The sequence below is a fragment of the Streptopelia decaocto genome (genome assembly GCF_964273445.1).
Source record: "Streptopelia decaocto genome assembly, chromosome: 3".
Classification (NCBI taxonomy): domain Eukaryota; kingdom Metazoa; phylum Chordata; class Aves; order Columbiformes; family Columbidae; genus Streptopelia; species Streptopelia decaocto.
The window spans coordinates 82,764,288-83,052,645 of NC_138656.1; the positions used below are offsets into that span (position 1 = coordinate 82,764,288).

The 288,358-nt window shown below is 39.8% G+C and overlaps 4 protein-coding genes and 1 long non-coding RNA gene across 7 annotated transcripts in view; 2 read left to right on the forward strand and 3 right to left on the reverse strand.

Moving 5' to 3' along the window:
- The window catches only part of PM20D2 (peptidase M20 domain containing 2), a 17,739-nt gene extending 8,742 nt beyond the window's left edge, over nucleotides 1-8,997 (reverse strand). For 2 of the 3 annotated variants that reach the window (XR_014183522.1, XM_082047509.1), the window contains exons 1-4: nucleotides 7,818-8,997; nucleotides 7,596-7,744; nucleotides 4,322-4,464; nucleotides 1,244-1,398 (exon numbers count right to left, since the gene is read on the reverse strand). Coding sequence is in view for 2 of the 3 variants with exons in the window: in XM_082047509.1 (XP_081903635.1) it covers nucleotides 1,244-1,398; nucleotides 4,322-4,464; nucleotides 7,596-7,744; nucleotides 7,818-8,270 (900 nt within the window). In the remaining variant the exon portion in view is untranslated. The remainder of the gene's footprint in view (nucleotides 1-1,243; nucleotides 1,399-4,321; nucleotides 4,465-7,595; nucleotides 7,745-7,817) is intronic. The other variant, XM_082047508.1, reaches the window with a different exon arrangement.
- Nucleotides 8,998-13,697: 4,700 nt separating this feature from the next.
- Nucleotides 13,698-29,005, reverse strand: LOC309437292. The gene is made up of 4 exons (XR_014183523.1): nucleotides 28,992-29,005; nucleotides 27,392-27,478; nucleotides 16,586-16,671; nucleotides 13,698-14,884 (listed from the first exon to the last, which is right to left on the reverse strand). It is a non-coding gene; the product is annotated as an uncharacterized lncRNA (long non-coding RNA).
- A 3,875-nt stretch (nucleotides 29,006-32,880) lies between these two features.
- PNRC1 (proline rich nuclear receptor coactivator 1) lies at nucleotides 32,881-35,104 on the reverse strand. Its single transcript, XM_082047511.1, has 2 exons — nucleotides 34,646-35,104; nucleotides 32,881-34,005 (listed from the first exon to the last, which is right to left on the reverse strand). Exons 1-2 carry the CDS (start codon nucleotides 35,072-35,074, stop codon nucleotides 33,565-33,567), a joined length of 870 nt encoding a protein of 289 aa, XP_081903637.1. The 5' UTR covers nucleotides 35,075-35,104; the 3' UTR covers nucleotides 32,881-33,564.
- Nucleotides 35,105-35,130: 26 nt separating this feature from the next.
- BORCS6 (BLOC-1 related complex subunit 6) lies at nucleotides 35,131-36,745 on the forward strand (the record flags this gene model as incomplete). The annotated part of the gene is given in 3 exon segments (XM_082047510.1): nucleotides 35,131-35,250; nucleotides 35,252-35,605; nucleotides 35,609-36,745. Coding segments are annotated over 3 exon segments (1,203 nt in total). The 3' UTR covers nucleotides 36,338-36,745.
- A 17,506-nt stretch (nucleotides 36,746-54,251) lies between these two features.
- On the forward strand, nucleotides 54,252-236,895 carry RNGTT (RNA guanylyltransferase and 5'-phosphatase). The gene is made up of 16 exons (XM_082048859.1): nucleotides 54,252-54,513; nucleotides 61,620-61,729; nucleotides 68,549-68,652; nucleotides 68,787-68,875; nucleotides 72,176-72,251; nucleotides 75,923-76,175; nucleotides 82,699-82,808; nucleotides 83,674-83,775; nucleotides 103,923-104,058; nucleotides 110,846-110,917; nucleotides 127,390-127,554; nucleotides 146,862-146,930; nucleotides 173,905-174,005; nucleotides 202,902-202,968; nucleotides 230,662-230,785; nucleotides 234,279-236,895. Exons 1-16 carry the CDS (start codon nucleotides 54,450-54,452, stop codon nucleotides 234,440-234,442), a joined length of 1,806 nt encoding a protein of 601 aa, XP_081904985.1. The 5' UTR covers nucleotides 54,252-54,449; the 3' UTR covers nucleotides 234,443-236,895.
- Nucleotides 236,896-288,358: the final 51,463 nt, after the last annotated feature.

Below are 288,358 nucleotides of genomic sequence, written 5' to 3' on the forward strand. Positions count from 1 at the left end.
CGCTCAAAGGAAACAGAGGGATGCTCCAGCTCACCAAAACAGCTGAAGGTCACTTCTATACTGAAGGGCCAGGAGGAGGATCTTGGAAATCACAGACTGGTCAGACCATCCTACCCTCAAGCTCCTGGAGAGATTATGGAACAAATAAATCCTCCTAAAACCCATTGTCCAGGCACACGAATCACAAGGCAATTGTGAATACCCATCAGATTCATGGAAGAGGATATGGTGCATAACCAAGCTTAGTTTTTCATGGTAACATGTCTGGCTCACTGGGCACAGAAGAGCTCCAGGCTCAAAGTGATGATCAGTGGCACAAAAATCCAAATTGCCTATTATTTGTGGCATCCATCTGCAATCAATACTGGGTGCCATTACTTATTAAATATCTTTATTCCTGATGCAGACAACTCCTGTGAGACCACACCTGGTGTGTTACGTTCAGTTTTGTGATTCTCAGCTCAAGGCTGGAGCAAATCTAGGGGAAGGCTGACAAGACGATTAGGGTGCTGGAGAACATGACATACAGGGAAAAGGTGAAAGGACTTAGCTTGTTGAGCCTTCAGAGAAGAACATTAAGCTATCCAGAGCTACCAGATGGAGAGGGTAGAGAGAAGACAGAACCAGACTTCTAGAGATGCCCAGTGATATGAGAGGCAACAAAGGAAATTCCTATTAGAGACCGCAGCATCACAGAAGTTGGTTGAAGCTGGAAAGTACCTCTGGAGGTAACCCTGTCCAACTCCACTGCTCAAGAGGATCACCTATAGCTGATTGCCCAGGACCATATCAATGCAGCTTTTCACTATCTCCAAGGATGGAAACATCACAATCTCTCCAGGCAACCTGTTCCAGTGCTAAGCCATGACAATATAAACATCAGGAAAAATCTTGTTCACCGTAAGTCTGGTAGAGCACTGTTGAGAGGCTATAGAATTTCACCCTTGGAGATACTCAGAAGACCATGTGGCACTGAGCAGTCTGTTCTTAACTGCTCCTGCTCTGAACAGAGCTAGACTAGATGACCTCTGGATGCCTCTCCCAACCCAGATTATCCTGATTATGTGGCATTCTATTTATAAAACAAAGGTTTCTTTCAGGACACAAAGCGAGCAGTATCTTTGACATTTTGATTTCCTTCAGCTGAACATCAGGCAGATAAATGCCATAAGCCTTGATTTCCTATTCTGGCCTACCTTATGTCGAGCATAATAGAAACACAGAACCACAAATAGATTCTTACTTTGCATCCTGTGGCTAGTGCTGCAGATCTGAAGCAGTTCTCAACCTTCTCTGTCAGAACAGCAAGATCTTTCACTGAAGGGGCACGCAAGTAAAATTCCAGTTCAGTATAAGAAGGAATGATGTTAGGTTTCACACCACCATGTTTTATTACACCTGCAGAAAGGGATAAGTCATGTTATCAGTGTTAAATGCAAATGCTTGATCTTCAGCCCTGTCATGAAACTCCTTGCTCAACAACTAAATATGTAAAAAAAAAAAAAAAAAAAAAGAACAGTATGCGGATGAAGTTTCTTCATGTCAGGTTAGGTGGAATGACATTGCATTCTTTGGTTAGACATCTGCTATAAACCCAAAGACAAGCCAAACTAGCATTTGTAATTCATTCCCTGAAATTCAATGTATCAGTCATAAAGTAATCCGGCTGCCTTTGAAAAAAGTAAAAAATTGTTAAAAAGGCTACCTTGGATTCTAACTTTTAAAGGTTTCCTCAACTAGAATGCTTCCAACTTATGCTGTCAGCTTTGAGAGAAATTGAGTACGTTGTGTTTCCCAGGAATACTGGAATATGTGTATGTTGCAGTGTCCAGAACATTCATTAGATTCCTCCTAGTAATTATTTAGAAATATTGGGATGTATAATATATAAAATACCATAATATTTAGCTATTTCAACAACAAAAAACAACTGCATACCCTACTTCTACATTATATTTCCACGCACTAACAGCACATTGCTTTCAACAGACAGCTTGTTTCCCTGGCCTCCTATCCTCAATTAGATAATGTGGAGTAATATTTGTTTTCTACAGAACCTGAGAAACTACCGGCCTTAAATGAAAATATTGCACAAAGTTATGGACGTGTGTCACTGAAGCCTGAGAAGACAGCACTACCAGGATGCAAACAGGCAACAAGCCTTTACTTTTAGCACATAAATCCTTTATGACTTTGAACTGCCCCTCCTCAAGTAAAACCTTTCCAGTTTCAAACACAGTCAAAGTAAAGTGCGAACTAAGCCACCATCAGTACTAGCCCATAACAAAAGGAACAGCTCAGATAAGGAACAGACATCACAGAAAAGGAACCAGCCAGTCAGCCAGTAAGTAATGATGCAAACTTGCATGACACATAGCATGTTTGCCCCAAACAAATAGCTCAATACTAAATTGTCTTCCAAGGCATTTGTGAATGGAACTGGATGGAGTCTAAGAGTATGTCTACACTTAGATTTCAAAGAAACTGCAATATGGACTGGACATCAGATCTGGCTTAAAAAGTAGGCTGCCCACACACTGCTAATAGGACCTAGCTCACCCTGCTTCTAGATGGAACCTTTTAAAATTTTTAACAGCCTGTTTAATACAATTTCTTGAACAAGGGGGCAACATTTATTCCACTCATAAGCAGGGAAGAAAGAAACTTATTAAATATTAAACAAACACAAACTGACTTTGTTCAACTATATAAAACATTGCTTAGAAATTCTAAACTTCCACTAAAGGAAACCCACTAACAAGAACTGGAATAGTTAACACTAAGATTTTTAGGATCACTTAAGTCAGCCATGGCTGTTACTGCAAATCTGCAACACGAGACCTCTGTCACACTGTTTTAAAGAAAGTATTCCTAAAATTAAATCTCATTCATGCTGCTTATACCTTCCCAGAAGTATTTTAAATATTTCCATTTTGAAAATCAAGTTTATGACAGTTGTATCAACAAGGTAACATAAGTTTTACTATTGTTCAGGAAACATTAAGTCCAGGAAGCCTGTTTACATAAGTTTTTGTCTACATTACCCATGCAGCCTTCATAAACTAAGATAGGAGTAGTTACGTTATACACTCCTAAAATTACATTCGGCCCTTTGAAGGCAACTGCGAGGCTGATGTGGCTCCCAGTGAAAATGTGTTTGACACCCCTGGCTTAGATCCAATAGCAGACTTAAGCACCTCCAATCTTAAACCTGCAACACATGAGTTTCACACACCAAAACTCCTAAGTGCACGCCCTGTTTCCTACAGAGTAATAGGATAGAGCTAAGGCTGTGCCCTCTGTCTAAAATTCACTTGGGTATGCTGCACAGCAGAACTGCAAACATCTTAATCTACAGTCAAAAGGGTTTTAGGGCTTCCAGGCTCTAGCCAGGTATCCTGGAGAGAAGTACAGGCATATATTATACAGCACAAGCAGCCAAGACATTTAATGTTCATTGGCTTAGAACTTCTGGAGGTGTTATACACTTGTAACAAGATTTCTAAATAAAGTTCTACATTCCTAAGACCTGTAGAAATGGCAAAGTTTCTTAACTTCAACTTGGAAAAAGTTGTGTTGGGTGCAATAAGGGAAACGAGGGTTTATGGCTAAAGGGCAGCTTCCATCTCAACTTCTGAAATCTTCTCACTGTACAAAAAGAAATGCATGATGTTGAAGGAGTACAAGTCAAGCTTAATGTTTAACATGTCTTATTGCACAATGATCTTTCTACTTCAAGGTCTGCTAGATATTAAATATTACAATCCAGTGCACATCTAGTTCATCCAGGTACTAACCAGAATTACAGGCTTCAACCATCACTTGTTTTTTGTACTTCACTCTAGACTACTACACTTTCCCATAAATAAAAATGCCATCTAATTAATGGAATGTGTACTACAAAAATGATGTAGTAAGTAATACTTCATTTTTCAGAAGCATCTAATCTTACACTTTTGCAAAAACAAAGTTAAAGGAATTCAAGGCCATGTACTGAAATAAACTCAGCTTTTTTTTCTTTCTTCATTTCTGAATTGCAACTTTAAGTGCAAAGACTTAATTTGGCTAGACTCTACCTAGGCACTCATCTCCTCTTTTGAATCTGACCCATATGCTTATTTTCAGAAGTTAGTTCTGCACAATGACATGATTTTAAATATTACAAATTATTTAAATAAAATGGTGCTATTTAATAATATTTGAAGTGACTATGCAAGTTTAGTGCAATAATGCAATATTTTAAATTGTAGAATTTTCTAAGTTAGTATTTCAACAGCCTAAATTCACACTTGCAGGACATTAGATTTAACAAAGATCTCACCATGAACTCTCCAGGTCGGTTTCATTTGCTGTCTTAAAACAGACAGATTGTTGTATGCAAGAACAGCAGCATCTAATGCATTAACTCCTTCCCAAGGATAAGCAGCAGCATGAGAAGCTTTTCCATAGTATTTCACAGTCACGCTAGGAAATAAAAGGCATTGCTTATTTGTTTTTTCATTCACTGAAAAAAACCCTCTAAAATAAAAAGTTCCTTTTGTTCACACAAGTGTTTGTTATTTAAGTTTTGTGCAGCAGAACACCAAACAGTTTACCTGGCACTACATTGTTAGAAGCTGAACTGCCTTGAAGTACAGAAAGATGCTGAAAGACTTCTAGAAAAATCAACAAAATTGAACAATATCAAGAGCCAATCAGGCGAAGAAGGTACCAGTAACATACCACTATACAGCCCTTTCCCAAGAAGTACAAGTTTCACATACTACTTAAATGTCTCCAACACTTTAATACCTCCTAACTGTTCTGAGACTTAACATTCCTAACGTTCTTCTCAAACAGAGGATAAAAAACCCCTTTTGTCCGATTTAAAATTAGTTTATTATCCTAATTCTTATCAAATGCCAATAAAAATGTGTAGAGTGTGTAAGACAGCAAAAGCACATTACTAAGATCGCATACAAGCCATGTCTAAATAACAGATGCCAAGCTTTAAAAGCGCAGTAAATGCATAGCCTAGTACAAAACACACATTACCATGCTACAGCAAGGATGCTCTTTCCTTGCACATCTCAAAAATGCTGGCAGAAAGGCTTGCATCAAGAAAAATCTAGTGCAACCCCCAACTTTGCCGAAGCCCTGAAATACCACACCTAAACATTTCAGTAAGAATTCATGCTTGGCTTCATCTTCTGAGGGCCATTCATATTAGCCTCAATAAATAATATTTCAAATTACATGGAAAGCCTTTACATAATGGGCAAATATTAAAAACTGACAACTATATAAGGCATTACTAGTTATCAAACACACAAATACTAGAGGTTTTTATCAATACCAGAGATTTTACCTAAATCTGTACTCAACACACAGTTCTTTACATAAAATACTCCATCCTGAAACTCAGAGTTTCCCCCTGAGATGCACAACCTGTCTCTTACCCAGCTAGGACCAGCCTAACATCCTTCTGTCTCACACAGATGCCAACTTTGCCACTTATCCTGAACTGACCCCTCATGCTCTGAGCCACAGCACAGCTGTAAGTTAATACGAGAACTTTAGTACTGGAGAGCAAAGAGGGACACAATGGAGTGGAAAATCTCTCCTGCTACTGCCTGCAATCAAAATTAACTATGCCCTTTTCCATCCTCCAAGAAAACCATACATCCCATTCTGTAAAGTATGATTTTTACTTAAAATTTATTATCATTATGAAATCAAGATAATAAAACCTATCTATTAACATCCCAAGAATTAGACTGCAACCCTTCAAATCAGCTCACAAAGAAGGCAAGGCAGATCCCTGGATATTCTCCAAAAAAAATGGAGGGAAGGCAAAGTAAAGCAGAAAGTCATGATGCAACAGTATTTTTTTTTTCTCCCCACAGGGAACACATGCTGCTTAAAAGTTGCTTCAGCATTCCTTTTCTTGTACTTCTGTTGGTACACAAATGTCACTTACTCTTAGGAAAAATCCACCAGATTTTCATGAATAACAAAACCCTAAGCCAGTTTAAGAATATTAACAGAAGAATGTGGATCCTGTTTGACTAACAATGAATAGAACGATTAGGCAAAGGATAAGTGAGTAAGAATCAGCAAATTTTGGCTTGTATTCACCAAAGTTATCCCAGTACGTCAAATTTACTTCCGGCACAAGCCAGTTTCAGAGCTTGCAGATACAGTAATACTAGCAATTTAATGATCACCAGTCCTTTAATTCCTTGGAAATAACCAAAGGATCAGTTACAAGTCATCAAAACAGTCTTTTTGTACCTTTGGAATCTCATAATCACATAAATCATGACATAAGCTGAGTATATCAAGTTTTTTGAGGTTGTAAGCTGTTTCACTCAGTACTTCAATTCCACGCCTGCTCTATTATTCACAGTTTAAAGGCTCCCTAGGACTTGCATCCTACAGCAGACCATCACCTCTGAAGGGGTATTTCCAAATCTTACTGTATCAAGCTCAAAAGGCTATTGCAATAGTTGAAATCAACAGAAAGACAAAACTGTCAATGAAAACACCTTGAAGATTATAAATATTGCCTTAAGGTACAGCAACCAAAAGCCAAGCTGAGGTAAGTTTTGAAGGTGATTAAAATAACCAGTTAAGAGTCTTTAGAAACACAAGGATGGAATATAGCAGAGAGCTAGCTAGGTAAGGAAGACTAGGTGCTGCTAAGCTCATCTGCCTTACCATAGAACTCTGCAGTAACAGAAGCAAATTGCCCACCAGGAACAGCACTGACAAAGGCAAAATGGCCAATAAAATCAAGCATGTAGGAGCTGAAGGCAGCACAACCAAGATAAAAACAGGTCCCAGTACATCAAGTGAGAAATGGCTGGAAAACCAGCTATTTAAATATCATAGAATTTAATCAGAGACAGCCAAACTTAATACTTGGAAAACACTGTTGCACTGGAGGGAGGTTACCAGAGGAGTCTCTGCTAGTCTCAGGCTAGCTGACAAAAAACACTGAGTGATGGTATGACTGCTGCCTATACTTACACTGGGGGTAAACACGACAGAAAGCCAAGAACTACTTTGAACAAAAAAAGAAAGCTGATGTGAGAGTTAATAGATATAAAATGGCCATGATTAAATTTAGGCTGGAAGTTAATAAGGATCCAAACAGCCAGGTCTTCCAAAAGTGGCAGAGAAAACCTGAAGCAATTTTAAAAGTTATTAAAATAAAATGCGTACAGAGGACTATGTGATCTGATATCCAGGAAAGCAAGGAACTACGATCCATGAGACTCCCTGCAGTTCCTTAAAGAAAGATATATATAGAGAGGGGATAATCACACACATTTAAAAAGAAATGCCTAGAAATTTCAGAATAAAGACTGGATTTTTGGGACACATGCAAGATTGTCTCAGAGCAGGCAGGGATCTTTAACACTAGGCTGAACATTTTGGAAGAACAGCTCGGAGTGTCCATAACAGTGACCTGGCTCCTTAGCTGACTGCGGATACTGCTTTATCTGAAGGGCACCTGCAAGGTCTCTGGCCCCAAGTCCAGCTCCTCTTCTCTGGGAGAAGGAAAAGGCTGATAACAAGCCAACCCTTTCCACCTGAACCTACTCACTCACTCGTGCTCTGCCACATCGGGCAGGTAGGCTGCGTTTTCCTGCGAGGGGTGTGCCATAAAAACCACGTCCAGCCCGTCAAATGCTCCGGCATTTATGAGGTCGATTTTGCCGCCCCCTTGTTCCTCCGCGGGCGTCCCCAGCACCGTGACCTGCAACACAAACGCAGAGAGTCAGGCCCGAGGGGGCCGAGGTCACCACCTCCGCCCCGGGGAGGCCTCTCACCTGGACACCGACGGGCGCCGGCTGCGGCAGGCTCTCCAGGGCGGCCTTCAGCCCCAGGGCGGCTGCGGCTCCCACCTCAGCGATGAGGTTGTGCCCGCAGGCGTGACCGATGCCGGGCAGAGCATCGTACTCGCAGAGGAAGGCGACGCGGAGCGGGCGGGCGCCCTGGGGGGCGGCCGTGCCCCAGTCGGCGCGGAAGGCCGTGTCCAGCTTGTAGCGCGGCTGCACGGCCCAGGCGGCGCCCGGCAGCTCCCCACTGGAGAAGAAGCGGGTCATGGTGTCGTGCGCCTGGCGCTCCTCGTACGCCAGCTCGGGCCGGCTCCAGATGTCGCGGCTCAGCGCGCCCAGCCGCGCCGCGTTCAGCTCCACGCTCTCGCACGCCCGCTGCTTCAGCGTTTCCAGCGCCGGCAGCGCGGCGGCGGGGCCGCCCTGCGGCAGGTCCTGCGGCCTCATGAGGGAGCAGCGGGGCGGCACCAGGGACACCTGCCTGATCGCCCGTACCTGTCCGCCGGCGTGTGAGCTGAAGCTGCCGCTTCGCCCCTTTTATAGCCTCCTTAGCGCCGCGGGGCATGCTGGGAAACGTAGTCCTTCGCCCCGGCGCGGCCTGCCGGCGGCTCCCGCCCAGAACTACCCGTCCCAGCGCACACAGGGGCCTCCCCTCGTCCCGCCCGAGCCGCCAGAGGGGCTGCGCGGGCCCCGCCGCGGGCCCTCCCTCAGGCCGTGCTGCAGCTGCGGACGGCGCGCCCGGTGGCACTTCATGCTCCTGCGGCTGCCCTTTGCCGCTGACTTAACACGCTTCTTGCTCACTCATGTATTTACCATCAAAACAAGCTAAACTCAGGCTTCGCCTGCGCTCCGTGCGCCGTTTCCCAGAAACTGCATTCAAGATGTGCCATAACTGCAGCGCTTGGAAATTAACAACCTATTTTCCCCAACATCTCTTTTTTTTTTTTTTTTTTTTTTTTTTTTAACTAGAAGTACTGTCCGCATGGATTTTGTTTTCTCCTTTACGTTTATTTGGTATTTCTGAATCGCAGGCCAGCGAGAGCAGCTGCACAGTGCAGCTGGCTGGGTGGTGGCAGCTCCAGGTGCTCCCCACTCCTGTTAAGCCACTTCCACCGCCTTTGCCCGTCCTCTTCCTGCACCCGTGGGGCACATGCCCCGTCCAGTCACACACCTGGACCCACAGCGACTGGCAGCAGGGGTGCTTTGTTCGTGCACAGCAAAGCTGATGCCATCCACAGCACTGCACGCAAAGCACGTAGGCTGCACCTTGGCATAGTCCATGCGCAGAAAGTTCAGATCTCTTGAGAAGCCTTGGACTTGCTGCCTGCCTGCCTCCTGGCACGTGGGCACACAAGTGCTGTCCAAAAGAGTCCAAGCAGTAACTGTCTGTGGCTTTGCTGACTTTCAAAAAGAAATTGTGATGATCAAATGCACTTTTTTTTTCCTGAAGTTGTTGTGCAACTTGGTATTTGTTTAAAATCCCATGTGCACATATCACTAATGATGGTTTATCAGTAATTGGAATGGGCACGAAGTACTCATCCAGAGTTATTATTAGATACAAGCCAGATAGCAGGGACTGTGGCCAGATGCAGGGACCTTGCCTATCTAACCAAGTCAACAAAATGACAATTTTGTATTCATTGAATGACCAGAAATTCACTTTTGGTTCATTTTAATAATGGATTGTCAACTGTGTCCTTCCTCCACAGCTTTTCTGTCACCTGGTGCTTTGATATATTGAACTGCAGATCTCCTTTTCATGCAGAAGATGAGGTGATCCATTTCCAAGTGACAGCCAAACCCTACATGACTCTCGATCACTCCAAACAGAGTTCAGGCTCCTGTGCCTTGTATTTGTCACGAGCTATTTTTACTCTTGTGACCCACTCTGGCAAGTAACGTGGTTGTGATTGTGGCTGGTTCTTTCCCTCCACCCTCAAATCCTTCCAAGTAGAATAAAACCCTCCACCCAAAAATGTGCACTGAAATTCCAGCTACTTTATACATGCAGCTGGGATTTGTCAGCAGTTGAGGGGGCACATGCTCAGCAAAGGGGTCATGTAATTCAGGTCCGCTTGCCAAGGGATTTCTAGGAGTGGAAGCCTTTAGCAGCAGTCAGGGTGTTCCTGAGGACAGTGCCAGCGTGCTTTAGGAACAACCACTCTAGGCATCTGTCAAACTCAACCATGTTTGCACTTGTAAAAATAGCTGGGTCCCACTTTAAGTTTTAGTGAAGGAGGGAACAAAGTCCACACATTTTTTCTTCTGAAGTACCTGGTTCTCTGTGGCACCACTGTTCACTATATAGTTTCATATTTCTTCAACAAAAATGTGAGGTCCTGCTCAGGCTGCTGTACTTTTAGCACAGATTCATCCTGTACACTGAATAGCTTTATATGCCTGATCAGTAGTTTTGCACCCAATGGTGGGTGCTTGCAATAGTTTTAAAGTCTGCAAACTGGAAAAATGAACACTGGATGATGTGACATTTAAGTGGCTTGCACATGTTTCTTCAGGAGGATTAAATCTACTGTGGAGACCTTGTCCATTTGCTCTAACAAAGCAAGAGCAATGTCGTGGGTCATGGTTTTGTGAGGAGGAGTACCACAGGGGGGATCCCTGTATTAGGAGTCATAGATGTTTGCTGATAGTGGGGAAAAGGTGAGAATCAGATGCGAACTCTTGGGCTCCATTTCTGTGCAGAAGAGGAGTATCTTTCCACAGACCACAAATTCTTTTGCCTCTCCTCCAGCCATCACCTCCTTCCACTAATACCCTCCCAGTTTGCATTTGCCCCAACCTGGGGTGCTTGTTACAGCACCTCTTACCACATACAGATATTTCTAGTCTCCACTTCTCAGCATCACCCAAAAAGTACTGCTTTGCCCTTCCAGACTCCAAGTTGATGTTTGCAGTCCCATCCTCCTCACCTAATGGATCCTAGTTCTCCAGTCCAGCTCCCTCCCCCTGGCTGTATTCTCTGCCTCTACTGGGCACCAGTCTCTCCTTCCCAGCTCAGTTTTTGCTGAAGACAATCCCAGTTCTTTGCCCAGCCTGCCCAGGTCAGCACTCCACCTGTCTCCTGTCCCAGCCTCCCTAAACCTTATTTTCTTTACAGCTTTCAAAGTCTGCTCTTCTACTTTTCCTCTTTGCTCCTACCTCTTCTGTACTTTTTGTGCAGTCTCTACTCATCTGCATCTGATGCAGAAAATGCCCCGTGTGGTGCAACCTGTGATTTGAAAATGGAATTTTTTGGCTGAGTTAGTTTTCTGCCAGACCGCTGAAATGGCTCTGCAAGGGGTCAGGTGAGAGCAGTCAACATAGCACACTGCAGAGGACATGCCACCGCATGGCCAGGGTGATTGTGACACAAAAGGCAAAGCCGAAGTGGCCAGCACATGGACTGGTTCTAGTCTAGGACTGGCTTAGGCCGCTTTGGCATTGCAGCTGAGGGTGCCGTGGGTTCAAATTGGAACACAAGAGGTTCCACTTAAATTTGAGAAGAAACTTCTTCTCAGTGAGGGTGCCAGAGCAGTGGAACAGGCTGCCCAGGGGTGTTGTGGAGTCTCCTTCTCTGAAGACATTCAAAGCCCACCTGGACTCATTCCTATCTAGCCTCATCTAGGCGTTCCTGCTCCAGCAGGGGCATTGGACTAGATGATCTTTTGAGGTCCCTTCCAATCCCTGACATTCTGTGATTCTGTGATGAGTCCCAGAACCGCCGCTGAGCCTGAGCTAATGGGCACAGGAATGGCGAGCAAATTGTGCTGTGGCAGCTGCCTCCGAACAAACCGGCTGCTCATTCAAAGGGCTGAAGAAGGAGCAGAGAGTGCACAGGAATGCAGGTGTCTGAAAGGGAGACAAACTTAGTTCTGGTTCATCCAGGGAAAATTTACAACTCATGGAGAGAGGCTAAATTACTTTTAGGGATTATGTTATCTGCTCACAACTTGCTGTTTTCTTTTCCAACTGAGACATCTCCGAAGACTAAGCAAGGCCACCAGATTTTTTTTCTCTGTCACAACTGAAACAGTTCTATGGCTTCTGAAATCACACCAAATTAGGAAAGACAGAGGAAAAAGTGTATTTTTATTCATAAGCAACAGATACATGCTAAATGAGCCTTCTATTCGTTTTATACAAAGTCCTTGCCTTCCTAGCGTTGTTCCTATTCTGTCTCCTCCTTTCTTGTGTTGAAGAACTATCAGGTGTTTACCACAGAGATGTGATAGTACCTATCAAATCAAGCAATAATTTTCTTCCTCCTTATATTAGAAAACTTCATTTCACAGTTATTACACTACCACTATTTTTATCCTACTTTAAGAGAAGGCACCAGTCTTTTAACATTTTATACCCATTTGAAAAAAACATTGAATGTCACCAGTAGGAATAAAATATTTGTATATAGTTTCTTCATTTTCTGTAGACTGTGCCCTGAGTTATGATTATGACAATATTGTGTTGTAGTTAATCTAAATTATAAGTCTACAAAATGAAAAACATATATCCAAAACATGTTGTTCTGGTCTACTAGTTTTAGGAAAGGAAAAAAAAAGCATTTTTTTAAAAGCAAGGTCAAAAATACTACGCTCATGTTTTGATTGTGCTAAGCGAATTATAATGCAGTATTAAACTGTTAAAAAACCCATTACTATGTAGAGGAAACACAGTCCAAAAACCATCGTGGTTCTTTGGGAAAAACAAGAATGGCATATATATTTATTTGTAAGTAAACAAGAACAAACTTTGCAGCTACTAATTCAATTCATATTCCTGGAATCAAGTTGTAAACAAATGCTTGTATTTTTGTTTTAGAGGGTGGATGAGGTTCAGTAGCTTTCCATTGGTCTAAACGAAGGAACATCTGTTGTGGCCATAAAAAACTCGATGATCAAGTTTACCACATCCCACATTAGCAACATTAGGCATTTAGGTTGAAATCCAGATCAGATTAAACTGAGTGAAAGTTTTGCAGTTAAATTCAGGGTGGCCTGGATTTCAAGCCAAAATCCAAAGCTTTAAAAACAATAGCACAGTGAGTATTAAAAACAAAAGTAGGCTGTTGCTGTGTGTAAGTGCTTTACACTGACTTACCTAAAATAACATTCCAGACTGGTTTACAAATAGCTTTATATTAGGAAGTATCTCTCAAGATGTACAATGCTCTGAAAGTGGCTTGTATGTTTAAAAAGAAAGCATGATAAGGGCTTCTTTGGTCAAATGGCAATATCAATATCAGCTTAGAGCAGAAGAATTTTAAAGATCTTGGGAAGAGAAATGGTTTAAGTCATTGAAGCATATTGTCTGATTTAACCATCAATGGATCAAGGATGCCACGACATCTTACAGATTTCTTATAAAGGGAAAATAAATGCAGTACAGTTGGTTTCAGAAAAACAAAGCCTTCTCCTTGAGACACATCATTGCCACTACTTAAGAGTTAATCACAGTGTGGCCAAAATTTCATTGTCCAGAGTAGACTGAGTCACAAAATATGGGGTTAATGTTCCACTCAGATTTGGTTACATTGTGTACAAAATTTGGGGTTAAATCTGAAATTTCTCACACAGCACCTTTGCTCCTCAGGACCTGTGTATTAGCTGTTTGACTTAGTGACTAAGACCTCACCATTTGTCCAAATGCTGTGAACCTGTACCCAAAGGGACAAGGTAAAAGCTGTGCTCAGAGCTCAGATACACATACTGAGAAGACAGCTGTGGCTATTTGAGACGCCACCACCCCCTGCTCTTTGTACCTGCCAAAGACGCTTGACCCAGCTCTGGTGGCAGAAAGGGACACAAGTGTCCCTGAGCTGTTCCAGTGCAAAATCAAAGAGCTTAACTCAAGCTGCCCCCACCCCGCCTGGCATTTTATGCTTTTAACACTGGACCTTATCCTGAAGCAGTTTAGAATTATGTGTGTTTGCAGTCTGCTGACTTGGCTGCGTGGGTGGTATCCTCTGGGAGAGAGGCAGTAATATTTTAAACCAATACAGTTATTTTCAAAACAATTGCTTTTATGCACCATTAGCCACAGAGGCTGGTATAACCTTTGCTAGCTTTAGACTGGTTTAACAAAATAGTGCTCTTGTATCTGCTGCAGATTTTCATTTGCACTCTGAAAGCAGCAAGAATGCAGCAAGGGCTTAGTTATATTCTGTATTTTTGCTGGTTTTGTTTTTCTATCTGGAGTGCGATTTTTTAACAAGAAATATTAGTTAACTTCAGGAAAACTTTAAAAATTGCCTAAGTATTGCCAATTAGAGCAGGTACCTGTTTAAAAGACAGAGCTAGATAGACTTGCATTTCTTTCTTTGGTTTGGCTCTCTGAAGAGTCAAATAAAACTTATCAGCTATTAGGGGGCTCCTTCAAGTTTGCACAGCAGAATGTAAACAGAGAATTAATCCTCTGCTGTTACTGATATCCACTACTCTTAACAAGCAAAACTTACTGACTGCTTGTGCTCTCTTGTGTATTCAATCTTCTTTGGTTTTGTAACAGCAAGAAAAGCGTCAAATATCAAAGATCTTACCTTGGAGAAAAAGGCCTTGAAGCCCACCCCCCCACACACTCCTCCAATAAAAAATTCCTGCCTGAACTACACCCTTTTATATCTTCCACTGTAAAATTTAAATATCTATTTTAACCTATAATGTGGTTGTCTATTTCACATTATAGGATAAGTAAAATGTTACATTTGTATCATTTCTGTAGTAGCAGCATCATCGTGGTCATAATGCTATCCCAGCTTGAAAAGGTCTGTGGCAAAAATATATATATGGGGCTTTGTTATTTGATTGTGTCTTAGATACCTGCTTCCTTTCTCCCTCTAAAAGGCAGATTTTGCTTATTTAAAGGCAGGTAAAAATCAGTGATGCATTTCATAGCATGACTTACTAACTCAGCTATAAACACAAACAGAAGGGAAGGAAAAAGTGATCCTAAGATGCAAATCATAAGTCTCTATTGCTGCCAAATCCTATCACCTGAGGAACAAGCTTCCTCACCCCCTGGGAAGGACAGGAGCGTGCACATCACTGCTGGCTTCTTTCAGCCTGGAGAAGAGAAGGGAGACCTTATTGAAGCCTTTCAGTACTTGAAAGGGGCCTATAAGAAAGATGGGGACAGACTTTTTAGTGGGGCCTGTTGTGATGGGACAAGAGGTAATGGTTTTAAACTAAAGGAGGGGAGATTCAGGCTAGACATGAGGAAGAAATTTTTTTACAATGAGGATGGTGAGACTGGCCCAGGTTGCCCAGAGAGGTGGTAGATGCCCCATCCCTGGGGACATTCCAGGCCAGGCTGGACAGGGCTCTGAACAACCTGATCTAGTTGCAGATGTCCCTGCTCATTGCAGGGGAGTTGGACTAGATGAGCTTTGAAGGTCCCTTCGAACCCAAACTGTTCTATGATTCTATGATTCACTGTCTGACTCACAGACCACTTGTGTGGTGGACCGCATAGTAAACAACCACACAGAAAACAGGCAGGCGGATAATGGTCAAAAATTGCAGGCACTTTGCACAGCATCATTAACATCCCCCTCACTACCTGTAAAATAGATAATTAATCCATCTCTATATTCATGAGACCAAATGTTTTCCCTGTTAAATCTTTATACAGTTAACGAGAAAGTAAAAAACTGTTACACAAACCTCCACACAATTAATTGCTGCTCTCCTCTGTCAATTTTAAAAGTGGTTGATAATATTTTTCATATTTATGATAATGCAAATATAAGCAAAGAGTGTAAACCAGCCTGTGGTAAACTTTTCAAAGTAATGAAAAAATCTGATCTTTCCTGATGTTAAAATGCTCCTTTACTAACATACATATGCCACTAGTTATTTACAATGACATTCTATGCTGTTAGAAATAAAGTTTAATTCTGCTATTGATTCAAACGAACCACAGTCAGGCTACAGCTTTTTTAGTCCCTTGGAGGAAAAATGTATTTTGCAGCTCTTACAGATCTTTATTTTTAATGCACTGACTCTTTGAAGCTTTACAGCTCTTCATAGACAGTATGAATTTGTGGGTTAAACAGACAGAAGATGACCACTCAAAGAACTCAATATTCAATTTTCTATTTTTTCAATTTCAATGTAAATATAGATGCGGGTTTTTATCTCATTAAGAATACATGGAAGCCTCTAGGTTGTTTCCTATGAGTATACTGTTTTACAGATAGACAGCAAAATTGTGCTATATTTACAATCCACGGAAATCTTAAATGGATTACTTCTTAAGGCATCACGAATTTCTGTTAAGTACTTTATTTGGATTTAGTGGTACTGAGGATCTATTGAGACAGCAAACAAGCAGCTTACTGTGTCTAATTGCAAATCTCTTTACCCCAAAGCTTTTTTGTTATTAATTTTTAAAATGCGAAGTATGATACATTGCATAACCATAAATACACTTGTATTAAGTGTTGACATGTTCTATAATACCTTAGCAAATTACATTAAAAAGAGTCATTATTTTTGCGCCTATTACTGAACAGATTTGTACTGATCATGCAAATATGAATACGAGTCTTATGGGTGTTCATTAATAATGATTATTTGCTTAGGGTATTCATTTCAAAACAAGTATTTGCAAAACCATAATTTATCTATTCACAATGGGAATACACAAAGCAATAGCATGCTGCTAATAGCTATTATAACACACAATGATTTTTTTTGGTCTGTATTTAATTTATGTGATATCACAAACTTCACTAAACACTTACAGAAAATGTGTGCACTCACCATGAAGTCTCCTGGGCTTGCTGCTGACAAGAAGAGGTTTACAAGTATAGTGAATTTGTAGGTTTGTTTGAGTTTATATCAGCTTTCTGGAAAAAAAATAAGCAGATAAGTGAAAAAGGAAAAAAATATATTTGTCTGCAGGGCTATTAAAAAGAATCATGTTTCTAGTTTACATGATCTGAACTCTGCTGACCTAGTGCATGTGATGAGCTCACAAGAGTGCAGTTGGTTTTCAGGTCAAAGTAACACATGCAGAACTTCTGGAGATTTGTGTCATTTGATCCTGTGCAGTCATACATATCACTGTGAAATGAAACAAGTATGTTTTTATATTTTTTAAATTTGAGGAAACTAGGATATCCAGTATATCCAGAGAGCTGTAAAAGTACTGGAAATTGCAAACAGTTGTGGTGAAACTCTATTACTGAACAAACTAATCCAATCCACTTTGGTTTCAACTAGCGGTTGGAATTATTTTGAGGTGAAGTCATGCATTGCCCAATGACATCTGGCAAACTTAGGTACTGTGTTCTAGTTGTTTCTAGTCCAAGAGAGGCTGATCTTTAGTTACCCCAGCCTGCTTGTCATTGCCTAAGTTAAACTGTTGTGTTCTTAAGCACATCTTAAGAGAACTGGAGTTGCAGTTTGTTCAGGTACTTCATAAGCTAATTAACTTTTTTGTAGTTTATTATAAATCTCAGATCTGGTCTGTGCATTTACACTTTATATAGCTCTGACTCTCCTTCTACTGTCCTGAATCTTCTCATGAAACAGGAGACAGAGGTAGCTCAGTGTTAGCAGGTGCATCCCTTTAGTAGCAAAGTGGTCAGGGCCAGTTCCTGTAATTAACATTTTATCTCCTATGTTCTCATGCACAATGTTCACGCACCAACAGGTATTTGTGGGCTCTCTAGCATGTTTTATGTATTTTTTGTGTCACTTGCATATGACTTCCCCTCTCCTTATCAATGCTGGTTATTGTATCACATACCAAAGGCAAATGTTAGGATTTGTGTGTGATGGCAGCGATGCATTTCCTATCCACTCAAATGGAGAGGTGTCTTTCCAGAAATCTGCTGTGGATAACTTGAACATCATAATTTCAAATCAAAAGCACTTGCCATGTGTGGGTAATCCACACTGAACAAGTACACGGGAGAGAGCTGAGCGTACTGTGAAAGGAAGGTAGGGACAAGCATGGACATGAAATGCTCATTATTTCACATGCTCACCACTGGAAAATAAGAAAAGCAAATTTAACTGGAGTCTGACAAGACCCACTATATACCTATTGAGGATTGATTGCTTCCCTAAGCTTTCACCAAGGCTGCTGGAGAAGCAGAAAGCAGATGGACGTGAGCACATCTGTGCTGAAAGAAGTGTTGCCCAGGATTCACCATCATCAGCAAAAAAATCAGGCCTTTCTTGTTACATTTCCTCACCACTTAGTTGTACTCACCTCTAGTATGCAACTCCAAGACCTGCACTCAGTTGCTAGAAACATTATCTGATTGAATGAGCTCTTGCTATTAGTAGTCTCATGACATACAACAGCTAGGTAGAGCAAAAGGGTATTAAAAATATACGTTAAACTGCAGGATGCCATAGGGAATCTGGAAACTTCTGTGGCTTTTAAGTGCCAACAGATGGCATAGGGTGACCTACTTTGGACTAAATAAATACAAAAAGAGAGGCTAAAGTTGCTCTGGCAAGGAGTGCCTGTGCTGGTGGTACTGGGAAGCTGCAGTGACTGACAATGGGGTGTCTGGAAGCTGCCAGCTGACTTCATTAGTATGTATTGGCTGTTCTGTAGCCTACTCAATATGTGCTGGTAATATTAATCTGGGTTCCCTAGCAGCAGGTGCCTCTATCATAAGACTCTCTAACGTGATTACTTTGCAGATTGGCAGAAAGTCCAAGTGAATTGAAAGAGCAAAATTAAATTTCCAACCCAAGCAATGTCTTTTCTGGAGTCAGGCTGGGTATTGATTCTACAGCATCACTTTTTACTTTTAATAGATACTTAACAAAAAATGACTTCATTCTCCAAAGAGAAAATACAGCCCAGTACTTTCACTGAGCATCACAGACATAAAAGTAATTGTCAGATTTTTCCACTCTCCTCTTATAGTTGCTTTAAGGTGTACACCATCTATTACTACCACTGCTAATTCAATGGGAAAAATCTCTAACTGTGCTCTTCCTATAACATCAAGTGTGCTCACTTTCCTCACCAGCTATTTTGTGAATTCCACCTATTTTCACTATTGTAGCTGGCCTCTTCCAGAACTTCCCTTAAACACAGAACACATAAATCCTTCCAAAAATATAAAGAAAAATTAAACTTGGATTAAATTGTATACTGTGAGACATGATATATGAACAGGTTGAGTACTTGACTGAGCTCTGCTTGTTGGGTAACATGGTTGTGAAACTTTCAGTACCAGCATGTATTCACTTGATTTTATGGACAGCTAATGCAAAACTGCTATTAGCCACCTGGCAAGCAGAAGGAGTTATCCTGAGCCTGCTGAACATCCTGTTTGTAGAACAATATAACAAATTAATTATCTAATATGGATCATTTAGTTTTTCTCATCTGTTCAAATTTTTGCAATTTAAATCCATATAAACATTCGGTTTGGTTATGAGCAGAGTGTATGTGCTTGGCTGCCTGTGTGTAACATAAGGATACGTTTTTCCCACCAATCTGGAACAAATCCTCTCAAGGGACACTAGGCTAAATATCCATTTGTTTTTAGATGACAATTGCAGCATTAAAACACTTTACACAAGACACATTGTGATTTTTCTAATCCCTCCTGCTCATTCTTAGAACATTTTATACCTTTCAAACCTTTTATCTCAACATGAAGAAAACAGGGACAGATTGATGTCAAAGGTTTCCCAAACCGATAGCATTATGGAGCTATATTTAAACTCTGACAGGGAGAATCCTGTATGACAGGAAAAGGTTGAAGATACCCAGTCTTCCAACCATCTGCCAGGCTCCATTTCAGACGATCAGAGTTGGCCCTGAGTAACTTGGTCTGACCCTGCAGCTGACCCTGCTGTGAGCAGAAGGACAGAAGCAAAGGACCTCTGAGGTCCCTTCCAGCCTGAATTACCCTATGGTCAGGTATTGGAAGCTACTTTTTGTATCACACTTTAATACAGCAAGCCTTAGCGAGGTGATTTTTCTGGAGTACCAAAGGCACTTTCCAAGTCTCCAAACATTGCATAAGCAGTGCAAATGGAAATCAGTGGATAAACCTGAAGCGCTCTGCATGCTGTTGATATTCAGCTTGCATGAGAAACTTCTCAGATATCCCACCTTGGAGCCACACACCTGCCTTGAAGGAGAAGAAGAAATTATTTCCTCAAATAACTCATAGATATCCTCAAAATATACATATCACTACCTACAAGAGCTGTGACCTTTCTGCTATACACAGACCTTCCCATCCTCACTGCCCACCCGTGGTAGCAGCACCGACATCGTCTCCTTGGCTGGGGAGGGTTAGAGACCATGAAGATGTCACAAATAGATGGCCTGCAGCACACAACACATTTCTTCCTACCTCGAAAGACTGCATGAACAGTCCTTTGCATGAGCGTGTGCCACGTTGAGGTGATGGTGAAGGAACAACGCACCCTTCTTACTGGACAGGTCTTGCCCTAGTCCATGGGGTGACCACCATCTGTCATGTTTGCCTCGTTTGTGCCTTTTGTGGGATAAGGGGAATGAAAATGATGAAGGAGTATATAGAGTTCATGGAGAAATTATTAGTAACTTCATGGTAAACATGCAAACATAGATCTTTGGTAAGGCCCTGAGCACAAGGACAGGTTTGGTATGTGCTTAATTTTGTTATGAATTGTCACATCAGTAAGTCCGTTCACCAACAGAAAAAATAAGCATGGGTGAAAATGTCCACAGAATCAGGCCTTAGACCTCATGGTGACATTTTCTGACACTGATTGCCTATGGCGTGCATTTTTCGCATGTGCTTTCTCTTGGAAGTGCCTCTCCCAGCACTGTGAATGCCCTCTGCTGGGTAATGCAGGAGATCCACATTCCATTGAGTGGCCAGGGCAGGAGACCTGTCTGGACATGTGGTAGAGGCCCCACGGTGAGGGGCACTTTATCTCATCCAGTATTGTAAGGGATTAAATCATTAATGCAGCTTTATTGAGCTTCATGGCTAAGATGGTCCTAAATTCTCATTTGTTACCTATTTTCTTTGCTTTTGTCTGCTGCAGATTCTGTGCTCATACAAGAACATTACATAATATTGCAATATTCAGTTTGCATACAGGATGTAAAAAAGGTCTTATGAAATTATTTTGAACAAAGTAGCACAAAAATATGCCAGTGCCTAATTTATTCTGAGGAGGTGGTAGGGGTAATACAGTCTCTTCAAGGTTTTCTTATATTTATTCTGCTGATGATATCACTCGACTCACAGCAATCTTTTTTATTCTTCCCATGACTAGCTTTGTAGCACAAACCCATAGTAGTCAGACAGCAGAAATTTAATTCAAAGAAACAATTGTTAAATAGGAAAAATTGTGTTGTGTGGTACGTAGATATGACACCAAGCTACTTAAAAAAATTCAATAGATTTAAAAATGGAAAGTGATAAATATGAGCACTGTTCACAGGATTGACAAGATAGCTCAAGGATGCATGTCGAAGATGTAACTTCTGCAATAAAAAATACTGAAGAAGTACTGTAATAACACTGTGTCTGTTTTTCCAGTCAGAGTATAGACGATACTCTCACAGCCAGTCTCAGTTCCACTCCAGATCACTTCCAAGATGCTGTAGATCAACAGGGTGATTGAGGACAAAGTCACAGCCTGAGTCATTCAGGGAAAGGTCAAAGTATGTGGAAAAATCGGGGTCAAGCTCCCACAAAGGTCCTCCAGTTCAGGAACAAAATTAAGATTCTCTTCAATGCTGAGACCTCTGTCCCCATCTCCCCAGAGAAACACACTGATATTCAAACTAAAGCCTAATATAAGGAAGCATTACAACATCCTAATTCTCTCTTATTCTCCAGCTCTCAGAGTTTCTGTCATGAAACTGATTATTGCCTGGCATTTGATTGACAACTATTTCAAATGTTACATTTCTCCACAGCATAGGATATAATAGATTATAAAGTTGTTTGAGACTTGATAACCTTATGATACCCCATTTGCTGTCTTGAAATAAATACAATTAATTATTTGGTATTTCATTTCAACAGGACGTCCCCTTCTCAGAACTCCACTGGCTAGAGAAAATCTGGCCTGACACATTGATGCTGCAAGAACTCCATTAAATCAGAGGAAGCAGAGCACAAGGAGGACTTGATTTGCTGATGTTCTGTACCTAGGTGATGATTAAGCGCCTGTGACATTGAAGAGATGTCACGATTGCCTCCAGAACAGAGCTGAGGCTAAACTGTCTAGTCCTGCAAAACCTGTCAAAACTTTGCCAATTCCAAAAAACAGGTAACTTGGCAAAAGGCCAGGCTAAGTCTAAAATGTGATCCATGCTCTGAACTTTAATTAGCTCATCCAGGATAGATGAATAGTCAGGCTAGTTTCACAAGCTACTGGTAAAAAGCTTGTGTTAAGCACAGTGAAAGGTGATGCACAGGTAAACCAGACACAGTATCCATCTGCTATCTTGTATAGAAACCCTAATTAAAAAGTCAAAATTAACTAAAAAGTGTATTTATGCATATAAGGTGATATTTTTGTGTTATGAAACCTTGCATGCGTCTGAACACATTGCTTTTACATAGTGCTGAATTATCTCTTAATTATATTATGGCTGTATTTTGAAAGTAGGTTGTGTTAGAAGGCAAACAGCTAAAGACTGGGAAAGAATTTGTCCCAGTAGCAGATTTGATACTTAACGTCACCTTGGTTTTGACCAAATGAATAATTATTTGGCAGGGAAATAAGGAATATTGGATGCGTCTTCAGTTAAAAGTATTAAGGACATTTTGATACGCTATAATATTTTTTGTCTTATTCTACGTAAAGGAGGATTTTCAGGAGTGATAATGTATGGCTTTTAACTGAAAAGTGTTGATCAAGATGGTGTTGGTTACACAGTCCGGGCACATTCCAGGAATACAATTTGATTTGTTCTAACTTCATATAGAGCAAGATGATACATTAAAAATAACTCGATTTCAACAATTAGGATGCTTTTAATTAAAAAAGAGACGTAGAAAGTACTCATTCTTTTTTCTTAAATATTTTTGCCAATTGAGTCATGGCTTTCCCTATGCCATATATGTTGCCTGTACATTCATGTAGCAGCTAATCTTTTTAAAAACAAATTTGTCACTTAATGAGCATCTAGTCTATGGAACATACTGCTGCAAAATATCACCGAAGCTAAAATCCAGCAGGTCTGAAAAGTATTGCAATTTATGTATATTTATGAATACCATAGTTAACCAAATTTATCACAAATATTTAAAACCAGAAAAGTTTGAAGGAGAGATGAAAACACATCAGATTTATACCACTCTCTAGGAGCTTCGAGGAGATTTCTTTGGAGGTAAATGACCTGGTACCTATCTCCTCTATGTTGTGACAACAGTTTGCTGACTGTTAAATTGAGGCTGAAGTTAGACATAGGTGTCTAACTTTTAGGCCCTCCATTTATGGCATATTCTACACTGTGTATCCTATGATAAAAACATGGGATAGAGAGCAACAACATACAGTTTTACTCCTAGTTATTGCAATTTCCTCATAAGTTCATAAGTTCACAGTAGGAAATATGTCCTCCTATATTTTCAAAACCCCAGGGACACAGTAATTACTATGTCATAAATTTGCGTTTTACAAAATACACTATCTGCCAAAAGTGCACCGGATGTTTTCTTTTAGAAATGGAGGTTTCCTGCATAATCCATTTTGTCTTAATCTTCCAGCTGCCTTTTTTGGTAAAACATGAACTGAAAAAATACAAAAACATTAACTTTCTTTTTTTTGTTTTCCTCTATTCTTTCCTGTTTGCTATCTTTTCACTGTTACAATGCAACAGTACAATGATACATCAACAATATTTTAACCTAATAAATCACTGTCCGATGTTCACTTAAACTGAATATATTAAACTGAGTGACAAACACAGATTCAGCCGCTGCTGCCTGTATTTTCCATCTGCAGAGCCTTTCCCCAAAACTGCCTGATGACATCCCATAGCTTATTCTGACCCACTGGGATCTCCCAGAGCCTCTACCTAACGCAGGAATTAGCAACAGCAGGTATTAGCAGCGGACATCAACTCCACAAAGCAGGAGGGTAAAGCAGATGATAGGGAATTTTTAAGGATGGTTGTGTCTCCATGTGAACTAATGAAAAATAAATACAGGGAAGGATTAATGTGATCTGTTTACATAACTCGCTTAAAATTAACTTGCAATTAGGCCCTCACCAGGAATTACTCTGTGATTGTACCCTCTGGTGACCAGGCAGGGCTGTAATGAGGAGTGGAGGGCTGCTGCTCCCAAAATGGGCCCTTTCGGGGCCACCCCTGCAAAATGCCACAGCGAGCCGCAAGAGGGAACTCAGCCCATGCCCTGCCAGGCCTTGGCACTGGACCTTCCCTACTGCTCCCTTACTTGGACCTTTACTTTGAGCTAAATGTATATGTGTACTTAAAGCTATACACATAAGCTTTAAAGACAGCTGCCACAGTAGCTCCATCTGTTAAAGCAACTGTACCAGTGTTCTTCTGTATCACACACAACACGTTTCATCTTTTCTGTTAGTAGCAATGTAATTTTTTAGCTTTTTCTCTCTTAATTATTTTCTTTCCACATAATTTCTTTGTCTACGTGATGTCAACGCCCTCTGGAAGTGAACCAAAATGTTACTGAATGTGCTCCTGGGTACTGGCGGGTGCGTAAAACACATTCCTTGCGTTTCTGGCAAGAAAGGGATTTGGGAGTAGGAAATGAAGGAAGGGTGGAGACTTGCTAGAGGTCCTTAAAAGGTGAGGTCGGTGGGGCTGGCTGTAACTGAGGAAGACAAGACGGAGAGAGGTTTCTAAGTGAGCAAATGGCTCCTTTCTTTGGTCATCACCTCTCAGCTTTCTGCTCCTTCACCTTCTTCAGTGACTTACACCTGCCCAGTGGCAAAGCAGAGTCCTTCGGCCCGCTCAGGGCTCAGCCCACGCAACCATCTCAGAAATGTTAAAAGTAAACAAAGCCCTTCCTAAGAAAACTGTGACTAAGGTGGCATTTGGATCAGGACTGCTGGATGGAATCAAGATTACTTTTACCTTTCCCCCCACATCTTCCCATTGTGTCCTCACTGTATTTGAAGAGTAGGGCAAATTTTTATTAAAAAATATATAAAAATGCAGCAGTGTGGGGGAGTGCAAGTAAACAGTTCTAATAGCAATACAGGTGAACTCCTCAGTGCTGCCACAGAGGGAAGGAATAAAAACAGGCCATCTTGTCTGTGCAAAAGTTTCTATTTCATCTTGGGGATATTCGGCTGCGGAGGCTGCTCTTTCACAGGGTGCTGTGGCTGGGGCCTTTTTGTTGGAAGGCTGCCTTCTCTGAATGCTCTAAAATATGCTTATATTACCAACAAATCTGGCATGTTTCACAGGATTTCAGAGGAAGGTGACTACATGATCCAGATGGGGGTCACCAGAGCTGGGGGTTCTTGCCTGATGCCTCCCTTCACCCCAACACTTCCTAAAGGCAGAAATGTCAATGAGTATGTCAGTTGTTCCTTTTTGTGGACCCAGCTACGACTCCCCAAAGCTTTGACATATATCCCAAAGTGCAAGGTAGTTAGAAAAATTAAACAAACCCAAAACAACAAAACAAAAACAAAACAATTTATTTATTGAAAAATAAAGAGTGAAAAATGAGAAGTCATGAAAATAGGAGTTTAATTCTGCACAGGCATAGCTAGTTGATCGCACTTACCTGTGTGGACAATGTGTTGCCACTTTGTAAGTGTCTATATAAGTTAACTTATATACAGCAAGAAGTTAAATGACAGCTATTGAATTTTAGCAGTATTATTATAAATTTTAAATTCTACTCTTGGCCAAAATGGGAGAAAACTCTGCAAATTCTGTGTGAAAGCCTTTGGAATATTTGCTTTAATTTATCCAGAGAAAATGTAGTTTCAGTACAAGAGATCAAAAAGACATTGGAAGTGATTTTGAAATTAATCAAATGCATGTAGATAGATGTGTGGTAGAAAAGCAGAATAATAAGGCATTATGAGAGAACGGTTGCCTTCAGTGAGGGAAGAAGGTCTGTAATCACTGGAAGCTGCAATTTTAGAGCCTGGGGTACAGAGAGCAGATGGGCTAACACTCTTCTGTCACCTGTGTCTGGCTTTTAGACGCATTCATCTCCCCAGCCCTGTGTGTATATTAGGGTGACTCTTGAAAGGATCTGAACCTTTCTTGTTGGAAGTCAGTTACAATAGCTGTCTTGGGGAGTAAAAGACTATTTCACCCACATGTTACAGAAGATACAAACACATATTAAAGCAAACAGGACCTTATATGTTATCTATTTTGTGGCAAGGTGGATAGGTACTTAAGTAAACTGCCATATGGGCAAGTAAATTTAGGGAACCTTGCCCTGAAAATGGAAGTTGCTATTCATTACATTGGTGAAGGAGACTGAAAAATGAAGAAAGGAAAATGGTACACATAGTACTGAGCATCACCCTGCAGATATGAACAGACCTTGAAGGCTTTGGGATCTGTAGATGCTGAAGAGCATAAAACGTACACTTGGTATATACGTAGCCTGTATGATACCTTTTTTCTTTTTGTCCTAAAATACATGACTCAGCTTTGGGGAAGGTGCTTACTAACTCTGCCATAGTACCTGAGGGAAAGCAGACCTTGTAGGTGCTGAACCAATCCAGTACCTGGTGATGAATTAACCAAGGAATATAAACCATAAGTCCCTCTCAAAGAAAGGCTGTAAACTTTTACCTTAAATTGCCCAGGACACAAATGAGTCAGAAACATACAAATAACCACTGAACTATCACTGCACCTGCAGAAAGGCACCGTCCTACAAGCAGGAGGCTGGGAAGAGGAGCTTTGAACACATGCAGCATAGGCTCTCCAACAACAGCCTATCTCTTGATAGGCTCTCCAACAGTAGACCCAGCCTGGAAAATTAGATAAAAAGCCTTGGTTCATGTGTCTCAGAGCTGCAGACTATGTTTTTATCTTCCTAGCATGTCCTCCTACCAGTATACAGCCCAGGTCAGACTTCCTGATCTCTGGGGAAACAAGCCTTAAACTCTAGTTGTTTGGGGTTTTGAGCTGTGTTTGGCAGATTAATTCTGTGGTATCTGTGTACAACAGCTCATCAGAATAGTTTCTAGCCCTTCAGGATACCAAGTAGGGCATGTTATGGTTATTGAGGCTGCACTACATGCTTGCCAGGTCAATTCATGCTATGTTGACAGGAGAAATCTCAAGACAATTATTGCATCTTGTAAAAATCTAGTTGTCCTTTAGAAAAACCACATTTTTCCTTGCAAGAAATGTGCGCTGAACACAGCAGAAATACGTGGCATACTCTCAAATGGATTTTTCAGGCAAAATAAATTACACGTATGAGCATCTGCAGGCAAGTGAGGGAAATCAAGAATGATGAAATGTGTTTAGGGGAAAACACAAGAAAAGAGAAACTGGCAGCTGCAGTGAAGAGTGAAGAATGCAGATAGACAGGGAAGGTGATGGGAAGGCTTGCAGTCTGGCTGATTGTTGAGAGAAACTGAGTCACTCACAAACTTCATCTTCTGTCCTCCTGTAGGAAGATCCTCCCTCTTGGGAAAGACTGGGCCTCTTTCTGTCTTCCAGGATCTAATGAGAGCCTAAAGATAAAGCAAATGTAAACTCAAGAGACTATAAGAACACTGTGCATGCCCAGGGGCCTGTCAGCCAGCTGCTGGCTGCAGCATGTTTGCACAGAGAGCAGCAGCCAACAAACAGAAACTTTTGGTTTATTATCAGCCCTCCCACTGCTGAATGCAGAAAAAGGATGAGCTGAAAATGACAGTAGTGTGTACACTTTATGTATTGTATCAAAGGGTCAAAAGCAGGGGCAGATAAAAGTATCATAGTCATCTTTTATGTGCAGATTACTGAAGCTGTCATGTAATAAAACTTTACACAACACAAAACCTAAACACAGCCTGATTTATCTCAACAGCCCAATCAATGACTACAAATGCTAAATGTTTCAAAGCTGAACATGACATTAATTGCATTTTAATATACTAGACAGTGGGATGAGGAAGACTTGCAGATCACACAGCAACCGTGTGTACCAGCAAAGGAAAAACCTGGCTGGAGCTCCAGAAACTCTGGTTGCTTTCCTGGGTTAGTGAACAACCGGCTGAGTGAGCCTAAGCAAACTAGTCCACTTCTGTGTGCCTGTTTTTCCAGCTGTAAAACCTGAAGGCTGCTATCATACACGTACACACTTTATCTGGCCACTTCTCCAATTAGTCCAAAAAGCTGTGGGAACCTGAGAGCAGTAAGCGCTTACATGTACAGCATTTTGTGATCCCTAAAGCAGTGCTAGCCATTAAGAATGCTGTGCCAAAGTGCCAATTTCTGGTCATGAATAATAGGTTCTGATTAGACAAAGTCAGTCACAAGACTTGCCAGTTCATATTGTATTTCCCCAGATAGTCCCAGTCAAGAATTGGTAGGAAACCGTATTTCATCTACGCATTTAAAACCCCTACATTTGCAGTAACATTGGATACTTTGGGAGATAATTTTTTTCTTGCAGTATCTTTCCACATAATTCAATGGTGACATTTATGCTGCTTCTCTCTTATCTCTTAGTTGACCTTGTTTTTCAGGTTTGTTTTTCTACCTGTCTCATCAATTATTTTTTCCTTATCACTCCTAGTACAGGGCACAAAAATGTATCAGCACTTTATGTGGTGCTTGCATACAAAGAATATCTAAATTTTGGACAAGGTCTATCAATTTACTATTCCATTATTTTCTACAGTGACCTACAGATACTCTAAATATGACAACATGCAATTTCTGAATGTTTTGATGCTATGAATGCAACTTACAAAAGCCTCATGCTATATACATAAAAGCAAATTACAGATCTCAAGCTATATATTAAGTAAGGGTGCACCTTATTCTTTCTTGTGCTGCCATGTCACCAGGCAATAAAGAACAGAAGATTCAGGTGATGAGAGAAAACAAGAGAAAACCCTGACTCTGTATACTAAGCCCTTTATTGAATTTAGCTCTAACTCCTGTTTCAGGGAATAAAAACTAAAGTAAATTGTATTTTGATGGCCATTGCTGTCACTGCTTACAGGGACACTTGCAAATTAAGGTTCATAGACCTACCTTATGAAAGCACATTGTATCATCAAAGGAGTAAACAGCATTTTTCATAGCATCTCCTCAAAACTTTATGCTTCATGACCTGAAGAATGGCAAAATGGCAATGACGATTACACCACTTCTTTAATTACACACAGCCATACATTGAACTACAACTAAATACTTAGGAAAGTCCTACAAATAGTAGAAGAGTCGTTGATCCTCAAATGCTTCCTCTTGCTGGTGTAAATTACAGAAATCACACCAGTTCAGTCACCAGAGGCAACCTGCAGCGTAAGTAACATAACCAGCGTAATTCTCAAACTGAAGACAAGGGTTTATGAACCACTTGGACTAAATGACCACATCTGCCATACACAAGCCTGAATATGTCTTATTTGTAGCAATGAATGTCACTGCACTAACATTAAACAAAAGGACCAACACACCACTTCCAGCAGAGTCAGGGCTTTCTAAAATCCAAAGGCCTATTTTCTGGGAGTTGAGTAAGTGAGATTTTATCATCTCATGGGAAAGAAGTCAGAGAGAAATGCTGACTTCAACACAGGGGAAGAAGTAGTACCTCTGCTAGGGTGTGTTCGCTGTGCAAATTAATTTCTGAGGATTTATTTTTTTCAAACTCAGCTGAATTATTGACCTTCCTGTCTCAGCTCTGATAACATTCTTCTACACTCTCAATGCAAAGCAAAAAATCCACAGCCTCTACATTTCTGGTAACATTCTCTTGCTTTACTATAGTAGGGTCCTTTTGTTAAATGATGTATTTCTCCTTAGTTGATGGATGTTCCCCTCATTAGTCTCTTCTATTGAATTGGCAACTAAAATTTCTTGTTATCAAAAATATTTAAGGTTGTGATTACTGTTCAATAAGGTAGCATCAATTTTTCACAATAAATATTAACATTTTACAACCTTCTCTTTCTTACCTCCTAGCCTCCTCAGGGTAAGGACCAGCCTATCCATAACATAAAACATACTTAGAAACTGCAACAGAAAATAATTCCCCTTATATACTGCAGTTAGCCAGGCATATATTATGAAAAAAAAAAAAAAGAATGCATCGTGAAATCAAAATTCAAAGAGTACAAGGGGTTGTAGAAGAAAATAAGGAATGTGTTTAACTGCATGATGGAAGTGTCATGACTTTCTGTGCAGAAATAAAGGCAAACTTATTTCCAAAATTACAATGAAAACTAATCTATAATCTTTGGGCTTCATATCATCTGTAGACTTCGTATTTGATCTCAGAACCGGGTAAAACAGAAAAAAGTGTGCCACGTATCAAATGCTTCATAATGCAAAACCTTAAAAAATACTCAGTAAACAACTAGTAGAACTGCTTAAAATGACACTAGTTGGATAAAACACTAATAAGCTGAAATAAAATTCAATTAATGGATAAAGTTACAGTCTCATATACAGGCTACTTAAGAATTCGTCAGCATGTCTGAAGAGATACTGGTATACTGGAGCTCATGGGGTTTCTAGCTCCCGTTGCATTAGGAGACAGAAGCATTTTAGCTTTAGTGGAACACCAAGCCAACCGTTATTAACGAAGCCGTCTAATGGTTTGAAACTTGGTCACGCACGAAAACCCAGCACCAGATACTTCTGCACTCCATGAAAGCTAATTTTTCAGGGCCATCACCATGTGACATTTAACTGTTTGAAAATGAGCTGGTAGTTAACTTGCACAGTTGATTCCCCTGCAGTTCCGCACAGCACCGCACTGAAGATTTTAAAGGTTTTCACTATCTAACCAAAATGCAGTACGTTCTGTTTCCCTGCTCTGACTGAACTCAGAAGAGTTAATAAGCCATTTATTTAATTCCTGTACAGTAGACATGAGCATCTCATGATAACTCAGTATCCACTAAATTTGTTCATTTTCCTCCCTAAAGGCTTTTCACTTCAAAAGACTTTATATTATCACGAAGAACTCCTCCAAATATGGCACATTTTTTTTTGTTTACCGTCTCTAAACTCAAACAGCAGTATGTTCATGTAATACAATGCCTCACCTTCAGGGAACTGGGGTGAGAAATCTGTCAAAGTGAAGTGAACTTTGAAAGTCAAAACTCCTGTAAGAAAACAGTGCAGAAAGATAAAGGAAAAAACATAGGGAAGTGACATATTAAGTGCAGAATATGGTCCAAAGAGATGACAGTGTCCTGATTTTTCAGGTGATCTTACTGAAGCATGTAGGTCTAGTTTTCTAATCCAGTCCATTGACCAGGAAGGGATTCAACCCAAAGATCTTAAGAAGATATTAACAGTAAGTGCACACACACTCCTGCCAGATCACAAGAGGACCCGCAATACTGACGCAGAAGCTAAATAAGGTTTTTTTTTGTCTGTTTGGAACGAGCAGCTGAAACATTGTTATCATACCCTGAAAATTTCTATAGTCCAACAAGGTATGGAAAGTTTTGAATTTCAAGATGTCTGAAGTCTCATTTAACTGCTTTAAAAGAATTAGCTGAGGAGCCAAAAGCCATCAGCACTTCACATTTAATTAATTTTGGAATGCTCGGGGATGTGTCAGCAGATCAGAGTAGCACCGAAGAGGTATGTTACATTGGTAAATTTTACGTAGGCTCAGAGTTAGCATTCAAACTACGTAATTCAGTGTCAGCTCCAAGGGGCAGGGAAGAAGAGGGGCTGACAGTAACAGAGGTAATAATAAGGGAAATAAAATAATAAATAAAATAAAATAAAATAAAATAAATCTGTCTTTAAATAATGTCAACTTAAATGGCTGATGGAAACTAGCTCTTGTCAAACTAGTTATCAAAATTCCAGACAAGTTCAGCTGACAAAATGAACCATTGCCTAAAGGTATGGGGAATTGCTAAAGGCATTTTCGTCTGCGCTTGATGACATTCAGGCAAAAGGAAAATAAAAAAAAACAACAACACAACAGCAGATCAATAGAGCATATACCAAATATAGTAAACTTGGATTTAAGGTCTAATCGAGTCATCATTAGTGAGATTCATATACAGTTAAACAGCCTACAGCACTATAGTAAAAATTTTTCAGCTATAATTTCGATAAACAAAAAAATCCTTAGTTTTTGACAAATCTCATTTCAGGACCCTGTTAACAAATATTACCAACTCACAAGCAAAATGACAATGTATTTCAGAAGCAGAATGCACATGGCATGGAGGAATTTATTAGCTTCACCCACTCAGAACCCCTAAAACCACCACCCATGCTAAGGAACCACATTGGCTGGGACAATGCTGCTGGCATTCCCTTCCTACACCTGTCTCCTTGTACGCTGGTGTCCATATAACACTTTTTTCAGTGGATCCAAAAACTTAAAAGTGCTTTTCTATCTTTTGCAAATTTCTCATGTTCTGCTTTACTCATCTTATTTATATCCTGTATTAATAAAAGAACTATAAATCTGTTACCTCTTCAACATACCTGTCAGACTGATCTACAGTTCGATTCCTGAAGAACTTTAGACTAGAGAAATATCCAGCATAGCTATCAGAAAAACAAATCTGGTGAAAAATGTGAAGCTTAACTTGCCACATCCATACCTTTCTCTCCTTGTTACTTTCAGTTTAATAACCACTTACTATTAAAATAGTGAAGGAGCATTGCAGTATTAATGTGAATGTGTAATTGCCCAACTTTATCAACACCTGAATTTTCAAGAAACAAAAGGATAAGGAACCTAAAATGACTTATAATAAAATAAACATTTTTTAGAAACAGAAGAAATTCTTAATGAGCTATCCAATTTCCTAATTATTTGGATAGTTGAAGGCTAAGAAGGACAAAAATATTCCTTGTGATGCACTAGAAGATGATCAAGTAATTTAAGTTCAATACTTGAATTATCAGACACACACACACAAGAAAAACAGAGACATACTTAAGGGGAGGGCCAAATTGTTTTATTTAATTTTTTAGTGACCAATTAGGTATCTTGGCAGTAAGCTCTGCTCTTTTTTTTTTTTTTTTTTTTTCCTTTAAAGAAATCAGCAGTGCTCAAATTGATGGGTTGGAATTTGACTCAAATTCCAGGTAATTTTAAAAACAAACAGATGAACAGGAATTCCATATACTGTTTCCAGAGCAGAGAGCAAAACTTCACATTTGTATGAAAATTTATACTCAGATTGGGACACAGAATGTAAAAGTATTGTCAGTAGTGCATGTGTAAAACATTCACATTTGATCTGGAACCTTAAAATCAGAAAGCTGTACTCTCCTTTCAAAATTTTCATTACCTTGTGCAAATCAAGTCAAGTCTTCATGTGTCAAGCACACTTAAAATTGTCCGTATTTTATATACAAGACATCTACCATTCAGGCAGTGCAAAATACATCCTTTCATAACAAAACTAAAATGTACCTCTCAAAGTATGAACAAGAATATACACATAATACATGATGTACACTATTTACACAACCATAAAAAATATAATACAAGGATTTTTTTTTTTTAAATGTGATTATTAAGACTTGACAGTCTTTTGCAATTTTTGTTGCAACAAGGCATGTTTAAGTTTCCTGGATGGATTTTTCTTTGAAATTACTCAAGAGATCTTGGAAACTACACTTGAACTTTTAGGAGAGTTTTCAAATGGACTGCCATCAACTCCCTGTTTTGGTCAGACGCTTCAGCTGTGCCACCCACCCAGTGGCTGGGAGGCTTTGGAAGGACACTAGGAGATGGTGGGTCACTAAATTTTGCCCCAGCGTAATTTTCTTTTTGGTTCACTTCAGTTAGGGTGATAGGTTTCTTGGGCTTGGCATTTCTGAAGTTCTCTGTGTTTTTAAGTGGCTTTTTCTCCTGCTTCTGAATTGTTTCTGGCGATACAGAATCTTGCCAAAAGTTCTCTATCTTTTTTGCCGAGGTGATCTTTGTGAGTGGCATGTTACATTTACTCTTCTGTCTGTTCATCTTTGGTTGTTCACACAGTTGTAAACTGTGAACAGGCTGGCTGTAAGGGACGGCAGCCTTCTCAGTCTTTCCCATCTTGTTCTTTAAGAACTGCAGAGACAAAGAGCTCACGTCAATGCACGGCCTGTCTCCTCAAGAGGTGTTTTCAGCGCGGTGTGAGGTACCGGGGGCCGCTTCCACCCCAACGGCTCACCCGGCCGCCTCACTCATGGGGTGTAACGGGCCGGGCGGACGACGAGCTGCCCGCCACCCCCCTCCTAGCTACCCCACGTCTTTCTACCACTGCTCCGTTCGCACGCACGGCCGGCGGGCAGCGCCCAGCAACAGCGGTCGGGCAGCTGAGCCCCCTCGGCCAGCGGGGTCTCACCGCGACCCTCCTGCCGCCGCCATGGGGCGCTGCGCCCCGCGCACGTCCCGCCCGCGCGCACAAGGGGCAGCTGGCGCGCGGCCAGCAGGCTAAATCCGGCTGTTGCTGGGCGCAACGGCCGGCGCCGATTGGTGGCGCCGAGCGGCCAATCGCCGCCCGCCGTTTCTCTCCCTTTCTCTCTCCCCCCGCCCCGTCCGAGCGGGCGTAACGGAAACTCTTCCCCCTCCCGCTCCCCCGCCCGTCCACACGCACACAGGGGTTAGGGGAAGGGATGGGGGGCAAGCGGCTCGCCGGCTCCCGGGGTGCGGGAGAAGGGGGGTGGGGGAAGAGGAATGTGCAGAAGTAGCGGAGCCCCGTCTTTACCTCCTTCCTGAGGGGTTTGCTGGGTGCGGGTCTCTGAGAGGCGGGCACGGGGGGCTCCTCCGGGGGGACCGTTGCCAGGCCGGGGGCAGATGAAGCAGCTGGCACTGGGTGAGCGCGAAGTTCGCCCGGGCCGTGCGTTGCCAGCGGGGTCCTTCTCCCCAGGCCGGCGCGGTGCTGTTGGTACTGCTGGTAGCGGCTGGGCAGGAGCCCCGCGTGGCCGGACCGGATCTTTCCCTTCCTCCGCCGGACTCTCTTCAGCGCCGGCCGCTGGCCGCTTGCCGGGCCCGCCAGACAGCAGCTGGGCTGGTTCTCACAGTTGCTGTCCCCTCGCCTGAGGCGCTGAAGGAGAGCGGAGGGCAGCCGCCTGGGGTCTTCGGTGCCCGCCGAGATCCGAGCCAGGAAGGGCGGCGGTGCCGTGGTGGTGACCATGGTGGGACGTGGGTACCCAGAGCGGTAGCGGGGAGAGGGGTCGAGCCCAGGTGGGGATGAGCGGGTCGGGTCGCTGGGGAGTGTCTGCCCGGGCTTTGTGGGCTGAGATGGTGGCGCAATCGGATCCGCTGCTAGGAGAACATGGCGGGGGAGTGAAGGGAGCAACCAGCAGCGCCCCTATGTTGTTACCCGAGCGGGACACACCCCCTTCCGCCCCCGCGCCAATCGCCGTGCGAGGATGGCGCGAACGGCACGCCTCTCCACCAGGCACCACCAATCCCGGCGAAACAGCGATCTCTCCGGCCCTGTGTCGGCCAATCAGAAGAGACACAAACACTTGGGGCCACGCCCGCTTCCGCAGGCCGTCCAATCCGGGCAGACACAAACAGTGGGCACGCCCCAGTCTCCGAGTCACGGGCCCTCAGTGCGAAACGAACGGACCGGACAGGCGGTTCTCCTTGCGAGAGCCCCTGGCCAATCGGACGGCACACAAACAGCCGCGGCCACGCCCCCAAGTGCCCCGTAGCCAATTGAGGGAGACGTAAACAGGCGGCGGCGCGCCCTCTGGTGGGCGGTGGCGTGACGGCGGATAGGCACGCGTCGCCCGCCATGGAGGGACCGGCGCTGCGGCCCGCGGCAGCCGCCGGGCTCCCGGCCGCAGTGGAGGAGGGATCCGGCCATGAGGCGGCGGGACGGAGGCGGGACGAGCGGAGCCTGGAGGCGCTAAGCCTGGCCGCCGGCGGCGGGGCGACGGCGGGGCGGCAGCTGCCGGAGGGGCGGCGGGCGACGCTGGCGAGCGCCCTGGAGCTGGAGGGGACGGTGCTGCGCGAGGGGCGCCTCACCCAGTTCGTGGCTAACAACCTGGAGCGGCGGATCCGGCAGAGCGGTGCCCCGCGGGGCGAGGCGGCCGTGCCGGCGGGGAGCGGCGGCGGCGGCGGCTCCTCTATCCCCGCCATCGACCCCGGAGCGCTGCAGGACGTGGTGGCCCTGGCCGGGCAGGTGGCGGCGCAGGTGGACGAGCTGCTGCGCAACGTGCACTGCGGCCTGCAGGCCCTGACGGCGCTCAGCGTCGGCTGCATCCAGACCTACCGCGACGGCGTGGAGAGCCTGGGCGAGGCGGCCGACCTCAGCATTCGCGCCATGTACGCGCTGGTGGCGCGCTGCGAGGAGCTGGACCGCGCCATGCAGCCCGTGCCCGCCCTGGCCAAGCGCATCCGCGACATGAAGGGCACCCTGGAGCGGCTGGAGGGGCTCTGCAAGTAGCGCCGCCCCGGCGGGGTATCGCCCACCCGCTGCCGCCGGGGCTGGAAGGCCAAGGCCCCGCTGCCACCCTGGCGGGGCTTCCCCGGGCGCTGGAGGAGGCTCGGCCGCCCCGACACGCCCCGGAGGCCGCCCGCGCTGCCAGGCTTCCCGCCGGGGCCGCCGCTGCTCTCCCCTCTCCGGCAGCCCCAGCGCCGCGCCCGCACACCGCACCTTCAGCTCGTCACCTGCACACCCTTCCTCCTGCGCCCCCGTACCTGACCAGCCGGCAGCTACGGCCAGTTCGCTGGTTTTACTCTGGAGGAAGTGAAATTTTTGCAGCCGATGAAGGGAAAGGTCCCAGTTGAAATCGCGGGGTAAACGGCAGACGGTTCTTTTTAGCTTCAGCTCCATTAAAGAATTTGGATCCCACATGCCTTATGCTTTCTATTTATTGAGGGCTAGGAAAAACTAACCGATCTTAATTAAAAGCAGCTGTTAATTTATTTTTTTTAAACCAAACTTGAAATTTAATGAATACTTGGTTGCTGCTTACAGGCATACACACTTATTTGTAGTTGATTTAATGCCTGACAAGTAATTCTCACTTCTGCCGTTGCAGCAAACAAACATGCAGAACACTGCTGTCTCATACAGGACACAGCTGTAAGAGAAAGTAGGAGGAAATTTAATATATATAGCAAAGACACTTGCTTTCTGAGAAAAATATAAAATCTCTAGAATATAATTGAGATTCAGATAAAAACAAATCTATAGAAAAAGCCTTCAGATAAAATATGCTTTGCCTCTATTACTGTCCACAGTTTTCACAGTGTAGAAGCTTAAATGGCATTACTGTGAAATGATCCTGTGATTTTTTTTTTTTTTTTTTCAGTTTGGAAAATGTAATTAGATGAGGAACATGAATATGTGATGACATTACATGGGTGTAAGACTGACATAAAATGGGTACTTTGGGAGAATTTATTTGTATAACTTGAAGCTTTTATATGCATCACTGTATGCAGAAGTGATTTTGCTGTATCAGTAAGTATTTCCTCTGAGGCCTGAGAGTACCTGAATTCTCTGCTTGCTATGGTTCCTATGCAACTCGCCTCTTCAGTGATGCTCCTAGGAATCCATTTAGGTCACAAATGCCCTTGTAACAAGATTTCAGCAGAGAAATGATCACTGTGATCTTATGTATGTGTAATGGTGCTTAGCAGCTCCTAAAAACCTTGGAGCAATGGTAGCCAGAGGTGCTATATGAGTCCTGTAACTTTTGGTAGAAGAGCAGATGATGGGTGCAGCTACCATAACCTCATTAAAACAGTGAGGGGTGGATGCTCTGATACACCGTGCTTCTACGTGCACACAATACTGAATTGTAACAAAATAATAATGTTTTTATGCCACCCTGGTTAGTATAATGCCAGTCTCTGGCCCATTTTGGTCTTCTCAACTTGGCTGTATCTTTCCCTCGGCACAGGGATGTATTTCATGTATGGCCTTCCAGCCCCAGCAATGGCAGAAGGCTGGAAACAGGCTGTGCTGAAGTTGTGCGCCTTGTGGCCACAGCTCCTGTGGTAACTGCTGGGGAGCAGCTGTGGCTCTGGGAAGAGACCAGAGGTCTCACAGGGGTTAGTGGAGAGAAAAAGGATTTAACTGCCCCCGCCCATGGCCGTAGAAGACACTAAAGATTTTGCAAGATGACAGCAACAGTTGTACTCTATTTGAGGTGTTATTCTTGGGAAAGTTCAAACTTGTGTATCATGGAGATGCGGTAATTTTGCTAAGTGTATTTTGTATATGTCAAGAGTGAAAGCCAAAGTTTGATCTTGCTTGACTTGTGAGTATTGTTGAAATGTCAGGAAAGACCTGCAAGTTTGTTTGTATAGCCACATATGTACAGCTACACTTTATTCATACAGGCTCATTTGAAGTCTTTAGAGCATATACATTTCATTACGCTATGGGTTTTTCATAGCATTTCCTTTGCAGTCACCTGTGTTCAATGCTAATTCCCTGCTAAAATTGTCAAGTCTGTAGAATAAAATCATTACTTTTATATTTTTAATTGTTAGTTATTAGTTGTTGAAGTGTTTCACTTCTTAATTAATGCTTTTCTTATTTGGTAAAATAATTGGAAAGCTAATTTAAACTCTGCTTCTGCATCTGCACAGAGACCTACCTGTTAATGTGATTGCAGAGCTGGTTTCAGTCTAGGTCTTCAGGCAGTAATTTCTGACAGTGATGTCATTCATGTAATGAAGAAAGGATGAGCAGTGAATTATAAGCGTGAACGAAGTGGTAATTACAGTGTTTGGGTTTGTTTCTTAATGTCTGTCTGAAAGTTTCAGCTTGTTTGAAGGGCAGGCTTAGCTGAAGCAGGTGAAGTGGCTCCTGTTCCCAGGTGTCTGCCTGGTTCAGTTGTCCCCTCTGGGACAGGTGTGGCTGAAACGATGCAAGTCTGATGTGTGCCAACACAGTCAATATTGATATGTTATCAACATTTCAGGCTAGACATGAGGAAGGATTTTTTTATTATGAGGATGATGAAACACTGGCCCAGGTTGCCCAGAAAGGTGGTAGATGTCCCATCCTGGAGACATACAAGGCCAGGCTGGATGGGGCTCTGAGCAACCTGATCCAGTTGCAGATGTCCCTGCTCATTGCAGGGGGGTTGGACCAGCTGACCTTCAAAGGTCCCCTCCAACCCAAAGTATTCTATGATTCTGTGGTTCTGTGATCACATAGCTGCTATAGCTTACAGCCCCAGTCCATACCAGCCTCTGTCACTGCAGGAATGGTGACACTTGCCAGTGTCTATGCCAGTGCAGCTCCAGGGCCAGCGCTGGCCTTGAAGTCCCATTTGAGCTATGTGCAGCTCAGCAGCTTCTGGTGAACCTGGTCTTTCTGCAGCCAGACGCTTCTGTATTGCCTTTCTGATCCCAGTCCAGGCTTTCTTGTGCATATTCTATGTTAATTCTGTCACTTTCCAACTTTTGGATGTTGAGTGTGAAAGCTTTCAGGTTCTTCTAGCCTGTATTGCTTCACTTCTCAGTGAGTAGAGTGAAACTATATCTGGGTTTTCCAAGGCCTTCGCATGTGTTTGCATGTATTTTCTTGCTTAGTTGCTTAGCTTTACAATTGGTTTGTTTTTCTTTCCTCATCAGCTGCCAGGTGAGCTTTAATTGTTACAAAACAGGCAAGATCAAAGAAGAAAACTAACAAAATAATCAGCTGTGTGCCAGGAATGACTTCCCTGCTCTGATAACCCTCAGTTACTCTGTTAGGAATTAGGTTAGTTTGCCTTTTTTTTTCTTTTTTTTTTTTTTTTTCAGGAGAAGTGTCAGATCTGACTATGGAAATATGTTTTTCTGATGAAGGTGTGGTTGGTTCTGCTTCATTGAAGGCTTTTACTTCCTTCCTTCTTTTGAGAGGTTTTATATTCCCTGGCTCTGAACTGATTCCATATCCATGCTATTTAAAGGAGCTTTACCAGATAAAACCCTGTTACAGCTGAAAAAAACCCCAAGTAGTCACCCAAAGCAGAAATGAATATCACTGACATTTCACCTTTTTTTTTCTCAGTGTTACTTAATTGCATCAGGTATTTCATAAGTAAATACATCAACTTTTTGTGTGTTTTGCTACTAGCCAGCCACTGAAATACATAAGTATTTTGTCTGGAATGTCCAGATTTATGGGGGTACGTACCCCCATGAGTAAAGTCTTGACTGAGTTACTGAGGAACGGGAGTTGAATTCGAGACCATACCTCCTAGCATTAAAGATGCAACTATTTTGAAATGGTTTCAGATAGCGTGGCTGTACTACCAGAAGACCAAAAAACCTTAATACTTCAAAATTAGCAGCAGCTTTCCACAGGAGTTTGTAGATGAGCCTCTGTAGCAAATTGTGTTAGCTGAAACTGAAAAGTATTTAAGATAGAGGGTGCTTGCAATAGATGTCATCTAACATAAGACAGGTTCTTGCTGTCAGATGCCACACTACCTCATCCTCATCAGCCCTGGTGTGTACACCTCAAAACAAACAAAACCCAAACAGCAAAAAAAACCAACAACCCAAACAAAACAACCACCCGAACACAAAACAAAAGCCTTTAAAAGATCAGCAGATCATGTTTATGTTGCTGTCACAACCTGCTTTGAGAAAAGGACATTCCTATCAAAATCATAAAGTGTTCAATTAGTACATTTTTGTGGATATTGTCTCCACTTCTGGCCCCACCCTGACCCCATCCAGGATCCTCCTGCCACGCATGCAAGAGCACCCATGGAAGAGAGAGAGTATTCATGACATTTCTCCTTCAGAAACTTAACGCAGTTATTGCATCAGATGCAGGAACTGAAACTCGGCTGGGTTTCACATTTGCTGCTCCAGCTTGGTGCCTGGGGAAGCTTTTGTCATCATTATTCTCTGCTCTTCAAAGCTTCAGAAAAAGAGACGTGATCAATAGACTTGGGCCCTGAGCTTCTCCTTAAAAGTCAAGATCATTCTGCCCCGTGTTCTGAAATAGCATTATGCCCTTATCTTGTAACAGCAAAAAGGATGAAGAATCAAAATTTCAAACCTTCCTGGAGTTCTGGTTCCCTCCTGCTATTTATAGACACTAGAAGCTATGCAAGAAACAAACCAAAATAAAAACCCCACAGCCTTCTCTCCCCAAGACTGCTAATTGATCCTCTTCCCAAAGCTGAGAGGATGTGAACAACTTGACAGTTTCATAAATAATAATATTTATTGTCTGTCAAGGATAACATGCTTGAGATGGCTCTTGCAGTATTATTGAATCCTGATGAGACTGAAGAGAACCTCAGTTTAAAGAAAATAAAATACTACATTTTAATTACAATATTGATAGGGTTGGAGATGGGGCAGTCTACATAACACTAGCAAACCTGGCATCTGCTGCTTGCTAGCAGGGTTGGGCTGTCGTGTACATCAGCCAGGATGCAGCAACATTAGCTGTGAGAGCAGGAAAGCAGAGTTAAAACTAGGTTATTTTCCTAGATTACAGCTAGAAAGTGCTGTCACTGTAATTGCTTCCAGAATTTGAGTTAACATTGCTGTGGTAAATAACTGTGAAATACTTTTGTTGAAAATTGATTTGTCTCAGGCAAGGGTAATAATTTATGTCAATATTTTTATTTTCATGAATGCTAGTTAGAAAGGGAAGAATACTAGAATTTTGTCCAACACTGTATTTCTTGTCTCACTGTGACCAACCATGTTTTTTTCTTGTCTTTATGGAAAGTGCTGGAAAAATTCCCAGCATTGAACTTCCTCGTGCGACAAAGAGCTGTGCCCAGTGAGTTATTAGGAAGTGCTTTGTTAAGAACAGCTTCCTTGTCTGGAAGTACATGTGAATGAGGGGGAAAAAAACCCACAGACTTGCCAGACAATAATTTCTAATTTTACAGTGATCTAACAATCCTGAGGATCTAGTTTGTCACTGAGATTGATTGACTACACTCAGCAGCAAAAAATCCAAAAAATCCTAAATTGAAATCTTAGCTTTTTAATAATGAGCTTGATTTCTGTGGCCTAATATCAGCAGTGACGTTTACCAGCCATTTTCACTCTAATGAGATCTTTCTTGTCTGAACTTGAACTGTTGCCAGTAAAAGAAATGCTAACTTGAAAATAAAGTCCTTTAAAGTCAAAGTACCATTTGACTTTGTTCCTCTTTCTGTTTTCACTGCCTGTGCAATCTGTTTACTCGGTGGATTTTTTTTTCCAGGCTGGGACTTTCCAGTGACGTGCCCTCAGCTGCAAGGAGGGGGGAGTTTCTCACTGCTGAGCAACATTGGGATTTTCCGTTTTCCAAAACTCTTCCTGCGTGCCACTTACAGTTGCTGATATGGACATGATTTGGTTTTGTTTCCCTCTTTAAAAAAGAGATGTACAACTACAAGCCTTTCATCTCTCCTGCCTCATGTCACCAGCTTGCTTTTGTCTGCTGAGAGCAACTGGAAAGTTACAACAGTGTCCCCCCACGGTTCACCATTTTCCACAGCTTTACCACATTTCACCTGGCAAAACCTTGTCCTGGACTACATCTGAGCAGTACTGTTTCATGCCACTTATCTTTTGCCTTCGGCTGCATGACCTGCTACATCAGTGTTGTTATTGTTCTGCTAAGGCACTGACCTTCTTACTTAGGTCAGTTATGTCCTCCTTCAGCTGCCCTTATTGTTTTTCATTCCTGTTCTGCCTCAAATTCAAAATGGTCATCTGCAAGTCCTCGCCAAGACCAGCTTCTGCTGCCTACCTGACCTATTCTCTTTTGATGTCACCCATTCCTTTAGCCTTTAAAATGTCTCAGTAAATTACCTTATGCTTGCTTTTGCTCTGACTTCCTTGCTGCTGTCTTCTCCAGTGCTCTGTGTATCCAGAATACCCACCACCAAGTGTCTTGTTTTTAAATCAACCCATGGGAGTGGGCAAGTCACAAAGTACAAAGATAATAGATTTCTATTGTACTAAAGAGAAGGCATTATGGAAAAATTAAACATCTGTAACAGAAGAGAGCTAGATCTTATTATTGTTCTGATCTAGTTTAATAAAATGGCAACAAACAAATAAAACTGAACAAACTACTTGCAAAATAATACTAGTATAACTGTGTGCTGTGATTTATCTGGTAAGAGACAGGAAAATCAGTCAGCTGCTGCTTACACAGGCTCTTCAGGATGGGGTTATAGAACACCAAATACCATGTGACATGGTGAGCTGATGCAATATTTTTAAAATACGTGCAAGTCCCCAAAGCAAACTATGTTGTTTTTCCTTTTAATAATCATAGAAAAATTAAGTAAATACTGGAGTAAGGCTCCTGCTAAATGGGATTCTGGTCTCCCTGTCTTCCTTTTGGCATGTACACGCACAGGGCTCTCAGTGACTTTATGAAGAGCTGTATATATTTATATGGAAGTTATGAAATTAATAGGATGTGTTATATTTATTGCTTGCAACAAACCTTGAAAAGGAACAGTAGTAAAGAAGGATGTGCTTCAATATTAGGAGTACAGGATATGCCAAACCGAATCTTCCTATTTATTTACCAAGATTGACGTGTATACACTTTAGTATGGCAAATAAATTCATTTTTAACAATATTATTTTTCTCTTACTTTCAGTGATGCACAGTCAATAGAGAGATACTAGTCATAACCAAAGGACTAATTCTACGTACATGTTAAAATGTCATTTTTAAACAAAAAATATTGAGCTGTACTGAGTTGAACTGCTGTATAAAGTCAAACTTAAAAGCCGTTTTCATAATGGTCAACTAGGCAGTTCTTAATATGTGCATACAATCTTCTTATTAAAACATCCATCAGCAACAATTACAAAGACTTAAGTCCAACTAAATGTTTGGGTCTGTTTCTCACACATTAACTGAACCGTAAGTAAGTGAGATAACTGGTTCGGACATTCAGTAAAATAGGAGTAATGGAACATGTTTCCTCTATGTGTTAATATAAAACAGAAAAATTGTGTAACTTGTTGATGACTACGGGAATTTACGTAGCATTGTAGAAATTTTTAGTTGCAGCATTCACTCACCAGCTTTTGCGGTTGTGAAATCCAATGTACATCGTCTTTGTCCTTGATTATTTATGAGCTTTGCTTTGAGACAGGGCTGGGTACTTTGTCTCAGAAATAGTTCAGTCTTACTAACAGACAAAACAAAGACCGGGACAAAACTTCATTTGTTTCTCTATGAATCTGTAAGTGAGACTTTGATTTAAATATGTTGCTGATAGTCATTTGCATAATGCTTTGGAAACAGAAGTTCCCTGGGTTGAACACAGGGCGATAAACTTGTAATCAGAGTGTACCTTCAGCAGCGTGACTTGTCACTGCTGCCTGCAAGATAGCATAGCTTGAACCTTATGTGTTTCTTCTGTAAAAAGCAACTGGATGATGCAAACACGGGAGAGTCAGATCAAAGGGTTTCTCTGTTACACCATTTTATTTATTAGGATTTTTTTCTTCTGATTCCCTTTCATTTCTTATTTGTTCCCTTGGGGAATGCCACAACAAAGCACTTTTTTCCATTGCTAGCAGTCTGGTTAGTAGGTCATTTTTTTAATGTAACACTGCTGTTTTAAGCTACCTCTAACAATGTAAATCAACAGATATGCTTTGTGCATATATCACGTTGGCGCAGCCAGTGTGCTAGTAAGCTGAAATACTTGTTGTATTTTGGAAACCTACTCAATACCAGGCAGTGTTGAAAGTGAATTCTCACTGCAGAAGAAGAGTGTTTTTGTGAGTCACCGCAGAATTGGCATGATCTTAAAGGTCTTTTCCAACCGAAATGATTCTGTGATTCTATGGCCCTAGGGCAGAAAGGGATTGGAGATCTCACAGGAAGGTCTGCAAGCCTGGCTTTAGGTTGCTTCTCTAGATATAAGGAGAAAGGATAAATAGGTCATGGGGTAGGTTGACTGTATCTCCAGGGATCTGCCAGAGTAGGTCTGTGGGGCCGGCAAGTTCTCACCGCAGGCGCTGTTTCCCTCAGTACCAGAAATTACTTTATCCCTGAGGTAATTAATACTGTCAAAACTGGAGACATTTATTTATCATGCTTTTGGATGCCATGGTTCATGTAGAAGAAAATACTATTTAATGTTAAACAGATGAATATAATTGAACCATCTGTAGCCCACACTCCATAAAAAAGAGAAAGCAACTGCCCATTTTTGTATGTGTGGTTTTGCCACCCAAAGGTAAAAAAAACTTCTTTATGTGACAGTGGGTGTCAGTAACAGATGGAAAAAGAACACAGCTAGATCAGGAACAATGGTGGATGTACCCATAGCTTACTGGCTATGGTTATTTGAAAGCTGTTCCAAGTGTAACTTTTCCTTGGTCTTTTCCACACTGAAAGTCTTAACAGATACAGCAATAAAACTCTCATAGATTTTCTACTGAAGTATGACTGAAATGTGTGTTTCAAGATCTGGATTAATAATGTCAGTTGTCTACTTTTAATAGCTGAGCTTCACACATTAATCTGACCCAAATTTCCTTCAGATCCTTCGTTAGATCACAAATCTGAGAGAAACTGAGACCATGTTTTGATATTTGCCATCAATGCCAGGTGTCTGTTAGGGCAGCCTGAGCTGCCCCTCTCCTTACCACATGTTCCTGAGCATCTACAGCGTTTCCCTCAGAGTTCACCCATCCTGCTTGTGCAGCCACAACGTGACCCAGAGCAGGAATTCAACCCAGCTGAGCTCAGCCAAGAGAGAAGGGGGAGGCTGGTTTGCTTTTCAGCTGCATGGCTCGATTGTTTCACTGCAGGAGAGCGCAGACGGTTGCTCAGCACCAGGGAGGAATCGACGTGGAGCAGAAAGGGTGTGTGAGCCTCGGGCTTGCAGTGGAGATAAGGAAAGTGCTCAGGGAGGGCTTCCAGCTGCTCCCACTCACATGTTGACCTACAGCCCGCAAAAATGCATTGCCTGTGCTGGCGGTTGGGTTGCTGCTGCTGGGAGAGAGGCCCGTAGCTAGAAGCAGGGTTTCACTGGAGCCAGTCATTAAACAATGCCTTAGAATTTAATTTTATGCAGTTAGATACACAACAACTCTCTTCTGCGTGGCTGAAACTTTAGCTGTTGAGTGGGTAAAAAGGATTACTTAGCAACAGCTCTACCCGTTTCAAAGCTGGTACAAACTGCAGTGTAGAGCAGAAGATAAAATAATAAGGTGGGTTGTGTTTCAGGATGAAATGCCTTGTCATCATTCTACCTGTTCACTCTGTGGAAATCAAACTTTGCATCTAAGATGCAAACAATTAAAACATGCTTCCTATTCTAAACCAGCATACCCTTGTGTATAACCAGGATTTTGTCCATACTGTTCATACTCATTTAAGACTCTGTATCTCTGTGTCATTCAATAATTTGCTTTTAATATATCACTTCAGTTCTGTTCATGACTCTCTGCTGTTGTGTACCAACATTTGCTGGCACATTTTTCTAATTCTCCATGTTAGAGAACCTGTATAGATAAGGCCTGAGTCACATTCCACTGAAAAGGTCTTTCACTGAAATTTAGAAAGCTGAGAGTGTGTCACATAGCCTGTCTCTGACAAAACATCCAATTATAGTAAAAAATACAATACTAAACTCATTTTAGCAGATCCAATTCCCAGTATGTGGAAGGATACGTAGAGATGTTTCTCCCCAAAGGGATTTTTTGAAAAGCAGTTTCTGTAGAGCAGAGGTAGATACGGGAATTCACAAAGTGACTTTTCTGAAGAAGTGTTAACATTTTCCAGTAACAGCCTGCACACTTCCAGTGCATAAAGATTGTTAGCCAAACCCCAAAACTTCAAACTACTGGAACATAGTGTGAACCTCGGAGATCCAGGAAATTCATTTCAGGTAATACAGAGTCATCTTCGTACCTCCTTCCCTTTCTCACTGACCTTAATCTCTCTGAATAAGTCCCTAAAAGTCCACTGGACAAGGACAACTTCATACTCATATTGAGAAAAGGTTTGAGTACAAGGAAAATAGCTTTATTTGCGTTAATCTTAACCTAGTTACAGCCAGTAAAACCAGCAGCAGAAAGAAGTGGAATGCATTTTAACTGAAGCTGTATGTAAAGGAATGGACCACAGGCACTACATTCTCTGATGCAAAGTCTATTCCATAATGTCCATCATAAGTTGACACTGCTAGAAAGCCTGAAGTGGTGCGAATGTGAAAAAAAGTATTTCTAGTGAATGACAAATATATTTCAAATGAAAAAAAAAAATTCCTTTTGCTGAGCAATCCTTGGAAGAGAGGAATTTACAACCTATACAACGTCATTGTCTAAAATGACATTTTCCGGCCTGAGGTTCCCTAGATCAGTGATGCTGCAGATGTTTATGGCAGGATATTTCTCTTGCTCTACTTCCTTTTGAGTGAAGCTTTTTCAGAGAAGAGTAGCATGTGTTCTTGTAAAGCTTGTTCCCCCACGCATATTGACAGAAAGCAAAACTAACCTCACAAGGGCAGCATTTGAGCATCTGATTTTATATATATATATATATGCAAGCATGCATATCATAATTGAATATTATACCATAATTTAATTTGTATACAATATAAATATATATTCAGATTTGATTTTAAAAATGCCTGTATGGCTGCCAGGCTGATCACTTTGCTTTTACTCCATATTCCTTTGCCTTTGGCCAGTTTCTTGGGGTATTTTCAGCACTGCAAACATTTCAAGAGAGAGACTGTGTTCTTCATTTATATTTCTACAGTATATGATGCATATTTTGTATAATACAGCCATATAAATAAAAACTGGTCTGTATGTATTTTCTCAGGTACTATATTATAGCTCATACATATATTATTCTTCACAGGCTTTATGGTCACACATATCCATAGTATACATATCTATAGGCACAAACTTATGATGCAGAAGGTCTGAGAGAGTGCCTATGGGTAATCATCTTTTGTTTGTGCGACTGATCATGAGAAAAAAAGATTTTTGCTGGTACAGCAACCCAGAAGTTGATCATCATGTACATGGGTTTGCAGGCTGAAACACTCTTGGCTATTTCAGGCTGTAGAGGAGCAGTAACCCTCCAACAGCTCCTGACTGCCTCAATCTGCCTCCCACACTGCCTGGGGCCTCAGTTCCTCCATTAGTTTTAACCACAGCCTCCATCTGGGGCAAGATTTTTACTAAGGTGTCCATATTCAGGCAACAGTGAAACTAGAAAGTGTAGCAACAGCATGCTGTTTGCCTTTGTGGAGTCCAGTCACTCCCCAGCCCAGCTCCAAGACTGTGAGTCATGCTTTCCACTTACGTAGATTAGATGAGTTTCTCATACATTATGTCATACTTTTCCCTAGTGCTAGTCACCTTCCATCGTGAAATTTTAATTGCTTGATTACTTTATCCAGACTCAAAACACACTACTACCGTATGATTTCATTTTATGCAATAGACCATATATTCTTACATGTTACAGCTGGGTATTTTTTACAGTGTAGATTTTCACTGAAAATCATCCTTCACAGCTGATGCGAGTAACGCCTCAGGTATCTAAGTCAAACCATAAGAACTCTAGGCAGACCAGTGTTAGTCCTCCAGGAACGACAGACCCCTCCCTTGCTTACAAGCCTGTTGTCCAGCTGTGCATTTTTGTTACATCAAGTACACCAGCATTTCTGCTGCAGAGGAATGACAGGAAGGCATCATGTTCTTCAGGTTTGCAAGTCAGTACTTGAAGTCACAGCTGTCGTCCCTCTTCAAGAACAGCAACCTTCTGCACACACACATCTCTCCAATTCCTTTCCAGGTAGATCTCCTGAGTAAATCACCTGCTAAGTAAATTATCTGCCATATCTGCACGTCAGAGCTAATACTGTTAATGTCCCCTGTAGTGGCGTGGGATTTACACGTCACTGCTAAAGCACACGCATGTTTGGTGGTGTAGTCTGATAGTTCATCATAGAATCATAGGATAGCTTGGGTTGGAAGGGACCTTCAAAGGTCATCTAGTCCAACCCCCTGCCATGAGCAGGGACATCTTCAACTAGATCAGGTTGCTCAGAGCCCTGTCCAGCCTGGCCTTGAATGTCTCCAGGGATGGTGCATCTACCACCTCCCTGGGCAACCTGTGCCAGTGTCTCACCACCCTGGTGACTACCCCAAACACTATACCCAACTCAAGGACCTGGATTTAAAGCAGCTTCATCCTAAGCTTGCTGTGTGATCCCTGCCTATAGAGAGATTTATTCTACAGGTTGAGCTAACACTGTAATATCTTAAAGGCTTGAGATAAAAATTACATTTCCAGGATGAAACCCTGAGGGAAAATGTGAGATTAAAATTATGACTTGAAAGCGAGCTGCTTATATTGCATCCATTAGTCTGTTAGTTTTATTACTCTTACAGAAAGGAGGGTGTAGCCTACATTCTACTAAACGTCTGTGTTGTCTTGTGTTGGAAATCTAATCAACTATATCATAATCTTGCACTAGGAATGACACCAGAAGCCGATTTTGCTATTTTAAGCTGTTTCCTGTTTACTTTGGACAGGAAAAGTAACTGGACTGCAACTTACATCATTTTAAGTCTGTGAGGTCATGGTGCCCCCTAATGTTTTGTAGACTAAAGAGTGGTAATTTTGTTGAGTTCCTCTCAATGCTCTCTATAAAAAGAACACTGTAAATGACATTTTATTTTTCAAATATATTGGAGCTCTCAAAACTTTGTTTCAATATCCATTTTGTTATTGTATACATGCAAGAAATAACTTTCTTTTTAAGTCTTATTTTCATTTTCAAACCTGGAAAAATAATTTGTCTCAGAAGTACGGTTCTTAATTATTTGTTGACACCAAACGAGCAGCCATGAATTAAAATACTCTTGAGTTCCTAGCATTTTCTTTTGATTTTTAAAAGTCAATGCATACTCAGCATTTTATAGAAGCCTATATTTCAAGAAACCTAGAGAACCTAGCCATAAGCAACCATAATATTAACTTTCCCTTAAATCTATGTTTTCATTGTACATTTTTTTCTTTGAATGCCTCTAGATAAAAAAAAAATGGTATACAGAAAAGATGGGATGTTATATCACAGACAAAACAGTTGCTTTCCCAAAGCAATCCTTGAAATGACCACTGTGTCTACCTACATGTTCCTTGTTCAGACACAGCCAGTGTTGGCTTTTGGAAGCCACACGAAGAATTGAGGAATGTGGTGCCTTCTGCTGGAACATCAGAAAGAAGTTATGTTCACTATTAATGTCGCAACTTGAAGCAGTAAAGTATGTTTGTTCATAAAGAATGTTTGATGCAACACACAAATCACCATCCTGTGTAAATTGTTTCAAAGTGTCTAACATGGTAAAGTTCAGTGTAAACTACACATGCAGAACACATAACAGCAGCTGTAAATAACCAAGCACTCCAGGCCAGAAGGACACATCACCAAGGAAGCACTAGGGCAAGTTAAGAGTAAACAGAGTCACTTGAAATCTATGTTGTGTCTATGGAAGGCAACGCAGCAACACTTTCTGAAACATGTGAATACTCTATTACTCTGCTGGAGAACACTGGTCTTTTGAGTGATTACATTTTCCCCATGTAAAATTCCCTATAAAAATACATTGAGCAGTGAAAACAGACAGGGGCGATTCCCTGTTTCTATATTCCCTGCCCTGTATTCCATCTCTTAATGTCATATTTCTAATTGAAAACCACCATTCTCACGTCACCATCAAATGATCAATGAACACCACCCATCTTGCTCAACAGCAGCTGTGACACTGTTTTGTGGGGAAAAAAACCAAACCAAACCAAACCAGAACAATGGGGGCTCCCTCCTTTCTTATTCAACAATCATCCAATTATCACCATTTTTGGCACCTGATGTGGAGCAAGACGGTATGTGGCCAACAGACCCAAGTGTCACAACTCAGGAGAAGCCCTGCAGCGTGGGGAAGGTTCTCTGCTGAATGGCTACTGACATGATGCCCGTTTGCGAGAGGGGCTTCCTAAACTCCACTCAGGCAGCCCAGAACCACCAAAAGGTGAAAATATGGATGATGCCTGGCTAAGCTCATTTTGGCTGTATGCTTCCTTTTAGCTCCCCACCCTACATTTAAAATTTCAAATATTTTGACTTATGTATTGCTAAATAAACACAGATGTATGTATCCTCCCAGTTTAACTACACATCTTTACGCAAAACTATTTTTGCCCTGTAGCTGTTGTTTTAAAAACATATCAGAATCTTAAAGCTAGAAATCAAGAGAACAGATTATTGCTCATTCATTTTTGCACTATTTTTCAGCTCTGCAAATGGTTTCATTCCTAATTTTGTCATACTGCTGGCGCTACTGTACGTTGTTCCTAATTTACTGAAATCGGAAAGTGTGTATCTTGCAGTTTTTTGCTCGTCCTGAACACTCCTCACACTCGGTTTCACTTTCTTTTCCGGCTGGTCTCTGGCACCACCTGGTGTCTGACTGTTGCTTGTTCTGTAAAAGTAAAATCGGCGCTTTTTTTCAAACATCATACAGTAACGTTTTAATGGAAGTGTATTTAACAGTTAGAGAAAATAATAAATAGTCTTTCACTGTAGCAAGACTTTTAATTTTAGCTAGAACGAGAAGATTAATGTCTGATGATGACAAAAGCCTTAGAGGACAAAATTCAGAAACTTTAAATGCAGTATGAAAACCTAATGACTCACACATGCAAACCACTTAACCAACTACCTCAATTACTCTGAGACGATACTCGATGGAAGAAACAAAGTCTAATAAAATCTAGAATGATAAAATGCAACAGGAAACATGGTCACTGTATAATGAAGTTTGTAATAAATGCTGGACAGATCAGATTATTTCCATTGTTTTGATGTGTTCATACAACCTAAGGGCTTCCTGTCATATCTGTACACACAACAGCAGTTAGTTCTGCAAGCCGTTGCACCTACTGACTTGCAAAGGCAGCACATATGGCTTACAGAAAAACAGAAAGCACAGACAGAACAGTACTGAAATGTAAGTAACTGGAAAATAAGCTGTGAAAATAAAATAATCTGTTGCTGTTGTTTTGTAATGCTTCACTGAAGCTGCCCCTACTCATTTTGGCTCTGTTAAAGAAATGCTCTCAACCATAAGCTTCCCGTAGCACAGTCTCAAATATCTGTGCTTAAAAAAAATCAATTTCATTAAAAGACCAAATAAAAAACCACCGAAAATAAATTTAAAAAAAATAAAAAATAAAATGAAAGGTACAGCAAAGAAACAGTCCGGACTGGGTGCCTCTCAAGGAGAGGGATCCCAAGACAAAAGAGGCTTGGGCTTTTAAGCCCTCACAATCTGCGCAACCCGCTCTTCAAGTGTCCTTCATGCCTTGTCCACGTGCCCTTTGGTCCAATGGCAATTCCGGCTCTGGGGGCTTGTTTCTTACTGGATTCTCTTTCTCCCTCTTCCAGGCAGCTTTTTTTGCTGTTCCTATCTAGACAGTTTGCAGCCTCTGCTGAGTTTCCTCTTTATCTCCTTGTACCAGTCTTCAAGGCCTCCCGTAGCCAAGCAACCAGGTTAAGATAAGTTCATTTGACTCAGCCTGGAATTCCAGCGAGCCTGGCCACTCATGCTGAGTTTGGCTATATTTAAAAGAATATAAAAATATATTTAAAATAATATGATGTTATTCAAAACTTAGTTTGATTAAACTTATTCTGCAACAGCTGGGATAGTTAATTTTTTTCACAGTAGTTCGTAGGGTGCTGCATTTTGGATTTGTGACCAGAATAGTGTTGATAATACAGGGATGTTTTAATTACTGCTGAGTAGTGCTTGCACAGAGTCAAGGAATTTTCAGTTTCTCACTCCACCCCACCAGTGGGTGGGCTGGGTGTGCACAAGAAGTTGAAGGAACATAGCTGCGACAGCTGACCCCAAATGACCAAAGGGATATTCCATGCCATACGATGTCACGCTCAGCAATAAAAACTGGGGGAAGTAGGAGGAGGGGTGGGGCATTCAGAGTTACAGTGTGTTTTCCCAAGTGACCATTGTGAGTGACAAACCCTGCTTTCCTGCAAACAGCTAAGCATCAGCCTGCTGATGGGAAGTAGTAGATTAATTCCTTATTCTTCCTTATCTGAACCCACAAGTTTTCTCACTTTTCCAATTCTCTCCCTCATGCCACTGTAAGGGGGAACAAGCAAGTGGCTGTGTGGGACTTAGCTGCCTGCTGAATTAAACCACACCACCACCTTAAATATTCATGTAGGCCAACACTGCCAGGCTACAATTCTTTAACTGACTCCATATAAGTAGACCTCTTTAAGCCCATGGAGAATCTTCACTGGGATTCTGTACGTAGTTTTTGTTATGTGACTTTACTTGCAGACGTAATCTTTCTGCCCATGCCTTTCTACAAATGAAAGGGAAGGCTGTGTACATACCCATTTCTGCTACAACACTAAAACTATTTCATGCAGCCTAGAAGAACAGCTGCACTATCAGCTGGATCAGGGATCCATTTATTTCCACCTCCAGCCCAGGCTATGAGGAAACAACCAGGGAAAACTAAAAGCAGGACAAGCATGTTTGTCCAGGCCTCCAGCTATTTCTGGGTCAGGAAGTTTCCTGAGCCTAATGTAGCCTGCTGCTTTAGTAGCTTTCACAGAATCACACAGAATGTCAGGGATTGGAAGGGACCTCGAAAGATCATCACTCCAATTGCCCTGCTGGAGCAGGAACACCTAGACGAGGTTACACAGGAATGTGTCCAGGCGGGTTTTGAATGTCTCCAGAGAAGGAGACTCCACAACCCCCCTGGGCAGCCTGTTCCAGTGCTCTGGCACCCTCACTGAGAACAAGTTTCTTCTCAAATTTAAGTGGAACCTCTTGTGTTCCTGTTTGAACCCATTACCCCTTGTCCTATCATTGGTTGTCACTGAGAAGATCCTGGCTCCATCTTTGTGACACCCACCCTTTACATATTTATAAATATTAATGAGCTCACCCTTCAGTCTCCTCCAAGCTAAAGAGCTCCCTCAGCTTTTCCTCATACAGGAGGTTCTCCACTCCCCTAATCATCTTTGTTGATCTGCGCTGGACCCTCTCCAGCAGTTCCCTGTCCTTCTTGAATTCCCAGACACAATATGCCTTTTTTTTGGGGGGTGGGGACGAAGGACACCAAGCCCAGGCAACATCTCGGCCTTGTGTCGCTGTACAGCCCGGCACAGCGCCGCGCTCCCTTTCGCTCTCCCCGCCTTTCCCGCCACCTCCCCAAGGCCTGACGTGCCCCGCGGCCCCGGGCTCGCCGCAGGGCCCCTCCCGCAGGCCCCGGTGCGGCGTCGCCCGCTGCTCCCCAGGAGTCCCCTGCCCGCCGCGGCAACCATCAGGCACCGACCCGGAGGCGGAAGCGGCGCGGCCGGCGCGGTGCAGTGTGGGCTGGCGGCGGCTGAGGCGGAGCTGGGTCTGAATGAAGGCGCCGCGGGCCAGGGGCCGCCGGCGCCGCTGAGCGCCCTGGGGCCGCGCCCGCCCCGCACTCCGTCCCGTCCCTCGCCCCGTCCCTCCCCACGCGGGCGGGCAGCGGCCGCCCGGGCCCCGCCATGTCCTACAACAAGATCCCGCCGCGCTGGCTCCACTGTCCCAGGAGGGGGCAGCCCGTGGCAGGTGAGCGCCCGGCCCGGTCCTGCCCAGCCTCTCCGCTCTCCTGCCCGCCCGGCCCGTCCCGGCCCACCAGCCCCTGCTCCTCAGCGCCGCCGTGGCCCCTCGCCCTCCGGCCCGGCCGGGGCTCTTTGTCCCGGGGCTGGAGCGGGGACGCCGGGCGGTCGTTCCCCACTGAGGGCCCTTGGCTGGTGTTTGCCCCGGATCTGCCTCCCCTTGTTGTCCCTGAAGCCTGGCCGGCAGCGGGGCTTTGCCTGCACCGGGGGCTCGCCTTCCCTTCGGTCAGCGCAGCCCCTGAACCCCATTCGCCCCGCTCCCTCACAGGGACCGGCCTCCCCTGCTCCCCGCAGCCGCGCCGCTGGGCTCCGGCTTCGCACTGGTTACGTTTGGGACTAAAACTTTTCCTGTCTGTCACGTCTGATGGGGGACGGCAGCCCGGCGTGCAGGAGCAAAGCTGAGCCCTGACGAGTCCCTGGGCAGCCTCTTCCTCGTTGGTTTCGTTTTTTTTCTCCTGAAGACTCTGGTGTTTACCAGTGTCGATCCGTTGCTGGGCTAACAGTGACCTGTCAGTCACTGGTGTGTTCCTAAGCTGTTTAGCTGGAGGATAAGTCTAAGTGCTCCAAAGTTTTCTGTGTGTTTTAGGTTTTGTCAGTGATTCCTGTCATCTTAGATGTTCGTACCCGTAATGTGCTGTCTGTGTCGATCGTTGCTAGGTATCTAGTCTTGATGGCATCTGGTGGCAGTGAATGAGGTATCATGTAAACACACATTTTTTGATTGTGAATTAACTACCATACTAATTTCAGGTGAATGTTGTCACTGCTGCCTGCTATGAGATAAACAAACTTTGCTTTTTTCAATATTCTCAATAAGTTCTTTCCTTTATAAGGTAAGCGGTTCCAACCCCCAATTTTTTTTCCACAATACTCTCTAGTTTTCACTCCTTTCATATTCCTATCTGTGATAATATAAAGGTGTTTTTTAACAACACAGCACTTGCTACTCAGTGTGCTGTTCTAGATGGCAGTGTGCCGTGCTTTGCTTAATAGTTACAACTCCTGCATTTTTCTATCCCTTATTTCCACATTATCATCTTACGTTTTTTTGCTGGCAGTTGTGGAACTGAAGACACTGATGAGTGTTTACAGGCTTATTTAGAATGTGGTGAGACATCTCAGGCTTAATCTTCCCATTTATATGCATTATTTGGCATTTATCAGCATTTAATTTCAATTGTTCATTTTTTTGATTATTGGTTTCCCTCAAGTTCCTTATATTTCTCTGAACTTGACTCAATTAAATAACAGCATTGTCGTATTTCTCATCTCCATTATCTGTTTTTCGTGATGTTTGGAAAATGCACTGCTTTGTATCTAATAAGAAATATGATAGCCTAAGTTGTTAGCCTTTGACCACGACAAAAATAGACTTATGACTCTTTATTCTTTGTTCTTCTTCTCAGCAAGTCCTTGGTCTCTAGAAGTTGTCACTTTTGTTTGTTGGTCTGTCTTTTAAGGCATGGCTTCTCATAAATAGCAACATAGACTAAGCAAGAATGCAGTTCATCAGCATGTCATGTGCTGTGCCATCACTGCTTATGTGTTTGTTTATTCAGTAACTGCAAGGTGGTTCTTTTCCATTCAGTGTGATCATGCACAAGTAGCTACTGCACACTAAAGAGGAAAATGCTTGGTTCTTTGGTGGCTTTATTGTAGTAAATTCTTACATTAGTTCCCTGTATTTTTTAGGTTTTTTTTAGTGTGTACAACTTACTAAAAGTCATAGTACACCTTCAGTCTTCTCTCCCTTTTTTGCTATTTTACATTCAAAGACATAAAGAGATAATTTTTAGAGTTTATTTATGTTAGTACTGTCTCCCAGCTGTGTTTTATTCTAGTTTTAATTAGAATTTCAGTCATCTGTGCATGAGTTTATTCCCATCTGATAGTGTCATAGTAGTAAAGTTGCTGAGCAAGGTATCTTTGGCTTCTGTGGACTAATATTCATCAGGTGTTTGGTCATGACCCTCTTGTCTTATGGTCGTGGCATCTAGAATTTCTAGGTGACTGCAAATACAAGTATGAATGAAGTCTGGAGCTCTTCTGTTGGTGAGACTGGGTTAATTCAGATGAACAGGACTCTTCATTCTAAATGAGGTGAATTGATCTGTCCCCCCCATTCTTTCCCAGTTTACTTTAAATGTTGATGTTTTTCTGCCAGTTTCTGGTTTTATGGTACAGCAGCTCTCCAGAATGGAACATTTTCGCGTTTATTGCGTTGTGGTAGTATCTCAGTCATGTACTTGATGAAAAGAGCTTTCTTTGAACTCGTAGATCTGAAGTGATCAGGTTGCTTCAGCTGTACTGCCTTGGCACGGCCATCTCTGCAGGTACCTACTTCTCATAACCCCTGAAAACCCAGCCCGTTTTGGTTTTGCAGTAGAGGCTGCTAGCAAGGTATTGAAGAAAAGACATGAGAAGTGTCTCAGCAGTGTCTTTCAGTCTCCTTCTACTGATTCATGTTAATTGACCCTGTTGTAGACATATCTGTCATGCAGAAGGGTGAGATACTATTTAAAACATCCATGTTGCATGTGGTTATAGAGATAGCACCTTAAATCAAAGAGTAATGCCTCTGACTCAGGAAAGTGTTGGGTGCTTTGACCCAGCATAGCTGTTCTTGACACAGAAGGCTGTTACTTTTTTTGTTTGTTTGTTTTTTTGTTTGTTTTTTATGTGTAGATTAGACTATTTTGCCTTATTTGAATTTCCCTTTCTTAATCTTGGTCACTTTATATAGTCTAGCCTTCCTAACAATGCTGAATCTAAACATACCATTGTCATAAATAATTAATGGCTACATTCATGTATTGAGTTGATAGCTTCATGTCAAATTAAGCTAAATTAAAGGTAGCTTTTTCACTGGTGTACTCTAGAATTAAAGTCTTAAGAAAAGATAAATGTGCCAAAATTTGAGCATGTATATATGGGAAATTTGAAGTCTTATGTTCACTTTGATTTCTGTCAGATTTATCCACTTGATGTCTATGTTCTGACATACTGGAATTTTTTTTTTTTAGAGTTTTTACCCATTTTTCAACCTAAAGAAATATCGTCTGTTATACAGGTAACTACTTTGGAAAATGGTTTTTAATATCCACTTTCCAAACCTATTTGACAAATTTGAACTTAATTGTGGAAGATGGTAATCTTCAAATGTCAAGTCTCGAGTAACATTTTGAAGTTAATTTGAAAATTTGATAGAGGAGTTACAATTATTATCATAGTTTAGATACACTAATGACTTTGGATGCTTTGATGTCTGTGTAAAATATCACCTGGTTGCTGTTAGATCTTATAGTTCAACATAGAGAAAAGGTTATTTAATTTACAAATGCTTCTGCACAGAGGCTTAAGTTGAATTGCAGTCAGTTTGTACTACAACACTTCTTTACCATAAGTTGTAGGGCAAAACTGTAGCAGAGATTGCAGCTACTGCCTCATTTATGCTTGCCCATATTACTCAGAAGGGTTAGAAACTTTTCTTAGAATTAAAGTTTAGATTTTCTGTAGCTTAATGGCACTTGCCTGGAAGGGGCTTATGTGCACACTGGGGAGGAGGATTTTCAAGCTTCTGTACAAAGATCAAATAGGAAATTTGCCAGATTGGGAAATGGTGTTTTCTGTTAGAAGAGGAGCATGATCTGAGATTGTATTCAAGAGCTTTAATATATGTGTAGTAGTCACAGTTTAGAAAAACACAATAATGTAAATTAGGAAGATAGTACTTATTGCAGAAGCATAATGTGAGATTATATTGCAGATAAGTGAAATTTATTAAAAAGCAAACACTGAAGAGGGGAAAAAAATCAACAACCAAACCAAAAAAACCCCAGAGCCATTGTTTTCATAACCTGATTACAAAATGTCACTAAATTGGAAGCAAATAACATGCCTTCACTGCTCTTTTCTAACCTTGACAGGCAGCTTCTTTGCTGCTGTGCAAGATCTGTTTCTCAATGATACCACCAATCTGTGATTTTTAGAAGTTTGGCACCTAAATATTTCCAAAGATCTGGGTCTTAGTACTTCACCAAGTGACAGTAAATGGTCTCTATTAAAATACTCATCTCTTCCAGATCTGTGTAAAGGCGTTCAAGTGCTGCAGGGAGTGCTGACAGGACTACTTTGCCTGTCCTTCCCTGGTGATGAACAGGAAGGTATTATGGTTGCTCAGAAGGAAATTGGAGTGAAAATCAAGCACCAAACCCAGGTCCACTACTGAGGAGAGAAAGAACCTGTTCATTCTGTTCTGGAGGCTGGAGAGCAGGAGAGTCTTCAGTGCGATTGTACAGTCTCTAATCAGATGCTACAGGAAACCATCTTAACCTCCAGGCACTGTTTTCCAACTCTCTTCTCTTTGCCCAGCATATTGTAAAGGACAGTAGTTTTCCAGTGTATCCATTTCCTTTTGTCAATGCAGCTCCTTTTCTTAATTGAATGCCTTGGCTAAGAAAAGTTTAGGTACATTCTTCATGTTCTGTAATGGGTGAGTGGATGTATTAGGATGGGCAGGACAAGTGGCAAGGTTAATTAAAACACTTTCAAGCATGCTTGGTGTTTTGCAAAACTTATGGCAGTGATAGATGTTTGCATTAAGATCATCCAAAATTAGTATTTGCATGATCAGCCTGTACAGAGGAAGATTACAAGTTAGCGTGGAAGGGATAGTGAGTGAGAGAGGCTGAATGACAGTGCTGAGGGTGACAGAGAACACAAAGAAGCAAGAAAATTAGGGTAGGAATGAAGAAATGTAGGTAGCCCTGACCAGGGAGGGGCACGTGTAACTGGTAAAATGAAAAGGCACAGGGTGGGAGAGTGGAGTTAGAAGTTTTTCAAACAGTCACATAAGCTGAATTTAAAGTAGGCTGTAAATTTATTACCATTCAATGTGTACGTTGACTCTACGACTGAATATCTTTCCTTTTAGTTATAAGGGTTGGAATGTTCTCAGGCAAGCATAACAGTGAGGATGTTTCTCATGTTGCAGATTAACATCGAACCAGAGGTCTGTTTCCATAACTAGCTGTCTTCTGTGGTTTATAATGTCTCTTTCCTAAAAGTTAAATTCTTATTTGAGACTATGTAAGATGTTTTGATAGAATTTAAGGCTACAGAGAACTCAATGAGTGTCAATGTATTGTATAGAGAAACCTCTTAGCAGCATTAATTTACTGAAAATGGCATGCATTTTTCTGTTTTTACAAAGATTAGTGAGCTTCTCTCTCAAAACTTGATTTCTAGCTGAATACAATGGGCGTTTTAGTGTCTTTTCATTCCATGTGGTTTTGTTTTGCTGAAAACAAGAGGATTTTGTTTCTTTTATTATGAAGAAATGCTCTGTCTTGATGAGAAAGCAGTGTTTTAGTGAGTAATTTAGAAGATTTTTTTAGGATTAGTGCTGGGTGTGCTGATTCACTTGGAGATCTGAACCTGAACATTTAAATATGTGTAAAGACTAGTGGATGGTGGCTGTTACTTTACATTACACCACTGAACAGATGCAGCAGGTGATTTAAGGAATAGTGTAGAAAAGTGGTGTTTTTACTTAGTTCAAAATATTGTGTGAGGTTTTGTGTTTCTAAATAGGAAAAGCTTTTTAAAAGTTACTGAAGTGAAAAAAAAAAGTCTATAGAATAGACTTCCCCCTCTCCCCCAGGAAATAAGTAGGTTAACTGCTATTAGAAGTATTTTAGAAATATAATTCTACATCCTGATCTAGCAGCACTTGCATTCTTGGAAGGTTTATGTCTGGTGCTCCAATTTGGAGTTCTTCCTGCATTAAAAACCCATTTCTGCTGCTCTTCTGTGCCATGTAATTACATGGTTGTATTTCCTTTGGTTTTACAAGGGCTGTCTTTTCAACAGAATGGAAGTAGTTTGAAAAAACAAAACCAAAAAAAACTAGACACAAGAGAAGAAGGAAAGTTCTGGGGCAATGATTTTTTGCTACCCTCTAGAGGGGAGGGTTTATTTGATCCCTCTTGGGATATAATTAATTTAAATATTTTCATAGATACTTAGAAATGGTCCCAGTTTCACTCCCCGCCTGTATCATTAACCTCTGTGTGGCTGGGCAGATATGCCAGGTCATTTTCTTACTATCAATTTGAATTTTCCGCAGCTCCCAGCCACGCAGGGTTCCAGGTGAGGCGAGAGGAGATGTGCTGCTTCCTGGGTGGCCGTGGTGGCCGTGACCTGGGCTCTGAGTTTTTGTGGGTTTGGAGATGCGGGTAGCGCGGTGGGGTCAGTGAGTACCGGCTGCTCAGGCGCCTCTTCCCACTGCACTTGGAGGGAAGGGCACGCCTGCAGATTGCTGGGCTCAGAAAGAGCGAGCTAGAGATCTCTAATGAGATTTTTTCAAATGTCTGTGGTGGATGTGATGGATGAAACATATAATCAATACTTTAAAAATCTGGGGTTTCTAGGGAGTGATGGAAATAGTCCAGTAAGTACTAATTCCAGTCAAGTTTTTGTTGTGGTTTTGTAACTTCCCCAGTGCCTGAACCTCACATAGGTGTTGTGGTTCGGAGGGAAGGTTGAACGCTCCTTCAGAACTCTTCCAACGAGCACTTCAGAAAGATCTGCAGTGCATAGCCATTCTGGACCAAATACATTTTTTTTCAGGGATTTTTTTTTACTGTTTGCTGTTTGCAGGTAATCAAAGCTAATATTTACATGCTTGGGTAGCCAACTGACATTTAAAATGCTATTTTCGTAGTTTTACCTGTATTGAATTTAAATTTTCTCTATTCTGTTGTGCACTTTAACTCTGCAGCTTAAATCACACTAAAAGCTAGCTAAAAATGTTAAGTTACTTTTAGATCAACTGACCTGTATTTCCTTTAAACTTACAAACTTATTGGTGAATTCTGATAACTCATAATTAAAAAATATTCCAATTCAACTGTTATTGATACTTTCCTGTGATTATTTTTCATTGAAGATGAACCTCTAAATGTGCTCAGCATGTTGCTTTGAAGTCATTAAGTTGTAAGTGAACATATACACGAGTATACATAAAATACTTCAAAATTTGATTATCTTTCATAGGAAAGTTTTTACCTTTGAAGACAATGTTAGGACCAAGATATGATGAACAGGTTGCTGAAGAAAATCGTTTTCACCCGAGTATGTTATCCAACTACTTAAAGAGTCTGAAGGTAAAGTTACGTTTTCTATTAATTGAAACATTACTTTTATTATAAATACTTACTCACATGTTACTTTTCAGATTTAAGAAACAAGTGATTGGTGGCTTCCTTTGGGATGTCTGTTTGAGATTTTCTTTTTTTTTTTTTTACATTTCCAGGTTTTCTTTGCAACTCCTAAATTTCCAAAAGTACTTTTGTATATGCAAGAATTGTGCAAAATCATCCAGCTCATTTACTTTATTAGCAGCAAGAATCTCACTCTGTTATTACTTGTATCTTAGGGAGGGATCATTGTCAAAATTCAGATAATCTGAGTTTGTAGTTTTACAAATGGATGTGTTAAGTTGCAATTCTGCTTATAGGAGTGTAAGCATTTAAAAGTGAAAGGAGAATTTCATAGAACTCCTGTAGTTTCAATGCATAATTTTCTTCTTTTGATGCCTAGAGTGCTTTATGGTAGCTAACCAGTCATAGCTAAATATGGAAGAAAACAATTTATGGATTTTATCTGGTAACTTCTTAGTGAAAAAAAAAATGCATAAGTAGAGAAAAATGTTAGGACCATGGATTGGGACCCAGGCAGAGTTGTGCTTCTGGTTTATTTCCTTACTCTCTATTTAGCCCGTTTCTGTCTGTCTACTTCAACTTTCATGTTGTTCTGCACCACGGCACAACTTTGATGATACAAGTGGGGACTGGGACCTTTTCAGCCTTTCCTGTCATGTAGAGGTCCATGAAGTGTTGTGCCCAGTCCAGTGCATTAGGAGATGTGGGAAATGGGATTTTGAACCTCCCAGGCAAAGAAAGACCTACAACCTAATTCTTTTAGTCTGTTTATTAAACTGTTATAGAGGAGATTAGCACATTTTTTTTGACCATGTATTTTATAAAACTAATCATGCTAGTAACATTACTTGTGTGTGTTTGGGTTTTTTTTTTGCTGTTTATCTAAGTTGAAATAATTCTGAGATTGTTTAACAATAACAGAGCTTAAACATCTAAAGAATCGGGTGTCTAAAATATGGAAATCTTCATTTATGAATCTTATTTAGGCTTAGGTGTGAAGTAGATGGTGATGTACTCAGTGTAGCAGTGATAGAGGTACCTGTGGGCTGATGTGATAAGAAACTATCAGTGAAGCATATGTGCCTGTTCTCAGATGCTTGCACTGGTAGAATTTTTCTTGTTTGAATTCTTGGATCTATGCATACAAATTCTACTTGAGTTCCTCTTTTATGTGTTATGGTTTTTTTTTTTTTTTCTTTGACTGGCTTTAATGGACATACCTAGAAATTTTCCAAAACCAATGTTATTTACACTTTGAAGTAGTTTGAAGTTCTGCATATATTTCAAAGTTACAGAGAACTTCAGAGACTTACTCAGAATTTTTGACTATTTGCTTCTAGCGATTTGTCACCAATAAAGAAATCTTTTTGAGCCTTCATAGCCTTTTCACTGGGCACATCAGTCAGTTGTATTGCAATGCTACAAATTCAAAATATCTTGAGTGACATCAGATTATAAGAATCTGATAGTACAATTACTAGCATGAGGATCTCTACTTCCATTTCTGTAATTTTGGTTAACAAATGATTTCTCCCAACTCCCTGTTCTAGTCTAGTACATTGTCTTGAACCCTGGTATGATTGCCAAATGTTTGCTATTTGAAAACGTGTTATTTTTTCTTTTCTGAGACATGCAGTTGGTTACTGGAGTGCTGTATTTGTATAACAGCAGTTTACCAATAATCTGGCATAAGATGAATGTGCCATTGAGGAGACCTTGAAAAGTGGATTTTTCCAAGGCAAAAGCCACTCATTGTGCATGCTTCCCATCATTTTACTGCTGTGTGCTCTACTGCTAATAGTTTGCAGAATGAATCACTTCTGAAACCTGGTTATTACTTAACTCCGTAGAATTTGCCTCCCAAATAAGAGGCTTCAGCAGGAACTTTAACATCTGGATTTTCGTAATATTGAGATATTGCTGCTACCACAGTTTTTTTAAGATTACCGGTTTAGCATTTAAGGCAACTTCTATCTAACTTTCTCTAACAAACTTCCGTGTAATTCTCTTTTTTCATGGTGCTGGTTGCTGAAAATCTGAATGGTAGAAACTGATTTGCTAAGGGATAGTAACCCTGTTTTTCTTCTGATTGCCAATATTGACATAGTGTCTTAATGGTCTCATTAAAAAATTGCAGGACCAACTAGCGACAGTATGAATAATTTTTTTTGTTTTAATTTATTTCTTGAGTAGCTAGGTTACTACTGTTTATGCTTTATAAAAGCTAGTTTTATTTCTGTTATGAGGAGCTAGAACATTAGTTAACTTAAAATAATGTTTGGGCAATTAGTACACTCAAATTACGATATTTCTGTTAGGAAAACTAGTTATCATTTCTCAGCCACATTATTGTTTTTGCAGGTAAATTCAATCACTGATTTAAACTATTTTCCTCAAATAAGAAATGCAAGAAAACAGTCTGTGGAGAGTATTCAGTGTATTGTAGTATGCTCTCTCACTCCTGGGGAGGATGTTTTCAAGTTCCAATGTCTAATGAGAAACTTCTGCGGTCATACAAGGAGAATCCAGTGAAGCCCGGTTGATTGCACAGCAACAGAACAGCACATGCGTGTGGCTTTAATAGCTGGAAAGTGAGAGGCCGAGGGGGAAGGCTCATAACCACAGAAAGACCTGGAAAGCTGGGCCAAAATAAGTGTGAGCACAATGGATATACCATGAAGATCATGGTATTATTGTATGTGAATTTCAAGATATAACTTTTTTTTTTTTTTCCTTCTATCCAGTCATCTTTTACAGTTAGAAGAAAGAAAAATAACTAGTTTCAATTGTGTTTCAATGTGGTGTCTAAGACTGTAGTGTTGCAACAGTCCTTGTAAGAAATAAATGTATGTTTTAGTGAGAAGTTGCTCAATGTTTTGAAATTATTCTTTCTTCCAAAGTTGTGTCATTCAGTAATGGCTGGGTGTGGTGGACTGGAAGATGTGATTCATGCAAAACACTGGCTGGAAAAACAGTTTTTTCTAGTGGGTGACTATCTATTTTAGCTTAGATAGTCTTTCAAAAATAAGGTCCTGTTAAGAACTTTCTAGGAGCAAACTTTTGAGAGTGTGACTGAGGGGATGACTATGATGACTGGTGTGATGTGAGGGTTTTGGAGCAGAGCAAAGCACCTGCGTGGTGAATGTACATGTACTAGGATCTGTTCTATAGGTGAGAATTGTGGTTGGTCAGGGCAAGCACAGTATAACCGCAGTTCAGTGACTGAAATGTTTCGATTCTTGTGGTACCAGTATTTTTTTGCAAGGATTTTTGGAATATCATAATTGTATACTTTAATATGTTACATTATCCCCATCTACTTCTTTTAAATTTCTTTATCCTTTTCTTTTGCCTTGCACTCTCTAAATCATAGTGTGTTATGTGCAGCTAATCCCATGAACTGAGAGAGGAAATATTGATGCTTTCTGTAAAGCAAAGAAACTGGTTTCAGACCATACACTCTGTATGCCATACATGCTGTTATAGCTTTGGCTGAATTATACCAGATGTCTACTTGGTTTACTGCCCTATGAAATGTGTGAGGAACAATGTCACTTCACAAGATACTCGCTTGTGTTTGATTGAAGTGATTTGTAGTATTTTCAAAGGAGTAGTTGGCCAGAAATCCTGGAGTCCTGTAGTTCAGAGTTTCCTCTCTAGCAGACACTTCACTGTATTTCATTCTTCTGTTCAAGTTAAATGCAACATCCCAAACACTTGGTGACACTTTGGGTCTGAAGTACGTTGTAGTGTTCTCCTGGCTTCTACGTGTGAGTCGGGAAACTGAAATTGCTAAATGAGTACGTTCTAATGAGTAATTTCTAAAAGTTGAGGGAAAAACATGTGAATATTCTTCAAGCTTAAAAGCTTTGGCATAAAATTATTTTTTATGCTTTCACACATCTTGTCAGTGATGATTCTTCATTGCAGCAGGAGCTTGGGGACGTTTGGAGGCTTCTGGTGGCAGCATTTGAAGATGCTGGTATTTGAGAACTGTGGGGCTGGGAATTGGCTTTGAGTTTTCGACACAAAAAAGGAATTTTCTATCTCTTATTTCTGGATGGGAGGATGTGAAACTATGTTCTGCAAATCACTGGCATTTCTTCTTGTAGCCTTTAACGTTTTGATACATTAAACAGTGTTACCTTTTAATCTGTCTTCATGCTTTTATTGAAGCTTGTTTTCCTCACCATTCTTTTTCCCTTTCTCTTGACTACCAGGAGACACAGCATTTTTTTCAAGAGCAATTCACACTTTGGAATGTCTTCTTTCTTAATAGACTGGAACTGAATGCAAGAACCTTTACTTTAAAATGATGTTTTCATTAAATCTTAATCTTACTTTGAAAATATATATATATATTTTTTTTCCACCTTAGCTGAGGACATCATGGAAGTGTTACACCTGACCCCACCTTGCACATCAAAGAACAGGTTGTCAAGCTGAGCTATGTAGAAGCCGGGGAGGAGTGTAGTTAGGGGGCCATTTGTGTGGCTTCGTAGTCCAGAGGTCTCTGGTGAAAACATCTGATTCTCATATGCATCTTTTTGCCAGCTCTAGCCACAAGATGCAGAGCACACAGGGAGGTTCTTGTGCTTTTTTTGGGTCATGATATGTTTCTGGAAGATACTGTGTGGATTCCCTCCATGAAGCCATTGCTTGTGTAGAACACTAGAAAAATATCTAAATAGTTTCAGCTCATTTTAGATGTACTTCTCTATCCTAGCATGTTCTGTACAGTCACCTGGAAGCACTGGTGTGGGAATATGTCGTTCTCCTTGCAAATTAAGTAGTCTTTGAGATACTTGCTCAATGCTGTTGAGAATGGAAGGAGAGTAAAGTAATAATTGAATTAATAGATTTTTGTATGCTTCCTACAGAATTAATTACTGGCTAGTACGCTGTCAGTCTGTATGTTTAGCAGCTCGGTTGACACTAAATATTTGAAGTTTCAGATGATGTAACATTGTTTTCAGATGGACCCCTGCTGAAGTAGCTTGTATTTCTGCAAAACACAGTAATAAAAGTAAATAAAGCATTCTGAATAAAATATACAAAGTTGAAGTAAACAAGGAGAAATTCAGGCTTGATTTAGGCATTACACTATGAACGCTTAATGCCGATGACATAATATTATGGTGCTTTTTAATATCTGATAAATAAAAGTATTATCAAAGTATAGAAGTATTATGAAAATATATAATCAGAACTTTCTATACCGTGGATAACTAGCTCTGCAGATAACTGGAAATTTGCCTTTGTGGTCTACTGAACAATATAACCATGTGAAGCAGCTGTTTTAGAACTGTATTCCAGTTATAATTGGAGTTTATGTTTTCTGAATTGTCTGGAAGCATTGTTTTAATTTGTAATTCTTCCAACTGCACTGCTAAGTTATTTCTAGTCTGTTGACCGCAAGGTAAATAAAACCTAATCAAAATCCTGTTTATGAGTATTGCTGGAGTTTTAAATATATTGCAGCTGCAGTGTTCTTCTATGGTTTTGCATGCCTAACATGCTTCAGTGTTAAATGTATTTTTAAGTGCACTATTGATGTATCTTTTAAAAAGACAAAGTTATGGAATAGCGGGAGACACAACATTTTTTTCAAGAGCAATTCACGCTTTGGAATGTCTCCTTTCTTAATAGACTGGAACCGAATGCAAGAACCTTTACTTTAAAATGATGTTTTCATTAAATCTTAATTTTGCTAAACTACTGCTCTTAAAATGCCTTTTAAAAAGACGTCTGGTTTCATGGTGAGGAGCCCCCTTGAAAGCGTGACACTCAGCATTTTGACCAAAAGCAATTACTTGCACTTGTGAGGCAGGAAACCAGGGATACTCTTGGTACCACGGCTGTGTTAGTGAGCTGGTTTTCCACAGTTCTACTGGGAGGTTTATAGTTGGTGGAAGTTTGCTTGGGCCAAGGATCAGTAGGATGCACTTTAATGATGTTCTCTGTGCGCTGGATGCCACCCAGTGGAACTTCAGCTTTCCATCTTGCTTTTTGAAAACATAGTAACTTCCACAAGGCTGCTTTAAAAGACTTGTTTTACAGCTATAAAAACCAAACACTGAAGAAGTAAGTTCATGCAAAAGGGGACACATTAGGGTAGAGTGGGCAAGGCAGCCTGAATTTGGGTATGTCCTAACATCTGGGTGATGGAAACCATCACCTTATTTAATGGCAGCATCTCTGAAGATTTCAAGCTGTTTCACATTTTAGCTTTGAATAAAATGTTTCTAAGAATTTAAACTTGAAAATATGTTTGTTTGTTTTGCACTCTAATGGATGAGTAAATTAAGATGAACTATTTTTCCTGAGGGTTTACTTGTGTATGTCACAGTAGTTAGTTCTTCTTATGGTACTTCCACTGTGCCAGTGTTCAATAACTTAAAACATAAGAGCACCCAATTGCACCTTGTTTATCTTTTAACATGTTAAAATAATTCTTTACCAGATAATTTCCTGCTGTTAGCAGACTTTATTTATTTATAAATGTTGGTGGGAACAAACCGAAGTTTTTGAATTGATGTCTAGTGCTAATTTAGACACCAGCTGTCACAAAGAAACACAGATGACTATGATGGTGGTAAAACCAAATTCGTAGAGATTTTATGAACCAATGAAATATTTAAGAGTTTTTAAACTTGTAGCCTGTTATTACTTTTAATTTGTATATTATTAGGTATTTATTATTTATGCAATACATTTATGCAATTGTGCAACCACATATATGTTTACTTTTCTTTTTTTTAGGTTAAAATGGGTTTACTGGTAGACTTGACCAACACCACTAGATTCTATGACAGGAATGATATAGAGAAAGAGGGGATTAAATATATAAAGCTCCAGTGTAAAGGGTAAGTTTTCTGCACTTTTTTTAATATGTAGCTTTTCATTTGAAAGATCACACTGAAGTAATTAATTGTGATGTGTGGTGGGTTTTTTTTTCCCACTAGCTGTCTCCTAACCTGTGTGTTTTTGTGTTTTTCAGGCATGGTGAGTGCCCTACACCTGAGAATACAGAAACGTTTATCCGTGTGTGTGAACACTTCAGTGATAAGAATCCCTCAGAGCTTATAGGTTTGTCTTCTTATATCTATCATTGATTTTTGCTGTTAATTTATTTCATGTTTACTCATAACTGCAGTCTCTTGTTCTTAAAAGTCTAAGCAAAGGAATTTCCTCAGTACAGTGTTTATGCCTGTATAGATTTGATTGCTTTTACTCCAGAAGCTAGTATGCTTCTGTTTTTTACAGAAACTGTTATGTTTCTGCATCCATCAATTTCCACTTAGTGTGGAAAAATATACAGGCTTAAGAACTGTCTACAAATAGGTGATACTTGCATTGTGGTTTTGGAACTTTTGCTGATACACATTCAGGTTACGTATTGCCTAGGTATTGTTTTGGCATTTGATGGTATGGTTTACTTGAGGTCATTTGATAACTGAATGATTAGAGATTCTTTAGCAAATCTCACAAAGCAGCTAATTAATTGCTGGAAACTGGTAGTAGATACAAGGCTTAGTTTTTCCTCTGTGATGTACTGTCTCGCAGTAGGTACTTGAATCTTCTACCTTTTTTTTTTTTAACCCATAGCAAAATGAGTTCTCAGTTTAACTTGGATGGCTTCTAGTGGCTTTGGTTAAAACCATTTTATTGTGATTTCTGTTAAGCATATTAATGTTCAACTCTATCTCCAGACTGTCAGAGGTCTGAGGATATTTAATGTACCACTCACTTTTTCACATAATTTTCTTTCAGGTGCTTTCTTATCTATTTCACATAGAACGCAATTTTAATTTGAGACCTATGTTACCTTCCCTAAACTGTAATGCAAGTATGGGATATGAAAAATGAGGAACTGCTAAATGAGAGTGAGTGGGATCAGTCGTCAACAAGATTTCAAGTACTGGTACAAGTTCTGAAATCTTGTTGACGACTGATCCCACTCACTCTCATTTAGCAGTTCCTCATTTTTCACTCCCATTTAGCAGTTCCTCCACTTGGTCCTTCAACAATATTTCAGAATTTGAAATATTGTTATGGTCAGCAATTTATATGGAACATGGATAGCACGGTGAAATTCTATAAATAGCAAACCCATTTGACTGGTATTTCTACTTTTAAAATGCCATTTTTAGTTTTGAGTCACTAACTTTTTGACTTCTGTGAATTTTGGAGTGTTCTTCTGTTATTTAGATTGTTTCACCTTTGTGGAAAAAAAATCAATTAGAAGAGACAAGAAGAAAATAACACGTTGAATAAGCTTTTAAATAACCTGTGGTTTAGGCTTTCATAGTGAAAGCGAAGTGTTGGGATTTTCCATTTCTGTTCCATGAATTACCAAAAAGTTGTTTCTGGTTCTGGACGCTTTTTTCCTCTGACAAAGGATCACAGGGTCTGCTGGGGAGGATATTTATATCAAAATGAAAGCAGCAGTGATAGTGCTGCACTGTGATCTCATTGCTGAGATGCTTCTTATCTTTGTCACATGTATAAGCTTATTGACTTAACCTTCTGAGTAGCAGTAACAGCTGCAGGATTTATTGATAGCGATTGTGTATCATTTCATTTCCAGTGTCAAGATTAGGTATGAAAAGAGACTGAAATGTGAATGATAAACAAACAAAATTTTATATTCAACTAGAACAACTTAGGATGGAAACTTTATTTTTGCAGCTTGAAGGACTGGAGTATGCCTGCCTACCTTAGGGAAACAAAATGCAAAAATTCTGCTTAAGTAGAAAACAATGGAGAAATGATTGCTGGGAATAAATTCTATAAGTAAGCTAAGAATGATTTCATTTGATACGAGTTATGCAGTTTTTAGTATTATTAAATTGTTGGAGCGATAAAGGACTCAGCAAAACAATTCGATTCAATGTGAATCACGCTAAAGCCATTTATTACAGAAACAAGCCTCCTTATATATGCAACTATATTCTAATCACGCGTCCACGCTCCAAGCATGGATTCGCTAAATGAGTATCATGGGCTGTCCATGTGCTGGAGTCTCACTGGTGATATGTCCGATGATTCACGCCACGCCAGGACCCCGCTGATTGAGGAACACCCCTCTTTCTCACAGCAGATTCTGTTCTCAGCTTCTCGAAGCGGCCTTGAGATTCCTTTGAGCCTGACTAATTCAGCAACAGATCTTTATTTATCAAAACCCCTCCACAATTAAATAGTTAGAATGGATGAATCCAATAAATTTGTAGTAGATTTTCCCTTGCTTTATTAAGAAGGGAAGCTTGGGGGGTGGTCACAAAGCCCAACCCTCATACAGTTGGTAAACGTTTCTGTTTACCCGTAAGAAGTTTCTGGTTTTTATCAGTCTATCAGTCTAAAAAAAAATAATCTTGCAGTGTAGGGGAGTATATAGGATAAAAGATAGATATGGACATTTTGTCTGAATAAGCATCAAGTGAATTGGTTTTAAACTTACTTTACTATGGTAATCAGTATGGAAATCAGTAAAAGCTTAAGTGACTTGCTTCATGGTCACATCTGAAAAAATATGTTAATATTAAGAATAACTGTGTTTAGTGTTAGTGGAAACTTTAATACTCTGATATTTATAATTTAAAATACAGTATGAGGAAGAGGCAACATCTTACCTGAATCCTTTGCTATATATTTAATAGCACAAATTTTCAGGCTGGTTTGTGTATCACTAGGTGGTGCTGTTGTCTTGAAAGAAAAAAAATAATTCCACTGAATTTAGCTCTTCTGCTGTTTTCACTGGGGGATGAAGTCAATAAAATAGAGATAGAAGGTTTAATTATTTTTTTCTTAGATTAAAAAGATAAGTAATTCAAGATGATTATACTGTTGTATAGTTTTCTTTTTGTATTTTTTTTTCAGAATTAGTAAGTCTGGTCTTACGTTGGTAATAGCAAATTTGAAATAGTATTTTTGTCTATTGACACAGCTTTCAAGTTTGAGGTAGGCTAAGCAGGATATGATTTTTATGCCTGATGGTGTGAAATGAAAGTAATGCTCATTGAATCTGCTGAAAGCACAATTATTGAATTTGATTGTATTGTTTTCTGAAAAGCATTTGAGCAGACATAAAATGATACTTTGATTCTTATCTGTGTTAACCATATTTCAGTTGCTTTAAAGGTAGTACTCTTGAGTTGCGATAAACTGAAGTGTCCTATGCTCTTGTTGCTAATAATTTGCAGAAAGAATGTAATAAATTGTTTTTTAGGCTTATGTGCCTTACGTGATCTGGACTGCCTTGACAGGAAGGGAGATAACTCTTTAATGTTACTAATGAAGGTACAAGGATCCAAACCCACACTTAGGAAATTAAAGCATGTTTGTTAAAATTGCTTGCAAATGACCATGCTCTTTTCTTGTTTTGTGTAGGTGTCCATTGCACCCATGGTTTCAATAGAACTGGATTTCTGATCTGTGCCTTTTTGGTCGAGAAGTTGGACTGGAGGTAACTTTGGATGTTAATTCCTGGGGATTTGTGGGGAGTAACTGAAGGATCTTCTGTATGTTTCACTCAGTGTCTTGACAGCTGTCCTAATGTATTCACTGTTCGTTATTTTAAAACTGACTACTAATCCTGAGCAAACAGTCTATATTGACATTATTCATATAATCCCTTGGTAGTTTAACCTGTCTCAGTCAAGCATTCCAAGTCTGATATGTCAAAAGTCAGCGGTACCTGCTGTGTGTGGGCTTTTATAGTATTGTGTCTTTTCCCTGTGACATGTCCCACATTTTGAGTAAGAATATAGTGTTCAGAGATGCCTGAAATATTATTTCTCTTACTCTTTCATGTAGTTTTGCACGTAGGCTGTTCTGGTTTCTTGAGTTTTGAGGAGATTTGCTAGAGCAACAGCAGAGTGATGTACTTACTTCTGAAGGGCTGGGGGAGACAAAGTCCTTGTTTCCAGCTTGTTGTTTGATTAAAGTCTACAGCATGCTTCTATACAGGCTCACCTGGGTTTTTTGTGATTTAAAAATGTTCTTCATAAAGAGTAACAAGCTTTTTCAAATATCAGTAGTGTAAAAAAAAAAAATTACTTGGTCCATGCTGGTGGGCACAACTTCTGCATATTTGGAAGTACTCATGGAACACTATTTCCTTGCTAATGGGGTCCCATGCAAAGCATGTTTCTTAACAAGCCCCTTAAGTGTTCTGATTATATTTCTTGTATGGTCCTTTAAGCAAAGGAGATTCTACTCCTGTTGCTGCATTTTCTTATGACTGGACAGTTTATTTGGTGCTTAGTATCTATGTGCAAGGTGTTTGCAAAGAACTAGGTCATTGTTGTCTGTTAGTAAGCTTGGAATAAAGACATTGGAGTAATGGAGACAGAACACCGTTAGCAGTGGGTGGCTGAATCTTGTCAGAATCTTAGCTGAGTATAGGAAGTAGACAGAGATAAAAATATCTTCATAGTATGATTCTAGTTGTTCCTATGAACTGGCAAATTTGTATGCTTCTAATCTACCCATTTTAAAGCAGCATGCGATAATTAGACTCAGAATTGGTCCTTTGTTCTGAAGAGGAAATGCACTTTGAATCTGTTTGAAACTCCTGCTTCTATGCAGCCTCTCCTTATTTTCAAACCTCTGTGGGAAAAGCCTTAAAACGTAACAGCCATGGTTTTTTTTTCTTTTCCATCATTCAGCTAGTTAATTGTATCAAGTTTGTTCATCTCTATTAGATTGTTTTAACAGAACACCCAGATATCGTCTGGTAGGGAAAAATGTCTTCAGCAAAATAATGAATTTTGGAAAGCTGGTAGTTAATGCTAAGCATTGTATCAAGATAAATCCAGTTTGCTGTATCATTCTTTAAAATAAGGCACTGTTATTTGCTGATAAGGAAATAAGATTTTCCTGATGGAAAAAATCCATCTGTATTCATTCCTTAAGCATAAGATATAGGAGTACTGCTGATATATTGTGAATACTCAGATGTATTTTATAGGTAGCTTAAAGAAAGGCCATCCAAACTGAAAATCTGCAGCTAGTAATCAGAAACCTTACTTGATTCTCTTTTTCGCAACTCATATTTTTTCCCAAAGATCTTTCTAGAACTTGCAAAATGTTTTCTTTTAGCTAAGGTATCTGTGCTTGAAATCTGCACTCCCTCTTTTGGCTTTCATTGCCATCTGTATGATAATGCATCCAGCTCTGGAACCTTCAGTGCAGGAAAGACATGGACCTTTTGGAGAGTAGCCAGAGAAGGCCACAGAAGTGATCAGAGTGCTAGAACACCTCTCCTATGAGGACAGGCTGAGAGAGTTGGGGTTGTTCAGCGTGGAGAAAGCTCTGGGGACACCTTATTGTGCCCCTTCAGTACTTAAAAGAGGCCTATAAGAAAGATGGGGATAGACCTTTTAGCAGGGCCCCTTATGACAGGACAAGGTAATGATTTTAAACTAAAGGAGGGGAGATTCAGGCTAGACAGGAGGAAGAAATTTTTTACAGTGAGGGTGGTGAAAACACTGGCCCAGGTTGCCCAGAGAGGTGGTGGATGCCCCATCCCTGGAGACATTCAAGGCCAGGCTGGACAGGGCTCTGAGCACCTGATCTAGTTGCAGATGTCCCTGCTTATTGCAGGGGGTTGGACTAGATGAGCTTTGAAGGTCCCTTCCAACCCAAACTATGCCATGATTCTATATCAGAATAGTATAGAGTTCTTCTGATGTTATCAGAGACAAATTTGAGCATCTTTCAGACCTCATCCCTTTTGCGTTTTTTTGGCCTTTCAGTGGCATTGATTACAGAAGATGTGAAACAATTTAAGAAAGATACCAAAATAAAAAATGTCTTGTGATGAAGAAATTAAGAATCTTAGAAAACAGAATGAGGAAGAAAGATCCTTCTAAATAACTCAGATTCTTAAACTGTAATTTCCCACATCTGATGACTGACCATCCGATAATCTCACTCCTGAAAATGTTTTGTTTTCTATAATACTCTTACCAAAGTTGAAAACAGAAAAACAGACTGACTTGTTCTTAGGAAGTGTTTCTGCCTATTCTGGGCAATTAGCCTCATGAAATTCTGAGGCTCCTTCCCATACTGTACAGATCAGACAAAAAATGCCTTTTGTATTTAAATTATTTTTTCCATTTTAAGCTGTATATTTTCCTTGTTCTAGTGGCAGGCTATTTTCTTACCTGAAAAAAAAAATCATTTTCACAGTATGTTATATGTGCTTTTGTTCCAACTTCAAGATATGTGCCTGTCAAGAAGCCTAACGGGGGGGGCATGTACCTTTTGTGGTTTCTCCTCTCTTTTATTTAGCAAGATTTCTGAGTTGATCTGTGGAGCATTACTGCTCCACACTGCCATGAGAAATGGAAGACAGAATTATGTCCAGTGTTTTCTGTTGGATATTTTCGTGGGATCTGTGAAAACAGCAACAATAAAACCTTTGTGCTGTGCTTGCTGTTGTATATTTTGCAGCGCTTTCTGGTTGGCTAATGAAGGTACATGACTGTTAGTTTTAGTTTCTAATTTTTTTGTGATCCAGTCTCCAGTTTATTAAAACACTGAAGATTAAGTGTTAGTTGCATAGTAAAAAGCTTCTGAATCACAGGTTTTTATGAGAAACTTCTAGAAAGATAAGTATTTTCAAAGATTAGGATACTTTCCCCCTGTGATGGCAAAACCTCTAATGAAAGGAAAGGTAATTCTTAGAGCGAAAAATGTAGCCATGTTTGGATTTCGACGCTTGCATTTTTCTTCATTAAGTTTGTTATTCTTTTTCTTTGGTCTTTTTTTTCTTCATTCAGCCCTGAAATACTTAGCTACATGTCACACATTCCTTTTCTGTAGCCATAATAAAAGTTTTACCTCAGTGACCAGCAGGCCACTATTAGCTACAGTAAGGAGGCGAAGCAATGCAAACTGCACTTACTTCTGAGAACATATGCAGTGCCTGCATAATTATGCACAACCTTGTGCAAGAGCAACTGTTGCCAGGCATGATGTTTCAAATATAATGAATGTTTTTGCTATTACCAGTTTAGATTTTTTTTTTTTTAATTCTCAGTTCCAATAAATCTTATGTTTGTTAAGGCACAAGGTGACTAAAACATGTAAATTAAACATCCAGAGTAATTTTCAATTTTTATTTTACAGTATTGAGGCTGCTGTGGCTACTTTTGCTCAGGCTAGACCACCAGGTATTTATAAAGGTGACTATTTGAAGGAATTGTTTCGTCGTTATGGAGATGAAGATGATGCACCGTCACCACCTGAGCTACCAGAATGGTGCTTTGAAGAGGATGAAGAGGAGGATGATGATGATAATGGTAAAACAGGAGGCCAAGAATCAGAACCTGGATCATCAGGCTCTTCCTTTGGCAAGAGGAGGAAAGAACGTCTAAAACTGGTATTTTTTTATTAGAACTTAATATTGGAATTTTAAACTTAATTTCATAAACTCATTGTCATCAGTTACTACATAATACATGCTGCAGGAGTGTCAGTGCTCTGGCAAATGAGGGCCAATAGGATTGTCCCTAACTGGTAAAACCAGGTAGATTAATTGCAAACTTTTATGTTTCCTATATGAACCTTGAAATATAATATACAGCGCCTCAACTATTCCAGTTGTAACAATGACTTAACATTTTTCTAATATAACATTTAAGTATTTTAAGCTTGATTGGAGATAGTAAAACACTTTTAAATTTTTCACTCTGTCTTTGGAGTTGAAGTGTTATGGGGGAGGTGTGTAAACAGTTTTTATTTATTTTTGTAGCTAGGTGGATGAAATTCAGCATTTTTTACATTCAGTGCTCATTTCGGTAAATATTCTTACTTTCAAAAATTTTGAAAGATTGAGAATTGGATTAGGAAAAAGCAAGATGAGCTTAAAAACCCAAGGCATATGGGTTATGATGTTCAAAGCTGTTTAAACTTCATAACGATAAGAAATATGACTGATCACTTACTCTGATTATTTTGACATAAATCTGCATAATTCTGATGAAATAAGTTACCATAGTTACTACACTATGGAACTAATACTCAAGTACAAAGAATATTCTTGTATTAACTGAGGAGTAATGGTACAGTTCTCTCCAAATTACTTTTTTTTTTTTGATTTGCAGATAAAGTAGAAAATTGCTGAGGGCAAAAATAGATTCAGTTCTTTTTGCATAATGCTGAATTATTTTACTTGTGTGCTGAGGTGTGTTTGTTTGCAAACACTTGGAAATCCTCATATGAAATATGCTGCGAAAATGCATTTTGTTATTACTGCAGCTGTTCAGCATGGTTTACAGATGAAGTATGGAACAGCCTGAAAGGAATACAAAATCTCATCCAAAGAAGCAAGATGAACTTTGAAAACTTTCAAATAACCTATCAGCTGAAATAAAAAATTGTCTACACTGTAAAAATCCATAGTAAAAATATATTCAGGGGGATGGCCACTACCTCCATTAAACTTGCAGTAAAACTTTGATATCCAAAAAAATTTGTGTCAGAACCTCAAAATGGTTTGTTTTAATGCATTAGCAAATGAGGTGTGATGGCGACGTCCAATGAGGGCCTTTTTTCAGCAAGTATAGAACTAAACTGGTCCGTTTAACAGGAATCACAATAGTGACTTCCCAGCCTTTTTCTTATCTGCCAACATAGTTTTTTGAAAGCTGGAAGCTAAATTATACGAATAAGCATATTAATAACTAAAAGTTAATTATGAGATAGATAATTCATGAAATAAATAATCATCTAGTTAATATGCATATTCGTATAATTCAGTTTTGCAGCTCTGGAGGAACATTCTTTGACGTGAAGAGGAGGAACGGGGAGAATTCTTTACCATGGTTCTTGGCTGGCAGATTGGACTGCTTCTTAACTAGTAGATGGATACAATCTATTTGTGATTCGTTGTAAATATGCGATCTACAGGGGGAATGATTACCAGGTAAATACCTCTTGCTTAGATTTTTTTAATTTACTGTCTAGAGGGCTAAATTTTCAGCATTACAGCTGATTTCCTGCAGCAGATGTTTTCAGCATTCTGAGACTACTCCTCCTGTGTATGCCTAGGGGTAGAGACAGCGTCCAAATAGAGGTGGCTGGTGTGATAGTGATGTTATGAAATGTTTTCATTTTGACCCAGATCTTCATGGGGATAGAAGAAAAGTTGAGGGGTAGAGGAGGAGACGTGTCCCAGGCATCTTGCTGGGAGAACAGTCAGAAGCAACTGCCCAGTTCGCTTGTGCTCTCCATTTCAGAAATTCTCTCCCAGACAAGAGAAACTTTACTGCAGCATCTTTCACTGAAACTTCCATGTTTTGATGTCAAAACCTCTTGACAGCCTTTCTTTGCTGCACTGCAGAAGCTGTGGGAACTGTTAGGACATAATGCCTTTAGAGTTTTGTTTGTCACCGCTGAGAGTAGTTGACAGGTAACAGCAAGTCTGTTTGCTGCAGTCTCAGATGCTGCACAGGAAATCCAAACAAGTTTTGACTTTGTCAGCGTGTGCCATGGTGGTTGTAGCATCGAAGCAACATTATTAGCTGACACTTAGAATCTCACCTCAGGAAGATAAAACATCTTCAGGACAAAAATACTTGATTTTGCAAATAGGACAAAAAGTTACAGTTCTGAGCCAGAACCTTCAAACTTGTCATGGGTCAACTGGATCTTTTACCATTTATTAAGGAGTGCCATCTGTTCTAGTCTGATGCAAGCTGCATATTTCGAAGGCAGTACAGGGTATAGTATGTAGAGCTTTTGAAATGGGTGGTTACATTTCAAATAGCCTGGAAGAGACGGTAGCTGTTAATGATTTTCTTCATGATTTTGAGGGCAGGTGTCTTATAGTCATCTATGAGACAGAGGGAAACCACTAAAGCTCATGGTTGTCACAGTGAGGTTATTTATTATTTAACCATCAAAGTACTTTGTTTCTATATATTAGTGACTTTATTTTTCTCTCTCTAACCTACTTTTTTTTATTTTTTCCCCAAAGTTTAACCCCTATACTTATTAATCTGTCTGGGGGTGTGTCTTGATGGATATGGAGATATATACTTGAACACTGGTGTAATTTGCTTTTAGCTTTCTCTTTTTCCACATTAACAGCCAATTTGTTCACTTTTTCCCTATAGTCCGTGTTTTTTATACTTCTGACCATTCTTGTAATTCTTTGTGTTCTATCATGTTAACCCATGTTTTTTTGAGACTGCGGTGCCTGAGATTGAACACAGGCCTCTAGTTGAGGCCATCCTGGTGCTTATTAGGGAGGAATTGATTTTAGATGTCTTAAGGCTAATACTGCTGTTTATATTTCTCAATATAATTGCCTTTTATAAGACAGAATAATACTTATTCAGCTTTTGGTCTCTTGCTGCCTCTTTCTTTTTCTCTAATTATCTACCAGTGTGTGTTTCTATAATTGCTTATTCCTTATTAAATGTAGAACTTTGTTTATACTGAATTGCACAGTGTTTTTTTCCAGCTCATTCTTAAGGATAACACTGAATTCTTAAACTACCATCACAGTCTGTATCCCTGTTACTAAATTCACGGATGTCACAAAAATAAGAATATGGTGTTAGGAAATCTAGGGAAAATAAATTAATTCTCTTAAACCAGACCCGGCAGATCCTCCTCAATGTTTTCTTCCATTTTGTTAGTGAAACACTAACTCCTCTGAACCTGGTTTTGAAACAGGTTGCTCTTCTGCTTTCTGGAAGTTACATCTGCCCCATGTTTTCCGAGTTCCTTTATGAGAACAAGACAAGCAAACAAAAGACAAGCCAAGGGAGTTGTTACCTCAAGAATAGTGCAGAAAGTACATGGACTTGGCTCAGTTTTGGCACCTTATCCAAGGAAATGTCCTCATGAAACCTGGTGGGCTGAGTTCTCAAGATGGATACCCAGGTGCCTCACCTTGTTTTTGCAGTGCTGTGCCTTAGCTAGTGAATGTACTTTAAGCCCGACCTTATTCTGTGAAAGCCTCTTCTGCTGTGCGTACAGCTGTGGCACTTTTTAAACTAGCATCCCGGTTGAGTCTCTGGATAACCACGTTGGTTATATTCTTAGGTTGTAGTAATCAATCTCTCCCCTTACTGTCTTAATATTGCGCATTTTCCTCTTCACTCTGTGTCTTCAGCACTTTGCTCTGTTCCTTGCTCTCCCCAGTCCTCTCCTTCTTTAACAGCATTATAGGGAGCGGTTACAAGGTACCTAGCCACGGGAAGCCTGTATGAAAATACAAAAACTTGGCTTGTTTGTCCAGTTATAAGGTGTACTTGTCTCCTTAATTCTTTAAAAATTGCTCCCCAACATGATAACGGATATGTATATATGTAATTATGTACATCAAGCACATGTTGCCTGTGTGAGAGAATGTGTGGTGTTTGGTCAAGTGTTTAAAATCAGTAAACAGTTAAAAGCTGTTAAAATAAACAAAGCAAAGTTACTGGAGCCAAATTAGGATGTATCATTTCTATGTTATGAGAAGCTAATACTTTTGTAATTTTGAATAATGCATTCTAACTTTTTCACCATATGGAAAGTTTTCTAAATTGCTTAAAATCAAGCCTGAGAGCAGCATGTAGATGATTTCTGTTTGTAGGGAAACTTGACTGTGCTGTGCACTCTGACATCAGTGGCTTCAAAACCAGTTGTGTATGTGCATAATCCCCTAATCGGATAATCTGCAAGAGACACTTCCAAATGGCAGGCACCAATTTCATGTGACTTCTACCTTTCTGGGAAGTCTTTCCTGTTGCCTACCCATTGCTTTGATCTTAGCAGTCCATACTGCTGGCGCACTCTGACATTATTCTGAGTAGCGAGGCACAACCATCTTCTTTTATTTCTTGGTGCTCTTAACCACTTACTCAGAACTCAGCCACTCGGCTGGCCAGGCAGGTGTAGATCTCTGCCCCTCCCTGGCTGTCACACCTGCTGGTGCCCACGTAAGTAATATAGGATAAGTGACACACTGAAAGCCTGTGGAGCTAAAGGTAATTAAGGTTATCTTATTTCTTTAGGTTATTCTGTTCTCAGAATATGATTTGGTGATGCAACCGAGCCAGTCTTAACTGAGGCAGTCTGTACTGAAAATAGCATTCCTGCTTTCCCTGCGTTCCTTCTGCTTCCCTTGTGCTGGCACTACTGCCAACTCATCCTATGGTGACCTAGTTTAGGATACTAATTTGGCAGAAAATTACTAATTTGTGGTCGTATTTTTTGCCAGCTTGGTTCCTAGGCTTGCTCAAGAGTGTAACAGGTGAGTGCCACGGTGTATGGAAGGAGAGAGAGCAAAAAGGCTCCTTTCCTCAGTAGTATGCAGCAAGAAGTGTTTTAGAGAACAGATACGAAACACTTGTATCTTTGCAGGATTTGTAGCTCGACAGGTGGAAACTTTATGCTTTGATCTTCCTCGTCTGCATTGACAATTTATGTGAGATGCTGTTGAAATAAGTCTGGTTGATTTGGGATCTCTATAGAACTCTTTAATTATGTAGCTTTGTAGACGTGATGGCTTTAATGTGTTCCATTGTGCAGAATAACTTTTTATTTTGCTTGGCATCAAACTTTTTCTGGAATAGACAAGTTATTTCAAAGTTTTATTTTCAGTACTCTTTTATTCATCTCTGCTGAGGCTTTTCTGTGGCATTCAGGAAAGCACCTGCACTTTTTTAACCTGGTTGAGATTGAGAATAAAATTATGCAAGTGTATTTTTACACAGATATTTTGTTACGAACCAGCCAATTATGTTCTCTCTTTTGTTAAGAAGTTTGTCCTAGATCAACTGAGACCCCTTTAAGTTGCTGCTGCATAAGTACATTAATTCTTTCAATTGTTTTCCCTATAGTGTAAGTTTTAAGTTTTGAGACATACAACATGATAGATCACCCAGGTGGAGGTAAAATCCATGTAATTGAACTTCTTGTACTGGAATTAACCATCTAGTTCTGATAAAATTAACATCTAATTGAAAACATGCATCTCAGAGATTTGGACGGAGAAAAGTAGGACTTAATGTCTTCATCTGCTGAGATTTAAAAACAAAACAAACCACTGAAAACTTCGTGTCTAAAGATGTTTCCTAGTGACTTAATTCACTAATTAGCAAGCTACTTATGTTTACCTCACTTTAGATCTCTACTGTTAGTTAGCAGCTCTTACTTTCCATGAATCAAGGAGAGCACGGAATTGTTGGTCTAGAAATACTATTCATGTATTAAAAATAGCATTTAACATTTCATAGGTCAATTCTGTCCTTAGTTTCCAGCTTACTTATTTTGAGGCCATGCTTTTTGACACACTTAAAAGTGGTGTCACAAAGGCTTCTGCCAGAAAGAGTTTTGTGACCTTCAATGCGCAGTGATTTGCTCCAGGCTTAGGTGCTGATTCTCATCCACAAATAGATGTCTTGCACTACCTTGTTAGTGTATAATATTCTGTGTACTAAGGACAATTAATTTGATCCACGCAAGTTCCATATGTGACCAATTTACAATTAAATATCTTGTATGAGTGTACTTCCTTTTTAAATAAAAACATTTTAGTTACAAATGAAAAGTAATGACTTGCACTGATACTGTAGCTTGATATGGGAACTTTCTTGACAGTACTAGCTAAACAGTGCCTATCCCTTACTGTTTACCTCCTTTTAATTTTTTCTTTTAATCATTATTCACTTTTTTTGCCCCTGTAAATAACCAAGTTCCTGGGTTCATAATATGTCCCACCAGTGAGTTTACTGGCAAAGCTCAATAGGGTGGTATTTGCGGGAGAAACTTTAAGGAATATTTAAGCTAGTATTGCATGTGAAGGTTGTGTTGTAAAAACAACTTTAATCTTGTATTGACATATTCTGATCTGCTTTTTGAAGGCCTAAATACTACTTTTTGTTTGTTTGCTTTGTTTTATTTAGGGTGCAATTTTCTTGGAAGGAATAACAGTTAAATGTGTGACCCAGGTGACAACACAACCAAAGTTAGGAGGAATACAGCAAAAGTGTCAGCAGTTCTGCGGATGGGAAGGGTATGAGAACATTTAGAGCTTGTGTATTTATACTGTCTAGAAATAAGTGTTACATTTCTAGTTTTGCAGAAGAAAACAGCTCATTTGAAAAATGAAATAAGGTGACTATGTTTGGATGGATTTTTTTAAAAGAAAAAGCAAGCCTCAGAAACTCTCAACAGTGAAACACGAGGGTCTTGCATTGTACTTTGAAATGGAATGATCAGCTGTTGGTACTAAGAAACAATAGTCTAGAACTGCTTTTCTACTGACATGACAAAATGTTTTCACATTAATTGTTGATGTGCAAATTCCAGATGTAGTCTAGTCTAGGTAATTGTGTAAAACTTAGTGCGTGCTTAAACAATAGACATATTTATACAACTGCTGTTACCCTTTAGTCTTGAGGTATAATACTGATTTTTATAGCTAACTTGAATTTGTGTCCAAATTAATGAGAACATTGGTTTTAATGTCTCCAGTTCTGAGCTCCTTTCCAAACCTGATGATCCAGGGCGTTGCTCACAGTGCTTCCTACCTTGCTGATGCTTGTAGTTCTTCTAGTCCTTGTAATTTTAAATTCAAATATCTCTTCCTCCAAATTTAAAACTTTGAAATTCTACATAATTTAGTGTTTTGTCATAAACAAATATCCTTGTTCTTATCAGATAGGCATTTAGTTCCTCTTGCAAAATACCTTATTGGAGATGTTCTAACTCATAGTTAACCTTGCTGCAAGTCTGGTACAAGTTGTAACTTCAGTGCAATGTAAAAAAATGTATTGCCTTGTGTGACTATCTATTGCAGAATATTAATACACATGGTTCTTTTATTTATATATATATATATATATTTTTATATATATATATTTTTTTTTTTTTTGTAGATCTGGATTCCCTGGAGCACAGCCTGTTTCCATGGACAAGCAAAATATTAAATTTTTGGAGCAGAAGCCATACAAAGTTAGCTGGAAAGCAGATGGAACTCGGTAAGTTCATTTTAACTGAAAAAGAAACACCCAGTAAATTGGGTAGATGGTTTGTATTTTCTCAGGAAAGTGAATTTGCTGGTACAAAGGACAAGGCATATTCTAACAACAAAGCTGACTCCAGAGTTGGTTTTTTTTTTTTTCTGTTTTGGTACCCAACATTTGCTCAAATTTGTGGCCAACTTTATTTTTAGCAGCTGTTCTGCAGACTGACTGTTAAATGTATGTACTTTTATTCTTCTCCATGACCCTTGCCTCTCTGTCTGCCAAGACTTGCCACCAAGGCCTTAGAATAATCTTAGATAAAAGTAAAGGTTTGTTAAGATAAAGAATTTGTTTCGAAAAGCTGAATTAAAACTTCTAGTTGATCCTTCAGAAGCTGGCTAGCATTAGCAATCTCATGTCTTTTTTATTCATACTGTGATCTGATCCTTTGTTCGAACTTGTAGTTCTGGTCAGCCAAAGAGTCAGTAGTTTCATCTTCCCTTGCCAGTTCTCTTACATACATTGTTGGAGTGACTTTTTTTTTTTTTTAATAACAGGATACAATCTGATTCGGTTGCTGTGTCAACATCTTCAGTGCTGTTATTTCTAGTTGGAAATGACTTCTTGTATTTAATTTCTCCAGTATTCTCATGTTAGCATTTCAAAGTAGGAGAAATGCCATACATCATCTACCACAGAATGGCAAAACACTTTTTTCTCTGATTTTAACTGGTTATAGATCGGTCTCAACTGCATGAAACTCAGTTTAAGCATGTGCACCTAGTATCATTTGCTATCCTTTTGTTGCTTTGTCTCCTATGAAAAAGCCATGTCATACGGGGCCTATTGCCTCTACGCCCAGAAGCTTGCATGAGGTATAGAAAGTTTTGCTATTCACATGGAAATAAACCCCAAATGTTAGGTTCCCCATTTCCTTGTATTCTTGCAAAGAGTTACTGTGGCTCTTCAGACAAACAAATCTTTCTTGAGTAAAGTTCCAAGCCTCCAAAATCATACTTACTTTCATAGGACTGAATATTTTTAATAGGTTGTTACATTTGTGAAATTACAACCATTTTCTTCAGGTTCTGGCATCCTCATCAGTGGGGATTGATACTCTAACCTTCAGGTTTTCTTTAGTATTTCTGGTTTCAAAACTAAAATCAAGAATCCCAGATATTAATGGAAATATTTTTAACCCATGCCACTCATAACATTCAGATCACAATCTTCCTTTTTATTGTGGGTGCTATCTTGATGTAATTAAAAATGTAATTTCTTACATCATAGTCAACATGTTCTTAGTAACAGGAAGAATTTAAATCATGTGATCCATTTCATTAATTTCAATAGCTTGATTTTTCTTTCTAAAAGGTATTCTTTACATACAGTAGTATTTAAGCAGTTGTAATCTGCGCTAAATGCAATGACTTTAGTTTATATTCGCTTATGAATAAATTCTTAACCTGCTTTGACTTGATCAGAGAAAGTGCAATTACAATTAACGTACGTGTGGTAAAAGGGGAACTACTATGCTCATTTGTGCAAGGTGCTTTAGGCTAACAAGGGAGTTCAGTGTTCTACATGTGTATAAGTTAGAAGGCATCCGTTGTGTGGGTGAGATGTATGCTTTCAAAAGGAGAAGGTAAGAATTTTTGTTTTCAGACTGGTGAAGTTAAAATACTGGTTTTGTCTATAGATAAAGGCAAAAGACGTTTTGTTTTCGCAGTGCAATAGAAAGAATTCTCCCTTCCGTATGCTGAGGTAACAAAGTTTTGATACTTAAATCAACAAATGGTGTAGGTTGTCTTCTAAAGTTTTTCCTTCATTCTTTGTTTTGTTAGGCTTGCTATCTTTAGCAGCAGAAAGGAGTATCTTAAATAATGAAAAGCCTGGAAAAAATGGGGAATTAGGTGTCTTACTGGAGTTGCCAAGTGGCTCCACATGGAGTCAGTCGGGACTCAGCACAATCCAGTCAGACTAAGCTGTCTCCTGTAAAAAAGACCCTTCAGGTGTCTCTCATCTGTGGAGTTTGTTTTTCAAGGGTTTATAGCTTGAGCAGAGCACGGTGTGAAAATACACAGTAAGCTTGCACTCAGTATGGCAGAAAGGAATTACTGGGAATATTTGGCTTATTAGCGTTGACTGGCTGTATGCACAAGCACTTGGATAACGTGGTGCAGGTGTTCTCGGGGTGCGAGGTTACAAAAACGTGGTGTTGGGAGGTCCAGGATTATTCTCGGAGAGGTACAGCGTATTCAAAAGCTGCTGAGCCTAAACAAGTAAACTCAGCCAACTTACACTGACCGTGCAAAGAGCCAGAGGAAGTCTTTGCATTTAGTATGCTTTTAATCCACATTCCAGATAGACTGTCGATTGACTTGACTTATAAAACTATGAAAATATGTTTAGAAAGTATGAATGTCCTATACAGCTCAGATATCAAAAAAGGCAATCCTTGCCTTTTCCACAGGTCAGTCCTTCAGGAAGCCTTTGTTTTAGGGTTTGGTTTACACTAATATTTTAATATGCATTAAAGACAGTTTACGTAATTGCTTTGTATAATTTAAGCCTATTGCTTCGAGAAATAGTAATAGCAAAAAAAAATTCTGTTTTAAAAATAATTTATTTACAGAAGACCATTTGATATTAAATTAGGGAGATAATTGCTTCACCTGTAGTATCTCTAGTGTGCATTGCCGCTGAACAATAATCTGTTCAAAACTGTGGGTCATTAGCTAATACATACTTTTTTAGTTTCGCACTTTTATGTCTTAGAACAAATACTGCGATGCTGTAAAATTACAATTAGTGCTATTCTATAGGGTTGTAAGCTATTTTTTCACATTTCTTTTTCTGTTTGTATATGAAGAGTCTTTCTTTGTCATATGTTATTAATCTGGAAAATTAAAGTCTTACGGGATATTTTTGTTTTCTCACTCAAATGTACAGGATGCAAGCATTCTGAATACTAGAATAATTATATAGAAAATAGTAGTGCACCTGGGAGACCACCTTTTGTGAAAGAAATGAAAGTACACGTGTAGTTTCTTGTAGGAATTTTCAGTATTTTGAACATTCTGTCCTGTGCTTTCAGAGTTCTAGAATGGTGGTGAAACAGAATGGATAAAGAATTAAACTGAGAGAATGAAATAGTTCTTTTAAATGTTCTCAAAAACATAATAGCTAGTAGTTGATTATGGAGATGCACAGACTGATAGGTACATTTAGAGAAGAAAATGGTGCTACAAAGATCCAGTGTTAATGAAATTCAGCCGAAGGCATGTTGTGAAGGAGAGATTAAAGATGAAAACTGAGCTATTATTTGGACATTTAGACACTGTGCATGATAGCTACCCTAATCAACGATGAAAAATGACTCTGGCAGTTTTTACATTGGACGTGCTTCTAATTATTTTGTTGTTCTCCAACAATCCGGACTCCATATGCAATTAAACAGATTTTCATTAATTATTCTGAATGCGTGTGTTGACAGGCGTGACCTTCCTGAGTTTAAAATTAAGACATCAGTTAGCAGAGATCCATTTATGGATCCCCTGCTTGCTTTATCTGGAGATGAAACCGCTGTCATCAGATATCTCCAAAGCTATTCTGTTAAGTGTGGTTTAGATGCAGCAGTCTAGGGTTTGCCTATTACAGTATTATTTGCCTTGCATACTTTTTTGTTTTGTTTTGTTCTCTCTCTTTGCTTAAAAAAGCAATGCTGTTTCATCAACCTGATGGGACTTACAGAAAAGCACATGCTTAACTAATAACTTTGTATTATATTTTCTCACTTAAATAAAGTACTCTTATCTCAGTTAATAGCAATATTGTCTCAGTCAGAATACTTAAATTTCACCATTGTTAAATATCTGCATTTTATTCCTGCAGCAGTAGTTTCCTCTAGAGGTTTCGTGGCTGAAGCCTTTATTTGTAGATTGTCTTAACTAAGATGTAGTGTCAGTAATTTAATGGAGGACTTTAACTTTTCTCCAAAGGCATCTGCTATTCCTAGATTTCAACTGGAGCTGGACTTCCACCCATCTGGTTTAAGAGCCATGTTGTTGTTGGGGTTTTTGTTGTTCAGTGGTAGAACAGTGCGTGTTTTCTTGCTTTTAAGAAATTGTTATATTTTTCTACTCGTATTTTTTTTAAATGAATTTCCCTAAATGAAAGAGCTTTATTTCTCATCTTGCATTGACTAAATAATGTGAAATTGATTAGTTATTTGACAAGGATGCTGTAAATTATTTTGGGGAAATCTGCTGAAGCAGTATCTTACATGCTTTTGTAAATGTGTGGGTTCTGAAGCAGTATCTTACATGCTTTTGTAAATGTGTGGGTTCTGAGTCCGGTGTGGGTCAAAACTCATCCTCCCCCATTCTGGAGCCCTAACTTGAGAATCTTTTGACTTGCCCTTGCTTAGTCTGTCCTGATTCACAGAGTTTGTGTCTCCACCATGGCCTTGCTCGTTCCCTGCCATGTTTCCAGAGCCCTTGTTCCCTGAGCACCATGAGGTTTCCTTCTGGAAACTGTTCTCTCCAAAGGAAAATACAGTGTCAACAAGTACTTCTGCCCTCCTGTTTCAAAGCACCTGTTTGTGTAAAGATGTGTACATTTGCATCTCAGGTTTAGACAGATTAACTTTAAATTAAAAGAGTTTTGAGGCTCAGTTAGCATTGCCTTTCTCTGGAAAAATATTTCCTTTGTGTCAGCCATTTGTGTGTATGGAAATATTATATGCAACTCACACCATTTTGGGGAAAAACACCTCTAAAATCGTATTAGTTTAAATTATTATTATTAAAAAAAAAAAAAATCACTTAAGCCTGCAGCTATTCTGACTGGTTTGGTGTCAATTCCATCCTGTATACTTATTGGAACAGCTGTCACACCTGTGGTGTCTTAAAAATAATTTTAATGCTAATCTATTCTTAAAGCACAGAAATCCAAAAAGCAAATTCCCCACTACTAAAATCATGCCTTTTGGCTTTGTTGAGATGAAGTACACGTCGTATGTTAACAGTAGCTACAAGGTATGTACAGCTTTACAAATGGATGCAATTTTGTAGTGCTGTGTTTCCCAAGTAGTAGTTGCTATCTGAATAAGGTAATTGTAACAGTATGCTCAGGGCATACTGTATGACTCTCTATTATCAACGTTGTACTGTAAAGTGATTAACCCAGGTGGTTAGCGGCTTGCTGTATCCCCTGACATGTCTCCCATTAATGGTGTTTGTAGCAGATGTTTGTTCTAATGAGCGGAGCTGAATGTTCAGACAGGAGTGGGGTGGTAAAGTAATGAGACACCACTTCTTAAAAAAAGGCTGTTAGCACTAAGAATAATAAAAATCTTAAAAATGTCTGTGAAAGAATTCAAATTAATACAATCAAACAGGACAAGATTTTATGATGGTAAATTATGACCAGAACTAAATGCAAGCTATTAAGGGGTGTAAGTTATTTTCCTACATTTGTATGAGCACCTATTTATTTTTCATATCTGTGCACATGCAGTTTTAGTAAAAATGAGTAAATACGATCATAATACTATGGCTGTTCAATTATGGTAAGGCAGCTATTTAAAAAAATACAGAACAGAAAGTTCTTGCCAAGGGCTATTATATTTGAAAAATATTCATGCAAATTTGATGGCTGGTGGATACCTAAATGTGAACAAGTAGATACAGAATGTAAAGCAGCTCTCTCTGAATTGCTGCTAATTGTCTAAAAGGTGCTTGTAACAAAATAGTTAGGAACGTGTCTGCAGTTAGTTATTTTTTTAATGATTAGCAAATTACATTTTAGAAAAAAAGGCCTTTTGCCTAAATAATTCTCGTTTTGTTGGTATCATAATACAAAACAAAAATAGCAGCTACACTTGGCTGCATGATAAAACTGGTGGCCAAATTTTTGGATTGTGTTTATTAATCAAATAATTTTTATTTATCCAAAGTATGTAAGTTACTATGTTATCTAACTTGTGATAGATTCCCAGGTTTCTTTAGTTTAGCTTTTTGTACAAATAGAAGAAAATGTCTTTTTGTGTTGTTTTGTTAAGATCTTTAAAATTATTGGCAGTTGCAGCCTCTTCAGATATATATACGTGACCATTACCTGGAGAAAGTCTACTGAGTGTGACTTAAGATAACTTTTCATGCTGTAAAACTGTAATGAAGATGAGGCAAAAGTTTCTCCCTGAATCTGCATGGCTAAACACTTTTTTCTTTCCCTATTCTTTGATACTTTAGATGATGAAGTGAAGCTCACATGCATAGCTGAGAAATTGCAGATATTTAATATGAAAAGTTACCCAAAAGTCATTCACAGCAAGAGTAACTTGTGAAAAAGTGATCATTGCTAAAGAACAGCTCTAAAAAAATTGAGAATACTGAGAAACAGATTTTGTTTTAGAAATTAAGAGGTAAAAGATACTAGCCCAGAATTAGGTGGCAAAGAAGAAAAATGATAGCCTGTCTGAAAAGGATTAAAGAAGAGGTAGTTGAATGGGTTCATAGAAAAACTGTTACCCCTGAGAGACAGGAGGAGGTTAGAGAGAAAGTTGGGATGATAACTAGAATGAAGGAGGACAGAGAAGATTGGAGACTAGTACTAAACCAATTAAAACCCAAAGCTATGCACTTGACAACTCATTATTAAGGATAAGAGACTGGCTTGTCATGAGCAGAGATGTAGAGAAGGGAAAGTTTGTCTCCTGGAAGCAAAGGTATTAATCATAGAATCATTTTGTTTGGAAGAGACCCTGTTGATCATTGGGTCTAACTGTTAACCTAACACTGGCACTAAACCATGTCCCTAAGGCCCTCATGTATGCATCTTTTAAACACCTCCAGGGATGGTGATTCAGCCACTTCCTTGGGCAGCCTGTTTCAACACCTGACAGCCCTTTCTGTGAAGAAATTTTCCTAATATTCAAGCTAAACCTCCCCTGGTGCAACTTCAGGCCATCTTCTCTTATCCTGTCACTTGCTACTCAGGAGAAGAGACCAACACCCTCCATGTTACAACCTCCTTTCAGGTAGTTGTAGACAGTGATAAGGTCTCCCCTCAGCCTCCTTTTCTCCAGGCTAAACAGCCCCCATTCCCTCAGCTGCTCCTCATCAGACTTGTGCTCCAGGCCCCTCATGAGCTTCATCGCCCTTAATGTGGAGTTGAACTTGAAAGCGACTTGGTTGGGAATGAGAAAGAAATCATAGATTGATATTTTTTTTTTTTCTTTTTTCTGATTGGTACAAATGACGTGCAGATTCTCATGGATGTGGAATTTTATGCCCAGTATTGGAAAATGCTTGAAATGGAAGTTTACACAATTCGATAGTGTATTCTTTCCTAATTTAGAGGAGGGGGACAAAAATATAGAATGCTGAGATTTGATAGATGGCTTCAGAACTGGTGCTAACAGGGAAGTTTAGGGCTGTTAGTTACCGGAAAGCATTTGTGAGTAAAGATTCTTTCTGACTCTAGATGGCTAGCGGATAGGTGAATTGTTATATATTGTGTTTTTAGTGTCTTGTCATTTAGTCATGTTTAGGATTATACATGTTTACGGTCTTGGGGTCAGGAAGGAGTATTTGCCTCCTAATAATAGGATGGGGTGAAGAACCCACATGAGAATCATTTGGACACTTCTAAACCATTCCTTCTTTTCCTTTCCCTACTTCCTCTCTCCACTTATCTTAAGAAATAGACTTAAATATTTATCAGTTTTGCACCATTGGTTGGTAATGCTGCGTATCCCTTTCTCTGTCGTTGGGACACATTTCTGTAGTCTGAAATTCTAAAGGACAGAATTATTCAGGAGCTTGGACATGTACTGAGCAGACTTTTCAGAACCAAATGGATATTTTTGTAGGAGTGATGGGTTTTGTGAACAACTGGGCTTTACTCAAGTGGTTTCGTTCCAAGTTAAATGGGCTTTATTCAAACCATGTGCTTATGTAACTGTCAGTAATGGACAATGACTCGACTGTTGAGTGCTAATTATACCTTGTTTGTGTGTGCAGGATGGTTACTTTTCAGACATTTGTTATTATTTTCCTTGAATATCTCAAAGTAGTAGTTGCAAACGTTTTTCTATTATTCCTGTGATATGATGAAAGTGGAATGGTATTTAAAGAGAAGACTTGGAACAAAAACCTTAGTTAAAAGGGTAAAGTGACTGCTGCTATTCCCTTATTCCTAACTCTGCAATGTTTTGTTGAATGTAACATTTTTAAGGTCTGGAAGGGGGGAAATGCAGTTTCTGTTTGCATGGTGTAGTCCCTCATGGTCTTTATCATGATTTTAACTAGTTCTTTGAGAGAAAACAAGGTCACCCATTTTTAAACTAGTTCTGTAGTTCTGTTTCTACAGTTGGAAGAACCTTCGTTTAGGATGAGTCTGGAATCCACTGATTTTTTTCACTGAGTTTCTTTTGAATAATATACTTAATTGAAGGTAGCTTATATTTTGTCTGGAAATGTAAGTTGTAAAAGTTATTTCAGTGGTTGTAATAAAGCTTCCCCTGCCCACCCCCCCCCTTTCATCAAGGTTAAAAGCTATAAATAGCTTTTATAGACTACAAATACTAATCCATTGTTAGGAAGCTAAAAGTTTAGCTTTTAAATGTGTAATGACAACATAATGTCAACCTTCTGCAAAAGTATATAAAGATCATATATATATGATTCTGGATTATGATGTATAAACTGCTTTTCTAGTGATAAGATGGGATGGGGAGGCAGGAATGATTTATTTTGAGACCAGAAAGCTGGGATGTAAGTCTTCGCTCACTCTACATCTTAATAACTATCCATTATAGTTATGTTGGGCAGTGAATTTAGGATTACAAGCCTGATACCACCCTGTTTCCCACAGCATTAGGAGCCATCAATATTGTATGCTTGCATTTTTAATTGAGCGTGCAAAAATAAAACTTTGATAAATTGTGGTAATATTTAGGGCACTTTCAGCATATTTAGTGTGTCTCCTGTCTCAAGGTAAAGATGTTCCAGCCCACGTTGAAGAACCTCCAGGGCAAGGTGGTCTCGTCATCTCCACGCATTGACGTGTTGTCAAAGGGCATGTTGTCCTTTTCTCTTTTTTACCTCTTGTACAGGGAATGAGAGCATGCTTAGACTTTCTGGCGATCTTGCAGCAGGAGAGGAGTTGTCAGATTTTGGTAGCCAGGTTCATGGGCGTCACCAGGTAACTCATTGGTTCTGTTTAATTGCATCGATGATGAACCAGGAGAGGTCTCTCTTGAGTGAGAGACTCTAGGTCAATTGAGGCAGCACAGGGTGCCATAAGGTGCTAGGCTAATGTCTGGAGCTGTTTGGCTTGGTTGAAATTGTTTTTTTTTTTTTGTTTTTTTGTTTTTTTTTTTTTGTTTTTTTTGTTTTGTTTTGTTTTGTTTTTTTATCTTAATGTTGCATTTGGAATGGATGGTTTGGGGTGCTTTTTGGGCAGTGGTGGTAGTGATGATGTATTTATGTATGTATGTATTTATTTATTAATAAGGTGCATCCAGATCACTTTGCTGCTTCTCCATCTCCTGAAGTCTGTTTTTAAATCCTTCAGTCAATATAGAGGAATGAATGAGTAGGTGTGACAGAACATGTCTCCTCAATCTGGATCCAAATTGACTTGAGTGGCTGAAGAAGACATTCTTACTCTAAGTTGTGGTTTCTCATATGTGCCTGCAACAGTGTCAGGGCTGAAAAGAAGAGGCAGAAGGAAGGTGGTTTTTTTTCTATCCCTTCCTTAAGTGGTTGAGGAGCACTGCTGATGTGATACCACAGAGTAGCTCTGTTTTGTGAAGCAGCAGGCTTGATGCTTCACAGTTCTGAAGCATTTGACAGCTCACAAAGTTTTATGGTCACAATTCTGAGTTCTTTGAAAAGTACTTCTTAACTGATTATTCATATATAACTATTTGAATATTTGGACAGATTGTCTTCTAAGCAAGCTCTTTATAAATAGTTAATGCATTAAAATGCTTATTATGTAGCTTGTGCTATGAATACTAATCTTGGCGTCTTCAACTGTAGTCCTAAAATGTTCCAATTAGATCAAGATAAATGGTGTGCCTCTGAGTGTACCTGATGTTCAAGCGACAACTATCAGTGATTACTGGTTTGTTTATTTATTTTCCTTTCTACCAGATCACTTTGGATGGTGGAACTGTGTGTCCTGTGCTACCGATTCTCTCGGGGGGATTATGGACGCATCCATGAAGTGTAATGGCTTAATCTTATTCAGGGAGGAATGACGTGCAGTATATAAAGTTTAACTATGCAAATACCTAGGGCAGCACTTTTCCTTGGAGCTGAGCTTCTAGTCTGTGAGCACAAGTGGCCGTTCCCTTCTGTGACTTGTGCCTGGGATGTGCTCAGAAGTGACCCAGCACACATTCCGGCATGAGTCACTTCAAAGTTAATGAGAGGTGTTACGGTTCTCTTGCTTGGGTAAAGGAGGAATGAAACTACTTGTCATCTGATGCTAAATTAATTTGGTTTTCTTTCTTATGCTGTTGTGTGACTCTTTTGTTTTTGTTTTCTATTGGTCCATTGCTTCAGGCATGAATTTCCCTCTAAATCTCCAAGATGTTTTCAGACTAAAATTTGTGAAGGAGGGATGAAGTCAAACAAGTTTAAGGAAGCTTGGAGCTCAATATCTGTAATAAATAATAATAATAAAATAAATTATAAGAAATTTAAATAGTTCAGTCAAGCTTGAGATATAATTTGTTCCTTTAATCTTATAGCTTTTAAAAAAAGTAATCAGAACGTTATACTGTACAGTTGTTTTCCAATAGAGTTCCTCCCTCTAATGTAGAAATGTACTTTAATATGTACTTGACTGCTTAACATCATTAAAATTTGGGTGAAACAAAGAGAATGTAGTATTTAAAATAAATCTCTTAATATACAGATTCTATTATTGGGTCACATATTTTCTAGTTAGTTAACAATTCTTCTTTTGTTCCAGAAATGACATAATGTACTATAAGAACTCCTAAATATGTAGTAGTTGTGGATTAATTTACCCTTTGTTGTAGGTCAAATAATGATAACAAGATGACTTCAAATTTAACCCGTAACATTTAATATCCTTTTAGAAATAACGATACAAAACCCCCACAGCACTCTAACTTAATTAAAACCCTGGAAAGCAGTCAAGAAAAACACTGTGACTGGATAGTCTTTTTTAACCTTGCTAAATTCTTGGTTTTGCCAGCTCTGTTGCAGTGTTTCACATTCTAATAATACTTCAGATAGAAAAAGTAGTTTTACATTAGTTTTGAATTTGCCATCTGTTAAGTTAATTAGGAATCTTTATCCTTGATTTATAAACCAGGAAAAACTAAAATTTGAACTCCGTCTAAACTATGATACTTTATTAGGAGAAATGGTAGCAGGTTCCACAGTTCTTGAGCGTTTTTCCATGCTCCATAGTATTACTGTTACCTCCTTTATTCAAAAACTGACTCGCCTACTAATGCTGGTGCACACAGTGTCCCAGGCGAGGGGATACCCATCAGTTGTATAATGATGCAACAGTAATTCTGTATTATGCACCATCCTATTAGTTATGTAACCTAATGATTTATTTGCTGGAGTTTTTTTGACTGCAGATGCATTTCTGTGCTCTCACTGATTTCTAAAAAGTAGCTGCACTGTCAGCTTTTTCAGCTGACAGAGTTAATTTAAGAAGCTTGTAAGGTGGGCAGGTGTGGTCGTATCTCTCCCTGTGATGTTTGTTACTGTAGTTTGGGACATTCTGAAGATATCTGTAGTAAATATTGTCATCTGCAAATTCACTGCCTCCCTTTTGATGATTTTCAGGATCATAACACTCAGGAAAAAATCTTCCGTGGACCTTGGGTTGTCAAGGGGAGCAAATGAAAAGGGAAACTTGCATTCAGATTTGAAAGGAAAGTGGTGGCAGACAGTGATAATAGTAAGAATTTATTTTTGAGTGATATAGTGGTTGAGGAGACTGAGGAATAGTAAAGATGATGGAGGCTGAATTTCTGTATAAGCTGTGGGGTATCTGTTATCCCGCAGTGCTCAGTTGCACAAAGTGTAAATGTGCAGGGAATACCACCTTAACAAATTTTGTGGAAATGAAGTTCTGTGGTCTCACATAAGCAGGATGAACTGATGAATATCAATATCTCCAGTACCTGGAGATATTTAAAAGACATGTAAATGTGGCGCATAGGGACACGGTTTAGTGGTGGACTTGGCAGTGTTAGGTTTTTGGTTGGACTTGATGATTTTAGACGTCTTTTCCCACCAAAATGGTTCTATGAATATCGAAATGAAGCATAGCTCTTGCAGTATGATATATGTGGTGATCAGTAGGACAATTATTTTTTTCCATACTAGCATCAAGTCATGGCAGTGATAGCTTGAGCAAGTGATTCAGAACATGAAGCTGAATATTGGGAAACTTCTAATTTCTCAGGAAATTAGACATTGGCTTAGCAGATATGCGAGGATAATTTTCTGGACTGTAACATGAGCACTGGAAATCACTCCTTGTTTAGGAAAAATGCAAAATAGAATTGGAGGGATAACATTTTCATAATAGCTGAAGGATAAAAAAGTGTTATGGAGTTCAGGTTTTCAAAAAATCACAACAGGTTTGTTAAGGTAAACTTCTGGGGTATTGCTGAATCTGCTGCAGATACCCAGCCTGATCAGAGCTGTCACTATGAGCACACACACTTTAACACCTAATGCAAGCTGAGTGTCTAAATCTCCATTGGTGTAATATGAGTTTAGCCAACACAGTTATTGAAGCCTTGGGAACTATTAATTTCACCCTAAAGTAGACACCTTACAATTATGAAATTAATCAGAAGCTGCATTGTACCTTCTTTTGAGGGTAGAGAATTGATGGAGAATTTTCACTAGTGACAAATCCAGATGCTTCTGAAAATAAATGGGGATACATGAGATAACATTTGCTTACTAAACAGCAGCCTGGGAACACCATATTTTAATATTCAGGAAAAAAAAATCTTGATTGTAGAGGATAAGTTTGGGTCATTTATAAAAAGACTTAGCTTTAAATTTAGAATATTATGATTGTAGTGAGAGGTAAAAATAGATCAATATTGTACTGTTCTCTCTTTCTAAAATGACAGATTTGGATAAGTCGAGGGAAGTAGTTAATAGAATCAGAAGGACTGAGGAACAGAGTCTTCAGTATAAATGAGGAATGGCATTTCTTGTGAGTTCAACCATTTTGGTAGGAGTTGAATTTGTTTAGCACATAAAGGCAAGATATTTTTTTGACACAAGACTAGTGGTAGATCTCATGCTTCTGGACTTTGACAAAATTTTGGTTTATTGTAGAGACTGAGGCTAATGAAGATTGCTAGAATGGTAAGATAGGTAAAGAATGGATTGAAAGAAAATGGCAGTGGATGGTTTCAGAAGAAAATATATCAAAATCCACAAGTGGAGAACCTGAATATTAATTTTATATTGTCATGAATAATTTTGAAACAGAAACCGACTATGTTTGTCAAACAAATGAGGGAGACAAGCCACTGATTTCACTGAGGAGCAGAATAATTAAACTGTAAGTCTATTTAGTCGTAGAAAATGCAAGGTCATGAATAAGAAATATTGGAGCTGGAGGCTGTTAATTGGAAATGAATGTCAGTCAGAATCTAAGGGTTATTTTTGATTTAAAATACTATGCAGACTGTTGATAGCAAAATTTAACTTAGAAGTATGTGAGAGAAATACGAAGTGTATATTCATGTGTGAAGGTATATGAAGGTATATTCAGAGCAGGTTAACTTCCAAAGGCCTATGTGTGTGTTTTTTAAAAAAATTATTTACTATTTGGGTTATTAGTTCAAATAGATAATTCTACAGCTGCCTATCTGTAGCTGTATTTCTTGATGGCTGATACCCTATGCACTTGTGCAAATGAAAACACGGGTACAAGTTTGAAAGTGGTATTTGTGTCAGAGCTGTCAAGTGTTCCGATTAAAAAGACATTGGTTTCCTTTTGTTCACACACTGAAAATAATGAGTCTTCACATAACTTAATGTGTTAGTGTCCCTGTATCCAGGCTTTGTCATCCTTCAGGAGACAGAGTTTGAAGCAGCGACTATTGCCAACAGCAACTAACAGAAGAGAAGAAACCAAGCTGAGCCTGCCCCATGTATCGGGACTTTGGGTGTGTTGCTCCATCTGCCACAGGCCAGCTTCAAACTCGTCTAATTTAAACTGTTACTCTAGATCCAGCACAGTCTGGATTCAGGCCAGAACATGGCACCGCAGCAGCTTAGTGACACAGATAGATGGTCTCCTACGGTCAGCGGATAGAGGGCAGTCATTAATTTTCATTCTACCGGCCCTTTCTCCAGCGTGTGACGCACCTGGCCAGGAGTCGATGCCGTCTTGCCGAGGGGGAGCAGCAGAGTCCAAAGCAAAGTGCTAAAGCGGATTGACCTCATCCTAGGTGGTCGATCATGGGTGGTGACACGCTCACGATTTTGAAGTGTTGCCAATCATAAAAGGAAATTAAGAAATTGAGAATGATATCTGCAACAGGATTTTGTTGTCGCCTCTACATCAGCGAACATATTAGTGATGCTAATTGCTATTCTGAGTTGGGTAATGCTTATTTGTGTGGGAGGGCAGCGCTTTCACAAGACTGAATTCTAGGCTGTGTAATGAACTCCCCTGGGAATGGAGAGCTGCCGTGTATTTTGCGCTGAGAGTTGATGATGGAATTTCTTATATTTTGCATTTTTTAATGTGATAATACAGACAGAAGCATATTTAAAAAGGAAACAAAAAGCGACAACGGCAATACTGTGTCGAAATAAATAATCTTCTTTGATATAACCCATCTAAAGAAATACTCTGGGGCAAAGAAAGCTCCTACAGGAGCTGAATTTTTAATCTTCCTTTAAAAAAATATTTCTAATCCATTTGCTACTTGCAGTTTTTTTTCAGAAAATTAATTTTGTGTTGAACTCAAACCCAGAAGATGTGGTCTAAAACTTTGATGAAATTGTGCTGTATTTTTTATTACACTTAAGGTTTTAAAACTCCTGTAAAGTACAAAATTAACCTATGTAACCTTTTTGCTAGGAGTTGCTGGGATTTTGGCCGAGGGGAATAAGTTAAATGCAGGTAAAACACATAATAAAATAGAATTTAGTAGCAAAACTTCCGTGAACTTCTAGGACATCAGTTTGCCAGTAAATGTATGTTGGCAAAGACTGTGCTGAATGAGAGGTGCCGGGTCGGGGAGTACTTTCAAAACCAGTTTTGTGGATCCTAATGAGCTGGGAAAGAGGACAGAGGCCACATGCTCTGGTGGGTGTAGAATTGGATTTGGAGCTTGCAAGACACAGTTCTGTTCTTGTTCCTGACTCTGAATGACTGTAGGTTGCGGGAGACCAAGTAATTTGCCTTATTTTGCCTTAAACAATATTGTCCTAAAACATACGTTCAGATTTAATGGTGAAAATACTAAACGTCCACATGAACTTCAGTTTTTATCCTATCATTTTCAATGTAGCTCAAGCCAGCTTCAGAATTGTGTAAAAAAAAAAAAAAAAACAACAACCGTCCAAACAACCAAAAACCTCCCAAAACTGCCCAAAATCACAAACAACCCTTCTCCCCCACCCCCAACAAAACCAACTAAACATGGAAGTTTAATAAAATCATTCTTCTAGTATCTGTTTTGGACCCAACTGATAAGGATATGTGCGGAGGCAACTAAGCCTTTGAAACAGTTGCCTTTATTTGGGTGTGCTAAAAATAATTGATTTCTGACGAGAAAACTTTTCAAGATTATATTTGGTGGTTGACATTTTTTAAAGTGTAAAGATTAAAGTTATTAATACTCTGGCAGGTGATTTGGAGATCTGCTTGTCTAATGCCAGGAGCTGTAACTCTTTGATAATGAAATTTTCATCCTGTTTCCTGAATTATCTTGTTAATACTAATGTCCAATTAGAATTAATAAGAGACCTTGCCTCAGGACCAGAAGTGAATGAAAAGTAGCTTCTAATGAAACTTTAGATTTTAACATTTCTATGACCAGATATTTTATCTGCTTGTGAGATTAATCTGTGTGGACACTGTGACCCTTTTTTCTTCAACTCGCTGGTCAGAACTTTTGTTGCAATGGGAACTGGCAGGTTGGTATTGGCTGGGTTGGCCGTTTGGAGAGATGATGTTTGTCGCTCAAACCTGATTCTTCCTTTTGGTGTATAGTTATCAAAGGTGAATGAGCAGTTCTGTGATTGCTTTTATTGCTGCTCCACTCTTGCTCTTTTATTCCCTTGTCTTGTTTTAAATTCAGATTGAGCCATCTGATACAGGACCATGTCATCTTGTGTCCTTGCGCAGAATCTAATACAATGCAGCCTGTCTACTAATTGGAGCTTTTGGGTGTTCACACAATAGAGATAATTAGTAATAAATGTACAGCTGTAATAGCAAGCAGTGTTCACAGTGTACGATACAGTGAATGACAGTCAAGCTCCTATGTGCTGTTTTAGATCCTATTGAATGTGTTTGAGAAATCATCGTTCTTCTTTCTTTGCCTATGTGGTGCTGTCCAGAAGTGCTTTCTCTAGTCCAGGGTAAGTGCTTGTGCTGCTAATATCTTAATTAACTTCTTAAAATATAACTGATAAGGTCACATCCAAGTAATATTCATAAATGTACTGATCAGCAGTCTACAAGATTTCTTCAAGAAAGCTTGAAGTGTCATGTGGAGAAGACATAACGCTTCACGTTAAGCACATAACTCATGCTTTTTGAGTAAAATGAGCAAACAAACAAAAGAAACCCCACCCAACGAGCCGATCAAACCCCCTCATTAATTAAGGTTTCACCAAAACCTTGGCATGGTTGCACATCTCTTTAGCTTCTTGCACATCTCTTTAGCTTCTTGCACATCTCTTTAGCTTCTTGCACATCTCTTTAGCTTCTTGCACATCTCTTTAGCTTCTTGCACATTTTGAATTATCAGCTACTCATAGAACACTTCTGGATGTCAGTCCATCCCTGAAGAAATTGGTAATAGTTAGAATTTTGACAAATTCTGTTGTTTAGATCACATTCAGAGTTTTTTTTCTGTAGTTTATTAAACTGAGGGGCGAGGTGTTTTCAGGCTTTCAGCTTAAAAAACACAAACAAACAAAACCCTTTTAAAAGAGACATATTTGGGTCAGTCTAACATCTTTCTCATGCAGAGAACTTGTTCAGCTTCTAAGTTAGTTAGGCAAACATATTATCCGAGACTCAGGACAAATGAGTCTACATTAAGGCCACCTTTTGTCCTGAGACCAATTTTTTTTTGTTTTCAAAGTAAGCACATGCTCTTTCTCAGTAGCTCTCTGCGGTAAGATGTAATTGTAATTCCTGTTTGATGTTTGATTGGAAGTTTTTGCATGCAGTTGTAAGACCTAGTGTTGTCCCTGTCATTTAGAATTTGTGGTATAAACAGGCGACAGTGACAAATTTTAAGAAGAGAGAGAAATCATGGGAGAAGTGATGTAATGTTAGTGCTGTGGCTTGAAAGAGAAGGAATCTAACCACTAGTTGATAGGTGGACTGTCCAGCTACCAACTCTTCAGAAAATTTCCATAGATTTTGTTTTGAGTGAAAGATCTAGAGAAGGTGGTAGTGGTTTCTTGAAGCATTAGATGCTGTTTTGTCATTGAAACAAGTTACAGTGAAAGCATAGACTTCAAACAGCATTGAATGTGGACGTGCAGAGATGGACAATTGGGCTTACTTATAAAATTGAAAGTATATAGTGCACATTTTTTTTCTGTTAGACACTTCTTTCCTCCTCATGGTTTCTTTAATTTTTGAGAAGAACTGCTTTCAGTAGTACAACTGCAGGTGTGGTGCTGTGCTCCTGTGGTCAGATCTGATTTATGGAGACAGGATCTGTGCAAACAGCAGGGCAAGCTGCCTGTGTGGACCATTTGCCTGCAGGGTTTCTGGGGGATGCTTCCTGCTTTGTTGTGACAGCAGAGATCCTGTGAGCATTACTTGCAAGAGGAAAGGTGAATTTTAGAAAAGAGTACTGATAGCTTGTATTTTCTTTATAACCAGGACTTCCCAAGGAGAGATGGATGAATTATGAAAAGTACTGGTTTGTGGTTTCCCCCCCACAATGCATATGTTCAAAGACTTCTAAAAGTATGAAAAGTTCTTTGCTGAACTTTGTCTTCAAAATGTGCTTGCTTGCTTTCAAAATATTCTGGTGTGGATGGTGAAACTCCTATAATCTTTTAGTTTTAGTCAAGTATTTCCCTATTTTGTACTGTCAAAGAAACTGCACTGCAATCCAAACGAATTAGTTGCTGTGGGAAGATCTGTCCCTTCCCTATTTGTATCAGAGGCTATATGAGAACATTAAATGTTGTGAACTTTTAGAACCATTGAACTATCTTGAAATTGGTAATGCTCCTATTTTCTTCTCTTATTTGGTTTCTGTGATTTTCACTTTTCTCGGTAGAACTTCTATAATAACAGTTGTGCTTTCGGCACGTCTGTGTACAAGGTGAAATGAAAGGATCAGTGAAAGAAAGCTCAGCTTAGGGTCACGCTATCAGTTTTGGTCTAGACTACCAACATGGTTAGTTATGGCATCATCAGGCATAAGTTCAATTACAGCAGCTCAGGTGGTAATTAGTAAAGCTGACTTAACTCAGGTTTGACTGGGACATGGAACTTGGCCTGACTTTTGAGTCTTCATGTCAGCTTTGTTTTCCATATGCTTATTTTTTGCACTGCTATTAGGCCATGGTGGTTCCTGTCTGATAATTCGGTCGCATCTTGATAACTATATTGTTCTTTTCACTGGGCTTACTAAGTGCAATCACATCTTGTTGATTCCAAAAAAAAGCACTTTCTCTGGTCTTCTTTGCTTTGCCCACCTTCTGAGCCTGACAACAGTTTGTCTTCCTTTACTGTGTCGGATTCAAAATGCCAGTCTTCACTTTCAGCTGCTTGTGATAAACGCTCAGCACCTTTATTACTTCACATTCACTGCCAAGATGTGGACTTGTCATCTGGCTTTTGACACTAGTTTCTGCTGAAATGTCTCCAGTTTCTGTTCTGCAGTCAGATGTGCTCTCCTAGGCTGCTGCAAACCTTTCTCTGCGTAGCTGCCTTGTTATTCTTCCTGAAACTCTGTGTTAGTTCTCTTGTTGCAAAGATCAAACAAAACTTTACAGAGGTAACTCAGGTGTGTTACAGCCGTCAGGCTGTTTAGCATCTCTTGTGTTTTTTAGCTTTTTTACTTTTTTTTTCCTTTCTACTTGTTCACTCTTCTTTCGTGTATAGAGGATGTTACTTCTGTAGAGCAGTCTGCTGTGGGCTTAGCACAGAGAAGTCTAAACTGGTGACTTGGTCTCTCAAGTACTGTCGTAATGTAAAGAAATTTTTAGAAAATTCAGATATCTGCAACTGATCCAAACTCACAGTTTGCTGGTGACAGTGTAGTAAGCTTTGAGGTTTTCATTGTGTGTAATGTGAGAGCGATGTACCTTGGCTAAATTTATCAGTGTTTTAATGAAAAGTGGCTCAATAGTTGGCTGGGACCTTGCAATACTGCAGTGTTAGATAACCAGCGATAGATAGGAAAGGTGTTTCTTTTGAATGAAACTCTGCAGATTTATACCAGGCAAAGTTCTAGTCAACTTAAGAAAGGGAAAACTTGAGTAAAAGATCTTTTAGCTGAATCTAACTGAATTAGCCACATGTGTTTCTTACAGCATTAAAACCTCACTTATTTTTAATAGATTTCCACGCGTCATTTTGTCTGGACACAGCAACGTTCTTTTATATCTGTATCATCTATATCATCTATATATCTAATCTATATCATCTATATATCTAGATCATCTGTATCTATTCTGAACTTCGCTCTTTGAAATATTTTCTTTGTGATAATTGCATTGAACTAAATAAACTGCTTTTCTGATGTAATAGGTTTAAATTTTTAACTGTAGAAAGTTCCATCTACCATGCTTTTTTTGTAATGCCTGTCATGCTTGCTCTTTTTTAGTGCTTAAAATAAATTGATCTAGTAGAGATTTAGAGGATATGCCTTTAAATGTAATATCTTAACGTTGCCTTTGCAGGTACATGATGCTGATTGATGGCAAGAATGAAGTTTATATGGTTGATAGAGACAACTCGATTTTTCATGTATCTAACCTGGAATTTCCGTTTCGTAAAGACCTTCGCACACATCTAACAAACACTCTTTTGGATGGGGTAAGGAGGATACTGTATAATTATTGTAAGAATTTCAGTGCTGTTTGCTTTTGTTTAGACACAGGGCCAAGTTTTTAGGCCTGGATCAGTGAATCATGGGATTTCAGGAGTAATATAGATTCAGTTGCTGGTTGAATGTGGGGATTATGCTTCATAAGTCATTTCTTATCTACAGAATAGCAATGATGACTGCTCTGGGGGGAGCTGTTTGTCTTTGAAATAAATCAAAGTATTGAGGTGACATACTCTAAATATGAGAAAACGCTCAAACAGAATCTAAAGAAATAATGCAGACCCTGATCTCTTGTTACAGCTTTGTATTTTGATACTGTAAACATAGTAATTTCAACCCAGTTAATGTAAATATTTCTAAAACTGGATAAAATTTTCATAACCTTTTGATAGACTTTTGTGAATTGATATCTTTGCTTCCATCACTTTTATTTTCAGCTCATTTGAATTAGCAACTGTGATTTAGAAATGGTTTTGTTACATTTGTTTATGACTAAAACATTTCTAACTTGTCATGCTAATTTAAATTATGTAAACTTGGTAATGAACTTTGTAAGCTAGTTCTAAAACAAAGTGTCAAACATCTGTATTTCTTGATAGAAGGCTGGCCTGGAGTATTCTTGGTAAACTTTTTGGAACAGTAGCCGCAAGAAGAGATTATTCCTTTCTTGACCTTCCTACTTCAGATGAACAAAACAACTTCATTAGCTCTTATACCAAATACCTATCCTTGTAGATGAATACGGTTTCTTATCATGTTGCAGTAGAATTGCAGGCACTTTACATCGCTGTCACTCTGGCTTGATGAAGTACTGAATATCTCAGATGATGTTTCAGTTTAGTCTTCTGAGGCCTAATGCACCTTTCCGATACGGGAGACCATGTTGTCATTGTTGACTTCCTTTCCTTTCTCAGGCCTTTGCTGTCATTATCCTTCTTGAAATATCACTTCTGTCAATGATCTGTCGTACTGAATACACATTTACATGTGAGGCATGTGTAAATCGAATCTGTGAGGATAATTATTGCAAGGAACAATGTACTGTCTCAAGGACAGAGGAGCAGATAATGGAATATTTTCCACCACCTCTGCTTCACTGAAAAATTGAGAGCATAATGCAAGAAGAGCCGTGCTGTCAGCTCAAAAGTGACTGCATGAGCTGTCAAGTCTGGTAGGAGCCTCTTCAGCTTCTTAATGACGTACATAATAATATTCTTAATCACAATATGACATACATTACGTTCCATACTGTTGAGATAAAAAGCCTGGGACTTTTTTTTTTCCCCTGCTCCTTTTTTTCTAAGGCTCTTTGGAAAGTAAAGGCTTGCCAGTGTCCATATGGTGCAATGGTAGGTGTTCTTCAGGGAAACTGCTGCTCTTTTTTTTTGCATTTCAAAACGGATGATGTAGTAAGGGTGGCTAATATGCACATGGTGGAAGACGGGATTTCAGGTATATTGAAATATACGCATAAATGTGGCTGTGGGACGTGGGAGAGGGGCTCTGATCTGCTGTGACGTGTTTCCCAGTTTAAGTGTCTTAAGAATAAATTAAGTTCTCTCAGTTACCCAGGACATGAGCTATAACGTCATTTGTTATTCTGTAAAAGTTTGGCCATTATAGTGCATTTCAGTATCTCACTTTATTGACAGAAAATTAGTCTTACTGTGACTTCCTCCCCCCCTTTTTTTTCAGGAAGTGGAAAGCAAAATGACATTAAATGAACAAGTATTGGTTGAATGAAGTACCTTGAGATAAAACTAACACCTTTTAATGGATAAATACTTTTCATAGTACAGTTTTCTAAATTTATTTAAGTATGGTCAGTTAAAAAAACCAAACTGTTGATGGAATATTTTTCGTTTTCAACTGAAATGGCTTTCCACAGGTTTGAGAATAAACTTTGCGTATTATGTGAAGCACGAGAAAGCACCAGAACAGCTTAACTTTGTAATTGAATATTTGTTTAATGTTGGTGCCAAATGATAATTTCCATGACTGTTCTTTTACTCTGGATATATGCATGATTTTTTTTTTTTTCTTCCATCCATGGGAAGAAAAATTTGGCTTTTTTGTGTTAACATATTTTGCTAATTAGTGCTGCAGGGCTGTTGAAGTTAATTTTTTAATTACAGGTTGAAATACTTCATACTTGTTGCCCTTGAAGTAGCTTTCTCTCTTTCAGAGAATGAAAGTATAGAATCAGATGGCCCAATTTCCATTGCTTTATGGTTATCTTAAAAAATATGAGAAAGAAGACAAGACAAAACAGATATCAGTGCCATGCAGCAAAACAACTACTTGTGTTAAGAATACAAAAGATAAGATAATTTCCTCTAACTTTATTTAGAATGACAGTGTATATAAAACTTTCATAAAGGCAATTTCCATGAATTAAGTGATCTATTAACTTGCTTTAAGGCTTTTGGTGTAAGACTTTAATGTGGTTGTTTTTGAGAATTTCAAATGCTTTTATGGTTCACTTCAGGCTGAAATTACTTGCAGCCGCTTCTGACTCTGATCAGTTATGTCCTGGGTGATGAGGGGTCTCCTGCAAGCGCCTCCACTCATCTCCAGCTCTTAGTTGTGATGTTCCCCTGGCAGGGAAGAGTGTTTTCTGCAAAGCTCATTAAAGCTAATTTGAATATTACCTACAGGTGACTAGTATAATATGAAGTATTCCTTTAGAAGCCAAGTGTTTCGCTTCCATGCTGTTATCTGAGTGAATGCATAGATTTTTGTTCAAGTGTTTTGGCTGTCATGCAAGAAAACTAATTAGTTATTTTCAGGAACTTTCTTGGCATTCTGCTTAGCTTTAGAACAGTTAAGCAGAAAATGCAGAGGCATTCTTAGGCTTGAAATACTTCTTGAAATTTTAATACAATTAGATATATATTTTATTTTACATATATATAAGATATTGTTCACACTTGGAGTCTTAGGAGGGCCAAGGACTCCAAAAGTGGAGAGCGAGACTGAGATTGATTGATGTTTTTGTATCAGTACAGACCTCACTTACTTGTAAGCTCTGTCAGAAATGGCATAACTTACAACTTTTTGAGTTTGTAAAGGCAGGTGCTTTGTGAAAAAGTATGTTAAAACCAAAACAAAACTCTTTTCATTCCTGAAATACAGCAATGGCTGGAATTGTGTTGAAGATAAATGGACAAAGGGAAGGCAGACGATGAAAAGGATCAGTAAACAGATGTGTGATTAGAGCTGATGCCATACTGTGTGTCAACAAAAAATACATTGTGCAAGTGGCTGGTAAACTGAGATCCTTTGCTTTGTGAGGAAATTTTGGATTATTTTAAGTCTGAGTTGCTCGCTAGATAATTCCAGGAAAAAAGAAAAAGTCCATGAGCTGTCAGTCCAGCATTTTTTTTTGTACTTGTCCAGCTAAAAACTCTTAGCACAGCTACTGTTTCTAATGCTCTGTAAGGCTGTGCTCTGCATCACCAGAAGATTAAGAAAAGGAGATTGACACCAGCACAGTTTTATGAGGTCACATCGAAGAAACTGGCCATTGGACCTTGTGCTACAGACCCGCAGGTTAAGTTAATGCCTAAAATAACAAGTAAAGGACAAGTGGTAAAGAGCTTACTTACTAGCAGTGGTAATTTTGGAACTCACAGTAGTGGCTATAGCTCTACGTGGGGTCCATAAAAGCAAATGTATGGATGCAGGTGTGTCTTACAGAAGATTTTGTGTTCTATTATCATGTCATGTGAGTGCTGCTGGGTTTAAGTTTTTAGTTATCTAAAAATGACTTAAATATAGCCTTAGAGTAGCAGATTATTACTCGGATCAGAGTGAGTTAGAACATGATCAGTTTCTCAAATACCACATTTTTTGTGAATTTGCCTTTGAGGTCTGTTCCCTGAAGTATTTTTTCAGTTCTCATAGTTTCAAGGAAGATACTGAAATCAGACTGTTAAATAATGATGTGTTAGAGTATTTCTAATCTGAATCATTCTTATGATCACTTTACAGCTTTTGCCTTACAACAGTTGTATTGGCGAAACTAATGGAGCAGTGAACGTTGTTGTCATGATGGAGATGAGCAGCGCAGGAATTTGTCATCTCTGCCGCTAAGGCATATTGTGCTGTTGTTTATTTGCTCTGGCAGCTGGGATTTCAGTCCGGATGTGAAAAGAGAACCAGAGGCAGGGGAGGAAGAAAAGAAGTCAGGATGTGAGGAAGAAGGAAAATTTGACCAGTAATAGAGTCAAAAAGGTTTATACATGACTGAGGTAGAGGAACAGTTTCTCTGTAAAATTAGTTTTGTGTTAAAACTGGATCTTCCAGAGAAGGTTTAAAAAAGTCATTGTTGGTCCTCTTGGCTGTATTTTATAAGTTGTCTTAAACTTCATGGAAAGGGTTGTCAGGCATAGGAACAGGCTGCCCAGGGAAGTGGTGGAGTCACCATCCCTGGAGGTGTTTAAAAGGTGTTCAGATGAGGTTCTTAGGGATGTGGTTTAATGCTAGAGTTAGGTTAGGTTAGGTTATGGTTGCACTTGATGATCCAGAGAGTCTCTTCCAACTGAAATGATTCTATGATTAAACTGAGTAATCAGAGATTCAGATTTTTGAAAATTAAACATAAAATCTTGTAATACCAGGCATAGGAAATGTTTTCAGGGTTTTACAAAGAAATGCTACCCCTGCATCAAAGCTGAGGCTCTCAATATGTATGCTGAGGAAATGAGTCCTTTAACATATGTTAAGCATATCTTAAAAATTTATTACACCTGCTAATGTGACTGAAACTTTAAAGAAATATGGTATCATTCTTTTGTTTCAGTTTTACTTTGTTCTTCATTTCACCTCATTATTATCAGTAATTCTGTGTTTTTGTGTTGTATTTTTTTTTTTTAATTTTCCCCTCTGCTCCTCCTCTTTCTTTCCCCTCCCCTCCACGTTGTATCTTCAAACAGTCTTCCAAATTTGAACATCATGCATTCTTAGGGCATACCTACTCCATCTGTTCTGGCAGTTATTTATAAAGTTTATTGTCAATGAAAGCATTGCAGCGCTGCATTTGCTGTTCCTTTGATAGCTCACTGGTGTCTTACCTAAATGCTGGAAAGTAACAGCGTGGCGTTTTGTTATAGTTACCTGTAACTAAATGGTTTTTAGAGTAAGATATTGTAATGTTACAAAGGAATATTTTTCAGGCATGGAATTTTTTTTTAATGATGTAGCAAGGTGTTTAAGGTCACTTCAGGTAGTCATTCACAACACCTGTGAATGCTGCATTTGGCTGTGAAAGTCCAATCTGCATCTCAGTGTTGTGTTCAAAGAAAATGAGATTCCAAAATATTAAGTAGACAACTTATAGTTCCCAATGATTTTTGAGAACACCAGGTTCATATCTTCTAGTTTGGTTTTAAATGCTTGAAGCTTTGTGTTTGCTTTAAAAAAAAAAAAATAATCAATATTTTTACAACAGCTTGCTTATTTTTTAAAGCCAAATGTGATTAAATAGTACATACAACTCAAGAAGCTTGGTATGTGTACAGACTGAAAATCAATCTTGCATTGAGACTCTCATTTGGGTTTACTTTATAGAAGTTATGGATTCTAAGAGAAGTTAAAATGTAAAACATAAAAATGCTGCTGACCTAGCAAGAAACAACCTAAACAAAACTAATTTGAGCTGATGTAAGGTTCTCTTTTGGAATAACTCTTGAGCTCACAGTTGTTTTTCTTTTATTATGTATTATTATGTATTTATTATTTTTGTTATGTATTTTCCAACTGTTTTATCTCATATATGTGAATTTGGAATTTTAACTTGATACTGGCAGCAAAAAATCCCTAACCAATACAACTGATTTATTATCCAAGAATTGCACGGGGTGAGGGGGGCAGGGAGGAGATTGATTGCATTTAGGTAAGTGAGTATTTCAAATGTGGCTCTGAAAAAGATCTACTAGTTGGTCAATTGTTACCATTCTCAATCATGGCTAATTTATGTGAAACTAAATATTCTTTATTAGTTTATCAAACTAATAAACTATGTCTAATAAATATAATAGGAAACCTGAGTTACAGATGTAAGTACCAGCATGTAAGCTGTATATATTTTTGTACAGACCAGTAACTTCAGATAACACTTTTGTGTTTGTTTGGGTGTTGATTGTTAATAGGCTTTCTTTTAGCTGGCGTATTTTCAAGATGTTTTACCAGTACGTATTGAATGTTCACTCATTTCGTGTGATATAGATAGTATCTGTGTTGCTCCCATTGGAAGGAACCCTACTGTTTGGTCACAGTGTAACATTCAAGCAAATTCCAGTTGTCACTGCTGCCCAAAGTCCTGTTAACATGGAAAAGATCCAGCCTGAGCATAGAAAATGGATGTTAATGCCTGTTCTTTACTTCCTTGCTGTCGTACTTCTTTGTGTAGGCAAGACTTCCAAAAGTGCTTCGTAGACTTAGGATCGCAGTTCTTACTGAGGTTTCTGAAAATTCATTATTCATGCAAGAAAGGTGGTGATTTTGAAAGCTGTGTGGAAACGAATGTACAAATATTGCAGATGAGAATGTTGAGCCTTAGTACAGCTTCCTGGCTTCCTATTGAATGCTTCATGAGAGACATTTAAGACCATAATAATATTTTTATCATCTTGACCTATTGTAAAATCTTTTTCATAATAAAGATACGGCCAGTGTTTGATTTTTGTTGTGCTTACAGGTATGTGCACTAAATGTGTAGACATTCTTCTGTATTAATGAAATAAATGTAAATGTCATCTCTTTTCTTTTAAGGAAATGATCATCGACAAGGTTAATGGACAGGTTGTCCCTCGGTACTTGATATATGACATTATTAAGTTTAATGTAAGTACTTCCAGTTTTATTGTTTTTATCATTAGTTATTGATTCTCGTTTCTATTTTAATCTTATTTGTATAAGTACAAGCTTCAGGGTAAATTTAAACACCAAAAACATTTGGGTATTGTGTAACTCAATAACAAGCAATGCATCAGAATTAAGATTGAAAGCAGCCTTATAATAGACATTGATTTATTTCTACTTGCTCAGGAAAAGATGGTTGTTTGAAACAGTCAGCGTAACACTGTTGGAAAATTTCCCATTTCTAGAGCATGTTTGAACTCTTTAGGCAGTGAAATTGAGAGAAGAGGGAGAAGTTAGGCTGTAAGTGGTGTATTTGCTACCAAAGCATCACAGTGCCCCTTGTTAGGCTGCTCCATCACCTCTTTCTCAAATTTCTCTTTGAAACCAGGCAACTGGTCCTTTGTTAAGCCCTCAGCAGCAGGCTCTCCTGTTTACACTGGCTGTAGGGAAAATATGTAATAAAGAAAAATATGGTGGAAGCTGTGGAAAAGGAGAAGCCTTTGTTGACAGCTGGGAAGAAAGTCTTTGTGGTCACAAGTAAGAGCTGTTAGACAATACAGAAAATGAGTAATGTTTTTTCTTTAAAGCACCTTTCAAGTATGGTAAAGGTTTGAATGCTACCAAAGGGCTCTTGCATGTTATCTTTTATGGATTTTTTTTTTTAAATTTCTTCTGTTTTTCCCCAAAAAGTAATGGTATATGTGGAATTTGAAGTTACTCAGAGGTTTTATGGCAGAGTCTTCTACTGAAGCTTATTTGAGGAGCTAACCTTGACGTGTTCCACTTTTTAGCCCTTATTGTGAAATAAATTTTGCAGTCTGAGGAAGAGAAAATGTCTTTTATGAAAGATCAGGTTAACCATATTGGTATTTTTTTAAAACTGGTTTTGGTTGGGATAGAGTTAATTTGCTTTGTAGTAGCTCATATGGTATTGTGTTCTGCATTTGTGACCGGAACAGTGTTGATAACACAGGGATGTTGTAGTTGCTGAGCAGTGCCTACACAGAGTCAAGGCCTTTTCTGCTCCTCACTCCAGCCCACCAGCGAGCAGGCTGGGGTGCACAAGAGGTTGAGAGGGGACACAGCTGGGACAGCTGACCCCAGCTGACCAAAGGGTCATTCCACACCATATGACATCTTCCTCAGCATATGAAGCTGGGGGAAGAAGGAAAGGGAGGACGTTTGGAGCAATGGTGTTTGTCTTCCCAAGTAACTGTTATGTGTGACGGAGCACGAATGTCCTGGGGATGGCTGAACACCTGCCTGCCCATGGGAAGCGGTGAATGAAGTCCTTACTTTACTCCTAATGGGACAACCAGTATTACTAAACCACTGCACATTTCAGACTTTCTAAACTACCATTGACTCTTCCAGACTTGAGTAAGGTACTGCTCAGCTTGAGCAGGCCACTCCGTCTAAGTGGGAAGTGGAAATGTAGGCACGGTACTAGTCACCAAAAAAAGGACCTTGGTATCTTTGGAAGTGTAGTCAGACCGTGACATAGGACATAGGACTTTAAAAGTCTTACTTTTAAAAGTAATGGTTTGTGTGTAACACATGTTAAATTAGGAACCGAAGCTTTTTGTTAACTCAGTTTAATTCTGTGTCTTAATGATATTTTCTTTAGCCTTTTCTGAAAAGTGTTAGTTTCCTGGATCCCCTCCTGTGGTTAGGACTTTTCAGTAAGTAAAAGTTCCTGGCAGACATCTGAAAAATACAATCTTCTGTAACCACTCCTGGGTTCTCATTTTTCCTTTAAATTTTCTTATCTGTTCCACCACCCATGATTCCCTGTTTATTTGCCTTCATGTCTTTCCTTGTCTCTGCTCTCACTTCATGTCTAACCTGCCATTCATTGCTGTTACTCTGCCTTTGAAAAATAACTGTCGGTTAGGAAGTGTACAGTCTCCATCTTCCTTCACCATGGGATATGCATATACTGTCCTAGCAAAATAACATTTTTTGAAAGTCATACTTAGTTTAGTGAAACATTTTTGGGGGTAGAAGGGGAGGAAACCCCCATTTGTAATAAAGTGTCCAGACTTAACATGAAGAATACCACTTGGCAAACAGGGAAAACAATCAGAGGGTTTCCAGAGGACTGTTAGGGTTTGGGAAAAGTCTGCTTTTGAGCAGGGCTGTAAAAGCTTTAAAGATTGCTTGGTTTTGTTTGCTTTCTTGTTTTTTAAATGCATTGGGAATGAGAGAGAGGAGTTAGTTACTATGTAATACTATTTTAATGTCAAGGACAAATTAAGATCATGTTATCAGTATGAATACAAGCAGGGCCTCAACTGCAAGAAGTCATTAGCAATCGGTCCTACTACACAGATTAAAAAACACAGGGGTTTTTAGGTTAATTGTAGAAGCTTAATTACAAAAATGGGCACCTGAGGATATTTGTCTTGGCAAGAAATGATCAACAGCATTTTGTCACCAAGAGAGGTAAATGTATTAAAAACTTGTAATTGGCAAGAAAGGATAAGTTCCTTTTAAAGTTGTGTAAGTTAGATTTGTGTAAATGTTCCTAGCAGATCTTCAAATCATTACACAGAGCATTAGTCCTGTTTAAAAACAAAACATTCCCCCCCACCCCCTGTTCCAAAACAAACAACCTCCCAGTCCAAAGAAAACCCCACAACAACCTGAGAGACAGCTATATGAGGTGCCCTAAAATTTGACATATCTCCTTTTGATCTTGAAACTACTTATGTCCTCTGAAAGTGAGTGGTGGAGTTCCTGTACTCACAGTCTGGCATGTGAGCGACAGGATTTCCAGCACGTCCCCATCTCGTCCTCCACAATGACCCAGCAGATGCTGCTCTTGGAGATGCAACGTTGCAGCTGGGGAAGCGTGAATACAAACCTTGTTGATGAACACCTCTGCTCAGGCAAACCTCATGTCTTAGTCAGGTCTAGGGAACCAGAGATCTTTTCAGAGGACCTTATTCTCAAAAGCTCAACGTATTTTACTTGCGCACCATCCTGTACTAGCTGAGCATTACCAAGTTTTCTGGCTTTGTCAGAATATTCCTTCTGAAGTATTGCATTCAGAAATTCCACATTAAATCCCAAAGACTTATGTGCACTATTAATGCTGCTGAGAATGTGTGTGTTAGGATGATCAGCACCAACACAAAAATACAGAAGTTAGTACTAAAATAAAGTAATATATAGTTTTCAAGAATGCACCATGTATTTATGGTAAGATATATGTCAACTTGTGCCCCTCAGGATGACTGTAAATAGTACAGTGAAAGCTGTTAACATGTATACAGAAAAATCACAGCATTAAATTTTAGATCATAGCAAAATAATGTCATATAATTAAAAATTTCCAAATGTCAGTTACTGTAAAATCACTTTGAATCACTATTCTCAGTATATTTGGCCAGCGTTATTGTCATGCTTCAAAATTGCAGTGTATTCCATTCTTGTATTTATTGTAATTCTTTGTTGTCTTGGTTTTTGTGGGCTAAATAGTGTTAAAATTCAAGGAGACGTGGGACTGAAGACTGATGTCTAAATGAAGCCCAAAATGCTTAGCCTGGCTTCTCTGTGTCTAAGTTACCTGAATACTGTGACCACTGTTGTCATTTATGAGCAGAAATTGTGAGAGGGTATGTTTATTCTTAAAGCTGAATGCTTTATGTTTCAGCCTGAAACCCAAAGATCCCAAATTAAAATAGTTGTGTTCCATTTGTCCTTTGCAGCTTTGGCATTTGAAAAGTTAAGTGTTTAAGAGGCCAATGTCAATTTGAGGTTTAAGAGGAGCAGCAGTCTGGTAGTAATGGATCAGCTGGGGTTAAAAGTAGCAGTTTTCATTTTATATGCTATGATTTTGGAAGAACATCATGGAGCTGAGTGTCTCAGTATATCAGGGGATCTTTCCTCAGGATTTTACCTGAGCGTGACCCAGAGGACGTAAGGAAGTCACCTTAAACAAGGATGATGTGTTCATCAGGAGAGAACAGTAACAGAAACCTAACAGTGAGTAGAGGCTGTGGAAACAAATGAAGTAGAATAGTAAGAGAGAAAAATGAGAGAGAGTGGGCAAAGACCTGTCTTTTAACAAATTTTAATCCACGTGGTAATCAGTGAGGCTTAGCTTTTCAGTTTTGCTGTGGTGTCTCAGGAATAGACTACAGCAGCCTTCTAGAAAGAAGCGAAAGAAACTAAGAGAATAGACTGATTGTACGTGTAGTGTGTATTTGGCTGTAGATGTCTACACAGGAAAAGTCTTGGGAAGAAGGAAAGTAACAATTGAGTTTCAGTGACTGGAAGAGACCTATGCTGGAGTTCTTTGTGAAAACATGGAATTAATCTGTCTTGGCTGCCTCTTTCCATGATACATTTTGTATTGAATTCTGGTGCTTATCACCTGTAGCTGCTGCAAAAGTCAGTCTTCAGGGATGTTGATGGAACCCTTTGACTTCATTTCTTTTAATCACTGTTTCTGTGACATCTAGTTTCTAGAAGCTTGTGGTAATACATCTGATTGTGTTACAAGAGATGCCTTTGTCAGGGAAAACAAATGATTCTTTGGAGATTACAAAAAGTTTGGTGGGTTTTTTTGCATTTTCTTCATTCTGAATCATGATGTTGATTATTATAGCAACTCAAAATATGACATTGCTGTCTTAGTGCTTTCATCTCACATGCTAAAATAAAATTCATAGAAAGAAAGCCATATGGTAGTGAAAGAAGCCCGCCTTTTGACCCCAACTCTTTGAGGAAACTCACAGCAATCCCTGCTTTTTCTTTTCTGCTTTGCATGGTTCTTTCTCGAAAGAGCAACTCAGAGTATATAAAATAATTGATCCAAGCCCCTTCTGAATACATGTATACTAAAATGCGGAACTGTGCAAAGGGCAGGATCCTGCTGCTGGAAGTTTATCCTCTTTTTAAGTAGTTAAAAGGGTCCCTGGCACAGCTTTGGCTCTGGCAAGCTACAACGCTCTTGAGCAGTTATTGAGAATAGTTTAAAGTTTGACATTGCCTGGGGACCACTCTGATCAGGTGTTCTGAGGTGTCATCATCACCTTTTGTAGGGCGAGAGTGTGACCGTGGTCAGACAGCCAGTGGCTCCAGGGGCCTTTGCCCTGTCAGGTCACTAGTGCAGTTGTACCCAGAGTGTCTTCTTGTTCACAGACTCGGGGCTCACCTCTCTGAAGTTCAGAAAGTGCTGTTTTGGGAAACATCAGGTATTCTGCTATTAACACATCTTTAGGGGCTTGGCAGAGAACGTGGATGCTCCTTACATTGAAAAGAAGAGAATAAAGTGGAATAACAAATAGTCGCATATCAGGACATACAGCAGAATTCTATTGTGAAGGGTAAAAGAAGATCCAAGCAGCATGGAAACTGATCTGCCACTTCTGCTTGTCTATGGAGAAGATGGCACCAGGATGGCAAAGATGTCATTATCATGTCGAGTCACATTTGACATTTGGCACATGCTGTATTCCTAGAAGCAGAAATCAATTGTAACACAGTTTATCTTTTCTTACAACCTTTTTTTTTTGTCTAGTTTTCTAAGAATAATCTTTTTTCTCATTGAAAAATGGCAAAGTATTTCTTAAGAATGCATGTATTTCTGTAATTTTTAATATTCTACTTGAAGGGTTTTTTTGTCCATGCTTATGTCACTGGTTATGTGTGTGCTCCTCACACATGAAATCTGGATTTTTTTTTTTTTGTATTCCTCTGAACATAAAAGGCTAATGACACCCAACATTCCTTATGGTGTCCAGTCTTAATGACTACAGAGGTAGATCCCTGCAATGTCTGTTACTTTTCAGCTTCTTGATTTGTGTCTGTATGTAGTTGAGTACACGATTACAGTCAGAGTAGCTGTATAGCACTACGTCTTTCACCTGAATAGTGAGTAAAAAGGTCAAATATGGTGGGTAATTCTAGTGAAAGAGAGGAAGCTGACAACAGAATAATTAACAGTCTTAGAAGAAAATATAAGAAAAGCTAAATCCCTGTTCATAAGAAACAATCCACAAAAAAAATCTTCGTTCTCCAGTCATCTTTGAGACAGCTGTTCCTGAGAAACTGTATTTTGAGAGGCTTTTTCTTAGATCATATTCAATAGCTACATGTAGACGTATAGACACTGAACTTAAGCAACTATTTTTTTTTTCTTTAGTGAAGTAATAAAAAGTAACACTGCTATAATGTAAGATCTAATTAATGCATTCTTAGCAAAGATGCTGAAAATGAATAGTACTTTCCTTTTCCTTTCTAACCCTGGCCTTTTAAATTTTTAAACTCTAGCCAAGTTTTCGTGAGACCAGATTGCAATGGTAAGAATAGACTGAATGCTTGAAAAAGAATAATTATTTTAATGTTTAGAAAGGAGATAGAATTTTGACTAAATTTCCTGATACTTTGTACATTGAATTAAGTGAAGATCAAGATTTCTTTGGTTGTCATTATGCATAACAATACTCTAGCTATTAGATAAAATTTGTCATGGTAAACCGATATGCTGGTCATAAATCCAGTCCACAGCCAATGTGCTCATTGAATTCATGCATGAAAAATTGTTGTTTTAAATCCCTGTAAAATATTACCATGTCTGATTTTTCTGTTACAAACCTGATTTTGAAGTGATGTAAAGCTCACAGTACATGCTGGTCTCTCATTTATTAGCCTATTAACCTTCTCTTTGAAATGTACTGTGAAAATTCTGAGGGCACAATTCAGAAACGCAAGTATTTAATTGCATCTTTTCTGTTGGCGAATGCACCTGGTTGCCAGTCATCCTTCCACTCTTAATTTGGGTTATTTATCAAAAGATGCCACCTCAAAATATGGATTAAAAAAGCTTTTGATATTAACAGTACTGGAAAATGAGGGTGTTGTGCACATGTTTAGTCTTGCACCCTTTCTGTTATTTTTTGCAGAGACACACCTAACAAATGCTACAAACCAATGTTTGTAGCGGTGCTTTTACTGTGTGTTGTGTTCTCAAATCTGTATATACTAATTCATTTTATTATGGCTCAGAGGTGTCAGGTAAATGAAATACAAAGCATCTACGCAATTGTGTCTCATTTTGCTTTCTGGCATCACATTGGGGGTGACTCATTAAGATTGCTTTCTCCTCCTCCTCCCCTTTTCATGATGCAACTTATTGAGAGCAAGAGCAGCTTGGCCAGGTAATGTGTATTATTCTTCAGGCTGTATGAATGGGGCAGCATCACAGAATAGTGAGAGCAACAAATGGTGGGTGAGGAGAGCTTGTGAGATGGAGAATCGACACAGTAAGGTAGTGAAGCAGCGGAAGCTTTTGGATTTGTGGAAATGGATGCACAGAAATGCTCTTAGCTGGCTGTCTTCTTCAAAGTCTTTCTTGCCGTATTCCCCTCCCCTGTCGATCATCTATTATTCATCATTGAAAACCTGGCGTGTAGGTCTGAGCAGCAAAATTTGCAAATCTCCTTCCCTGTTCTGTAAACTTTCAAACAGATAACTTGTGCTTTCTTCCCTGTTGTTCCTTGTGCTTGAGTAAAACGCACATGTAACTGAAAAGTAGCATTTTAATGCATTCTTGCATCTGTCTTTTCAAAACTCTCTTTTGCTATGATGTCTATAAAAAATAAATTATTGCTGAAGTTTGATTATTAGTACATGCTGACCAGGATATCTTTGGTGGTTTTGTGTTCTTCATTTTATATATTCTGTCTAATAAGCTGCTGTTGTTGGGGAGCTTTTTTAAGCATTCTAATTCATTTGAAGGTTGACTGTGTTACTTGCTGGTTAGGTTGTGTGAAAAACACGTCTGATTTCTTCCTTTCCCTTACATCTCTGAGTTAGTCTTCCCCAACCCAGATGGGATTGCAGTGAAGGTGGCTTGTTTTCCACATGTTCCAAAATAAAGAATGCTTAATGGAATATTACATGAAAGCAAAGGGAGTCTATTAAATTTTGTCATGTCTTGTTTTGTTCCCCAAAGGTAAGTGTTTCCATACCTTAACATGAGGCATGTCTCGTGAGAACCTTTTTGAATGGCAGGTTATTGCTAGTTTAATTGTCAGGGGAAATGACACGAAGTGCAAGAGTGACTTTAGAAGTTGCCATGGTATGAAATCCTTTATGTTTTTCAGGTGTTCGGGTTCTGTTACTTTTATTTGCTTACTCTGATGTGACACTTTTGCAGCAAACAGTGAAGCTTGCTACAAAAAAACCAAAATGAGACCTGAAAGCTGAAGTTGCGTTGTAAATGAAAATAACTCTGAAATATTTCAAACCGTATACAATTTCGAGAATAAAGTCCACAAACAATTTTTTTGTTCTTAGAAGGTTTCTTTAAAGAGCTTTTCTCAGTTTCTTTGTTTTTTTTTTACTAAAAGTTTTCTGCCTCTCACATTTTTAGACTCAAAATACCTCACTTTTTATTCGCAATGTTTTTATGTCTTCCTGTTGTGCTAGGAACTGTAACATATGATTAAATGTCCAGTATATTTCAAAACAGGAAAAACTATAAGCAAAATAGAGGATGGCTTGGGGGATGTCATATGAAAGCAATGAGAGTGTGTCCAAAAGTTGTCATGTCACATTTCCCTAAATTAGTTTTAATTCCTCCTTTCCTACAATTAATGTAGCCGTAATGTTTCATATTTTCAGTTTTCTTCCTGTCTCTTGCCTTTGCATATTTTTATGATTCTAGGGCAAAACAACTAAAGAAAGAAAATACTCAAATTTAATCAGAAAGATGTGCCAAATCCGAAGTAACTATGTAATGCAGGATAGATTTTATGATTTTCTTTTCTGTATCTAGTACATTTGAATAACCTGAGTGACTGTTACAGTCTAGGAGAGAATGTGAAGGCCATATTTTCATCCTTTATATAATATTTCTCTTTTTTAAAAGAAATATGAAAAAAACCACTTTTCTTTTGAAATTAGTATAATAGTAATTAATTAGTGTTTCTTATTTATAAGCTAATGATGCAAATAATGAACTAGATATCTTGGAGACAGATTGTGTACTGAAATTATAGATCTTATACAAGTCTTCAGGAGTATAACATCTGTTACACGCAGATACTTAATTTTTAGTTCTATCATGGTTTGGGAAAGGTAGGTGGTTCCTTTTCTGAGATAGTATTTGTGAATCAGTGCTGGCTCTTAATACTATTTTTTTTTCCTCTTTTCTAGTTTTTAGGAGACTTTGTGCTTACTGTACTAGGCAGACTTTTAAAAAATACTATTAAGTGATTTATAGCTTAAAAAAAATCAGTGCCATAATATTTTCAAGTATGGAATGCCCTGAATAGTGTCTTTAAGATACAGGATTTTTCCCACTGTTCTTTAATTCAGTTGAGTGATAATTTTTTATCATAAAGACAGCCCTGTAAAAACCCATCAATAGCTATTCTTACGCAAAGTCACTGTGAGTGGCTTCTCGAAAGGAAGAAAGTGTGAGGAGAGTAGAAGCAGAGAGAGAAAATATTGACTGGACCATCTAGTATCTGTTGCAAAGGTAAAGGATGCCCCCATAGTATGTGCAACATCAGCACTAGGAATAATCATCGGAAAAAACAGAAGTAGTAAAGCCCTGTGTTTGATATTTGACTTTGCAGATAACCTAAATTTGGTGCAAAATAAATTATTTACCTATAAAATTTTAACATTTAAATTATTTAAATATATTCCCCTGGGAGAACCACATGCAATCTTTTTGTGTGTAAATATCCAATGATGATGGCAAATCTATTTTATAGTTATGGGTTATTAAAATTATTACTTTTACTTCTGTAATTAAAATGGGAAGTTCATCTACTCCTCAGATTACTTGAAGGGAGGCAGTCAGTCTAGACAGAACATAATTCCTTTTTGTTTTAATCAATTTTATCCCAGTAAAATCCCCTTATTGAGTTCTGTTTTTGAAGGCTCAGAAGGATTTATAAGGATTATAAAGATCCTAAATGAAGCCACTGTACATGCAAGCAAACAATGAGTTGGACCGAGTTGTCTCTGCTCCCAAAATAGCAGCTACTAAGCTTTTGGCACCTAAGTGGAGCTTTGTTTTCAAAAGAGAGGGCTTAGGTGTCCATCCACGGCAGGTGCCCTTTTCCAGTAGTCTGCCTCTTTATTGCACTGCATTCATGGCAAGAATTGACATTCGGTCACTTCAACTGATTGTAAATATTCTGTATTATATCTACCTTATCTGTGTTACCTTTACACTGGTGAAGCAAACTTCTCATCCACTTGCAGTTCTAAGATTTTACGGTTTTTATCTTGAATTTGTATTCTGTTTTGAGCCATCCAAGGAGGAGTAGAGTGAGGAAGGGAGCAACGTTTCTCATACAATCTACTTTTTCTGTTTTGATCATATCTGTTTAGTCACAGTTTTGACAGTCCTGCTGTTTTTTTTTCAAGTTATGTTTGCTAATATAAAAAATGTGGAGCTATATTTTTATGTTCTGTTAGGCCTTGATATTTATGGATGGCCTACGAACTTTTTTCTCTTGTTGATTCATACGTATTTGAATTCATTTTCAGTGATTTTTTTGGAAGGAAATACAAGTAATTTAATATATGTCCTAAGCAATCTTTTTAATAAGTCTGATTCTCCAAACCGTTTTTGTTCTGTGGTAAATCAAAGTAATATTCCATTGTATAAGCTGACAACAGATAAATAGTAATTATGTTCCTGCAGCACATTGGGTGAATTGTTACAATTGAAACAGTATTTCACATGCTGTACCTCATTGATGCCAATATAAGTTTTAGAAACCATTTTGAAACTGCTAGATTTTTTGCCATTACCGTATCTGTTTTGAATATTTGAGTGATAAAAGTTAGAAAAAACGAATTTTAAAATGCATTTTCAGATTTTAATGGCTGTCTTGCCTTTTGCTTTTTAGAAATGAAAAACTTATAGTCATAATTCTCCAAAAATTTCTCTAAAAATAAAAGTTCGTCAGAAATGGAAAAAACCTTTTAGATGATTGAATATTGTAATATTATTTGGAGAATGAAACAGCACCTTTAGATTGTTTTTACATAAAGTATGTGTATCAAAAATAGCAGCAGCTATAAAACCACGGTCAGCAGAAATTCATGCCAGATCATTCATATAAAATGCAAAATATTAGACTGCATGGTCTTCAGAAGATGGGAGAACTAATAATGGGCTTTCTTTGGAAATGCAGATGTCAGCTGTGGGTGCCTTGAATTGTCAATAATAATGTTAAACACAGGGTAGAATATCAGCCTGAGCTTATTCTTTATTCTTCTCTCAAAATCATTAAAGCTAAGACAGTTGTGACATATGTTCTGCTATGGCTCAATAAGTGAAGATGTGCGTGGAGCGTATGTGCGTCTATGTGCTGAATTATTCATGTTGAAGGTGCTGCTCGGGGGAAGCAGATGAAGCGAGCTGGGCTGGCAGGTGGGCTTCAGACCATATCTCCTGGAGTAGGAGAACAAATATTCTCAGTTTATCCCAAACCAAGCTAGTTGTCGGCTGTGCGCGCAGGCCCAGGTGTTATTTTTCTTTTTACTACAGCTGCATTGGGAAAAAGCCGGATAAATATTAAATTCTAAGAGAAAGTACTTATATGGGATTTGGCACCTCCTGGTGGACAGCAGGATGACCATGGGCCAGCACTGTGCCCTTGTGGCCAGGAAGGCCAATGGCATCCTGGGGTGTATTAGAAGGGGAGTGGTTAGTAGGTTGAGGGATGTTCTCCTTCCCCTCTACTCTGCCCTGGTGAGACCACGTCTGGAATATTGTGTCCAGTTCTGGGCCCCTCAGTTCAAGGACAGGGAACTGCTGGAGAAAGTTCAGCGCAGAGCCACGAAGATGATTAAGGGAGTGGAGCACCTCCCTTATGAGGAAAGGCTGAGGGAGCTGGGTCTCTTTAGCTTGGAGGAGACTGAGAGGTGACCTCATTAATGTCTATGGATATGTAAAGGGTGAGTGTCACGAGGATGGATCCAGGCTCTTCTTGGTGACAACCAATGATAGGACAAGGGGCAATGGATACAAACTGGAACACAGGAGATTCCACTTAAATATGAGAAGAAACTTCTTCTCAGTGAGGGTGCCAGAGCACTGGAACAGGCTGCCCAGGGGGGTTGTGGAGTCTCCTTCTCTGGAGACATTCAAAACTCGCCTGGACGCCTTCCTGTGTAACCTCATCTAAGTGTTCCTGCTCCAGCGGGGGGGATTGGACTAGGCGATCTTTTGGGGTTCGTTCCAATCCCTAGCATTCTGTGAGGCATTCTGTATTTTGCTATCTGTACGGCAGCCATGTAGAGAGAGGACTTTCCATGCGAGGCTCACCCAGTTTCCTGAGCTGTAGCCATGAGCTCAACCTGAGAGGCTGGGGAAGGGGGACTTAAACCTGGAGGCTGGTGGCCGCTCCTCAGGGACTCCCCTCTCCTTGTGGAGAGAGAGGGGACCGAGGCAGGGTATGCAGCAGAAATCCCGTCATCCTCCAACACCTGTCTCAGCGATTCCTGCTGTATTCCTGTGTTTAACGACCTGGGATTTGAGTTATTCACTGGCCCTTGTAGCCATATCAGTGTGAGGCTGTTATTTCAACACAGAGGTCTCTGTGAACCGGGTGGAGGGCAGGAGCTACAGCAGGAGAACAGCCTGATATTTGACCAAATTCATTCTCAACAGCCATTTAGAGAAATGTTATTGGGACTGTGATTTTTTTTTTTTTTTTTTTTTTTTTTAAGCTTCTTTCATCAAATAAATTGCCTTTGCCCACCCTCTCAAGGCAGTGGATATTAAATGAGCTGCAGACCCTATTTTTTAGTTTTAAAACATGTATGTATTTATGTGGTACACTAGGTTCTTATGTGGCTTATTGTTTATAGGTTCTGTTGAAAAGTTAATTTGAAATAATCTAAGTTTAAATTTAGAAATGCTTGATCCTGGGTAGATTCCAAAGCTCAGTAGAAATCTCATTTTACATTTTAATGATACGTGGAGGATTATGTTTAAAATCAAACCAGTATTTTAAAGTGTCACATCTCTTGCAAGCCCACTTAGCGCTGTGACCTCTTAGTGCAATGCACAAAGTTTTAACAGGTGAAGAGAATTCAGCTGCCCGAGGAAGAGGTGTTGATTCAACAGATGAGTCCTCTCTTGAGGCTTGTCTAAAGGATGTTTTGCTTTAGGATACATTTTAATTACAGTGAGGGGGAAGTGTAACTTTCTAGCATAGATAGGAAACACATGCTACTTGTTAATTTTGTTCTACCCTTTGCTAACAAGCTTATTTTAGGTTAAAAATGCCTGAAACAGGAGTTATCATGTAATGCACTCCAGTAACTGTGCTGTTAGGCAGTGGTGACCCTCTTACTTCTCAGGCAAGTAATCTTACGTACTGAAATAAAATCTCAAATATCTGAATGCTTAAATTAGTAATATATATTATTGCATAAAACGTTTTAGTGTTTGGCTGGGTTTAGATTATACATGCATCAGTGTTTTGGTTTTGGACAACTTTTAAATGTGTGTTTTATATACTAAATAATATCTTCCTCTTTTTGTCAAGGTCTGCAAAAATTATTTTTTGCAGCCTATGTTACCCTCCTACTTAGTTGCTAAAAGCTGGGATTTTACCACTTGAAGGTTTTGGATCTGTCTGGGATAAATACATTGTATATTAGCAACAGTTTGTGTAATTATAGCAAGTGTCTAATAACAAAGAAGCCCTCCTCCTCAAATATTGCTTTTATTCAGTGTGTCCTTGATTTAAATTCAATGTTATGTTAATTTTCTTATTGCTATTGTCCTGTGCTTTTGTGGGAATGAAATACTCCTTAACTTCTTAGTTTACTTGGCTGAAGAAGTTGTTCGGCAGCATTATCTGTGTTTTACCATCTCATATAATCTTATATCAACGTAACTCTGACCTTTATATGATGGAACCTAGTGGTAATATACCCTTCTGCTTAACAAGCTTTGAAATAAAAATATGTGATTGGCAGAGCTGCAGGAAATAATTAGTTCCAAGTAGATGGGAGAAGTGAAAGGTTTATTTAAAGGAAAAGAAAGTGATTCAGCTGGTTTATGGTGCATGTGAAGTCGTCTCAGCTTTTAATTCAACTATTAAGGGATTGAAATAAATTTAAGTCAGTATGCAAAAGCACTTTTGAATGAGTCATTGTAAAGAAGCTCTTCGAATAACTTTACTGCTTTTTGGAACCTCACATATTTGAAACATTCATTAGTTAAGTTGCTCTTTCAGACCTACTCATAAAATGTGGCTGAGTTTCCACTGAGCCACACTACTGCAGGGAAGCGAGCATGTGCACTAGACCTTGCTGAAACGTACCTAGAGAACAGTTCATGGTGTTCTTTGAAATAATAAAACATATGTATGCACACTTCCCAGGAAAGAATTCTTCAGTCGGTTGTTACAGAGGTCAAGATGTGTTTTAATTGGATATACAAACCAGGGCAAGCTCAATCACTGTATAGTTGGGTTCTCAAGTATGCTGTATATTGGGGAAGGAAGAAAGAATGATTCTACAGAGTTTTGTCTGCAGCACTTGAAAGTCTGTAGATCTTACAGCCGTGTTCTGTGACAAGTGAATAAAGAGTGAGACACTTTTCTGCTCCTTGGATTTTTCCATACTTTGGTTTTCCATTTGAGTGGCTCCTTACTAATAACACCTCCACGTGTGAAAGCAAGGCAATGCTGAAGGCAAAGTTAACAGCCGGATAAGCTTTCTTCTTCTTCCCAAGCATGTTTCAGTGACCAGAGATTATGAAACACAGTCACCCGTGTTGTCACTGGCTTTGTTCAGGACGTGTTTCCCACCAGGCGATGGAGACTGTGCTGCCGCTCCTCCTATAGACTGAACCCCAGTCCTGAAAAGTGGTTCTGAGTTACATATAGTACAGGAGCAATGCATCCTTCTGCATCCTTCTTAAAGCTGTTGCAGTGAAGAGTTGAGGACTTCTGGTAGAGATCTAGTAAGGATCTAATGCTGGGAAAGAAATGTAAGAGAACTTACTGCCCCTTTGGGAGCGCAAAATGCAGAAGATTCTGGTGAAAGCCGGGATGAGTTTGGAAAAAACTTCTTTAAATTCATGTTGGTCTAAAATTGGCATTCCGTTTTCCCCCTAAGATATCTGTTCAGATACTACCCCTTCTAACTCTTACCTTTCTGTGCCTTATCAGGATGTCATTTTGCCTTTTTTTTTCCTTTGCATTCTTTCAGATTGACCCATTCTAATTCTCTTTGATGCATGTTAGAACAGGGCATTTTTCCTTTCACATTCTCTTTCCATTTCTCTTCTTGCCGTGTTTAGTACAGGAAATATCTGCTTGCTGGTTCTCCTGCTCATTTACCACTGCCTTGATGATGTGAGTCTCACGTCTTCCCAGTTCCCTGTCCTCATTGCTTTTAGCTTCTGAAAATTTCTGGTTTTGAGGCCCTGTCAGCTTATTCTCTGTGGACTGTGAAAGGGAAGGTTTTTGGAAATTATTTTTTGTGTGTAAATAGGGTGTCAAAATGGGGGATGATCTCATGTAAATAACTTCCAGTGCTGCATCGTGCTTGTAACAATGCAAATCTATGAAATTTGTGCCTTATTGCTGTGAGAGTGGCACATCTAATTTAAAGTAACTTGAGAATTTCTGAGTTGCTAGTTGCTTATTTTCTTTCAGTGCTATCCACAGTGTGTTCTCCTCACTATCTAATGCTCGAAATATAATAAACTTTATTAGGAGAAATTATTAATCTGACAAATGCGCATTTTGAATGCTCACACTGATCTGCTGCAATGCACCAAATATGCAAAGAGCAATGTGAAGCTGCTGTTTGATTTCAGATCTTGAGAGTTCAGAGTGCACTACTGAGACTTAGAGGAGGGCTTCTACTACCTTGCTGTGACTGGGCCATTACATATGTTATTGGTTTTTGTACCCACTGTTTGCTGCCACATTTTCCAACTGCAGCTATATTTGTCTCTTTTGAATGACAGAAAAGCAAACGTTTATGTAATTAGTGCTTCTCTCATGGTATCAATATAGTACGTTTAAAGCAACGAGTTTGCTTAACTGTGTAAATTGCATTGTTGTGTTGTCATTAAAAGTATTATGAAGAAAATGAGCTAAATGAGTTGGAAGTAAAACCATGTGAAAGAGTACATAGCTGCTATATCCAAAGCTATAATTAGGGAATATTTAAATTATTTTGCTTAACTTTAAAGGTATTTAGGTATTTAACTTATATAGGCTTGAACACATATTATAGGATTTTATCTTTCAATAAACTTTGGTTCGATTAAACCTCTTACAGCCTGACACAAATGCTTGAAAATCAAGTTTCGCAAAAACATGCAGTGATTTGATAATAATATTATATATCAGTATGATTCTAAATATTGTGTAAGGAAAACATAGACTGTTCAAAAAATTTGGTGTTTGGTTTTAATACTGATTTCTGTAACTTGGCAGGGACAGCCCGTTGGAGACTGCGATTTTAATGTTCGACTTGCATGTATAGAGAAAGAGATTATATTTCCACGACATGAAAAGATGAAAAATGGTCTTATCGACAAAGCACAGGAACCATTCAGTGTTCGAAACAAACCATTTTTCGATATCTACGCTTCAAGAAAGGTAAACTTGATTTCAGTTGTTTATATTGTGGTGCTGAAGGCAGCAAAGTGGTGTTGGATGTGGGCTTTCCCTCGGCTTTTTTAGCTTCCAGCGAGTTCCTCTGCTAACCGCATGCTCAGCGGTGCTTGGGGGTGAGTGACAGCTTGTGATACTCTCAAAAGTGGTCTTAGGCTTCCTCTTCCTTCTGAATTATTGTCTTGCCATAGTTAAAACCTGCACTTCGGCAAAACCTAGTTCTTTAGTTTGGTGATATTGACTGATGACACAGACGTTAATAGCTTTAGGTCTGAAATGTCTCTGAGCACAAGGGAATGTCAGAGCTCTCTTGTTTACACTACCCTCCTTTGTAGGGAAGGATGTAATGTTCTTTTTGCTTCCAGTCCCCATTTGGCTATAGTATGAGAATCATGAGTTGTGCTTGAACTCCCACCTAGTGTTCAGCAATGATTACTAAGAGCCTATTCTAGTTAATGTCTCCACATTTTACGTATTAAAATGCTGCCTTAGGTCTTCTGAAGTAATACATATGACTTGCAAAGACACATATGAGGCCCTGTCTTTCATTGTGTGCTTTTCTTTACTATAGACATATCCTGTAAAATATATAAACATATTCTGTAAAATACTTCTATTCTCTTCTGTGAATTAAATGGCTCCTGGATAATACTTTCTTCTAGAGGAACCCTCTTTTCTCAGCACTGCTGTTAAAAGTAGTCCCATATCTCATCTATGTGGAGCAATGAACATCAAATTGTTGCCTTCCATTTGCTTTTGTCATTTCCTTGAGCCTGTAGCAGGTAATGAGTCTTTCCTCAAGAGGAACAGTGTTGGTATTTTGGCTAACCAAGAGTGGCTGAGAAGTAAATAAAGAGACAAGGCATAAGCTGGATTTTTGCAAAAACCTGGAAGAGCCTAGCTGTCTTCAAAAAGTTCAGATCCTGAACTATGAGAGGCTTGTGTGGTTAAATCCCTATAAATGTTCTGATCACTCTTCTGTATTTGTCTTGTTCCATTTTTGGAATGCAACTCATAAACTCATCAACTTCATAAATTTTTAATGGGGGGAAAGAGGCTGTTTGTCTAGGACACATAATTTTGAGCTTGAAATTAAAAGAAACTGAAACAAAAGGAACACATCTTAAGAATTGGTTTCTTACGTAAGTTTATAGTTTCTTGAGGTGTTTTGAAGTTCCAGGTTATTTAACCTGGTTTAAAAAACACAGGAAGAACATAGTTGGAGGCATTTGTAGAAAAATCTATAAGTAAAACAGATCTGTAAACAAATCTCATGCTAGTTAAATCAAATTGCTGGCACATGAATATTGAAATGATTCTCTGCTTCTCAAAACCTAGGAAATTAAAAATATGCTCAATGGCTTTCTCTTCGCTGCCTAAAAGGAGAATTCTGAATTGTCCATGTGCTTTCCAGTGTTGTGGATTTTAACAATTCTGACTGCGGCACTGTTTAAAGTCAGCAATGAAATTATATGTTTTACTGGTCTTTCTCAAAGCTCTGAGCATAAACTCTTTAAGACATTGACTGTCTTTTTACCCAGCAGTAAAGCATCAAATATGTTGGTGAGGGGAAAAAAAATTATACATAGCTAGAGTTTGTTTCATAATGGACCTATAATTACTTTTGATACAAGTGCTTAGACAGTATTTCTTTATTTTGTCTTGGTCTTTGCCAACAGGTTTGATTAACTTGTGAATTATGGAATAAAGCAGTTTTCTGGCCAATTTTCTTTCATTTTTGTGAAGAATATTCCTGCATGTGGCAGTAGAGTAACTGGCAGTGCAGAGTGAATAGCCAGTGCTATTTTTCTCTTATTTTAATAATTTAAAACATGTATGATTTACCTACTCTGTGCATGTATTAGATCAAATTGGTAGGAAAATAAAGCAAATAAGACTAATATCCTGGGTTTTATCAAACTGTATGTTTTGAAAGACGATTTTTTTGACTAGGTCTCTTTCATCAGTTAACTTCGCCCCCAGTTAAAGTGAGTTAAAGTCAATGGCTGGTTTGCCTTACAGTTATACAGTGCATTTTCTTTCTCTCAAATATTCCTTTTCCTCTGAGTTTTGCTGCTTTTTTATAAGCAATGAATATACCCTTTGAGTAGACACAGTGGTGACTTATGCAGTTTGATAGAGCAGGGCATCTGAAAGTGTGAAGCATGGCAATCTCTTTGGGTTTTGTTACTTAATTCAAGCTTTTAAAAACATTATTTGAAGATACAAGTAAGTCTGCATTACCAGGTAAAGCTTCAAGGACATTGCAACCTGCATTTGCCGTTGTTATGTTGTAAATGCAGTTCAGTCAACAAATTCTCACCCCTAATGTATTATCATCACCTTAAAAACATCTTTGAGATAAGAGTGTCTGTACGTTTTAAATTTATTGGTGTATTTGGGGTTGTGGATTTTGTTTGTTTGTTTTGTATTTGTTGTTGTTGGGGTTTTTGTGTGTGTGTGTGCATTTGTTTTGTTTCCTTTTAGTGTTGTGATGGTGGTGGTGGGTTTTTTTTTGTTTGAAATAACCATAGGTTTTTACATTTTCTTTTTATACAATGTGCTTCTAAGTTTTAAACAATCCATGCCCTGAGTTAAAGTGACTGGTACCTACTGAAACATGTTCATTATGCTGCTGTTATAGAAAACTTCTAAGGAGGCTTTAAATATGATCACTGTTTTCCATAAGCAAGAAGTTCTATGCCGATATTTAAGAATTGTTTGTATGCACTATGATAGCTGTGGGGAGTTTTAAATAGTACTACCAGTATTAATGTGGATTTTTTTCTGAGACAATATTGGTAAATGTTTAAGGGAAATCATCATGGATCCAAAATATATTTCAAATCTGTATCTACTCAAAGTGATAGTATGCATAAAAATATATTCTCAAAATAATAATATTTAGACAAATAATTGCTGTTGCTCTTATTGACCTCAGAAATACAGTCTATTTCGTTACTTCTGTGAACTTGATGAGTATGATTCTTGTAACACTTCCTTAGGATAATGAAACAGACATTACATCTTCATCACAACTTTGTGAACAGAATTTTTCAGTATGTATGGTCAGAATAAGCTATTATTTTGAAGCATTGCCCTATCCTGAAGGAGGACTATTTAAAAATTAGTATTGTTTGCCCAAAAGATCTTTTTCGTGTGTTTATTCAGATATCTCTGTGACTATAGTAACAAAAATAGCAACGAATACCTGATTCGTATAGCTGAAGAGCAAGCTGGGTTTGTTTCGCATCAATGACAAATGTCTTGACAGGGTTTACCAGCTCCATGTGCAGCACAACAAGGGCTGCAGGGAGACCAGGAATTCCTTCTGGCTTCAAGCCTGCTCGTATTCAGATTGACTACACAGATCTATCCATCCCTCTCTAGAGATGGTGGCAGCTGAATGAACACCGAAGGGCTGACAAATGGTACATGCTTAGGTAGAGCTTTTACTTATGTTTAATTGGCCATTTTTCTTCATCTTCCCCAAGACCAGTGGGGTCCTTTCATCTTTAGAAAGGGCTTAACAGGATCCTTCCTTTCTTGACTAGAAGCCCTTAAGGATTAACACCCTTGAGTGATCTCAGGAGAAGTGTGTGTTTTCTCAAGGGTAAGTTTCTTCCCTGCCTCCAGTTTTTGTCCTTCACTGCCAAAAGTTGTAGCTTCTCAGGTCATCTCCAAGGCTTGTTCTCTCACAGAAAGATCAACAGTTTTTGGGCACAGGTAAGGTGGGTCTCTGATGGCACCAGCATATTCAATGCAGAAAAAGTGAAGAACCTGTACTGTTGGTCAGAATGCATTTCATCAAAATTCAGGCAACAAATATAGTCTCTTTTAGTAGCGTCTTCATTGTAGGCATCTGCAAGATAATTGCTTGGAGGGTTTTTTGCACAGTTTCAGCAGGTGCTTCACCGTTTCTGAAGTTTGTGTGTTGGGAAACTTCAGAAAACTGAAAACTTCAGAAATGCTGTGCTGGGAAAGTGGTTTTGTGGTTGGAGCTTATATGGGACTCTGAAATTTAGCTTCTGAGCAAGCTGATACTTTGTGGTTGTGCACTTCGAGTGGCAAGTGAAAGGACATTTAAAAGAAGGATAGGTTGGACTTCCTTGCTGTGCAGTATGTCTGTGCATTCTGTAGTCCTGCCTTCAGTCTTGCAAAAATCCCAGGTTATTAACTGCTCCATTTGAGAAGTTGTTTTGGAGACAGATGCGCTTTAGCTCCTTCCAGAGCCTGAAGAGAAGCAGGGAGTATTTATACTGGATTGCTGCTGCTAAAGGGTACCTGGAGTAACAGGTGTAAGCAGTAGATTGTGTCAGCAGCATTATGTCTTCGGGGTTTTTTTTGAAGCACAGCTGGGTTTTCCTTAGGGTCAAGAAAAGAATCAAATTTACTTCTGAATTTCCACAGCTGGAACCACACATCACATCTTATTTTTGTTCTGAGAACCTTCAATTTTTGAAATATCTTCTCAGGACGCAGTTTGAACCTCACAAAAGTAAATATTGTAGACTCCTCCCTTCACAGCCTCCCTCTGTCATTCCTATGACCTGAGTTAAGACATAGTGTTCCAAATTGAAAGACTTCGTTGGCCATTCTTCTTAATATTAATAACAGTAGCACATATCAGTAAATGTGTATTAACTTGGGGGGACTGTAGGAAGATTACTCAAAAAGGCCAGGAGTCTCAGTGCTAATATTTAATAGCAGAATAAGCGTCTAAAACTTTTAATTGTACCAGGAAGAATGAATGTTGTCCACATAGGTTTTGTTATTTTCAGTGAAAATGTGGAGGTAATTACTTGAAACAGCACTAAACTTCGTACTGTGCTATATAGTATGTCCCATAATGAAACTGTTCTAAGAGTAATGGATTTGGGACTTCAATACCAAAATTAGACTGCTGGTTGCTTTTTCCCCTAATCTGAAAATCAATTTATTGTTAAATGAAGTGCAATTTTGAAGTGCAAATAGAAAGAATGGCAGCATTGTAGTTGTGCCTTTACATTTGTTGTTGGTACTAGATTTTGGAAATAAGTGCTATGTCTTTAGAGTGTTATATCTTTATAATGTTGTCTTGAGTGTTACTTTAAGATGTTTTGATGGACTTTTGGTTTTTGTATAACTGAGTTTTGGTGGTAACAGGAAGAAAAGAAAAGGATAGTAACCTCTGGACAGGTTGTATGTTCTCAGAATCTCTAGAAATGCTACCTTTTTGAGCTTGGTTGATGGAGAAAGCAGCATCACTACATTTGTCTGCCTCTGTAATTAAAGAATCATTAGACACAGCTTAATCTTCTAGTGCTAGCTGGGAACACAGGTACTCTGTGAGCTATTTTGCCTTTTAATGTAACTTGCAAATTACTTTCAAAAGATATTTTTGAGCAACGTTGAATCTTTGCAGTTTGTTATTACACTTTCATGAGATCACTTCTGTTGCATAGCTTGTTTTCTTTTCATTTATTAGTGAGCATCAGGAGATGACATGGTCAAATCTGCCAGTTCTCCTGTCCATCACATAAGAACAGCAGCAGTCCATGCAGGAAGCTGGATTTTAGGCTTCCTTGATGCTAAAGTATTAAAAACTAGTGAGGTTAATGCTTTATATGCTGGATATTCTTAGCTTTGGAGCCTTAGCCTATTATTTATACAAATATTTTAGGATTTTCAACAAGGATTTATCTTCATTGTATTAAGCGGGAAGTACAGGTACACAGAAATAATTAAAGTCTTGGAAATCATGTAGGTCTTGGCTTTCGTTACCTAAACCAACCTGCAGTTCTTTTGCAAGGCTTTTTTGTGTGGACAGTCCCAGCCCAGATGTCATCACTCAAGTCTATTGTCTAGTGAAAATGCTGTCTAGCAGGAATAGAAAAAAAGTTCCTTTCTGTGCAGTCTGTGGTCCCATGGAGAATTGTGCCCATGACTCTCAATTCAACAATAGGGCTAAAGGTTAAACAATGATACAGGTCAAATGAACAACCTTTTTCAAATGTTAGCACGCTGTATGTCAATGACTTGTCAGTTCTTAGACTATTATCTGGTTTTAAAATGACAGCTTGTCCTAGAGGAATTAGAATGAAGGTGAGTAATCTCTGCCGGAAGATTGAATGGTCTAGGATCTTCAAAGTTTTCAGTCAAATCTGTGAACTGACAGATGACTTATTTTGTTCTCCCGGTTTATTTGACATTTGGATTTTTTTTTGTTTAACTGCTTTTGTTGTATTTAGGAAAGGTGTAATGTTTTCAAGATTGTACCAATAAATGTATAGCTACCGTTGAGGTGGTTTGCTTTGGAAAATTAAGTGGCTGTGGACCTCTGATGATGAAAGAGGTTGTCTAAATACATGACTTGCTGATGCTGATGTGGAGTATATAGCAGGCAGCTCTAAGCTAGTATTTGCATGGCCTGAAAAAAATGAATCTTGATAAAAGGCAGAATATGTGGACATAGCTCATCCTTGTCTGCCAAGAGAGCTATTAACGCAAAACTAACCATAAATGACCACAAAGGCCTGTATTATGTTGCAGAAGGAGCCTGCAAACAAAAATGTGGAGAAGGTTTGCAGTCATGGGACAGAAGATGAAAGGATTCAATGGCAGCGATGGCAGCAGCAGAAGTGTCAAATAATCTTTGTCTGTTTATTGGAGATTTTGAATTCTGGATCTCAATGGAGGGTGAATGTTACCATCTGGAGGGTTTTTAATGCCAAAAAGATTTGTTCCTTCTGTTTTTATTTTTGTTTTTATTTTCTATGACTTAAGGAGCAGCTTAGTCGGCTCACCTTTCAATCCTGCATTTCCTGACCCAGAGCTGGCAGTCACTCTTCAGTGTCTGGCCTACCCTGCAGTCCTCACTCCATCTGTTCTGTTTCAGATTTTTTTGCCTGTTTATCATCTCATCTCCTTTTAATTATCTTCTAACCCATCTCCCCTCTACCATTTTGTTTCTGTTTGCTTTTATTTCTTCTTATATTTCTTCCTCACTTCGTCCTATTCCATCTTCCCAAAAATGGAAAGTCAAATGTTGTAAAAGCACGATGGGCTTATGCCACCCTTAGATGCTTTTGTGATGGTGGTTGTCTTCACTCAAATTTTTGGAGTGCTTTTCTTCCTGTAAACGCAAATAATGGTTCACCTGAGGAACCTAGTAAACAAGTGGCGCATAAGAAGCTGGAAAGATGTTACCTTCTGCTTCTAGTAGAATTTGAAATCTTCACTTGGCAGCTGTCCTGTATCCCAGTATGTAGTATATCAGCCTGATTTTTCAAAATGATTTTACCATGTGAATTGTCAAGGTAAGGACAGCCAAGCAAACCAAGTGGAAGCTTTGTTAAATTGTCCTATGAAACAGATACCAAACTGTGGCTTCTGGGCTGAATGTAGGTTACTACAACTTAAAATTCCATGCTTGAACTGGAGCTATTTCATGCAATCCGCTACAGCACGGGAATGATGTGGATGCTGTTCGGGAAACTTAATTTCTGGCCATGGTAGGATGAGGGTAGCAGGGATATTCTAGACCACGCCTGCTGGGGTGTCCAGCTGCCTCTGGGTGTTCCTTTGCTTTTTGTGGGACAGGGAGGATGCAGTTATTTGGTTGGATTTGGTTTACACCAACGATTTTCCCTCATGGTAGGGGAAAAAGAGACTTGGGTATGGCTAACTTCTCAGCTTCCTTGGTCTGATGGAGTGACTGGAGGAGATCCGTTCATGAACAAGAATCTGTGTTCATTTCCTGGAGTTAACAAAAGAGGGTTTTGTCTGCTTACTTTTGTTTATTATTATATGTGATGTTGAAGGTCAAGGATAATATTTCAGCACAGTATAATTTTGGTTAGGGAAAAGGGGAAATAGTTTTTTGGTTTAAGAAATTATTCACACATTAGTTACATTTCACATTTTTCTGAAAATGATCTACCAAAGTTAAAACAAACAGTCTTGGATATTGCCATGAAGGATTATTTTCATAACTAGTGGCCCATGTTAGATATTGCTAGGGGTACAAATTAAATTACTGTGGAAGAATTCAAATGTATAATATATAATTAAATTCTGACTTACCAAACTACAGTGTGGGAAAGAAAACAATGAAACTAGTGGGAAAATAAAGGCATCTGGGTGAAGCATTATACTTGGTGCACGTTCTAATTTTAAACATCAGAACAGTATATATTTAGTTTAGCTTTTAACATTAGGTTTGAATACTCAAACATTTTTGTAAATAATTTCTTCTTTTTTTGTGCATTTGAAATAATAGATCTTTCTAAGTAGGAAAAAATGTCTTGAACATTGATTTCTACTTTCATTTTTGTGGTGTGTTACAAAACCAAGCAAATGCAAATCTGCTTGGACCTAAGGACCAGTTGGTATCCCAGTATGGGCAGTTGAATGGGTATATTTGATATCTTCTGAATTAGAGGACTCAGCTGTGGTGACTAAGTGGGTCACTCCACTCATTAATTGAGGGGCAACTGTTTAATATTGTCCGTTGTTTCACTTCACAGCCTGTCGCTTCCCAAACTGCCTCCTGGCAATACAGCTCTGCAGGGAAGCCGTCAGCCTTCTCCTATTGGAATGATGGTCAAGAGACATGCGCTTAATTTGGATAAAATGAATAAAAGCACAAAGAAAATTGTAAACATGGCGGTCAAATTTGAAACTATTTATTATGTTACAAGATTCTAGGACATCCCTGCTAACTCTTTCTTTTATTGTGATGTACTCAGTTTTGCAAAAACAAACAAACAAACAAAAACAAGCCAACACTGTACAGAATTAGTATTTTTATTTAAAACCAAGAAATAATAAAATCTTAGCATTTTACTGTTATGTGCTTACAGTGGGAAGTTTTAATTTCAACTTTGTAGCAAGTAAAGCCCTCAAGTGCCATTGCATAGCAGAAGAATCAAATGTTTCTCAAAATCCAGAATATAATGTTAAATCTCAGTCTTTGTGTTAAAATCACTGCATTGGTGCCCAGTGGAATACATTAGCCCCCTTTGAATCAGGCATTGTAAAAGTAAATGTATGAAGACTTCATAATCTTTAATATCCATTTTAGGTCTAATTGAATTATTGTATATACAAATTTGTCTTTGTTGATGAGGCTTAGTGGAAATGCTTAATAAAACATGATCCTTAATTAATCTGGTTTAATTAAAACAGGTCTGTCCTTGTTGACAACCAGAGACTGGATTATATTGTAGCAGTTTACACAGGGGCTGTGTAACAGATGAACCCTTTCAAGTTTGTAACACTGGAAGATCATTTACAGAAAAAATTAAAATGTACTTGGCCCCAGTGCACTCAACTCCAAGTCAGTTTTTTCCTTTTGACATCAGAAGAACTTTTGGATGTTGTATTCGATCAAACCCAGAGTATTAAAGAGCTTCTAAACATTAGCAAGAGAACCTTTCTCAGTCGAGGACATGGGGTAACAGACTGCCCTCCATTCAGGAATGTCACAGATGGCAGATAAATTACAAGTAGGTTAAAGGATTTGCTAGTGGCACCTATTAAACGTCCTCCAGCAGGACTCCAGTCACAGGCAGGTGTGCTCTGCCAGGTAGGAGAGCATGGGGAAGGTGATGTGGACAAAGTCCCAATTCCTAAAAGAAAAAACTGAAGGTACCTTCCAGGTTGAAATAGAGAACTGGCCAGAGCACAGTAAATTAAACAGCCAAGCTATGAATTACAATATTCTGTTTCTTTATCAGGTAAAATAAATTTGAAATATTATTGGTGTTTGGCAGTGGCATTCCCTCACAGCCTTGAGGAATCCATGTTTCTCCCATTTTGAAGCTATCACAAAAGTCAGTTAAAGTTTCCTGAAGCAGCCTATTTCTCTGATTTGAAAGAAGCATTTGAAAACATCATAGTTAATTGATGTCAATTTCTCAATTGTGGTTTTGAGAAGAGATTGACAGTGAGAATTGCCTGATGCTTATTTTGAATTCAAAAATGCAGATGTGCTGTCAAATTAAGCATTAACACACATAGTGCTTGTGTTATTCTTGGGTATTGTTTTGAATATATTAGGTACATGACCTTTGGAGTTGTTCACTCAGAACCAGCAAACTGGTGATAGCTCAGCGGGACTCTTACTGCAGCGTGCTTGAGATTTTTCTAAAATGTCTCTAACCACATAATTAGAGAACATGGCATAGAGCTAGTGTTAGTAGCATCTTTAAAGAGTGCAGTTAATGAATTACCTGCAAAACCAAAAAGAGATTAAAACAAAAGTAGCACCATCCAACTTTATTCCCCACCACCTCTGCAATATATTTTATTGTTGTTCACTGTAGCATTCTTTCCCTTGTGGCTCAGTAATGAAATCAAGGTAGTGTGGTTCTTCCAGCTTCTCAATATCGGAGGTTACATACCATCACAGAGTACAGTAACTTCCAGCTAATCGTATAGCTGGAAATGGCTTTTCTTTAAATGTTTTAGAAGTGTATTAGAAGATTTAAGAAGCACATTTCAGAAGGTGATATATATGATTTGTCTTGCTTTAAGTACTCTATGAAAAAAGCAGACTACAGCACTCCCTTGTGAAACTGGCAGCAGTCCTAGTAGGAGCTGGGAAAGCTCTGAGAGTCCAGTGTGTGGAGTAAGGTTTTTTTGGAGGTGCCTCAATCATGACACGAAGCAGGTGGCGGATATAAGGGATGAGTCTCTTTGGCTTAATTGCTTGTGAGTATTGCTCGTTCCTCATCAACATGAGTGTAAACAGCAGTATCTATTGCACACCACTTGTTTTATATATTCTGTTGTTGTTGTTGTTATTTCCCTTTCTGTCCTATAAACCATTCTTTATCGTAACCCACAAGGTTTACCTTTTCTTCTGATTCTCTCCCCCATCCCTGGGGGGACAGAGCAGGAGGGAACAGCTGTGTGTGGAGTTTAGCTGCCTGACAGGTTAAGCCACATCTGGAAAGAATGCATAGACTCTGGTAAAGACTTTTCTGCAGAATTGTGCTTTTAAAAGAGACAGTCAATGAAGATTTGTGTCATCAGTCAGAATGTTAATGCCCAGGCACTAGTAGTTTGTGTTCTTGTCAGTCATCAGCTATGCAATTATATGGGCAAATGGTTGAGGAAGAAACTGTACTGTAGCTATGGTTCTTTGAATTATTATGTTATTTATGGTCCATGGTCTATTAGCAGCACGTCTTCACAATACTTGGCTTTTACATCAAGACATTGAGGACTCTGGGAGCCCTGCACATCGTGCTCTTAGCCCAAAAACAGAACACTTGGAGCTGAAGTACAGACCACAAGTTATGCTGTTGGCAGCCTGAATCCACAGCCTTTCAGCTTCATCCACTTAGAATGCACAAGAGCCATCAAATGAGAACATATTTATAATACATCTGAGAGGGCTGTTGTAGCTGTGATAGCTGTGAGGTAAATAAATGTTTCTTTCAGTGCTCCTGCTGAGTTTCCAACTAGTTTTAGAGCAGAGAAGAGCACATAGGTGTCGGAGCAAACCCAGGTACAATTAGGTCACCTCCCTTCCTCTCTGTGCAGGCACCTGTTCTGTTGCCTCTTCAAGTTACTTCAGCCTTGCTGCCTCTGCTATTATTAGTGCAGAGCCCAGGGAGGGTCAGAGGAGATGCCCAGGTGAGTTCCCATCCTGCTGCAAGAGCTGTGGATGTATAATACACGGGAGACGTGACCCCAATAAAGCTGGCCACCCACAAACTGCTCTGACATACATTAATGGAGAGTGAGCCTACCGCAAAAAGATTTCTTCTTGTCGTTATCTGTAATTAGAACAAGTGGGAGACTGTCATTAAACATTCTGTTGTGGATTATGAATTTCAGGTTCATTGTCTTCTAGCTACGAGAACCATTAGTTACGGCCATGTGTATTTGAATATCATGAGTGATGCTTTAATGGGTAAAGCAGTGTATTCTCTACAGGAATGCTTGCTAAAGATGATGAAAGAGTATAGAGAAAAAACTGTGTGTGTTCCTCTTGCAAGAGAATTTTTGTTGCTGGAGACCGGTCAATCTGTGAAGCTCAACCCAGTTGTAATAAACACTCCTTTTGTTGAGCTTTAAAATAAGAAAAGCTTCCCTTGCATGCTTGCTTTTTGTGCTGCGAAGTTCCTATCTTTAGCAGGTATTTTTGTGCTGGATTCTGGTCTAGTGTGTTTAAAATTATTAGAATAGCTCTCTTACAGTATTCTTAAAACATACTTCGGTGACCGGTTGTATTCACTTTGCTTTTGTTGTGGCTGTTGGCGATTCCCACACCTAACAGATGGTGCTCGCTTAAACTGACAAGCTGTGGGATAGCCGAGATTACTAATAAAACCTATCACATGTTAAACTTGACCTGACATTAATCAAGTTTAGAATGCTACAAATGATTCATGGATAATAATTAGTCTCTTGATCATATTAGTGAACATCAGTCTCACATTGCTGCCATTATCTGCTTTCATTCTTATAGAGAACAAATTCATTGCAGTAATTAGGTGTTTTTAATGTCTTTTGAGCCAAAACGTTCTGTATGATTAACTTGGCAAAGAGGTTATTTTTAGTCTTTCGGTATGATTGATTTCAGAGCTTCTAGTAAATTAACAAACGGAAAGGCTTTCCATAAAATAGTATTTAAAAAAAAAAATATGTATTTTTTAATTTTACCAATTGAGAAAATTCCCATGTGTCTTTATGTGGTCATTTAGTATAATATTCATCATGGTGTGATTCAACTGTTGCCACAGATTACACAGATCAAAATAGTGGTGATTTTGCTAAACAGATGAACCTTTGAAGTTTACTTTTGCTTTTCTTGTTTGGTACTAAGCTATTGGTTGACATCAAGTGCTTTCAAATGTATGTGCTCTCCTCTGTTTATATCTTGAGTTAGCATCTTGAGTGGAGAGCTGCCTGAAAGCTAGGGTTTGAGCTTTAAGCATAAATTTTTTTAAAGGATTTTAATCCAATTTGAATTATACACTGATTTTACAGCCCAAGAGCATGAAATTTCTTTGTAAGTAATGAGCAAATGAGAAGTTTATGCTTTGTGTTCCTTATGCAGTTAAAGTGAAGTAGGTCATTTCACTGATTTACTGAAAGTGTTGCAGTTATTCTTCAATACTTGTTGGTTCTTAATGAGCATATAAAACTTCTTTAAATAATTACTTTTTAGGGAGCTGTTTTTAATTTATTTTCTGCGGGTTTTGATCCTACTCTTCCTTTATGCATATTTTAGACCATTAGCATGGACCAGGAAATATTTTGTAACTTCATGATTTTTTTTTTTAGTAGATTGGCTTAAGAATATTTAGTATGAGCCGTGGTTTTCTGACTGTGCTCTCAGTTATCATCCTGCATTTCCTTTCTTGCACTTTTGTTGCTGGTTTCCCAGCAAACAAAAAAAATCAATATTTTAAAGATAAGTATAGCCAAATACAATGAATAACTGAGGATGTGTTATGGAATTGGACTTTACCTTACTGTAAAGATATGCTTCAATTTATACTGGTTTTACATAATTTATTTGACATCAGGTAGCATAGCATATTTTGATTACAAAATAATGCAAAGGAACCTGGGTCATGTTAAATAACTGAAAATCTACACTTTAACATTTTTACAGGTGGTTTGGAGGAAAACATGAAATTGTATAAATGAGAGACGAATTACCTGTGTTTTTGTGAGGGAAAATAAATGTTAATGTCGAAATGGGAGTTACAGCTGTTGGAATCACAGGGCGCAAGCAGCAATACTTACTTGTGTGGTCACATGTTAAGTGATGCTCCTGGGACCGTGGGCTGTGATTTCAGGACCTTCACAGTTACTTGGAAGGAGCCACTTTGAGTCAAGCAGCTGGTTGCAATGAACCATCAGCTGGTGAGATGCTTTGGCAAGTGCTCATGGATCCAGGGGTCTTGTTGAAAGGAGGCTCCTGTGGAGGATAACAGGGAGTGCTTTATTTCTTGCTGCTGTGGCCCTTCTGGAATATTCTATCTAGTCTAGCTGGGATGGTTTCAGTTGACAAAAAAAAATGGTAACTGTGAGTTTAGGGGAGACATTAGCGAAATATTTGAAGAGTTACATCTGCTTCTTTGTGAAATGTTTGAAATATGAAGCTTGATTCTTTGCCAATAAAAAACCTCTAAGAGATGTCTTGGTCAGTGTCTAAGTAGAGGAACAAGAAGAAAAGTTGAAGGAAGAAAGAAATTGCTAAGAAATAGGCATCTGCCTTCCTGTGTAACCTCATCTGGGTGTTCCTGCTCTGGTGGGGGGATTGGACTAGATGATCTTTTGAGGTCCCTTCCAATCCCTGACATTCTGTGATTCTGTGGTCAGTTTTTTAATTGTGCATGCAATACTTGATTGGAACAATTTAACAAAGATTTTGGTTCTCCATCACAGCACGCTATAACCTGAAACTGCACAGTTTTCCAAAAAATCACTTGGCACTTGAGCATATCTCTTGAAGAGGAACTGAAATATGCGTGAGAGGAGAGGGTTTAATCCTCACAGCCATCTGAAAGTCAGTCTGAGCTGGCGATCCAGGCCGTGTCTGGTTTGGGGCAGGGAGCTGCCAGAGGTGTGTCTTTGATCCTCTCCCATCTCCTTCCAAACTGTTAATTTACACTAGATTTGTTTGGGTCAGCTGTTTTACTTCAAATGCTAAGGCTCGGTGAGGTGAACAGTGTCCCAAGTGTGAAAAAGATAAAAGTGTGAGTGGATTCAGTTTGATTTTATTTTACTTTCTTTTTTTTTTTTTTACTTTCTTTTTTTTTTACTCCCTTTAATTCCCGAAGCCATGTATTCCCCAGAGTGACTAAAGACTGTTTTGGAAGTTTTACCATATATTTGGTAGTAATTTCAGTCAACGAACTAAAATTAAAACATCTTGTAACACTTTATTTTGGCCTTTATTTATCTTAAAATGTGAATTAGCCAACTTTTATTTGTGGAAAGTTTGAGATTTTGAGTTTTCTTTTTGAATAATATATGAGACTTCCCCCCTCCCTTAGTTTCTCACATGCTGTTTGATGCTTTTTTGCTTTGAGGTTGTTTAATTCTTGGTACCTTCTCTGCTTTTAGAAATAAAACAAACCAAAAAAAAAAGATGCTGCAGGACAAGGGAAACTGGAAAGATTCTGGGGAGAAGGAAGGAGCAGAGATTATAACCATAGCTTAAGAGGGACCATCTTCCCTCCCTGACATTAAGCTGCATTTGATAAGATTTTCAAGCATTGCAGAGTAGCCTGTGTATCATCTGGAGTGAAGCTTATACCCCACCAATGGCATGTTTAATTCTTTTCCAGGTGGCTTTCTTTTCAAAATGTAACGTTTGAAAGCTGGAGTTTACATCTGAATAGTGTGGTTGGTGGCTCCATCATTGCCTGTTACTGGTTGGTTTATTTTGGGAGATGTGATATTTGGGATGAATCTCAGACAGATTATTATTGCATTATTTTAACTTAACATGGAAGTAATTCTGTAGGATTTCTGATGTCATTTAAAACAAGGATTTCTGAAGATATTATGTAGTAGGTTATCCCCAGTATATTTTTCTTCTACCCGTAAGAAGGGAGATCCAGATTTCAATTCTGATTTTTAAGAAAAACAGTTTTGTTAAGCAGGTGTTTGTGGTGTTTTGTTTGTTTTCTTTTTGTAATCTCTGCGTATTTCAGTAGGCTAACAGGCAATATCAGTTTTGAATCTGAAATGTGGACAAAAGGGTAAGGAATATTTGCATATTGTGACATAACAGATTGAAAATAGTTGTGTGAAAGGACGTTGGCCAAATTATTTTGTAGAAGGTTAATATGGCTTTGCAGAGACATTATTATGTTTTGGAATCTATATAACTCTCACAGCACATGGTGTTTCCCTGAGATTTTTTGTAAGGAGAAGGCACAATAGCACCTACTGGACTTAGTTATTTTATGAATAAAGTAACATCTGAAAACTTGTCAGAATGATGTGGCTTGCCTCAGAACTTCAGAAACATTAATAAAATCCTAGTGGTGTTATGTGGAATCCGTGTGCACTGAAATTTTCTCCTCTTCCTGCTGGAGGAGCCAAGTGCTTTCTTTATTGATAAGTACAGAGAGATCTCCAGAGCGTGATTTTTCAATTATCCTCTCCAGAGCTGCTGACTGGTTCAGTGTTTTAGCAAAATCAGCCTTCAGCAGGTTATTTGTGCGGCTTCTGGTGACAAACTGCTGCTCCTCAGCTCAGCGGTGAAAGAGCAGGGAGCAATCCCATTACTCGCCGTACAGCTCCACTCATTCCATACAATTATACCATTCTTTCCGTGAGAGGAACATTATTAAATATAGCCATAGTTGTTAATTTGATTTATTTTTAAAGTGAGAAGGGAAAAGTTTTAAATAACAAGCTGCGGTATGACTATGTGGTTTATTGCAATGTTCACAGGGAAGCAGGAACCTGCAAGAAGAGAACAAAGGGTTTCACAGGTGGAAATAGATGCCACGAGGCTACAAGCATGCTGGAAGAAGTGGCTTGCATGCATCATTTACCCATCTTTTATAAAATGTCATTGAGATGCATTGCATTTTATCTCATCCCTGGCAGTCATCCCAGTCAAGCAGGTGTGCCATTTATCATGGTGCCAATTAAAAAAGACCGTAGTGTTCAAGTTAATTAGAAATTTTAACATGTATGGAAAATGTGAACATCGCTTTTTGAAAGACGAACCATGATATCTGCATTTTGAGTTCATGAACCTAAAAACCTTGTATCAACTGTATTTTTACTGTCAAAAATATTTGCTTGTAAGACAACCATTCGTCTTCTGTTCATTTTCTTGTCGTTCCAAACTTTCTGCAGCATTCAGTGGGTCTGTATTCTGCTGTTGCCAGACAACCTCTAAATAGTTTCATTCTGAAGACTGTGTGTATGAGAAGAAGCTCAGAAAATTTCTGTTCTGTCCTTCACATTTGCTGACCCTGCCTCTCTCCATTGCTAATCTGTTCTGATAAAAATTCCCTTATAGAATGTTATTACTGAAATAGTTGTTATTGACCTGATGGGAATGGAAGGAGCGTAACTGATAGTGAAAGCAGAGGTTTAGTTATCTGTTGAGTCTTCTTCTGGTCTTAAGATCCTTCTGTCTTTGATATCTAATTGGCATTTGGTAGGAGATGTCTTAATAAGAATAGTGTGGATGTCCAACATGAGAATGAGTTCGGATCTGAAACTGGATGTCAAGTTGCTAAGAGGGATACCCTTGCATTTAATTTTTCTGGTGGAGTAGTGAATGAAAAAGAACACCAGAATGTTTTTTGAAACAGTAAATTTTCAATTTACATTTTTCCCCCATTTATGAAACTGTAATAGTGCTCCAAATTAAACAATTGTTTCTATATCCTTAAGTTTCATTTTGAGAAAGAGTAAATACTGCAGTTTATGTAAGCTCCAACACTGAAATAGGCATTTCCTCAAATTCCTTTAAGAACTTCAAATAACCAGAAGTAGAGATGATTGGCTTTTGTTTGCCAGTTTGGTTAGTACCTTTCAATCAGATAGCTAGAAATGTATAAAAGTGCAGTCTCAGCTAATTTGAAGTTTGTCTTTTATTTTTAAAGGTGTGGGTTTTTGTATTCTGATAAAATCTTTTGGTACTTGAATGTAATGAAATCTTTCCCATGTGTTTTTGTAAGTATCAAGTGTGTTCTTATTACAGATTTCCCACTGACCCATCAGTTTTGGGACCATGCAGTAACCTTGCAAGTGATCTGCAGAGGGCTTAGCTTGTGTAGATTTTTTTAAACTTTTAAACATTTGTTTAAATGTTTTCCAATGTACGCACCTCTCTGCTGGAGCAAATATTAACAATGAACTGTGAATTATTTTTTTCTTACTTTGGATAGACATCTGATGGAGGATCATGAGCCTCAGGTGTACATTTCCAAATGATAATAGGTAAATGCAGGCTACAACTTCACATTCCAACTATGAGCTTTCTGTACTGAAAAGCAGTGCTTCACTGCATGATTTCTCACTGAGAATAAAATATTCTTAATGTATTTTAGCACTTGAGAGTACTCTCATGGAGTGTGTTTTTCAATTGCATTGGACAAATTTGCTCATGACTATGTGGATAAGGAAAAAAGTTAGTTTTTTATAGCAAAATGATCAATTATTCTGTGCAAACAACTGCAGGTTTAAATGAAATACCGTGCTATATTATTAGTGTTTAAAATATTTGGCCATCAGCCTTTTGATGCATTTTAAGTGCATTGCTTTGAGTCGTACAGCCCACAGGGAGATACAAATGTTAATTCTCAACTCCTTTCATACTTTTGCCCTTTACCGAGGGCAGAGTTTGATACTTGTTTGAATAATTTAGTCTGTGGGTCATTGAGTTCAGTTGGAGTATACAGAGCAAATGATCTGAAGTTAACAGTCTAGGCCAAAATGTTGCTTTTAAAACTAACTGTGATTTACTCAGTTCTGTATTTGCTGTTTTATGACACGTGTGGTTACTTATATGCCAAAGTTTTTCCAATGTTACTAAAAGCACCTACAACTTCAGGACACGTTCTTAGTCTCTACAGTAAAACATAAATTGAAATTAATAAAGAGGCCTTTTGGTAATTCTCCTAAATTTTGCTATTACTTGTCAATTGTAGTTCTCACTGGTTATTTGCTTTTCCTTAGGCAAGTCATAATTTAACATGAAGTGTATCATCAATTCTCATAACTGTCGACTGGCTGGTTTCATTAGTTTGTTTAGTTAGTTTGAATAATGCCCTGTAATATTTTTCAGTATATAGTTTCTTAATCTCAAGTAAGTGCTACCTGCATGTTAAAAAGTGGCGAGTTGTGTGGGGTTTTGTTTGTTTGGTTGGTTTGTTGTCGGTGTTTGGGGGGTTTGTTTGTTTGTTGTTGTTTGGGTTTTGTGTTTTGTTTTAATTTGACCACAAATTACTATGGTGCCCTATATCAGAACTGTATTTTCTTCATCTTTTAGAGTATAGAATCATCTTGGTTTCTCAGAATTTCTTTTTGGACGAAAACATTTTCCTCGAATAGAACTGTAAGGGCTTGCCTCCCTGAAACTTGTTTCAGCCTTGAGTGCCCTTTGTAAAAACTGCTAATTTTGCTGAAGCTTTCTCTTCTATTTCTAAATGTCTATGTTGACATTTACCCAGCTCTAATGTTAAACCATAAATAAGCAGTTTACTAGCAAATGATTGCAGTACTAGTGTATAATCTGCTTTGATGTGCCATATTTTAAGTGAAATATTTCTTCATGAAAAAAGGTTTATTTTCCTTTTGTTCTGCAGCTCCTGGAAGGAAGCTTTGCCAGAGAAGTTAGCCATGAAGTGGATGGACTGATATTTCAGCCTACAGGAGTAAGTAGCGTAAAAGTGGATTTTTCTCCCTTCACTCTCAAATGAAATTCTCACCGTCCTCACTCATCATCACATCTACTGCTTAATCTTTGTTTTGGTCAGGATTACTTTGCAGTGTTGGTTCTGATTTTTCCAGTTCTTCATACTACTTACATTCAACTGGTTGCAATCTAATTTGTAGTATGTGTGACATCGGATCAAGCCATGATGGTAGTTATCAGGAATCAGCTCATGTTCTTTTCCTGTGTTTACTGTGACATACTGCTAAATAAGGAGGGGTTTTTTTTGACTGCATGAGTTCTGTGAATCTTTCAAACTAATTATTTTTCTTTCTCAAGGATGTTCACACATTAAAATCTAGTTAAAATTTGTGGCTTATGTTGTTTTAGTGCAATTAAAGCACGATATATTCTTGAGTCATGTCTGCCAGTATAAAGGTGTATGAGTAGGGTGGGGAGAAGTCACCGGAAGAACTGCAAACAACCAGAAAAAATAATTTAAATGGTTCTCAAGCAGGAAGGGTGGCTTTAAAGCAAGTCAGTAGAATGGCCTCGTCCATCCTACTGCTGCTCCTGTTGACTCTGAGGGAATGGCTGTACTGCAGTGTGTGTTGTATATCGGCATAGGTAGTGACTGTAACATCATCCGTGTTGATTTTTTCTTTTCTTATTAAAAAAAACAATTATTTTTTTATTATTTGAAGTTTGACAGATATTTCTGCCCTTACAGTTACTCTCAGAAAACACTTGTATTTAGTTTTCCAGATAACACTTTTTTCTCGTCTGCTTCCTATATTGTAGATCTTAGCAAGGGTGATGACATTCCTGTTTGGAAATAAGGTTAACCTTTCTTCTCTGTTACAAGTTCTACATCAGCTAACCACAAACTCAGCAATTAGACCACCAGAACTACTAGGATAAAGAAAATTCATACTTTCATATACTTCATAAGACGTCCTGATGTTATCTTAGAATATTGTTAGCATCTAAAGCAATTGTCAAAGCTTCTCAGAACTACTTTCCTGAATATGAGAGGTTCACCTATGGAGAGTTACTACAGCTAAATTTGAACTTACCTTTTCTACTTGAATGAAATTACTGAAGAATTTGCCTCTCTAATGTTGTTACAGGAAATGAATAGCTGATATGTTTTGTGTTTCTAGAGCTTCTGTTTTCTGATGTAGCATACTGAGAAATGTATAACCCAACAAAGAACGCATTTTCTTGCATAAATGCTTGTAAAGGTTTTCCATCTTTAAAATACAAGATATATTTGTTTAGTCTAATTTAATGTTCAAATTTCAGTATTATTTCGGGATTTATGGAATGTAAGTTTGTTGTATGTGTTATTAAACTGATTTTCCTGGATTAAGCAATGTGCAGTTTTCTAAATAGCTTTTATAGTTGAGAAAATATAAATAATATATTCAGAGCAGAAGAAATTACTGTAGACCTATGAATTGGGAAGTAAGTATTAAGGCTGATCAACTGAAAAGCGTGAAGCTGATATAGATAGCCAACACTGCATTTTTTTATTTTATGTTGTACAGAGGGCATTAATATATATATATACAGAGTATAACAATGCATAAATGATCCCTTGAGAATACTAACTGAAATAATTTTTCTTTTTGTATTATAGTTGCAGTTATATGTGTGGTGTATTACATCATTTCCCAGAGAAAGATTCCTATTGTTTATCGGGGTAGAGGCCTGAATTTTGGTCATGGCGAAACTTAGAAACCTTTATAAAACCAGTTTGTCTCAAGTGAAGAGACCATGGCATATCCAGAGAAAACAATTCTTAGCAACCATTTTTATTGACATATTTGATCTTGCAGAAAACGAGAGAGACAGAAATGATGCTGAGTTTTAGAAGACATGGGAAATTTCAGAACATCTTTTGGGAGCTCTTGAAGCCTCTTGTGCATTTTGAGGAGAAGAAAACAAAAGTAGACAGGAATTGAAGCAAAATCACAAAGAAGGATAAAGTGACAGCAGAAATCACTGGAATCAGTGGAACGTGACCATTTACAGACAGGAAAATTTTGGGGGAAAAATACCCACACTTTCCATACTTTTGATATGGGGTGTTTCAAAAAGATGGATCCAATTTCAAAGCAGTTGCGGGGTTGCCATCTCGTGAATGGCTGAGGCGAGAGGCTGTTTGTGCACTGGGACAGGCATCCAGCGGTGAGAGTTCCATTCATGGATGGTCGTGGTTGCAGAGATACAGCGATTTCAAATTGGGTCCACCTATTTGAAACACCCTGCAGTTAAAGCAGAACACAGAAGTTAACTATTTAATATAAAGAAAGTTGAGCAGTCTGCTTGAAAGTATTTTTGGTGGTGTGGTGTGTTTCATTTTTTTTTGTTTGGTTGTTTTTCCATGTTTGATAGAATCATAGAATGTGCTGAGTTGGAAGGGACCCACAAGGGTCATCAAGTCCAACTCCTGTCCCTGCATATGACAACCCCACAGTTCACACCATGTGTCTGAGGGCATTGTCCAGTCTCTTGTTGAACACTGTCAGGCTTGGGGCTGTGACACCTCCCTGGCAAGCCTGTTCCGGTGTTCCACCACCCTCTGGCTGAAGAACCTTTTCCTCATGTCCAATCTAAACCTCCCCTGGCACATCTTCCTGCCATTCCCTTGGGTTCTGTTATTGATCACTAAAAAGATGAGTTTGGTGCCTCCTCCTCCTCTTCCCCTTGTGAGGAAGCCGTAGACCACGATGAGGTCTCCTCTCCGTCTCAGTTTGCTCTGAGATGTTCCTTTTGATCTCAGGTCTTAGACACAGGCATCAAGACCTGATGATGTATGGAGTGTATGGATACATTCCCCATGAGCTATAGGCAACATTGGTACTGGGAGTCAGCATGGATGCAGAAAGATATTTTGGTTTTAAGTTTGCTTTAATTCTGATTTAAAATAAAAATCAAAGTACCCACAACGATTTGTGAATAGGAGTTATGCTTTTAACATCTAAGAGGTTTGGCTTTTCTCAGTTTTCTCTTGGATTTGAAGAGATTTGGCATCAAGTGCCTTGTGAATTAGTTCATTTTGAGAAATTGGTATTCTTTAATGAAAAGAGATTTGTGGAAATTTTTAGTACTGAATCTAGGGTTTCAGTTAAATATAACAGTGTTTATTTTCTTCTGTTATTCTTCCAACCTAAACTCATGTTATGAATATCAAGCTTCTTGTATTGAAGCAGAAATTATTTTGCACTGTAATTGGTGATGGTAGAAATGACGTTAAGGATTAAGGAGATTGTTTCTGCCTGCACAAGTTAGTTTATCTTGCAGGTCATGCTAACTGAGCATTATTATTCCTAACTAATTCAGCAGTTACCTGAGTTGTTTATATTGGTTATTGCCCAGAGGACACAGGAGCTTTACTTTCACAATGACAATTGAAAGGCAGTGGCTGAGGCCTCCCTTCTTCTTCCCCTTCTGCCCTTCCCAGAGACTGACAGCTTTCACAGATCATGAGAAGAGCATGTTTCGTGGAAGTGATGGAGGGTTTTGTGCCATGTATAATGTGAGATTGCTTTGTAGGTGATTTGGTGTGATGTGTTTTTCATGGTGCCCCGCTGCACATACCTTCCATTAACGTACCGTTCTCTAACAACTCCATGGTGAGAGACAAATATAAGACAATTTTTTCTTACTATTGTTTCTCTTCTTCCTTTTGTATTCTTTTCCTTTCCTCTTTTCCTTTTCATGCATCCTCTCTATCCAACAGCCCATTTCCCACGTGCCTTTTGATTTCCCTTTCATGCTGCTTCACCCCAACGCTTCTTTTCCCTGCGTCATTTTCTATCCATTTAAGGTGCTACCAATATAACTCCCATATGGCTAAGTCAGCTCCATTCCATCTGATCAGCTTTCTGATCCCTCTACGTGTAACAGGTTGGCAGAGCAGGGACCGAAGCTAAGTGCTAATTAGGAGGAGTGAAACAGGCCAGCAGGACACTTCATGGACAGGTAGGTTGCCCTGTGATCATGCCCCAGACAAAGAGTGAATTAGTTTGCAGGTAAAAGCCAAACAGCTTATTCACAGATTCTGAATGCTTGTGTAAAGACTGGAAGCTTTCGATACTTTTTTCTAAGGTTACTTCAAAACAGCAAACAACTTCTTACGTTTGTTTTAGAACGCAGTTTGCCAGCCTGTGCGTTTTTAATGGAAATCTCAAAAGTGGCCTCTTATCTTCTGATGGCACAATCAGCTCTCTGACCCATGCCCACTCATCAGTAAAATTACTTTTGTTATCTGCCTTGTAAATCGCACCTTTGCTAGGTTATCTCAGACTGTCTAATTTTGATGCTAGCAATCTCTTAATAACTGACTCTCTTGCTGGGTAGAACTATTATTTTCCCTCGCTTGGGAAAGTGATGTAGGAATTATTTTCTTACTTGAGCCACCTCAAAGGAGGCTAGCTGGCCAGTTACGAAGGCCCAATGATGCTTTTTGAGCATCCGGGGGAAGCTCGTGAAAGAATTTATTATCTTCTCTTCCATTTTTTTGCCTCCTGAGCTCTGTGATTTTGCATTGGCTCAGAATGATTTCTGTTTGGTACTTCTCCATGCTCCTATTTTGGATGAGGAATGAAGTTCAGTTGTGTGGGTTTGGGATTTTTCTCAGGAAGGAAGGTCAGCTGATGAGCTCTGTTCTTCCAAGATAAATGTTTTTTAAAGAATGGCTGAATTATTTAGCACATAACTCTCCCTACTGAATACTAACAAAAAGCATGGCCTTTAAAATGAAAGGAGAATAATGAACAGGTTTTTTATTACTGACCAACATATTGCATAAGTTTTTGATATATCTTTCTTCCCCTCCCTTGGCAGACTTAGTGGTGATCTGAAATGCTTGGTTGCCTGTTAATTATTTGTGCTATTCCCATTGTATAATAGGCTGTGTTGTTTTCTGTCACTGTAAAAGTTCATCCAAAATAGTTGAAGTTAACACTGAATGAAAGATCTCCAAAAGATACCACCAAATGAAATATCTCCAAAAGGCCATGTTTTGTTTCATTGAACAGTGCCAATTTCTCCAAAATAATCCTGTATGATCGATAAGCCTTTCTTTCCACAGAATACATTTTATTGAACCCTCTGAATTTTTAAACATAGATGAAGTCAGTTCTGGCATATTTCTGACACTCAGACATCATGTTACCTGTGATGGGGCATTTATTATTGTTAAATATTTCTGTTGTAATAGCAAATAATGGCTTTAGATGGGCTCAGATACAGTCTCAGTAGCAAAGCCAATATATAAATGCTTGGGAAGAATCGTACAACAGAATTTTTTGCTTCTAAAATACAAGTTTCTGTATTTAGCTTTCTAATTTTGTGGTGATTCATAGAAGATCTGGAGGCAATGGAATAGAATAGACTATTTTGGTTGGAAGGGACCTACAACAATCACCTAGTCTGACTTCAGGGCTGACCAAAAGTTCAAGCAATTTGTTATGGGCATTGCCCAAATGTCTCTTAAACACTGACAGGCTTGGGGCATTGACCAGCTCTCTAGGAAGCCTGTTGCAGTGTTTGACCATCCTCTCAGTAAAGAAATGGTTCCTCATGTCCAATCTAAACCTCCCCTGGTGCAGCTTTGAGCTGTTCTTGTGTGTCCTGTCACTGGATCCCAGGGAGAAGGGCTCAGCACCTTGATTCCTTAACACAGATGCCAAGATTGCCTTATATTTTTCTCTAGAGTTTGTAGCAGAATGGAAGAGAATCTGGAGAGAATAATTTTCATCTGTCTTTGTGTTGACCCACACTACCAAAACCTTTCATGTATCTTTGGAATATCTCATTGTTAAATGTGATTTCCTCTGCGCGGGGAATGTTCGTGACCGCATCTGTTACTAGTCAGGGGATGCTGTTATTGCATCCGTGCGCACTTTCTGTGCCATTGTAGGTTTTCCTATAACAAAGAACTTGTTGTCAGTCTCCTGAAATACCACTGAGCTTTACAACTCTTTTCTGCCTATGAATAGTTGTTACATTCAATTTCCATGGCAATGTTCCTCGCAGTTTGTCTCTTAAATAGCTAATCATATCTCAAATATACGATTCTATCACGTGCTTTATGAACATACTCATTTATTAGCAATGCACAGTATGTCTTTGAGTGTTTTTCTGTGACTATACAAGTGAAATTTTTATGCCAATTCAAGTTTATCTTTGCTGTCTTGAGGTGATCTCTTTTCTCTTTTTCTAAATCAGAAAACAAGAAATTGGAGAAAAAGATTACAGAAATGCTAACTTAAACACCATAAGTAAGGTCTAATTAAATTAATTAGCACTCATTTAATTAAATTGTTAGACTCCCATGTTAAAGTGCCATGATTTTTGAACATGGTAGATTTTTATCATTTCCACTTACTTTCCAAGAACCTGAGATAATTCACACCTCATGAAATTTGAACATTTCTTACAGTACAAACTCCTGGTGTCCACACTTGACAAAAAATGGCCAAAAAGAAGAGGGAAGTTATGTGTTATTTTTAGGTCTGAATATGGAAAGGTAATGGCATAGCAAAAGTTTTCGTTGTTGAACTTTCTGCTGTTGGTCCTGCAATACATTTAGAGATGCGGATGTATATGCTGTTTGCCAAAATTGTTTAACTTGATAGTTCCTTTTTATGTCTGCCTGAATAGATGTCAGTGCCTTGAGTCTGATTACCTAAGAAAAGTGTTAAGCTCTAATGGGACTGTTATTTGTTTGCTTATGACCTATTCCATCTGATGTTCTCACATTTCTCAGGCAGTGAATTGCATTTGTGGGAGCCATCTAAATAGGCTCTTGAACTTCTGTTGTGCAGTTTAATCATCCTGCCTGCCAATGGCATTAGGCAGGAAAGATCTTTGTTACATTTTACATTACGTGCACTAGTCATCCTCAGGATTGTCAGTTGACATTAATATGGTGATGTTGGTGTATGTATTGTTTAGGAGATGAAAAAAATGCTTTTTGTGGATACTACTGTTCTAAGTGTTGGGAAACTAAAGATATATTTTGTATTGGGATTGCCAGAATCATCATTCATAAAGGCTTTCGAGGATGATTTTTGCATAGCTGCTTTGCTTCAAAGCCAGATGCCAAGGAGCTTGTTGAGTGAACTTTCATTTGTGCTTCCAGCTATGTCAAATTGCACGTTCTTTCTAACTGAGAGAAATAAATAAATGTTAGGAATATATACTGTAAATGCAATACTCAGGTGAGAATACCAAAGCAATTATTCAGCCTCTGCAAAGCAAACATGCTTTTAATAGAGTAAGTCTGTATTCCACAAATTAGGTTTATTTATGTGTGAGGTGGATCAGCTTTGAAAAGCAAATCTCTCTGATGGCTGGATAGGGAAGTCCAGGAGGGGTCCTGCTTCATGTCAATGGGAACTCTTTACTGAATCATCCACATTGCTGGTTGAGCTCTTGATCTCTAACACAAGATACCGTCAATCAAGCGCTCAGTTGTCTCCATGACAGTGTTTCTGCTCCTCCTGAGTTTTACAGCAATCTTTCCAGGATTGAGAAGTTGGTAGATCAGGAATGACTTGGAAACTGGAAGATATAGTGGAAGGTATTTAATGAAAATTCTTTTCTTTGGGTCTGAGAATAGTTATGAACAAAGAGAATGCTTCTTGTATGATTCGTTTATATTCTTTCTATCAAACAGGAAAGATTTAGGAAAATTACTGGAATAACTACCTTGTTGCAATTGTTTTCTCCTGGTACTTTTTCCTGTGCATGCCGGAACAAGATGGCCAACGGACCTCTTAAGTTTCCGTGAAGATCCTTCATGAAATGTTCTTGCTTTTTCTTAGTTCAAAATGTTTACTGGGTCGCTGTTCTTACAAATAGTAAATTTTAAAATGGATTATCAATATCACAATTGGGTAACTGAATTTTTGCAATTATCAAAATATGTCTTTTACTTGCTAGCAGGTATTATCAGATAAATCTTTGAAGGTAACTGTGTATTTGGTGACAACACATTTGAAGTAATCACATGCACTGTACTGTGCAGAACACAGTATGCTCTGCAAGGCTCAGAGGTGCCTGCAGAATAGTATTCTGTATTGAGGAAGCATAACAGAACACAGCTGTGATAATTTGATCTCATTTTGGCTGCCAGTAACTTCAGTTTCAGTTGCAATTGTGCTCCCTGTTCCATTCATCAGCTCTCCTAGTTTTTGACATTCCCAAAATGGTGAACCAAGTCCATTAATGTATGATTAAAAATGGGAGTCTTGAGCCTTGATATGAAAGCTATAAATTGCTTTTAAGAAAATTCCATTGTCTTCCACTGACATGCATGCTGAATAATTTAGATGTGATTGTATCATACAGGTTATACTCTTCTAAGTACATTTAGAAGGGCACTGCCCGACTTCATTGCATAACTGCAGAAGTCGGAGATAAGAAACAGATGAAAACTGCTTCCATAATTCCTGCAGATATTATTAAAGAAAAAGCATGTCTTTCTCTTAATGCTGCTAATTGTATTTCTGAAATGAAATTCATATCTTCTCCGTGTTACTCTTGAAGCTTTGCCCCGAGACAGAGGAACGTACAAATGCGACATACCTGCTGGTTTGTTCTTAGAGGGAAAAATGAGGAGAAGTCTTAGCTGGAAATATCCTAGACTTCCAAAATGCAGATATTCTGTGCATTTTGAATTGTTCATTAAAGAAGCAATTGGTACACTTGTTAAATGGTGTCTGAAAGTTTTGCCAAGTTTGAACTGACAAACAGTGGGTTGCTTGCTTCTGCTGGAAATCCCAAGAAGATCTTGTATCTGTATATTCATCCAACCACTGAAACAAAATATGTGTTTGATGTAACACGAGGTTCTCTGGAGAGAACTATTAACTTAGGAGAGCAATTAAAATGTGTGTCTTAGGGACTTGTCAGATTGTGAATTGATGTTGCCATTCTTAAGGGAAAATATGGCTTGTTCTTCTGGTAATGAGCAAAAGGAACAACAGAAGAATAAAAGATAATTCTGTGTAGTTTTGGAAACAGTCCAATATTTAGCAAAATGGAAGTTGATGTCAGGATCCAGTGCTCATAGGATAACCTCAGAAAAGATGAAAAAAAAGTTTGTTGTGTAGTTAACAACAGTTTCAAGGTTGTTCCTTTTGTCTTCATGTATAAAATGTGAAGTACCAATTTTCTATGTAAATCTTTTCTGCAAGATGTCTGATGCATACTGTGGTGAGCAAACGTGAAGGAAAGAAAAAGAAAATTTACTTAGAGAAAACAATGGCAGAGGTGAGGTTTTGCTCGTTTTTAGGTAGCCTGTTCCTTTGCAACAATCTTAGCATTGGATCAAGTCAAGCAAAGCAAATTCAGACTTGTTTGGCTTTTGGAGCTTGCTTTTTTCTCCCCTTACATGGCTGGATAAAAGGCCAAATACGAAAAAACAGTAGACACAAGCGTTATTGTTTTGTGTGTTACTTACAGAATACTAAAGAAAAAAAAAAGTATCAGTTTTAGGTAATACAGATTTTTGTGTCAGGAAAATAAACATCTGTGTAGTGGACCATGTCAGGTATATTGTATTTCTGAAACCTTCAAGACTTTTTCAGAGCACTAACATGCTTTTGGGAGAATGTGTTTGATTTTTTTGAGGAAAAACAACAACACTGTAAAATATAAAGCACAATACTATTTCCATGTACTAAACCTGAAGAAAATGTACCTCTCGCTTCTAATGATTAGGTATACAAACAAAACTGAAGATTTTCTGTGTAGTTTTTTCAGATGAGGGATACCAAAAAAGGGTTTTTTGCATATTTAGACAGCTTGAGTAATACAGTTACAATGCTTTAATTTTTATTACAGGTTTTGATTTAAACTTTGCATTTCATTAAAATATTTGAACCAGAAGAGAACATGAATGGACTTTTCATAATTTGCATATGAGCCAGAACAACCAGGTAGACTATTTTCGTGAATATTTGTTCACATTTTAAGACTTCTGCAGGATGAACTGTATTTTCTATGCTTGCTGTACCTGTTTATGCAAGACCTGGTATTTTACTTGCAAAAATATTATGAGAAATATATTTTTCTTACACATTTGCATTGCTGTCCCTTTCCAGTATCTGGAGTGAAGGGGCATGTAGCACCGTGTGCCTTGTATCTAGTGACAGGTAAGTGGAACTTAGCACTAGTGATCAGGTCAGAAAATAGGCTCGCAAACATCATCACAGAATAAATGTGCAGAGCACTTTCTCGTCAGAGTCAGGAGCTGCATACAGATAGCTCACAAATGGCACCTAATTTGTCAAATAAATTGTTCTTTGAAAATAATTCCCTTGGCTCTGATTGCTGTGCACTAAGCCGGTCTGGCTGTGAGGAGCCGCTACAATGCTAGTAAGGGTCTTCAGCTGGTTTGGAGAATTCTGGTTGCTGGGTTGGCTGATAAAAAGTTTTAAATTCTGTATAAAGGCAGGTGACAAGGATTGTTGAGCTGCAGTTATGAATTGTGCCTTTTATTCTGTAGTTCCTTCTGTGTGTTTTGTGCGAGATGCTGTTGCACATCTGGCAGTTGTTGCACAGAGTCAGCATAGTGGGGAAGAGCTGCAATATAATTATTCTTTATGCTGCCATCAGTGTCTTGTTCTTTTTCCGAAACACAGTGTTACTCAGACTTGCTTTATCACAGTTGATCAGTTTGCCCTTATACTTATGTTCATCTTTGGCTTTGATACTGCGTGCTTGTGAAATATTAATGTTTTTATTAAATCCTTACAGCAACTAGATATATGGAGTGTTATATAACAAATACCAAATGTAAATTTGAATTAAACTAATATCTTGTCTTGGAGCATGTTGGAAATGAGAGTTGTTAACTATCGTACCAGGGATGATGTTACCATGGAGAGAGCTTCTGTTTCCATGACATTTGCTTGTATATTTTGCTAGGCCTTCAAAAGGAGTAGGGTTTTGTCTATCAAATTTGGTAGGTGTTATTCCATTACATCTGAAACTCTGCAGTGTCTCACTGCAAATGTATATTAATTCAGTTCTTATGAATATTAATGGCAACTGGACTGGCCAGGAAGAAAATGGAGGAAAAAAGTTATTAAAACTTACAGCATCCAGAAGGCAAGGGTTTTTTAAATAAAGTTTTTGACTAGATTAGATCTTCCAGCTTGATTTTAACCGGATATATTCGGCTCTGCTTGTTTACATTTTGGTTAATTAAAAAACCCCACAGCTAGTAAAGAAGTAAAGAAGAGTTTTGCTGGTCTTAGGAAAAACTGTACTTGGCTGTGTAGCTAATGGCTTTATGCTGTGAGATCTGCCTGGTACTGGAGTAGAATTTTGGATTGCAGTAAAATTTTAAATCAAGTCGTGAGGTACCTCGCTGTTTAAGAATCAGCTTACAGGCCTAGGGATAGATTACAAAAGCCATTTTTTTTCTGAGGATGAAAGAAGTGCTTTTGAGATGTGAAATACTTGGGAGCTTTCCACAAAGGGGCGTTTCTTTATTAACTGTTATGGCAATATCATGGTAATGATCTACAGGCAGTTTTTGCGTTTCTCCTGCATTGAAAATTTCTGATTGTGGTCACATATAGTCACAGTTCTCTTAGGCCAGATTGCACATACTTAAATGCAGGTGGATGTGATCCCCAGGTGCTTGAATATAAGGAACTAGGGAACAATATTAGTTGTTAAACATCGCTGTGTGTCTCCTGTACAAAGGCTGATGATGGGGAGGGATGCAGTGAGTTAAACACCATTCAGTATTCTTACCCACCCCTAAGACAAAATTGCTTGCCTTGTGTTCCTAATGAACAGTTGACAGTTTCTGCCTTTGTATACCACTCTTCTCATTAGTTTTTAGTCTCCTGGAGTGTCTTTTTTAAATGCTCTCTCTTTTTCCCCCGGTTCCAAGTGGGAGTCTTAAACCCTTGGTTCTCTGTGATACCTTCTTGGAGCAAATTATTCTGTAATCTGTCTGTTTGCAACAGTTATAAGTAGTTGTCACGACTTGAGCTGATACCCCTTTTGAAATGCATTTTTTTCAGAGGTTTTCTCAATTTCACATTTTGAAAACACAAATGTATGTATGCGGCTGAGGGAGAGATATTCCTGGAAGCCTAAAGACCTGAGAATTGTCCGTTTAATGCCACTAGAATTTTGGTCCACCTATTTTAGTATTTTAGTAAATAAGGAATGATACTTCACCTAATATCCTCCCTCAACTTCCAAAACAATAATTGCTAATAGCTTTATTTTAGACAAGATGTCTTTGGTTTCCACTTGAACTAAATTTCTAGATCTTTCTGCCAAAACCACTGACTCCCCATCTGCTAACTTGTAAGGTTCATGTTCTTTGTCCAGGCTTTAGAATCCTTTAATTTCAATAAATAACTTATTAAATGCTTTTGGTTTATAATAGTCACGTTCTCCTTCTGTTGAGGACATCATATACAGCAGAAAAGGTTCTTACAGGACAGCTCCTAAAGTGAGCATGATACTTATGGTTTGTGGTGTCAAGAGCGGTGTAACTCTGTGTGAGTCTCTGATCCTTTTGGAGAACCTGCTGGATCGACAGTAGGTGGATTTGTTCACTCTGCTGCCATCTCTGTACCTCTCCACTCTCACTCTGCTATAAGCAAATTTTTGAAGGGTTCTCTTAAAGTTGTTTTCACATATAGGATGGTGCTTCACAATAATGCATTGTTTCAGAATTCATACTAGCTTGCTCGTTATTACCTCCTTGTGTTTGAGTAACATTTGCACTGGAATGATAAACGCACTTTGTCTTGGAGGTGTTGTCACAGATTCTTGCTTGAACCGATGATATTTTTTCCCTGTGTCATTCTCAGTTGTGACAGTGATGCTAAGCTTTATGTTCTAGAGGATAAAGGAAGGACTGTTGTCTTTTTATGACATTAGCAAAAAGGATGCATTGGAAACTGAGTAGGTTGAAAAACCTTCTAGAGGGATATCAGATATTAAAATGCTTCTTGTGAAATGGCTCAGGTTTGCTTGCTTCTCCAAGAATTGTCCAGTGACTGCACATCAAACATTTCAGCGTTGACTTGATGGGGAATTGGCCCTGTGAGGAGCAGTCTTAAGAAGTGCAATTCCGTCTTTTAAATACGTTCTACATTTGTTTGTGGAAAAGCTATGCTTAACCACTCCTTCTCACCCCCATCCTTGCTTGTAGCAGTGTTAAAAGCTGCTAAACCTGTTGGCATTTGTTTTTGCAAATGATAAAATCACCCCCTCCCCTAATTCTCTGCACCTTCAGCTGCCTGTCTGCTCAGAGCAGCTACCTAAACCATTAGTTTAACATTTGGTGTAATTGAAGGAGAGGAAACATTTAAGGGAAGGGAAAGGAGAAAAAGCAACAGACATTAGGAACTGTCGGAAACCTTTTTGCCAGTAACAGAATGAAAGGTCCCTGCCAGCAGCCAAGAAGTTGGAAGAGGTTCTTCATGGCAATTGCTCAATCCCGGTATTGAAACCAGAGATCTTGTGTTGCGTGTCTGATCAGCATTTGTGTGCTCATGCTCTGTAGAAGGGGGAAAAAAATCTGATGTGTCTGAAACTATTGCTTTGTTGTGTTTTCAAGTTGGTTACAAGGCAAGATTAGCAACCAGTATCAGAACCACTGTTTTTAGTGGGAGAATGTTGCTTCCTAAGAGGGGCAGCAACGAATCTTGACAGTAATTGGGGTTCTTTGAGTGACTGTTTTTACATACAACCTACAACTCTTTTCCCTTTTGCTTGCAGTGCTCAGCAAATGGCTACCCCGTTCAACTTAACCTGTTCTTACCCAGAGCCTCTGACTTGCTCGTTCCTAAGTCACAACTACAAGAATTAAGTTCTCACAAGGTGTGGGCAGGATCCTTTCCTTGTCTCCTTTCGCATGCTGTGTTTTTTCTTCTTAGAGGAAGACTTTTCCCTTGTCATTATCCAAATTACTCTCCAGAAAATGCAATTTTAAATTGTATTAGTCTTGTAGCAGACTTGAAAGAGAAAACACATACTAATATTTTCAATGTACATTTTTTTTTTCCATGTTGCTTTTCATCTCCAAGTACATCAGCTTGCAAAGCGAAAGCATTGTGAAGCACATGCTGAGTTCTTCTGGTTGGATTTATGCTCATGTTGTATGAATGTTTTCTTGTGAAACGAAGGATGTAAAATATGGGGTTTGCTATTTTAATCTACATATATAATGATGCATTTAATATGATTAAAACTTATCATTTTATAATTTATATATTAGAATATGTAGTTGAGAAGGCTAGTTCGGTTGTTTCTTATAAAATACCGCAGGATTTAGTATTCCAGGCAAGACTCATAAATATTTAATTCAAGGAGATTTGTAACCCTGTAAAATGTAATAAGCTACCCCTTAATGACAATTTTGTGTAACATACGTTTGGCAACATGTAGAAGAAAATCCTGCTGGCAATTCTGTGCATCATCTTTCATGCATATCTGTTCAGCTCTAGGGGCTTTTTAGCTCTGGAATTAAAAAGAGAAATTAGAGTGTGTCTGGGACCAGCATGCTGCAATTTCTTAGTTTGTACTTGTACATTTCTCCTTATGTTCAGATTAGCTTAAAGCTCTAGCCCACTGTTTGCCTCTTGATGTAAGGCTTCATTCTTTTTTCCAAGGCTGACATTCCTCAATAAGTATTTTGGAAGATGTTTTTGCATCTTTCTGTTTAGGGTTGGTAGTTTTCATTAATCTTCCCAAAGCGTAAGGTGATTTGCTGAAATATTATCCCTGGTAATACTGATTATCATTGTAGCTTAAGAAAAATGTCAACAAAACCAATGTTATGATGAAGCCTTAAGTTTACAGGTTGTAACTCCTGCAAATGTGGTCTCTAATACTGATAAATTACCCAGCCTCCAAATCAGGTTATCACAGTGAGTCAGCCGAGAGAACTGCTGCTCACTTCATGGAGATTCTTTTGTTACACCGGGGATACTTCTGCTGTCAGACTTCAAGCACTGAATACTTCCTGCTGATCCAACCCAACTTTTGTGAGATTTCTCAGAGCCTTTGATCACAAACTAACCATCCACAAAGAAATAAGTCCCTTTGAGAGACTGACTTCCCTCTCCCTCTGGTGTAAATTCAATTGACTGTACTTGAGCTTGAGTTGGGACAGAGGTAGTAAAAATGAAAGGACAGAAGGTGAGATTTGGGCCGTCGGGCTTTGAGAAATGAGAGGAGGGTTAGGCGGATATTCATGAAGCTTTAAGCATGTAAAGAGACATAAAAAGTAAGGTTCATAAAACAAGTGACGCAGTGAAGCAACTGCACTGAGCCCTTTATGCAATGAAAATTAATGTTTCCTCCAGCATCACTGGCTTCATGCAACTAAGGTTTTTTTTTTTCCACAGTAGAAGTGTGAAAAGAAGATTAAGAAAGAAGATGATCCCCCTAAGGCTCTTTCAAAGATTTTTTTGTGTCACTAGGGGAGAGGAGAAGAATAATAAGCATTATTTTAGGAGGCTAAAAGGAAAAAAAGTAAAGGGCAAAGGACTGGGGCCAGGAGTGCTTCTGTATTATCTTGATTGTCCCAACAGCCTTCTTCAGACTCATCTCATCATCTTCTGTCAGCAACTTCTGTATCTGGGAATTAAGAGGGAATGTCTTAAACAGTCCTCAGGAGATGAATTTGGATAAAGTCGTGTTAAACATACAGTGGAATGAATGTTAACATTTAAAATATGACATATAATCAACTAAAGGGTAGTTTTTAAAAGGTTATTGAGGAAAAAATATGTAGATTTGATCTTTTTCATTATATTAATTTCTATCTAAGGCTGTTAGTGAGTTTTGAAGCTCAATTAGAAAGAAAATTTCATCTGCGGAAGTAAATACAATAGTATTCTGTAGTCACGTTGTCATCCTGATGACAAATTACACTATGGTTACACACTGAGGCCATCTCAGTTCAAGTTAGCAATACAAAGTGAAATAAAGAGACTGAAATAAAGCAACAGAAGGAAAATTGAAGTGTCTTGATTGCTTTTATTATTGCGTTAATTTTTGCTGAAGACTTACACAGCAAATATTTAGTGAGGTTATAAAAAATAGATGGTGTAAAATAAGAAAATTACAAAATAATCAATAGCAATATAAAGCTGTGTCAAGTAGCAGCCATGGACCATCACCAGTTCCTTTACCATGGGGACTAAAGCTCTGTTGTTAGGACATTTCTTTTGTCACAGAGGTAGGAGTATGTAGCTTGGCAACCGTTACCTTAATGTGCAAAAAGTAGAATTTACAGCTGATGGCAAACACTGGTTAGTCCTTTGGAGACCTTATATTTATTAGCCAGCAATTTGAAGCCATTTACTTTTTCCTTTTTGCTTCAGACCAGATGCTGGAATTTCTAGTTCCAGATCCTAATAGTAAGTGAAAGGATGAATACAAACAGAAGTGACCGAGAACAGGTTTCTGTGGCTGACAGTAATGTGCTGGGGGGAGTGGGGACGGACGGGAAAAGAAGCAATGAGTAATTTTGTGGCTGCTACATTCTGATTGCTATAAACATGGATTTTTGGCTGTGAACCGAACTTCATTTATCAAATATTAATAGGATTAATATGTAGAAGACATCAGTTATGAAGAAAATTTCCTGGTATTTTTTCTCATTGCTTAATGGAATATTGAGAAAAGATATTAGTATAGTTGTGAAACAAGATGTTTAATGAAGCCAGAGATACAAAGCTAAATTAAAGTGCAAGCATAGAAGACGTTTAGCCCAATACTTACCAAAGAAGGCCAATATAGATATTGCATTAACGTGGATTTCAGAGGCACTTCCGGAAAAAAGTGGTTGAAAAATATCCATTAAAATATTAACAGATTAGTTTCTGCACGCAGGTTAACCTTCTAAACCTGATTTGCATTCAAATCTTAGAATCCTTAGTATGAAATACAATCTAGCACTTTTTCAATGAGTCCATTTTAGTAGCCTGTTTTGCTTTCCAGTCTGCTATGGCAGTAAAGCTTAATATTTCAGAAGTCATTTTGGTTATAACCATTTTCTTTCTACGTCATATAGCTTCAAGTCACATTTTCATGAGACAAATTGTGGTACAACAAAATTTGCACAATAAAAACTGCCACTTCTTGCTAACCAGTACTAGTGTATTAAGAAGTATAATTTCTATTTAATCTCTTAACCCTGTAAAGGAAAAATGTCTGGAATACACCAGTTATTGTGTCTTAGAACACAGGTTAATATTTTTCTTTATTTTGCTCTTTAAAATGGAGGAATTGAATAAATGACACAAATCTGCTTGACTACATGGAGTTAAAGAAGCTGGTGACTTCACCATCAACTAATGAGTTGTTAAAAACTTTATTATCGGGAGTGGGCTCTGTCATTCTTTTGGCTTGGTTTTGGACACTAAATTATTTCAGCTTAGCCAAGGGACCTGTCTTTTCCACGGCTTTTTGAGCTTTAAAAGTTATTGTCTACAGATTTGCTTTCTGCGATGTGAGAGCAGTACATTGCGTAATATTCGGAGTTCATTAACAACCTTATTTTCAAGCTGATCAAATATTTATTGAGCATCAGGATGTCTCTGTATTCTGATCAAATTACTGAACCAGGCAAAGAGGTGGTGTTTAATGAGGACTGCAGCTCTTTTATTGTTCAGGTAGTTTGAATCAGTAATTTAGAACGCTGAGCATTAAAAGCAGCATTTATTATTCTCTTTTCTTTTTAGTTAAAAAAGAGGGTTTTTTTTAAAGGGAGGAGCTTCTTTTTTCTTTTTTTCTTTTTTTTTTTTTTTTTGGTCATCATCTTTTAGACAGGACATCATGGCCATCTGTCCATGGTTAGACACAGGGTGTGCTGGAAAGTGTGGAAAGTGTTTGCATGAAGTTGGAAAGCGTTTGGATCATGTTTTGGAGTGGTAAAAACTCTGCAGCCTTTTTGTGTTCTTACAGATTTTCCATTCAGTGTTTAGATTCTTTTATTTTCATTCAACTGTGAAAATGCCTTTCACAAGTGACCAGTGTTTGGGAATCACTGGTGTTTACCCAGGGGTTTCTTGTAGTTTCATCACTCATAGGAGTACTTACAAATCCTTTCTTCCTGCCTTTCCTTTATAAGGATAGGGGCAATTGATTCATATTTATAAAAAACTGCCAGCTTTAGCATTTTAAGAGGTTATACAGAAATTATGTCAAGCATCTACAGGAAAGAAAACAGTACTGGTTATATTTGATTTGTTTTTCTAAATAAAGGACTCCTCATAATTTTTGAGACACTGAGTGCCATTGAAGAGATTGAATTAAAGCACCTTTTCTTAGTAGGATCTGTATAGCCAAGTACAATGCAACACATCTTTCCCTGGCTGACCTGCATTTGTCAAAGTTTCATCTATTACATTCATTGGTAGAAATTTCTTAGATGTCTCTGAATTCTTCAGACTCTCCAAACTCGGATCAACCAATATTGTTTATATCTCAGCTTCAGCATCTTATTGTTTTACTGCCTTATAATCATTTTGTGTTGCTCCTGAAGGTTTTAATGATAGGGTTTGGAATTTTTGTGTGTGTGTATGTGTTTACAATCATGTTGTTACTATTTCTAACTTTTCCAGCAAACTTTTCTATTTTCCCAAAAGATTAGTCATGTAGGCTCACCTGGATCGTTTGGTCTTATGGTGATGCTTGAATACAGCCAAATGTGGGCTGTATATCTAGGAGCAAATGTATTAAGTCCCAGCTAAAGGTGTGAACCTGAAAATAATTATTTCAGCTAGTTATCAACACCTTTCAATGCAATGCAAAAGAATATAAAGTGTAAATACACTTTCTTTTGTATGCCGCTGTATACATAAGCAGTGAAAAGAATATTAGAATAGTAGGTTCAGTTCTGTTGCGTAGTCTTCTACAGGATTTTGTGAAATTACAGTATAAAGATATGTACATTAGCCAACTCGAAAATTACCTGTACCTGAGACTCAGTCATTTTATCTTAAAAAAGGGAAGTAATTACACGGAGAGCTGGGCTTCAGTCTCAAATAAGGCATTAACAAGATTCAATGTAGAAATAATCATACATTTTTAAGCACAAGTGTAATAAATGGCCATAGTAACTTCCCTAGATATATGTTGTGGTTTCTGCATCACTTGGGATCTTTCGTACAGGTGTGCTGTAATTTGAACAGGAATTATAAGCTTAATTATGGACATTATTGTTCGACCTCTGTCCTATATGCAGCAGTGCTGACTCAGTGAGCCCGATAATGGTTTCCAGTCTTAAAAATCTATGACTATACAATTGAGTCAATGGTTGCCTTTCATCTTGTGGTTTCTTGATCCATTGATGTGACTTATTCACATAATCCGTCGGCAATGTTGGCAACTTCTGTTTCTTCGGCTCATCTCTCTATAAGGTCTGGGCTGAAATGATGGATTATAATCGATCCATTTGGTTCATTTAAATGATCCAGGGTCTGTAGTGCAAGAAAACAAAAACACATTTTGGGTAATCATTCTGTCTTTATGTTTACACAGCTGAATGCAAACTGTTAGGCTGGGTAGGGCAGCAGCTGCCCTATGGATATTAAGAGGCCTGAGAATTAAGTAGAGCTCTTCAGAGTAAACATTTAACCATTTATTTGAGTGGGAGAGAAGAGCAGATGTGTTGTTATTACAGGTTTGCAGGAGTTAACTTTCTCTTTTCACGTGAAAGCTTTAGCATCATGTTGAATACAAAGCTGCTTGTAAACAATTTAATTAAAACTCAGAAGAATATTAGTAATGGAAATGGGTGGATATTACAGCAGAATAAATATTTCTTACTGTTTGTGAATGTGGAGTGTTCTAGAATGTTCTTAAAATGCTTTTAGTGTCTTCATCCTGCTAAGTAAGTCTAACTAAATACCAGAATATCATTTATGTAATGACAAAAGTTTCTTCTTGGTGTTAAAATATGAAATAGTAAGGTAACTTCTTTGAAACTTAAAATTATTAGACATGTAAAGGTTTATATTTAATATTTATATTTCTTGTTCAAGGATACTTAATTGCAATTTGTCGCATATTCAGTGTGGTTAAATTTGCAATGTGGCAAATTACATTTGATCATACAATCATAGAATACCAGGTTGAAAGGGACAACAGGGATCATCTGGTCCAAGTCTGATGATTTAAAAGGACCGTCTTGATTAACCCCATCCCCTCCTACCTTACCAGCCATCGTTCTCCAGTGGTATTCAACCTGCCGTACCTCTTGGGCAAGCATGGGTAGTCAAATAAATCTTCCCTGGGCCTTCTGTGCCCTTTTTCCAACCTTCTTTCTGAATTGGTGTGTGCCCACAGCTGCCAGCTGAGCAGCCCTGTGGATGCCTTGCAGGGCCAGGTCTGACCAGTTTCCCGAGGGAAGGAACCACTGGCAAGAAGCAGCACTGTACCTGGTAGGAGAAGGAGCTGCGTTATTTGCTACCTTCCTGCTGTTTGGAGGTGGAAGGAGAGAGAGAAGACATGGAGGATGGAAAGTGTAAGGTGACCCATATTAGCTGCTCTTGCACTTGAGGAGAATGGTATTTAATAAAGGTGAAGGAGGTAGAGCTGCCTGATGAGGCTTTGTAGGCCTGTAAGCCGCCCTTGTCAAGGAAATCTTCTCTTCCTCCTCTTGATGAGACACGAACTTCTCTCTTGGTTATCCCACCTCCTCTTCCTTTTCAGTCGCTAGGATAAATGAACCATTTGTTTTGTCTGGACTGAAGTTACTCAGTCTTCCAGGTGGGTGTCTTCATGGTGAGTCAGCAACACCCCACAACCCGGACTGCCTGCCCAGAATGCAGTCCCAGAAACCAACCCCACTCTTCCTCCTACGAAATACTAAGCAGCAAAGTCTGCCCCATGTGAAAGGAGCTGTTTGAAGTGAAACTTCATCCTCATTATGGACAGTGAACATCCCCGTTGCCCAGGATTTCAGCTTTCTGCTGAACCTCCCATTGAAGCCAAATGCTGAGAAGACACATGGCTTTAGGCAAAACCAAAACCTGTGTGGGAGGAATATCTGCAACCTACAAGAAATGTGTCAGCTAAAGTTCAGATAACAGAACTTTGAGGGCCAGCCTTTCTCGTGACCTGTAGGGAGAGGAAAAAAAGAGTTGTCCCCTCTATGGGCAACTGTGGAGGAAGGGGTCAACTGGACTTAGTACTTTTTGGGACAGGGCAGTGGATCTGGGCTTCAACATGACCAGCAACCCAAAACTTTGCCCGGGAGTGCTAAAATGGCCCATCGGGGTCTAACAAAAAATCCCAAACTGTGAGTTGAGTGGACCCACTGAAGTCTGTGGAGTTGAGTATAGGGTCAGGAATTTATGAGATTCAGCAGCTTCTGAGGGGTGTCAGAGGATGTGCTTTTTGTGGGGCTGTCTTCAATAAGGATTCTGCATCCCAAGGTGTTGGATGTACATCTGAATTTTAGGTTGGTTATTGTGCTCTTTCCTGAAGTTCAAGATCTTCCTAATAGGGGTACATTTGCCATACTACTTCTGACACATCTGTTGTCCTTGGACTTTATCGTCTTGAGCAAAGGTGATACTGATTGATAGTACTCTCATGAAAAAGAAAGGTATGATGGAAACAAAGGAGCTGGGGTTCTGCCAGGAGGGAATGGCCACAAAAGGGCCATTATTTATTTTAATAATAACAATAACAATGACTATAATAATGCAAAGATAGAAGAAAAGTTGGGTAGATGCTGAATGAGTAGCAGAGTTGGTAGAAATTAGAGGGCTGGGTTTCCTAACCAACTTGAAAGCACTGACAGCATTATTTCTTCGAAGTGGCATTTCAGGATGTCGTGGGATATCTTCACGGCTCAAGCTGATCTGTGTGAGGTAGGTGCTGGGTGACATTGCAGTGGGACGGCCTTTGCCTTGGACTCTGGTGTCCATAAGTATGGGCTCAAGTGCAGTAGGTGTGTCCCCAAAGTGAAACTTCAAGTCTGGTTTTATGTAAATGGAATCCAGTTTGCATGCACCAGAGCTGCCCTGCTATGTCATCTAACATTTACTAAGTAGGAACAACTGGGGGGTTTGCTTTGAAAGTTCATTACTTTTGCAAATTAAAATACTAGTGTAAGTGCAACCTGTACGCAGCCTGTGAGCATCCAAAGAGAGATTAGAGCTTTGTAGAATAATTTAGGTTGGAAGGGGCTTCAGTAGCATCTAGTCCAATCCTTTAAAGCTATTTGAGATAGTTTCTGATTTGTCAGTGTACATTTTTGGTGTGGAGTTCTAATTTCTGTGGTTACGCTAGACTGAAATGTTTCAGATGGAACCATTAACTTTATATTGAAGATGATATGGGATCTGATATGTGTTAGAAGTAGTCATGTACGTGCATATTTGTCGGGGGGTGGTGATGAGGATATCATTGCTATGAATACTATATTTAAAATGCTAGGGAGTAGCTTGGTCTCAGACAGATTGCTTCACATTTTGTTTTGGAATTAGAATATAGAATAACTTCAGGCAGAACAGGTCTGCAGTATGCAATGATTCATCTAAGGTGAAGTTTTCACATACTTAACAAGCAGAATTCTTGTTGGGCTCCAGCTCATCTTTAAAGAAATTGATTTAGCACTTAGCATTCAAACTCAAGAACTAACTACTGCTGTATCGTGTCTATGGACTCACCTGTTAGAAAAAATAATCTCCTTCTCAGGGATTACTAATGGTTGAATTGATTGAATTCTCATGTGAGTTTCTGTCTTTCATGGTAACAGAAGAAGGCTGGGTGGGGCTGTATAACTTGTTCTTAATATGAGCTTTGAAGTCTGATAGCTCATAAAAGCCTTTGTAACTGTTTTGGAAAGATATTTGTGAATCGCATGTTACCTTTAGCAGGTGTTCAGTATAGCAAGTGAGAAGGGTGTTATTTGGCAATGGTCAAATTAAGTGTCATAGTCAAAAGTGTATATTTATTCCCGTTGATTTCTAGGTAAGATCTCTTTGTCTAAGTGCGTTAGGGATAGTTTTTCCTCAATTTTCTTATTAATAGGGCAAAATGTTTAGCTGAGGCTTGTTTCACACTGTGCTGGTTCTAGAGGTAAAGGCAAGAAATAACTTCATCTTAAAGAACAAATCCTCCTCCACGTCCCTTCAAGCAAGTCAGCCAATTAATTTTCTATTTAAACTTGAGTCAAAATTGTGAATCCAGCAGTGCAATCACAGGTATGTCCTGTTGAAACACTGCTTTTCATTACTGATCTTGGAGTAGTTGTTCCTGTCTGTTGTGAAGTTGGTTTCTTATTGACTTTTAGGAGGATGTAACTTGCCAGTCTTGGAAAAGGAGTTTGAAAAAATTGTGTAGTAGATCATATGGGAAAATATACATTAGTGTTGAAGTATGTGTAGAAAATGCAATGCTGATTAAAAAAAACTGAGGGCGAGGGCAGGTGTCATGGAAGATCAGGGAAGAAGTAAGGCCTCTAAGCTTGATGACTGTACTGGACAAAGGAGTAGAAACTATAATAAGGAATACAGTAGATGATATCTGGGTAAACATGATATAGTTGGGTAAAACTGCATGCCTTTTTAAAGTTCTGCGTCTCCAACACAGGGATCAAAAATCATTTGATTAAGGATCATATGGTATTCCCTGCTAAGACTTCCAGCAAGCTTCTGTCAAAGTTTCTAATAAAAAAAAAAAAAACACTTGAAGAAACTAAAGCAGATGTGAGACTTGAAAGAAAAGGTTCTTACACAGATAAGCACTTGGTTAAAAAGTAGGAGTGAAGGGATGGGATCCTGTTCAGTCCTCACCAGGGTGGGGAGTCACCTGTACTGCGCATAAGCAAGATGGAAAATGGGATGAACCGTAAAGTGACATTTTCTTGCTGGATCACCAAGGGCGGGTGCTAAATCTGGAGAATTATAGTAAGTCCCTACAAGACTGAGTGATAAAACAGCACATAAACCTCTATGAAGGTAAATGTGGAGTAACTGCACATGTGAAATAATAGCCTCTGAGCTGAGTGTCTTTCTGTGCGTATAGAAGCACATCAAGCCATCAGCAGCATAGAAGCAATGGTGTTTGGTTGCTCACCATCTCTGTATGAGCCCTAGGGAGTGCAAGGGTTTGAAGTCAACAGAAGCTGGTTCAGAACGATCAAAAGGTCGTGGTTTTTCTTGCAGTGTGGTTGGGCTGGGCATGGAACGCTCTGTTGCGGGCTCTTACAGCTGGTAGACATTTTACATGGTCTTACTGGGGAGCCAGGCAAGCTCATGCAGGGGAAACCAAAAATCAGTAAACAGGTAGGAATTAGATTTGAATCACATCCGCATCAGGAGGTCTCTGAGCCTGAAAATGGGTCGTCTCTGAGAGAGTAGTTATAAAAAATATCGTATGGGATTGCTTCGTTTTTCCCCATCCCTGAGCACGTGCTGTTGTTTGGTGTCCGAGTCAGGACACCAGAGCTCTAGTGGGGCCTTTCTGCCATTGTTCTGTCGATCGGATGCAGCTCTTCCCAGGGTATCAGCGCCGCCACTCAGAGAGGCTGGGTCATTCTTCTTGTGTCAATAATAATTCATTTCCTAAAGGAGCCTCTGGCGTTTTCAGGGTTTATATTCCAGGCAGAAGTAAGTACAAATAGGAAGAAGCCTTTGCTCCTCCCTTAATGGGCTTTGAATTTTCTCACTTTGCTCAGAAGAAATCTTGGTCTTTAGTTTTCAAGACAGGGTATATTTCAATCCTATACTTCAATATTTGTTCCACCAGAATGTAATGCTCCCATTTGTGATTGGGAGGAAATATTTAGTACTTGTGAATACAGCAGCAGTCCAAATTTACCATTTTGACACAAAATATGGGATGTTTTTTGAGTGAGACTGTATTTCTGTACAGAAGAGAAAATTTCCACTCTCTTGAAGACTATTAGCCTGTTTTAATCTTCTCCTTGAAGAAATGATACGTAAAAAGATGGTTTGGAGCCATTTATTAAACCAGTTGAGGTTGTTTTCTAAAGTCAGTTAGACTGGGTCTAGTCTTCATAGCTCATGAGGTCTCAAAAATATGACCTGCTACTTATAAAGAAATTGATTATTTGAGTATATATTAACAAATCCATCACTGTAGACGGTCCAGTAATCTTGCTGGGAAGATTATTGCAAGTCAATAAATTATAAGTCATGCCACATAGAGGCTTAAAACAAAATTTTAGGATTATGTGTGATTGACAGATGATACTTACAGAATACTTGGAGACCTCAGTGCTAAAAGACTGAAGAGCAACCATTAAGATGAATCTTCTGTACAGGAAAATCAACACCTTTTTCAACCTTCATACGTGCTGTAGCAGCTGTTTTATAAATTTAATTTTCACCATCTGTGGAGAAATTTGTCACAAACTGAAGTGTTCCCCATAGTTCTTCTTTGAACTAGTTAGTAAATACTTGGCAGTAATAATTGTCTTTGGCCAAATAAGAAATTGCAAAAGAGAGAGCAAGTAATGTCTTTGTAAAAACTGTATTTTGCCCTGTTGTTCTTGGAACACATTTTAGTCATAAAAGTTATGTATATGTGTGTGATTACAATAGTAAGTCAGGCAGATGGCTGTAATACTGACTTTTGGAAGGGGTTTATAGCACCCTGAACAGGAACCAGAACAGAACACATGAGGTCATCCCTCTCAAACCATTTAAGGAGCATGATCAAAACATAAAAGAAGATGCACTGTAGCCAGCCACGGTCAAATTCCAGAAGCTTCCTTTAGTAGTTTAGTTTTGTCATGAGTAGGAGAACCACGACTAAAAATGTTTAGAGCTAATTTGAGGTTCAGTTGCGTGAAGCTTGCTTGTACTTACTGTCTAGCAAAAGTCATGCACCATCTTTTCATCAAGAAATGATAAGCAAGATGCAGTGAATTTATTTTGGAAACAATAACTTTCCATGCATACATCAGGAAACAGAAAATTCTTCACCTGCTTTTTTCATGTTAGAACTACAACTGTTAGGTTTATCATCAATAAATTTTGCATTTTTCAAATATTTAGCACGGCATGGATGCAATGTGATGGTAGTGATCGCTATGTTACTAAAAGACACTGGACATTCTTGGCTATTTTTAGGTAAAATTGCATAAATTTCCTCATTGTGGATTAATAATGATCTAACAACTAAATACTCTTGTTCTGTGCATCTCCAAATTATTCTTTTACTTTTCCTGTATTCATTTTTATTCTGATGGGAAGGGTTGGCAGGTTTGCTCTCATTGTTAGCTGAGGACAAACAAAATGTCAGCTTAGTAAACCAAAGCAGATGATAGAAGAGACCATGAGAAACCAAAGCTCTAATTTAAGAGAATATTGTTCCTTGTAACTTTTTGTTCAAGTGTCTGCCCTTTCTCTTAAGCAACAGATATTTCCTTATTTATGTCCCTGTATGTCATGATGTTTTTTATGTCTTTACATCACTTAAATTCCTTTGGTATGAAAGAACATGTTTCTGATGGGCCTTTCTGAGAGTTGGCAGTATGGAGACTGCTGGCTCTTTCATGTTGGGTCAGCCAACAGCATGAATAACAAAAGTATTGTTCATAGAATTGTTCGCAAATGTTGCGATTACCTTAAATGTCCCATCACTGTTTTCATTTGTTACTGTGCTTTCTTATTTTCTTTGCTGAAATTTTCCTTTAGCCAGAGAGAGATAATGAAGTATGCTGTATGCTAACTTTTCTTTCAATTCTCAGCATTTTATTATATGCAGTGGCTTGGGTACAGTACTAAGCAGTTTCAAAAGGGAGCAGCAAATAAAGTAGTGAAGCACAACTACCTCTGTGGTAATGGAATTCATTGTTTCAGATACTAAGTATTGTAATTCATTAGAGACAGCTAATATAGTCTGAAATGCTGAATTGTTAGTTTTAAAACCAGTGAAAAACAATAAGCATAATTAAACTGCTTTTTGATTGTCCTCAGAAATACAAGCCGGGTCGATGTGATGATATTTTGAAGTGGAAGCCACCCAGCCTGAACTCTGTTGATTTTCGTCTAAAGATAACAAGAATTGGTGGAGAGGGGTATGTAATCTCTTCCCTTTTTAAATGTATAGCACTTGTGTGAATGTCCCTTAGCAGATAATCCCTCCTCTGGTATTTCTTGACATTTCCTGGGGCATCTTTCTGTATTCTGTAGACTTTGTTCATTGAAAATATAAACAATTGTTGTGATGAGTGCTGTAGTGAAAAACAATGACAGATGTTTATAACGTAAATTTACTCATTCTTAAATCAAGTTTCATGAAATTTCTTTTAAACGTCCTGCTTGGATTTGGCACTACCCCTAAAATCACTACCCCGTTTTTAGAAAGTAGGCAGGCTATATTAATTTAAATTCTTGCGTAAAATAACTATTTTCCATTGTTTTTATGCAAAATAATAACAACCTAAGCTTTCTTCCATTTTGGAATTCTGCACAGTGACAAACAGGCACTTATTTTTGTAGAGAAAAACAAAACTTGACGTTTTTACTCAATCTGTATTCTTTGGTATTGTCTTTAAAACCATTAAAACCTTAATCAAAACCAGTGAGTTGTAATGGCAGAAGACACATAAACCTTTACATTACAACACTTCTATATACCGTTTGCCTAGTTCAGTCACGACACATATTTAATAGGGGCAATTTCAATGTTCAGTTGTGTCAGGGAGGTGAAGATTGAGTCACTAGTTTGAAGTTTACCTTGCAAAATATTTTGTTTAAAATGAAGTTAATTGATTTTTAAGTTGCTTAATGTTTTAACGTCTGGGACTCATTTCAGCTGACAGTAAGAAATACCAACATTTAGCTTTTCTTTTCTTGGTACCACAGGCAACCCAGTACGATTAAACAATTAATTAATATATGGCTTACGTATACCAGAGTGCTAATAATGGCCCATCTAACTTTTGGATATTTGCATGTCATGTTAATGAATATATTAGGTGAACAGAGAGTATCTTAAGGATATGCGGTTTATTCTGCAAACTGTACTCATCTGCTAACTTATGAGCATTTCACGAGGTCGGAAGTGTCTGTTCAGATTTTTGTATTTGAAAATGTAGCATGAAGTTCTCAGTAACAACATAGCTATTTCAGAGCATATACAGGAATATTTTGACTTCAGAGAATCAGCTCATTACAAACATTTTGTGTTTGTTTGGCTCTTAATTAAGTCACAGAACTGTGTAATAGGAAAGGTTTCTGTTTAAAAAAAAAAAAAAAACAAACAAAAACCAAAAACCAACAAAAAACATTTTTTGATAGGAAGGTCACTTTTATTATGGTGTTCTTGTGACTTCTATTGAAGTGTAAGTGTATGGTAGTATCCTGAGATTCAGAAGCAAAATGCAACAGATTTTTCATTTCACATTAAAAAAGGAGTATTAGCTTGATTAATCAACACTGATTTCAAATACAAAATTGTTAGTGCTATTTTGTTACATTTAATATATTGCGTCATAGGTTATTTGATCAGAACATGAAAACATGATAAAATATTAGCCAGTAAAAACTATTGCTAAAAAATTGGGCAGTTAGTAGCGAGTTATTAAAGAATGGCTGTTCTAGTGTGCAAATGGAAACACTTCTAGTATTTAGAAAAGTTCTACCATATTGTAGCTGTGTGAAAATAAGTGCATTGCTCATATTGTGGAAATAATTACCTCTATTAGTCTGTAAATACTGTAATAGTTAAATATGTTAATGTTTGTATTCCTCTCACATGCATAACAAAAAATAATCCTAGAAATCTGACATTCGGTAAAGTACAATATTCCGGATATGTTTTACTTCATCTCACATGATCATTGACTGGTATTAGTAATAAGTGCATTTATCCAACAAATAAAAGCTAATGAAGTACTGGGTGGAAAAGTAATAATTTTGCATTGTTGGGAGAGAAGTATTTATGTTAAGTAATGACCTATGAAACAGTTGCTTCTGCCCAGTTAAACACAAATAATGAATGAAACACTTGAGGTTTAACTGCTTTAGTTGTTAATTTGATTATGCAATTTATCACTTGGTAAAATCTGAACTCATTTGAGGAAATATCAGAATTATACTGATTTTGAAGTTATTGACTAGAGTTTTAAAAGAAGCATCTTTAATTTTAGACTGTAAAAAGACAGTTCCTGAATTCTGAGCACTACCATAATAAAATGGTTGATTTCTGTTTTGATGAACTGAATGTCTTACTAATGGCAATTCTAACATAACACAGTTAGGCTTCCTGCTCCCCCTGCCCCACCGAGATTAAAAGCACTGATACTGGTTTCAACCTTTTAAGTAAAAAATGTTTTCTTCTTCTGCAGTAATCCAAAATGAAATCTGTCGTGCATTTGACAGCAGAGTAATACAGATGTGGTTAAAGTACTGTTACAGAGTTTTTGTGTAGTTCTGGTGGAGTTAAGCAATAATATTTATGGAAATAGAAGTTATGCCTTCATATTGATCTCTTACTGACAAATGAGGAGCAGAAGTCAAAGTATTGATCTCAAATAGTTCACAGCTTGAAAAAATGAGAATGCAGACTGTCTGTAATTTCCAAGTCCTCTGTTCTGATTTACAGGCTCATCTTTAAATCTTGAAATGCAGACATATCTAAAATTGTGCTACAAGTGTGTGTGGTATTATCACAGCTCACAGCCTGGCCAGTAGGGATACAGGCTGAACCTGTATTGCAAAACTCGAGCCATCCAGCCCTTTGTGTTTATAGTTCCCTGTTCACTTAAGTAGTGAAAAAAGCATACAGGGCATTATTTATTCAGTAGCATGAGATTAGAGGACTGTCAGCTGTTGGACATGTCTTTTGGATGGCATATGTAATTGAGATCCTGAACAATTGTAAACAATCCTGTGCATTTTCGTTTGAATAAAGGAGTTGCCTCTAGGGAGTCTGCCAGATTTTACTCAGTATGATTATTTTCCATCTACCTAAAATTCCCCTGTGCTTTCAGTTGCGCATTTCCACCCATAGATCAGTCTGCAATAGTAATGTTAACTGCAAAATTGCTGTTTTTCACCCCAGATGTAGTTCGGTTATGGATGAATGACCAACTGTTTTTTATCTAGGGTTCATTTATTTCACTATTCATGTTGGAGAGAGTTTTGTCATTGAATTAAAAAGGATTTAGTTTATGATCTATGAAGTACATTTAGAATAAGCTTTCCTGTAGCTATGAAGACTGCATAACAAAGAATAAACATAAAGAAAAAAGATACTATAGCATCCCAAAGAAAGGCAGGGTCTCTGTAACCTCAGTGACCTAATCCTGACACTCCTGTTCAGTGCACATATTTGAAAGAAATCGCATTATTGCACCTTAGTGAATTACAGCATATCAGCTGAGCCACGGTAATTGTGCCCTGTGTATTGTCATAGTCCAGCCTGTCCAAGCATCAGGATGATGGTTAGATTAACTCTTTTTATGTTGTGTTTGCAAGAATTCCAGTTTATGCACTCTCTCAATCTCTTCTCATCACATCAATATAGTTACTTTTATTTCAAAACAATCATACTAAAACAACCAAACCAAAACCAAAAACCCCCAAACAAACAAAAAACAAAAACCACAATCAAACACAATACAAAAACCGAAACAACAACTGACAGCTTATTAAATCAGCTAAACGAGAGAGTACTTTGTTGTTTATCTCTGGTGAAACACAGCATTTGAACTTAAAAGCCCCCACATTATGGGTGCTTTAAAAAGTTAGACCCACTTGCAGCGCTTCTCTGTCACTTCGGGTTTACTAAGATATTGGTCTCACATCAACAATGCAAAGCGGAAGCCTTTGACAATATAACAGTACCTTGTATTTTTCCTAAATTGTGATGATGCTTATAGAAAATAAAATAACAGGGACTTAAACACATCAATTGCATTTCCAAGTGACCTACAAGTTAAACGACCTTATTAGAAGAGAATGTTGAGGATGTTTAATTGCCATGTACAATATCTCAGTCATATTACAGAGAAGACTGTTTTTAAACAGTAGATATGCTTTTTCCCCTAATGTCTGATTCTAAGAATATTTCTTAAAAAAATATACCCCCTCCCCAACAACTCTGAGCCTTATTTAAATGTCACAAATATCAACTGAAAATATCTACATAGTGCCAGATTTGTGGCAGCTTCCAAAACCAGAATTTCTTAAATGTCCATACTTCCTTTTACAGTTTTTTAATTAGCCTGTGCAGGTCCCTTAATTTTATCTGAATCAGACATGATAAAATCAAATTACAAGCAAGGCTTTGGTTTTATTTGCTTTGAGTGAATGTCTTACTGGGTCAATGTTATACCATTTGAAATCGCAGAATACTACAAAATATATATAGAACCTTGAAGTACTGGAAAGAATCAAGAATTTTACTCATCTTCTAAGACAGAAATAGTAAGAAAGGCTTGTTTCTTTAAAAAAAAAAGTAATCTGAAGTAGACTTGAACTCTTTGTTAGTAGCAAGTCTGTATTGGTTTTTTATTATATCCATGATTAAGTTGACCACATAGGAGACCAAACAGTGTTTAGGCAAAGTTCTGTTTAGCATGGGCATTGTCAAATAATAAAAAAATGGGAGATAAAGTACAATACATTCAAGGACAGCGGGGGCTTCACATGTTGACAGGAGGGGCTTGAAATCTTGGATACATTGGTAATTACAAATCAGCAACCAGATACAGATATTGTAACTCCAGGCAAGTGAATGTTTTCCTTTTGTTAGATGTGAAGTTGACCTTTTTGTTCTGTAAATTAGAAAAAAGTTCTGGGCAGGGAGGAAGAAGCTGCAACTGATTCAAAATAACTGATGTACTTGATTTGCTTTCAGATCACTGTTTTCTGTCATCGAGTAGCATATCTGTTTTATAAACTAGTCTCCCTCACTCTCTGCTTTGAGAAAAAAAAAATGGTAACTGGCTGAAGAATCGTGAAAGTTAATTGAATCAGCCAAAATCTGCAGAACTGACATGATAGTTTGTTTGGCCCATGTTTCGTTGCTCCCTCCTCTCTTTTCATTCCCCCTCTTACGTGATTCATAAATTCTCAGTTTGGGCTGCGAGCTCTTTGTCTTCTCACCTGTTTGCAGAATGCGCCTTATCAAGGAGCACAAACTTGTTCTTACGCATGCCATCGCTCACAGAAAGGGAGCTTTACAAATAGTACCCTGGCGATAAAAATCAGAATCCCATACTCCTCTGTCCTCCAAAGATCACAGTCAGGATTGGGGCTGCACTTCTGTCGAGTACAGTGGAGTTATGAGGCAGAATGCAGATGATGTCGCACAGCAATTACAGAACAAATAAGAACAAGATGATGCAAAGGTGCGCTGTGTTGGGATGACAGCAGGAGGAGTGCAGGTTTGAATATATTAACTGCATTTATGGCTGTACTGTTATTAAAAGGAAGCGTGTGCTTCAAATTTGCTTACATTTTGTGGGATGTAAGAGTTGCAATTGAAAGTAAAGGGGTAATTTGTTTAGTTATTACCTTCAGGCATTCACCTGTTACCACAGTCCGTCTTGCTAGTTCTGGAGAAATGTAGGTGCAGGGCTGTGGAAACTAGTTGAGAAAGGGTGTTATGTGTAGAAAGAACAGCGCGGTGGCACAAGAAGGGGAAGGACAAATATTACCATGGTAGAAATATGCGTGCACAGCTGCCACCACTGGCATTGCAATGGAAGCAAGTAGATATACATTTTACCTAGGCACTGTGCTCTAGGTATTTATGCAATAGTGTTTATGTGAGGATATTTAAAATCTTTTTGTAACACTTCAGTTTTTAAAAACTATTTTCAAAGTGCGATGTTGAATCTAACCTCTAACTGTACTCTGGTACACTGAACATAATGTTGTACTTTCCACAACTAATACTCAGGATGCTCTTGGAATTTCTAATGTTGAATTTCAGAAACGAACTCAGCTTCATCTTTTTATGTGTTCAAGTGGCAGCCTTGGGCAGTCTCCATCTGTCAGATAATTATTCTAGGTTAGCTACTCATTTCTCCAGATTTTTAAAAGCTTTGCCTCATATCATCCTAAAATTATCTATATGCTTGCAAAATGGAATGTAAATGTAGCCTTGTATGTTTTATAGACCCTGTTCTTTTTTCTTGAACTAGCTGCCGCCTTAAAGCAGTCTTTCCAGTTGCTTATGTCAGCTATCTTAACAATTATCCACTCTGTTAAAGATCCATTTCTATCTGGAAGCAAGATCAAGAAAAGCTCCCAAAGACTGTATGCCCCTAAAATTTCCTTATCTCCCATGCACTTTGCTGCCCTATTTTACATTTGGATAGATATTGTATTCCTGTTTGGCTATGTAGCTTAGATTTCTTGCTGAAAATTGAGGGCTGAGGCCATCCCCAGCTAAACAACTACAAGGTGGTAGAATCTGAGAGAGGAGTGAGAGAAACAGGCAGTGGAAAAATAATCTGGGGCTTCAGGATAGCTGGCTTTGGCTTTTTCAGGGAACAGGTAGGTAGTATCCCCTAAAGTGCAGAGGGACCCAGGAGAGCTGGTTGCTCTTCAAGGACAGCATCCTCAAAATGCACAAGGACACAGAATTTTCCAGTGTGTAGGAAGACAAGTGTAGAGCAGACAGCTGGCTTGCTGGAATGGGGAATTCCTGAGTCAGTTCACACAAACAATGAAAGGTATGGAGGATGGATGTAAACAGGGACAGGCCTCGGTGGAGAACATAAAAACAGTGTTTGAGTGCAGAGGGAAGTAATTAGGAAAGTCAAAACCCAGCTGGAGTTGCAGATAAGTGGAGGACTTCTGTAGGTTCCTTTGTAACAAATGGAAGAATAAGGAAAACGTTTCACTGCTGATGCAGCAGGAGTCATAATGAGAAAAGACAGAAGGGCTGAGGGACCCAGTGCTGCCTTTGCTTTGATCTTGACTGGTCTTTGAGGTCCCTGAACCTTGTGGCAGAGAACAAGGAAATAAATTGCTACCAGCAGGTGAGCAAGTTCCAGTTAGGAACTGCTTAAACAAACTGAACCTCAGGGTACTGGAAGGCAAAGCTTTGCCGTTGAGGCAGCAGTTAGCCCTTGTGGCAAATATGGCCAGCTGATACCTGGGCTGCAGGTGGAGAAGGTGATTCGTCACCTCTCTTCAGCATTTGTGGGACAGCATCTGGAGGGCTGTGTCTAGTTTTGGGCTCCTCAGTATAAGAAAGACATTGATGCACTGGAGCAAGGCCAGTGGAGGGCCACCGGGACAGTGAGGGGATTGGAGAACATGAGGCTGAGAGAACTGGCTTTGGGATGAGAAAAAGAAGGCTAATGGCAGGTTATAGAGAAGATGGAGTCAGGCCCCTCAGAGATGCATGTTGCAAGAATGAGAAGCAAAGAACACGAACTGTAGAAGGACAGGAGGAGAAATTGTGTGAGAAAGGTCAAACACTGTAGTAGGACTGGCAAGTTGTAGAGTAGTCTCCATCATTGGAGATATTCAAAAGTTGACTTGACATGGCTGTGAGCAACCTGATACGACTTGGAAGCTGACCCTGTCTTGAGCATGAGGCAAGTGACATGTGAAGGTCCTCTCCAATCAGACTTATTGTATGGTTACCTATAGATCAGATCTTAAATATTTTGCAAATGATATGGAACTGTTAGACATTTCATTACTGAATATTTATAAACATTTTTGTTTTTATTTCTTCATGCTTTCTTTACTGTATATATTCATAGAAATTTTTCAGAATACTTGCTGTACCTACATTTACTTTACAAATTGTGGGATCGTTGTTGTAGGGAAGAATTTTGAGTTGCAAAGTAAAATAACATGCATTTTTTTATAAAGAGGAATTTCACATTGTTCTTTGTTATATGTTATAAAGGTTTGCCAGATGCATAATTTTAAAACTGTCTAATTTAAATAGGGAAAATATTCGTCTTCCTTTTGCTATATCTTGAACAATAAGTATGCTGCTCTTAGACTTAATAAAATCCAGTTGTGAACGTATTTTTCTTTTGCACCAATATAAATTAACTTTTTAAATTATAGAAGTTATTAGAGCGTATTCTCGAACATCCTGTTCAAAGTGTTTTTAATGGATTTTATAAATTGATATGAGCTTCTTTGAAATGCATTTTTGCTTGTGGTAACTATTTGTTCTTCAGACGAGGAGTATTTGCTAGATTTTATAAGTATGCTATAAATGATACCTTAATTCAGAATATTCTTTCCTGCATTAATTGCCTACAGTCTGTATTAGTATTCAGTTGTTTGGGTTTTCTTTTTTTAGTTTGTTGCTTAATGAGATTTTATTGTCTGTTTTCTTGAGTTTACAGATCGGTACATTAAAAACCTTGTTTGGAAAAGAGCGTTAATATGAAATTATTAGAGATCTGAATACTAAGTATTTTGCCGTCGTGTTTGGAATGAGAGGAACATGTACTTATGGAAAAAAACCTCAGCTGAGATGAATTCCTTGCATGCTGTAGTGTATTTCAAAGAAGAATAAAGCAAACTGAGAGGGGAAAAGAATTAACACTGTGGTAGAGTAGAACGAACAGACTGGGCAGCCAGAGATACTGTACTGTTTTGTACTCTTCATTGGTCTTATTCCGAACACTATTTTATGCAATTTTCTGATAATACCAAACTCACAAATCATAAAAGAACAGATATAAGTACTAAATAATGAATATATTGAAGATAAGAATAATTCATGACAGTCATAACTCCAAGAGTACCTTTCTGTTTGCTTTGATACCATCAGAATGTTTTGAAATTGGTTTAGGAACCTGAAGCCCCGCTTTTTGTGGCGTCCTGAATTCACAAGTACATTGGAATCAGCAAAACATGTCAACAAAATAAATGACCCTGATGCAGGTTGTTTGCATTTCTGCCATAACAGTGTTATCAATATGGTATGCATACAACTGTGGGCTTCTAAAATGCGGGGGGATTATCAGCAGTTTCACCTTCCCCTTTGATAGCCAAGAGAAACTCTTGGTACATGCGCTTATCTTACAACCTCAGAGACATTAGAGAAGAAACCTACATAATTATTTTTTAGAATAATTATCCAGTATCTCTGGTTTTGTAGGGATCCAGGTTGTGATTTTTGTTTTTAAAAAAATATGACAAAAATTGTCGTTTTAGGGGATATTTACATTCCGAAGAAATAAATTAGATTTTTAATATCTGTTACTTTAATGACCTAGGCTCTGCCACAAGCTTGGTAGTTCACACTTGCCATCTTTTTGGCTAACACCCAGCTTGTACTTTTTTCTGGGAAAATATGCTTATCCTATTGTAGAAACACATGAAAATCAGAGAGACTATAGATGCATGTAGCTGTCAGGGAGAGACCAGTTTGCATAATCAAGGCCTGATGAGTCAATGAAGAATCCATATTGTTACTTACCTAAATAACAGGGAAAAGAACAGTAACTACTGGGTATGGAGCTTGTGCACTTTGAAAGGGAACATCTACTGCTTTGTAAAAAGCCTTTAATTGTTTTCAGTAGAGTTTTGGTTCCATCTGACAACAGATGTAAGCATGTCATCCTACTAGAGCATCTTACAAAGGCTAGAATTCCTTATTTTCATACAATTTTCATACTTTCTTGCTTTTTAAAAGGCAGTTTCATGACAGTGCGTGTGAAGTACAAAGACAGTTTTGTACTGAATTCTGTTCTGAAATGAACTTCAAGGCTTTTATCTTAAAAACATGGAAGATATGTTCACTCACAGGACCTACTTCATTTTTAGCATCATTGTGTATGTGAGAAATAAGCATTTATTTCAACTTTGAAACCCAGATTTCCAAGGTTGTAAGCTGTTTCAGCATCATATGAAATGAATCAGATTTTTTATTTATAAATATATGTACCTACATGCATATATGTGTGTGTGTGTTTATACACACAAAAGTGACAGATGCTGCTTTATGTTGTACAATTAAAAACACAAACACAAATGCAAAAGAATTCCCTTGGCTGTTATGAATCAAAACTCTTCTCTTTTCCTCCTCATGTTTGCATGTGGGAACTCCATCCTCCTTTTGTCTTCTTAATTTTAATGATTATCCATTTTATTAAACCTGATTTTGCTATTTCTAATTCTCAGCTCTTGTCATATATTTCTTAACTGGTCATTCTCAGCTTTCCCGTTTTGTTATTTTTCCTGCTTAAGCAATATGATTTTCAATGCCTTGGTTTCATGGTTTTAAAGGAGGTAATGAACTGATTCTGCATCTGTGCTCTACCAACTGATGTTCCATTGCTTGACTATGAATGGTAGAAAAGTTGTGACTAATAGACAAACAAATGCCAGTGTGTTGCTCTGCTTTATATGTATAAGCTGCATAATTTTTTAATTACCTCATTGCAAAAGTTACGTATGTGGATATACAAAAGCACGTGGAATATTGGGGGGTTTAGGAACAATTCTAATCTTCTTGGAAGATTAAAAGCATCCTTATTCAAATGCTACTTATCCTACCTATCGTCAGACCTCCTAATGTCTGAGAGATAAAACAGTAAGAGGCTTTATGCTACACAATTTTAATGAGGTCGCTATTACATACTCCCCAAAAGGAATGCATATATCTGTATCAGTTTTCAAGATGGGAAAAATGAATTGTGAAGTGAAGAGAAAGCTCGCTCGGGGCAGCATGGTGTGTTAGTAAGAAAAGGACAGTCCACAGCTGTACCCAGCAGATGGCATTTTTCCCCCTTCTAACAACTAAATGTTTTCAAAGCTCTAATATTTGGCTATTTTCATACTTTAAAGTAAAGCCTTTTTTCACTAAGTATTAGAAGATTGCACTGTGAGCAAATATTTTTCAGCAGATTATAAATTATATATAATGTATGTGCCTCTAATTACAGGATAGAGTCAACTGGCATGAGCAGAGTGAAACAGGATAATGAAATTGATTATTTTATTTTTTCCCCCTTGAGCCTGTATATCAAAACCATCGTGTCTCACAGATGTTTATGAAAGCACTTTACTCTTCTGGTGAATGGTAAAGCATCACATCTCAAATGGTCAAGTTTTTAATCATTTTACTCAGGAGTGCAAAATTCTGCTTGAAAGTGGATATTCGATGGTAGGAGATCAGTGGATTTGGGGAGCAGAGCAGGACAGATGGACTCAAAAGTGAATTGGATATCTCTGAACTGCTCTCTCCTCTCCATAAGGGAAAATTCACTACGGGCATGGTTAACCTTTCCCAACTAATTCATTCAAGAAGAGGAGCAGAAATGACTCTCAGGACTCACTGACCAAGATGTTGGTCCTTAGTTTCTGCACAATACTCTGAGAAAAATCTCCACATAGCAGCTTTCCACTCAAGTTTGCTGTACTTAAACAAAACCAACAACAAAACCACTACCACCCAAACTCTGAGGTGCTGTAGATGCCTACCAGTGTCCTACATAAGGAAACACCCCTGATAAGCTTAGACAAAGGTGGGTTTTATTAAAAAGTGGTGAATGGAGAAAGGATGGTGTACAGTGAGGAGGAAACAATAACCATTGTTTCAACTGCAGTGAAAACAGACTAGCTTGGATGTACAGAACGGACTGGGATATCGGAACAGTTGCAGAAAAACTCTGCCATGTGTGTAAGCTTGAGAAAGTTGAGTAAGAAATAATTTTGCAACTCTCACAAGCCCTCAAGTATGAAATTGCACCCTCTTTCCTCACTCAGACTTATTCAGCATGTGTGTCTTCATAATAGCTTGATGAACAAGAATTCTCTAGCTTGTTTAAAAACCCTTATTCCTGCATTCTCGTCCTAAGGAAAACAATTATCTTCCTTTCTTTTAGTTTTCAGATGTCAAATACAATAATTACATTCTAGATTAGCTTTGAGTGATTTATACCTGACTGAAGTGCCTGTTTGCTGTCAGATAGTAAATTCTCTCCCATAGTAACAAGGTGGTGTTGAAAGTAGCTTTGAAGAAATGAATGACCTATTTAATTTTTGAACAGATAAAGGATTTCTCTGAAGGAACAATTAAAACTTGATTTTGCAGCATTAGTATTAATTGTTGTCTGATAGATGTTCTTTTACTGGTTCAGGAAAGTAAGTGTGTGCATATAAAGTAAACCTAGAGCTAATTCTTTTTCTGTGCATTTTAAATCAATCATGGATAAATCTTCCAGTGAAGGTGCTGGATGTGAAAAATTAAAGGAATATTCAGAGTTTGAAATTAAATATGTTAGACAAAAATGTAGAATAGTAGGAACTGTCGAAGTAATCCCATTGTCACTGGCCTGTGCTTGTGAACTGCAGCAGAGGAGTATTAAGGTTACAACCTAATGTCCAAAAGAAACTGAATTCCTCCAAAAAGAGTAGATGCCAGGGGCTCTGTGTTACTTGTGTTGGGACAGGTAGATCCAGCACATAGATCTGTAGTAGCCAAGTTATAGAATAGCTTGTAAATTACTTAAATAAGCTCGTAAATTACACTTCTTTTAAAAAACAAGTTGTAAAAGAAGATGAGAGACGTTTTGTCGTCGGGTTTCCTAACGGGTGTAAAACTTGACAGCAGGGATGTGTTAAAATGTAGGTTTCCTATCATCTGTTATGGGAATATGTGTTCTCTGAGTCTGCCCTTTTCTCTCTTTGCTTCTATGGTACTGTTCCCATATAGACGGAGGTTTGTGTTCCTGCTAAAGTTTTAATCATTCTCCTTTCCTTCTCTCACCCATATTTGCATGTGAGTCTTCAGGGTTGGTTTCCAAGTAAATATGAATATTTTTCACTTGCTGTCAGCTGCTACTCCAAAAATGATTAAAATCCTGGTTAAAATGAATAGGGTTTCCATTAAATAACTGGAATTCCATTCCTCTGTGCTGATTGTTAATTTTCTCTCTCTGATGTAGGTAAGACTCGGCATATAGGAAGAGGCAATAGCTTATGTTCTTTTGTTATGCTCTTCATATATATTTAAAAAATAGCCACATTTTGAGACATCTAAGTCTTTCTTGATACATGAGACTAACTTGCATGCTCCAGTCCTTTTCCTTCCCAGCTATATCACTTAGTCTAAGAAAACCTACGACTTTTTCCTAAAGACTTTGTCTTAATCTGAAATCAGACCTGAATTAAGTTCACAGGGTTTATCATGAGCAATGTGATGGTTTTTTTCTATAGTACCTGTAATTAATTGCAGTTTACTATATTACTTTAAAAGGCTTGTTGTCTGCAGGTAGCTTACAAAACTGCCATGAGGATCTCCTGCTTGGAAAATCAAAATATACGGAACCATGTTGCAATATTTTTTTTTAGCAGGCTTTTTTTTGGCAAGGGTAAAATATAGTCCAAAAGGACATACAAAATTGCTTGCGGTAAAAAATGATGTCTTGGAGGCATATTCCAAAAAGGAAAAAGAAAAAAAAAACCTCCTTTACTGTACATTTGTTAATTAATAACTTAATAATTTATGTTACATAAATCTTCTCAGAAATAGATGAAAGAAGAGACAGAGCAGGTCATCCTGATACCAGTTAAATCAGTAGTTATCAGCCAGGGACTGGAAGTAACTAATTTTTTGTCCTATGCAGTTAGCATTTAATCATAATTGCTCTTTCACTTATGCCCTGCATAATAAAAATTCATAATTCAGGACAGTAAATGAAAAGATCCTCTCTTTCTGTAATAATAATATAGCAATTTTTATGAAGAATGCAATTATTTTTTCCCACAGTTTCTAGGAAAGATATATTTTCGCAAGTTGCTCATCAGCCAGGCCTCAGCTGCTTTCACTTTTTAGAGAGAGTTTTACAAAATAGGTTAATAATTTCAAGTAAAGTCTAGAAAGCTGGCATTGGAAGAGACGAGGAATACTGGTAGCATAGGAAGAGCTTGCAAAATGGTTGGATTGGACCAAACATTTTGTAGAAGCAGCTCCTGAAGATTATTATGTTTCCTGATCCTCTTTTTCAGCCAACGTGCAGACAAGTGGGTCCGGCTGCATGGGACTTCTTGGGGTGTTTGTGGACTTGGATATGACTGTACCCCGAGTGCCTGGGAAGGAGGGAGCCTGGCTGGTGCTGCCCGTGTTTTCAGTAGCCTCCTTGGGTGATTCTGTGATTCTGTAGGTTTATATTGCTGTGGAGTTTGTGGCCGCTCGGGAGAAACTGGAACAGTAGTTTTCAAGCTGGGAGCTGTTGCTGTGAAGCAAATGTGTAGTGCAGAGGCACCTCAGAAGTTTTCGTTGTTGTTGTTGTTCCTAATCTGTTTTCTGTCTGCCCTCTGTTTCTGAGCATCGTCCCAGCACATTCCCACTCCCCTCCTGGCAGCTCCAAGGAAAGCATGCTTCCCCTCTCCACAGTTCAGAATTGGGATAAATGCTGCTAAATTTTGGAGAATGGAGAAGGAGAGTGGATGTATTAATAGGTGTGTGAGCACAAAATGTATTGATAGGAGACAGTCATCTTAAAAAGCCTGTACAAAACAGAACCAGGGAGTGGTGAAGTCAGAAGTAAAGGAAGGAAAGAATGGAGGAAAGGGTTACTGGGGGAGATGTGACACTTCTGAAGTGAAGCACAGCACCCTGACAGCAGAGCAGTGGTTTCCCTTCTAGAGAAAGCAAGCTTATGGGTAAACATGCTGATATTTTTGAGCAGAGTAATACACCAGAAAGACAGGGCAGCTTTACTGCAAATGCCTTCTAGATTCCAGGTACCATAATGAGTATTACACTTTTTGTACTTGGTACTAAAAGGTAATAGGCATTTCTTTTGTCACACCCAGGAAAGTACTTCAACTGTATTTCTTAATACTTCAGAATGCAGAATACCTCATTCTGGTTTTATTACTACCTGAAGAATTTCTGTAAAAGAAATTTAATTTAAAATTTCATATAATGAATATGCTGAGGGACTTAATTTTATAATGAACAGAGGAACTAAATCTTGCACCATCTGTGATGATCTCAGAAAGAAGAGTGAAGAATTCAGCAGAGTTCTTGAAATCTCTGACAGCCTCCTACCTTATTTTGGGTGGTAGGTTTGTTTGCAGCAGACGGGTGTTCTTCATGCATTCTGCTGGTGACACTTGTCCCTGGGGAGATGGCAGCTGGGTGGGTGTCACCCCCAGTCCCAGACAAACAGTTCATTGTTCGTTATGGGATTCCCCTCGGGACTGCGATCTGCTTAGTTCCATAGGAACCTGTACCTAAAAGGTTTGCAGACTATAACTCAATAATTCCTGTGATTGTGCGTGATTAATAAAATATTTATTTTTAATAAATCATTAAAGTGTTGTGGGGAAATAGGAAAAAAGATAAATCAGTTGGAGTGGTCTGGCAGTGCACATGCATATGGCTAAGGGTGCTCTTTCCTGAAGCCTTTGATAAGAAGGTGGGAGTTTTCATACTGATTCTATCGCTGATCCATGTAGACAAGTGAATTTTCTATTCTTTAATGTTTTATTTTAAAGATAAATTGTTAGTCTTTTTATGTGTTCAGTCCCTGTTTCTCTTGCACACCAGGGCAACATCAACGAGCTCCAGTCTAATTACGTGTTTCATTATGAAGTGTTTATCAGATTTGAATTCTCCCTCAATTGGCATAATTTGATCACTCCTTGTTCTTTTATTTAAGAAGTGAAATACAGATCACCTAATCTATCTTTGCTTTGCCGTGCATTGTCAAAAGGATACTGGTACCAACTGATTTACTTAGGGTACCTTATGCTGTGCTTCAAAGGGGTTGACAATATTCCTTCTGAGAAACTTTTGCATTCATAATTCAAATTTTTGCTGTATGATAGAGCCATCTCCACGGAATACAGAAGTGCCTTGTCGTTATTGCAGAGGAATTCCCTCTCAGTTTAGCCAACCTGCAGAGTGTCCTGTTCTCTTTTATTTGGAAGCGTTGGCTGCCAAAGCCTGGGGCTGCCGGAGGTGCTGCCGCCCCTGGTGCGGTTTCCCTCATGGTGCTGGGAAAACCAGGGAGCTGTTGGAGCAGCTGAGCTGCTGCTGATGGGCAGAATGGGGGCATTGTAGCCAGATGAGACCATCCCCATCGTAGCTTTCCTGCCGGTTCTTTGTCATGGTTTTTCACCAGTAACAACCTGTGTTCCAGCTGCTCTGATGGTTTAGAATAGTTGTGCAGGACAGGCGTTTGGTTTTATATTTTTATTTAAAAAATGGAAAGACCAAGGACAAAGGAATGACAAAACCTCACATGGAAAAAAAAAAAGTTCAATGAGCTTCGAAGTTAATCCTTTGAACGTTAGGAAATAGCAGAGTTCCAGTTGCCAGGTTTGTATACATTGTGATACAGTCCTTAATTATATGGGTAACTACCTTTCCCAAATTCGTACACTCAGGAGCACATATCTTTCACTGCAGAGGAAAGTAATACTGAGGTTGTAAGGGAATTTTAAGTATGGCATCAGCTTCCTTTCAAAGTGATGAACTTTGTAATCTAGCTAAAGTTGTCAGCCTTTGCTTCATAGCTTGCTTCATCAGCAGACTTTCTTTGTTCATGACTTCTTCAGATTACTAATAAATATATTAAACAGTCTGTTACATAAATTGAATAGTCACTTGGCCTTTGCCAAGATGAAAACTGACCATTTATTCTGCCTGTCCAGTCTCTTAATCGGGGTTTGATCCATAACAGTAAGTAGCCTCTACCATATAAAAGTACTTACTGTCTAGTTTTATTAAAAAATAAAAATAATAAATTGCTGTGGAAGGCTGTAAGAGAAGCCTTTTGGCAGTCTGCATCGATTATGTCAGTGTGGTGCCTCTCCTGTCCCCCACTCCTTTTTAAGCACTCTTTCATTAGAGTGATCAAAAGGGAGGCAGATGCAGCCGCAGTGTGAGCGCAGGGGCCGCGCAGCCTCCCGGGCGAGCCTGCTGAACAGCGCGCTGCTCCAGAACCGGCAGATATTACCCTATTTAAGTGTTAGAGGTTGGCATTTTGGTTATTTTTTTCTGTTTTGTTTTTGTTGTTGGTTGGTTTTTGTTTTGTTTTTAGTAGCAATTCGGAGCCTCCGTATTAAGAAACGTCAGAAATCTCGGATATGTTGCATCAGGGTTTGGTGATTTATTTCACCTTAATTATCAGTATATCCCCTGAGGTTTTCTTTTAGTACTGCTGTTTCCGCAGGCATTTCATTTTGGTAACTAAAAAAAAGCGCTCCTGACTAGGTGCCTTTATTTTTTTCAGTGGGAACAAACAAATCTAGTAGTTTTTCAGCAACCTCCCTGTAGTTGCTCCTTGTATTTCCACGTGATCAAGTGAATCTGATGATTTTTTTTGCTTTCTACCAGTTTTGTACTTGGATATACTTGAGATTTGTTTGCCATTATCTCACTTATTTCTTCTATATCTTATTTGTTGTTAGAAATCCATTTTTTCTCAAGTAGCTCCTGAGACACTTAAAACGTCTTTGTTTTGACTTTAAAATTCCTGTAATTAGGCTTATTATTTTATTGAAGTCTCCTGATATAAAGCTTCGTGTTGTGGTGTCAGTTCCTCACTTAATTCTGGCTGTTGAATTTGCCGGCGTTGTGATGTCTGTTATGTTTTAGAAGACGGTCAAGGTGGAAGGACCCTATAGGGTCCTAGACTAGGATTTATCCTAGACTAGGATTTATGGTGTTGCAGTGAGCGCGTGTGAGTGCTCCTGCTCTGTGAGATGTGGATAAACCCAGGCAGGGCTGCAGCACAGCTGGTGTCAGGCAGGTCCTGCAGCAAATTGGGAATAGCGCCGAACTGCCATCATGTAACTCAGTGAGGAAAGAAAAGGGTAATATTCAGAAAGAAAAAATTACATTTACTGTCAGAAATAGATTCTAATAGTGAATTTTCTCAGACTACGTAATAATCTCCCAAAGGAAAAGGCAAGCGGCCTCATTTGTCAGATAATTTATGGCTGGCCTGGCCAAATTGCTCATTATACTACAGGGAATAATATTCCATTGGTGGAGGAATGGGCATGATTATTTAATGGGTACTTTTTGTTTCTACTTACTTTTCCTTTCTACTTTTTATGGCTAAGTTATATGTAAATGTAGTCAAAATGCTTCTTTATGCGATTTGCCTTTGTACCGCAAAGCCTGGACAAATATTAAAATATTATCAGCACTAGACATAAACACAGCAAACAAAAGGCAGTGATTTGGGAAACATCTGATGTTGTGGTTTTATTTATAAAGTGCAAGAACGTTTCTTGAAAATCCTCCCTGTCTCTAAGAAAGCATTTGTGTACAAACACCTTCCCCCTCCCCGAAAACAAAACAAAGCAAAACAAAACAACAGCCAAACACTTGTTCAAAAATAATGCAAATTCCTAACTTTTACTTTAGTCAGTTTATTCTCTTTGACCGTGATCTAGAATCACTTGCAGACCACTACTTCAAATATGAAGTCACTTCATTTTGTGGTTTCGAGCCCTCTAAATGTAATTTTATTGGGCTTGGTATATAACAGTGGTGACGTTGTTCAGTGGAATTATGTCTTTCAGGGATCAGTTACTTCCCAGATTCCTATTATCAACAGACAGTGACAGACAGTGATTTACTGTAGGGAGTGAGGTAGTTCAGTGAAGCTTTTCAAGTATTACGCATAAGAGCTTTTCCTATGAAGGGCAATTAGCATATAACTGATATTTTTGCCTGAGTTTCATGTGTTTCAAAAAGCAGCATGCATATTGATATGACTAATAACACACGCTGTTGGAATACTATTGTTAAATTCAAGTCTGCGGTTTGTGCTAGCCACTGCATTTTTCCCATGGATATTACTTAAAATACAGTTTTATGTTAATTGCCATCGCCATTGACTTGGCTTGGGATATTCTGCAAATTCAGAATTCCCTGAATGAAAAGGCCTTACTTACATTTCTGTGAGATTTTTTTATTGCAGAGATTAATTTAGCATTGTAAAATTGTTTACAGTCTCTTTTCTATTATAACGCTTGATTGCATCCCTTTCCAACCTTTTTCCTCTCTTGAGTTCAAACCCAGGGTTTTTTTTTTTTGCATTTCTGCTATGTAACCAGCCATGCATCATATCTCTTCCAGTTTCTTCATAGCCTTTTCCATTTTGTGTCCTAACTTGAGGAATAACATCCTAAATCAGATATACAGTATATTTGCCTACTCTTTACCATTGTGATTATACTAGAATAGCTTATATTCATCCATGTATAAAGTTCTCCTGCAGGACTGGTGAGTAAAAAATTTTGCTATAATTGCTATATTATATATGTTTTGCTATAATATATTCATAGCCTGAAAAAGTGGTTGAATAAGTTAAGTGTCGAAAGCAAGAGAGAACTTCTCTGTTCTGTGAAGCCCCTGCTTTGCCATCGCCAATACTCTGTGTGCCGGGTTCACTCCTGCTTCTATGAACTCTCAAGTTCTTTGTCTCTTTATACTTTTAGAATAAAATAAAACTCATATTCTTTGTTAGTTTAAATTCAGAAGCTTATCTGTGCACTGGTATCAGCCTATTCCAGAATTTGTATTGATCCTTTAATACACTTTTATATTGCATAATACCTAGTATAATATTTTCACTATGTTGCTCTTTTGTTACTAAGCGAAATAAATTAATGAAATAATTAATGATCTTGAAAAAAAAAAAGCTTGTAGGAAATTAATTATTTTGACCTGACTCTAACATCAATTTTTATAATTATTTATTTATGCTTTTCTGACTTTCTTCTTGCTTTTTCTTTTAATTTGATATATATAAAATACATAATTAGCATTGAAAAGCAATGGGGAGCAATTATCATAAGCGAGAAGCACAATATAACTGAAATGTCACTGTAGTAGAATCCAGGTTATGGTTCAAGAAACTGCTTCTCTTTCCATGGCTAAGGTATTGCAGCAGACTGCACAGTTTCCTTCACTGTTTAAGTGAACACAAGAAAAATACACAATATGTATTATATTTTTAAGAGGATATCAGCAGCATTATGTGAATGTGCTGTCCTTTCTGCTGTGCCATGATGCTTTATTTGTGCTCATGTCATTGTGTCCAATAGTGACATACAAGGATAATTTCTTTGCATAATGCAATACAAAATTTTTAAAATTATGTATAACATGTAAAATATGTATAACATTATGTATAGAAGTTACCTTTATCTTCAAAGCTATATAAGAAAACAGTGTTTGAAAATCTAGTTATTGAACTTACGAAGGTGTTGCTTCTGTTCTTAGGGCTGTTCTTCAACCATGGTTGTGACTTAAAACAGTTGTTTCTGCCTAAAATGTGCAAATGCACCCAGAGTGATTTTTAGAGACAGCTACAAGCACATGTAGACCATAACAGTGGAATTCTTTGTATACGCTTATCACACAAAAAGTATGTTTTAAAATAAAATGTAAAAACATTCAGAGCATAGCTAATATTAGTCCTGATTTTATAGTTATTTTAAATATGAGACTTTACAATGTGAGTGTGGTCACAGTGATTTCCCTAAACTTTTATCTGACTGTGCAATTTATATTTTAAACAGGTTATATTTCATATTTGGCCTTAATCAGCAATAAATAAATAATTTAGTAATAAAGATACAGATGTGCACAAGGGTCAGTAGCCCCACTGAGTGTCAGGATTTGTTTTTTTCTTTCCATTTTGCTACACATCTATCCCACTCTTAATACGCGTCTTCTTGGACTGAAATCTGTTCACCAGCAACCTCTGTGAAGACTGCAAATGTCTTTCCGCAGCGTATGAAGGATGAAGTTGTTACATCAAATCCTGGTCCCATTGTAGCTAGTCGTTTTCGCTTTTGATGGTAAAATGGAACTAGTCCATGCATCTTAATCCCGTTGTCTCATCAGTGGAATTGGTGCTCCTGTGTAATCGTACCTGCTAGGGCGAAATCCATGCAGACACGAGGGGTATTTCAGGTATCAGTCCACCATTCAGATCAACTAGAAAAACCCTGCCTGACCCAGAGAGAGTTGTACCAAGTAGGAGAACAGACCACAGCAGGAGCTGCCTCTCATCCTTTGCTGAAAACACTCAATTCCATCATTAGTAGTACAGACAGATGCACACAGCTGTCATGCTGGGGTTTGGAAGTTTCTGCACTCAAATACTTTTCTGGTTATGTGATACAACAACAAAGTCTTGTTACGTCTAACAAAGCTTTGGTGGCAGGCTGTAGCACTTACTGAGTTCTTAAAAACAAACTCATCTAGAGTCAGACTTCTTGGTGGTTGCAAGAGCTAGTGAAAGAAGCAGGCAAGAGTCAGGAATAAAACCAGAAGTAATCTAGAGATCTATATGGAGTGCCGAACTATTCTTCAGCCACAATGTATGTCAAGATAAATTTTAGGATTGCCTAATAGAGATACTGCAAGATCGTGTTGGATAAATTGCCATCAGTTCTGGTATTTTGATGAGTGTCCTTGTGGAGGCTGAAGGAAGAAGCCACACGTGGTGTTTCAGAGGGGTGGTGAATAGCCGAGGCATTGCTGTGGGCAGCTCTGCCTGCCACCCACTGCCTGTTCCATGGCAGTTTTCACCCTGAAAAAACAGACAGATCCAGCCCATACGCCTGTTTGTTGCGCGTTGTTTTTCTTCGGCACATTCCACGTTTCCAATGCCATTTTCCTTGCCTCTTTTCAGCCCTTCTACTGCACATGCTGCATTTTTCACTCCATGCTCTCTGCTTTCCGTGTGTCTCTGACCTCTGTGCCATTGCCTAGGGCTGCAAGTCTCGGTCTGTGTTCCTGCATGATGCGCCACCAGTCTCACCACAGAGCAAGCGCAGGAGCTGCTGCCTCGCACAGGGGCAAGTTACCGCGTTCAGCTCACCTGCAGTAACTTGCTCCTGTGAGAGGTGGCGGCTCCTGGCTCCACCCTGCTCCTTTATTTCTCTGCATGCTCCTTTCTGGAAACCTCCTTCTATACTCTGCACAGCGGGATAAGGATCCAGGTAGCCCCGAGGGAAATTTCCAGCTGGTTTGTGTACAAACTGGTCAGAAGTTATGTTTTCAGCTCCATGGTTTGCATTGCCGTGTTTAATAGCCTGAGTGGACTTTGAAGGCAACCCTTGGAGGCTGAAGGGGTTGGTGTTTGGGGTTCAGGTTTGAGGGCTGTCCTCAAGGCATAGCTCCCATCAAGACACAGAGGAACTATTTGACACCTTTTCTGCCCTCACAAAGTACAACTTCGTGGCTGGAGCATCAGTGTCTTGGTGACCTTTGCCTGAATATTGTCAAGAATATCTTGAAATACCCACCTTCATCTTAGCAGACAACTCTTGGTGAGTTGCTGGGAACAGACCATGTGTGGAGAAAAGGAAACAATCAGGCTTCTTTGAAATGTGCTGCCCTCATACTGCCCATAGCCAAGGGTCGCTCTGCTTCCTGTGGCCACAGGCAGTGGGAAAGGGCTGATGGTACAGGGACTGTCCCAGCCCCTGAAGTGAGGTTAGCTGTCCTCAGGGAGGGTGAGCTCTGTGGTGAACCAGTCTCTGCTGCTCCTGTAGCCCTAATCCACTGTTCTGCTCCATCCCAGAGCTCTACCCCAATGCTTTCCAGCCCAGAAGGCTCCATTGTCACTCCTTTGTACCTCTCATCCCTTGTGTTCCATGTTCCCTGCCATGTCATGCTGCCTTATTCCAAGTTTCGTTTCACTTCAGCCCTTAACCCTGTCCTGCATTTCTTTGCATTTACTCACTGCACATCGCTGTCACTGTTGCTACCACGTTTTTTTGATGACTGTACCTGAGTGTGCCCCACTCTTCAGTGAGCTTCCCCCGCAAGCAGCAGTGCCTGGCTCCTGCACCTTGGATTTTGAGAACATTGGGTATATTTTATGTCCCAGAAAATCCCAGATCTAGGATTCTGAAGGCAGAAAATAGGTAATTTGGCAGTAACTATACGACATCATTTTCCTAGTACTGGAAAGGCCTTTAAGACCTTGACATTATATTGGCAAAAGTCAGAAATGGTCTGTCCTGACACTTCTTGGGTTTTTTTAACGGTACATCCTTAATAAGCGTTTTGGGTTAGAAGTCTACTCAGCTGGGTGTATTAGGACAGGAGTGTGGGGAGTGTAATGTTACATAGGGACAGCACATCTTAAAGAACCACTGCTTCTTGGAGTGATGTTTATTCTGCTTACAGAAAATGAAATGGGACTTGTGTTGAGAATGTATTGAAGAAGAGGCTACAAATAAAATGCGTGGCAATCTGTAAGCTAATTGATTGGTTGAGGCAACTTGGTATATTGCTACATAGTTTCAAGTAAAAGTAAAAATATGTATTGAAGTACCAGTAGGCATTTGCGGTTTTGACAATTGTTTCTCATAATTTTAAGGTAATTATTTGAATGTGAAATTCAAATGTTATAATTGCGTGGTGAAACTGTCACCACTGTTCATAGGCTGGTATTGATTTTGGCCAATTACAGGTGATGTCCAGGCAGGGTAGTTGTTGAGTACCACTGACAGTGGTTGGATACTAGAACTGTGCAAATGTAAAATTTGGTAAAAAATAGAAGACTGACATTTTAAAAGAGAACATTGGTGTAAAGAAACATAGAAGTGCTTATAAGCAAACCTGCCTACCATTCGAAAGCCTTCAAAGACAAAGAATAATTAGTTGAGAGAATATCTGTATCAATTTAAATACGTTGAGGTTTATGGTATAAAGTTAATTCTAGGTACCTAAAAATGATGTTGTGGTAAAGAACTACAAGAATGACTTTATAATTTGAACTTTCTGATTGGTGAGGAGTACATCTCAATAGTAATTCAGAAATCAGTCATGCTCAGTTCCTGGGGGTGAGATGGAGATTGACACATACTCCTGTATCTCACCCCTCTCCTCGTTGGCACATGGTTTTTTGATGCTGCCACTGGTGCCTCCTGAGGGAGCAGGAATGCTCTTGCAGCCTGTCCAGAACCCAAACAGTAATTCTTGCCACAGTCTGCTGACCTCTTCTGTGTGAGATCAGTCTCTGAAATATGGAGATTATGGTGATAAGAAAAACCCTGGAGTAAAAAGAATGTATACTAGTAATGAGATTTGGAATTTTCAATTGCTCAGATGACTTAGGGGTGGAAAAACAGAGTGTTTCAGGACATTGAATTATGATAATATTGAGATGCTCATTTCAACCTCATTGAGTGCTAATATGGAAAACTGACTGGTTTTACATGTTGGTGATATAATTCAGAACTTCAGAACTCAAGAGGAATCTTGAAAACTAGAGAAACAAATAATGAAACCTTTTATTTAAGCAAAGGACAGTTACAAATAACTTTCTATTCCCTAAAAATTTTGCTAACATTGCACTGAATTAACATTGCCTTTTTGAAGTGCCATGTGAATACAAGTGAAACATTGTAAGTAAAATACTTTTCAGCCGAGGCAGTGGAAGGTAAATAAATAGTAATAAACTGGTCTTGTGTCAATATCCATTTTATTAAGGAAGCCAATTCTTACAGTTCATTTGCATGTTTTTGGTGTATATCAGTGATAGCAAGTTAAACTGTGCAGACAGCTGTGTGGTCTTATGAAAGATGAGTCTTAAGGTTCCCAAGATGTTAATTACTTCTGGCTAAAGCGTGTGGAAGACAAGATCCTGACACAGCTGGTGAGGGAGCCAACTAAGGAAGGCACCCACGGGACCTGTTGTTTGCAAACAGAGAAGGACTTGTGGGTGATGTGACGGTTGGAGGCTGTCTTAGGCACAGCACTCATGAAATGATTGAGTGTTTGATTCTTGGAGAAGTCAGGAGGTGGGTCAGCAGAACTGCTGCCTTGGATTTCTGAAGGGCAGACTTTGGCCTGTTTAGGAGGCTGCTTGGTATGGTCCCTTTGGGAGACAGTCCTGAAGGACAAAGGAGTCCAGGAAGGCTGGTCTCTCTTCAAGAAGGCAATCTTAGAGGTGCAGAAGGTGGCTGTTCCTGTGCACTGAAAGAAAAGCTGGCAGGGAAGAATGGCCTGGATGAACAGAGAGGTTTGGCTGGAACTCAGGAAGAAAAGGAGGATTTATGACCTTTAGAAGAGGAGCAGGCAAAGCAGGAAGACCACAAGGATGCTGTGAGGTTATGCACAGAGAAAACTAGAAGGGCCTAAGCACAACTAGAACTTAATCTGGCTACCGCCTTAAAAAAACAGTAAAAAATGTGTCTATAAATACATTAGCAACAAAAGGAGGGCTAAGGAGAATCTCTATCCTTTATTGTATGCAGGGGGAAACATCGTGACAATGGGAAAAAGGCTGAGGTACTAAACACCATATTTGCATAAGTCTTTATTAGTAAGTCTGATTGTCCTCTGACCCCCTGAGCTAGAAGGCAGGGAGCAAAATGAAGCCCCAGTAATCCAAGGAGAAATGGTAGTGACCTGCTATACCACTTAGACACACAAGTCTGTGGGGCCACATGGGATCCACCTAAGGGGTCCGAGAGAGGTAGTGGAGGTGCTCACCGAGCCACTTCCCATCATTTATCAGGAGTCCTGGCTAACCGGGGAGGTCCCTGTTGACTGGAAGTTGGCAGATGTGATGCCCATCTACCAGAAGGGCTGGAAGGAGCATCTGGGGAATTACAGGCCTGTCAGTCTGACCTCAGTGCCAGGGAAGGTCATGGAGCAGATCATCTTAAGTGCCATCACATGGCAGGCACATAGAGGACAACTAATTGGTCAGGCCCAGTCAGCATGGGCTTATGAAAGGCAGGTCCCGCTTGACCAACCTCATCTCCTATGACAAGGTGACCTGCTTAGTGGATGAAGGAAAGGCTGTGGATGTTGTGTACTTAGACTTTAGTAAAATCTTTGACACTGTTTCCCACAGCATTCTCCTGGAGAAATGGGTTGCTCATGGCTTGGACTGGCATACTCTGCTGTATAAAAAAAACTAACTGGATGGCCGGGCCCAAATTGTTGTGGTGAATAGAGTTAAATCCAGTTGGCAGCCAGTCATGAGTGGTGTTCCCCAGGGCTCAGTATTAGGGTCAGTTGTGTTTAATATCTTTGTCAGCAATTTGGACAAGGGGATCAAGTGCACCCTCAGTAAGTTTGCAGATGACACCAAATTGGGTGGGAGTGTTGATCTGCTGGAGGGTAGGATGGCCACACAGAGGGATCTGGACTGGCTGGATTGTTGGGCTGAGGCCAGTTGTATGAGGTTTAACATGGCCAAGTGCCGGGTCCTGCACTGGAATCACAACAAACCCAGACAGCGCTATGGGCTCAGGGAAGAGTGGCTGGGAAGCTGCCTGGCAGAAAAGGGCCTGGGGGTGTTGATTGACAGTCGGCTGAACATGAGCCAGCAGTGAGTGTGCCCAGGTGGCCAAAAAGGCCAACAGCATCCTGGCTTGTATCAGGAATAGTGTGGCCAGCAGGACTAGGGAAGTGATTTTCCCCCTGTACTCAGCACTGGTTGAATTGTTCAGTTCAGTTCAGTTTTGGGCCCCTCACTACAAGAAAGACATTGAAGTGCTGGAGAGAGTTCAGAGAAGGGCAATGAAGCTGCTGAGGGGCCTGGAGCACAAGTCTGATGAGGAGCAGCTGAGGGAACTGGGGCTGTTTAGCCTGGAGAAAAGGAGGCTGAGGGAAGACCTTATCACTGTCTACAACTACCTGAAAGGTTGTAGTATAGAGGGTGTTGATCTCTTCTCCCAAATAGCAAGTGACAGGACAAGAGGAAATGGCCTTAAGTTGCGCCAGGGAAGGTTTAGATTGGATATTGGGAAAAATTTCTTCACTGAAAGGTTTTTCAGACATTGGAATAGGCTGCCCAGGGAAATGGTGGAGTCACCATCCCTGGAGGTGTTTAAAAGATGTGTAGATGTGGTGCTTAGGGACATGGTTTAGTGGTGGATTTGGCAGTGTTAGGTTAACAGCTGGACTCGGTGATCTTAAAGGTCTTTGCCAACCTAAATGAATCTATGAGTAACCACATAATCACACTGGGAATAATCACACTTCATGTCTTCTCTGTTTTTTTTAGGTCCCTTCCTAGAAATACAGCTGGAGATATATTTTTTTTTTTTCTTTTCTGCCTTACAAAAATTACGTGTGGATCTTTTTAACAATACTTTTTTTGCTTTAAGGTGCGCCTCTCTCAAATATGGTGACATACTCTGCATCCTCTTTACAGATTCTAACCTTTTCTGCTAATTACTTCCCGTATGTTTCTTTTCATTTAGAAAACCCTTAAATATTTTTCGAGTTTGCTTTATACTCCTAGAAGAAGCTTTGATCAATATGCTGGCTTTTTCAACTCTGAATACCTGCGTTCTGAATGAATTTGACTTATTGTGACTGAAAATGATTTTGATGTGCTCATCCTGCCTTGTATATGTCAGTACTGCAGGACTATCATGGAACTGTACAGGTCTTCCCAATGGAGTCAAGCACATGGGTGGGTAAAGGGAAGAAGCCACTTGTCTGTCCATGCTGTGACTGATCTGTTTTGACCCTTGCTGATCTTTCCTTCCTTTGGGTATTTCCGTCAATGCCCAGACAATTGTTGTGTGCTCTATGTAATTACAAAAGCATTTTTGAAGGTGGTATACAGTTCGACACCACTTCGTACTTTTGTTTGATATACATGAATGATTTGACTTTGGTGTTTTGCCACTGTTGGTGAACCAGATGAAGGTCATATATATCGTATTGCTGTCAAAACTGGGAAGAATCAGAATCATACTAAGATGTATTCATTGTGTGGACTGAAGGCCAAAACAATAGTTACTGCTGTTAAGCTTCTAATTTCTTTTGTTTATGAAAATAAGCCTTGAAATGGTGAGATATTAGTTAGAAAATGACAAGGTTATGTATAGAAGAAAAATGTAACTCACTATGAATTAGAAGTATATAAAGAAAGAGACATCTCAGTGATGAGCAGAATGATGCCTACATTCCTACTTATTTTCTGATTATTTCTAGTTAAGGGGGGGGAGTTTAATCCATATGTGCTAACGGGAATAGAATATAAAATTGAAGGACAACAGAAAACAGCAAACCCTTTATGAAAACGTGCAGCTACTGAAGATTATGATGGGCTTGGGTGTCCTTTATAGTCAGAAACTCTTTCAGTGGTCTGTCATCAAAGAGTTCTCCTTATGGGATTTCTGTACTTAAGGACAATGCTTTCGGAGCCTCTGAAGTGGAGGTGGTGACCATGGTGCATTTGCTTAGCAAGAGGAACATTGTGGTTGTCCAGTTTGAACAGCACGTTGCTCTCCTGACCCTTTCCCTGGCCAGTGTTGTTCTTGTCTACCTGTTCACAGCAGCAGCACCTGAATGCTCCTCTGGGATTTGGAGTTTGTGTAGTAGTAACATTGACTTGCACAATACCTGCAGAAGCCTGACTGAATCTCTTCCAGAAGTACCAACAGTCATTTGAATCAACTTGTCCCACTGTCCCTTTGGTTCTTGGTAGTGTACACAAGATCTTTGTAAAGAGCTGAAGAGAACAGTAGACAGAAACTGCATCTGGGGCTCTTTTTCTTTAGAAAGCCATTAGACAATACTGCAGAGATTCTCTATTATTTCTCTACTTGTAGTGATGTCGTTTTTGTATTACTGTGCATACTTTTATTTGCTGTAATCTGTTTTAGCTCTTAGGCCTGCGGCTCTGAATGTGTGTTTACTAGTCTTTTCTCTTGTTCTCCCTTTGTCTCTAATGGTCTCTAATAAATACCAAAGGCACACACCTGCTGTTCTTCCGTGTTACTGAGTGACATCCATCACAAAGAAACCTGTGAAATTATTTTGTTGAGCAGCTGCTTCTCCCATAAACAAAAATTTCTGGTGTGCGTCCATCTTTAATGCATGTCTTTCTGTTTTCGTAGTAGTTCAAATAGAACTGTGTGATCAGATTTGCAAAGGTAGCTCTTGTTGTCATAATAAAGCTTGATGCCCTGCGACAGTTCAGTAACAGCTACTGGGGACTAAAAAAACCTGATGGATGTGAAGTGATATCTTAAAGATTTTATTTTATTTTTTTTAGGCTGCTCACCCAGAATGTTGGTCTTCTTTATGTTGGAAACTTTGACAGACCTTTTGCACAAATTAAGGTATGATTAATAAGTAAGGGGTGGGGTGGCTATTTAAATTATTTCACTTCTGTGTGATTTAAGTCTTGATTTAGAGTCCTTCAAGTTATCAGTACAACTTCAGGAAAAATAATGGGAAATAGTGCTACCTTGGTGATGTTTACCATATTCTGGGTTTGCTTCTAGTTACATGGTTGCATCTGTGTACTTAACTTGTCAAAGAAGCTTTGTTTTTCCTATCATCTTCTGGTTCATTTTTAGTCTGGTTTAATTATAAGAAGAAAAATGTTCTGTATTTTCTGTGTGTGTGTGTGTTTTGGTTTTGTTGGTTTTGGTTTGGTTTGGTTTTTTGCTACCTTGTCAGTGACATTTCACAACAAAGCCACTTTTGGAACTCCGTAATTCTTTAAGTGATCCTTGGCAGGGAAGACACTGCAGTAAAAAGCACAGATTGTTTTCCCAGTATTATTAGACTTATTATGAAAGACTCATACAATTGCTGGAAAATCAGTTGTCTTTCACAACTTACTGTTTATTTTCCTTCAGTTGAGCTGTAATAGTTTGACATTTCTAATTGGCAGTTGCTAATTAGTTTTGTCACGTCACTTGCAAACAAAAATGTTTTACAATAATATATGGACTGATTTTGATGAGTTTCATTTGGCTTCTTCTTAGGACAAAGAGAGGGAAGCTTTAGCTTGTCAATCATTAATTGGGATGTGGAAATATGATATCTGTTTTAGAATGCTGAAATGTTCCCATGTCCCAGGTGATACCTGTCATTAATATATATTCTTCGCTCTTGGCAGCGTTGCTCCCTCCATTGTGTGCACATCCTTTGCTTCTCGGAATTTTAAAAGCCCTTGTTTATTTCTAAAACTTAGATGTGTTCCTTTGCCATCCCTCATTACATTGCTAAAGACCACTATTCCCAACTGTAACTAGCAAATACTTGTATTTTATAACTTAAACCTTAGTACTGTTTTAAAATTACTTTAAAATAACAGATGCATGCTTTTCATCCTCCCTGTTCCTTTTCTCTCATCTCCCCAGTTCCTACATGTATGTTATTCAGTTTGGCTAATAACCAAATGATTTAAATGTTCCTTGCATGAAACATCTTGCAAGAAGTTTTTTAACAAATAAGCTTGTATATTTTTGGTGGTAACTCTTCAGAATAGTGCTTGTTTAAATGCTTTATAAAAGCTCTCCCACTCTTTTCTCCCCTTCCAAATGAGGCCCCATTCCCACCCTCACCCACCTCATCCACTTCTAATAGTAAGTGGCAAAATTAGGAGGTTTTCCCTATGGTTATGAAGAGTGTGTGAGTTCACTGGGTGGGTTTGAGAGAGCACAGGTGTTCTCTGCACTCGTTTTGAGCCGTTTGCAGTCAGCAGGGTCCTCCTCCCGTCACTCCAGCCAGGGAGAGGCCCTTCTGCTCCGGGACAGCTGTCAGGTAGATGCTGTGCAGGATCAAACTGCAGGACTGAGTTCTATCTCTAGCAAATGTTGAGGGAAAGAGTGCAAAACTGGGATAAATGCAAAATACTTATCCAGGTTCCTGCAATTTGCATGCAGGGCCTTCTCTGCTAGAAGTTTTATCTGCCTTCTGCTGCTTAATAGATTAAGTGGGATCTTCCTCCCTGAGTGTACTTAAGGGATTTTCCACTAAATTTTCAACATACAAAGCCATACTTATCACTGTGAGTTAAGGTGTTATTTTATTCATTTTAAACATTTTGGTTCAGCCTAGGCTTTATGTCAGGAGAAATGGTGAGCAGTCGTTCTCTATTCCTGATTTTATCTTCTCTTCTGCATTACCCCAATCTTGCACTTTCCTGGCTACAAAAACTTAATCTATTTAATCTCTGTATCCAATCATTCAGTATCTCCAATCAACACCATTTTTGTTCTTTGTACCCTTCTGTAGCTCTACTGTTGGCTTTCTTAAGGTAGGGAATGACACAATATTCAAGACATGGGCACAATAATATTTTCTGTTCTCTTTGCTGTTCTTACCTTACATGCGGTACAATGCTTGATAAATATCTGGCATACATTTAATTTGAGTAGGTTAATATTAGACTTTCTGGTAATATATCACTGGTGTAGTCTCATCCTAAATTTTACGTTCACCTCAGAATAGGTAATGTGGATATTCAAAATAACTTTGGGTCACTACCTAGGAAAAACAAAGCTTATTATCCACTAAGTTACTGTAGATTACATAGACATGTTTGAATAAGCTAATTCCACAAGCTGTACTCTGTAAAACATCACTTTTATTTTTGGAGCTATAGGAATATATACAGGTATATATTTGCACACTGCTGTTTTGCTTTGTTTCTGATGCTAAAGGTAATCTTGACGTGGAACTAGTTTTTCACAGTGTCATCTCTTTGTGATTTGGATTATCAGCTGCAACTGGGACATGGCATGCAGTTAACAAAAACAATAAGCTTCTGTAATTGAGGCTCCTGTCTGATTGCTTCGCGATTCTAGAAGGATGTTGGCTGCGTGACAACAGGAGGAATTGGTGTAGCACCAAAAATGTAGAGTAATAATTCACATTGAGAGTTGGTGCTGTGAAAAGAAATGTGCAGACTCTGGTAATACACAATGGTCTTTGTTGACAAAAGTTTCTTTCATACTTCCCCCAGCAGTTCTTCGAATCTTTTATACATGGTTGCTAATGGTTCCACCAGGTAAAAGACCTGTGAACCACATTTGGTCCCAGAATGAGGCAGAGCCCTCGTAACCTTTTGGTTCAGATATACTTTTGCTCCATGTGATGGATTGGTCACTCTTGCTATATAAATGACTCACTCATGTTCATTTGTAAACATCCCAAGTATTATGCGTTCTATTAAGACATGGCATTTCTTGCCAAACGTGTGCATTAAGGAATGCCCCGAACAACTACACTCCTCTGTCACTGTAGATTTATTACCCGAAGCGAACCATTATTACACAGCAGTACTTCCAGTGCATTTTACTACACTTTCAGTTGGACAAATAGGAATGTTGTCAAGCCTTTGAAATATTCATAGTAAACGTATAAACTGCCATGCTAGTACTCATAAATTCATGTTTCAATGTATGCACATTTACAAAACTGCAGAGAGAGGAACTCCTTATCAAAGTATCCCTTTCCAAAAGCAAACAAGCTTGATTTTCCAGAACTATACGAGAAAATAATTGCACGAGTGTCTTTGATGGTGAAGGCTGTAGATGGCAAGTCTGGGAAGACATTTTGAAATACTAACCTCTCTCCTAGGATGATTTTTCTATATCTGTCTTTCTTATATGCGAGAATTCATTAATATTTATATATATTAATATTTATAATGTTTCTGAGACATAGATGAGTTGGTAGGATTAACCAAAATTACCTGATTCTCCTGACTTACTTTCAGCAGTATCAGTGGTTGTGCTTGATTGATGTTTGATCTCTGTACTTCATTATACAAAAGGAATGTGAAGCATTCACTCCTCAAGCTTTTGAATCTTGTATTAGATTAGAAGATTGGCTAGATTAGAAGAAATGGAAAAAAAGCATGTTTCCTGGCTAGAGGGATCTGCCTGGAAATTTTCTTTTCCAATAATGTGCCAGTTGATAGATAGTGCAAGATTTTATATGTTGCTGCTTTGTGAACAGAGTTCATGATACAGAACTTTTAACTTATTGCATAAGGCTTGGGATTGCTTTTGTCCTAGAGTAATATTCACTGAGTTTCAGTAAGTTCAGTGGCTCATAAAAATGATGGCTATTTTGGTTAGCTGCTGAGAGTACTAAATGAATTAATTATTTGAAAGTCAAATTCTCTGCGGCAATGAATTCACATTTTATTTCCAGAGGCCTGTTCTTTAAAGTTATATATGAGGAATCAATTTCATATAGGGTAGTTCCTCTTATAATTTTATTTTATTTTTAAATGAAATTATTTTAATTTATTCTAGCATCTGTTCAAAAGTGGCATAGAACAGCTTCACCATAAGTATTCACTTTTCATATCTTGTCCCATTTAAGGAGCTATGTTACAGTAGTACTATTTACGGTGATACTTCTGTATTTATTCAAGAACTTTGGAGAAATTCAGTGATATGCAGCTTTCTTTGGATCTTAAGTGGTTGTATTTATTAAATATCTCTTGGAAACTAGATGAAAGAAGAAGGTGTCTCTTAAGTGACAATCTTGATCAACAAGATGAAGTATTGACATCAGCTGGAATTAAGCGGCAAAATTTCTTAAATCTATTTGCATGAAATATTGATTGTATTCTTTTACTAACAATGAAGCTATTAAAGCAAAAATCTTATCATAGAAATTTTGTGTTTATTAGAAGTAACTAATTTCATTGTCTCAGTATGCATAATATTCACCTGATGGAAAGGTGTGTTATAAAAGTTTTAGCCTGTTTACAGAACAAGAAGTCTTCATAACAGGTATGACAGATACTTTCAAAATAGATATTTGATCAATGTAGATCAGAATGAAAACACTATAACCAGTAGTTAGAACTATAAAGAAAATGATATTGCTTAACCAATTTTTTAGGATTGAAAGTTTTTGCAGTTCAGTTCCTGGATGCTTCTGGGTTTAGGGGAAACTGTTCAGTACACTGTGTTCTCCATTATTAATCAGTAATGAAGCTTCTGGCAGTCTTTACTATTGAGCTAATGACTAGTTTCATTTTGGGCTCTTAACACATTAAATTACCATTTAAATAAAGATTAATTGCTGCAATTTTATTTTTAGTATTTTAAGAGTAGTTATTAAAAAGTTTCATAATAAATACTACTTTGTTCAAAATAGAATTGCTCCATTTAATAGAATATGAAGACAGTTGTGGGGAAAAGAGTCTTTTGGAAACAGTGATGTGTTCTTAGTATTTTGTTTCTATGGCAGGAGCCCAGTGGAAAGATTCTGAAAGTTTTAAGTTTGCTTCAGGGGAATTTGCTGCTGTAGCTACAGCAGTCTTGCTATCAAGGACTAGCAAGGAATCGAGCGCTCTGCTCTGACCTGCAGCTCGGTACCTGTTACCTGGGATTTTATTAAACTTGAGAACGGTATTGCTGATTGCTGAGACAGCTAAACCTACCGCCAGGACTGCAGTTTGGTTCTAAGCTATTATTTGCCCTATTGCCTCATTTTCCCCCAGCAAATACACTTTTAAATTAAAACATGATAAAGCATAGCAGAGTTCTGCCTCACAACAGGTAGTTGCCCCAGAATACTTGATCATATCACATCAAAACCAGTAGGCCCTCCAGATACAAATCCATCTACCTTTACTTTAAGGGCCACAGGCAACTTATCAGCACCTTGGAGAATTTACTGTAATGTTTCCAAGAGCTGAAACATCTTCAACACAGCTGCTTTACCGTTGTCCAGACATAGGGGCTGGAATAATGGCTGAGAACCAGGCTACACTTCATTCGTGACTCCTTCAGCAACATCAAACATCTGTCGATGATTGCTGAAGTGATTGCCCACAATTTACCAAATAATCTTTTTACTGAAAGAGGCTATAGGCAAGAATTGGTGAGCTTGCTGCTTTCAAGAGCAAAGAACAAACCTCAAGCTAGGGTCAGCTGCTGATTTCTTGTCTGCAGCTGGCGTGTTTTTCTTCCCTGTGTGACAATGACTTCTATTACCAATTAGTGATCGCGAAGCTGGGTGGACTGCCACTGGCTAATCACGGAGCACAGGTATGAGGAACTTTTCAGGGTACAGCTCTTCAGACTACTCCAAATTTAGGAGAAGAATTAATCCAGCTTTCCCCATGCACTCAGTTGGTGTCCTGACAGAGCTCCTCATCAGTGTGGTCTGTATAGTCTTTTAGCAAAATAAATGAAAAATTTTCCCTCTGTGCCTCTTGACAGCCAGTAAGAGTATGTTGATGCCCTAACTATTTGATGCTTTGCTTATTGGACTTTCATAACTATTGATAGAGGTTTTTGCTTCCAGTACTACAGCAGGAAAGGAGTTCTAGTTTATAATGAAATCATATCTGAGTTTTGTTTCTGTTGCCTATCTCCACTTCCTACTATTTTGTGCTGTTTGTGTATTGTATGTGTTATGAAATGTCATAGAATAAATGCAAGTATATCATGTCTTCGCCTTGAATAAAACGACAAATACAGCCCTAGAATCTCCGGAATGAGACGTTCCTGAGAAAACAGAAGTACAGATTTATCTCTAGGTATTTCATTCTGCTTGCTCATGTTGAAAACAAATGATTTCAAAGAGGAAGAGACACCACTGGGTTGAACAGAGGCCTGTCAAATTAAAAAAAAAAAAAAAAGTGTTAAATTGCTTGGTTAGTTTAGCACGAAAGTGTCAGAGAAGGATTATTTCATCTTCATATTAGCAGAGTTAACATGGGCAGAAAGGGGAAAAATAGGAGACAATTATTTTAAACTAAGAAAGTAATGATAGGGGAACAAATGGATTATGCTGGACAGAAATAATTTTATTCTGAAAGCTGAAGAATGCTTTTGAGAACTACAGATGTGGATCAGACTTCCACCAGGAACAAACACCTCTACAGTGTTGACAAGGAGTGTGATAATTATATGATTTGATGACTGTGAAAGAAGGAGATAAACTCAGATGATCTGAATCTCCATGTTTCATTAAACACAGTCACTCTGAATTAAAACACACAGAGAATAAAGCTGTATAATATTCTACCTCTTCTGAAGTTCAAACTATATCTTTAGGATAAAGTCATCAACATTAATAATATGGGTTTTTTTCTTGTTAACAGTTTGCAAACAGAACTAGTGGGTGACTGATGTTTTATAGTTTTGTGGGATATTACAGTAGGATTTTCACATCATCTTGCCTAGACATAGAAGCTGCACTGGGCATCACTGGAATTGCTACTATTGGGCTGATGAGAACCTGCATAAGGAAATCCTCTTCCTTTTTCTTATTGTGTTTGGTTTTTGTGGAAATCACCTATATTTGTGTCATGCAGAAGTCAACACATGGAAAGTGTTTTAGCACCAACATTTAAGAAGTAGAGCTGATTGCCAGGTGATCTTTGAATATCAGTTTCTCAGTGGAGTGAGAATTTAAGCTTGTTCCTAATGTTTATCGTTACAAGATGATGATGTACAGTTTTCTTATGGGAAGTCATACAGTGCTGAGATAATGCCTCCAGGTGCCTGAGCCTGTCCTCCTTTTCCACTTCTGCACTGATTTCACATAAAGGACTGAGTCAAGTTCAACACCTTAGTTTTTATCTTCATTGTGCTCGCATGGTCTGGGATATATGAAAAGTTATCTGGCACAGGGTTATAGGCTGTGTTTGCCTTCCTCAGGAGTGCAGGGAGGTTTTGCATTAAAAATGAAGTTAATTCTCAGCAGTGAGAAGATTTTCAGTAGGGCAGCCTGGGACTTGAAGCGAACCTGACAGAACCTGGAGTGGTTAAATATCTCACAGTCTTCAGTCCCAATTTCAGTATGACTCTGTTTGACTTTGTGTGCTAAACATTAACCTGAACATATTCAAAACCAAAATTCTGAGTTTGTGACAGTAGTAACAGAAACTCTGAGAGGTAACAAACTGCCCTATCCACGCAGTTTATATGTTGTAAAGAAGATGAGGGAGGTACCGGAGAGAATTTACTGAACAAATTGCAAGTTAGAAAATGTTGAGTGGTGCTAGCAAGAAATCACTCACTGCTCATCCGTGAGTAACATGGTTGTTAAAGGTAGCAAATTTAGCTCATTTTGAAAATAGGATACTTTTGAACCATTGCTTTGAGAAGTAATTGAGAAAGGAAGAAAAAAAAGGGTTAATTCTTTATGCCTTGACTTCCCTTCATTTCTCTACATCTTGACATTCCTTGTTGCAGCTTCTCTCAAGCGCAGTCGCTAACTCTGAAGGGCAAGAGGTCCTGACTGCCTGTGTGTTTGTGTAGTCCCTGCAATATTAGAGTCCTCAGTCCTGCCTGGGAATGTCAGACACAAACAGTGTAAATTAATAGTAATATATTTTATGTGTACGTTTATATTACAGTAAATGCCAGCATACAGTGGGCATATTTACTATCTGTAGACACACTGAGGAGAAAAAAAATACTAAAAATAAATAATAATAATCTAGCCTTGGAGCTGGCGATGTAAACAGAAAAAGAATAACGACTAGAAAATCTGCATGAGCACTGCAAAAACCGAAGCCGTGATTTTATATGCTGTCACCATTGCTGTCCCTAAGAACAAAATGTTAATGAGCTGTAATTTATAAATCTGCTCTGTTCTGATGGATCAGATAGTCCCCATTTTGCTTTTTTGTCATGATTATACCCATGAATTCAGTTTAAAAAATTGTTCTTTGTAAAGCATGTGGTGTTCCATGGAAGTCCGCAGAATTAGGAAGGTTACCTCTCCAGTTTTCTGGTCTTGCTGCCAATAAGATAGAATAATTGGTGCTTGGTTTTGGACTATGATATTTTTTTTGGTTATTGGGCAGCTTTTGTTATTTCAGCTTCTAGGAGTTTGTTTTGAAAATCAATCCAAGTTTGTTCTTGCTAAGCACAGGGTAAATTAAGCCTTCTGGAAAGGTTAAAATAATAGCTGATTGATTGTAGATCTTAATTTATTGGGGTTTTTTTCTAAGTTTTCTATTTACTTCTTTATGAACTGTTCAAGGAAAAAAAAAGCTTCAAATGCTTTTAATGAGTATTATAAAAATGAACAGATTGCAGTTTTTTAAACCTTCCATTTCCTGGGCTTTGGAATACAAATACCTCCTAGCAATAGAAAAATCAGTATGATAATACCTCATTTCTCAAAAAGCTTAGAAAAACAAGTGCTGACAAAGGAACCCCGTGAAGAGAAGCAAGCGCAGAGTTTGCATAGGGGATGGAGCAAACCCCTGCAGCAGCTCTGCCGAAAAGCACCCCAGGGTCCCGGGGGCAGCAGGTTGGATGCAAACCAGCCCTGTGTCCTCGTCCTGGGTTGTGTGAGCTGGAGCAGAGCCAGCAGGTCAGGGAAGGTCACTGTTCTCCACTGGAGATGTTGGGAGACACATCTGGGGTCACCAAGCACTGTTCGGGGCTCTGCGGTGCAAGAGAGGTCGCCCCACTGGAGAAGTTCCTGCGGGGGTCGCCGTGAAGGGCAGAGCATCGGGCCTGTGAGGAGAGGTTGGAGAAATTGGGTTTGTTTAGAAGAGGGGGGACTAATTGCAATCTTCCATTACCTGAAGTGAGACTACAGAAAAAAGAGAGCCAGACGCTTTTCAGAGATGCATGGGGAAGAGGAGGGAAGGTCCCTTTTGGATATAAGGAAAACATTTTCACAGTGGGGTTGGTTGGTTGGGCACAGCAGCAAGTTGCCTGGAGAGGCTGTAAAATCTCTGTGGAGATTTTCAAAATTTAACTTGGAAGGGCCCTGAGCAACCTGGCTCATCCTTAAAATGAGCCCAGCCTAGGACAGGCGGTTGGAGTGGGTGATGGTTGGATGTCCCTTCAAACCTGAATTTTTCTGGTTCTGTGACATTTGAGACTATAGACATTCTAGACTATAGTGACGCAGTCACTACTGTGAAGTAGAAGTAGTTCTTAAGGATATATAAAACTGCATCATTTATTGTGTTCATTGGATGTTGGATATTTCTGAGCCTCTCGTGTTACTGAATGAACAGAACTTCATTTCAGTCCATAATATTAACATGCAGTATCAGAACAAGTCTGTTCTTCCTCCTTATCTTTTCCTATAGCTGCACCCATAACTTGCATTATACAAGGCTTTCAATACTTCCATTCTTGGTATCTCTTTTTCTCCTGTTAAATGTTTACCTTTGTCAGTGGCTGGTTTTCTCACTATATCAAAAATATGAAAAGATGTGTCTTGTTTTCCAGTAAGAGGTAGAATTACGTTACCTTCCAGAGATCCTATGGTCCTCTTTCAAAGAACATGCTGTGTTTTCTGCATTGAAATGTTTATTTAGAAGAAGAAAGGTGTTGGTTTTTTCCATTGGTTGGTTGGGTTTTTTTGTTGGTTTGTTTTGGTTTGTTTTTTCCCATTGAAGTAATTCTGCAACTATTTTCATGTAATGAGACTATGGATGTTTTAATGGAGTGTGTGGTGTATGTTGAGAGTAAAGCATTTTCTGCTTAAACTAAAAATCTGTGAGCATAAGTGCAACTGAGAGAAGCTGCTATTCTCAGTAATGTCTATAAAATTTAAGAATTTTATAGATTATTCAGAGCCATATAACTAATTTTATAAGAATAATAGCAAAGAAGAAAAGAAATTGTAAGTGGCAGCACTGGCCAGGTTAGTAGCAAAGTTTGAGTAACAGGCTGAAAGAAGAGCAGCCGGTGAGTAGCTGTTGGATGTAAACACGCCGAGGAGACTTTGTAAATGCATGAAATGGGGTGTAACTGTTGTGCATAATGGGTAAGGGAAGACCAGTGCGTAAGGGTGTACAACATGGGCACCTGACCACTGCAGTGACAAAACTTTTGCTGGGACAACATGGTCACACGATGTGACATTGATACTTTCCCTTTGTCTCCAGTCTTGTCTGCGGCCCCTGTTCCAGCAGCAGCACTGACCTACAGTGACTCTTAGGAAAAGCCTCCAAAATTAATCCCTAAGACCATTCATATTTTCTCCTTTAGTTCTTTTGGTTTGAGTACCTTTGTCATAATACCTATGAGATTAAGACAAGCAGCAATTTTTTATCGCGTTAGGGATGATTGATTTGGAGTTTCCTGTTTCATTTCATTTGATAAATAATGAGATATGAAACAAGCTGTAACTAATATATGTGCTATCAGACTTGAGTTTTCCTTGTTTGGTTTTTGTTTTTCATTTTTGTGGAGTTTTGTTTTGTTTTGGTTGGTTGGTTGGGTTTTGGTGGTTTTGGGGTTTTTTTTGTTCTTGTCTCAGCATTCCTTCTTCTTGAATTCATTTGCTTTCTTACCTTCCAGGTAATTTTTCAAATATTTACTGTTGACCCCATACAGATACTACTCTGAGAAGTGCAGTCATACAGAAAACTGGATTTTTGAAGTGATAGCAGATTGTGCTTACAGTAGCTTTCCTGTGCCCAGTGGTATGAAAACACACTATGATAAATGTGACCATTAAGACATGCAGATTATGTCTCATTAAAATAACACATTAACGGACAAGTAGTTTGTTTTCCATACTGAATAAATGGCAAAACAAAAGGGTTAAGCTGTGTCTCTGAACCATAAAGTTATTGCTCACTACCAACTAAAAATGGCTGCGAAAGATACCAGGAATGAGAGATTTGTTTTAGCAATAAATGAGCGTAGATATTGCAGATATTTCTCATCTGCATTGCATTGAGCCCTCATACTTGTCATATTGGAATAACTGATTGGGTCTTTGTAAAAGTGCCAGATTTCTCATGCTGTAGCGCAAGTTGTGCTTTGCTATTGTCCTCGTCCTCTTTGTCACATTGTTCCTGCCCAGGCTTCAGCGTTTAAGAGTGTTCTGGCTCCCGTACGTGGGTGATTTGGGGCTGGCACCATCTTTTGTTTTCCTTTCTTATGTTTTCCAAAAATCATCTTGCAGAAGAGGATGATTTGTCCATGATGATTTTAAGCTCTTGAACATGGTAATTTGTTGCTGCAGCTGTTCCTGTGCTATAACTGCTTTGTCAGACCTGGTTTGGGTGTGCTCCTGCACACAGAGAGCGTAATTTGTTCTGAGTAATTGAGGGTACCTTGATGACAAAAGCTGTTTATGGGGCCGGCTCCTGTGCTTGGCTGAGTTGCAGCAGGGACTGTTTTTCCTTTGATGTAGACATCCCCACGCTTAGTTTCCATAAATGCAATTGCATTTGCATTTTCTTTTGACTGAAATACAATACTCAAACAGCATAGCAGCGTGCTCAAGCTTCTCAGAGTTTTAGGCAATTTAGGAAACTCATGGTGGATAATTGTTTTCTCTGAGAAAGCAGTGTCCTAAATTTGTGGTTTTATTTTTCCTTCAGAAATAATTATTTTAAAGTCATATTTGTTAGCTTTTTTTTTTTAATTTATCTGTTCTTTTCTTTCTGCTTTAGAGGCTTTTGTTGGTATTGTAGGCAAGTGAAATAAAGGCAGTAGAAGGGATAACAGTCAAAGAGAAAGAATTGATACAAGAAAAATTTTCTAAATAAAATTATAAAGATCAGACCCAATTAGAAATTCATTCTAATCAAATGAGACAACAAAAGGTATTTGGGCGAAGTATTTTAGGTCCTTTTTTAACCATTTCTTAATTGTTAATTCTTTTAAAGTATGAGAACATCAGCCAAGATCAGGCTTGGGGGGAGAAGAGAAAGCAAATTGTTGTTGTAAACATTTTATAGGCAGAGTATATCTGAATTTGTTAAGCTTTTTAGAGGTGAGTTATTGTGAGTCTAAACTGAACAAATGAGGTTGAACTTGATAAATGAGCTTGAACTTAGAGTACCTTTGCAAAATGCAGATGATAATGTCTTTAAAATAAATTACTCATGAATAAATCAAGATGTTGAAGTTGCAAAGGGGGATGATGGTATAACAGGGAAATTCTTGGACTAGGAAATTGTTTCTGAGACCTTTCTGTATAGTATATATTAAAAAACGCATAGTGAACATCATAAATGAGAAATATTTTAAATGTCAGATACTGGTAAGATTGGAGAAAAACAGTTGATGGCAAAAATTGTCATATCGAGAGGTACTGTGCTGGTTTAGGGCTAGTAAAAGGCAAATACAGATTAAATTTAGATAAATGAAAGAATAGGCCCGCAAACAATAACACAGAAGGTAGAAGAAATATCAAACGAGGTAATTATGCAGGATATCAGCTTACAAAGGAAAAGGGGTTGTGGGTAATATCCTGTCTAATTATAATACCTATAAAGGAGGATAGTCACATGAACTAATTTCAGCCAACGTATAGCCCATGGGCTGCCTGGATAGACAGCGGAAAACAGTTGAATCCAAGGGTGAAACTGGGAATCTCTTGCTTTGCTGGGTCTTTTGAATTGCTTGCTAGGGGTGCCGGTCTCTCTCAGTGGGTTACACACCAAAACCAGCTCCTGAATTTTAAGTACCTAAAGTGGTGGTGCAAATACTCCTCTTGCCCGTCTCTCTGGACTTTTCCAATTATGAGATTAAAGGCTGGAGTAAAACCAAATTCTTATTGTACAACTGTTTTAACTGCAAGTGAGCATTTCCAGTATAGCATTTCACACCGACAAACACTGTGGCTTAGATGTCACTTTAGCTACTGCTAATAGATTTCCAGAGATCCATTTTTCCCACCATTTCTATCCTCCAATATAATCTGTAAAACCAGATAAGTCCTGCAATCTTAGGCTCTGTTAGACATCTGATGAGCAAGCTGGTGGCTCTTGCAGAAGGGTTAGCAAATAAGGAGGAAAGTGGAATTAAACTAGATTGGACCCATGAAAGGCTGACCTGTAGGCAAAAATATGAGATTTCACAGTAGTAAAAGTAGAAGGATGCTTATCTCCTACACAAGAAAATGATAAATAGCACCTGTACAATTTGAAGAATGCCTTTGATACCTAGAAGGCAGTCATCCTGGGAAAAATTAAGCTGTACATAGACAGTAAATCAGGTAAGATTATTTCTTTTTGCATTCTTAATTCATTCCTCTGTTTGTATGATTCACAGCGAAATAGTTAATTAAATGATTTTTTTCATGAAATTGGCTTTCACAGTTTTCATTGCAAGGGTCACACATACCTCTGCCTGGCAGTATTTCAGAATGTTTATAGTATTTGTAATATTTCACATCTGAGAAAGAGAAATAGGTACTAAAACTCAGTTGAATAATAGTGATGCAGCATCTTGTTATGTAATAGTCCACAAACCATTATTTATTTACTTTTTGTTTGACAATAGTAAAACCATTGCAGTTGTATATTTCTAGCATGAAGTGAGAATAAAAGTGAAGAACAACAGAGCTCAGTGGAGCTATTATATTTCAGCAAATTGAAGTTTTCAAAATGCCACTTCTGCTTCTCTCCAAAGGAAAAAAAAAAAGGTTGATTGTAGAGAAAATAGCATGTTATCTCTTTGGGAAAAATAGTGTAGAAAGATTTGAAAAGGAGAGATCAGAGATGTGGCAGCATTGTTAGAGCCATTGTGCAGACACTGTATTTGTATTGCTAAGAACTGCAGAAGTTTTCATTTACTGAGAAGGAAACTGTAAATATGCAATATTGCTTTTTTGTTACTAACTTCATTGAGTTACTGTTTAATTGGTACATAGAAAAATTTCTGCTGGTGACTTTACAGCCAAATGCTATAATGAAATGTCACTTATTTTCAGAAAAATGTTACTTTCCCTTGATTAGCTGAAGTATTAAATCTGTTTCGGTAAAGGAATCTATTGATTTTTAGCTGAATGTGTTATAATAAAAAATATTTGAGTACGTTCTCAGTTGGTAGATTCATGCGATGCCGTGCTGGATTCTGTACAGACATCGATGTGAGATTTGTATCTATTTTTCGTGCACAAACCAGGGAAGTCAGCATTGTTAAAGAAGGGAAGTAAAGACTTGGGTTCTGCTGGAGGACGGTTCTCTCACCTCAGCTCTGCAGAAATCATTCACTGGGTCATCCAAAGCTCTTAGAGGGCTGTAAGTGGGATGGGATGAGGCTACAGCAAAACAGTGCTGGAAAGCCTCTTGGTCCAGCTCTTCCATCAACTGGGGCTTGGGTGGTTAATGTGGTTCCAGAGGTGGTTAATGTCAACCACGGTCCTCACTGCCTCGGGGAGCTGCCCATCACCATCGTATCAATGCTGCACCACACAAGAAATAAAATACCCAATTAGTGTCGTATGTTAACCTACCCGGTTGTAATTTAATAGTAATACAGACCAGCACAGCCTAGTTTCCACTTCATTTCATTAGTGGGTCATGGTTAACCACGCTTCATTGCTGACCAGTGCAGGTGTAGGTTAACCAAGTCTTGTAGCATTTCTTTTATACAAGCACAACCTCTGATGAAACCTGCATGGGATGTGGGGAAGAGCCCAATCTCTGTAAAAGCAGTGTAAAGGAATATGCAAAGCAGAGTAAGAGACAATAGTGTTTTCATTCTTTTATACAATGTAAGATACAGTTACTGTGTTTTCCTACATCATTACATTCTCTTTCCACTGGTTACACTTTAGATACCATTCATGCATAGAAAGAGGTTTCAGACCAACTTAAGTTCAGTAGAAGGAAAACAAAAGGACATCCCTGAATAATTTAGAAGGACATTTATAGATCAGTGAGTCAGAGGTTTTGGAGTTACAATACTGAAGCTAACAGTAAACCAAACAGACCCTGAATTACTTAATTACTAGCTTGTTAATATTTCATTCAGAACTTTAAGGAAATACTCTGTAATTAGTGCTAGTAGTTATAGCAGGAAACTACAAACCAACGCTTTCCATTTCAGTTCACGGATTTCTCCAATGTGTGCAGTCTTGTTTGGTGAATTCACTCCCTTTTACCTTGGGTTTTTCAACTGTAGAGTTATGTATGTAAAACTATTTTAACTAAAACAAACTAATGAAGTTGGTTTAATGTATAAAAATACACTTCGAGATGATTGGGCAACAGGTTACAGAGTTGTCATGCTGTTACCTAGTTTTTCTTTCTCTTTTCTTATCTCTTTCCAGCGCGCCTGTTCTTTTAGAGGAAAGCCTTTAAGAATTTATTTTTTCCTGGCTGGAATTGGTGGTGACATTGGCTGGCTCTAGAATGGATTTATGATGTTACTTGTAATGCTGTTACAAGATGTGAAAAGCAAAACAAATGTTTTCAGCTGTATTTGTTGGAGAACTAATGCTGTTTCAGTCCTGGGCCTCAGGTGGGGAAGGACAGCTGCTCAAACACAACTGTAGCACTTCATTGGAGTGCTCAAATTAGGCCCTGAATTCTGGAGAATTTAAGAATCATCTTGCGCAGACATCTTGGCTTACCCCAGCTTTATGACAAGGGGGTTTTTGGAGAGGTCATCTGGTTAGAAAACTCAAGAGACACTTCTTAGTTTTGTTTGCCTTAGCTCTTGCAGGCTAACTGCGTGAAGTCATTTTGTGAAATAAGAATGAAGACTAACTATTGTCACTCACTTATTTTGTTATTGATCTACCATACAATAACAAAGCATATTAGCAAGGCCTTGAGAAGGATGCTCCTATACATCAGGCTTTCCCAGATTCCCTGTCTTTCAGGGCTTTGGCAGAACCAACCATCAGACCATTAATTACCTCTTCTTGTCAACACTCACCACTGAAAATTGTAATCCTGTTTAGTTGACAGTAAACCAGAAACTTGGATAAAATTCTTGTTGATTTGTCTAGAAACACTGCTGCCCAAACAGACCCAGAAGTTTATGGGTTTCTCAGGCCATATGTGGCAAAATCCATAAAATCCTCTGAAGCCAGTTGTGACTCTCCCGAGTCCATGAATATTGTCTGTTCCTCTGGCTGGTGATTACTGCAGCCTGGAGTCCCACCCCACATCCATTTCTCTGGTGTCCTGGGAAATCTGGCTTCCCAACGCTGCGGATTCATTAATAGCAAGGAATGGAAAGGAGGGGCTTGGAGCGAAAGGTAAAGCAGTAAGAACTCCTCTCTAGCCTCATTTACCGAGAAATTTGTGCCATTGATAGATTAGCCCTTGCTTACCTCTCTTTTAGAGGACTGACCTCATCAGCTGGCAGGCACCAGAAAACCATTTTCAGTGTCTGAGCCACGATTAACTTCTCTATCCAGCCCTTTCCATTCTGTAACCCCGCAAAGAGCTGCATGCTTAGATTTTAGATTATAGGTCAGATGATACTGAACGTCTTTAATTGCTTTTGAAGAAGGAGGGAAAAACCTTTCCATGATTTAAGCCTTAAAGGCTTTGAAGTTTAAGGCAAACTACTCAAGAAAGGGAGGGAGTTCAAGCCAGCTCAGTGCTATAAAGGCAGCTGAGAACCGAGTTAGGGCAGTTGACTTTCACTACAGCAGTTGCTTTGATCAGAGCTAATTTTTGAAAGCCTGTGTTAAGTCAACAGCTATTAATCTTTTTGTTGTGATGTATTATCAGTAATGGAAAAAAAAGAGACTATTTTCCTTCTAATTGAAATCTTAGAAGGATGAAAAATACAATGAAAAATCCCTAACATGCCTTTTGCAGCCTTTTTTCCGCAAGACGTTTGCTTTGTTATTTGGATTTTATAGCACTGCTGAATAGATTGTTTTGCTTGTTGTTGTTCGGCTCTTTTTGGCTTTGTGTTTTATGTTATTGCAGTGTTTCATTTTTATCAGCTCCCTCACTTAAGTGTCTCTGGCGGCCACCTGAAACTCATCTTGTGTCATTAGCTAAAAAAATGAAGGTGAACTCCAAGCTCAGTGATCAGGTGTAAGAATACGCCCTCAAAATGGTGAGGTTTTAAAAAAATCCTTGTAGTTTGACTTCTTTTGTCATCTTATATTTGAAAATTCAAAGTTCTCGCGTGCTTATATAATACAAATACAAAACCTGAAAATTTCCCCTAAAAAATAAGATGTAATTCTGCTGTAAGAGACTTGTGTAATTTCAAGATCTCACACTGTTTTAAAACACTAAGTATTACACAGACCATATAAAAGCTGTGATCAGCAAGACTGAGCTCTCCTCTCTGCCTGTTCATAGGAGACTTCGTTGATGAGTTCAGTCTAGTGAGGTGGATAGGGAATGTCTGGATTTTTATTTCCTACAAGGCTCATAAACCTCTGTATGTTCTAGTATCTGATCTATGAGTAACTAGGTAATGCCTCTGAAATGTATGAAGGAAAAAAAAAATTACTACTTTTTGTAAATATGTCCTAGGCAAAAACTGAAATGCATGTTTGCATGTTAAATATGAGAGATTAAAAGCAATTTATGTAGTTCTGGTCTTAGTTTATGCACACATTCTCTCTGTAAAATTTCAATGTTTTCAAGTATTAATAGGATTTCTAGATGTTGAAAACATTTATAAATTTATAATCTTGCTCCCTACCCCCACCTTTCTAATACTGCTTGCATAGCATGTTTAATAATTTACATATCACTTAGATACCAGTATTTGATAAAGCCACTGTGCCAAATTCAGCTTCCAGTGTTATATGTTTCTTTGTTTGCTTACTATAGTGGAGAATACAAAGTAAAATTTTGATAATATCTTTCTTAATGTTGTTATTCAGTAGTGTTCTGAGGCAAAAACATTTGAACCATGGGGAAAGCAGAGCTGCTAACAAACCAGTTTGGGCTTTGTTAGGCAGTGGAGTAGACATATGAATATATTACATATGATTATCATAAAATTATGGCCTGGAAATTGAACAGTCATGGTGCTGCATTTTAGATAGCACATTTATAATAAGAAGTAATAAAGTAAACCTTTTGAATTGATATGAGGAGTTACTTGTGATCACAAATGTACATTAAATTCATGCTTTTGAAGCTCAAATTAACAAAACAAACAAGTTTCCTTGTGGTGTTAACACAGTTGTTCTCAGTGGTGAATTTTGATTTATGGGGAAAAAAACTTTAAGCCTATAAAGCTGGCTGTTTGGGGTCTAAATGGAAGCAAGAATATGATTCATAATGGCTGTAATTTGAAGGCTATGTGTTGTTACAAGTAAATGTGGGTTTAAAAGACTCACTTGCAATTATTTTCTACTTTGGGTTCTGGTTTAAATGTCTTTTGCTTTATCTGAAAGAGTTTCTAAGAACATTTCAGAAGCCCGATAAGCAATGGCTACAGTCAGGTTCAGAGCCTGATCTGATAACACTCGTTTGAGCTAATTGATCTTGGGAAGCTGCTCAAAGGTCTGTAACTCACGGGGATAGGAGTTTGCAGAGCCAGGGCCCACATGAAGAGCCATCAGATCCTACCTGACTTGTAAAAGTAGTTTTTCCTCAGATGAGACAGAAATGCTGCTGGGAAGCTCCTGATAGCCCAGCCCGCACCCTGTGACCCGTCCCCAGTGGTGTGACAGAACCTTTGTAGGGTGTGAGAAGTACAGATAGAATGAGATTAATTTAGACTCCTACCGTAGCCATAGCTTGGGTACAAAGAAAAGATGAGAAACAGTCATATGAGAAAGGACACTGTAAAATCTATGTGTGATAAACGCAAAGATTTGCCAAGAGAACCAGTGTCATAGAGGTGATGACCAACATGCGAAAGACGGAAAAGGTAAGAAAAACTCTTCTTTGTCTTATTCTGACGCAGTCATGTAGGCTCCCTTTCCTTTATTTTGAGGTACAGAAGTAGTGTTGCCAAAGGTTGTAAAATAGTGACAGCATTGCTCTGTCTCCAGAAGATTGTTTTGGTTTCTACTGATAAATTATTAAAGAGATCTCAGCTGCCCCGTGTCACAGGATTTCTTGGTAGTAAGTACCTGAGGGGTAATTAAGATCAGGTTTAGAGAACCTAATGGGGGGTAAATGCTTTCCCTGTTGGGTGACCACAGACCATCTCTGTGTTTCCCCATTTGCAAACTGAGGATAATAAGCTTTATGAAATTTATAATTTATGAATGAGCTAAGTGATGTTTTCAACATATATTCTTTACTACTGGTGTATAACTCTTTGTCTCCTGGATCTCTGTGTCTTCACATGCAGTGCTTTCCATTTGGGGCTGGCTCCCTTTTGCAAAAGCAGTCTGAGTGAATAAAGCACAAATGAGAGTTAAAATTGGCTTTCCCAAGCCAGCTCATGTCAGGTAGAAATACAGTCCTCAAAATATATCAGGCTGTGGGTGAAATGTTTCCTCTCGGAATCATTTCTACCTAATCATTACAGCATTTTCTGTCAATTTGCACTGTATATCCTTCCTCTGTCTTCCCCTCCTGGACAGTTCCTTCCTGTTGGGGGGTGACATTTTTCAGAAACCTTCAGTAGATTCCTTGTCCTTCACCAAAAGGATTTGTTGTTTTTTTTTGCTTATTTGTTTTTTGCATAACCTGCTGAACAGCTCTGCGGTTTGCTGTGGCATTTTACTGCTTTGCTTGCATCTGCCTGGTTTTCTTTGGTACTTTGACAAACACCCTCAAGTTTCAGCACTGAGCCCGGGGATTATTAGCAGCACAGTTATTCCCGGTGTTCCCAATCCATGCTGGCTGCCTCTGGCCTCTGCAGAGTTAACCCAGCTGCTCCCAGTGAAGCATTGCTCTTACCTGTTCTGCAAATTCATGAGCCGTGGAGGTTTGCCAGGTTCCTGAGTCCTCAGCACAGAATTCTTTCATTTCTCAGCTTTTACAGAAGATGTATAGAGATATACTTTTTTTCTCTAATTCATGGGCGTGTGATGATTAGAGTGCCTGGGCAATCTACATAGATCTAGAACAACAGCCATTTATTACTGTATTACATTTGACTGTTTAAGCTGTGTATGGATCCTTGGATTTCTGCTTCTTGTTTTTGATGATGATTAAAAGAAAATAGGGGTTTGGAAAACTTTGAAGCTGCCTCAGGAGTTAGGTGGAGATGGCAAAGCCTAGCAGAAGGATCAGCCACATTTTGAATACCATAGATGCCCGAGTTATAATGCACAAAAGTGTTGAAAGGATTTGTAGGTTTGCTGTGGCTGACCATGTTTTCCCATTGAATGAAGCGGGAAGTATGAAAAAAAGAATATATTGAAGAATATGCATAATTGAGCAAAGCATTTGTGCAAACACAGATACATTTCCACATCATGGTCTTAGTAGTTACCAGTTATCTGCTTTGTTGTGGATACCAGGGTTTCAGAGTCCCAAACAAAGCTCAGGAAAATATCGGTTTCTTACAGGTAGTTCAAATGGTTTTGCAAGGTCAGGTGTACAGGAGACATCCAGGATACATTAAGAAATCTATTTCCAGCTGGCACTGAAAGTCATTAAACTTGTAGTATCACTAATAGGAGGAAGGCTTTTTATTTCTGATGTTTCCATCAGTCGGGTGTCAGGAAAACCCCAGGACTCCAGCCCATTCTGTGTATCAGAAAAGGGTGTCCGCATTTGAAATTACTACATGGAAGAGTGAGAGATTCCTCGAGAAAATATTATACATTAACAAGAAAGAAGAAATCATGAGCTCTGAGTGCTAGACACGGGAAGTCAAAAATAACAACAAAAAAATCCACAGTTTAAAAAATCTCTTGTTATTTTGAAAGATGATTTTTCTTTTTGGATTTTCCATGATTCTCCGGTGCTTGGTGTTAGCATTGTGGATTAATTTCACGTGAACAAAAATGTTAAAATGTTTATATTTCTTAATGTTTCTTTCCCAGAATGAGATCTCAAAATTGGAGCATTTGCATTTCCTATGTACACAAAAAGCAGCGTAGTTACACTTAGAAGGCTTCTTTAATGTTAAATAAACATATCAGCTGCATTGTGTTTACCGACACTGATAACTGTTTGTTGGGTAATATATTACTTAAAAGGAAACACAGTGAGTATGTTTAATTTAGCAACAGAATCGGTTATCATTACTCTTATTTTACTTTTGACAAATCTATGTTTTTGATAAAATAATCTCTTGAATCATTTTAAGAAATTGATGTTAAGCTACATTACAAAATCTGTTTTGGCTTGAACAAATATGTGAAGATTTAATTTATTAACTTTTGATAACTGACAGTATTAATATATGTCGTCCTGTGTACACTAATGGTATGGACGGGCATTTAACAACTGTCTCAATTTTTATAGTTCTTTAAGGAGTTTTACTGTGGAAAACATGAAATACGTTATGTGAATGGGGAAAAGCGTTCTTTAAAAGCATCTGAACAAGCTGTCTGAGAATTAGGAAGCAACACTGAAGGAACAATTTGGGAGCTGTGTTAGGTGCTGCGTTGTGCCCTGTACATGTTGGCCATTCTAAAAACTACACGGCTACTGACTCTCTAGGATGTTCTTCATCAATTTCTTATATTGATGTCCTCATGTGTAATCAGGTGTAAGAGCGCTTTCCCAGGATAGTCCTTGCCCATATGCGCATTCCTCCGGAAATCTGGGCATGCACTAAAATCAGGCACTTTGAAGCTTTGCTTTGGGTGTATTCTCAAAATAAATGGAAGCCCCGTTTCTCACACCTCATCTCCTCTCTATTGCCTTGGTTTGAGGTGAAGGTCCTTGGAGTTTGCTTAACACCTTGAAGTTTTCAGTCTTCAAAGAGATCTCATTTTGAGTTTGTCTTATCTTTGTATCTTCAGAAGCTGTTCAATTTGTTACTGCTCCTTCTTTATGTTTTCTCTCTCCACCCTATTCCTTCAGGAAGTCTTGGCCTTTAATTTCCTCAAATTCAGATGTAATTGTTTTTTGGTTGTTGTGTTGGTTGGTTGGTTTGGTTTGGTTTGGTTTTGTGTCATTGCTTCTCCCTGCTCTTCAGATGATGCCCTTACTGCTGCGGACTCATAGCACCAGTGGGCAGGTTATTCTCTCTGTCATCTAGGAAGTTTGGAAAGTTTGAGAAGTTTAGAAATAAAGTCTATAGTCCTTCACAGTCATGAACAGTCACAGCGTTTGAGAGCAATGCAGAAATCAGGATTTGAGATGTACCGTGTTGCTAGAGAGGTTTTATTTCCTAAACTGTCATTGCTGCTGATTTTATCCCAATACCCTCAGGACAAGGAGCTCGCAAATGTCATATTTTCTGGACAGTTCTTAGAAAAATGTGGTTTAATTTTTGCAGGATGGCTGACTAGAGAAGGTGTGGGCTCCTGTTCTCCCACAGTAGGAGACTGGAAAGCAACTAAAAAATTTTTCTGCCATGAATACACAGCTGACCATTTATTTTGGGCTGTGCTGCTTTCACTTGTGCGTTTGCTTTGGGTGTGAGAATGGATCCTAATGGAGAAATGTTAGTTATGATATCAGACAGAGAAAGAATTACTTTCCAGGCTTTATGTGGCAGCTCTAAACTCTCCTCCAGGCATTGGACCTTGTGTTTAAAAAAACGAAACAAACAGTTTGTGTACTTGAGCGCATCAGAAAGAAATGCCTTCATTGCACATGGCAGCTATAAAAAGAAAAGCCGGATTCTTCTTAGAAAATAGAAAGCCATTACATTTAGAATCTATCTTGCCTGTGTGTTATAGTTTCTTTTTTAATACTGTATTTAGAAATAAAGATCTTTTTCATTTTGTAAGATTTCAACTGCTGCTTTTGCTTATTTGTTCTCCCATGGAAGTTAACATCTTCTGCATTTACTATTACGGTCATTTCTTGTGGGATCTTAGAAATAGGCTGATTGACTAGGGATAGGGAATAAGCAATAGAAACAGGTGAATTGAAGAATGATTTTCTTTCTATAAATGTTTGGTAATAGAGGGGAAAGTGCAACGAAAAGGCAGTTAAAGGGAAAGTATTTGAAATAGAATGTGTTAAAATTTTGCTTACAAACATCACTTTCTTTAAAGGGGATTATTTACTGAGTTAAATCATTTCAATTGCATTGATAAAAAAATGTGCATATGGAAACTTAGATCTTCTTTCAGTCGAGTCACCATTTATCAAAAAGTCTACCTCCTTTTTTCTTTCTGAAGAACCCAATTGTAAGGAAGGTGGATGCATTTCTAAAGTCTAAGCATGTCCATTGCAGACATGCTTACTGAAACATTAACTTAATTACCTTAAAATCTAAATTATCACTGTTAAAACTTCTTATGTAAAGCAGCAACTTGCCCAGGAATTTCATTCTCCTTCAGGATTAAGGGTGTTGAGACTAATGTGTGAGTGAAGTCTTCACAAAAAATGAAGTAAATCAAGTAAATCAAAGAAGGACTCAACTGGTGGAATGATGGACCAGTCTGATGATCAAGTGCACTGTGGAGATGATACACAAAAAAGCCTCTGGTAGTCAGCAGAGATAATGCAGGTGTGTTCACAGGACTACAGCTGACTACATTTGATATAAATGGTTTCTCCTTTTCTTCAGCTGGATATGTTATTTTTTCACATGTTGCTCTAAATTAACATAAAATGTGGCTGCATATAAACACACTGTTGGGATTCATCTCAAAATGGCTCCATCATTCTTCCTGGCAAGATAATTTGAGATGGGTTAGATTTTTCACTTTTTTTTTAATATATTTTGAATTTATTTCAAAACATAGAGGGTGGAAGGAGAGTGGAAAATTGGAGATATCCTAAACCTTAACTGTCATCATTCTTAGAAACAGGAACAAGCTTACCCCACCGAAGTTTTTCCTAGGATATAGCCCAGATGATGATGGCAGTGGGAAGCCTTCCTCAGCAGGGAGAGGAAGACAGCTGTCATCTTCATGTCATCTGGCATTCTTAGGCAATAGTCTTGTGTTGCACCCAGTCCAATTTGCTAATGAGCTGTTGCTGAAACAGGAATGCAGCTCTTGCCCACTTTTTCCCAGTCACATCTTGCAATCCAGCAGTAGTGTAGGGAATCAGCTTCCAAGAGGAAACTTATCTGTATTTTGGGGAAGTGATTTCTGTTGGGCAAGTCACCATCCCTAGAGGTGTTTAAAAGATGTTTAGATGAGGTTCTTAGGGACATGGTTTAATGCTAGAGTTAGGTTAGGTTATGGTTGGACTCGATGATCCTGAGGGTCTCTTCCAACTGAAATAATTGTATGATTCCAAGTAGGCTGGTTCCTGATAACTAGATGGAATGCAGCCAGGAGCAGCGAGTGTTCCTGCTGGGGAACAATTTCCTTCCTCTTGAAGGGAGAGAAGCGCAGAGGTTGGTGTTTGTCCTTGCCCAGGACACAGCTGTGGTCTAGACCAGAGACATGGACCTGACACACAACCACCTCTGACAGCCCCGTGTCCAAGACGTGATCCTCTGGGCTTCTAATTCTGACTGGCTGTCCGAAAATAGGCTATGGAGTAAATATTTAATGAAGGGAGGCTCCACGGAGTCCTTAGTGTGGTGGGAGCTTCCGTCTTGGAATTGTTGAACGCTGTTTCAGGGTGTTTGATCAGCAGTTGGGCAGAAGTGCTGGTGCTGAACCAGCAGCAGTGCTGCTGCTGAGGAACAGTGTTTTGGCTGAGAGCTGCTGTCATTCCTGAGACGCTTCTCCCATTGCTGTGAAGCGCTAGTTATAAGTACCACCTCTTAGGAAAAGAAATGATGGTGCAATATTCAGATACTCCTATGGGCTGTAATACCTCAGGGGAAGAAGGGGGCTTAACCCCATACTGCAAAGGGAGAGTCGAGAAGACTTGGCTCTGAGCAGCTCAGAATGAATGCCCAAGGGGAAGGAAATTCAAGACCGCTGAATTTGACAGCTTCCCTGTCACACTTTGAAGCTGAAATACCAGAAAGTAGCATGCAAGTGATAGACGTAAAGTATGAATTATGGATGCAAGGATCACTATGGGCTTGTTCAGTCCCGTGCATAAACAATACCCATTTAGAAGTCTACTAAGATGCTATAGTAGAAGAGGTTTTTAGTGCTAAAAAGTGTGTTTTGCTCAGAGTACTTGTAGCCTTGATCAAATGCCCAGCAGTTCCTAAAACGTTCAGAAATATTACAATAAGTACAATTACAAGACTGAGGTCACTTAACAAAGTATAGGGAAGAGTAGGTGCTGTATTTCTTCCTTTGCAAAATAATTACAACAACTTGCAATTGTTAAAAACTGTGATCGCCAGTTTTCTAACAGGAAAATTAATTAAAGTCAGTGCTTTGGCAGGTGTTCATATTTTGTGGAAAGATCTGTCTTCCAGATTGCTGATGAGTGGCCAAGCCAGTACCTAGATAGTTAATAATACTGCTTAATTACCACGGTCAGATAAAGCTGCCATCTAATTTATTGCTGTTCTGAGCATCTGAACACTAGAAGAATGATAAACCATGAGAAAGCCTTATGAGATGGTTGGTTAGTTGAAGTCATTGCCTGCACTTTTATACATTTCTCTCTCTAGCCCGTGATCCTTCTCACATTTCCCCGCTTTGGCAGAAAATCAGACACACGGTCATGCCCCCTGCTGCCCCCGCTTCCACGAGGCAGCTGTTTGGAAAGCAATACACCTTCCCACGGCACGGCACAGCCAAGGGTTTCTTCCTGGGTTTATGTATCCAGAGTGCGCTAGAAAAGGGTGTTGTGTTTTCCTGCATACACCTGATGGAACATAAATACATCCACAAATGCGTGTCGGTCCAACATCTGGACTGTATATGGCTTTTCAACGTGGGTGGAACGAAGTGGTGTGCTATGCAGAGCATGCTGTAGAGGAATAGGTTGCTGACCTGGGCAATGCATTGATCTCATGCAAGTGGTCATCAGCAGACACAAACTTCGCTTAAGGATTAAAAGATTTTAGGCAAAAAGCTCTTGCAGGTGATGGAATAGATGGAGGAGTAACATGTGACACAGAAACCTGACTCTGACTGTGCCCGTCCTGCAGCAGGACAGGCCTTGGTTGTAAGCGGGTTTAACAAAATTGTCTTACAGTGCCACGTTCACTTGACAAATAAAATCCCAGGGCTCCCACAAGTATTCAGGGTAAACACCAAGAAAAGTGCTTATCAAATAAAGGATAAATCCTGTACCGTGCACTGTAGGAGGACTCAGTCCATGCTCAGGAACTTTTCTTGAATTAATTGCCTTTATCTGGGAATTAATGGAAAGGAAGTTCATGGGCTTTTCTACTGTATGTGCTATTAAGCTGTCTGGAGACAGTTATGGCCTTTTTCAAATCTACATTCCTCTGACAGTAGTAAATTCCCTTGTCACCTCTCAGGAGCAAGTAGACAACAGAGGTGAAAAATTATGCTAATGAACTGCAATAACCAGTCCCTTTTTATAAGAGCACTTATGCATAAGATGCTGAATCCAAAGTGTTATAGCACCTTGTACAGCTTTTTGTCTGTAAACTCTAGCAAACTAAGCGCAGCCAGCAGTTAAATACAGCTTTATAGTTCTGAAGAGGCCGTTTGGAACTAAGTGAAGTATATGGGTAAAATTGTTAAAGCGTTAGATAAGGTTCTCAGGTTGCCATGGTTACTTGAAAATTTTGCATTGTCTCATAGATTAGGATGCATAGGATGAAGTAGCCCAAACAACTAGCAAGTCCAATGCATATAAACTACATTTCCGAACCACACAGCGTTGCCAGATAGATAGAAAAATAGCTCATGATATTGGCTGCTGACAAATCTGTGAATTAATAGAGAGAGGCCTGAAGGAGATTTCAAACACATGTGATTCGAAATCCCTCATTATTTTGGAGTTACAATCTTATTTTTTAAAGACATAAGAAGAAAGAGAAGAGAAGAAAAGAAAAGAAAAATCCTCTGGTAATGTAAAGAGTGGAATGATTTTCCATAAGCTCTTTCTGGTATTGAAATCTGACATTTGGCTTTGAGACCTTCAACAGGATAATACATTTCGTGCACATAGGCTGGCAGTAGCACTCACACTGGAAACAGTTTATTCCCATGGAAACCTATTTGCATTTGGGCCAGAAGTGACTTTTTTCCCCCTCTGTTAGAGCTGCTGATGTTTTAGCATAATTGCTGTATATTGACAGCAGATTTGAAAAGTATTTTTAAAATGTTGAGTAGCTGAGCATATGTATAATGGAGATGTAGTCTGTGCAGTTTGTCTGTGTAGGATGGAAGTATGTTGCTGAAAAAATGCGGGGCCGCTTTTGATCTTCTATTCTTTATCTCTAAAAGAAAGAAAAAAATGTGAACTACAATATGTTTATCCCAAACATTTTTTTTTTTAACAGGTGACAAAAGAACTGAAACAGTACGACAATAAAATTATAGAGTGCAAGTTCGAGAACAACAGCTGGGTCTTCATGAGACAGAGAATAGACAAAAGCTTTCCAAATGCCTACAGCACTGCCATGGGTGAGTAGAATAATTGTCTTTTAAAGTTTTTCAGGCTCACATTTTAATTTTTTAACTCTGTTCTAGTTTAAGGAGGAAAGGCAATCTGTGTTCTCATTACTAGTTTGAGTCCTGGCTTCTCTGAGTTATTATAGTAATACCTTGTGTTGCAAATGCTTATGCCATATTTAGGTTTTATATAGCACAAATCCTTTGGCTTCAGGGTTATTTGATGAAGTCAGTTAAACAAATACTCTGATGCAGTATTTAATAGATAATGCAGAAGCAGGTGCCTGAGTCTTTGTAGAACTGCAAATACTTGCTCAAAGAGACTTGAAATGGCAGGGCATGCCTTTGAAGTGAGAGCCAAGAAAGTTTTTATTGACGAAAGCATCCCAACAGCAGTTAACTAACTAAAATCGGTGTCTAGCATTGTTTTGGCTTGTTGGGATGTGATGCAAACTGGCGCACTGTCAGTTGAATTTGTTGAACAAAAAATCCATTATAATTTCACCTCTATTCAAAACACCAAAACCATTATTTGGCAGATGGGCTAGAAAATTAATGGGAGAAAATGTCATCTTAAAATTCTACAACAGTTGTACAAACAATGAAGAGGGAAATAAATGAAAGGTGGGGGTATATCCCTGCAGAATTGTGAGACTTATGTTCTTCTACCAAAACACATTTTGCCCAGTATTGTAGATTAAATGGTGTCGTTTAGTTTCAGGTGGAGTATGGGAGTTTGAATAGAAGTCTGCAAGGCCAGATAACAATAGTCATGTTGATACTGACTTTTGTTAAGTGCCAAAATGAAGTTTAATTGTATTTAATACCATGCTATTTACTGGGACATGCATAGATGATGTAGGATTTTGTCCGAACCATTCTACTTGTAGAATGTCTGAACCATTTTACCCAAGTAGTGAATAGGTTTTTCTTGAATAAACAAGATGTGGCCATTTTGCCAGGAGATGACAAATCTGTTGGCACCTTAGCGAACCAGCACAGAATGTAACTGAAATACTTGCTCAACACTCTTGTTGGGAAAGACGAATGGGCCACAGAAGTCAGATAAGTACAATGACATCTCTTTGGCACCGTGACCTAAATTTCTCTTCTCTGTTTCACCATATTGTTTCAATCATTAGTTTTCCTTGGATTATTATCTTCTTTGAGGGGCAGCATGTTGTTCTTTCCTTTGTTCTTAAAAGCGTATGCAGCTGCACTTTTCTCATTTTCTCCATTTGTAGAGCAGTTATTTTATTCTTGACTTTTTCTCCTCGCCAAAACATAATGAACTTCCTAAAAATAAAACTTAGAAGAAAATTAAATGCTACAGGAAGAACTGTTTTGTAAGAACTATTTCCAAATTTCCATAGGAATTTTCAGAACAGCAATTTTCTTTTGGCTTTAATTTTTCACTTTTGACCATTTTTCAAAAACTCCAAAAGTTGTGTTTTCTCATTTGAGACTTCTATTGTTCTCTTCTCTAGATCCTTCCTCCTCTATTTGCTTTCTCTTGATGAAAAATGCTATTTATTTTTCCCCATGTTTGAAACAGCAAAAAAATAAGTATCTGTCTCCAGCTTGTTTTCAAATTGGAAAGAGAAGGCCTTTTTGAGTGATTAAGCTAGGACAGCCCTTAAAAGTTGAGACTGAGTTGTTCCAGCTGCCTTGTGGCACAAATTCTATTCCTAAACTGCTGATGATCATGATGCTTTCCAACTGCTGAAGTCACATACAGTACAACTTTTAAAGAACCTTTTCACCATAATAAAAAGATAATTTTAAAAAATTATGTTTGGAAGGTGTTTCATTAATTATAAAGTAATGCTTTGAATGGTTCTGGAGTTCTGCAGGAAAGAAAGGAGTGGCTTAAGAGTCAGGAAATTATATGTTGATTAGTATTCATAACAATGCTATATTGCAAGTACATTTTAAGGAGTCTTAATGTTGTTTGGTACTCTAGGGGGGTCAATAGATTGTTTTGCATAGAAATTGCATCCATCCTGTGGTCAGTCCTTACATGCTAGAAATTATCCTCTAGGCATTTTGTACTTTCTGCCAAGATAGTCGTAGAATTCCTACTTCATTTCTTTCTCTTTATTTTCTCCACCCTCCCTAAGTCTCTCGGGAGGATTTAGAGGAGTAAAAAGTTACATAGAAAAAGTATTAAACACGTTTCATTTGTTTTAAGATAAGTAAGCCTTTTTATTTGTTCCATAAAATCCTCTGGGGCATTATTTACAAACTGTGACCTGGGGAATCATGTTAAGTAATCCAAGAGTACTTGTACGTGCCTGCCTTGGCCACCCTGCAGCACCATGGCGTTTGGTCCTCCGTATGCTCCAGTGTGCTGGACATGGAGCTCGTTGGGTGCACGTCTTTCAGCTACATGAAGGTAGATGGCTTAAAAAAAGAAAAAGCACTGTGCACTGTGGGTTTACAGTATTTATAGCACTTAGTGTTAAAAAAAAAAAAAAGTTACCTCAATTAGGATGTTTTCAATATTAAGCCAGTCTACTTCCTAGTTATTTGGATTTGGTGAGTGCTTTAAAGCTGTGTCTCAGAAATGTCTCACAAGGCCTTCATTGCTGTTGCTTGCCCCAATAAGATGTCAGTTCTTGTCATTTTTAGAGTTGCCCCTTGAAGCCTACACACACAGACTCCACAACCCCCCTGGGCAGCCTGTTCCAGTGCTCTGTCACCCTCACTGAGAAGAAGTTTCTTCTCATATTTAAGTGGCACCTCCTGTGTTCCAGTTTGTATCCATTGCCCCTTGTCCTATCATTGGTTGTCACCGAGAAGAGCCTGGCTCCATCCTCATGACACTCACCCTTTACATATTTGTAAACATTAATAAGGTCGCCCCTCAGTCTCCTCTTCAAACTAAAGAGATCCAGCTCCCTCAGCCATTCCTCATAAGGGAGATGCTCCACTCCCTTAATCATCTTGGTTGCCCTACGCTGGACTCTCTCCAGCAGTTCCCTGTCCTTCTGGAACTGAGGGGCCCAAAGCTGGACACAATATTCTAGATGTGGTCTCAACCAGGCGGAGTGGAGGGGAAGGAGGACCTCTCTCGATCTACTAACCACCCCCCTTCTAATACACCCCAGGATGCGATTGACCTTCCTGGCCAAAAGGGCACAGTGCTGGCTCATGGTCATCCTGTTGTCCCTTTCCCCTACACTGCTCTCTAACAGGTCGTTCCTCAACTTATACTGGAATGTGGGGTTGTTCCTGCCTAGATGCAAGACTCTACACACATGCCTTCTCCTGGTTTTAGCAAAAGCGATGCCCACGAGGTTGTGTCCCTTATACCGCTCTGCTCTCTGGGGGGTAAAGCACAGGCACTGGGCTCCTGACATGACCATCTTCTTGAAGTCCATGTTTAGGGCTGAATACTTGAGACAAATTATGTTATTTATTTTGCAAAGAGGGGAGGAAATTATTGAAGCACCGACTGCAACCAATTGGTTTAGTGACTTGAGAATATGTTCTTTGTTCTCAGCTGTATGCAACAGCATCCAGAACCCGGTCACAAAGGAGATGCTGTTTGAGTTCATTGACAGATGCGCAGCAGCTTCTCAAGGACAGACGCGGAAACACCACCTCGATCCTGACACCGAACTCATGCCACCCCCACCGCCCAAAAGGCCGCGCACCATAACATAAGGCCTGGCTCGCAGCCCATAGTGTGTTTACAGTTCTGCAGAAGGTGGAACGCAAGTGTGAAGGCTGGAAAAAAAGCAATCTGAATTGCTGTAAATACTTGGGTGTGGCTTTTTGAGTTTGTTTTGGGTTTCTTGTTGTTCTTTTTAGTTTTGTTTTGTTTTAAATTCCACGTACAAATGGACATTGTTTTGTAACTGATAAATTCAACCTTACCTTATGGTATTTGAAGATGAAATTTCCAAAGGTTTAGACAAGAAGAGTACAATGAAGTCAATGGAAAGCTGCCTTGTTTATATATGGATCTCTTTTCACCTTTAATTTATAATGCCAGCAATCTGGAACTGAGAAAACATTGGGATGCTGTACTTTTTAGAGGCTGTATTTAAAAAAAAAAACAGAAGTGTTTTTTTTATCGTTTAACTGGTTGCAATTTGTCACCCATAGTATAATTGGTCCTGGTTTCCCTGCATTTCCAAGGCTTGTATTTAACAGCAAACAGCAATGTTGTTTGTGCTCTGTGTTGGTTAAAAACTAAGCCACCTTAGATTTCACTAATTTCAAAATTAGATGGTTTTTGTTGTTGAAATATTAAAAAACAGAATCCTTCTTGTACATAGCATCCCTTTGAAAGGAAATGTGCTGGGTGTTTGGTTTTTCCCCCTGTTTGAACCTAACACAACAAATGTATAGTGGGCTGATTTTAGCTTTGCCTTTTAAAGTTTGTCTGTCGATAAGGAATACACCAAATCCTTAGTATTAAGGTCTCTATTGAGGGACCGTTTCTAGTACAGGGCTTAGTTCTCCACAGTGATACCATTGTAAATACTATTAAAAAGTACACATCACTGTGATATGCAAGAGTAATAAGCAGTGCTAATCATGATGTCTTAGATCCAGGCACAAAACGGCAAAAGAAATGCCAGAAAACTCCTGCGTAAGAGAGAAGGTAGCACGGAGCACACTGGCAGATTTTCCTGACGTGAGTTTTGAGGAGCTGCGTGCTGGTTGTCCAACGGAGGGGTTGTTCTGCGCTGGGATTAGTTGGAAACCAAATGCAGATTTTGAAGTTTACTGTACATTTATCAAGCAGGGATTGAATTGGCTCTTTCTGTAGTTGACTTAGTGAGTCATCCGTTGGTTCAGCAATCTGATTAGTGAAGCTCGTTGATTTGTTGTAACTAAAATGCATTTCTGTTTAAATGAGTTTTAATGTTTGTAAGCAAAATTAACTCCTGCAGGTTTATTTTTTTTTCTTTATGGAAATTTTAGGACTATGCTTTGTGGTGGCTTCTCTAGCTGTTTCAACCTGTTGTATAAATGCACATGGCATCATTTAGATGGTGTTCCTAGCGTCTTTTTCTAGAGTATTCCATATGTGTTTTAGAGAACTGAAGGAGTTACATAAGTTACTTTTTATACTATGGTAAAACTTGAGGGGAAATAATGTGTTGATCAAATTGCTTTTCTTTAACTGTACATAGTTTCTGCATATTATCTATAGAAAAGATATAATATCACCTATGCAAGGTTGCAAAATTATCTCCTAAAAAGAGCCTTATGAATTTGATGTGAACACCTATGCAGCCTCTGTGCATCTTGCATTGAAACACACAGTCAGTTATTTCTTCACTCAGTATAAATAATTTCCCCCGATGATACTCGTCACTGAGATCACCATAGCATACACTCTGTTGCAGATCTTCACGGTTCTGCGGCAGTCGCAATGTGTGTGATGATTACAGCCCTCTCCAGGAGGTGAGGACATTTCATTCTTGTGAGGAGCTATCCAGGTTATTTCCATCCTTCCCAGCCCTTACATCTTGTGTTTCAACCAGACGTAGCTTCGGGTTTTCCTGCTCCTTCAGAGCTGTGGCACCGCCGGCCGTCTCCCACCTGCATTCCACTGAGCCCATCAATGTGTTGTGGCCCTCCCTCCTATTTTGACAGTGTCTTTTTTTCCACTTTCGTCTTGAAACAGATATTTTGAAAGAGTAATGACCCTGAGAAGGTTTAGAGCTCCGTGTTCGTATTTGATTTTTAAACTCTTCTTGCACTATGACCTGAAGCTTTTTAGAGAGGTCAATCGCCTCTCCTTTTCTGGAAAAGGAAGCTACTGGGGAAGGGTCGAATGAAGAACCTGATGGAAAAAAGAAAGGAATTTCACTTGGACAAGATGAGTTTAATGCTGTGAGAAATGCAAACCTCCTTTCTCTGCTACTAGATATTCAAGAGGTTGAAGCTAAGAAGCAAAGAAGAGTCTCTGCCAGGAAAATAATGACGATAAAAAAACCCCTTAACTTGTCTGTTCTTCAGTGTACAGCATGAATTCATCCACCGTTTTGTCATTTGTTAAATATATAATTAAAATTTGGTTTCAGTGCAGTTTCCAGAAAATGTTACATTCCTCTACAAACTGTGTATTAAGTATTTTAATAAAAGTCGATGGTTTAAAATGCTTTTCTTAAGGATGTGTTTACTTTTGTTGCCTCCGCTTTCCTGGTACCAGTGCAAGCACAAAGATACTGTGGTGGTGTTGCTGTTCAGTACTGCAAGAAAATTTATCAGCTTTTTTCAGAGGTCAGTGGCTTCTCTCTCGGGTATGAGCCCCCCCAGCCCAGTGGTGGCCATGATCCGTTATGCCATTTTTAAGTACTATTTGCTATTCCTGTGACTAGAACCAGAAAGAAAACAAATGGTGCCTAAAGTATGTGTTTTATGGCAGGCCAGCGTTACGTAGCTTATCCATTCAGTGCGAAGTGCAGCTGCATGAGAAGTTGTGCAAGAGGTCTGTGTGGCTCTTCCCTGCTGGTTTATCACCCAGCGTGACCCTGAGGCTGGCAGCCCTCCTAAGTGCACCAACTCCTGGACGTGTAATGGAGCAGTTTCCTTTTTCAGGTTGCAGCTGCCCAGAGGGCATCTTTCAGGAACTAAAAAGCCCGTCTTGATTTTCAAAATAGCCTTCTAATTAAGATCCTGTGTCCGCTGCTGTCCTGTTCTTGTTATGTGTGCAATTCTTGTGGTGCTTCTCTCAACTATTCATGATTTTTCTAGTGTTTGAGTGCGAGTGCCAAACCAGATCTGGTGGTTGAGCACACCAGGGAAGGTACGATGACTTCTCGGACCCCTACTCCAGTGTCCCCTCCGTCCACATTAAGGAAGCAGGTTGGTGCACCCGGCCAGCACGTTGCACTGTGTAGTTCGTGTTGTCTCGCTTGTTGGCTGGAGCAGCCCTTCAGGATCCCACTCCTCAGCGTAGCAGCTCCTCTGTTTTGTGCCTAAGAGGTGTGACTTTATATTTGCATAATGTGTAATGCATGTTAGTACCTTATGACCTCAGAGTATTCACGAAGGTGTTGGCACAGCAGGCTGATTTCCTAAGATTCATCTGTAGTCAGCAGAGAGAGAATGAGAGCAGAAATCCAGTTTATTCCTTCTGTGTTTCCTGCAGATGTCTGTCCATCTCCTCAGTGTTCCCACTCAATTCTTTTTCAGTTGATAGGATGTGTATCCTGTGCTGTCAGGATTTTGTGAGCACAGTGTTAAATATTTTTATTGAGGGTAAATTTCATAGCATCAAAATTCTTGCAGTGGTCAGTTAAACTCAAAAATCTCATTAGAAGTATACAATTAGTTGGTCAAGAGCTATTTATTTTCCATAGTTTATGTTGCTTTCCTTTGTACTTCTAATCAAATCTTATATCCAAGCAGTTCTGTTAACCTGCATGACAGTAACATTTGGCTGAAACACCTCGTCACGTCACTTCTGTCCCCCTGCGCAATGGCACCAGGTTTGCTCTCACTTTGCCTGGGGACTGCTGCACCTTCTGGGGTTCACAAACCCTACAAGGTTTAGATTTCACCTGTATCCCTTTATTTCCAGCATCAAATGTCTACAATCTGTGCTTACGGCACAGCTCCTCGAGCCTGCATTCCTCTGTTAGGCCCACCTACCTGCTTTTTGAGTTGTCCCACTGGCACATGTGAGACAACCCCAAGTTCCAGTGTAAGTTGGGGAACAACCTATTAGAGAGCAGTGTAGAGGAAAGGGACCTGGGGGTCCTGGTGGATAGCAGGATGACCATGAGCCAGAACTGTGCCCTTGTGGCCAAGAAGGCCAATGGCATCCTGGGGTGTATTAGAAGGGGGGTGGTTAGTAGGTCAAGAGAAGTTCTCCTTCCGCTCTACTCTGCCCTGGTGAGGCTGCATCTGAATATTGTGTCCCATTCTGGGCCCCTCAGTTCAAGAAGGACAGGGAACTGCTGCAGAGAGTCCAGCGCAGGGCAACCAAGATGATTAAGGGAGTAGAGCATCTCCCTTATGAGGAAAGACTGAGGGAGCTGGGTCTCTTTAGCTTGGAGGAGACTGAGAGGTGACCTCATTAATGTTTATAAATATGTAAAGAGTGAGTGTCATGAGGATGGAGCCAGGCTCTTCTCAGTGACAACCAATGATAGGACAAGGGGCAATGGGTACAAACTGGGACACAGGAGGTTCCACTTAAATATGAGAAGAAACTTCTCAGTGAGGGTGCAAGAGCACTGGAACAGGCTGCCCAGGGGAGTTGTGGAGTCTCCTTCTCTGGAGACATTCAAAACCTGCCTGGATGCCTTCCTGTGTAACCTCATCAATGGGGGGATTGAACTAGATGATCTTTACAGGTCCCTTCCAATCCCTAACATTCTGTGGTTCTGTGATTCTGTGACAGAGAAACCTGTGCCCCTGGATGGCCCTCCCCTGGGGCTCCTTGCGGGCTGTGCTCCACTCCATCCGCGAATGATACCGGCTGTGCCAATGGATGGATGGGGCAGTACTGCCCCTGTCAGTCGTGCTTGCACAGGGAAATCAAAGCAGCACCTACCAGCTGTGGCAGTATTTGTCATATGAGCGGAGCCTTGACCCCTTCCCTCCTTCATGACCCCGTCTCCCTGTTTCAGGTACAAACAAAGGTAAGCCACACTCTTTGCACTGACATCTGGATCAATTAGTTTATGTTGGCAGCGGGAATATAGGTTAATGCTCTTTCTGCTGTTGAGAGTCTGCTGTATTTCCCAATGAGCTGAAATCTCTGTTTAGCTGCAGAGATCTGTAGCGCTGAGGCTGGAGGTTGATGGAGCCATTTACAAAACAGTTTTCTTGCAGTCAGGGCTCATTTTAATCTGCCTTATTTAAATCCATAGTCAGTAGTAGGGGGGTGCATGAGCACGTTGTAATTAGCACTAGTATGAGAAGCTTCCAGTGATGTTGGTGCATCCAGAAGTGTGAAAATGTGGAGGACACTCAATGAACTTGACGAGGGAACAATAATGTTTTTTTCCTATGTCGCAAAAAAACCCCAAACAAATAAAATGGAAGTGCAACCCATGTCCACTTGTCTTAGAAAACACTGGATGTAAAAATAATAAACCTTTTTCTAATAAAATCAAGTCAAATCGACTCTCATGATAGGAATTTATTTAATCAGAAATCCTGTTCATGTCCCCTTTCTCCCTCCTGCTCTTCCCTCAGTATTTTTGTGTCTATTTGACTAGCAGAAAGCACACAAATTGAGTTCAGGAGCATTCATTTGAGAAAATTAAATTTTGATTAACTCTTCTACTCAGAACTTCCTCTAATGTGAGGAGGCGATAAGGTTATCATATTAAATAGGTCTGTATAAATGCCGAGTATGTAACATTTGAAGAACAGTCTTCTGTTGTTATCAGAACATACTTCAAAGAGTTTTTGAACTAATTTGATCATCAAGGGATGGGAAACTTTAATCCACAGGGTAAAACAATTCTGCTCAAAAAGGTAGGGTGGTTTAACAGGAGGAAGCTTGAAGAAGAGGAGGATGGACTCCCATGGGCAGGTTGTGCCATGGGTGTGGGAGATGCTGAGTGGTTCTGAGACCCAAAAATCAGCGTCGTGTTACAATGAGAGCAACTGGAGAGTAGGTAAGAGTGCAGAGGACTCCACCACTGATGCTACAAGTTCGGTCTTTGTGGAAGAAATGGCGTGAAAGGCAGCCAGAAGTGGTATCATCTCATGTGCTGCAGAGGAAGCGAAGAAATAAAGTGGCCGTGAGGTGGGTCTCAGAATGGGGAACTCTTGTGGGAAGGCCAGGGGAGAGCAGACGTCAGCAATGCTGAGAAAGGAGATGGCTTTTTACATAGAGAAAAATGACGGCAACTGGGGAGAGCAGAGGGCTGGCATGAAGGGCGAGGACCTGCGCTTCCGCCAAGAGTCCCAGAGGAGCTCCTCACAAGCGGGGCAGCATCAATGAGGTAGGACCAACAGCCAAGGTGTATGGGATGAGGTCTTAAAAGAGCAGAGCAACAGGTGAGCCGTTTCCCTTTTCCTAGCAGTTACGCTGTTCCTGAGCTCGGAAAGCTCTGGGGTACAATTAGACACTCGGCAACGTGTGCACTCCCAAATCGTGGGGAGCAGCAGGTGTGTGAGCTGCGTCCTGGCGTCACAACCCAGGAACATGGAGACGCCTTTGAACCCCTGTTAGGTGCATCAGTGCTGTATCAACCCATGCATGGTGCTGGAGGGCACAGAGAGCTCCGGTTACCGATTTTACTGCTGCAGCAGCCAGCTGTGCCCTTGGCCTTCCTGCTCCCTACCCCGTCAGCAAACCCCAGTAGGACAAATTGGGCTCCAAATAGGGTGCCAAGTGGGGCCAGAGCATTAGACACTCCACTTGCCTCTTGCTTCATATCCTACCAATAGAAATACACACATTTTACCAGTGTATTTGCTAATTTAAGCTGAATAACTGAGCAGACTCATGGACTGGAGAGGTAAAAGAAAATATTCCAGACAGCTGCCTCCGTCAAACACTGTTCTGATGAACTCCAGAGTAAGAAGCCACAGAAACGGGCCACCAACATCGACATGCAATATTTCCCTTTAAGTGGACCGTGAGAGAAGCGAGTCTGCTGAGGTCCCTGGCAGTATGGGCTCGGGGGACAGATTCAGAGTGGCACAGCAGGCATGCAAAACCAGAAAGGCGTCTCTCTCCAGGGGAAACAAAAACTCTGACTTGTAATGGGGTAAGATAAGAACAGGAAAACAACCTTTGTGTGAATTCCCCCTGTTGGTTTGCTTGGTAGTCAGTGCTATTTCATTGTGTATTTTAGCATTTGTAATCCTCTCCTTTGGTTCAATTTATAGACAATCTTATGCAAGATATTTTTAATGAAGAATTCTGGTTTGACAATATGGAGGTTTGAGACCCATAAAATAACTGTTTGGAAAGCATTAAGGAGCAGAAAAGTCCCTTTTCTCCATCAGGCAGTGAAAAATTCACATCTCCAAAAGATTTTCTGGTATTTAAAGCAGTGGGCTCCTGGAATAATTTACTTTCTCCTGCCATGACAGTTTGTTCCTTTAAAAGAAAAGATTTAGTATGTTACTGTTGGGATGAGAAATCAATTGTATGAAATCAATGATAATTCTGCTGTCAGGTAATACTTACCCATGTGAGTGACCCACCCGCTGGTATTCTGCAAAAATGATGTGTGGCAGGCAAATGCTGAAGTTTGGAAGCAGTCGTGTTTGGCTTTGTGCTTTTCACCAGTTGCTGCTCGCATCAAAGCTGTGTGTTTTATCCCTGAGACTGAGGGGAGACATTGCCAGCCATTTTGACTAGCAGCTGGCCGTTTGCTTTCTCCTACGATCACCAAGCAGAAAAACACAACCTCCTTTGGTTCTGGTCTCATAGCTAAGCCATTTTTCAAAAGTGTGTGTAGGTAAATGAGGATGGTGAATTCCATTTGCTGAGCCTGGTGCTCCTATCTGAGGCGGCACTGGGCTTTCCCTCCCTGCGCTGTTCAGCCTCCCTGTGCAGCTGTGTTAGGGAAAACGCTGGTGTTGCACCCTCCTTTCCTCAGATATCTCAAATGATCCTTTTGAGATATTCATCCAGACTAATCCCCTCCAGCATTAGTAGCTGAAAGAGTAAAAAAGTATCTTGAAACTGTTATCGACCCTTCTATCCTGTGGCCAGGGTTGTGCCGCTGGCTCTGTAGGAAAGGCCTTGCTGTGTGTTCCCTAAACCCCTGGCCCCGGCAGGAGGGTGCAGAGGCAGGTACTGCTCCTGCAGCACTGCAGCTGCACATGGGCAGCTCACCACCTCCCTTTCCTGGGGGGCTTCCAGCTTAACCCTGTGTAATCGTGCCGAGGATGACAATGAACTCAGGGCTCTGCAAGGGCTGGAGAGCCTGGATACGGCCTTTCCCCCTAAGCAATTTCCCCCTCTAAGCTTGGCCATTTCCAGTGTGGCCTTACAAAAGCATTGTCCCATGGAAGGGAGCTGAGACATTAGGCCATGGATGGGCTTGCGTGTGTGTCTCCACTGCACAGCTTTTGACCACACAGCTTCACTTCTCCAGACCAGGGCTCAAAGCTTTACAGAAGAAAGTAGTGGTCTGAAGGGGACGCTTCGCTCTGATGGGCTGGTAAAACACCCCTTTTGCTTTCCCTCAAGGGCACCACTTAATCAGCAGGGAAGGCAAGTTGATCCCAGGGCAGCAAGGGAGGCTCCAATGAGAGGCAAAGTGCATGACTGGGCCATCCTGACCAGTGGAATTGGGCCAACAGTCCATCAGTAACAAATGTGCAGGCACACAGGTGTGAAGCAAAAGCAGGTCACTGTTGGCTATAACTCTGTAATTATTAACTCCTGGAACTCTTGTATCTCTCCAATTTACAAGAGCCACAAAACCCTTGATGCAAAGTAGATGCACAAGTACTAAAGCCTTGTATATTTGTGTATAATAACTGTTGTCCTTTTGGAGTCTGCCTGTGCCACCGAGGCTTCCTGGTGCTTTACAGATAATTACAGACAGACACTATGTGCTGGCCGTGAACTGTGGAGGAACAGGGAGTGATGATGAGGGTTGCAGAAATGGAGTAAGAACATCAGCCTGTGACACCAGGACCCCTCATTGTATTGACAGAGAAAAGAGTTAAGCAACTAAGTTTGTGCCTTTGCTGAGGACTGTGGGGCAGAGATCAAAAGCCTGGAATATTTGCTAATGGCAGCTGCAGAGAGGAAAAAAAGAACAGCTCTCGTTAAGTATGAAATGCAAGATTTACTGTGTTACGTAGCAGCTCCTGTTAAATCAGTAGGCAAAATATTTTCTGAATTTGTGGACATTTGACAAAAATACTCATTCCCTAAAGCCAGTTGTGGGAGCAGAACATTTCTACTTTTACACACAGTTTCAGGAGGGAAAACAGAACAATTTCTGTACAGGCAGCTGGGTTATGGAAACTGACAGAGTGTTGCCTGTGTGGATAGAGTTTAAATGATGCATGAGGGACTGGTTACTGTGTGATATGCAAATGCAAATCTATCCATGAGGCATTACAACTACAAAAAGTCTCACAATTATGCTTATTTCTCCAAAAGTCATTTCTTACTATGGATTCCTCCCCGTTCAAAGCAGCAGGGCTTCTTTCCCCAAGTGAACTGGTATTAGTCCTATATCCCCCTCCAGTGTGTTAACTCTTTTGCTAAAGCCACTGGACTGACAGCTGAAGAGGTCGTCACCTCTTGCAAAGCTCCTTGGTGCTGCATTTCCCAGCCTGCAGAGGAGAAGTGGGCAGATTCAGCATAATGGCCCATCACAGTGAAAGCCTTGCTGGCCTTATGCTAAACCTACGTTCTCACCATCATTCTGAGCATAACTACTTTCTGGAGAGGCTAGCAGTCACATGGGCTTTACAGAAAATGGCTGGTTGGAGGTCATTCCATACCCCCACAAAGGTGAATGTTTGCAGCCCATTTATAGCAATGGATTTCTTCACGAGCAGGATATTTGTCATGCCTGCCGTCTGGTTGCAGGAGGACATTGCAAGGGAAACACTGCTTGTGTGTCCTCTGGACCTGCTGCCGGACACGCACCATGGCACGGGGCAAAGCTCACGATGAAGGGAGTGCAGTGGCAATGGGTGGGCAGAGCCACGCATCCAAACAACTCCTTCCAGCTTCCCTTATTTGAAAAGAGCTGGTAACTTAAATTGCAAAGTGGCCATGGAATGTTTTTTTCTTGCAAATCATGTGTCCTTTGTGCTGCAAAAAGCACGTGGGACCTGTTTGCTAACTAAATTCAGGCCAGACACCCTGTGGGGTAAATAATAGTTGATAATGGCAATGAAGTGTCAAAATTATCCACAAACACCATCTACGCTTCAGTGGCAATATTCAGCTGCCTCGTAGCAGGTAGAATCCAGAAAAACTTTCCTGTACTTTTCGTAAGTTGTATTTTCTTCAGCGTTGGTAGATGTGCCTTGAAAATGCCTTGCAATACTCTGTGTAAATTACTTCAGTACAGATACTAGAAGTGTTAAGACCCTCGTTTTCAAGTTCCTGGACAGATTCAAAGTGACAATGGAACTCAATTCACATCCAAAGAGTGCCTGTTGTTTGTTAAAAGAAATGGTATCAGACATGTCACATCATCTCCCTGCTACCCAGCTGCAGGTAGTTTAGTGGAAAGATTCATTCTGACATTCAGGCAAGCGATCAGTGCTACGGCCCCAGCTAGAGGCGGCTTACAACACAAGATTGCACGTATTCTATTAGGCTATGGGATGCCGGCCAAGGCATTTCGAATCCGACACCAGCAATTTTGTTTAACAGATATAATAGAAGGCTTTGTTCGGAGTGTGTGTGTCACAGACCGCTCTTCTCTTACCTAACAGAAGTGGTCCTCGTGAATCACAGAATCATAGAATGTCCTGAGTTGGAAGGGACCCACAAGGATCATCGAGTCCAACTCATGTCCCTGCACATGACAACCCCACAGTTCACACCATGTGTCTGAGGGCATTGTCCAGTCTCTTGAACACTGTCAGGCTTGGGGCTGTGACACCTCCCTGGGGAGCCTGTTCCAGTGCTCCACCACCCTCTGGCTGAAGAACCTTTTCCTCATGTCCAACCTAAACCACCCCGGCACATCTTCCTGCCACTCCCTTGGGTTCTGTCACTGGTCACTAAAGAGAAGAGTTCGATGCCTGCCCCTTCTGCTCCCCTTGTGAGAAAGCTGTAGCCACCATGAGGCCTCCCCTCAGTCTCCTCTTCTCCACGCTGAACGAACAGAGTGTCTTTAGCCACTCCTCATATGGCTTCCCCTCTAAACCCTTCAGCAACTTCACAGTCCTCTTCTGGACACTCTCCGGTAGCTTTATATCCTTTTTATCCTGTGTTGCCCAGAACTGCACCCAGTGCTCCAGGTGAGGCCGCACCAGTGCAGAGCAGAGCGGGACAATCACCTCCCTGCCTCGCTGGCAATGCTGTGCTGGATGCACCCAGGACATGGTTGCCCTCTTGGCTGCCAGGGACACTGTTGGCAAGTTGAACACGAGCCATCGACCAGAACCCCCTGATCCCTCTCTGCAGAGCTGCTCTCCAGCATCTCATCCCCCAGTCTGTATGCACAGCCAGGGTTGCCGTGTCCCAGGTGGAAAACAATAGGGAAGAGTGGGACTTTTTTTTATTTATTTTTTTTTTTAAATGGAGCAGGAGGATGGCATGCATCAGCCGTGGCAACCGAAACACCAAACCTAGACTTAAGGATGCAGACCACAGCTTGTACCACCACTGCTGCTGTGGCAAGTGGCACAAGTCCAAGGGCTGGAGGGGGCAGTGGGCACACACGCTGCCCAGGGCTGAACTGGCAGCACAGAGCTGCATGTACCTCAGCCTTAGCTTTGTGCACTTTTTGATGGCAATATGGAATTTTCTTTCAGTCCTTTACAGAGAAGCACATTCAGTGTGCTGGTGTTGATTGAGGCTCGGAAAGACTGGGGATCAGCTGAAATGTAGTCAGATAATGGCTTTTGATACTTGCTTTTCAGGAGAAATTTTAACTAGTTCCGTGGACAAAACATCTGTCTGAAATAGCGCTCAGTGAGCTCTGACATTCACGTTTCGTAATGAACTGAATAATGAGATAAAACCACCTCCCTACCACTTGTTTGTGTTACCAGCGGTGTTGGTGACTCAGCTCGCTGTTCCTGCACAGGTGATAATAACCCCCCTAATGCTGTTTAAAGATCCGAGGATATTTTCACAGAGTCACAGAATAGCTGGGGCTGGAAGAGACCTCTAGAGATTGTCTAGTCCAACCCTTTCTGAGGGTTGCATTTGTCATTTTTTAATTGCATATTAAAAATGAAAAAATGGCAGAAGAGGAACGTTAAAGAGTTCTGTTCCTCATTAAACCAGGACAGCTAACATATATACAGTATGTTCAGTGACAGCCATTAACCAGTCAACAAATCATCATCCAGAATACCACAATTACTTTCTAACATAAATGAAGGGCTGTTGTGCAGTGTCAGGGACAGCAGCACATGCTGCATGTGCACATACAGATTAAATCTGAGAGGCAGCATCTCTACAGGGTCATAGTTAATGTCCATCACGGCTCAAAATACTCCAAGGCAATGATCCTTCAGAGATTTTTAATTGGTGTCACAAATGCATTCGTTGGCAATAATACCTAAAATAAAATTCTGTGCTTCTAGAGTACCCTCCATCCTGGAGTCACAAAGGTACTCAGAGCCACTGGTATTGGATTACACTCCCATGAGATGGTCCTTGTCCTGAATAGCAAATGGGGATGGAAGACCAGAGGAGTTACTACATGTAATGCCATTCTCATGGCAAAACCTATAGCTCCTCTCTGCTGAAACATGTGCCTGTGACATAGCACAAGATTGCCCTCCATGAAAACCCAAAATCTTCTCCTGCATTTTCCCAAGGACACAAGGACTGAAGGACACACAAATGCATAGAGCTTGGAGTAATTAGAAGATGATTTTACAAAAATATCTCAATTCTCAGCCTTCTGTTTAAAACACTGTAATTTCCCAACTAGGAACTCAGCCTCATTTGTTCCTATCTGTGATGCCTAGATCATTGCCATGTTTGCTTTTCCCCAAGTAGGAACTCGAAACTTCTGGTGGCTCACAAAGGCTGCCTATTTCTGTTTTGCTCAGTATTGAGGAAAATTCATTTACTCCACATATACCAAAGTATCCAAAATCAAAACACAGTGAAGGTGAGACCTTCTTTTGCCACATTTTGCACTAGGGCTTTAATGACCTGAAGTAAGGAAAGCTGTCACAAGGGAGGTGGCTGTGGAGGGTCCTGTTGAAAGGAAGATCATTCAACGAAGTCCTAGGTGTCATATACTCCAGATAGGATTAGAGGGACATCCAGAAGAGCTGGTCTAGATTTGCTTGATTCCTCCTCTACTTCCCTGGATAAACAGGAATTCAGCTTTGTAACATCCATGCGGTTGGATATGAAGGCTTCTGTTTTGTATTGCTGTAGCTTTCTCAGTGCACAGTGCTCTGTTCCAAAATGCTGGTGGGTAGTAGACAGAACGGTGCGTAAACTGGAATCCAGGGAGTGAGTCTTCATGCTCTAACTAGGATGACTGCAGTCTGACTTATCTGAATAAACGTTTGCCAGTGCCATTGCTAATTCCCTAAACTTGCTGAAAACAGAAGAGAATACAAGCCCAGGCAAAATGTGATTGAAGTTAACCACTTTGATGTTTCTTAAACAAATCTTTGGGTAATTTCTCAACCACATCTGTGCATACTGTATAATTTAATATTTTTGACAGCTTACCAAATTGCAAATTTCTGTGACACTTGGCTTATAAATTTCACTGGCATGGTTTTGTCACTCTTTAAAAACAGAGCATAGTTACACTCCCTTTTGGCATATTCCATGTATCTGGTTCTACCTCCATTTTGCAAGTGAATCCTATTTATATTCTGTTCTCTGGGGTACCTGGACAGCTAATCATTCAAATAACATTCCTGTTGCCTTTAAAAATTGGTAATAGGAAAAAAAAAAATATTCCTGTTCTCAAGAGATTTAGTTCGAGTTGGTAATTTCGGTTCCTGCAGACTGAGACAGGAAGGTGATCTCTGGGTAGGGAAGTTTTTTGCTTGGCACTCTGTGCTGTAAACAGGACTGGTAATAATTCACACCTATGAAGTGGATCAAATTTTGTTATATCAGAAGAAGCTGTTGGAAACTGATAGGAGCAAGTCCTAGAGTCACTGAAGATCTGAACGAACTATTTCTTCCCTCCTGTTCTCTCACACAAGTATTGCATGTGAGAAGAGGTTGTTTTGAAGTTCCTGAACCCTCTTGCAAAGCCTTTGATTTGCTGAATTTCTCACTGTTCTTCCTTTTTCATTTGATAACTATGTAAGAGGTTAAGCCAGGGCATTTGGTTGCTTCTGTGTAGGAGTCTGCATTTCAAAGTTAAATGGAAATAGACATTAGAAGGTTTTACTGTACCCGAGCTGTATCTTAATCATCTTAATAGCTGATTTTTCTTTCAAAGTGATCAGTAATGAGGAGATTTTATTGTTCTAGACATGGATGTTCATTAGAGGGGAAAATGGTAGGACCCGCGGTTCCCGTGTAAGCTGCTCTGCAAAACTCCAGTAAGACATCTAACACCTCCTCTGCTGTAATACAGCTGTCACTGAATGGGAGGATTTGAATAGCAACTTGCTGAGAGGCCAGCCAATGTGTCTTAGACAGTGAGCTGGATGGATTTTTCACAAATGAGGAACAGGAGGATTTAATAAAGAGTTTGATACATTATTTTTTTTCCCATAAGCTGTATAATAATCTATCTGTAGCTTCCTGTGATAAAAGGAGGTTTGGATGGAATAAAAATCCTTTTATGACTCTGTATGGTCTCTCATTAAATTATTCATTTAGAATCTTTATCCTCAACTGACTTGGGTTTTCCAGAAAATCTAAGTCAGCCCCCTTCTGTAGGACTTCAGCTGTCCAGAACCTCTAGAAAACTCAGCTTGATCAGCATTTGTATGGCCATAAAGATTTTAAAACCTCTTCACACTGACCAAGGATAGCGCTGTGTTGTTAAAACCATCTTTCCTTGCTGTTTTGCCACAGGATTCACTTTCTGGAAAGGACATTGTTGGCAAGGGGACAGTGGGACTTTGGAAAAGTCATTAGCACAGCCTGCCCTTCCTGAATAAGTATCTCCTTGCAAGCCATCTGCTCAGCTTGGAAAAGCTTTGTTCTTCTCATAGGTCATCTGAGGATTTGGGAAGCAAGAACATGATCAAAATAACCCAGGCACGGCACTCTGTGCAAGGTTAGCAACCAGCTCAGACCTGCCATCAAATACACAGGAGCAGGGACCTTTCAGAATTGGATTCAAACTGAGAGCTAGTGTGGGACAAAAATAATGTTTGCAGCATGTGCAAACTTTGTAGGGAGAATCAATTGTCCAGTCAGTTCACACTGAAGCACCAGCCACTCGGAGAAGAAGAGCCAGATCCTGCAACAGCCAGATATGTTAGTCATTACAAAAAACAGAGGAAAATATTTTCAGGGTTTTTTTTTAAGGTACGAAAGTTGGATTTGAGACTGGATGAAAAATAATTGTTGCAGTTATGTGTTTGCAAATAAAGGGTAATTTCTCCACAGATCTTTGGTGGCGCAGCTCAGAGTGGTGGTGTTGAGCGTGCAGTACGCTGGGAGCACAGCGAGTGCTGCTGCTCATGAATTCTGAGGACTCAGCCCTTGATGGGGCTCATTTATCCTCTTGCACAGAATGGTGGGATTCCTCATTAGCTGGGTCATTTCTGCTTGACCTTGTCCTATCCCTCCCCAACTTCCGAAACATTTATTTATTGTCTTGCTTCTCATCCTAAGTATATACTGGACTGCAATACAGACTTTGAACTCTTCTGAGAGTAATGGAAAGCATTCCAGCACCTTTATCATTGTCCGCTTTTTGATGAGCAATGAACTTGTTCCCACCTTGTCTGATATTTAAGCTTAGCCTGTGCTACTGGTTAGTAATTCCAGACATTGCAGGAAGAAATGCTCAGCCATAGACTTATGCCTCAATCTGAAATTAAAGCTCAATTTAGGTTAATTGTCCTTGATTTTATCAGGCATACAAAATGACTGATTCCATATGCAGAAAATAAATACATAGACAGTAGGTCAGAAATGTCTTCCTCCTTATGGCAGTGATGTTATATGGTCTTGTGGTCTGCCAAATGATCTTTCATTTGTTATGAACCTGGTTAAATCTCTTCAATAAAGGCTATTTTGGTCGTGTAAGAAGCCAGCATAATTAGTGCAAAGGCACAGAACAGTTTCCCAGAACTGGATGAACATGACTTGGGGTGATGATAGTTTTTGTATTCATCTGGTGTTATTTTAATGTTCCTGAAAGGAGCGGGATGTTTGGAGACCTTTGCAGCTCTGATGGGGTTAATGAATCCAGCCCAGCAATTAGTTTCGGCCTCGGAGTGAAGGTGACATCCCTTCACTTTCTCTAAAATCATGTGGCCACTTCAGGCTGTTCTGGGAAGATTTTCCAGAGATAACCTGAACTTCATAGTATTATTCTGCTCACTCTTCAATTCTGCTGCTGTTATTGCTGCAGAATGCAAGAGTGTGGGGGATGACAAAGCAAGAAAATGGAAGAGGTAATTGCAAGAACCATTGGGATTTTTAAATTATTTTATTAATTTCTGATCTTGCATCTAGGTGCTCCCATCATGGCTCCAGATCCATGGACAGAAGCCATGCTGTCAAGAGTTGTCAGGGAGAGGAGAGCACAGGAGAGGAGATGAGGAGAGGAAAAGATGTCTAGGTAGAAAACAGTGGTGCCACTGAAATGACATGACCTGCTTCTTTGGCAGTTGCTCTCATCTGCCATCACGCCATGTCAAAAGACATCACTGGATTCACCCTGGTTTCCTGCAATGGAGGGAGAGATTGTAGGTCCTATCTCATGTACCAGTGCAACTACTGACCAAGCAACAAGGTGTGGTGTTGGGAGTTTACTCTTGTTTGAATAGATGTGTCTCCTGGCTGGAGAGCGGGGGCTTTTCAGCCTCCTGTGGGGGCACTGAAGCTGTCTGTAATGTCAGTGGGGTCTTCATGTCCTCAGGATCCTAATTCCTACACTCTAAATCCTCTCTGGACTAGACATTGCCCTTTTGGTGCATAAGCGTAGAAGGTAATTTGTCTGAATATGGCTCCAAGGCTCCTGGAAGATTTTCAGCTTCCATAAAGATTTTAAAAATCTTTTATCCTCCTCGTGTTCTAGCCCAATTTCATGCTCAATTGTGTGGTGTCTGGCTGTCCTGGCAAGGCAGACTCCAGGCATCTTTTCCTTCTCAGGGAAGAGCAGGGAGCATCTCCTGCTCCATTGCGTGACACATGTTAAGCCCAACCAAACAGTATAAGCTTGCAGAGTGTGTTCTCAGAACGGCTGGGCTCAGAGTATTTTGCAGAGCCGAAGTCAGGTGTACAGCCCATGCTCCAGCAGGATCTGAGGTCCCTGTGGAAAATGGAAGGAGGAAGCAGGCTCCTGGTACCTAAGGACATCATGCAGCCCAGTTCTGGACACTGTCCTTCCCCCACACTCCCCAGACCTGGGGAGGGAGCAGTGTAATAAGCATCCCCAGTGGCAGCAGACTGCCACCTGGGAGCCCTCCTCCTCCAGGGCCTCCTGGTCATTGGACCAGATCTGGGCCATTACATAATGGCAGAAGTGGCCAACAGGACAGATGGCGGCTGCTACCAGCCCAACAACTCATCTGACCCACATGCCGTTCCGCTGGGTCTTGGGAAAAGGGCCAGGCACTGCCGCGTTTCTTCCTCCGGGCAGTGAACGGCAGCGGCCTTACACTCAGGATCAACTGATCTCCTTTACAGAGCACTGAATGTATTTTATTAGCTGTCTCCGGAGAAGCGTCCTCTCCCAAATAGTTTCAGACAGGATGCTTTTTCACTTACTAAAGATCTGAGGATCATGTCCTCCATTGTTGGAAACTGTCCTAGTTCCTTTGAAGCCTGAGAAGCTGTAACAGACCACATCAAGAGAGGATGTGTCTCCTTAGTTGCTTCTTAATAATAGGAAAGAGATTAAATTACCTTGCTAGGAATTGACAATTTTTTTGTTTCTTTTATGTAAAGAGAAGGAAATAATTTTACAAAAGATTAAAAAAAAAGAAGTTTAGAGTACAAGAATTACCTCTTTTACCTTCCTTGTTTTTTATAGCTTTGACATAAGACATATGATTCAGTTTGGATTAAAACAGAAATAAGCTTGTTTTGCTCCTACACATTTCTTTAAAAGCCTGCACATTCTGCTTTTGATATTTTCCCACCAGATGATTTCTGAAGGGAATATGGCTGCCTCTGACTTGTAAAAAGCTTAGCTGCTGTTGTCAAATGCTTCAGAACGAATCTAATCCATTTTATGTGTGCGTATGTGTGTCTGCATGCACAGAAGCTTGTATTCATATATAAAAAGCAAAATGGTATATCAATGTAGCAGTATATCTGTAATAAGTCTGTTATTCCAAATTTCCTCTTTTCACTTGCATTTTGTGCACTATTTTCAGCCTCTTCTTTTCTGAAACTTCTGGAAAGCATTACAAAGAAGAATTTTCTTGAGGTTTCTTCTTTTCAGGGTGTCAGTGAGTAAGACTGAGGCAACGGTGACAGTTCTTACAGAGCAGCTGTCCTTAGAGATGCATTTATTTGGATTTGTGCATGCAGCAGAAATACCCCCTGGTATGCTTTGTAGTACATGTCATGCTTTGGATATCTCTAATTTAACCTGAAAAAGAAACCCAGTCTGATTCCACCAGCCATGCAGAATTCAATGACAGCCCACCCCAAAGAAATTCACCTTGCAGCTCATCCTTCAGCCATTCCCTAGTTCTATGCTCTCCTTTGGCTCTGCAGTCACTCCACATCCCAGGTGAAGGAACAACCATCCCTGTATCTCGATTTCTGAATTGTGAGCAAACATCCCAGCAGCTCCGTGTGTCATCAGAGATTAAGAGCAAGCAAAATTGGGCAGTACAAACTGTCTTTTGAGGTACAGTGGGTTGCCTATGTACCTCTGCTGTGCTTTACACTGGGCAGGGCAGGGAGGGCAAGCTGGGGCTGGCTGGCCATATGCTGGCTCCAGGCCCTGCCTTATGGAGGCACACAGGCAGCCATCTTGGCACTTGACTGTCGCTCTTGTATCTCACTAGCCACCCCACCTGCCGTTAATCATTTGTGGCAACATCCTTCTCGCTATTCTTGCTTGTGTAATTTTGACTGGCTGCTTTCATTACCCTAAGGGCCTGAAATGTGATTATTGTCATTGATCACACCCTGAGGCTCCCTGGAAAAGGGGATGCTACTGTTGCTCGTGTACACAGCAAATTCAATTCCTCTCAGCACATGTGCAAGGAAGCCTGTGCAGTGCAACTGATAGCTGAACACCAGCCTCCTCCAGGCATGTCACCAGGCACGGACATGGAGTGTTGTTGGTGACATCATGAAGTTTGAGGTGAGGTCACTGCCGTTGTGAGTGCTGGAAGTGCTCACGAGCCACCACAAAGCTTTTCTGCAAAGGTACGATCGAGTGTTTCACTGAAGATAAGTCAGTGCTGCTCATGGAAGAGGAGAGTGAAGTGCAGGCACAACCAGCAAACCTCCATGTTTCCCTTAGCATGACTCTTCTGATCTACTGTGAGATCACAGAATCACAGAATGGTTGGGGTTGGAAGGGGCCTCTGGAGATCATCTAGTCCAAGCCACCTGCTAAAGCAGCTTCACCTAAAACAGATCACACAGGAATGTGTCCAGGCGGGTGTTGAATGTTTCCAGAGAAGGAGACTCCACAACCTCTCTGGGCAGCCTGTTTCGGTGCTCTGGCACCCTCAAAGTAAAGAAGTTTTTCCTCATATTCAGATGGAACCTCCTGTGCTGCAGTCTGTGCTCGTTGCCCCTCTTCCTATTGTTCAGTACCACTGAAAGGAGCCTGGTCTCATCCTCTTGACATCCACCCTTGAGATGTTTATAAACATTGATGAGATCCCCTCTCAGCCTTCTCTTCTCCAGGCTGAACAGATCCAGCTCTCTCAGCCTCTCTTCATAAGAAAGGTGCTCTAGGCCCCTAATCATCTTTGTAGCCTGCCACTAGACTCCCTCTGAGTAGTTCCTTAACCTTTTTAAACTGGGGAGCCCAGAACTGGACACAGTACTCTAGATGTGTCCTCACGAGGGCAGAGTAGAGGGCAAGGATAATCTCCCTTACCTGCTTGTCACACTCTTCTTAATGTACTCCAGGATACTGTTGACCTTCTTGGCCACAAGGGCACATTGTTGACTCATGGTCAACCTGTTGTCGACCAGAACTCCCAACTCAAAGGCACCCAGTTTGCCTGCGAGCCTTTCAAGATGAAATCTCGCCCTTGCTGCCAGGCCAAAAACTGCCTAGTGAAGCAGGAAGCATGCATGACCCTCCAGTGCCAGTGGTGGACACCCTTGGCCCATCATGAACTGACCTTCTGGAGGCATCTGCCCATACCTGCCATGTCCTGGGGGTCTCTGGGAAAGCTGGCCTTTCACAGAAGGTTGCCTGAGCTTCCTTGGGCAAGGAAACAGGAACGTAAGACAACTTCCCTCCCCTTGCTATCCCCGGCTGGCATTGTGGGGACACCCCCTCTATGGCCACAGCCTTTTCTCCACACAGCAGCTTGCACTGCTGGGGAGCAGCAGAACCAAACTGGCAGTAGCAATGGGGCACAGCAGAGTCAAAACATTTGTGGACAAGGTGGCTTTCACCATGTCCAAATGGCTTGGAAAATGTGCCATTAGGGAAAAACGACTTCCCTGTTGCCTCCCCTCGCTAGCCTCCCTTGCATTTGATGCACATTTTCACATGGTCACTGCACACTTAACTCGAGACCCCAGGCTGCCACTCAAACATCTTCCCTGAGCTGCTGCTGCTGGCGTGGGCACAGACCTGTGTGTGCTAATGCAATGCAGAAGAGCATTGAAGCTCTCATCTGCCAGCCCTAGGTACGAATTTAAATTAAACCTCATTTAGCTGGGCGCTCCCTTTTGATTTATTGGCAGATGCTTCTTACTGTTCGAGCCTTGTTAAATTTCTAGCAAACACTTCACTGACCAGCTGTTCCTATTAAGTCGAAAGAATGCCACAGAGCGGGGTCATTGCCGCCTCACTTTTGGCGGCTCTTATACATGGTCCCCACAGAGCTCTCCCGGGGAGGGAATTATACCCATCGCACAGTGAGATGCCTGGTTAATGCCAGTGAAGCATTTTAGGTTTCGCATCTCTGTTTCCCCAGTTCTCACATTTTGTGTGCTATGAATCAACAAAACACCTTATAAGCTTTCTGAAAACTGATGGTGTAGGATCATTTTCCACTTCAGGCCTTTCATCTTGTTAATAAATACTGTTTACTATAAACCAGTCAGTCATTTTCAGGTGGGTGCAGACTGAACTTCTCAGACCTGCAGTGTAGTCGCACTCATTAGTCATTTAGAAGTCAGACTTTGTTTCTGTACTTCCGGATCTCAGTGAAGAAACTACAAGGTACCAGTGTTTTACATGCAAAAGAGGATAGCTTTTAGCATCCAAGCACATCTCATACATACAGCAAAGATGCCAGAATTTTGAATTCTCCTTGTTTATCACAGTAATGCTATTTTACATTTAGATTGTGTCTCCCTACTGAAGGGTACCAGGGTAGCTCACAAAAAAAACCATACGCACTTTAATAATACATCATGGAAACACAGCTTCCTCTTGGGTGGAGAGCAAAACCAAGGAAAGCTTGGTGCATGGCATGATGGGGGGCATGGAAGGAAACTTGGCTCAAAGCAGTGAAAGAAATCATGATGCTTATACAACACCATTAGAAATATGCTGCTGTGGAGAGCAAAAAGACCCCTGATTTTTAAAGTTTTCATCAGAAAACCAACACATGGTGAACTCTGTGGAACTCAATTTATTGAGCTGTCAGGATCACGAGTTAGGTCAGCCTTGCCAGGAGTTGATGCAGTTTGTAAGTAATCCAAACTTGAGGAGTCAGAGCACTATTATATTTCCCTGATCTCTTGCCTTGCTTTATTGTTTATTCATACAGTACTATATAGCTGTGCCTGGGGCAGGAAAGACACTCTTTCTACCCCTAGAAGTAGCAATTTGACCTAACCGTGAGAAGGCTTAAGGGCCTCTGAGCCTTCACACTGCAGGTGCGGAGTTAGCAACTAAACCTACATGTTTGTTTAAAAGTATTGTACTGGGAGGTGTTCAAGGCCAAGTTGGGTGGGGCTGTGAGCAACCTCGTCTAGTGGAAGGTGTACCTGCCCATGGCAGGGCGGGTTGGAACTGGATGATCCTTAAAGTCCCTTCCAACCCAAACCATTCTATGATTCTATGAGTCTCTCCCCGCCAAACTGAGCGTGTCATGCAGGTAACACTCCAGTGTCGACTCTGGGCCAGGACTTTTGTGAGGCCAAGTGGATGACTGCCATTCAGTGCTGAGAACAGCGGACAAACTGTTCCTGACCACACCTGGAAAGGGTCTTTCTACTGAGGAGGTGACACTGTTCTGCTCTTCATTCAGCAAACTCCTCTTAACGATTTGTCTTGAGTGAGATGTTAGAAGATTTTGTTGAGTCCTCATCAAAACAAGGGCTTTTCCTAGAATACATTTTCTGCTGTTTCAAATGCTAGATGCACTGAAAGAGTAGCTGGGAACACTTTGTCTTCCCTTTTATCTGTTGATTGAAAAATGAACCAGAATGGATTCTAGCAACTCTGTCACAGAAATCTATATGCAAACATTAAAATTACAGACAGTAATACATTATTTAAAACTTAGAGTCAAGAGATTTAAGAGCATGACAGGAAATCCTGTGTGTGGTAGAGAAGATGTCATCCCCCTCTGCCCTGTCAGCCATAGTTAAGAGTTTGCTAGCTCCCATTAAACTCTTTGCAGATCTGGACTTGTCATCTTCTTTTTAATTCCAGGCAAGTAGCAAATTGGCTTAAAATTGCAAAAGCTGTTCTGATGTGTATGCATGCTTGCTCCTGCTTCAGCTTTCAAGCATCTGAAGGCATTCATTAGATTAGTTATCATGTTAATAAGTAGATTTAAGAAATGCAGTGTGTTCTCAGCTCTCACTTGGACAAAAACTCAAGTGATTACAGGCTTCTGTCTAGATACATCAGGGAACTGACCTGCACCCCTGAAAGCATGAGTTTAAGCTCATTTTATCTGCCACAGAGATAGAGGAGAAACTTAGTGCCTTAATAGCAAGCAGGTTGAGAAGTACTCGAGAGATTAGAGATGGGTCTGTCTGATACTGCGTTCTTCTGCTTGATGAAGAAAGGTGAGGGTGTTTATCAGAGAAGCTGCATTTTTGGGGGAGGGGCGAGATGAAAGAAAACAGCCTTTCCAGATCCTTTTCAGTGTAGTAGAGGATCCCTCTTGCTGTTATTTCACACCCCGAGCCCATGTTGTGAGCAAGGTTGGCCATGCACCACATGGAAAAACAGACAACTGTCAGTCACGTACCGGGGGGACCCTTTGTGATGGTGAGGAGAGCCCTAGTTAAAAAGGTCACAAGCAAACTGAAGGAATAGTGATTTCCTTGCTTCACTATGGAGTCAGACCCTCTTTGCATCCTGTTAAATCTCTTCTGCCAGAGATGACTCATCCCTGAGGTTCATAAAAATACTTCTGAAGAGCTGATTTTTTTTCTCCCTTTTCCTTTCTTTTTTTCTTTTTTACCTTTGAAGTGGACTCGCAGCACTGAACACATATTTACAAAAAAAAAAAAAATCCCTAAGGATATTTCAGAATCCTACTCTTAAATTCCATCAGACTTTTAGTGCAAATGTGAGTATCCCCGTGACATACGGGATATTATGGCAGGAATGTGGGTAAGGAACACATTTGCGAAACCTGGAATCATGTTCCTTATTTTTGGAAAAAGAGAGGGTTGTCATTTTCTGCTGTGATATCTTGGTAGACATTGGTTTATCTAGGATACTTTCTTATTGCCAAAGAGAGATCTGAGATAAAGGTCTGAGGACTGATCAGTTAACCACTATCTTATGTGCACATTTTGATATTATACCACATGAAGAGAGGTCTGCAATGTCACCTGATGTTTTAATTCTGGAATCCTTACTGGCTTAAGCAAGGAGATGATTTAAATAGAAGCAATACCATAAATCATAGCTTTGGTAAATGCCAGAGTTTTTTCCTCATATGCTGAAATAATCTTAAAGGCTATTTGAAAAATGGTTATTAATATCAAGAGGTTTATGAGATAAAAGAGGCAGAAGGTACATATAACATGCTGGCAAATAGTGCTGCATATTTTATAGTGCCTGACTTTAACAATCATGTTGCAGTATTTTAGCAGGATGTTGGAGATTTTTAGACCTTTTTTGGGTATACGAAAGAAATCAGAGTGAAGACATTGATAGGTGCTGATGCCATATCCCAGACCCTGTGACACAACCAGCCTGCTAAGCTGCCCTCCTGCAGGAAGAGGATAAGATTGCCACATGGCTGATATGCTATGCAAGGCTGTGCTGTTCAGGAGATCTACTGGGGCATCAGCTTCTTGCCAGGCCATGGCAGTAGAGAAAGCAGGCTCTTCCTTGTTTAGGTTTCCCTTATGTACCTAATCTTCAGCTGAGGTTGAGCAAATGTTTTTATCTCTGTGTCCCCGTGAAGGGAAAACTGGAGGGGAAGGGAAGGAAGAAGGAGGGAAAGTTTGTCTAACTTACTGTGGCTTGGTTTGTTGGTTGGTTGTTTTTTTGCTTGGTTGGTTTTGTTTCTAAATAAGCCAATCACAATTTTATATATTCCTGGAATCTGTTGATAACTTCCTTCTCCAAGTGATAAAGGAGCCAACGAGGAGAGGTGCTATGCTGGACCTTATTCTTAGCAACAAGGAGGGGCTGGTGGCAAATGTGAAGCTCTAGGGCAGCCTTGGCTGCAGTGAAATGGTGGAGCTCAAGATCCCTAAGGCAGTGAGGAAGGCACAGAACAAACTCACAACCCTGGACTTCAGGAGGGCAGGCTTTGGCCTCTTCAGGGATCTGCTAGGTGGAGCAACACGGGATAAAGCCTTGAAGGGAAGAGGAACCCAAGAAAGCTGGTTAATGTTCAAGGATCCCCTCCTTCAAGCTCAGGAGCAATGCATCCCAACAAAGAGGAAGTCAGGCAAAAATGCCAGATGGCCTGCATGGATGAACAAAGAGCTCCTAGACAAGCTCAAACACAAAAAGGAAGCCTGCAGAGGGTGAAAGCAAGGACAGGTAGCCTGGGAGGATTGCAGAGAAATTGTGTGAGCAGCCAAGGATCAAGTTAAGAAAACTGAAGCTCTGATAGAATTAAATCTGGTGAGGGATGTCAAGGACAAGAAGAAAAGCTTCTATAGGTACGTCAGTGATAAAAGGAAAACTAGGGAAAATGTGGGCCCTCTCCAGAAGAAAATGGGAGACTTAGTTATCCAGGGTATGGAGAAGGCTAAGGTATTCAATGACTTTTTTGCCTCAGTCTTCACTGGCAAGTGCTCTAGCCATAATGCCCAAGTCACAGAAGGCCAAGGCAGGGACTAGGAGAATGAAGAACAATCCACTGTAGAGAAGATCAAGTTCAAGACCATCTAAGGAATGTAAAGGTGCACAAGTCCATGGGACCTGATGCGATGCATCTGTGGGTCCTGAGGGAACTGGCGAATGAAGTTGCTAAGCTGCTATCGATCATATTTGAGAAGGCTTGGCAGTCTGGTGAAGTTCCTACTGACTGGAAAAGGGGAAACATCAGCCCAATTTTCAAAAAGGGAAAAAATGAAGACCTGGGAAACTACAGGCCACTTAGTCTCATCTCTGTGCCCAGCAAGATCGTGAAGCTGATGCTCCTGGAAACTACACTAAGGCACATGGGAAATAAGGATGTGATTAGTGATGGCAAACAGGGCTTCACTAGCGGCAAATCATGCCTGACAAATTTGATGGTCTTCTACAATGGGGGTACAGCATTGGCAGATAGGGCAAGAGCAACTGACATCACTTAGCTGGACTTGTGCAAATTTTTTGACACTGTCCTACAGGACATCTTCATCTATAAATTGGAGACACATGTATTTGATGGATGAACCACTCAGTTGATAAGGAACGGTCTGGATGGTCACACTCAAAGAGTTATGGTCAATGGGAGACCAGTGACAAGTGGCACTCCTCAGGGTTCAGTACTGGGACTAGTGCTCTTTAATATCTTTGTCGTCAATATGGACAGTGGGACTGAGTGCACCCTCAGCAAGTTTGCCAATGACACCAAGCTGTGTAGAGCGGTTGACAAGCTGGAGGGAAGAGATGCCATCCAGAGGCATCTTGACAGGCTTGAGAGGTTGACCTGTGCAAACCTCATTAAGTTCAACAAGGCCAAGTGCAACATCCTTGCACATGGGTCAGGGCAATCCAAAGCATAAATACAGGCTGGGCAAAGAATGGATTGAGAGACACCCTGAGGAGAAGGACTTGGGGGTGTTGGTTGATGAGAAGTTCAACATGACCTGGCAATGTGTGCTTTCAGCCCAGAAAGCTAGCCATATCTCAGGCTGCATCTAAAGAAGCATAACCAGCAGGTCAAGGGAGATGATTCTCCCCCTCTATTTGGCACCTGTGAGAACCCACCTGGAGTATTGCCTTCAGCTCTGAGGCCCCCAACATAAGAAGGACATGGACCTGTTAGAACAAGTCCAGAAGAGGGCCATGAAGATGATCAGTGGACTGGAGCACCTCTCCTGTGAAGACAGACTGAGAGAGTTGGGATTGTTCAGCCTGGAGAAGACAAGGCTCTGAGGAGATCTTATAGTGGCCTTCCAGTACCTAATGGGGTTCTGGAAGAAAACAGCAGAGGGACTTTTTGCAAGGTCATTTAATGATAGGACAAGAAGTAATGGCTTTGAACTGAAAGAGGATAGATTTAGACTAGATATAAGGAAGAAATTCTTCACCATGAGAGTGCTGAGGAACAGGTCACCCAGAGAAGTTGTGGATGCCCCATCCCTGGAAGTGTTCAAAGCCAGGCTGGACAGAGCTTTGAGCAACCTGGTCTGGTGGAAGATGCCTCTGCCCATGGCAGGGGGGTTGGTACTAGGTGATCTTTAAGGTCTCTTCCAATCTAGGCCATTCTATGATTCTGTGATTCTATGGTTCTATGATAATACTGTCACTCAGTGAAAAAAAAGGAAAAGTAATAAGATAAAAGGATAAAAGAAGAGACAGTCTGCCATTTCATGGTGCAATCTAATGCAGGCAGCTCTTCAGTGCCCTGCAGATGAAGTGGTACCCCACTGACAGACACACTTCCCAGGTGCCTTCTTCTTGGACACCTATAGCAGTGTGTCCTTGACAGAGTGCAAAGCGCTGTAGCCTGTCCCATGGGCAGGTAGGGCAGAAGACAGGAGAGGCGCCACTGCTGAGTTGTTGGGCCCTGAGATATGACTGCTAGGTGGGAAGCATCTTCTCTTTCAGAGTGGGGTCTTATTAGGTGGACTCTCTCCTGGTTGCAGCCAAGCATGCTGAGCACTTACCCCATGCACTGGGATAGTCCATCAGTGCTGGGAGGTGGTGTAAGTCATGTGTACACCAGGGAGTGCAGAGTTTTGCTCCCCAAGCACTTTCTGCATGGCATTATCCAGCAGGACTGTGGTGTGGGAGCTGACTGTGAGATTTGTGTGCAGGATGAGTCACAGCAGACCCAGCCTGCTGCAGATGGGGGCACTCCAGGAGTCCCTTAGGGTCCAGGGCTCTACCTGACAGCACAGGTGATGAACTAAGCTGTTTTCTTTCCTGTGGAAGTGAACAGCAACCAGTCAAGTGGCATCTTAGGAATGAGTCATATCTGTACCGAGCAGCATCGTTATTTTAGGAATTAACCAACGAAGCACTTGCCTGTGTATTTTAAAGGGCATGACAATAAAATGTACACCAAAGAGTTTCTTACACACCATTATAACCAGACTGCAGAGAGCTTCACAGAGGTCAGGCAAACTGGGAAGTTTCTATTTGCAGATGCCTTATTGATGTTATTCCAGTGCTACTACCATTATATCTTGCACGCTCTTTATCCTTCCTAGCTGCACATTTAGAAAGTAAATAAGCTCATCAGACACATGTTCCATTTTATGAGAGCAGAGATGCATACAAGAGCGTGAATGAATATGAATAGCCCATTTTTGGCATTACCCAAGCTTTGGAGCCAATTTGTATGAGTCAGAAATAAGTACTGTGCTAGAAGGGCTCCTATAAAAACATGGATGGTGAAAGAAATGGGGAAAGGAGGAAACATCCCTCTCAGAAAATGGCTGCTCCCTGAGACAGCTCCCCAAGACATGGCAAGTTTTCTTGTGGGGCCTGGTTTGCGTGACAGCTCTTTGGGTTTGGTGACAGCTCTCTGCCCAGGGAACCATGCCACTACTTCAGACTGAACAAATGCCTTCAAAACTCAGCAAAAAATAGACAAGTCTCTGAATGGGAAAGAAGATGAAAGAGAGCGTAAAAAACCCTCAGCAATGAAAAATTAAAAAAAAAAAAAAAAAAGAAAAAGAAAAAAAAAACATACAGAGCTTTTATTTTCTTTCTGTTTGGTTTTGTTCTGGTTTTCTTAGCACTTTCCCCATTTCAAACTCTCCATCTTAAATAAGAAGGTGGTTTGAATACTGCATTTTTACACTTGACAATGAAAATTATTAGACTAGATATCATTATACATGAGCTGGGAATGACTGTAAGCCTAATGAGGCTACGAATAGCCCTGATATTCAGTATTTTACCTGTCTCTGTTTTTTTTTTTTTAGGAATGACTTAAACAGAGACCACTTATCCTACCACACAGACCATAGGTGTACCTCATTGCTACCCAACTATGAGAAATCATCCATGCACCAGGGCTGGTATAAGATGGGCACCCAGAAAACTGCCAGTTGTGCTGGCTTTTCTTTCCAAACAAATATAAGAAAAGGGCATTTTTTTTTTCACTGCAGGATTTTGGTGCCCCATGCTTTTTTGTAGAAGGGCAGTTAACACTGCGCAGAAGCCCACAGGCATACCTCTAGCTCTGTAGATCCCAGATCCCCACTACCTCCCTCAAAATCTAGTAATCTGTGGAGACTGTCCTGTTTTTTGTTACTGCTTGGAGCTCACTGAAGGCTGAATAGCTAGAACAGTCCATTTGTGACAGATGGGAGATATTTCTCTGCTGGACAATGAACGCCATTTTGATAGAAATGCTCAGCTTGCAAGGCTGCCTCTGTCTAGGTGCTAAGCCAGTCTAGGTGGTGCCAGTTTATTTTGTTCATTGTATACTCAAACTGAGGCGTGGGATGTCCCAAAGAGATCAGAGAGTGAGTGAGTGTGCCATCACAGGTCATTGCCTTTGAGTGTTTGGTGGCCTTTCCAACCTGGTAGGAGAGTCAATCCAAGTGTGCCAAGCTAAGAGAGCCTGGAGATCCTTGCTTTGGAAGGCAGATGTAGAACAAGTTTATTTTGAAACCGTCTTTAGTAAATCAAAGCCAAGTGTTTCTGAAGTAGCCTGCAGAAACAAGAAGGCTTGAGCACTGACTGGGCTGACCCTGGCCAAGCAGGTAGAGGAGGAAGGATTCGGATTAGCCCTTTTCCCGCCACTGTTTGATAATGCTTTCTACTACTGAAGAATTATGTGTCAAGGGTAAGAGTTTTATTTAGTAAACCTTTACTCCTTACTTTATTTTGACATGTTCTTCCTGGACGATCAGACTAGAAAACAGCATTCCTACAGGAATAAATATATTATACGAACCAGAGACTAGAAAGGCTTCAGACCTGTGCTGTGGTCAGCCTTTGGGATCCTGCTGCACAAATAAAATAATCCTTTAAGAGAAATAGTGTGAATTCAGTGTTTGGCTGCCAGACAGAGGGCAGGTGAGAAGTGGACCTGCACCGGGGTGTGAACCTGTCATACCAAAGTCCTGCGTGTGGTGGGTAGACACCTCACTGCTGCTAAGTGCAGGTCAGCTCCAGCTAGCAGAGGATGCCTGAGCTCAGGAAACATGCTGATCTCCAAAGAGCACGAACGGGGAGGAAAGGGAGAATCTGTTCTCAGGTCCTGGGCTGTCAATAGCAGCCTGCTAAGCTGCTGGTTCTTACTAACTGGATTCAACCAACGTCTCCATGGAGGAGAATACTCACAGTACAGGACTACAATTTCTCATTGTGACACTGTGTCCAGAAGGGTGAATAGAAGACACAAAGTGAATTCCCTGTAGCGAACAGTGTGGATTTAGTATACTTGGGCCCCAGGCTGAGCCCACCTGCAGAGCCCCATGCTGGCCTGCAAGAGCCAGCTCTTGGCAATGTGTTGCAACAGGTGGTGTATTGGGCAGCCCAGGAACAGGGTCCCCCTGCTACTTTATTTTGGCACAGTTCTCCTGGTGGGGTGAAGTCTCCCCAGTTAGGGGAAGAAAGACCTGGTTACATAGCAGACAGAATGGTATCTGTTAAACTTTGAGCAGGAGACTGTTCTCTGAGAGTTGGTTGCTAATATGAGACAAGTTGTCAATGAGATGCAGGCATGTGCCCTCATGTAACTATCTCAGACTATTTTGTTCCCTTGAATTAGTTGAAGCATTTCACTCCCAGCACCTCAGCAGGCTGTATGCTGGGGTTTTGTGGGTTAAGCATTCTGGGTTTGAACTACCATGGCAGCAGCATTGCCACATCTCAGTTACATCTGGAGTTGTATGATTCTGAATCACTTTTGTTTTCCCCCTACAGCTTCAGCCACTGTAAATAAGGGGGTGTAAAGCACGTCATTCTTTGTCATTCTGATTACAGAAAACCTGGAAGTGCAACTGTGAGTACATCTAGCTTCAGAAATCAGGAACCAAACCAAACAAAACCTGCAACATTTATTAATAAATTTCAATTAAGCCTCCCTGGTTTCAAGCTCAGTTACACATTTTCTCTGGGGGGAAGCAGGAGGAAAGTGGATTTATGACTGTTGAAAGTTTGAGCCTGTCAGAATCGTATTGGGCACTACAAAAAACAGATGGCTAGAAATAAATCTGTATGTGAATAAGCTGTTTTCTCCACAGGTCTGGTTTACACTGGCAGGGTGCACTTAACGGTTGGCTGAAGAAAAAAAATGTGACAGACAGGGTAGTTCCTTACATGGTCCTGAGGAAATATAAACACAAGCTCTCTTCTTCCCTTTAACCCACCTCCTGGTCACTGGCAAAATGATTTAGATTCAAGCTTCAGGTTTAGAGGAATTCCTGCTAGGAGGTGAAGGGTTAATTTGTTTACTTGGGATGTTTTTCTGTTTGTTTTGTTTCACTTTTTTAAGCCCTGATGTGAATTATCCATTTTGGCAAGTGAATGGGAACAGTTGCATGTACTTGGTATTTTCTGTCACATACACTATTATTAGTAAGAAACACATTTCCTTTTGGGGTGAAAGCTAAGGACAAAAATAAGGCTGTTCAGATTACCACCCCCCTTATTAACTCTGCTAAAGCAATTGTGCTGGCATTTAAGAGAACTGGCAAATGCATTTGTTCAGTGGCAAATGTGATGCATTCAACGTTCTTTTCACACAAAGAAGAAAACAGGGGCTTTTAAGCATAGGGAATGTAATAGCCAAGCTTTGGTAATGATTTCTAATATTTACAAGAGAGAAGAGGGGGAAAAGTTCCCATTCACTTGTTTCAGTGTGAAGGAAGAAGAATAGCTCTATTATCCAAAATCTCCTCCAGAGCTTTCAGTGCTACTTGGTGCACATTTTCTCTCCATGTGCAGACAGATTTGCCTTCAGTGACAAATCATTGGCTTGCATTTTGCATTCAATATGCATGGTATGACTTAATTCCTGGAAGAAATTACCTCATAATCTAAGCACAAAGGCAGGTGTCTCAGTAGCACAAAGTTTTTTCCACTTGTGGGGCAAGATATGTTTTCTGAGTGGTATCATGGTGCTCAGATGTTGTTGAACTCTCTTTTGTTAGCAGTGCTGTTGTCAGTCATAACAACATGGTGGGTCATCATGTTGAGAACCCAAGCAACTCAGAGCATGGTGTATAGAAAGGCATTTGTTTCCTTTCAAGATGTGCTCACTGGTATCAGCTTTACATTTTGGCCCCGATTAGGTTGGTTTGAAACCAGTGAGGTATTTCCTCACCGTAGCTCATATCCTTTTCCACTGATACTGATTAAACAGAGTTCTTTGACTCTGCAGAAAATATTTTTGTGCTCATCACTCACTGCTTATCACTTGTCTCCATTTGTTGTGGAGAAAATGGATGGCTTTAAACTGAGTAGGGGCTTAATGTCACCTCTCAATGTCGAGAGGAATGAAAGCTAGTGGTGGAAAGTGCTATAGTAACTGATATACAGGACACTTGCTTGCATTTTTGTTTTTTTAGACCAAAATACCCAAGCAGGTGGTAGCGATAGAATGCAAAATGCTTTTTCATGGCTGATGTGGAAAAAAAATCATACGTATAAGTCAAACTGATAGGGAAGTTTACTTCACTCTTAGCTATGAGGTATTTTTCCTCTGTCTGCTTCAAGGACTTTGGTCTTTATCCATCAGCCTTTATATATAAACTAAATAGCGTTTAACAAGTGGCTTTTAAAATAGGGTGAACTTTTGAAAAGAGAGTATTTATAGAAGTAGCTATTTAGTTTGCTAGTAATTTTCAGTATTCATTTTGCTATTGCTGAATATACAGAACAGGATTATTCACCCACATTACCCAGCTGCTTCTGTTTGATAACGCAACAAAGATTGTGAGGTAAATGTCTTTCCATAGAAATGGCTGTGATGTCATGATTCATGGCTATGAAAAAGTGGGATCTGTGAGGAGGAGTTGTTACTGAGAGAGAAAATCCCAAAATATAATTTTTTTGCATTATTGGTTAAATGGTCGATTAAAATGCAATCCAATTAAGGAATGCGGCAAGAAATTAGTTTTCCATTACATGTTTCCAGATACTGGAGTTCACTGAAAACACAGGAGTAACTTATTAGAAGCAGCTGTGGTACTTTTCCAACTATAAGTTTCTTATGGATGAGACTTGACAACACCAGAAATTTACAGGAGGAGGTGATATGTTGCAGTACTTAGTAAAGAATATGTGGGGGTTTGGGATTTTTTAAATTTACCTTGCTGGCAGTTGCCAGCTGAACTGGATATGTAATTGCATTTGGAAGTTCTCTGACCTCTTCAGCAGCTGGGACTTGGAGGAGAATTGCAAACCTGTCTCATACTTGCATAAGATCTTTCTGCTGCTGCATCTCCCTGGAATAGCAATGAAGCTGCACAAGTGGATATTCAGAAATAAGTTTATAAGTTTATAAGTAGTTTAATAGTTTATAAGCAGTTTAATAGTTTATAAGCCAGGTATACAATCATTTTCAGTATATGCTTCAGTGGGTGTTTTGTGTAGAAGCACTGTTCCAATAGATTGAGGTAATATAAGTCAAAATGCCTCTGGTTCTTCTCTTCAGAAATCCATTGAGCTAATGTACCACTCCTCTGTCTCAGTAACGTGGCAAATCTCTAGAGCTGGACATGAGTGTTGCACAGGTGGCTCCCAGCTCTGTGCTGGGTGGTAGGCAAACCCACTGCTCATTAATTTGTAGTTGAAGACTGAGGTTTGTCACTGCTCTGTGACAATTTGCATCAGGACAGTCTCGTTGGTCCTTCATTGACCAGCCTCAGCTGACATCTGGGATCCAGAAAAAGATGGAGCCCATGGCAGGACCTTCCTGGTGGGGAACTTAACACTGAAGCTGGGGTCAATGGACAAACACATAGATATTCTGTCCCTTGGATCAAAGAGTATGGACAGAGCAAAGAAATACCAGGAAATCTAACAGCAAAACTCAGAAGCAGGGAGACAGCTTTGGAACAATGGGGACAACAGTCACACAGGGACTGAGGATCTTCTCCAGCAAGATCTCTGTTATCACAATGTCCTCCAGTGCCATGGATCAGCCAGCCTGCTCCACTAGAGAGACCTAATTTCCCTCAACCTGACACAGTTGTGAATGCTAATACCTGAGAGCTGGTCTGGAGGTGGCAGCACACCATCAATCTGACCAACAAATGATTGCAAAAGGCAAGAATAAATGATAGCTTTGAGGGAGTCTGCCAAGAACCAACTGGAACAAGCTGTGGTGTGTTTCAGAGGCTCAGGCTAACCCCATGCTGACCAGCTAGAGCTTGAGATGCCAGAGGGAGCCCACCTCTAGGACACTCAGTGGCCCTGAGCGCTGGTCAGACAGCACACAAGATGTGCTGCGTGAGGCCAGCACTTCTGGAATTGCATGGCAGAAGGAAACACTGCCAGTGCTGAGTTTTCCAAGAAAATGGTAGATTACTGAGGAAAGTACAAAGACAGCTTTAGGTCATTTCTGTAAAGGAACAAGGAGACAGTAGGCAGCTTTATTTTTGACAATGGGTGGTTCTGAGTAACTTGGCGTTTTTTTAATCATCTTCTGTCCACTCAGACAGAGGTAGTTATCTATGAGACTGTGACAGATATGTTGAAAGTGTTGCACTGCCTTTGAAATGAACAGCATGTTTTTAAACTGATAGTGTAAAGAGGTGAAGACCTAACATAGTTCGTGATTGATCTAATGTTTCTAAGTCAATTGTGCCATTTCAGAGCTGGTAAAACAGCATGCTGTGATCTGTAACAAAAACCCCTTAAATTTCTAAGACAGTGAGAGTGGGAGACAAAGAAGGACTGCTGTAAAGCTAATTAACCCTTGACAACAAAATAAAAATTTCTTGCACCAAGGGCAGCTGCCTAGCTCATATTGAAGCTTAGGGCAAATGTTAATACTCCCATAATGTTGACAGAGAATTTGAAATATCTTAGGGAGAAAGTCTGGAGGCAGAAAAGAAAAAAGCAAGTCACAAACCCAGAGACCATAAAAAGAGATCATGGAGCTGCCTGAAGTATGGGAAAAGCACAAGGCATGATAATACCCAATGACTGAAAAGAAATAGCCAGGAGCTGAAATTATTTTCCTGTCTTGCCAGAACATGCAGGTATCAGCAGTCATGACAGCAAAAAGAGCATTTTGATGCTTTCGGTTGTTTCCTTTTTTGCTCTACCCTTTCCTTTCTCCTTCACATATGTGAGGAAGGAGAAGTTTCTGCCGAACCTGTTTTCTTTTGCCCTGGTGCCAGAATCAAACCCCAGTATCCTGCATGGTGGAATGCAACAAGATTAAGACGTATATGTTGCTAGCGGGACTGATGGACATTTCTTGCCCTGACTGCATCCCTTTTAGGTCCCAAAGGCTGTAGGAGTTGCCAGGGCTGATGCTTCTCTGCAGTGGCGCCAGACACTGTCCTGGATGTGACAGTGATTGCCTATCACCATCACTGCCTGAGAGTGAATGTAAATGATGTCACCAGAGAATGGCATCAGGTCCATTTGCTCAGAGGTGTTCTTCTTAAGAGTGATGGAGGAGATGCTGAGTGGGCTGAAACCAAGCACTGCATGAGGAAAGTTGTAGCCAGCCTGCTGGGAACAAGAACATGGACTGCCAAAGATGGTGTTACTGTCACAGAGATGAATTTTCAAACCACTATCAGGAAGAAGATAAATTTATCCCCACTGAGGGTTTATTTGAGATCAGTGTAAGTTACAAACTGTGAGACATGCACTGATGATAGTTGTTGGAGGTAAAATCTGTCAAGTGTTGAGACCCTTTCAAGAGACAGCATTGCTGGAGGAACTGGGGATCAAAACTAGTGAGAAGAGTTTGAGGACATCTTCCAGCACATAGAGTGAAATTTATACAACAGCTCACTATTAGATGAAGTGGTGAGAATCCCCTGGAATTCCACTCCAGCAAAAGTTACCTTCACCTTTAGATGAAAAAAAGAGGTGGAGGGAAGGTGTGTTGGTCTAGGAACAGCTGATGAGGTAAGAACAGGAGAAACAAGCCTTTCAGAAGAAAAAAACAAAACTAAACAAAACAAAACAAGACAACAACCACCCCCCCAAAAAAAGCAAACAACCAACCAAACAAAACAAAACAAACCATCAACAAAAAAACCCCATCAAAACAAACAAACAAAAAACAAACAAGGAAACTTTTAATAGCAAGGTCAAGAGATGTTCAGATCTACTTGTGTTACCAGCCTCCAGAAACAGGGATGATCATGTTCATAGGAGCTGTTGATTGAATAGGGACATTTGCCTCAAATACTCCGTTTGTAACTGTAACCTGAGAATTCTTCAAGTCCCTGTTTTCTCTAGTCTAATAGTCTAGGGGGAAAGAAGTAATTAACTGCTGACTGAAGAATACTGGAGAACAGCATCGTTAAAATCAGACTTTGTAATCTGTGAATGTATGATTGGCATGCAAAGCCAAACACACATCATGATGTATAGCTCCCATCTTATCCAAGACTGTCTTGAGCAGGCAACATCCACACCAAGGACCAGAACTAGAATGTTAGTTGCTGCATTCCTGTGTGTATGTTGGACTATTGTCTGAAAGAAATTAAACAGAAACAACCCAGAACATTTGTATCTTTTCCCTCCCAGGTTGGTGTCTCAACAATTAGGCTGACCCAACTATCTTCTGCCTGTCCTTCTTTTTGAGTCTGTTGTGGCTGTATTCCTGGCTGTGCAATGGCTCAGTGCAACGAGAAGTTGTGGGGAGCTTTCCTGCCCAGGGTGTGCAAGGGCTTGTTGCTGGTACCCCTGTCCAAGGATGCTGAAGAAGGTAATTTCAGAACCCTCAAGTCCTAGGGCACCTCTCTAGCCCAACAACCAATATCTCACCTCTAGGGAAGACTAGGGCCAGAGGTACCTACCAGTTCAAGGCAAGAAGTTGGGCACATAAATTATGTGAACTGGAAATTATGTGAAAGAAACTCCTGCCTGAGGCTTATGGTAGGGGGTTTTCTTGGTGTTTTGATTCATTGAGGCATCTCTCTGAAGGAAGAAGAGGTGAACTCTGTCATACATGCAGCATGCCTGGTGGCCAAGAGTGTGGAAAGTGAAGTGTGAGCATTTTTGTGTGCACTGGGGTGCAACCATTAGCTATTTCTGGGTTTTACTAAGATACCTGGAAAAGAAACAGTTTCTAGTAGAAGGCAGGAACAGAGCTGAAACTGTTTAGGAAAAGAACAAAACCCTGTTTGTTGCTGTTCTTTCTAAGAAAAGTCTGTTGTTTAAGGACAGTGACTCTAAACATATGACAGAGAAAACAGCATTCAGAAAGCAGTTGTGTGCTCAAAATATCTTTGCTTAAAAATGTAATGATTTCATATAATGTTTTGGTTTGGATCATTTGATAGAGGCATGAAGTTAGATTTGCTAGGCCCTAAAACTGCTCTTACGAACATTTTCTTTGCATGTACAATTAAGCATTTTAATATATTTTAAGAATACACTGTTGAATTTGGGCCAAGACCTTAAATGCAAGACATATTTGGAACAGCATGCATTGACTTCATAGGACATGTAGAACACAGGATTAATAATGAAATGAGATGTGCCCATATTGAGGTACTTTGAACTTTTTAATCTCATCCACATTCATTGTAACATTTTTGCATGCATGAGACCAAGAGTGCAAAATGAAAGTTGGACATGAAATAAACCTCCTCCAGCATCTTTATCACAGCAGTGCATTTCTCCCAGCAGGCCAGAGTGTGCCTAATAAGACAATAGAAAGGCCAAGAGACCCACCAGGAGACTACAAACCCATTAATTTGGTATCACCTGTGGGAAAATGCTGGAAGCAGTTGCAGGATTTGTTAAGCGAAAGACTTGGCAAAGTCAATTGATTAGGGAGATTTCAGAGAAAGCTGTTCTTGCTGAGCTGCCAAGGTAGAAGAGGTTATTACGTCCAGGAATTTTTAAAGTGTCTTGTTGGCACCACGTAAAGCAGAATGGGTGCTGCCATGTAAGAAAAGCTGAAGAATTAAATTAGGTTTTCTGGTTTTAGGAGACTACAAGTATTTTATCTTTCACCAGGAATTCAATTGTCTCCTTTCTCTGTGTTAAATCTCCACAGTGCCCAGTACACACACAGGGGACAGACAGATGCAACTATTGTAACAAATGCTCATTAAAAATATTAAAGTAAAGCATATCTGTCAAGAGCAAAACCTTTACAAAGATGGAATTGCCTCTGAATAAGAGAGAGGCAGAAGTCAGCAAGCACATAACTCAATGCTTATATTGATACATTTTGTTTATCCCTGATCCCTGCACCAGCTGCAAACTCAAAACCAGGAGAGAGACAATGCTCTCTGCAGCTGTCCAAATTAAAAGCTACCCTCAGACACTCCAGGATTTCAGAAGGAATGATGATATGTCTCTGAATAAGGTAGAATTGTCTCCAGATCTGTTAAAAACCGAATGGGGAGAAAATATTACAGCAGGAGTTTCCACACAGTCAGCAATCAGATGTAAGAAAAATCTGTTATAGATGGCCTCTATTGCACTGCTAATGAGGTCAAGAGACCCAGCTTAGGTGTCCAGAGAGAGAGAGCTGGTCCACAGGATCTTTCCAGCTTATGAGCTTTTCAGTGAATGTGTGGAGACACAGGGACTAACTAAAGCCTAACTGCTGTGCTCAACGGGCAGCCAAGGAAAGAAAGTCTGTGTCATAAGAATGTGACACACAGTGAGGTGCTTTTGAATGTTCATATTTATGCTCAAGCTCGTGGCAGAGCTGTGCTATAGTGTTGGTCCTCCTTTGCCCATGTGAGGGTGAACCCCACAGGGTAGAGTCAGGTAAGGGTTGGCAACTTTGCAAAATACTAACTGGGGGAAAAGAGCAGGTCCAGCAATGACCAGAACCCAATTCAGCAGTGACACCCCATGAGTGACATCTGACTGAGGGGAACAACTGGCTGGGTTCAGAGATAAAAGGAACAATGTGCAGGGGATCCACATCTGAGCACAGAGCCATTGCTGTGCCAGCCTCCATGCTGGGGAGACTGTCAGCGTGGGGATCAGGGGGGCGCATGCAGGAGACCAGAGCGTTGCACAGTGTGCATGCAGGACTGCCAAGCTGCCCAGCTGACCACGCAGGGCTGGGGAGCAGATGAGCGGCTCATGGGACACTAGTGCTCTGCAGTGAAGTGTGGGGCAGCAGCCACAAAATGGTAGGAGCAGCCACTTAGAAAAGCTGTTTTGCAAGGAATCCAAATATTTGGGGCCTTTTTTTTTTTTTCTGTCTTCAGTGAACTGGCCAAGACTCAAAGACCTGAAGAGACAGTATCAGCTCTAAGTTGCCATGCTGCCAGTCGTAAAAGACCATTTAGGAAAATGAGCTTTTATTTTCTGTTATGTGATTCTCCCCCTTACTCCAATTTGAAAGGGAAATGAAGTGAGGGCTTTTAAAATTTTTTTTATGCTGTTTAAGAAGTGCCTACATAAAAAGGCAGGTTCCAAGGGAAAAAGCAGAAGGTTTCTGACATGCTTGTTCTTTGTTGTAAGAATATGAAAATAGTTAAATGTGGTTGTTTGCTTCTTCGGAATTCTTTGCATTTTGCTTCGTACAAATAGAACAAAGGGGTAATGACTGGGCTACAGAAGAAACAAGTTTTGCATCTCTCCATGGCAAAGAAGAGAGAAACTAAAGGAAGTTGGAGCTCCCTTTGATCAGAAAGGTCAATGTATCTAATATTCTGATCTGTGGGATTAGTGGTTTTGACAAGGGCTAGGCCAGTATTACAAAAACTCCTGAAATAAGCCAAATAATTGGTATCCTTCCTCAGAAGCGTGCATGAAACCCTCACATACATTTCAGTGGAAATAAAACTTGGATATCTCTATTTAGTCTAAGGTGGCACAACTATGACTACTGTTGGTGGAATTGTGGCAAGCTATAAGAACTGGTGATGCTGCATGTGGGAGATGAAAAAGAGGAGAGGAGGTGGTCTATCTAGTGTGTGAGGGGCAGGTGAAGTTCCCTGGTGGTTTCTAGCTTGCCAGCCTGGATGCAGGTAGGGGGAAAGGGCATGTAACCTCAAGGGAGGTAGCCCATGCAAGAATCCTGATTGATTGTCCTTCCTTGGCCTGTCTGCAGGGGAGGATTGGTCAAGGCTGGCCACTCTCACAGCCTGAAGAATAGTCTCTGGGGCTGCCTCTGTCTGTCTCTGAGGAGTATGTACTGTCTTTTTCCTCTCACAGCAATGGTTATTTGTCTTTCGGTCAGTTTAATGAGCTGAATCAGTTCACCAAGGGCAGACTGAGAGCCAGAGCTGGCTTAAAGGATGCAGCCAGACACACATCTCAATGCAAACAAGGTAGGAAGGAGGAGTGAAGGACTGCCCTTAAGCCATGACAGAGGGCAGGTAAGGCAAGCTCATCTCACCTTGGTAAACCTCACCCAAAGCATTGGGTAACCAGTGCTTCATCCCAGCTTGCTGCTGTGACTGCCCCAGACTGGGCTGGGGGATCCCCACCTTCTCCCACTTCTCTTGTTGCAAGTAGCTGCCTCCCCTGGAGTACATTCTGCTGCCTGGGTCCCAGGCCAGGTCAGCAGAGAAACAAACCTTGAAATCCCAGGACCCAGGAAGCTAGATCAATTTAGTCCATTTATCTACAGGCATGGGCTGCCCCATGCCTACCTTGACCAATAATGCTCAAATTGCTGCCTGTGCATTGGCATCTGTCCTTGGGTGTAGCTTACTCCTCTGAGGAAATCCACTTAGATTTCCTCAAGAAACAGCAACATCACAACCACATTCTAATTTCTGGGAACAGAGGTTTTGTATATACTGAAAAAGACAGAGCCATCATGACTGACTTACAGTGTTGGTAGAAGGGTTTGGCAGGGATGACATCTCTACAAAACTTCTTTTGGAAGCAGTCCTTCCTCTCTGCACTGCTTGTTATCTTGGCACTGTCCAGATCACGACTCTTGGCTCTATCCCAAGTTTCTCCTAGATGTACTTATTAAATCTCCTCCCCCCCCGCCTTTTTTTTTTTTTTTTCTCAGTGTGTTTGGAAGACAAAGCCACACAATGGGGTTTAGTGAAAGAGTTTCATTTTCTGCCCTGAGTTCTAATTCCCAGGGGAAGACAAAGAGCCCCACACTTTAATTAGAATTAGTTGCTGTCTTTCAGTTTTGATGACAGAGCCTTGGTACCATATTTTCTAGAGCACAGTGGTTGGCCGTAACCAATTCTGGCCAGCCCTCTTGGCAAATGCATCAGTGCAATGTTTCTTATGAAGATTTTTGTCTCTTTACCATTTGTTAGGAGCTGTGGACATTTCCAAGCCTTCTGTTGGCTGCGTCGTGTGTATCTTTAGTATGAAGTGTGTTTATGTGAGTATACTAAGTTAATACATACCTAAAAAACAAAGGTGAAATAAAATCAGTAAATTTTAAGTGGAGCATCTGGTATCTGTTGCAAGGAGAACATATTCCCTGGGAATCTGCATGCTCAATAGAGTACCTTCAAAGTAGGTAAATGAAATGGTATTTGTATTGTGGACAAGACTATCTCTTTTGAGACAGGATGGTATTACATTCTCTCTGCACATCAATGCTTCATGGTTCCTGAAGAGAAACTCATCAATCTGTGGTGACAATTATAGGAGGAAAGCTCACTGGAAGCTGATTTTAAGAAAATAGTATATGGGTTAGTGATTTGAGAGGCAGCAAAACATAGGGAAGCAGGACCCTTGAAGAGTGTGAATTATTTATTTATCAGTTGACTGGATCACAGAGAGTAAATCTGGGATGATATTGCTTAGCAGAGGCTACCTGAATATGTCCCACCAACGCATGTCTGACACTGGTCAAGGGAAAGCTGTAAATGAAAAGACTTGCTATGCAGCTGGCTCAACACGAAACTTTTGTGGAGAAGACAGACATATAGCCAAGCAATGCTACCGGACAAAGACAGCTTGACAGAGCACATTGCTTTTTCACCTTCATAGATCATTATTTCCACTTGTTCCTGTCAAAAAATAAATAAAAATCAATAAATTCCAGATCCATGTAATCTAACCTTAAAATGTAATGGGACCTCATAAGTAATGTCTTACCCTACAGTGGTAATTTGCTATCAGCTTCATCAAGGACAGTCAAATTACTTAATTACACATAACAGTTATTCTGTAAAGACTTGGGAAAACACAGATAAACGTAACTAATCCCTCTTTATTTATTCCCTGCAAACAAAAGCCTAAGGGTTTTTGGAGGGGGGAAAAAAAAAAAGAAGCTGTCCAATTAATGTAATTAGAGATGGATGTCACTCAGATCTTCACTGCAGCCAACAGACATCCTGGGTATTTTGATTATGTAGTTAAGTCACGATCAAATACAACTTTTTCAAGGATAGTATTGTCAAAGGCCAATTTCATTGCCTGCTCTTGTAATGTTGTCTTCCTGCCACTGGATGGCATCTTCTGCAGGCACCTGAAGTGCCGTCAGGCTGGTAGGGGTCTTAAGGACCTTCTTGCATTTCTAAGTGGGTCAGATACCAGGAGCTGTGCACCTCTGTGAGCAACGCCTTCCCACGTTTTCATGTGGGGGGTGTCTTATTTGTAACACAGAGATATTAATGAGAATTTAGAAGGAAGGAGTGAAATGACAACTCTGACAACCTTGTGCCCTTCTTTGTAGGAGAGACATGGAAGGCCCTTGGTGTCCTCCCACTGCTCGTGGCTTCCTCAGCTGGCTGGCTAAGTAGATGGAGGGAGGGAGTCAACCGGTTCCCATAGCTCCGTCCAGCTCTAGGTGTGTCTACTGAAACTGTCTCCAGTGGGGGAGCATCTGGGTAGTGGGGCTGCCTTGGAAATAATCTCAGAGTCCCATATCCACAATAGACAGATGCTGAACAGCCACTGCTTCCTAGCTCCATTGTCACGGATGCTTCTTTTTACTTGATAATAAAATACAATTGCAATCAGGAGAGACAAAGCTTCAGATGACTTGGCACTTTTCTCCCTTTGGTGATTACATTGCTCCAGGTGATGCTTTTCCTTTTCAAGAAAGACATCACAACAGCAATTTGTGGGAGATGGGATCTGTGCTCTTCACATCAAAACAAGAGGAGTCTTCACTGAACTACTACCTGATTAGCATTAAAAGACTATATCACTGTAACACAATACAAAACTGCCTGTACTTCATGCTGCAGCCTTCTCTCGTCTACATTTGGATCTCAGCAGCCTCAGCTTGCCACCTGGGACAGCATCTGTTATCCCTGAAGTTACAAACTGTGCTCCACATCATTCTTTCTCCATGGAAGAATGTCTTATGGACAGACAGTGGGTGGTGATCTTTGATGCCATTCGCCATCCAAATGCTGAGAGGATCTTCAGATTGAAGGGAGGCTTGTAGAATGCCAAAGAAAACCTTATCTGTGCAGTGGGTGAGGGAAGGGTCCCAGCTCTCAGTCCTCTTCTTACTGAAGTGTGGAGGGTTGATGATGAACACAGGTAACTCCTTCAAGGACATGCTCTTAAACGCCCCTTAAAGACTGCAGAAACCAGAAAAGGCAGAACAATTAGTGTTCTGGGTGCTAAATATTGGAAAAGCATTAAGATAATCATGGCAAAAAAAGCAAGGAAATTCAGAGCAGCCCCTCTGAAGGAAAAAGAATGAAAAAAAAGACTATAATAAATTCTGACCAAAAGATAAAAAAAAAAATCCCTCCCTAACACACATGCACACAAAAGATGAAGAAAAAGGCAGCCTGATTCTATTAACCAAGTATTAACACCCCTGGCTAAAGAAACCCTGCAAAAAGGAAGGATTAACATTTTCAATAAAGGGGACCAGATATTGCAGTGCTAATCACTAGCACTCTCCACTGACAGGAGAATGGAAAATAATGTTCTTAATAGTGTGAAACAGAGCAGGAGGTTCACAGGCAAAGAATCAGGGGGTGCTGCTGGCAAATGACAAATAACCTAGTTAGAAAAAAGGCATCACGGGTTAGGTGAAGTCTCTGCAAGAAATAGTAACTATGCAAATTGTCCCAGCATCCCTGTGTCTGGCTGAGCTGCAGCTCTACCAGAGGATGTTGTGACACAGGCTTTAGTGCTTAAACATTGAGGCCATGTTTTGCATCACAATTTTCTAGTCACCATTTTTTGGAAAAATAGGTCCCTAAATGTCTTATGCATTGCATAATCTCAAGGAGCCTGAGAAAACATATTAATTTGGTGAGCAGCTCTGTAGCTCAATGCCTTGTCTTATTGTGCTGCCTGTCATTACAGTAGGAGCGTGCTTGTTGCATTGAAGTGCACATGGAAAGACAGGAAATTATGTTGTGTGATTTAGTGTAACATGTCACAGTCTCTTTACAACTGAGTCTGCTGAATTAACTATTCAGCATCAACCTTTAGAAGCCAAGCAGGACTGGGCCATGCCCATCCCTACAGTTCAGCTCACCAGGTGTTACAGGTAATGAAATACCTGACAGGGATCTCTACTAGGGAGGGGGCTGAGGGAGGTGGGAAGAGAGGCTGAAGGTTTTAGGCTTCTTTCTCCTGCCAGTCTTTTTAGTGTTGCAACAGAGCAGTTGCTTTGGATATCCAGAGCTATGTGTGCGTGCACACTTTGTGTTTCTTGGATGCTATAGAGCTGATGTGGCTGTATGTATGCATTAAGTTCGTTCTCACACCTAGTATGATCAAACTTGTTTCCCCTTCCAAAAGCCTCCGCAGAGAAATTCAGTTCTTATTCATCCAATGATGAGAAAGCTCTGGATCAGATAAAATGCATAATTTCTGTCTGTCACAGAATTGGAGCCATAGGTTATTTTTTAACCTGTTTCATTAGATTATAAGATACTGGGGACAGGGATTTGCTCTTTCCCTGTTTTCATGCAACATTACAGTGTAGTGAAAGCCACTTCTAACTGGGGTCTTTGGGTGCTACCATTATATGACATGATTGAATATAACCAAGAATCCTCTTGCTCCCTGTCCTTAAGAACCTGCAGAGTAAATTAACATTCACGTTGTATGCAGGTACCATTTTGCCCATCCTGAAAGATAGTTTTTTGGAGAACGATGCAGATACACACAGTATTAGATTACCCCATGCTTAACAGGCTTGAGAAGAAAAACTATCCCCTCTTGAGACTTCCAGGGCATTTAAGCAGGCAGAATTTAATTACTGCCAGTGTATTAGGATGTTCTCTGAGCTTCTTGGAAGAAGAACGAATCAGCAGAGGGACCAGGAGTGCAGACAACCCACATATTTACTCAGAGGGCTCCTTCCCAAGTTTGCTGAATCATGAACAACTCTGACGCAGGGAATTCTCTCCCTGGTGCTTGTTTCACTGTGTGCTGTGTTCCAGTTTACAATGTGTTTTGATTTGGTCGGGGGTGAAAGGTACCCAGGTTTAAATATTCTTTTTTTGTCATTGACCTACATGGTTGCACAGAGTCCAGTCTATACACAAAATCTCGCCCCTGGATCCAGTGAAAGACACTAGTCTGAGGTTTCTCTGAAGCTTCCTCAGGGGCTGTTCAGTTCACGAGAACACTGTTACCAAGAGATTAAATGAATTAAAAATTGATGACTGTTCTGTACTGAATGTCTTGCAGTCAAGGATATTTAAACAGATATCAGGGAGGGTGGAGGGAAGATTGTTTGCCAGAGTATTTTTTTCCTGTTTTTAAATAATAGTTTTACGGAGGTGGGGAGAAGGATAGTGAAGGGTGGAGCAGGGGGAGTATCTGCTGGTTCTGGGTAAGGAAATTCCTCTTCCAAATGAAATATTGAGAAAGAATAGAGTGCTCTGGGAGAGGCATTTTGTCTAAACAACACAGAAGGTGCCCAGGGAGAATTCAAAGGATTTTGCAGATTAATGTCATCTGAACCCAAAGCCTGTCCTGACAGGGCTGCGCACTGGTGGGTGCTACCAAAGGAGCTCCCCCTGTGCCAGTTCCCTACAGCTTCTGGGGGTGGAGGGGAGCACAGCGCAGTGCTGTGGTGGTGGCCCACTGTGGCTACCTCCCAGAAGGGCAGAGTGAAAGGCAGAATGAGCAGAAAGGCAAAAAAAACCAGAGAGCCGTTTGTCCGAATCTACCCAGCTTTAGAGTCAGCTGAGATTTGGCATCGCTTTGGCCCCTGTTGACTCAGGGCTCTTGCCTGATCTGTCTAATGGTTTTTTATACCATCTGGTGTGCTGGTTCCTGGGGTGGGAGCATGTGTGTGTTGTGGCAGGTGTTTTGTGCCTCTGCTTTCACCGGTGCCACTGATGGAAGTGGGTGGAGAGGTGACTGGCCCTGCACCTCTGGCTGTTTGCTAAAGCAAATTGCAAGCCCAGGTCTCTGCTTTAAGTTTATGAGAATGTTGTGATTCACATGACACCATGTTCTCAGTTCAGCTCTTTAAACCAAGGCCAAAGTTTAAAAAATGGCAGTGACTCTGGTTCCTTTGTCTTTTGGTCCCCAGTGGGAGACAATTTTAGAAGAGCTGTTTTTTACAGTGTCTGCTCTGAACTTGCTGGGTACCTTTGAAGGTATCATGAGCTGAGTATTCCAAAGCACCTCTCTTTCCTAAGGCTTATGCTTGAACTTCATCTGCATGTGTAACTTCACCTCAGAACATGCTGTACTGCACAGAAGGCAAAATGTGCAATGTTCACAGATGAGAACAATTTACTCCTGCTAGGTTAGGTCTGTTAGCAAACAGGAGTGTAAACTGGTTTATGTGCGTAGACTTCGTGCCTTCATCCTACATGAAATGCCAGTATTTTTTTGCATAATTCCAGCCTGGAGTGGTGACTGACTTGGCCTTATCCTCTGTCCTTACCTGTATAAATATAAAGGCTTTGTGTTGGTGTCAGTAGTAACACAGGACCAGTGGAGGAGGACAGGCTGTTTTGCTGCTGTGAATTTCCATGCTTCAGATTGCATTGGTTATGAATATGAGATTGGAGTTCAAGTTCAGAAATACAGATCCACTGAGCAAACTCTGTAGATCCACTAAGTAAAATCCATAGATCCACTAAGCAAACTGCTGTGGGTTCCCTATATATGTTTGAGGAGGAGGGAGGGGACAGGAAAAAGGGGAGATCACTGAAGAGCAGGTTGTTTACTGTGTTTTGAAATAAAGTTCAAACAAATGACAAAATTTGTGACATCCATTCTTGACTGAGAGATGGATAAATACCTCAGTAGTTCCTCAGGATACAACAGCATTAGATCTTTCCTTGTATGATTCAATATATTGGCTAAGTAATTAAAATAAATGGTTTCAGTGACCACCCAAGTTGTATTTTCCTTGTTTCTTTAGAAACTATTAATTTTCTCAGAATTTGAAAAGCATTTCATTCTGAAAAGTAGCTATTATACCTGTATGTAAGCTAATATTAAATATGCACCATCTTAGTTGTATTAAAAATCCTGTCATTCAAATATCAAAATGTAATGACCCAGTTAAAGAATATCAGTGGTGAATTTATTTTTCATTCTGTTTTTTCTCCATGAAGTGAGCCTGTTTTATTTGGAGAAGAATGAGGAAGGAAAGCTGGATGTAATTACCTTCATTAAAATTTGGCTGAACAGACTTTATCCTGTGGGGTCTACTCTCTGTCTCTCCAAGGTAAGTTCCCATGTATTTTTAATGGGAAACTTATTACCAATCAAACCTGTATTCTTGCACTGGTACACGGAGGTGGATGTTCTGTACTTTTTCATCATGCTGGGTCTCCTGGGAAGAGCAGCTCATTACAGCATCAACTGTCCCTGCCCTTTGCAAAAAGCCCCACCAAGGTCATATCAAGAGGTGATGGATAAAGGCGAGCTTTAACCCTTGACCTTGACTTTCCTTGTGCTGAGTGTTAATAAATCTACATTTAGGGGTAGAGGTTTTTTCCCAGCTGCTCTTTGTTTGGGGAAGGGGGTGACATGCTGACACACAACAGGTTGCATTTCCTAGGGCAGTGCTTGGGAAAGGGGGCCTTTTCCCTGCCCCCACCACAGAGCCCCGCACCCATTGTGGGCAGATGGCTGGGAGCAGGACTTAGGTATCTGGTGAATCTCAGGTCACACGATGGACTGAGACATTTGGGGTATAAAGGCTCTTCTTTTTTTTTTTTTTTGCAAGGGAGCACTTCCTTGGTGCCACAGAAAACAGCAGCATTTGCTCTTCTCTCTACTACAGCCTTTGGGTGAGGCTGAAACAACTTTTACCTGCATCATTCTTTTCAGAGTGGTGTTTGAGGTGACCTTCAAGAGGATAAAACATTTTAAAAAGGGGTGTCCTCCCTGTCACCCGTGGGGAACCAGTATTGTTGAGTACCAGGAGGAAAGAAGTCCTTTGATAGTATTCAGGAACCATAAGGATATACTTCAGGAACAGCCTTCAGCTCCTCCTTTGCTCAGCAGCCTTTTGCCAGGTGACCAGAAAGCCCTTCCCAAAGCTGTTATGTGTCCAGGAAGGAGCAACCCCAATGAAAGAGCAGCCTCTCCTCTTGTCTTCTTTTCTTCCTCTATTCCTCTGCGTAGCTTTCTCCAAATCCTTGGTCTTTCATTTTTTTTTTTTTTTCCATTCTCACCCCTTTTTCCTCATCTATCTTTAGAGAATGGCAGTGGGCTCACTCCATCCTCTACATTATTCTTCTTAGGAGCTGTAATGCTGCTGTCTCTTAGGTTTCCCAGCAATGAAAAGGGCCATTTGAGGCACATCTCAACATAGATTATAGAATGAGCAAATTAATATCCCGGGCCGGTGCATTGTGTTTCCGAGCACTCTGTTTTCTGATGAAAAGTATTGCCCTAAAACTTCCAGTGCATGAAGCCTGCCTGTGGTAAGCGAGATGAAAAAATTAGCTCCTGAACAGAGCTGCTCTCAATGGCTCTGGGCATTTCAGTGCTGTCATCTTCTAGGGAAGTTAAATTGCTTTTTTCCCTGTGTCCAATTAGGTCTATAATCAACTTAGCAGAATGTGGAACAGGAATGTGCTGAGATTGGGTATAGTCATTTTGTCAGAGGATATGTTCATATTGATCTCAAATTGGGGCAAGGACCCATGAGGGGATCTCAGAACAGATGGCAGAGATTATACTGCACTGATCAAACTTGAAGCCTTTACAGAACTGGGGGAAGGGATGCTTTCTGCACACTGGATGAGAAATACCAAGCCTGGAAATCAATGGTACAAGCAATTGTTTTATTAATTTTATGTAAACATTCAAGCTTGCTGTCAAAAAAAGCAGCCGTCAGTAGCACTGAGAGGTGAACTTTGAAAGTGCCAGGCTGAACCGGTAACTGCAATTGGCTCTAGTATTGTCCTCTCTTGGGCTTTCTGTGCAGCAAGGCTCTGTCCTGTAACTCTGCAGTTTATTTAACCTGATTTATTGCCAGAAACACATTTAGCTCCTTCTTTCTGGGTTTCTGATTCTACATAGGATAAATAGCTGGAACAAAACCCTTACGCCTCCTAAACTTCACGGTTTGTGCAAATATACTAGAGGAAGTGTTCACAGCCCTGCAGCTAATTGTCCAGCATTTTGGAAAAGTGAGACCTTCCTTCACAGCTCCTTTGCACTGGGCACCAGTCCAACACTTACTTGCATGATCAGCCAAGGTGACAACTGATATAAGAACTGTTTGGTGTGGCACATCCAGGTCAGGATCTCTGAGGCTTCGCTGGCTCAATCCTGCTCTGTCTTTGCATAGATATTTCTGACAAATGCCCGTTTGCTCCTTGTATGAGTTCTGCAAAGCCCTAGAAAGTGGAGGGGTGGCAGGTGCTGATCTCTTCTCTCTGGTGACCACTGATAGAAGTCGAGGAAATGGCAAGAAGATGTGCCAGGAGAGGTTTAGGTTGGACATTAGGAAAAGCTTCTTCACCCAGCAGGTTGTGGAGCACTGGAACAGGCTCCCCAGGAAGATGTCACAGCCCCAAGCCTGACAGGGTTCAAGAAGAGACCGGACAACGCCCTCAGACACATGGTGTGAACTGTGGGGTTGTCATATGCAGGGACAGGAGTTGGACTCCATGATCCTTGTGGGTCTCTTCTAACTCAGGACGTTCTATGATTCCATGACCCTAGCATATAGTGCAGAGATCAAAACAAAGGCCATGTGAGTACATCAGCAATCCATAAAGCAGAGAAGCAAGAAAGGCCAAGAAGGAAATGGAGATATAATTACCTTCTTCCAACAAGTCAGCTGAAACTGCAGTGTGTTTTTCTCAACTTTCAGGTAATCTGTAGAGCAAGGAGGCATAAACCAAGATGGAATGGGAATAAATAGAACAAAAGTGGCCTTCTAATGGAAAACTAGATAGAACTATACCATCAGGTCTTGAGGCATTGTTGGCCCAGCTGGGCACTATGATGATTGTGTAGTACTGTCAGCAAAAACTTATCCAACTCAAGTAGAAGGTGTAATGCTTTTGGCCAAGCAGTGATCTTTTATCTTGTGTTCTGCTTCTTCGTGATCTCTTCCTTTGTGTTCTGACTAGTATGGAAGGCTTCTCTGAGGTCAGGAGGCCCACATCATGGGACATCCCCAGCCTCTTTTCTGCTGTGATGGGACATGGAAGTGAAAAGCTTGTGGCTCTGCAACTGCGCATACAAGTGATACCAGCTTAGAGCAGAGGCAGCATGAGGCAGGAGCTGGTTCAGAGCTTCATGCCCAAAGCATGAAACTCAGTGGATTTGTCTACATTTGTCTACATTTAGGAGCTTCCTGTCATCCCCCAGCCCATCCCCTGGGATACAGGTCTGGTGAGTGACAAGTGCTGTGAGCCTTACTGAGGCAACAGAAGGCAAGGGAATAATTCTTTTTAATGCCCTAGGGGGCCCATTGTCCTCCTTTGCCCTCACCCCATATCACTGCCCTTTAAGGTTCAAAAGTTGGCATGTGTCCTCAGCATGGCTACAGGAGGGGGAAAATAAACAAGTTTTCTTCTCTCCCCCTGCTGTGCTGAAGCCAAACAAACTTTGTACCTTTTGCAGACAGAATTTAATACTTTCCTCCTTTTAGTCTGCCAAGCAGAAACCTTTACAGAAAAAGGCATGGTGATAAGCCTGAGCAAGAACCGTCTCTCGCTCCCAGGTCAGGGAAAGGTCAGTGCACATTAAATGAATATTGCTGGTGCTTCTGTTACAACAGGGCCTAAGCAGTTCAAAGCCAGGCTGCATCATCTGCGGCTGAAAATCATTTGCAGTGCTGCTTCCTGAGCAGCAGATTGGCTTCCCGTTACACAGGCTAATGAGAAAGTGTCATGAGTGGTCTCGGTAATAATGTTGCAGCAGAACCCCCCCATTCTCAGCACACTCGCAGAGATACTAATTAAAAAAAAACAAAACAAAACAAAACAAAACTAAGGAATAACTAAATGTATACTAAATATATTCCCACAACTTGTTCTTTTCTACCCTCAGCCTCCAAGTACTGAACCTGGAGATCAAAGCAATGGGATCAAGAGAACTGGAAGTGAGAGGTGCGTATGCTTACATCACTACCCCACCACTATTCCAGTAAAAAGCCCTCAGGAGAGCAGAGCTGTTTGCTCCAAAGGGCAATGTATTGCCTGTCCCTGGCACCATCAGATTATACAGTGACATTTTAGGGTTTCCCAAGTAAAGACATTGATTTTTGAGACTTCCCTTTTTTTGCAGCCCCTCCACCCCACCTCTCCCTGGGCAGTCTTGTACCTAGTCTCCAACAATAAGAGCAAAAGTGGCCTCTGATCCTTCCAATCTAATGACAGTTTGGAGCAAAGACTCGGGATCTGGGTCAAGACAGAAATGAAAAGATGCTGACCACAAATCAAATTTCACCATAGAGCCTCCAGGTTAGGAAACAGTAAGGGAAGTTATATGGCCTTCTGAATGCAACAGCATGGGGACTCTTACTGGGCTGGTGTGTCAACAACTCTTCTTGGCCATGCAGTGTACCTCTTCTAACATTTGGACAGCTGAGGGGACAATACAGTGTCCTCTGCCCCTTAACACACTGTTTTTTCCAATGCAGCTCTGGGGAGGAATGGCAACAGCCTTTGTTACATATTACCATGATGCTGACAGGCCAAAAAGCATCATGATCAGAAACCACTTCTTTCCAGGGTAAGTCCAAGGTTTCCAAGGATTGATTTTCTTGCCTTGCATGCTTCTAGGAGCTTTCATTAATTGCACTCTGCTTCTCATGAACCATTGCATTAACTCTGGCTTTCTAAAGACCCCCACTAGAAACACTGCAGACATAAAAACAGTGGAGCACACCACAACCTTGGAATACAAGTATTCCTTGTCTAATTTATTTGTTGCCCACTACTGTGTGTTGTACATTGTGTTACGGAGGTTATGAGAGTGAGAAGTTCTTCACTGCTACCCTCTGGGTCCAACCAAAACTTCAGGACAGGTATGAAGAAGGGAGGACAATTGCTTTTTTCCTAAGCAGTGGGCACAGCACAGTCTTCCTCAGTGAAGGGTGGGGTGGGCAGTGGGCAAAAGGGGCAGCAAGCAGGGAGCAGACTGAGAAGCATGTGAGAGAAGAAGGAGGCTTGTCTGTGACAGGGTAGCAGGCTTAATGCCAAACCTTGGTGGGATTTGTTTGGCTCAGGAAGCCGCTGAAAGTTGAACAAGGACTTGAGGAATGGACCTGCCTTTCTAGGACCCGGTGGTTAAAGAGTAGGTTGTTTACCAGCATTTCTAGTCAATGTTTCACCAACTCAGCCTGATTTCCCCATTGAAATGATTTAGCTATTGCTGAGTTATTATTTGTATTTTTTTATTAAGACCAGGTTTGAAAAACTGGGATACTCTGCTGTCTTCTGTGTGATGGATTCAGCTGGAAGAGAGAGGGGATAAGAAGGTCTGCTTCAAGGCTGTGGTCTGTTTTGGGCACACACAACCTAGAAAATGGGGTTTGTTCTCTGGAAAAGGTGGTTACTATTATCAGCATCACTTGAATGGAGAGAATACTTGCAGGCATTCTGCCCTATTTGTCCTCACAGAACTCCAGGGCTGTGTGTGCACTTAGGTCCCCAGTCCCCTAAATATCCTTGCAGACCACCACTGCAGTGCATCTAAATGTCTCACCTGGGCATCTTCTCTGTAGTATTGCAGTTCAGTGACTCACTGGTTCCTGGCCAGATCTCACCCTGGTGAGGAGCCAGCAGCTTACCAGCTGAGACTGAAGGAAGCTCTGGGGCCCTGCACCAGTTTTACTGCAACCATGAAACAAGTCACAGAAAGCTAAACTAGAGCATTCTTTACATTTAATCCTCACCAGAAGTCACAGTACATCCTATCATAAATTACAGACTTCAGACGGAAGAATGAAAGAGTCAAAGACCAAAAAGGAGCATTCTTATCACTGTGCACCTGCCTTTTTCAGTATATGCATGATTTTGAGTCTCAATCTTGTATTTCTTCCAAAAAGCAGCTTTTACCCTAAGATATCGCATGGGTCAGTCTCTCGTCTCCAGAGGAAGTGAATGCTATTGTACAGTTGGAGCGTTATTAAAGAAAGAAGTGTGGAGAATTTCTGTGAAAATTTTCTTGGGCATTGGTAAAAAGTTTGCCTTAATTGGCTGTGGGTGCTGTTTCAGAAACCGGCCAGTCTAACAGCATAAGACAAGCTACAGGTACCTCTCCTTTCTGCAGCGGATACTTGTACTGCAGCATTAGGAGAACTGAAAAGGGGGGGGTAAAAAAGGACAGGGAGGAAACAAGTCAGATATTCAAAGAGAGACCAGAATGAAATGAATGACATTTGTGACCCACCTGGTCATCCAAGATTAGGGTGATTCGGATATAGAAGACATTAATACATAAGAATTCTATATATTAATTCTCGTTCTCCATCTAATTCTAATTAGAGAGGGATGTTTTCTCCTCTCTGTTAGACTACAAGAAGACATAGCCAGACTGTGGGTGCTGTGCCTTACTTCACACAGGATTTTGTATGTCTAGGTTAACCAGGAGACCCATGAAATTGGGGCCTAGCATTTGGGAGGCAGTCCCTCAACTAATTTGGGCTACCATGACACTTAACCCCAAATCTGGAAGAGGTATTGCA

Bases quoted from the DNA above. Each gene is read 5' to 3' on its own strand.
- PNRC1 (XM_082047511.1), bottom strand. From the start codon at position 35,074: ATGGTCACCACCACGGCACCGCCGCCCTTCCTGGCTCGGATCTCGGCG. The intron at 34,006-34,645 runs GTAAAGACGGGG...TTGTCTCTGCAG, and splicing joins GCAAACCCCTCAGGAAGGAG to TTCTTAAAGAACAAGATGGG.
- RNGTT (XM_082048859.1), top strand. From the start codon at position 54,450: ATGTCCTACAACAAGATCCCGCCGCGCTGGCTCCACTGTCCCAGGAGG. The intron at 82,809-83,673 runs GTATGAGAACAT...TTTTTTTTGTAG, and splicing joins CAGTTCTGCGGATGGGAAGG to ATCTGGATTCCCTGGAGCAC. The intron at 202,969-230,661 runs GTATGATTAATA...TTTTTTTAACAG, and splicing joins GACCTTTTGCACAAATTAAG to GTGACAAAAGAACTGAAACA.